The sequence below is a fragment of the Scleropages formosus genome, chromosome 1 (genome assembly GCF_900964775.1).
Source record: "Scleropages formosus chromosome 1, fSclFor1.1, whole genome shotgun sequence".
Lineage (NCBI taxonomy): Eukaryota > Metazoa > Chordata > Actinopteri > Osteoglossiformes > Osteoglossidae > Scleropages > Scleropages formosus.
In genome coordinates, this window is record NC_041806.1 from 18983547 (window position 1) to 19264387 (window position 280841).

Here is a 280841-nt window from a genome sequence, read left to right on the forward strand (position 1 = left end):
TGCCTCCTAAGCCACAACCACTGGCTAGGTCTTTCTGCTGCCCCAGACAAGTCGGCCTCTTCCTTGTACTAACTGACCGCTGTAAACAAGAGTGTCTCCAGAAAGCACGCCGACTGAACCCACGCCAGGCCCAAAGGGCCTTGTTCTTCACCAAATTTCATTTCACTGTATCGTATTGGTCAGGCTCTAAGAACACGAAGGCTGACGTCCTGTCATGGCTGTATGCCAGTGACACTCTGACCGAAAGCCCCAAGCCAATCATACCAGAAAACTGTGTTGTAGCCCCGGTACACTGCCACTTATTCCAGGAGTTCCAGGACTCACAGGCAGCTGAGTCCAATCCACCCGAGGCACCAGAAGGTAAGTACTATATGCCCTTGAAAATGTGACCAGCAAACCTGCAGTGGGCCCATGACTCTCCCCTACAGCCGGCCACCCCCGCATGCTCCGAATAATGTCTCTTCTACAAGGAAGGCTCTGATGGCCCTCCATGCAGGAGGATGTCCAGGAGCATGTGGAGGCCTGCACAATCTGTTCCCAGGCCAGAACCCCGACACAGAGGCCTCCAGGCTTGCTGGAACCGCTGCCAGCACCCTCACAGCCTTAGTCTCACGTAGCAGTGGACTTCCTGGTGGACCTCCCCCCTTCGGATGGTAAGACTATGATACTAACCTTGATTGACCGATTGACCACTGGCTTCAATGCCTGATCCCCCGCCACGGTTGCCCACAGCCCTGGAGACGGCAGAGGCACTCTTCCAACAGGTCTTCCACTTATACGTCCTACCCGAGGACATTATGTCAGACCGTGGACCCCAATTCACCTCACAAATGTGAAAGGCATTCCGAACTAAGCTGGGGGTCTCGGGAAGCCTCACCTCTGGCTACCACACCCAGTCCAACGGGTAGGTGGAGCGGCTACAGGAGGATATCAGTCACTTCCTTCGCAGCTACTGCACCCATTGACAGCAGCAGTGGGCACAGTACGCCCACAATGCCTTTACCCACTCCACAGGTATGTCACTGTTCCAATGTGTCTTAGGGTACCAGCCTGCTCTGTTTCTTTGGTGCCCTGGCCTGAGCAATGGACCCGGAGTCAACGCTTGGCACCAGGCCAGCAGGGAGACATAGCATGTTGTTAAGGCTCATCTCTAGCGTAGCATCACCATTACAAACAGCAGGTGGACCGCCACCGGTACACCCTCATCTTCCAGCCAGGACAGAGAGTGTGGCTGTCCACACGGGACCTGAGATTAAGCCTCCCGTCTAGAAGGCTCAGCCCTCGCTTCATCGGCCCCTTTGAGGTCCTTCACCAGGTCACATCCGTCTCCTACAGGCTCCAGCTGCCCTTGCAGGTCCACCCCACCTTCCACATTTCCTTGCTCAAATCCTGCAGGACCTCTGCTCTCCGGGCCCCAGGAGATGTCGTGCCATACCCGCTGGCTGAACCAACTGCGGTGGATGTGGACCTGGTCTATGCCATTTGGGTGTTCCTGGACTCCTGTAGGTGGTGGCCTGCAGTACCGGGTGGACTAGGAGGGTTATGGCCCGGAGGAACAGTGTTAGGTGCCCACGCGCGATGTTCTGGACCCTGTTTTTATTGCTGGTTTCCACAGGACTCATCCAGGCTGGCCCACGCCCCATCCTAGGAGCTGTCCTTCCTCGTCTTGTAGGTTGGCAAGCACCACGCCTAGGGAGGGGGGGTACTGTCACTGGCGTTCCTGGTGTCCCTCAGATGACAGCTGCCTGTCAGATGATCACCAAAATCCTCCTAGTGACAGCCCCGGAGATGCAGTATAAAAGTATCTACTCCAAGGGACCTGGCCTCGGAACCTCCAACTGAGAGATGTTCTCCTCACCTATTTTCCAAGGCTCTCTGCTCTGCTCTGTTGTGTGGGTGCAACCTTCATGCAAAATAAAGCAACTTAAGCATCAACTTTTGAGTATGCTCTCCTGGTCTCCTACACTCAACATGACACCTTGAGGATCTACAATGATGATCGCTTCCTGCTTGAACATAATGTTCTTCAGTAACGCAGGTCATTACAACATGAAACCATATTTTTTTTCTCATTTTCTTCAGATATTTTATATATATTTCATGCATGTTCTGACACATCATTGCCTTTGGAATGGACAAACTAGTAATTTTTTTTTTAAATTTTTGAAAGGATTTATTTCTTATAGGTAGTGACATTTGTATTCCTTTTATTAAAGGCATCACATTAGCATGTAAACTTCTATCGTTGTAACTGTTTGCAGAGCTAGAAGAAGATAATATGTCACTATGTACATCTAGAATCACTTTCAAAAGAGCAAGCTTTTTCCCCCAGTGGAAAAACTACAGAGTAGACCATCTGGTGTGAGAGAAACTTTAGTGCTGAAAGAAAGTTCAAATAAAGAAAGACACACATGAACCAGGTTTTCAAGGTCCACATGTTGTATGGGTTTTCATTTCAGCAAAGCTCTTTATCAACATTATTATTTGCATAGTGAGTCACTTCAGCTTGTGATTCTAGTCTCAGACACTGACTGAAATGTAAAAACGTCATCCTAAAATGTGTTCCAGTCATGAAGCATAAGAGTTTACACACTTCATCTGTCAAAAGTGACGTGGTGTTTGTTTGTTTATTTGTTTATTTTATTTCATTAGAACTGTATAGTTGATGGGGGGTGCAGTGGCGCAGTGGGTTGGACTGGGTCCTGCTCTCTAGTGGGTCTGGGGTTTGAATCCCGCGGGGGTGCCTTGCGACGGACTGGCGTCCCATCCTGGGTGTGTCCCCTCCCTCTCCAGCCTTACGCCCTGAGTTGCCGGGTTAGGCTCCGGTTCCCCGTGACCCTGTATGGGACAAGCGGTTCAGAAAATGTGTGTGTGTGTGTGTGTGTGTGTGTGTGTGTGTGTGTGTGTGCGTGCGTAGTTGATACATGTAGTGTCAGGGGAAGGTGTTGTATTGCCATTTATAATGCAGAACACCATTATTAACTTTGGCTTTCACCTTTAAAAATTTATGTAATGAAGCCCTATTTGATATCTGTTGCTTGCACTTGAAAAAAATTGTGCTTCCTTGAGATATGTACCAGGTAGTTTTGCTCTGAGATATAATACTTTCATAGTACCTCAGTTCTCTGCATTCTTTCCTCAAAGTTGTCATGCTGATCCTTTATTTTGTTTGAGAATGACTGATTACAACAATCTCTTCTTATAGGGCCACATTATGCTATGAGAGTCAGAGTACAGTTAGAAATACCTCTTAACACAAAGTAAGAACTCTTCCCAGCCTTGACTTTTGATTTAAACATCAGAATTCAAATTCAATTCACAGTGATTACAACTGGCTTTGAGACTGATTTGTTTTATACCATTTTTAGTGGCAAATACTTTACAGTAGTTCAGGTACATTTTTCAATGACAGCAGACTGCTGGAGTCTGCAACATAAAGGTTACAAATCTGTACAGCTCGCAGTACAATCCTATCAGGTCAATGGATTAATCAATTAGACATATTTGTGGATGTACTAGATTCTCAATTACAATGTCAGGCAGTTCATATGTGTAAGCAGCTAAAATCCATAGACACAAATATCATTCTGATCTCTACTCTGTATCCTGTGTCTCTGCCAAAGAATATGTCTGAAGATGTCAGATATCACTTTACTTCAGTAAGAGACCAAAGTTTTTTGGAAATAGATAATGATATAGTAAAGGAAATCTTATGAGTAAAGGAATTTTGCCATGAGACAAGAGGTCATCAGTCATAAAGTTAGAATATATACAGCATTACTTCCTTGAATTGTACATTATGAATCTAATTATTTTGAGTGTGTGTTTTTCGTTGTACTGAAGAGCACATAATTATAGTGTTCAAGAGAGGCATGTTGGGGTAACTGTTCAATGTGCACAAATGATCTTGCATCAAAATGACTGCAAATAAAATTTTGGTACTGGAAATATTCACTTAGGAGTCATTTAAAAATGTAAAATTCTTTTTTTTTTTTTTGTTTTTAAGGTTGGAACTATACTGTAGTAACAGTGACAATTTACAACCTTGGTACTACTTTGCATCATTGGACGCTGTTGCTCAGCAGGATTTCAACATTCTGATTATATCATTAAAATCAGCTTCTTTCTCCTTAGATCCCCATACCAATGAAACTCTTCAAATTTTCAATTTCCTCTACCATCAAACCTACAATTAGAATTATGAATCCCTCTCAGTCACCTGATGTGTTTCTGGTTTGAATTGAATTTAAGGCTTTATTGTCATTGTACTGCTGTGCAATACTGTCACACAGAGTAGACTGGAGACCCAGGTGCAGACCCAATTACAGGATTGTTTATTATAAAGATACTTGGGGCTAGGCAATACTTTGAGTCGGGGGGCAAACATGGTCTGAGAGGAGAATCCAAAAACGTGGTCGAGGATGTGAAGTGAGGTTCAATATTGTGAAAGACCGGAACAAGGATGAGAAGACGGGCAAGGGAACAGAAAGGAGCAGGGAGTGAGAAACTTGGAGGAGGACGGGTAAGGCGCTGAGGAGAAGTCTTGGACGGGAGAGAGCCAATTATCTTCTGAGAGATTTCACAACAGAGATGGAGCTGGGAATGGTTCTTATAGATGAATGGTCTGACTGTTGACAGGTGTTTAATCGGAGGCAGGTTCTGCTGGTTGTGGAGCGTGCGTGGTCGTGATAAATATGACATCATTATAATAGTGTTATTCCCTGACAACATTAGAAACACAAACACTTAGGTATAAAAACAGAAAATTAAACAATTTAAACAAAATAATACAGTAGACAAGTAAGGCAATAAAAGACTTACAAATAAATAAAAGACAGACAATAAATTACATGTGTAGTTGTGTCACATGGAACTGAGGACACGGGAACGGTTGGGCCCAAGTGCAGGATCATTTGTCAGAAACCGAGGGGTCAGGCGAGTTCTTGTTGTCAGGGACGGGCGAAAAGTCGGTCGATCAGCGGTCAGAGTGGGAGTGAAGATCCACGGACGTAGTCAGGAGATGAAGCAAATGGTCAGAAGCTGGGGAACAAAGAATGGGAACTGGAAACGAAGGAGATCGGGACATGAACGCTAAGGATGACGGTTGTCTCACTGAGTTTCCGCAAGTGCCAAGGAGGGTCTTTTAAAGCAAAGTGTTCTAATTGTCATCAGGCATTTGATCATCTTCAGGTGCTGCTTACTGCAGTGCGGGTGTGGACGTGACAGTAACCCCCTCCCTACGGGCGGTTCCAGCCATCCTGTAATGCCTGGAAGGAGGGCGGCCTCTGGGACGGGGCGCCAGCCTATCCGGGTGGTCTCAATGGAAGTCGGCGATGAAGGACGGATCAAGGCTGTCACGGGTTGGCACCTAACTGCACTCTTCTGGGCCGTTCCCCTCCAAATCCACAAGGTAGTACAGAACCCCATGCCGGCACTTCGAGTCCTGGTCAGCCTGTTAGTATCGGTACACTTCGGTGAAGATGTTCCCACACTGCCCGCCAAGCTGCCTTGCTGTTCTGGAACCAGGAGTCCACTGCAGGGACCTTGGAGGAACAGGGGTGCCAAGGGAAAAGGGGAGGTTGGTACCCGAGGATGCACTGAAAAGGGGAGAGGCCGGTGGAGGAATGGGACAGGGAGTTATGAGTGTATTCGGCCCAGGGCAGGAAACGGGTCCACTGGTCTTAGTTTTGTCCGCAGTGGCTTCTGAGGAACTTTGTTTAGTCGCTCCACTTGTCCGTTAGCCTGGGGGTGGTAACCCAAGGTAAGGCTAGCACAAACTCCAAGTCTCTGCCAGAACGTTTTCCATACCCTGGACATGAACTGAGGGCCTCTGTTGGACACAATAACCTCCAGTAACCCGAAGATCCGGAAGACATTCTGGAAGAGGATCTCAGTCATGGCCAGGGCGGTAGGGAGTTGGGGCAAAGGGAGCAGACGACAAGACTTGAAAAACGGGTTCAACAGCACCACGATTACTGTGTTACCATCGGAGGGAGGTGAGTCTGTCAGGAAGTCCACTGATACATGGGACCAAGGCCAGGAAGGAACCAGAAGGGGCTCCAAGAGCCCTGCAGGTTTCTGGTTCAGGGTCCTAGCCTGAGCACAAACCTCGCATGCCTCCACAAACTGCTGCATGTCCTCCCTAAGGGAGGGCCACTAGTATTTCTTCTCAAGCAGTCTGTCAACACCCTGGACGACCAGCCGCTGGGGCATCACATACTCAGTGGAGTAGCCGGGGGCGCATCCTGGCAGGGTCTTATTCCTTGCCTTCGGGGGCATCATCTGGACTGGGTTCCTCTGTTTGGGCCCTCTGGAGGTCCTGCATGAACTGCCAATGCATGGGAGCCACGAAGCAGGTGCTGGGCAGGATGGGCTCGGTGAGTCTGGGGTCGAGTACCTCCCTCCCATAACAGAACAATGGGAAAGGTGAACTGTGGGGCTGGAGGGAGAGGTTCACTCACCCAATGGCGGGTACAGAGGGCTCCGATGGAGGGGCGCTACAAACAGGTCGCTAGAAAATGGCCAGAACCACCGCAATAGAGGCAAAGACCCTTTTGGAGACATTGCTGTCTTTCGGTTGGGGTCAGGTGTCCTCAACCGATCCACAAGGGCATTGGGGATTTCCCTCGTGGCTGACTGGGGGTATTGCAGATGCTCACAGACCAGGTTGTCAAGGGTGATAGCCTGCTGTATGAAGTAGTCCAGAATCCAGTCTTTCCCTCGGGAGGCAAGCTGAGGATTTGTTGGTGGAGCAAGGGCGACCTCTGGTGGCAAGCCAAGGTCTGGCAGTGAAGCTCACGTCGTCTCAGCTTTTGGATCTGTTTCCAGATGCAACAAACGGAGTTTCTGCAGAGCACTTTTTAGGCGTTTGATAACTGCTGGGTCCATGTTTAAGGTGGAATCTTCTGTCACGAGGAACCGAGGACATGAGAACAGCTGGACCCAAGTGCAGGATCATTTATCAGAAACCTAGTGGTCAGGAGAGTTCTTGTTGTCGGGGAAAGGCGAAGAGTCGGTCGATCGGCGGTCAGAGTGGGAGCGAAGATCCATGGACGTAGTCAAGAGATGAGGCGAATGGTCAGAAACTGGGGAACAAAGGAGACTGGGCCATGAACACTAAGGAGGATAGTTGTCTCATTGAGATTCCGCAAGTGTGAAGTCTCTGAGGAGGGTCTTTTAAAGCTGAGTGTTCTAATTGTCATCAGGCGCTTGACTGTCTTCAGGAGCTGTTGATTGCGGTGCAGGCGTGGATGTGACAAGTTGAATGTATTATGTGTGTATTTGGGAGTAAAAATCAGGCAGTGTTCAGCTGTTTCCCAGCTCTGGGGAAGAATCTCCTTTTCATCCTTGTGGTGTGTGTGAATTGTCCTGTATCGTCTGCCAGAGGGGAGCAGTTTAAAGAGGTGTAGGGTGAGTCAAGTCCCTAATGATTGTGGAGGCTCTGTTCTGACATCTAGACAGATAAATGTCTGATAAATGTCTTCTCTATTTTAAAGACCTGGCTGACCCACTAAAGACCTAGCATGATGCATCTAGACAGATGCATCTAGACAGATAAATGTCTTTGACTGCTGGTAGCTGTGTCAATGATGTTTTGAGCCATCCTGATGACCCGTTGAAGAGCCTTCTGGTCTTCTCTTGTGCAGCTGGCATACCATGCTGTAATGCAGTATGTCAGTACACTCTCCACTGTACATCAATAGAAATTCACAAGAAGGTCCTGGGGCAGTCTCGCTCTCCTTAGTCTTCTCAAGAAATAGAGGCATTGTTGTGCCTTTCCAATGACAGTAGAGGTGTGTGTGGCCCGAGAGAAGTCTTCTGTAATGTTGACCCCCAACAATTTGAAACTGGGGACTCTCTCCACAGCCTCACCATTTATAAGCACAGGACTAGGATCAGTTCTATTTTTCTTTCTGTTTTTTTTCCTTCAAGTCCACCACAATCTCCTTTGTCTTCCTGGTGTTAAAAATGAGATTGTTGGCGGAGCACCAGGCTGTCAGATTTTGTACCTCATCCCTGTATGCAGTCTCATCATTGTTTGTAATCAAACTAATGACTGTCGTATCATCTGCAAACTTGATGGTGTTTGTTGTGTGGGCAGGTAGACAGTCATGGGTGAAGAGTGCATACAGCAGAGGATTGATTTCAAATTCGAATATTGAAACCCTCCCTCTTGAAACCAACCTTGAATCCTTCCATTTTCAGGAACTTAAGGTAAATTTTTGATCTGCCTTTTATTTCTAGAATCATAGAAAATGTTGTCACTGTCTCATATCTATCAAAAAGGGTTTGTTTGAAGAATTTCAATCTGGTGTTCACCCACATCACTGTACTAAAACTACCCTGGTACCAAGAACATCCTCTTGTCAGCTGATACAGGCCTTCCAGCAGCACGTAGCCTTTTGGATCTCACTGTAAGCTTCAATACTATCGACTATTGCATCCTGCTGCACAGGCTAAGATGTGCCTAGGCCTATCCATAATTTTGCTCAAGCAGTTTATCTATTATATTATGAATAGACTTTAAGCCCTGGATGGGCAAGAATTACCTTGCCCTGAACCCAGATAAAAGAGATATCTAGCTTCTGAGACTGAAAATTCCCAGCAGTAAACTCTCTCAGCTGAACATAAAGGATTTAAATTACAGTTACAAAGACCTGCCTCCTACAGGCAAGGAATATCTGAAAATTAAAGAATTATAGATTAGACAGCGAGAAGCTACTTCATGCCTTCATTTCCAGCAGGTTTCACTACAGCAGTTCCTTGCTATCTGACTGCTCTGCTTACATGATTGCACCTCTTCAACTTCGCAAAATTCCAAATCCGGTTGCTGTTTCTCCTGATTTCCAAGTCCACCAATAGCTGTTTCCCCAAGTCCCAGGGTTTCCTTTGTTATGTAGTCTTCACATAAACACAGCAAAAGAAATGTATTAACCACCATTTGCACTTTGCACTTGTAAATAGTATTTGTCAATGAACTTGGGACTTGAATCCACCATTATTCACCTCTCAATTGAATTGTGACAGTAGGTTAACACCATAAGTCCATTTGGAGAAAAGCATCAGCTAAATGAATTAATAATAACAGTAATGAGTCTGCTGTTCCAGATGAGATATTAAATTGACTGAACTTTTCCTGCATTGTTAACTGTGTTATCATTTTAAGTAAAGCTACTGACAGAACTTTTTTCTATATTCAGTTTGCCCGGTTATAATGTTGCTATGGACACAGAACCATGTACAGAGAGTGCCACTGTTACACTCAGCAAACCAAGGTCTGCCCAGATTATTCTATTTTAAAGACCTGGCTGACCCACTAAAGACCTAGCATGATGCAGAGACAAGTCCTTTTTTTAATGTATCTGCTTATCTCTACAGTTTTTTGGATTTCTGGCAGAACATTTACATTTATTCATTTATCAGACGCTTTTCTCCAAAGCGACACACATCTCATAGAAAATACAATGTCTGCATTACATTAGCAGAAAGAGAGACTTAGATGCAGACGTGTGATTCTTAATTACAGCTAGTTCATTCCTTTCCACCGTATGAATCAATGTACATCACTCGAGTAGCCGTATAAAACTTTATTCGAATATCGACGATTCCTTCCTAGCAATTGTGTGTGTGTGTGTGTGTGTGTGTGTGTGTGTGTGTGTGTGTGTGTGTGTGTGTGTGTATACATAAACATTTACATTACATTACAGGATTAGTTGCGTGAAAGTTTGTCCAGTATTTCAGTATCCACTTGCACACGTACCTAAAAACTAGTAAATTTGCAAAACCAGGCTGACACCACTGACTGATAAAAACTCTATGGATATGAGACACAGTATGCATTCCTGCCACAAAATGTCTGGAGCAAGGAGTGATTCCATTGTACAAAATATTCAGAACAGAAGTAAAATAACCACAAATGAAAAATGCTGCTCTCCTGAAAGTCAATAGCCTATACAATGAAAAAGGATATATATTTTGACAAGCAATTGTAGTGATTTTTTTGTGTATGTGACCCTCTTATATAAGGGAGAAAAGTAATAAAATAAACTAATAACAAAAACCGTGTCACTGTTTTTAAGACACTATCATGTGCCTGTGATGATTTCAGTCCTGCAGAACAAAATAAAAAAGACAATGTATTAAATTTTCAATAAATATTCAAGGTCATTCCTTTTTGCAAAGTTTGTACCTATTTGACTGCGTGATTATCTTATTTTTAAATTATTCTTTATCCAGAAAAAAGAAAAAACAGATTTAGGTGGCGTTCATTCATTCGTATAAACTACATTTCACATTTCCAGTACCACTGCTGCTTAAAAGTACAAGTGCTTTATGTGACCATGCTGTTAAAACCAGGTTTTAAAATAATTTTGCTCAAATAATATAAATAATGTATTCTGCAATGGTGACATTTGAAATTGTGAATTCTGCATTTCCCCAAAATACTCCAACCAGATCTAGAAAGGTCAGTCATCACTGACCCACCCCAAGAGGAGGTGAAAGGTTTTACCCCCCCAGCACAGGAACAGAATAAATGCTATGATCGTGATGTGATTAATTCTCAGTATCATGTCAGTATCTTGTAATGAATCCCACTTTGCCAGTTTGTCCAACATGGACTACCACGTAATGCATAAGGTGTCGTTATGTTTCATCCTGATTATGTTCAGAAGAATAAAAAGTTAAGGCTGTTCCTGGAACTTTGATACAATTATTCTGAAAATGTGATAGGATAGAAGCATGCTGAAATAGGGTTTACTGAACTATTCAAAACATCTTTAACAGAAAGTTTGATTTGTCCCTCTATATTTTCTCATTAAACCACAGTTGACACTTTTCGCCAAAGCAACTTACAATATTAGTCTACCTACAATTATTTACCGATTTATAGATCTGGGTAATGTTATTGGAGCAATTTTTCAGGGTAAGTACCTTGTTCAAGAATAATATAGCCAGAGGTGGGGCTCACACCTGCAACATTTTGGGTCTAAAGGCAACAGCTCTAACCACTATACTAACAGCTGTTCCTCCTAAATGAGCAATTCATTTCTTTTATTAATGTTGCTACTATATTATGACTGTTTATGTTAACTGTTGAATTAAAATTGTTGAAGATACAATTCCCAATTTACTTTTAGTTGCATTTCCTTTACAGCTCAATACAGTAACTGTGACTTGTATTTACAATGCCGGGGAGGACCAGCACCTCTCTTGTGCTGTTTACAGCTTGTGTCTGGTGTTTATGACTAATGTTGAATAATGACAGGATGAGCGATATTGCATATATTTTTAAAACATTTTTAAATATATTTTGAGTGATTTTACATTAGTTTTTAATTATAAAATTAAAGTTAATTAAATTAATTTAATAAATATTAAAAAAAGTATTGGCATAGTGATAGTGCAGGGGTATCACTAAAAAGTGAACACAAATGTAGTTTCAATCCCAGTTAAGTCTGTATGTGCTTTCCATTTTCTCCACAGGGTTACTACGACAGTTCAAAGACAAGTTTCATCTGAACTGGCAATTACCAGATCTAAATTGCAGAGAGAAAGTGTGAGTGAGTGAGTGTCTATCTGTCTGTCCTATCCAGGCTGAGACTCCAAATCACAGGAAACTAAGCACTGGGCAAGTCATGTTGATGAATGAATGAATGAATGAATGAATGAATGAATGAATGAAGTCTGTATTAATCTGTGACTTAGTGGGTAAAGTAATTTTGCATAAGAAGTTGATTTACAAATAACATTTTGATCCCAATGATAAGCAGTGGAGTCAGGATATTATGTAGATCATTGTAAATGTCAAAATTTATTGGAGCATTCACTCCTAGCTCTTAAAAGTTGATTTTTACGCAAAATTTTTTCTCTCAATTTGAGCAACGTTTGTAATGTTGATTGGATTCTGGAAATTTACAATTGAAACTGCCATTGGATGTAGAAGAACAACAAATTAACTGATAAATTTTATCCATCTATCCAATTTACCTATCCAATTTCAACAGCAGGGTTCCGATGAACTGGAGCCTATCCCAGAAGCACTGGGTACAAGGCTGAGGGGGATACACCCTAGATGGTACACCAGTTCATCGCACGGTATCCACACATACAGGCAGTCCCCGGACAACAATCGAGTTTTATTCCTCAGTCTGCATTTAAGTCGGATTTTGACGTAGGTCGGAACAGTTAGGTATGGTGGGTATCTAACGTCAGTTTGTCAAATCTTTGTCTTAGTATATGGTATATCGTGTACCTTTCTATGCATAAAAAAAATTTAAATAAGCACTTTTGAATACACTAAAACATCTTTAATATAACAATATCGTAATAATAAAATAATATGTTGTAATGATGTAATAACAATAATAAGAAATGTACAGTATTTATAATAAAGAGACGTAGAAAGAGATAATAATAAATGTTACTACTGTCATGATGAACAGAGGACATGGAGGAGGCTGAACCCAAGTGCAGGATCGTTTATTCCGAATCAAAGGATTAGACATGTTCTCGTAGTTCAGGATGGACGAATGGTTGATCAATTGGCAAACTGAACAGAGGCAAATCGTGATCGAGGGACAAGGCTGGTGGTTGTTATCAAAGAGACGTGGAACAGGACTGGGGAACGATGAGGGACAGGACTTAGCAGAGCAAAGTGAGGTAGGTTTGAAAACGCAGAGAGGACGATTGTGTTGAGTGAGATTCCGCCGCTGGAAAGAGGTTGAGAAGTGTCTTTTATAGCTGAGTGCTCTCTCAGAGAGAAACAGAGAGAGAGTGCGTGTGTGCGCGCGTGTAAAGAAACTTTAATGTTCACTTTTCCAATGTCCGTTGGATTTTCACCTTCTGCTTTATTATTTCCACTTTAGTTTCAGTCGTGATCATTTTCCTTTTCTTTGATGCATCACCATCATTGCATCATAGTTACATTTTGGTGCCATGGTTACGAGGGTAAAAGCAAAAAAAATTAAAGCCAAACACAGTAACACACGAGACACTGTTAACAGCAACATGATCTGACTGAAAAGAAGGAAGTCTTTGTCCTACCTCTGGCTCACGCAACCCACCTACAAGCCAACAAACTGTTGTAGATGCACAATGTTTTGTTGCGTATTGCAAAGTAGTGCCCGTTTGGCATTACGAACCATTGTATGTACAGAAACTTGAATTTTTAACATAATAAGCTTAATTGTTAAGTTTTTATTTTATTGTTACTTAAGGGTGACAAAAAATTAACTTCCGGTCAGTATGGGGGTGGTTCACAAATACAGGTTGTATGTAAGTCAGACGTTCATAACCCAGGGACTGCCTGTACGTACATACACATTCATTCACCCATTTACACACATCATCTGAAACCGCTTGTCCCCTACAGGGTCGAGGGGAACCAGAGCCTAACCTGGCAACACAGGGCATAAGGCTGGAGGAGGAGGGGACACACCCAGGACGAGATGCCAGTCCATCACAAGGCACCCCAAGCGTGACTCGAACCCCAGACCCACCGGAGAGCAGGACCCGGTCCAACCCTCCGCACCACCGCGCCCCTGCACCCCCCACCCACTTACATGCTAAGGCTAATTAGAACCACACTTCATCTGAACTGCATGCCTTAGGATTATGGGAGGAAACCTACACAGACAAAGAGAGAACATGCAGACTACACATAGAGCAAATCCACATTGTTGCACCACCCCAGCACTGTGAAATGGCAGCAGCACCATGCTGCCCTTGACATATATTACCAGATAAATATTTAGATTGATCTGTTCCTTAATGTAAGCTCCCTGTAAAATAATTTTGTAGTTTACTTTGTTTGAAAAGTGAACAAGAAATATGTGCAAGGGTCACTGGCCATCAGAAAAGCAGCAGTCTGCTGTCATTTCAGAACCATCCTGACAATGATTACAATGGTTTCAGCACCATGGAAAGCAATTATTCTCTTTCTCTCTCTCTCACACACACACATACACACAGAAACACAGCCACCGATGGAGGAAAAGACATTACTGCTAATCATCAACTAAAGGGCTTAAAAAGGAAGGTGGGGAAAGCTGACATAGAGCTGTGTTTCACAGTTCAATTGCTGAAAGGCTTAATTTTAAATGGTATTCATTTATTCATAAATGTATTCTTTCAAGCTTACTTTTACAGATGATTTTGTAAACAGCGTAAGAGTCTGCCTTCACAGAGTTAATTATATTTATTTGTTTTTAAAGCACCCCCAAAACTCTAACCCTTCAAAATAAAAACCTACAGACATGTTCCTTTGGAGAAAACATCAGCTAGTTAATGTAAATGCCATCTAAAGTGCATATTCCATGAAAATGAGAGAAACTGCTTAATGGTCTTTATTCCCTTAAACAACAGTTGTGTACCATTTCAGTCCTTCTTGTTCTCTTTGATACAATATTTATGTTCAAACTGCCACTGACATGTGTTTAGTTATTTTGTTCAGATAAAACCTGACAAAAGTGAAGACGTTAAATAAATGCTTTCCACTTGAGAAATAATAGAGGAATATTTCTTCCAGCTGCTGCAATACAACCACAGCAGCCTGGAAGTAAATTTTAAATACTATTACTTTTTTTTGGAAAACTGAATTCTGTTCAACAGCAGAAAGTGAGCTGCAACTTCTCGTTTCATTATTTTCTTTTGGAGTCTAACAGTTTTAGTTTGGGGAGAGTATGATTGGTTTCCACTTGAGAAGATTACTATTATCATCCTTCTTTTGTCCAATGTGACTTAAAATGTTATACAAGGACCTTTACAGTGATTCACCGGCTTATACAGCTAGGTATTTTCACTAGAGTTATCCAGTGTAAGTACCTTGACCAGTAGGAGAAGGATTCGAAGGCTGCACCTTCAGAAGGCGAACACCGCAAACCAAGGATAAGAGATTTTTCCACTTGGTCTCTGAAAGCATATTAATCACTGTTATATGTGGCAGAACATTTGCAAAGGATTAACCTGAACTGTAGTTATGGAAATGATCCTGTTGAGGAAATCGACATGGTTCCGCTAACTCAAAATACACCCAGGAACGAAGGAGAATCTTTTCCAGACGGATGCTCAGCGCTTCTGACAGCGTCTGAACGAGGCTCGCAGGTTCAGCCGCAGGTCCTCTCCAAGCCACAATGAATCCTTCTTTCCTTTTTTATTATTACATAGCAAGTTTTCCTAGTACTGCATCACTGCTTTTAAAATGCAGTGATATGCTATTAATACAGAGCACGATTCCACACAGAGTTGTGGTTCTTTAACAAGTAAATGCGTTCTGCTCGTGTGGGTAAATCGACGACAGCATGTTTAATTTTGCTCACCGGAGTGAAGTGTACAATCAAGTTTCAATTGACCTGTGTGGCTAAATGAGTACTTTGGGGTAACAATTCTCTGAAATAATATCACAGCTCAGACCGCCTAACTGGATTACATAATATGCATGATCGCTGCGGACGATACAGGACTGATTTGACAGCGAACCAAAGTCATTGTGTTTTATCAGTCGTTCTGTCTTTGCGGAACCTCATTTTTTCACATATTGGATCTCGAGCGGAGGAAGGGACGGACACATCTGTTGTCGAAAGACTTCGCCCAGTCAATGTTTGATCTAATGATCTCACTCCCACTGAATCACCCAGGGCAGAGATGATGATGAGATCGGCTCTCTCCGTTCCAGCTGTGACACAATAATAATGGCTTGTCGCGGCTGCTGCTGCTGCGGCTTCGGGCTACTGAACGAGGACAACGCGAGGTTCCTAATGCTGGCGCTGCTTATCATTCTTTACCTGCTATGTGGAGCCGCCGTCTTCTCCGCTCTCGAGCAGCCCAAAGAGAAGCAAGCGAAGGAGAGGTGGATGCACAGGTTCGAACACTTCAGCCAGAAACACAACCTCAGCAGGAAGGAGCTGGAGAATTTCCTCAGATTCTACGAGGAAGCGAACGTTGCGGGGATTCGCGTGGACGCCACCAGACCGCGGTGGGACTTCACGGGCGCCCTCTACTTCGTGGCGACCGTGGTTTCGACCATAGGTACGATCGCGTCTCTGAAAAGTGCATCTGCTTTCTGCCTTTTGCAATCACAGCTACGATCGGCTGTTGTCATAGTTACGCATTTATTGTCACAGGAGACTTGAAAGAAGAAATACAGCAGAAATCAACTCATGATCTTAAGTTAACAGCAGCAAATCGCTAATGTAGTGTTATAATACGGTACTATCTGTATACTCGCACTTCACGTTTCAGTTTAGATTTTAAAAAAGTTTTCACAGTCTTAAATTTCCGTAGAAGAGGTATTGTAAAGAATAATAAAAAAGAACACAAAATTAAATGCGTGTGCGATTTGAACCAGTCCGCTTCTGAAGAGTACTTCACCGTACAGATTCATATATGCCAGTATTATGAAGTTTCTTGTCTAGAACCGTAAGTCTCCCATGACTTAAATTATTATTATTATTATTATTATTATTATTATTATTATTATTATTATTATATGCGAATAATATGTATACTATAATACATCTGACAACAATAATACATTTTGATCGTAAGGTTACACAACTGTTCAAATTATGATTCATGAGCAGAAATATATATTTAGAATTGACCATTGGAAATTATTGGCAAATTCTTGGTAAAATAGACTTAGTGCGAGCTAGCAGGTGTGACATTTTTCTAATTCAGTGCAAAGAGTCTTGACCTAACTGACGATTAACATGAAGACCTGAAAATGGGGGAAACTGAATTTTGTAATAAATAAATAAAAATTAAAAAATAAAATAAAAACCAAAAATAAAATTAAAAAAAAATAAGAATTCTAAAAATGTATATGTTTTGGGATATTTGCGACTGTAAAATTGTGTATTTAAATATATGATTTATTATTTGAGGTGTCACTTACCCAGCTGATCAATATAAAATGTAGTTCTTTAATAAATTATTTAATTATATTTACAGTCAGTACACTGTGCATAAAAAGTGGTGTGATGCAGAGTTCAGGTACATACAAACATACATACATACTGTACATATATAAAGAACATTTCTAGTTGCACCCATGTTTTTTTGCACAAGTAGCTACCTTTCTCCATCATCCTTAACCTCCAGTGCCCTGTCCTTTCAACTTTGTCCTTCAGGATATGCAGCATCACACTGAGTTGCTGTCTGCTTCAAAAATTGAACTTGAGAAATGACTAAAATATAAACTTAAGGCATTAAAGGTCTGCAACAGCCACTCTGAGTCTCGCTGCTGGTTTATGTCATATCAGTTTACATTTATTCATTCAGCTGACACTTTTCACCAGAGCAACTTAAAATTTTAAGTTACATACAATTACTTACCCATTTACACAGCTGGGCAATTTTACTGGAGCAACTAAGGGCAAGTACCTTGCTGAAAGGTACTACAGCTGGAGGCATCTACAACATTTGTGTCTAAAGGCAGCATCACTAACTGCTATGCTAGTTCATGGCAACAATAACATACTTGATACCTTGCTGCTTTTAGCTATTATAAAAACAGCCAGCTTCCATTTACAGTAATGTATGTCTCATTTATAAGTAACAGAAAACTACCTGATGGATATGTCCAAGATTGGCAGTGTTTTCTGATCTGGCATTAATTATGAAATTGTGGGAAATCCCCTGTGGTCTATCCTGATTTTGATGGTCTGTTGTGAACTGTAGATTTAAAAATACTTGCTTGAAAGCAATACAGTCATGGGTCAATATTGGACATAACAAATGTTCACTCAGTCCAAACTGCCTGTATTATCATGTATGTATTTTACTACTCTGTGACAGGTCATTTCCCTGTGATATTTGTAAAATTATGATTTGCAGTTGGTTTACATTAATCAATGTAGGATTTTTTTATTGCTTTTAAGACCCAGTCCATTATCGTCTCTGTAACCCAGCATGCTGGAACCAGTATTTAATGTTTATTCCCTTTAAAAAACTAACTGCTAGTTCCAAATAAAACCTGCCATCATGCCTAAAGTCCAACACCCCACAAATCTTTTCAAACTGTTCTTAAATCTTAAAATTCAGAAAGCTATAATTTTCTAGGCATATATTTTTAGATGCTACAGTGTAGAGTCCAAAGAAAATCAATTGCCATTGAAGGCTATCCTGTAAGTGTAGCAGGTGTTTAGCAGGAGTTTTATGCACCCTTTGGGTAAGCCATCCTTTTCAGCCAAGGGATGCATAGAAGCTTGACAACTTCACATTTTTTATCAAGTCACTTGAGTATAAGAGAAAACTAAATGACTGTTCAGAAAAAGGAATCAGTAGGTATTATTGATACACATGCCTTATCACTTGAATACACGTACCATGCTAAAATGGACAGTTTGGTTTTTCCAATGTTCCATTTAGGCTTCTAATTCTCAGCTGTTTGAAAGCTGAGAATGCAGCTATAGGAAAAATGGATCCTTTGAGTCTTTGCTTATTTCAGAGCAAGAGAGAAGGTATGCAAAAACAAGAATTTTGCTCACCATCACCAGTAACAACATACTGTACAATATGTGCTTTTTCTGAGCTTGAGGGCTATTCTGAAATAGTGAAGAGAGCAAGGCTTGTTTGCAAAGATCAGTGTAACTGTTAAAATTATTTCTCAGATTTTAATTAGTTGTCAGCCCTCTCGATTCAACAGAATGAACCCCATCAGGTTCTCTCACTTGCTCACCAGTCTCTGCACCCTCTTAATGAGCCTCACCTTGTCTTTCCCAATACCTCCCTCCCTCTCTTTTTCCGTGTCACTTCTAGTCCATTCAGTTAAAACATGCTGCCTACTTGCGTGTCTGCTGCTCATACTGGCAACACACATACAACAGCACAATTTTTTTAGTCTAATACAATAATGAAGTGAAGGAGGTTGCCATTTTTCAAGATATGCTGCTGACCTGCTACTTGAGAAGCACAATGAAAAAACATGGGATCCAGAGCACAGTTTATTCCAAGTTTTTTTAAGCATGACATCAGCTTAGCATGTTTTTACTTTGTTTTACACCAGAAAATTATGTGTAAGACTTGCCCAGTACCTTGACTTCTCTTTCTTGTTGCCCAGGATTTGGAATGACCACCCCGACAACTATGGGTGGCAAGATCTTCCTGATTTTTTATGGACTTATTGGCTGTGCAGCCACCATACTTTTTTTTAATCTCTTCCTGGAGCGGCTCATAACCTTGTTGGCCGTTGTGCTCAAGTCATGCTATGAACATCAGCGGCGGCGCAAGGCAATACTCCCCCATGGAGGCCAGCATAGCCATGGTGCTACTAGTGGTCCTGAGGCCCAGGGTGATAGCCTGGCTGGATGGAAACCCTCAGTCTACTATGTGATGCTCATTCTTTGTCTGGCAGCTGTACTGGTGTCGTGCTGTGCCTCAGCCATGTACTCAGCTGTGGAGGACTGGAGCTACTTCGACTCTCTGTACTTCTGCTTTGTGGCCTTCAGTACTATTGGCTTTGGGGACATGGTAAGCGGCCAGCGGCAGGTATATGAATACCAGGCCGCTTACTGCTTAGGCAACTTCCTGTTCATCCTTGCGGGTGTTTGCTGCATCTATTCACTCTTTAATGTCATCTCCATCGTCATTAAACAGGTTCTCAATTGGATCTTGAGATGGCTAGTACCTCCTCGCTGTGGCCACACCTGCCACCCAGGGGTTGGGCTGGGACCACGACGCAATGCTGTGGGTCCACATCGTACCTACCCCCGCCACAACATCTCTATTGAGACTGATGCTGTTAATGACAGTGAAGAGATGGATGGGCGCCGCATGTCTGGAGAAATGATCTCCATGCGGGACTTCTTGGCAGCCAACAAAGTCAACTTAGCTATTATGCAGAAGCAGCTCTCTGAGACAGCCAATGGCCACCCCCGCCAGTCAGGCTCCTGTTCTCGGCACAATGGCTTCTCAGAAGGTGTTGGTGCTTTGGCCATCATGAATAACAGACTCGCGGAGACAAGTGTAGACAGGTGACTCAAGGATCTATGGCAAACTGGAAGATGTGTCATCAAAATAAGTGAAAGCAAAGGTCTTTTGGGTCACTATATTTTTGCCCTGAACCAAAGCTTCAGTAATGCAGTTATTTGCCTTTCATTACTACATGAACAGCTTCAGATTCAATGGGACAGTACTCTTTGAGATTTGGGGTTTTTCTCAAAGTCTGTTAAAACTGTTTTCTTCTAAATTTGAATTCCCTATACTCTATGAACATCTTGTTTATTTAAGCACACACTAGATCTCTTTGCTATATTTGTAGCATAAAAAAATTCTATGCAGTTTAGTTAATCAGATTTGATGTCTTCATAAATTTAAATGATAAGTGACATCAGTGCTTTCTTTAAAAGGGAGCTGTATTGCAACACTGGGACTGCAAATACGTTTTGCTCACAAACTTGGAACTTCAGCATACAATTATATAGATATTTGTTCTGTACAGTTTCTCAGATAGCTGTTGAACAGCTGGAGAACAGAAGAGGATATATTTGCAGCAGCATCTGGCTAACACATCCTCAAGGGTAATTTGTACATGCAAATATTAAAACATGATTCCTGTTCTGCAAGATGGTTTTCAGAGTTCATGCCAGAGGATTAATTGACTGTTCAGTTGATCAGTGTTTTATGGATCAGTTTGCTTGATGCTCCAAAATCACCACTGGCACATATTTCTTGAAGTTCCAATTAATTACCCCCTCTGCACACTGAAGATGTGGTTTGCTTTTTTTGCCTTTCATGTTAAGGAGGAGATGATAAAGGGGATTCATACACAAATGGTTGAAGAGGTGGACAAACAGACCTCGAAATTGCATATGCCGAATAATACATTGCACTGAAGACGAAAGGCACCTGTATCAGCACTTTGAAGAGACAAAAATAAATGCATCTGTTGTATGGCAAGCGTTCGAGAAGGGTGCCGGTGACATAACAAAAAGCTTTGCAAGTGGATATACAAGGAGGCAAATGATCAGATGGGCCTGCCTAATTTCCACCCAACCTTCCACATCCTCAATCAGGAGATACAAGATTAGGATTTTGCAAAAAGAATGCAGTGAGATATCTCAGAGTTTTTCTGTATGGATGTTAGTTTCTGTATTTGTGTGTGTGTGTGCACGCACACACATCTACACTAAATTTAAAATATTCTTCAATATTTTCATACATGATGGTCGAAGATACAAGGTATATTACCTAGACACTCCAGCTATATATTTGAACAACAGAATGATTCTTCTACCTTTCATATTTAATCTTTTCCAAAAATGACGAAGCACTGTTTGCTGCATAGATGCAGTGTTTACAAAAAGACTATACTGTTGCTGTTGTCAAGACTGTACCCTTCATAAAATATACAGAATAGCTAACTGGTCTGCCTATGAAGTATGAGAGCTGAAAACTCCATTTCTCCTTAACCACATTAAAGCTTAAGCAGTGCTTGAAGTTTCATATTAATTTTCCCCATATTATAAATAAACCAAAACTGTCTTTTACAGTGGTTCTGAATGGAACAGTGGTACAAAGTCTACATTGTACTGTGCACACCACTGCCTGTTTGTATCAGCTTTCTTCTGTGTGTCTTTTATTGTTTGTAATTTCTCTCTTCACTTTAAGAAGTGCCTTTATTATTTTTAGTTAATGACAAAAATATGTTGTGTAATATGTGAATAAGATGTGTAATACCTTTTTCACGGGACATTACAGAAACTATAGCAACGCCATACCCTTACATTACATTACATTTACATTTATTTATTTAGCAGATACGGGGGGTGTGGTGGCACGGTGGGTTTGACTGGGTCCTGCTCTCTGGTGGGTCTGGGATTCCAGTGCCGCTTGGGGTGCCTTGTGATGAACTGGTGTCCTGTCCTGGGTGTGTCCTCTCCCCCTCCAGCCTTGCGCCCTGTGTTGCCGGGTTAGGCTCTGGTTCGCCGCGACCCCTGCTTGTGACAAGCGGTTTCAGACAATGTGTGTGTATTTAGCAGATGCTTTTCTCCAAAGCGAATTCCAATGAACTCTATGTAGTGTTATCAGCAAACACACCTTATTCATCAAGGTGACTTACACTGCTAGATACACTACTTACAATGGGTCACTCATCCATACATCAGTGGAACACACTCTCTCTGTCACTCACACACTACCATTACCAATACCACAACTGCCACTGTGGAAGAAGCATGGCTAAAGCTGGCTCAGGGAAACTATTTGTGATAAAGAAAACGGTTTTCCGCCAGTATCATTTCATAGTGGACAGTCAGTGAGCAAAGTCTGGATTTTCTTTCCGAAGATGATTTACCAGTGTACCTATGGTAGTGTCATGGAAGATGAGGCATTTCTTTACAATCCCCACGCAGATGAATTTCTCTTGAAGTTTTCCATGTCAATGAAAACTGCGCAATTATAGATAGTGATTGCAGTCTTTACAGAACAGTTGAGGACAATAGTAGCTCATATACAAAGAATACTTTCAGAAGTCTGTAAAGGGAATGAATTTTCGAAAGGCCTGTAATGTTTCAGTCTTGAAATGCAGTGTTAAATTTGTTAATTTCAGTCATTTTTTTCTGCTTTTTGGCAAATTGAAGCCTCTGTATTCAGTTGGATATTTGACCATCCTTCTGGGATTTTAGAAGCTGCATCTCACTGGTTCCAAGACTAGTTTCTTAGCCACTACCCAAACATTTAAAGTGCAGGCAAATGATGGAAGAGGCAGGAAAAGCCATGTTTTTTACTGTAAGTAGTTCCCTGCAGGAATGTGAAAAATGTTCCTGTTTAGCTTCATATCTCTGTGTCTTTCATTTACGAAAGTGATGGATGGGGTACTAAAAGTGAAGATAGCAGTGAGTGAACAAAGCACTTTGTACCAATACATACAAAATCCTCTGTGAGGTAAGGTCTTTTATAACCCAGGAGGCTTGTTGGAGTCACTGCTATTATTAATTAGTACTATACATTTATATAAGCCAGATACATCCAGTTGACTGTGATCAATCTAGTGGATCACAGTACCATTTCATCCAACACCACTTCCAGCACCATGCAGTACCTACAATATTTCTTGTAAGAATATTTATGATATGCCAATAAATTCATAATAGAATAAAGTTCCAATTTATTAATTATCCCAAACTTTGTAAACAAGTATTCACCCTAATTATAGGATTAAGTTGTTGTGCAATACATAGATGCCAACCCAATTACAAGCAACAATAAAAGAAAATACCAGAACTGTCTTTATAGTCAGAGTGATTTATATATAAAAAGATTAAGCTGTTGTTCTTATTCTTACCCTATGGAAGTCTTTTAGCATGCACTTTCCAAACACACAGCATAGTAGAACATTACACAAAACACAGAGAAGCACAGATGCACAACACAAAACACAAAAACAATCTGGCTCTCCTACGCCGGAGTTTTCACCAGTGGACTTCGACTTGCCCCAGCTGAGGGTTCAACCATAACCACAGTGGTGGGACTCTAACCCCAACTTCACCCCCACGGGCTTTACAGAAACGACTCTGCACTCGGAACCCTCCACCTCAGTAGAACTTTGGATTTATCCAAGCTACTACAGGTTTATCGCGAGGTCTTATCGCTTACCAGCTTACAATGCGCTCAAGATAATACAATGCACAACCCCACCCATCGCTAGGGCTTGTCTTTTCCTCCATGCAGGCATCTTGTTGCAAGACAACAAGACAACCCAGCAGCGTGACTCTCACTCTGTCCTGGGTTACCAATGTCAATTTATTTTCCTGTTAGAGTCTTAAGAAAAATCAGCAATTTCACTTGTTTTTATTTTTGCAAATACAATATTAACAAAACTACACAGGTGCCTAATATTTCATACAAATCTGTCACGTTCAGTCCCAAATCATTCCATGTAGCTCACAACTCTAATCGGCAAATATAATACACAAACACATGACTCTGACTGGCTTAACACGCAAAATACAATACACAAACATATGCGTCAAAACCTTTGTACAAAACAAAAATTTTGTCCTGTTGGCTGACTCTGTTCTTTTGATGGTGTACTCTGTCCACATGACCCACACGCCGTGGAACAAGCCATCCTTAACTTTGACCCAGGTTCGGTCTCTTTGGTTCCCCTAGGACACTAGCTCCTCTTTGGAATTCCTTCAGCGGCAGGTCACCGACAGCAGAGATTAACCATTCCAGAAGAGGCCCCAAAGTTGGGGAAGAAATTTTCTTTCTCCCCTAGAATCAATAAGCAGCAGGAGATCCATACAGAACACTTAGATACCTAGAAACTTTTCACAACAACATCAGATGATGGGAGAGCTCTGGACAGCTGGAGGTCTCCCCGATCGGTTTGCATTCCATCCATCCATCCATCCATCCATCCATCCATCCATCCATCCATCCATTTTCTTGACCGCTTGTCCTTCTAGGGCAATAGGGAGAGCAGAAAAGCACAGATGTCCTTGTCATGCTAATACTAAAATCAACAATAAAACAAATAAAATCAATAAAACCAACTCATATAAATACTGTATGATGGGATCAATAAGATTCTGAAGAACATACCAAGGCTAAAACCATGAATAATTAAAGGAAATGTACCCGGATACTCCACTGCACAAGAGGGGCGGTCTCCTGGCCTGTTCCCTAGGTGTTGCCATACACCTTACCTACTGTTCTTGGGTGTTCTCCTTTTCACAACGTGTCTCTCCATCAACATTTTAGAAAAACAGGTGACTGATACAAATACATTTTACCAAAAAAACGAACACAATTAAGAAAACTAATAAACACCCTCACACAATAAACTAATCTACACTACATTAAACTAAACTATAAAATAAAGTAAATAAACAACAATTACAATAAATAAGTAAATTAATACAAACACGCTACACAAGTAGTCATTCAAGTGACTAATTAAAAGAGGAATAAGTGCTATAAATTATTAAAGTGTGCATTTAAGCAAAGTGTGTTAAAAGAAATATGAAAACCCTACATCTAACATAAAACACAGAACATAACAGAAAACACAACACTGACATTCACAAAAAAAAAAAGGTTGCAGTGTCTTATAAGCATCAAAGGACATGTGTTACTTACCCAAGGATGGAGAATCTGCAACAAACCAATGGGGTTACAGAGAAAAAAGGCATTTCCACCTCTGTTCAGCTTCTAAGTAACCCCATTGCAAGACATAATTCTCCATCATAAACATTAGGTCGGCCTGGATTTTATGATACACACCCTGGACGCACAAGTCTACCCCTGTCTGGACTAGCTGGGTTATTGCGTTCCAAAGCATTTGCCTGGCAACATTGATTATCAGCCACGTCCGGGTGGCTGCTGCCTGCTGAGTTCTAGGGTTCCATCCCCATAAGATTTTGTCATATGTCACAATGATCTGCAGTTTGATCTTCTTGCACAGGTGAGTCATAAAACGCTAGGCTGCTCAGTCTGTGCCTGTACAGGACCACTTTGGCGAGCAACTTACTTTACAAATAATGTCATTTCAAGTTTTTCAGATGGTGGACTAGCCCCTTTGGCTAAATCCTGGCCCACATACCTTCCTCAAGACCTAAGACAACTCAAGTCCTCTCCTCTCGACCAGGGCCTTAAACAAGACCCTGTGTTGCCTCTGCTTCGACCCCAGCCACCGTGGTCTTGCTCCACTTTACAGCGTTACTGGAATGAGCAGGCAGTGTCTCGGCATTCAGCCCAGTGTTGGACCAGGACTTCACCAGCAGGCGCATCAGAAGGGCCAACCAAAGACTCATAAAGTACAGGTGGGGATGCTCAGTTGGAGCTGCCAGTTAGTTACATAACTGGGAAAGGAAAAGATAGTCCAGTTTAAGAGGAATGTTTGGCACATTTCTCCTTCTCTCCTCCTTTGGGAGGTACATGGCCTCCTTCCTCATGTATTCATACCTGCCCCTCCAGATGAGATCAAAAAAATCTTTTGTAAGGCCTCTCCATATCATGCGGGGCAAGGGGTACACCTGCACAAGGACCTGGTTTTCCACAAACCCATTTCCGTCTGGCTTTGGTCAAAGCGTACTTCCCAACTGACCCTGGCGGCACCTTCCAAATGAAAGTTAGAAAGATAAAGATAAAGAAACATAGTCCTTGAGAGGACCATCACATCGGGAAAAACAACCGATGTAGTTATCTCTGTTTTTCCAGCAACCAGTCCAAGCACAGGAACAACATAGTGCTGTCCACATACTGGGCCATTTTCATCACTTCATCGCTACTCCCCAGCACGAGCAGGCCATAAATCCCCAGGTGGACGCAACAGTGGCCACCAGCATCTCAATGTAAAGAGCAAAAAGGAGCGGGGATAGCGGACAGCACTGCCTCACTCTGCTGAGCTGTGGCACTCCCCAAAGGGAACCATTGATGGTAAATTGGCTACCTACCTCGGTATAAAACACACGCACTCACCTCAGGAAGTTGGGGCCAAGACCCAATCTGCTCAAGGTGTTATACAGGAGTGGTGATCCACTCAGTCAAATGCCTTCCCCTGGTCCAAACTGATCAGCACGAGGGGGACCTTTCGGTCCTCCTTCCAGGCGATTGCGTCCTGGACCAGGTGCAAATTCCAGAGCACAGAACACTTGGGTACTCCACATGTCTGGTCACGATGGACCAGATTGGCCATTACCTTCTTCAGGTGCTCGGTCAGGACCTTCTCAATAATCGTTGCGTCCATGCAAAGCATCGTGAGGGGTCTCCATTTGGCAAGATCGGCTTTATCGCCTTTCTTCTACAAGAAGGAGAGCTACCCTTTCCTCATAGTTTTCATAAGCACACCTCTGCCTAGCACCTCCTCAGCAACGTGCAAAAACATCGGCACCATTATGTCCCAAAACGTGGAATAAATTTCCACCAGTAAACCATTAAGGCCAGGAACCTTGCGCCGATTCATCTTACCAAGCACCTCCAACAGCTCAAACAAAGCAATGGGGCTCTTTAATCCGCCAAGGGCATCCTCAGGAACCTGCAACATCAAATTCTCTAAAAAGCTCCTTTCTGTGACCAGGTCCGTTTCTCAGTCTTTAAAAAGATTTCTATAAAAACAAGATACAACCTCCAATATCTGTGTAGTGTCAGTGAGGGACTCCCCCTGCTGGTTCCGCAGAGAGGTAAAACCTCTGTTGCATTTCATGTCCTTCACCTTGTTAAAAAGTAGGAGGTACACTTCTTATTCTCCTCTACCTCCTTGGCTTTGGCGCCCAACAGAAAGGCCCCGGCCTTCCGCTCATGCAGCTGCCTCAAAATATCCTTTATCTCCACCGCCCTCTCATAATCTGAGGTCCCTCTGTTATTGTGGCAAGAATAAATCCTCTGCAGCACCTCTTTAAGTGTGCTGATATCCTGACATCGCAAAGCAGCATGTTGGATACAATACTTAATGGCATCAGCCACCAAGGGATAAAAATCTCTGGAATCCTGCCACAATGAAAAATTCTCATAAAAAAGGTCTGTATACTTCTTTTCTTGGAGAACTTCAATATTCATCTTCCAGTTTCCTCAGCCATGGGTCAGGGCCATGATGGAAATTGTGGCCTCGACCACCATATGGTCCGCGGGCCACTGAGCAGTCAAGAGAACCTACTTAAAAATAACTGAGGGTGATGATGCTAAAATGTAATTTAAAAAACTACAGGCACCGTGTCTGTTGTGCCAGGTAATGCCCAGATCAGTGGGGTTGCATTTTCTAAAACCATCCCTAAGGCTAAAACCGCTAATAAAACTTTTGAAATGTTTAATACTACCGTGGTCCTTGCCCTCAAGAAAAATGTAAAAGTTTCTTCCTATTATTAGATGTCTATCGCTCACGCAAAAAGGGACCAGTTCATCTAATAGAGCAATGCTGGACTTGACCTCCACCGGAACATAAGACGCACAGAACGCGCATGTGTTGACTTGTTCACATGATGTCCACACCCAAAACCCAGTCAGAATGAACGGCAAAAGGCCTTACCTTCTCAAAGACGCGATCCCCAGAAAGCATCCTCATGCCCGTAGAGTGGAACCCACCTATGTTAAGAGAAGAGAATCACATCCCGCTGGTCCCAGAGGTGGAAAACCTGGAAAAAACACAGGTTGAAGGCATACGATTCAAACTGATGAAACAAAGCAATTCTTCTTACTTTATTTTTAAGCGCCTTGACATTAAGGGTTAAAATTTAAAAATCAGCCATTGGGAAACATTATCTGTCATGGCCGGTTCCGGAAGGAAGACCCAAGTGTGGAGCGGAATAGGGGCTTTATTCAGGGAAATCCGAGAAATTAGGTCAAAGGTCACGCAAGAGGTCTCCAAGGTGCAAACACCATTCAAGGGATAATCCAAAAGACAAGGTCAATTTTCAGGCAAAAGGTCGATAACCATAAGGAGCTACTGAGACTAAGGAGGAGGGAGACGGGAGTAGGAAGGGATGGCAGGATCGGGAAGGAGTGAAGGCAATACTGGTAGGTCGCAGGTCACAAGGCTGAACAAGGTTCCGCATCAGCTCCTGGTCTGATGCTGCCTTAAATGCGATGGTCTCTGTCGCACCCCGGGTGCTCTGTGTTGGCTTGATGGCATGGGCGTGGCATTATTAAAAAAGTAAAACCACACACACACACACTTTCAGAACCGCTTGTCCCAGATGGGGTCGCCGGGGACCGGAGCCTACCCGGCAACACAGGGCGTAAGGCCGGAGGGGGATACCCAGGACAGGACGCCAGTCCGTCACAAGGCACCCCAAGCGGGACTCAAACCCCAGACCCACCGGAGAGCAGGACCCAGTCCAACCCACTGTGCCACCGCACCCCCGAAGTAAAACCAATAAAACAATAAAATAAGAATGAAACCAAGCATTTTTTTTGTTTATTTATTAATTTATTATTTATTATTAACATTCCACACAGTCTGCATGTTCTGAGGTGGATTCAAACCTTTTTCCAAACAGTCCAGACGCTACCTCCTGCCATACATAACTGGCAGAGGGTTATCTACAGTTCATTCACCTTCTTTTTGTTTCTGTCACACCTTCTCCATTCTTTTGGAGAAATTAAGGCAGCACTTACACATTCGTTGTGTGTAAGTACATCAAATGATGCCTTGGTATACAGTTTTTCTTTTAAGAGCTACTCTGACAGGAAATTCACCGGAAATTGCTTTTCATTTTTAAAACAGAAAGGCATGCTTTACAATTAAAATACTGAAAGAAAAAATCCTTAAATTTAATCCGTATTTTATCCTTCATTGTTTGTTTTGCAGTGGGATGAATTTTCTTTCATCTCACGGAGGGGTAATTCAGTTTTTCTTTTGATGCAAACATTGCAGAATATGCACCTCTAATTGCGTATAATTAAAATTTAAAAAGAAGGCAAAGTCTTGATTACATTTCTGCCAAGACTTCAGGTAATGCTGTAAATTGCTTTCAAATGTTGCTGTACTTTGAGTCATACAGTATTTCTACATAATGTTACAGCTAATGCCCTAACACCCACTCAAAGATAATTGTATATTGCCCTTGCCAATGCTACAAATTGAAGGAGAGGGAACAAGCAGTTTCTGTACTTTCTTATTATCTTCATGTTTTTCAACCCATTTACAGATAAGTTATGTAAAAACATTTACTATGTAACAGTAAAAAAGAAGAGAAAATAAAGTGATTACATTTGTAGCACATTCTTTTCAGGAAAGTGATGTGGAGGTGTCATTGTAGCAAGACTTATTTTTACATGATTTTCCAAAGGAAAACAGCAATATTATTTTGAACTGCAACTATGATTTTACTACCAACTGGCTCACAGACACTGTCTCTCACACAAACGCACAATTAAATTAATTTTACTGCTTAATGGAGAAGCACTTTAAAATATGAAGTGACTTGCTCAAAGAGCTCTTCCAGAAGGTGTGTGGCATGGAGTCCTAAAAGGAAATTAAATTAAAGTCCACACAACCCATATCAGTTGCCCTGCATGAAATGAGGTTCTGCCAAATACACCAGAGGTATTTATCTCCTTATTTTCTGTCATTTTCAGAAAGAAAAACACACTTCACAGCAGTCTCGTTGGTCTGTACCCATGCTGTTTATGACTTTTTGTACATATACATTTTGTTCTTTTCATGAGGTATCTTGAGAGAATTCAGTTAAACACACACACACACTTTCTGAAACCGCTTGGCCCATGCGGGGTCGCAGGGAGCCGGAGCCTAACCTGGTAACACAGGGTGTAAGGCTGGAGATGGAGGGGACTCACCCAGGAGAGGATACCAGTCCATCACTAGGCACCCTAAGCGGGACTTGAGCCCCAGACCCACAGGAGAGCAGGACCCAATCAAACCCACTGCACCACTGTGCCACCCCGCCCCCCACACTTCAGTTACTATATTTCTTTATGAGAGGTTATTGCAGCAAGGTTCCTAGAAGGACTTGAACTTTCAGCTTTCGGGTATTCAGTGGTTTTCTTATGTAATTGGCCACTTGGTCGGTGTTTTTGTTTGCGCGTCTAAAGATGATCACGCGTGTTGAACCACTCTCGTGAATTTTTGTTGTGAAATGTGTCAGCAGATAATGTAAAAAACTGAACTGATGGGAAATAATGAAAAGCAATATGTAATATACACTGAAATAGCTTGTTTCAACAGTGCTACAGGAAGCTTTTTTTAATGCAAAAACATTTCACTCAAATGGTTGGATCTGACTGATTCAGAGGACACAGAAGTACAGATAGTAAAAAAGGAAAATGTTCCTGGTTGTAGATGGCTAAGCTTCTTTATAAATTAAGCCTGCGTACATTTAGAGCACAGGGAGCCTGAGTCTGCAATTAGACGTGTATTTCCTTTTGAGCCTAACAGAGCAGATTATTCTAATGGATGGCTACAAGAAACCTATGCAGCCAGATGTCATTTAGATTTTTCCATTTATCTGATGCTTTTATCTAAAGCAACTTATTCTCATAAGCTACTTAGAGTACAGCTACAGCCGGGTAACTTAAACCCCAAAAATTCAAGGGTAAATACTGTGTTCAGGGGTGCAAAAGCAAAAGGTGGAATTTGGGACCCAGGCCATCCAAGAAGAAGATAGCATTAAAACCACAGTGACACCTGCTGGTCAATATAAAAAGTGATAAAGACAAACAAAGACAGATGAAAAGGATGGACCATACTTTTCAATCTGTCTATTAAAGAATTATGCCAGTATTATTACAGCTATATTTTAATTTGAAAATAATTAAGTAAAAAAAGACAATTGTGTAGCACTCAGCCAAATTATGAAATGTTATTTCAGAATATTGCATTTATATAATATTGAGCTGACACATTTCTCCACACACACTGTTTGAACTGCTTATCCTATACAGGGTCACAGAGCCTAACCCGGCAACACAGGGCATAAGGAGGGGACACTAGTCCATCACAAGGACTAGTGGGACTAGTTCAAGCAGGACTCGAACCCCGGACCCACCGGAGAGGAGGATCCGGTCCAACCCACTGCACCACTGCACCCTTCTCCTATTTTACCATCATGTATTAATTTACTTTAGTCTTGAATGTGTATGTCAATCTGCTTGCTTTGATAGTTTTTATTCTATTTCTGTTTTATGTTACCAAAATTCGCAAGAAACTTGTTTGTATGATATTTCTTACTTGATGAGTTAACATGCAGCTAATGCCACTTGATGAAAAACTCGGGCAAAACTTCCAAATATCAATGAGAATAAACAATACAAGAAACATAGAACATTGCGGGTAAATTGAACCACCATCGATTGTACAGATATGAATAGTTATGTATTGCTAGCTATTGTTTATGATGCAAATTAACTTTAAAATAAAACTTACTAGCATTACATAATGTGACTGATTTTACGGATTTCAACTCTCGCCCTGTAAGCACAAATCGCTGAATTTAAGGTTTGTTTGACATGAACAGGTTACTCATAATCTCTAATAAGAGAATTATAAAAGATGGGTATTTAAATAAAAGGGTTGCTTTATAGAAAAATACACACACATATTTTCTGAACCGCTTGTCCCATACGGGGTCGCGGGGAACCGGAGCCTAACCCGGCAACTCAGGGAGTAAGGCTGGAGGGGGAGGGGACACACCCAGGACGGGACGCCAGTCCGTCACAAGGCAACCCAAGTGGGACTCAAACCCCAGACCCACCAGAGAGCAGGACGCAGTCCAACCCACTGCACCACCGCACCCCCCTATAGAAAAATAAATTCACAGTTTTTGTGACTGATGCTACATGTGTGCTAGAACTATCTTTGGCAGTATATGCGGAGAAAAAGTAGTACAGACTGTTTCTTCTTTCTTTCTTTCTTTCTTTCTTTCTTTTTCTTTCTAAGTTGAACATTTTGCTAATTACTACATTATCTGTAATCCTATCTAAAAATATCATGCAAAAGGCCAATCTGTGCGTTGCCAAGCAGCTTTCAAATAAGGAAAATTTCACCATTTGTGGTGAGTTAACTTGGGTGAATCTGACAGCATCACCAAAAACATTTGGGAGGTGACAGACATCAAAATCTATCATTTACATTTACTTCTCAGGTCTTACCTTCTTAAAACACACACACACACACACACACTGAAACCACTTGTCCCAAGCAGGGTCATGGCCAGCCAGAGCCTAACCAGGCATACAGCTGGGGGGGAGGAATGCACCCAGGGAGGGACATCAGTCCATCACAAGGCACCCCAAGAGGGACGCGAACCCCAGACCCACCAGAGAGCAGGACCTGGTCAAACCTTCTGCGCCACCACACCCCCTTACTTTCTTAAAACACCAGTTAATTAATTTCTAAAGATTTTAATTTTTTGGTCAATGTCCACCTATTCATGGATCTGTAAAAAATGCTTTAACTATCTTTTGTTGCAACTCTAGATGACATCTTTACTGTCGATTCTTCGTGCATTATACAGTATGTTGCTAGGTTAATTGACACAATATTAGATATCTGTGGCTTTTGCTTCAGCTTCATGAAATATTCCAGTGTAAGTTTGCTTTCGATCATTATTTTTAACTGTAACGCTCTGCTGCTGACATGCAAAGGAACTAGCAATTTATCTGTCACCTGAATTCCTCGATCTTGACTGTCCTCGCCATGTACTACTCCCACAAATATTTCTCCAGTATTTTCTCCTGCACTGTGTGCATACATTCTCTTAAGCTTCCATCTTTGAAAAACGCACTCTCGCAAATTGATTTTTCCTTTTACATTTTGGACATTTTCCCATGAGCAGGAAATTGCTAAACTGGGTGTTTCTTTCAACAAGAGCTTGTCCACTTTTTTTTAGAATCCTTTACTTTAGAAACATGTCCTACCAACACTTTAGCAGGCCATGGCTCAGCTTCAAGCAAACCTTCCTCAGATGGTTGGTATGCTTTCTTGATCTGCTTGCTAGCTTTACTAATCTGTATTACAACATCTGGATCTACTGCTATCAGCATCTTTCATGTAGCTTTTTAATTATACACAGTGAACACTATCTGGTCTTAGAAGCCTGCATATCTCCACAATTACATGACTGCAGTTTTAATCTTATGTCCATTTCATATGAATGTAAGGAAAACCTTTTGCACAGCCAGTTTGAAGCTCTGACTGCTTTCAGGTAAAAGGAAAATTCTCCACTTGCTATCCACATTCTGTTTGAATCTGATGAATTCTAAGGGCATCATTTCTGTGATGGCACTGCCGACTTTCCTGTTCTGCTGCCTCACATCCTTGTTAATCTAATACTTCTGATACCACATTACACTATGTTGTGGCTATTAATTATGATTGCAGATGGAAGTTGTAAGACCCTCCTTAAATGTAAAGGTTCTGAGTGAGAGGGGAGGTCATTCCACCACATTAGAGCCAAAACCGAAAACCTTTGTGCTTCTGATTTTGGACCTTTTGTGCATATGACCACCAAGCAGGCAACCTCTATTTTTAGTGAATGTAAGTGCTGTGTTTTGTGATGTGTTCTGTGTTTTATGTTAGGTGTAGGGTTTTCATATTTCTTTATTTAATTGCACACTTTTATCATTTCTAGCACTCATTGCACTTCTAAGTAGTTACTTGAATGACTGCTTGTGTTGAATGCTTGTATTAATTTACTTATTGTCATTGTTGTTTATTTTATAGATTAGTGTAGTGTAGATTAGTTTATTGTGCGAGGGTGTTTATTAATTTTCTTAATTGTGTTCCTATGTTTGGTGAAATGTATTTCTATCAGTCACCTGTTTTGCTAAAATATTGATAGGGTAGACGTGTTGTGAAAAGGAAAATACCCAAGAACAGTAAATAAGGTGTATGGTAACACCAAGGCCAAGGGACCGCCCCTCTTGGTGGATTTGCCGGGTAAGTTCTTATTAATTATTTATGGTTATTAGCCTTGGGGTATGTCTTTTACTGTCTTAAAGGTCCTTATTAGTTGGTTTTACTGCTTGTTTTGTTTTATTTTTTGATTTCATTATGGGCATGACAGTTTCTTAGGAATTATTTATTGAATAAAGATTTTAATCATCGGAAATGATGAATGGAGACATTTTTGCCTGTCGAGTCGTTACAGCCCACCAGGCTCACGAGGGACGGTGCACGCCACTGCCAAGTGCAATGCTGAAAAGGACTCCCTCTCTAAAGGACCCATTACTTCCCCTCTTTTTCCTAGGGCTGCCCGCTGTTTCAGTGTTGCTTGAAATTCATGCTTTGCCGGGCTTTGCTGTTACTGTTGTGGTTCTTTTATTTGCAACTGTTGACTTGTATATTTGCAAAGTGTTTCTCTTCCTTAATTGGAGTTAAAGGACAGTTTTGTTTGGAAAAGCTCTTGCATTCTCAACACGCAATAGTTTTTCACATGTAGTGACGTTTTCTAATATGTATTTGTGGTGTTGTACGAATGTGTTGTTTAAGTGTCATTTATTAATCATGACAGAGTAACATTGCAGCATGGAATGAAATTCAACATAAGGCTTTGGGTGTTCGGGGGTTGTCTTTCATTCTGTTTTTCTTTTAAGCACTTGACTTGTAAAGTTTTCTCGTTTTAACGTCCCGACTCGGTCTGTGTACGTTGCGTTCACTCGTTTTATATGATTCGAAATTGAAAAACAAAACGTGAATTACGACACTTTCATTCGGTTTCTGTTTTAAAAATGAAACACAAATTATGAATTAACTAGGCTTTAAACCCATTTTTGCTCAAAATGTAAGATGTTTAAAATATGCCTCATTTATAGTTTCTTGCTGTCATATTTTCTGACTTTGAGTTATTTCGTTTTGTGGTATTCTTGAATACCCCTCTTTATACACACACACACACACACACACACACATTTTCAGAACCGCTTGTCCCATACGGTGTTGCGGGGAACCGGAGCCTACCCGGTAACACAGGGCGTAAGGCCGGAGGGGGAGGGGACACACCCAGGACGGGACGCCAGTCCGTCGCAAGGCACCCCAAGCGGGACTTGAACCCCAGACCCACCGGAGAGCAGGACTGTGGTTCAACCCACTGCACCACCGCACCCCCCTGTACCCCTCTTTATATTAAATAGAAAAAGAAAAAACGGTGCCGGCACAATGTCTGTGTGAGGAGTCTTGAGTACCGTAAGAACCCTATAATCCTGTTGCTGGCAGCCACACACATACACTGTCTACAACCGCTTGTCCCAAGCACGGTCATACGAGCCGGAGCCTAGCCCGGCAACAGCAGGCGCAGGGCCGACGGGGGAGAGGACACAGCCCGGACGGGACGCCATTCCGCCGGAAGGCACCTTAAGCAGGCCTCGAACCCAAGACCCACCACAGATTAGGCCCCGGCCAAACCCGCTGCGTCACCGCGCCCCCCGAAGGCAGCTACCGGAACACTAAATAAATCATTATATTCTACACAATTCTGGTTTTCCTTATTTTAGAATGGGTGTGGGATATTTTATCTGCTGTTTTTGAAGTGTTTCAAAGTCAGAAAGACACTCAAAAAGCTGTGTGAGATTTTTTTCCAGGCAATTCTACGAGATAATTTTACTGCGCTTTGTTTCTGCTTATTACGGCCAGACGGTGTCTATGGGGTGCGGGGAGCTATGTGGGAGGGGTTTAGGGGCTCAGTGTTCTCCGGCTTCACACTTCAGGCGAGGGGTGTTTCTCGTACAGACTGCGTAAGTCTCAAAGGTATGGCAAAGCTATTTCATTTAAAGCACAGCATAAGAAATGAGCACTCACTCTCACATCCTTATTGTGTATTTACATTTAGCTAGTGAGCTCATTCGCTTTCAACAAAGTTTTGAACTAGGATAGGATGTGATCTGAATTGCAAGAAGATGCGGGGACGTTTGGTATTAATAAATTGTTATTCAGTTGCTCGCAGTGAGCTGATCATACACTGTTCACATAGTTATGTTTAATTATCTGGTGATATGATAAATGTTTGCGATGTAACTGTGTTTTTTGCCATCCGGCGTCTGTAGCACGACTTGAATGAAAACTAATTATTAATATGCAGACTGTGAACGCGCCCTTCGCATGTCGTGGATGTAGGTATACATTTTAATTTTATTACTTACTGCGTCTACATTTTTATTTTTCACATGCAACTGGTGGCATAAGACTGACAGCAGTGACTGTATGCCTTTAATTCTGTCCCGGATTAGCTGCGACTGCAGATTATGTCGCGCGACCTACGCGCGATGTCATTTCGGAGACTGCGGTGAGCCCGCGGATGCGGCGCGCGCGCTCGCGTCCTCCAGACTCGCGGCGCTCAGACGAACTGAATATTGCTCAGGTTGGGGTGCATAATCAAATGTCCGAGAAACTGTACAGATTTATTTATTTCTTGAAAAGATTTTGTTGGTTTGTGAACAGAGAACCATTACATGATGATAAATGAAATGAACCAGTTACCGTTGCACAAATCATCATGTGATATATATCCGATGATAAAATGAAACATCTGGATGGAACGAACGGGGTTGAACCAGATAAATGAGAAACGTTAACAATAAGTGAGTGGTGAACGAAATAAGTGAAAATCAGTGCGCTGGAAACTCCGTGCCGTGTGTACGGAGCCGTGTATCAGGAACCTGCTGCAATGCGCACTCATCCCCCAGCCCCCGCCTCCCTTAAAACGTGCTCCTCTTCCCCGGCTCCATAGCTGGTGGGAGCCACACCGCGAACACGCGCTCCCAGCCGCGCGCTCTTGCTGTTCGTGAATGCGCGGGCACGCGGTGATAGATTGGTGCCTTGATGGGCACAGCTCGCGGAGCAAAGCTTTTCGGTGGGGTTGACGGGGGTTCACCTCTGGCTACAACGAATGTGTACGCGACCCAGCAGCCGCCACCCTTGTCGTTATAGCGCCCGTGCCATTCTGTTTTCATTGTGCACCAACGCGGCTTTGTTCCCCCAACATACGAACAGATTAAATAAATCCAAGCAAGACATCCTTTTTCGCATCGATTCATCATGTCATTCCCTCTGAGACTCATATTGCTACTAAAAATGTGAGATACAAGATGTTTGTAAATAGCCCTCTAATTAGAATTAAATTATTAATATATTAATACATGATTAGTATAATATGTAAGGGAGGTGGTACCAGGGGACGGTTGGTAGTGTAGTGGTTACAGCTTCTGCACCTAAACCTCACAGGTTTGAGTCCCACCTCCAGCTGTACTTCTCTTCAAGGTACTTTCCTTAAATTGCTCCAGTAAAATTACACAGAATTATTTTACCCATTTACATAACTAAGCGCCTCATCATTAAAAGTCACTTTGGAGAAAAGTGTCAGCTGAATGTAAAGCTGCGCTTTTATTGTACATTAAAGTGCCACATTTTGCAGTGCTGCTGCCTCACAACACTGACGCTGCTCAAGCACGGGTTCAGATTCAGCTCATTCTGTATAATGTTTAACCTGTATTGTCTGCAGTCCAAAAGATGTGTTTCAGTTGGTTTGGAGACCGAATTTATCATCTGGGAGAGGCTCTGAACCTCAGTGGCCTTGACTGTATCAACAGATGGGGCTTTCAGATCCTTTGTAGCAATATGAGTGCCGTGCTGCACCTGCTTTGCCTGAACTTCCATAAGTCTGAAAATTGCTTTAAAACATGGAGTGTTGCAGCTCTGTATTAGAATATTAAGGGTCATTTTGTTGGGTGCAGAAGAGATCTGTTTTCCCCTTGTAAAGATGTCACTGGCTGAAAGAAACGCTTTGATGAATCAGTGAGATAACTGCAGGAAATCACTTGAAGGAGAATTCCTTCAGACCCCATTCAGATGTTCGGATCCCTCCCCCATAGGACCCTTGACCGCTTCCGGTTATCTCGGGGTAATGAGCCAAAAATCAGACCTAACGGAGTACTGTTCTAAATAGGTATTTTCATAGGAATCACCAGATGCCGCTCTTAAAAACATCTTTTTTTCTTTAAAGGATTACTTCAAGTTCTGCCGATGGATTATAAAATGTTTAAAAAAAATACGTGCAAGATACTCTGAAGGAAAGGCAGAAAAGCAAGAAAGAGATTCTTAAGGATATTTCTTGATAGCAAGATGCTATTATTTAAACTTGTAATATTACCCCTGCATTTTACGTTTGTTCAAGGTTAAAATTTTACCAAGGTTCAATGTTGACAATTTTCACTCAATAAAATAAGACTATTAAATTAACAGGTCCCTTGATTTAAGTGCATAGTTTTTAATAGAGTTTCTTTAAGTGAACAGTCTGAGGTCTTTATTCCATTTCTGAAGCTTTTTGTCTTAATTCCCCAAAGATGTGTTCTGTCCCTGGAAAAAAAAAAAAAAAAAAAAAACTTTTGTTGGTGGAAAATTAGCTAAATATTTATATCCATCCAAAGTTCTTTGGAGCATAGATGAAAGACATGGGTGTGACTATATGACACAGACCATCAAATTACAGGTTTTAAACTCATTTGTACCAGTAAAGGACCCGTGATTACGGGACTGTGGGCCCGGACCAAACGAGTTTTGACAAAGTACATTAGGGAAGCTGGAAGTCTGTGTGGACTTTTCCAGACCCTCATGAGAGGAAGGCGATTACATCGCTGTCAGTTGAAGCTGCTATAATCATAAGGATAGTAATTGTTGGTGACCTTAATCACAACATTGAAGGCAAGGCTTTGCAAATCTGCACTGCGACCGCTGTTTCGATTTAGGTGGAGAAAATCCTCTTTTGGAACGACTTGTTCGGTGTCGGCCGTATTTTCTGGCTTATCAAAAATTGTTTATCGGGCCGGTGTCCCTAAAACAAGCCCGGACAACTTTTTTTTGTGTCTTTTAATAAGGTTGTGAATCTGATGAAAGTGTGATGGTACTTGTGGAAAAGTCACTGTGATGAAGCATCTTTCTCTAGCTACAGCAAGGTATGCCAATTCCCATTATCTGGCCCTAATTTGTTCTGATTATTGAAAAACCTGGATAATGAAATTATTACATTATTTCTTATTCGGAAAAGTTTTGGTTTGTTCCAAACTCATTTCAAGTTTGCCCCAATTTAATATTTTAATGCAGCTGTAGTTTTTTGTAGCTTGTTCCCAGACAGTAATTAATTTTTTTCTTTGACAAAGCCATACTCTAAATAAATAACAGTTAAGTATAAAATTGTACATGTTAAGGTATGTCAAGTATGGTGACAGGAACAAAGTTGCAACGGTAGCTGTAATGTGCCATGTGAAGCACTGTGGAACACACACACATACACACACACACACACACACACACTGTCTGAACCGCTTGTCCCATACAGGGTCACAGGGAGCCGGAGCCCAACCCGGCAACAGAGGGCACAAGGCTGGAGGGGGAGGGGATACACCCAGGACAGGACACCAGTCTGTCACAACACACCCCAAGCAGGACTCGAACCCCAGACCAACCAGAGAGCAGGATCCAGTCCAACCCACTGCACCACTGTGCCCCCCATGGAACCAGCTTGTCTGCTAATGACATCAGAGTCCGAGGGCTCACTGTAGTCATTGATAAGCTATGCCCGTGATTCCCTCCGTTGCATTTCTCTTTCAGATTTTGATCGTCGGTTTAAATTACGTCTACTACACGCAGGCCTTTCTTAAACAGCTGACAAACTGTTAAAAATTAGTTGCCAAGAAACTTGCCCTCCGCAGACCAGCAAGAAAACTTGTAGCGCACCCACTTCAGCAGTAGCACCTCCTAGTGTGACAAGGAGAATGTTTTCCTAGAAAATACCCCAGAACGTTTTTGATGGTTTCTGTACGTTTCGGTCCATTTTTGAATGAACTTGCTGGTCTGGGAATGCATTATAATTTTTCTGATGAGAAGCAACAGGAATATCTTCTTAAGGCATTCTTCTTCTGGACATTTGTCCCAACAGATGGATTTCCAATAGAAACTGGTTTGCGATATCAGGGTGCAGTTTGTCGGTATTTAGGTATGAGATGTGTCTGTATTTCCAGGTATATGCATTATTATGAAAGCCTTTCTGTGATAAGTGATATTTATAGTAGATGTACCTTCTTACGTTTACACATGCTTTCTAAATAATGTAACGTGCTGGAGACTGTAAATATCAGCACTGAAGCTCTCATCGGCATAAAATGTTATCTTCGTATTAGTTCTACGAAGGGAGGGGCACGTAGGGTTGCGTTTTTGCTACTGCCTTGTACTTACGCCGAGTTCAAATCCCGCATCATGTTATGCTCTCCTTGAGCAAGGTTCTTACCCAAAATTACTTCAGTGAAAATTTTCCCTTTTGTATAAATAGGTAAATAAGTGTGAATAGCTTAACATTCTAAGTTGCTTCGGATGAATGTATCAGCTAAATAAATGAATGTCAGGAAAAAATAGATGTAATGTGTTGGCTTTATGTACTGTATGACTCAAAGGAAGTTGATGACGGGGCAAGTTTGTTTGAAGCATACTAGGTTATGATAAATGCGATATGTTTGTAGCAGCAGAAGAATGGATGTGTAAGAGGTTTACATATTTGTTGTTTTGACAGTGGAAGTGGTAAAACTAGCTGTGTAACTCTGAAAGTGAATTCAGCGGCAGCTTCCCTCGGTCCACACAGTTATGCAAATTTCTAGCACCGGGCAGTGTAGTGGGTGGATAGGACAATGATTTGGTGAGAAGAGGGACCACATTCACCATCTGCATCTGACAAGCTGCTCCTGCTTTCCGTGGTACACAGTCACCTCCCGTTGCAGGGTCCTATATGATTAACATATACAATATGTTACACAAGTAAAGCTGTTACAACAGATTATATGTATGTATATATAACTGTATATATGTGTGTGTATATGCGTGCATAATTAGCTACTTTTTAAACAAAAAGCAATTATTGGCATTTATGTTATGCGGACATTTTACGTCCACCGTGGAAAATGTCATTCTGTACGGTGGCATCACCGCTTGTATCAAACGTTTCGAAACTCTTGGTGCTGTCGATCTTGATTTTTATCTCCCGTTTACTAATGCGATCACACTTCGTACGTAACGGGATCAGCTGCGCCCACTCCTCACTTAACGGGGTTAATTTGTTACGTGAAATTGCCCTCCTATGATAATAATACTGGTATACTAGTACCACCTGGAGTATCAGACATTTCCGTGCGCATTGCTGCCTGTTTGTTGCATGGATGTCTGATCATCACTTATAACTCAGCCTCTCCAAAACAGAGATCCTTTACCTCCAAGCTGGCCTGTTTTCCTGTCACAATCTCTCAATCAGACTGGACAACTCACTCATTTTGCCTACCACCTCGGGTAAGAGTCTGGGAGTGATGATTGACTCAAGTCCATCTTTCTCTCAGCACATCGAAGCCACAACCTGGACCTGTAGATACATCCTGCATAACATCCACTGGATCCGTCCCTTACCTCACAACCGACTCAGCTCAACTACTTGTCCAGGCTATGGTGACATCCTGTCTGTCCTTCCTGCTACTGCCATAAGACCTGTACAGCTGATACAGAACGCTGCCATTCCCCGAGTAGTGTTTAACTTGCCGAAGCGTTCCCATGTATCTCCCCTATTCATTTCTCTGCACTGGCTTCCCATAGCTGCTTGGATCAAATTCAAGACCCTGGTTATGGCCTACAAATGCATCAACAGAACTACTCCCAGCTATTTACAAGACTTGGTCATTCGCTACACCCCAACCAGACTGCTACGCTCTTCCACATATACCCGCTTGGTGGTCCCACTCATGAAAGGTAAAGCGCGGAGGTTCTCAGTTCTGGCTCCATTGTAGTGGAATGACCCCCCCAACTTAGAACTGCTGAATCTTTGTCCACGTTTAAAAAGGGTCTGAAAACTCATCTCTAACGGACTCACTTTGCCCATGATCTCTTAAGTTCGTGTAAGGTATAAATGTTTATGCCTGTATGGTATAAATGTTCATGATCATGCTTGGATCAGTCCTTTACAGAGCCACTCCTGCAATGTAACATAAATGTATCTCAAAACAAAAAACCTACTAGGAAGGTGATTGGGAATCGTCGATATTCTGGTAAAGTTTTACGCAGCTACTTGTGTGATGAACATCGGTGCATATGGTGAAGGAAACTAATTGTGCTTAATCACACATCTGCAGGTATGTCTCTTTCTGCTAAGGTAATGCACATGTTGTATTTTCCGAGATGTACGTTGCTTTGGAGAAAAACGTCTGCTAAATGAAAAAATTTAAATGTAAACTACTGGTATGCATGAAGTACAACACAGTGTTGTTTATCAGTACTGCATAATATAGGCATCATCCCTGTGTTGCCACATACATGGTTAATGGATTCTTCTACAGTAGGCTTAACCATCTTTCTCAGCCCTGTGCAACATGTGTTTTTTCTTAATGAGGTGGGAATCTCATTAACCTCATGCATCTTTTCATTTACGTCACTACGTATTCCTGTTAATTGTCTGTTCGTTCTTGAACCGCAAAAAAACTTTACCTACGTAACTGCTTGTTTATTGTAGGATATATTGCATTGTGTGGAATAATGCACAAGCTGAAAAGTTCTGAGGGTTACATACAGAAATTCCACTTTCTTCCTTAGGGTCTCTGTGCCTCCATGGCAGAGCATTGGGACCGTGGATTGGTGGGGGAAGGGTTTGGGTTAACCATTACAGTCAGGACCTTATATGTGTCAGGGATATGAGAGTAATATGATTTCATGTGTATGGAGTCCTCAAGTATGAACTAAAGTGAAGTCTGCAAAATGAACATTTTAGGATATAGTAAAGTGATTTTTTTTTTGATGTAGGCCAGCAGGTAGCAGATCCACCGCCTTGTGCTTGTTTTTTTAACTAGTATCCAACTGATGCCTTTGTCCAGTGCTAGATACGCTGCAATAAAATCCCTAAAACCAACCAGAGCTTCCTAGTGTGTCACTCTGCCACCCACTTAGTGACAGCTAAATTAATAAATAATTATTTATAATAATATATAAAACGCTGCTTTACCCCTCTTAAGTAGATGATGCTGCCATGGGTGTTTGAGTTAATAAACGTGTTGGTCAGGAAATAAAAAAGTTGGCAGCTCTTGGAAATTAGAAGCTGGTAATGAAATGATAGCATTGCCATTTTTGTGTACAGTATGCTCTGATGAGGTGATGCATTGACAGCATTCGGTATTTCTTAAATTTTCATTTGGAGAGAGAAGATAATGTAGTTTTATACTATTTTTTTTGTCTTTTTTTACATTTACATTTATTCATTTAGCAGACGCTTCTCTCGAAAGCGACGTACATCTCAGAGAAATACAATTTGTGCGTTACATTAGGACATTTTTGTATTATTTTTAATTCATTTTTCAATTCTGGATTAATTTTTCAATTTTCAATTAATAATTCAATATTTCTAATTAATATACTTACATTATTTTTCTCAGTTACTCATTTCAAAAGATCAACCATAGCTATCCAACCCCCCTGTGAATCTGCCTGATTGAATGACAAAGTGGTGTCTGGAATATGATAACAGTATTATCAGTGTTGAGGATCCTTGTTACGTCGCTGACTCCCTCTCATCTAATCAATTCTGTCTCCAAACCTTCATCCAGAGGTTGGTGACAGCACCAGCACCTGCATCTCAGCACTGCTGTTGATCCTGTAGACTCCTCTGATGCCATCAGTATGTGCTTCCTTCCTGCATCATCCCTGACCCAACTTTGATCTTAACACTGCTGACTCAGGTGGACTTAGAAAATAACCCCACCCTCCCGCTGTTCTTCCCACACCTGCAGTTACACAACGTTGTTTTGTTCCTTCAGCGATTACGTAATGGACCTGTTGTTGTAAAACAAGTAAACAAACAGAGAAACGGCTGCAGATTCATGCCTTGCAACAGCTAATTTCTAGGAAGAACAGCTGAAGCTAGCCTGGGCAATGTTCCTGAGGATTTTTATGATGCATTGTTAATGCAGTAAAATACCAGTGGAATTCATTATGTGTTCAGCCCTAGTCATGTAATTTGAATTCAAAACAAAAATTTGTTAGATTTCAAGGCATCTTCACTTAGGGATGTTGATTCCTGACCTCAGCTTCTTTAAGTCAGGCCCTGTTAAAGCAGTTTTGAAGATTCGGTGCCCAGCCGCTTGAGCTCTTCAACACAGGTAAACTGATGTTGTTTACCTTTACTGTACCTTATCCAAATTTGTTTATAAGAACCAGTGTCTTCAAATACATAAACGTTGTTCACGGTCATTACATGGCATTGCTCTTGTAATGTTAGAAGAGCAATGCCATTGTCACTGACATTGCAAATCCCACTCATTCACTGGGTTTTTTAATTGCCTGTTTGCATCTGTTTGCAGTTGCCATGTTTATTCAGCTCACGTGTATGCTTGCTACCAGCTGCTTCCAGCTGCTCGACCGTCTTCCTCATCAAACACCAGGAAACCATACCTGTGGCATGGCTGCATACTCTGGCCTGCAAGAAGGAGTAAAGCCTCCTACAGTAAATATTACCCATCTTGAAATTATAGGCCACGTTCCATGTTTGCGGAGAGCATCGTGACAAGCTGTTCAAGGCGTTGTGCATGATGGTTCTTTAGAGATTCATTGCGGTGAACGTAGGATGCATTCAGCAGCAAATGAAATATACCTAGTCCCTTGAGCAGCAGCTGTGTTACACAGAGTCAGTGACCATTTATTTTTCACTTACGTTAAAACTATACAATGGATTTCTGCAGACATCTGTTCAGTAGCAGTGGTAGTAATACTAGTGGTTGTCATAAATATCTAATGTCCTAAGACACTGATGTTGTATTCTTTTAATGTAGCTACGAACCGGAAACTTCCCACGTGTGTACTTTATGATAAAAAATAGAAAACAAAGCACAAGAGCACAATACAAAACAAGTAAACACTACAAACGAGTAATTGTATCATGTGTTGTTATCCATCAGATGATTATGCCTTTACTTAAGCCATTAATACTCTGTATGCCACCTGGTTTTTTGTTTTTGCGTTAGCTGTCATCTTTCCCAGTGCAGCGTGTTGCCGTAGGTAGAATTTGAAAGCTAAACCAAATGAGAGAGAATGCAGTGGCACTCTAGAGGATAATCAATACTGTGATCCATCTTGTATGCATACAGCTTACACTTTGACCACTGCGAGCCAAGCCATCCATCAGCTTTCTTTCAGTGCTTTCTAGCCAGGGTGACATCACTTAAGATGACACAGTGTACTGTATGCTTTGCGTGAAGAATGTTTGTGGTACATTGCTGACGCTCTGAAGGGTCCCTGCATATCAGCAGCTGTAGTTGCAATAAGATGAAACAAAAAAGTTAACTCCATACACCACTACAAATCACATTGGCACTTGAACCCCCGGAGGTCTTTTTTCTCCTTCGACTTTCATTTGGGACTTTTTTGTGCTTTTCCTCAGTGACCAGTGGGCATGCTTATAGCTTTATAAAAGGAGTGCTAATGTATTACGCTAGTCTGTAGTCAACTGTCTTCTTTGTTTCCTTGCCTGATGTATTTGTTTCTTCACCCTATGCCTGTTTTCAAGCACTCTGTGTCATTGAGTGAGAAGAGCGCTTTATAAAAATAAATTGGATTGAATTTAGCAGTCTCTTTTCTCAAAATTATCCTTTTGGTGTATGTATTAATGGCATACAAGAACAATGAATACATAAGATAAAACATAGGTTATCAACATAGAGTTAGAACATATAGTAAATTAAGTGCAGCCTTGCTTCTTGTGGGGTTCCTAGGATACACTGGAAATAGATGAGTAAAAAACGCCTATGATTGTTTAGCCGCCATCTGTGCCTTGTAAATTCTTGAGAAGTCTCAAGGGCTGATTGTTTATGCTGCGCTGGCTCTTACATTTAATTTGAGTATAACATTTGCATTCACATTTATTAATTTAGCAGACAATTTTCTATAAAGCCATAGAAAGCTCAGAGAAAACAAAAGTGCATTTCAATGACAGAAGGAGAGATGCAGATCAGATAGGTAATTCTCCAAGTATAGCCAGTTAGTGTAATCCTGCCACATAACCAGCACACATTACATGGTTTAATGATAGATTGTTGGCATGGAGTATTTTTTTTTAAAAGTTAGATAAGAGAAAATAATATTGATTATAATATTATCTTAATCTTAGTAAGATGTATTCAAAATAAAATTGCCATATTATAAATTATATAATAAATTCATAGATACACAAGCTAATGTTAAGAAAATAGCTAATATGGATGGATCGATTGGTCGATGGATATACAGTGTTATGTATGCAGCATACAAAATCTGCTCCTGTTGCTAGCTGGGGAAATAGCTATAGACAGTCAGTCAGTTTTTACGAGAATTAAACATTTCCAGCTTGTTTGTCTCATGGCTGCATACGTGTAAATACATATATGCCCCTGGAAATTCTAGTAGGTCCTTGTTTTGCCTTCAGCCATTGATTCTGGCAAAACAAAAAAGCATAAAATGCAACCCAGGAGACTGTTGTGGATACACATAGAGCAGTTTTTATTTTCATTTTGTTTCTGTCTGTTCAGGGCCTCTGTGTTCCAGTTTGAGAAGCATGTGGTTGGTAACCATGGAGACTGACTCACTCCATGTGGCCATGGAAACAAAGCTTTTGTAGCCCCTTGGTGCACTACCCACCCCTCTCCATGACTGCCCAGTCTCCATGCATTAAGAGACAGCAAGCCATTCTGTACGAACTGAAAAATGAACTAGATATAAACACTGATGTATACATACACACACATTTTCTGAACCGCTTGTCCCATTCGGTGTCGCAGGGAGCCAGAGCCTAACCTGGCAACACAGGGCGTATGGCTGAAGGGGGAGGGGACACACCCAGGACAGGGCGCCAGTCTGTCGCAAGGCACCCCAAGCAGGACTCGAACCCCAGACTCACCAGAGAGCAGGACCCAGTCCAATCCACTGCGCCACCGCGCCCCCCATGTATATACACACACACACACATTTTCAGAACCGCGTGTCCCATATGGGGTCGCGGGGAACCGGAGCCTACCCGGCAGCACAGGGCGTAAGGCCGGAGGGGGAGGGGACACACCCAGGACGGGACACCAGTCCGTCGCAAGGCACCCCAAGCAAGACTCGAACCCCAGACCCACCGGAGAGCAGGACTGTGGTCCAACCCACTGCGCCACCGCACCCCCCCCCATGTATATATTTTAAGGTAAATATTTATCTTAAAGTTATGGTTTTTACAGAGAATTCCACAGACCTTTCGGAATTGCATACATACTTCTAAACATTCCTGGATGTAAATATTGAGAAAGAAAAGGTATAGTCATTACAAGATCATGGGATCACCAAATAAATTAGACAGCAATAAAGTTTGTGTAGTGGGGGTGCAGTGACGCAGCGGGCTTGGCCGGGTCCTGCTCTCTGGCGGGTCTGAGGTTTGAGTCCCGCTTGGGGTGCCTTGTGACGAACTGGCGTCCCGTCCTGGGTGTGTCCCCTCCCCTTCCAGGCTAGCGACGTGACCCTGTTTGGTATGAGCGGTTTCAGCCAATGTGCGTGTAAAGTTTGTGTATGATTTCTTAAAAATTATGAATAACTCCAGTTCTGTTAAGTACAACAGTGATATAACTTTGCCTTTTGGGAAAAAGCTGGTAATATACTCTGTCCTGGTTGTGAGAGTTTTGCATGTATTTATTTTGCTGATGTTTCTCCAAAGCAGCTTGCAATGTTAAGCTATTTATGACTGTTGACCCATTTATTCAGCAGGGTAACCTTTACTGGAGCAATTCCGGGAAGAACCTTGCTCAAGTATATGACAGCTGTAGGTGAGATTCAGCCCAGCAACATTTGGATCAGAAGACAGTAGCTCTGTCCTCTATACTATCAGCTGTCCCATTTTTCCTGCTTTTTGGTGTAACATGCGGTGTATTTTGCTTTTAGATAACCTGTGAATGGACCTTAACTGAGCTAAGTAGATGTAAAATCATGTTACTTTCAGGAGAGGAGTTTTGAGATGGGAGTTGTCTGTAATATTTATCACCAGTTATACACAGTCCATTGCTGAGAAAACTGTTGGTTATTCACACACACACACACACACACACACACACACACACACACACACACACACGTCTTAAGCGAGGTTGCGGCAAACTGGAGCCTAACCCAGCAACACAGGGTGCAAGGCTGAAGAGGGAGGACACACCCCGGATGGGACGCCAGCCCACCGCAAGGCACTCCAAGCAGGACTTGAACCCCAGACCCACCACAAAGCAGGCCCTGGCCAAACCCACTGCATCACCACACTCCCCGGTTGGTTATTTAATGTTCAAAAAAATCAAAAACCTTACAGTTTTACCATTTACACAGGACACACACACATTATCTGAACCACTTGTCCCATATGGGGTCGCGGGGAGCTGGAGCCTAACCCGGCAACACAGGGTGTAAGGGACACACCCAGGACGGGTCGCCAGTCAGCCACAAGGCGCCCCAAGTGGGCCTTGAACCCCAGACCAACAGGAGAGCAGGACCCAGTCCAACCCACTGCACCACCGCACCCCCCAACACAGGTCACATTGGAATGGATTTACGTGCTTATATATAAATATGCGTGTGTTCTACAATGTATCGTCACATCAGTTGTTCAGTTTGAAGAGAAAAATGGTTTTGTTCCCACAGTCCAAAGACATGCCGTAAAGCATTTTTTGTCTACGTTTTACAGTGGAGCTGTGATTGGACATGGGGCTGCCAGCATGTGTGTTTCTGGTGCTGTATATGCTGCTTCATTTTTAAAAAGCTGCCATGACCTTGTCAAGACCTCATCGCTGTCATCAAACACTTCACCAGGCAACACTGGGTAGCACTGTGGTTCTAGTTCGACAGCCCTTTACGCTGATGCTGCTGTAGTGTGACAACGTGAAGAGAATTCAGCACAGACTCCCTGTCAGCGTGTTCTGGGTCGGCGGAATCGGGGAACCGCTGATGCTGCTATAAAGCTAGGAACACACCATCTGCGTTTGAAGCGGAGCCGTTGAAAGAAAACTCCTAACTTGGCAGACATTTCCATGACCACCGACACGACACCTTTTGAAAGGAAACAATAAGAGGTGCTCAGATATGTGTTTTCTTGCTTGTATTAACTGATGTCTTTGCTGAAGACAATTAACAGAGTGAAAGTGGCAATGTTTCATAAAGCAACAGAGAAAAAGTATGCAGTCTTACCCTTTGCTGGGGGTGCAGTGGCATAGCAGGTTTGGCCTGTGCCTGCTTTCTGGTGGGTCTGGGGTTTGAGTCCCACTTGGGGTGCCTTGCGACGGACCGGCACTCCATCCTGGGTATGTCTCCTCCCCCATCAGCTCTACGCCCTGCATTCCCAGGTTAGGCTCCGGTTCGCTGCAACCCCGCTTGGGACAAGCAGTTTCGGTCAATGATCAATGTGTGTGTGTGTGTGTCTTAGTCTTACTCTTTATCAAGAACATAATGGAAGTGTGATCTTTGAGTAAGTGGGTGTTTTCTGTGGAATCAGTCATGTATGTTTTTGTGTCTGAGCCCATTATTTAGTTAGGTGGTCATGTGAAGAGAACTTTTGTGTATACAAATTTGAATAATCACATAGTTAAGGGATACGTATATTTTCTGCCGGGTTGGACCACAGTCCTGCTTTCCGGTGGGTCTGGGGTTCGAGTCCCGCTTGGGGTGCCTTGCGATGGACTGGCATCCCGTCCTGGGTGTGTCCCCTCCCCCTCCGGCCTTACGCCCTGTGTTGCCGGGTAGGCTCCGGTTCCCCGCGACCCCGTATGGGACAAGCGGTTCAGACAATGTGTGCGTGTGTGTATATTTTCTGCCTTTTTATCAACAGAAAACACACGTTTTATATCAACAGATAAATATATCGATAGATAATAGAGAATAGATCAAATGGAATAGTAAGGCAGCAAATGTACCAAGAGAGACAATTTAATATGTTTGGAAGACAGACAAACAGAGAAGGGACAACTTTTTCTGTCATAACAGCAGCAAATTCTTTCCTACAGATTGCATTCTATTGGCATGGACAGCTGCCTCTTGACATAATAAAGTTACTGTCATTTTAGAGCTGTTGTGGCTCTTACTTGGCGTTGTTTATCGGTGAGATATTCACTGAACTATTGACCAAAACAGTGAAATTGTAAGGTATGCACTTTGCTTTGGATGCAAGACTCTTCTTTTGAACTTCTTTCTGCATTAGACTAATGACCCAGGGTGTGCTTGTGACACGAAATCAACTGTAAACGTGCTGCATAGAAAGTCTGCCCAATCTAACACATTTGGACTGTCATCAGCCCTTAGAGGTCAGTTCCATTAAATAAACACAGCATAACTGAGGTGTCAGTATTTAAAATGTCACATTGCTCTGACCATGTGGAAAATCCAGAGATATTAAAAAAGTCAGTGGAGGGCCTACTGTTGTGTAGTTTATCCTTGGAAAAAGCTTTATTCTTTTTTTTTTTTTTCTTTTCACTGAATTCTGTAATTATAATGCTGTCTTCTTTATGTTCATAAAAGGCTTGAAAGCCATGGTTAAGAAAAGTATTATGCATTAACTAGAGAACAGGGTTTCAGATGCTTTTCTTCCTCTAAGCATTCAAAATCAGAGATTCTTAAAAAAAGTTTGAGTGACTAGAGAACTGGAAAATACTGAGCAAAATGTTTTAATTTTTTTTTTTTTGCCACGATGAAAGGCAGAGGTCTTGGGCAAGCTGTGTGTTTGTGCTCTTATATTGACAAAGTAATTGAAGTATAGCACAGTCATTGCCCACTTAACATCATATTTGTTCAGCAGCAGGGGACTTTTACAGCTGTGCCATTTCAGAACCATGTTCACCAATGGTCACCTGAGGGACCACGCTCACAAGTACGTTTTCATTAACGCTCAAGTCTGTGACAGAACTTAAAAAACTAACCAAAATTTTTGATTTCTTTACGGGCAATGTAGCTTGTGCAGGTGCATTGCTGGTGGGCGTATCATGAATAAATAGCACTTTTTGTTATTTCGCAAATAATGACTTCAAACATGCATGATAATGAATGGCCATCTTTAAATCACATACACACACACACACACACACACACACACACACACATTTGCTGAAGCTGCTTGTCCCAAGCGGGGTCACGGCAAGCCAGAGCCTAACCTGGCAACACAGGGCGCAAGGCTGAAGGGGGAGGGGACACACCCAGGACGGGATGCCAGTCTGCCACAGACCACCCCAAGCAGGACTCGAACCCCAGGCCTACCAGTGTGCCACCACGCCCCCCTCCATCTTTAAATAAAGAAGATAAGGCTTTCCAGTTTTTCTGTATTTTCAGTTGGAGGTTCTCAGAATATACTGAAATTAATTGTGAAGTAAAGATATACAGATATCTATCATTTAATTTTACATTGTATTATTATAATTCAGGCTAACATGCATTGTGTACGTCCTGCAACATGGGCAACAGCGAGTAGTGTTGCTGTCTCACAGTACCTGGGTGGTACGAAAGAACATGGGTTTGATCCCCGCTCAGTCTGTGTGGAGTTGACATGTTTTCCCTGTTTCTGCATGGGTTTCCTGCTGTTCAGGTTCACCCGTAGTGTGTGAGTGACAGAGAGAGTGTGTTCTGCTGATGTATGGATGAGTGACCCATTGTAAGTAGTATGTCTAGCAGCGTAAACTGGATAGTGACCAGATGGGAGGTGATGCAGGGTGTTTAGTTAAAAACATCAAAAAGGACAAATGAAAGAAAGACACAAAACAGGTACTTTCAGCAGCAACTGCATCAACAGCAGTCCAAGCTTTGTAGCATAACAACTCCTGTCTTTTGTCGGTTCATCAATCCATTAAATACTACGAGTGCTACTACTTACCTTCAGTACTGCCCTTTTTTCTTTAGTCCTGTGTATTTATTGTCCTGTACTCCTGTTCTGTGTTGCACCATGGTCTCCATAGAAACAACATTTCATTCCACTGTATACAAGCTATATAGAGGAATGACAATAAAAACAAGTTGAACTTGAACTTGAGTGCACCTGTCCCTTTTAATTGGAGTGGTCGATAATATATATATTATATATATCAATTCATTTTGCGACTCTGGTGCCATGTTCAATGTGCAATGTGTAATTTATCCTCATGGCTGGTCCCGGAAGGAAGTGGCGGACCCAGGTGCGGAGCGGAATAAGTGCTTTATTCAGGAAAATCCGCGAGGCTTCGTCGCAGGACAGGCAAAAGGTCTCCGAGGCGCAAACGTCGTTGAAGGGGTAATCCAAAAGACAAGGTCGGTGCACAAGCAAGAGGTCGAAGATCATAAGGAGGTAGGAGGACTAGGGATTAGGAGTAAGGGACTGGGAAAGGACTCAGGGATCAGGAAGGAGATGAGCAACAGCAAGGAGGTCAAGAGTAGCAAGGCTAAACAAGGTTCTGCGTCAGTCCCTGCTCTGACGCTGCCTTATATGCATCAGTCTGTGCCGCACCCCAGGTGTTCCGCGTTGGCTCGGTGGCATGGGCGTGGCAAAAATGACTGTATATTGCAGATTTCCAGCCCGTTGCAATGTTCTGGTCCCTAACCATGAAATTTACTAGGCAAGGACTGTATAAAGGGAAATTCTTGCTTCTCTTTCCCCTTCGGCATGATCGATGCATTGACAGATCAACACTAGAAAAGTAATACTGTATCAGTTTCAGTTCATATTAGTTCACTTAGTTAATATCAGTTTAGTTATAATATCCAAGTACTGAAGACACTTTGCTTCCAGAGTTGCTTTTTAATGTTAGGCAGCACAAGCAATATTAAAAACTTGAATACACAGTTTTAATTCATGAAAAAATCTACATGTCCTTTCAATAAAAGTCGGTACTGTCAAGTAGACTAATCAAATAAATACAAAGAAAGTAAGCCACAGGCTGCTGGGTATTATTATTTTCCTTCCTTTTTCCAAGGCGGTTTACAATGTCTAGTTCGTATAATTAGCTACATGCAATGATTAATTACTCACAGTGTTCTACGAGTGGCTTCGCCAAACTCATGAAAGAAGACAAATGTGTTATTAGTCTAAGAAAACTTGACAATGCACAATTTTGCTTCAAGAAACTGAAAATACAGTAATCTATATTCTTTAGAACTGTGCACTTGTTTCAACAAAATGATTACTGAGTTACTATGTTATTCAGAAAACACACACAGAAGAGGCAAATCTCTTTGGGGAACACTTTGCGTAGAGAAAACATCTTCCACGGTTCAAAGCTTTTCTATGCCTTTTTGAGAATGCAAAGCTGAAAAATTCCAGAGGAGAAAGACTTCAGTACTTTTTAAAATTTTATCAGCTGCCAGTCAACAGAAGAATGTTAGCAGTTATGACACCCCTGCTGACCATAATCATCTGTCCTGCCACACCATCCGTTTCCACTGTTCACCTGCTCCATCAAGATGGATGTCACTAAAACATGGTCATAGACCTCCAGGCCTTTAGTTGGGAATATTAAAAAAAATCCATGGAACTGAATTGAATGCTACAATATTAACCATAATCTTTGTTTTAGTAGTCTTATAGTGGTGAGAAGTCCAGGTTCTTTAAAGTAGATGCTGACTCGAGACTTAAGTGCAGAGATAAGGAAGCACTTTTGACTTGACCGTGCTGCTGCCTGCCAGACATACTAATTAAGAGCCGAGCACTGCAATTATTCAGCACGAGGCGGCCGTCACATCCCCTCTTTAAGCACGAACTGAACAGATTTCACCCCCGCAGGTGCCCCATACTGTAGCAGCATTGCCTCAGTGCCTGTGAGCTGATGTATTTCCGAGGCTTTGTAGAAAATTGGGACTTAAGCATTTATTACACGCTCCTTTGTTCATGGTTGCTTCGCACACTGTGAAAATCATTGGACTTATGTAGAGGTCATCTGTGCGGTGCATTATGGGTAAGAAAACAGTATGGAATTGAACCACTTAGCGCTGAGCTGAAGCACCCAGTCAGTGGAAGACTCTACTGCAGAGTTTTGTTGGTTCAGCGACTTGCACACACATGGGCAGCAGTGTTCACATACAGTTTCTTCCACTATAACACGATGTTGGTGTTACTGTGAAACATCGCATGATGCCAATAAAAATAAGAGTTTCAAGGGAAAAAAACGGTGTTAAGAGCACGGGAACAGTAAATTCATGAACTGCTGAAAACTCATAACATGACCAAAACTAAATGAAAGCACAGGGCAAAACTAATCAAAAACGCATTTTACTGCAGTGTTTTAGTATTATTTATGGTCTTCACACTAACACCCAAATGCCTTCCCCCCCCACTGTTATCACTTTAGCTGACCGTGGTCAAAGAAAAGGTTTGACGTTTCAGTCTTTGGAACGCAATCCATTATTCCCAGATGACAAAAGTTGGTGTTATATAAATTGTCCCTGGTTAATCATGTTATATCCAAATTGCATAATTGAAACAATACATTATAGCAAAATTGAGTGGGGTGTTTTTTTTTTTTTTTTGTCCTGCTGGTGAAAGCAAGTAACCATTGTGTTCAATGGGAAGGGTCTTCAGGGGTGTTAATGTGCAGTTCTCCAGGGTATGTTAAAGCAGTAACCTTGGGTTGCTGACTGCTAAAAGAGTGCATGTGAAGTCAATTAGTTTCATGGCATTGAAAGATTTGTCTTTATTATTATTATTATTCTAACATCTTGACTGCAGCCAGGACTTCTAGAAATTTCCCAGACCTGGTGCCACAGGGCTCTTCCCTCCTCCGTCACGCTACCCATGTGTCCTTTCCTTGAAAGCATTCCAAAAGAGAATGACCTCGTTTGCTTTGCTCACTTTTGTTTACCGGCCCCTGTAATCCCCCCAAAGACAGGCACACACAGACACACAGACGCGCACACACGCACACGCACACACACACACACACACACACACACACACACACGCACACACCCCGTGCAGCCCTCCCTTTCGTTCTCGCTAGACGCAAGCTGCCGGGTAGCTGGCAGAGAGCTCGGGTCTGGGAGCGTCCTGCTGTCTGCTACGAAAGCGTCGCGCCGGCTCCGGTCACCCAGGGAAAGGACAGAGTGCCGCTGGCGGGAACATGTGTGTTCCCTCTCAAGAAGAGCTCTGAAGAAGGCCATCCTCTCAACCTGTCCGTCTCTTCTTACTCGTTTAGGTTTTTTGAGTGTACACCTTCCTTACTGAAGCACCTCCCTCGAAGATCAACACCACTCTGTTCCCTTAACCGCCAGGTAGGCTGCCGTCGGTCCCCTGCATGCGCGCTACCGCAGCCCCAGTCTCATTAGTATGCGAGCTGGCACTTGCTTCATTGTTGGTAGATCCCACTTGCTGCAGACCTAGCCGGCGGCTCATTACCGTGCTGTCACTATGCCTCTTGTTCTCTGTCCCCGTCTGTCCCCTTTGCTGTAGCCGTAGCCACAGCTGAGTAGGTAAATACAGAGTGCTGGCTCACAAACACTGCTCTCGGTATTTTCTGCCCACGGTATGTGCATGTGTGTGTACATGTTTGTTTGTTTATGAAACTGAAGTCCACGTAAGGCAGTTCTTAGTAATAACAAATGAATGCATGTGTTTTTTTTTTTTTTAGCTAATTGCATTTTGTACCAGTAAGAACTGCTTGAGGATAAGCACTCTTTTTATTATGGTAAATGGGGTCTCTCCTGTGTACTGGTGTGCTGAGTCGGGTCAAGGTGGTGCTGGAGGAGCATTTAGATGTTATTTGTGTTGGACGAGTAAGGATGGCACACTGACGCACACAGCTGCCCAGCTCCCCGATCACTGTGTGTGTGCGTGTGGAAGGGGGTGTTTTTGTTTGGGTGTGTGTGGAGAAATGTGTACTGTTGGAATGGAATATCTTTTTCAGATAATCTTTCGCTCTTTGGAGATGCAGTGATAAGGTACAATCAAGCTTAAAATTTTACTTATTGTTTCAGTCCAGAATTTATGTGGGTAACCATGAAAGAGCTGCACACAAAACACTTTGGGTGTACATGACTGTGCATCTCTGTCCTGCTATTTCGACATACCTTTAAAGTTACTTCTTACCAACGTGTTCCCATGAAAAAAAAAATCACGCAAGGTCTTCATAGCGTCGTACCGCTGCTTGTGGACCAGTTACGGGGTGACATTTCTAGAACCTTCTACTATGTGCAGTGTATTAATTTGCGCAGGCAAACAAGAGAAATACAAATGCATAAATGTGTATAATGAGATGAAAAATGAAAGGTGCACAACTTTGAATATGATGAAATAATGGCAATGCCATAAAGAATAATAAAAAAGTGAATACAGTCCATTGGTACAAATGATCAGTGGATGGTGAAGCCGTCTCGGTGCTGAGGTTGTGATTCCAGCCCTTCATTCCGATCCACCCCCACCCGCATGGTGACTCAGACAGACCAGCTTTTAGTCCTTTGTACCCAAGTAAATGATCTTAATGACTAGGTAGTGGTGGGGGGGGGGGGGCTGGTTTGTTGACTCTAAGCTCAAGAGTGCACCAGCAGCCTTTGTTCATTACAGCTGGGTGCTTTGTTTTGCACACGCTTTACTTGTATTTTACTTCATACGTGAGGTCTACGAAGCTCATGTCAAAGCCCTGTTCTGCAGTGAAAGTGGCTGAAAACACTGCAAGATGCATCAGTGTCTGATTTCCCAGCAGACCCCCAGACAGCTGCTGTCCCCTTCTAGGCCCCTCTCTCTCTTTATTGCAATTACACAAAATTACCTGACTGCATCAAGGAAGAAAGGGCGTGCCAAAATGCTTGTCTGGCTCGTCATTGTTGCGCCTGCCTTTGGGGATGTGACATTTCTGCATAGTAATGAGGCCCTGTGCAGCCAGCTGTGTGGGTGGGCCACTGATGTATCTTAGGCTACAGCGTGTTTTGCTCGCTGGGATGCGGCTCGAGGTTGTGGTGCCTGTTGTGCTCATCGTCATAGTAGATGTTTCCTTCTCCCAGCAAGTAATTCCATTAATAAGGCATTTTGGACTATCGAGGCTTTGTGGGATGGGGTGATCAGACGAGCTTCCTTTTTTGTCCTTTGTCCCTGAGCTCAAGGAGTTCGAACAAGACACTTGCAAAATAAGTGAACCTTTGGCTCGATTTATTTCTAAGTTAAGTCACTTTAGTGGAAGTGTGCCTGCAAGTGATGGCAAAAAGGCAGAATCTTAATTTGGTGCCAGGAACGTTGAAAATGACTCCACATTAACCGAGTCACAACGCAAGTTATCTTTGGTGACTACATTACATTTAGTGATTACATAATTACATGCATATATATATATATTATATATAAAATCTATGACATAAATTGTTGCAAATGTGCTACTCTTAAAGGGGTAGCTGGTAGTGTTGTGGCTAGAGCTGCTCCCTTTGGACCCAAAGGTCATGGGTTTGAGCTTCACCTCTAGCTGTAGTACCCTTGAGCAAAGTAGGTGTTCCAGTACTACTTACCCAGCTGTAAAAATGGATAAATAATTACAAGTACTTTAACATTGCAAGTAACTTTTCTTCAAAGTGTCAACTAAATCAGTAAATCATTTTTACTAAGTAAAGTGGTTCACAACTTCAGGTAATTATATCTGACCGCTTGGTTGACTTTACCATGTATTAATGAGTTTCCTGGTGCAGGAATTTTCAACTGACCCTCTCCTCCTTATTTGAAAATGACTTAATCTTCAGCCTCCTTACTCTGCTGACCACATTAAACCTAGCTTGATGGGGAAGCTGACATAGATTTGCTCAAGGCTTGTCTAGAAAGAGGGGCCTGGAGGCAGCTTTGTCCCTGAATCTTCTTTTAAAAAGATCTGGATGCCTCTTGAAGGCTCGTGGTGTGGGAGGATTACTGTGGGAGGACAGCCAGATCATTAAGGTGTTCAGCTAAGCCGGGTAGGGTGAGGGGTGTTTGCTTTTGTTGGGAAAGAAGAAAGTGGCTGACACAGACAGAATGATTGTAATACTTGCAAGTGACATACTGCAATCCTGCAAGACTGATGTTACAAAATGAATAAATGCAGCACAGAGTGGTACAGAGAATTATCACAGTGGCTAAATATTATATAAAATTTAAGGGAGAAGCAAGAAAACAAATACATTGGGTCCGTGGCTCATTAACTAAAATTGACATCAGAAATCTGTTTGTAACTCAGTGTGTTTGTGTATTTAGTCACTTTTAGCACCATAGGGTACTGTTTATGCAATGTACTGTATACACTGTGGAGATTTGCATTGCGAATTATAGTCTTTATGGACTGTAGCATAATACTGATTGAGGTATTGCTATTTTTCATATGAGCCATATCCACACAGGTCCTTTGACTCCACAGTAGAATGGCCAGGAGTTGAGGGTAGGCACTGATACTTAGTTTTGATTGGCAACAGTGGAGAGGAGAACAGAAGACTCCCAGTTGGCTTATGCTGTTATTTATTTTTATGTGTTATAACTAACCTTGTTTAGCATTCTAACCATGTTCAACACTCTGTGTCCCTGTGAGGAGAAGAGCACACTGTAAAAATAAATTGATTTATCTGATGCTTCTTTCCAAAGCAACTTAGTGTTAAGCTACTTACAAGTATTTACCCATCTGTACAACTGATAATTTTACTGGAGCAATTTAGGGTATGCATCTTGCTCAAGGATATTACAGCAGTAGGTGAGATTTAAATCGGCCTCCTTTGGATTCAATGGCAGCAGCTTTAACCGCTAAACATCAGCTGTCCAACTGCTGACTTGAATTATGTCATATTCAGTAAAAGCTATATAATACAGACACCCTAAATGAATTAATAGGTTGGCTTATGTTTTTTTTTTTTTTAAGTTAAATCTGTAATTGATTAAAAATTCTCCGTAACATTATTTAACTTTCATGAACCGCTCGTCCACTGCAGGGCTGTGGTGGTCCAGAGCCTATCCCAGAAACCTCGTGAGCAAAGAAGGGTACAGCCTGGATGGTTCTTTTTTATTGTTTTTTTTTTTAATTATCTTGAAGTTAAAATTACTACTACTTTAAAATTAATAAAAGTTGTCACCTACTCCAATTAAATGTCATCTTTAGACTGATTTGTTCTATATAGCTGTAATAAATACACTGTAAGACATTGAACATTAACTTTTTGCTACATTTAAATTAACATTAAAGAGGAGTAATTTTTTTTTTTTTTAATAAACTCCTATTCAGTGTTGGTTGTGGACTATTTTATCCTTTAAACATAGTTTGTCCATGCTGGTAATGTTCATCTTGTTATTCATTACCAACACTCAGGAACACCAGACACAAGCTGTTAACTCTTTGTAATAGAGTTGAATTATAATCCCATTCTTTTTGTGTGCGTTTTACTGCCAAATTACATCTGAGTGTGAAAACAAGTTTAATTTGTGCTGCAATAAACAGAAATGTTAACATATTTCAACATTCATAGCTGAAATGTTAACATGAGGACCCAGAGTAGTTACTACTCCTTTCCCTCAGGGTACTTCGACACTTTTTCCACTCACTCTGTTGTACAGCAAAAACCTAAATGGGAAAAAGAAATAAATATCCGTGATGCTGCATGGCAGCTATGATCAATCACCCTTTGTTCCCTACCACGGTTGGCTGTCCTCCACCCCAATGGCACGCTAAACAAACAAAACCCCTCACCATGAAAACCAAAAGGGGAGTTAAAAAAAAAACCAAGGACCAAGACTGCATAGTCATGGCAGTGATAAACGAAGATGCCTTGTGCCTCCTAGTGTTCTTCCAGGTCCCTCCAGGGCAAGCAACATTTTCTTCTTCTCAACAAGTCTGGTGTTTTCCGTTGTCCAAAGACGATGTTCAATTCAATAAGCGGGCAATATATTCCCCACTGACCAGACAGGATGCAGTCCCTACTTTTACATTCTCATTTTATAACGGGAAACAAGTGGAACTGTGCTTGTTTTGAAGTTCACCAGGGTAAGCAGCATTTTTCAGAGATACATATTTAAATATAGCTGTCGAAATGTGTGCAGTTTCAAAGGTAAAACAGTTACTGTGAACAAAACCACATGGCTCTAACAAGGGAGCAACTGGCAGTACACCTTTGCCACATCACATGGTTGCCTTCTGTCTCCCTCTCTTCCCCATCACTCTCCATTCACCCTCATCCTCTATCCACCCCTACGCACACCCAGCTGGAGCACAGACAGTGGTGCCTGCAGCAGCCATTTATTTCCATGTTGCTCCAGCTGAACAGAAACCTTATAAAGCTCATTTTGTTACCTTAAGCAATTCCTGAGTGTTCCCAGTGAATCATATTCCACAAATAGGGCCTTAAGAAACACATCTGAGTGGTACATCATCCGTCTAACATTTATTATCTTTCCAACTCAAATCCCACACTGCACATCTAGGGACGTGGCAGTGGTTGTAGCACTGTAATGTTACGCACTCTGAGAATACTACTACTTGTACTATTTCTGCACCTCATTTCAAAAATATAGCAGAGTTTGCAGTGGTCATGGGGGATATCAGAAGCACTAAAAAGCAGGTGTTTACTGTGAAAAATATATGTCAGCAGACATGTCCGTGAGTGACACCGTCTGACATATGTGAGGTGAAAGGAGTTGGTCCCTCGCCAAAAGCCTTGGGGTGAGCATCCAGACAGCTATTTGTTAAGCTTTGGGCTCAGGTGCTGGGAAATCTTTGTTTTTACTCTTCCCATCCCAAACTGGGTAGTATGTTATAATTCATGAAACCGTTATAAAAAACAAAACAAATCACCTACCAATTTAAGTTCTGAGAAACTTTACCTCATTTAACTGATGCTCTTCTCTAAACTGGCTTACAATGTTAAGCAAGTTAATGATTTTCCCATTCGTACGACCGGGTCATTTTACTGTGTGAGTTTTGTGAAGAAAGAGTTTCATTGTTTTCATGGTGCAATTCTAAAGCAAGGATGCACCTATTTAGTTTTTTTCATAGTGAAGCACATTAAGCTGCATGAACTCAACTTGTCCGTGAGTATGATGCAAAGCTGTTTCTTATGCCTGACATAACGTACACTCTCTTCTTGTTGTCATACATTTGTGATCTCCGTATTTGAATGTAATGCTCATTGGGGTATCTGTCAAGATTTAAACATGTCAAGGTAAATAATGTAAAAAACATTTGGACAGCAGATTTTCGTGTCCTTAACACAATTGTTCAGGACTATTTAAGTCTGGGGGGGTGAGGTGGCATAGTAGGCTTGGCTGGGTCCTGCTTTCTGGTGGGTCTGGGGTTCGAGTCATGCTTGGGGTGCCTTGCAACAGACTGGCATCCCCCTCCAGCCATGCACCCTGGGTTGCTGGGTTAGGCTCCAGTTTGCTGCAATCCCACTTGGGACAAGGGGTTTCAGACAGTGTGTGTACTTAAGTGTGATGTGTTAGTTCCCTTCATTTTATGAATAAACTGTAGATTAAAATTTAAAATAATTTAAAGGGCTCCACTAGCCAGCGTATCTTTGCATGGGTATTTCAGTGCAAAGACTAAGAAAAGCAGGTCAGCTTAATCATGCGAGTGCCAAGATATCTATATATTGCTGTAATGAGTTGTGCTTCAGCAGAATTAATCGTCACTATGCCGTTGTATAACTCTGAAGTTGAGCTCCTGTAGCTTGGTGGCAATCCTGTGTGATGTGGTGAGTTGTGACAGTATGACATTGTCACTTTGTTGTTGGCAGCCAGTTCTCTTTCCAAGGCTGACATGCTGTGCTAGCAGTGTGCAACTATTTTGTTCTTTGCTGCAGGTGTATATGTGTGTGAGAGACGGTCTGGAATATTCCAGTTTTCCTCAGGTGTCCCAGAATGAGCTATCCATATCCCACATATTGGCCGACTTCCACTTCATATAAATTTAACGAAAACATAACCGTCCTCCTGTAGGAGGAGTGAAGTCACTTGAAACTTAAAGTCTTTCTGCTTCTGTAGTCTTAAGAGTCCCTACACTCCATACTATGTACAAGTCATGTTTGTGAAAGACTAAGTTTTCTATGTTTTAACTGGAAAAGGGGAAAAAGCAGAAAGAATGCACCTACGTGTCAAGAGAAATACTTTCATTATCATGTAATTTTTGAACTACCTATTTACAAAGACAACTACAGGCTCTAATTTCAAAGTGATCAAAGTTGTCTTCATGCTGATTTTTATTCAGGTTGGGGTGTATGCTGACGGTTTTGGGGTGTATGCTGACGGTTTGCCTAGTGGCTAGCAGCAGGTGTAGTGGTGCTAGCTGCTGCCTTGCATTCAAATGACTCAGGTTTGAATCCCACCTCCTGCAGTAATACCCTTGCTTAAGATCTTTATCCTGAATTGGTCCAGTGAAAATCTCCCTGCTTGGGAAGATTTAAAATTGTTATGGAGAAATGCAAACTAATTTAATTAGTAAATGTTAGGACAGTTTGTGCAGGTTGTGTCTCTTGGAATGTGAACCTGAATGAGCTTGTCTTAATATTTTGCCAGTGAGATTTGGAGCAAGTAACAAACGAGTACAGTAATAGTAGCCCCGTCAGGTGATGCTGCCAAAATGGCTGTAGTTAAAATATACCCTAGCTATTAAAAAAGTACATGTGCATATATGACCAAATTTAAGACATAACAGGTACTGGTAAATCATGTACTTTTACAAGATAATGGGTTGAGGATGTGTTGGTTGCACAGGCACTAGCAGGCTGCACTTGGAAACTTGTCAGACCTTGTAGTGCTAGAGCTAAAGGCTAAAATTCTTACCTGCAACCAGAGAGAGAAATAAAAGATAGAAAAATTGTCATGCAAAATCTGTCATGTGGCAGCAGGTCCTTCATGCCACCAGACTCTTTCAGACCAAAGTATGGTCTATCTTACACTACATTTCCCATTGAATCTATGTTTTCCCTTCTGGCTGGCCCCAGGAAGCTGCAATGAGAATATCAGCACCTCAAGGTTGAATCGTCAATGGGATGAGCTTGTTCATTTCTGCCTAAAACTTGTGGCTTTTGTCAAATTAAATAAAGTTATGCATCTTTTGTTAGGCTTCTTGAAGAATCATAAATGTTCATTATCCTTTCATGACCAAACAAGCCTATTACATTACATATGCAGCATCCCACGGTAATAGGGAGCAGTAATGTTAACTGAAGCCTCCAAAATATCAGCAAACCTAGATCTCTATACACTGATCAGCCAAAACATTAAAACCACTGACAGGTGAAGTGAACAACATTGATTATCTTGTTACAATGGCACCTGGCAAGGGGTGGGATATATTAGGCAGCAAGTGAAGTCAGTCCTTGAATTCCATGTGTTGGAACCAGGAGAAATTAGCAAGCGTTAGGATCTGAGTGACTTTGACAAGGGCCAAATTGTGATGGTTGGATGGCTGGATCAGAGGATGTCCACAGCGGCAGATCATGTGGGGTGTTCCCAGTATGCAGTGGTTAGTACCTACCAAAGGAAAGACAACTGGTGAACCGGTGACAGAGTCATGGGCACCCAGGGATTGATTCACGTGGGAAGCGAAGACTAGCCCCTCTGGTCTGATCCCACAGAAGAGCTACTGTAGCAGAAATTGCTGAGAACCTAAATTCTGGCCATGATAGGCAGGTGTCAGAACACACAGTGCATCACAGCTTGCTGCGTAGGGGGCTGCGTAGCCGCATACCAGTCAGAATGTCCATGCTGACCCCAGTCCACTGCCAAAAGCGCCTACAATGGGCACGTGAGCACCAGAACTGGACCATGGAGCAATGGAGGAAAGTGGCCTGCTCTGATGAATCACGTTTTCTTTTAGATCATGTGGACGACCGGGTATGTGTAAGTAGTTTACTTGGGGGAGAGATGGCAGCAGGATGCACTGTGGGAAGAAGGCAAGCTAGCGGAGGCAATGTGATTCTCTGGCCAGTGTTCTGCTGGGAAACCTTGGGTCCTGGCATTCATGTGGATGTTACTTTGACACGTACCATCTACCTAGAGATTGTTGTAGACCACATTCACCCCTTCATGGTAACAGTATTCCCCGATGATAGTGGCCCTGCCACACTGCAAAAATTGTTCAGGAATGATTTGGGGAACCTGACAGAGTTCAAGGTGTTGACTTAGCCTGCAAATTCCCCAGATCTCAATCCGATCAAGCAGTACATACAACTTTCTTGAGTAGTAACTTTCAAGAATCTCTAAACACACTTAGTAAATATAACTAAATACAAGTGTATGAAGCAGCATAAAATGTGGACCTGACTAATTCACATTATACTCCATGTCTACATTCATGAAGTTCCAAGTCTTCACAAAGCCACACTGAAATAAGCACAAAAACTACAGCCAAGTTGTGTTTTATATTTTGTGCTCTCATTCAAACTAAGTTAAACTACAAAAGGCTACTTTTGAATTTGTTTCTGCTGCTGTCTACAGTATATCTGTTGAAGGAAAATACCTGAAATGACTGGTGGCCCAGCTTCTAGCCTGTGGATTCAGACATTGGGCTCAGTCTATGCAGAGTTTTCTACTGTGTTTGCAAGGTTTCATCCATTTGCTCTGTAGAAACACATCCTCCCACAGCCCAAAGACACATGTCAGATGGAATAAGTAAATTACCCTTAGTATGTCAATTAATTCTTCTAGTCTGTAAACAAGTTAATGACTACAGGCAGTCCCCGAATTACAAACAAGTTCCGTGTCCTCAGTTTGTCTAAGTCAGATTTTGACTTAAGTCGGAACAGTTAAGTGTTGTGGGTATCTAACATCAGTTTGTAAATTGTTTGTCTTAGTATACCCTATATCTTTCTATGCAGAAAAAAGATTAAACACTTCAGATACACTAAAACATCTTTAATGTAACAATACAATAATACACTGCAATAATAATGCACACAACTCCCGTATTTATAATAGAGAGACAGAAAGATGTCTTTGTATGATGCGGGGTGGGAGAATGAGATTCTGCAACTGGGAAGAAATGTCTTTTGTAGCTGAGTGCTCTCTCAGTGAGAGAGTGTCCGTGCAAAACATTAAAGAAAGTAATGTTCGCTTTTCTATTGTTGGTGTTTTACCTTTCTCTTTATTATTTGCATTTATTCATTTAGCAGACTCTTTTCTCCAAAGCAATGTACATCTCAGAGAATACAATTTGTGCATTACATTAGCAGAAAGAGACATAGTTGCAGACATGTGATTCTTAAGAAAAGCTAGTTTCTTTCCATTATATGCACCAGTGTTCATACGAGTAGCTGCATAAAACTCAGAATAGATAAATCCTGATCACCTTCCGACAATGTTTTTTTAAGATACACAAACATTTACGTACAATACAGGAGTAGCACCTGGGTAAAGGCTTGTCTGAATATGATTATAAAGTTATGGTGCATGAACATTTATACCTTCCATGAGCAAAGTGAGTCTGGAAGAAGTGAGTTTTCAGACCCTTTTTAAATGTGGATAGAGTTCCAGCAGTTCTGAGTGAAAGGGGGTGGTCATTCCACCACACCGGCACCAGAACTGAGAACCTCCGTGCTTTTGATCTGGGCAGCTATAGGAAGCCAGTGCAGAGAAACAAGTACATTTGCATTTATTCATTTAGCAGATGCTTTTCTCCAAAGAGCCGTACATCTCAGTGAAAATAGAATTTGTGCATTACATTAGGAGAAAGACAGACATAGCTGCAGACGTGATTCTTAAGTAAACCTAGTTTGTTACTTTCCACTCGATGCATCGATGTTCATCTCTCGAGTAGGTGCATAAAACAGAATAGATGAATCCTGATAACCTTCCTACAATTTTTTTCTTGGATGCATCACATTTACGCTTTGGTGCCATGGTTAGGAGAAAAAAAGTATTAAAGCCAAATACAGTAACACAAGACAATTAATGGGAAAAGGAGGAAGTCTGTCTTAGCTCAGACTTATGCTCCCCGTCCATGAGCCAACAAAGTGCTGTAGACACGCAGTGTTTTGCTGCATGTTGCAAAGTAGCACCCCTTTGTTATTAAGAACCATTGTATACAGTAACTTGAATTTTTAATATAATAGGCTTAATTATGAAGTTCATTTGATTGTTACTTAGGGGTGACAAAAAAACCCAACTTCCAGTCAGTAAGGGGTTGATTCCTAAATACGAGTTGTACATAAGTCGGACATTCGTAACTCGGGGACTGCCTGGATACTTTTACTATAGTGTATCCAGCATTTGACAAAGGCATAGCTAAACCTTAAATGTGCACTGACAAAATGTCTAATTTGTATATTTCAATGATGTTTGTAGTTCTGCAAGTTAAGGACATTTTGAAAATCCACATAAGCAAATTACTTCTGAAATGACCTTTGACATTGTTAACTTGGATAAAGTATTCGACTTGTATACTTTGATATATCCATCAATATTTATGCTTTATTTCTATGATACTGTAAAGGGAGGTAGCGTGGTCTGCAAACTGGTGCATTTTCTCTACTGTGGTGATTGTACTCACCGGTTTGGTCAAGGTAATGCACCCTCACATCCAGACAAGATACAGAAGTAATGATGGGATACATAAAGGATGCTGTATATACTTGGCATAGGCTGTATAATAAACCCATTTATAGTTGACCAATTCAGCTGACCAAAGGTGACTTACAATGTTAAGACCATAAGACCTACCAATTCAGGGTACAATTCTCAAAGGTACTACAGCAGGAGGTAGGATCTGAACTGGGGTCAAGATGGTACCTCTAACCACTATGCCACCTGCTGCCCCTTAAGTCTTAAACAGACTTCATAAGTGTTATATGAGAACATCTCAATCAAATCCTTTATGACAAACATAACCAAAGGCATAAAATGGTCTGTCCCTAGTAACTGTCACAAGTTGATAACATGCAAACTGCACCCAGCTTGAAATGGCAGACTGCAGCATAAATATGGGACAAATGAAAATGTGCTATATAGTGCTGTAGTTCCCTGCTCTGCCTCTCCCTCCCACACTGTCATCTTCATGACTCACACCTCTACTGCTGCATTGCAGGGCTTTTCAACAGCAGCTATGGTACTCCAAGGCAGTCACTTCTTACCCTGTTAAGAACATGAGGACATAGGTAAACAGCACCATCTACATTAGAGTGATGCGTTTCCCCTATCGAGAACACAGGGCACATACATTGAAAGCAGAATCAGAGTGACTTGTTTCCCTCGTTTAGAACCTGGGGACACGTACATGTCACAGTCAGTGTTTCCCATACTGTGACCACAGGGGCATATACAGTACATGGACCGCATTATCTCATTCAGAGTGGCTGCTTCTCCAATTGAGAAGATGAGACATGTACATGGACATCACTATCTTACTCAGACTTATTTATTTTATGTGGAACATGGGGACACATGTACGGACAGAATTATCTGACCCAGAGCGACTGTTTTCCCAACATTGGGACACATACTGTACATGGAAGCACCATCTCAATGTGAATCACTTTTTCCTATTAATATGGAGACACCTATATGGGCATTCCTGTCTTAATTGGATAGGCTTTACCATATTGAGAAAATGGAGACAAACATCTTACTCGGTAATTGTTTCTCATATTGAGAACATGAGGACATATGCATGGACAGCACTCTGAATCAGAGATGCCATTTCTGCTACTGAGAACATGGGGAGAGGTATATGGAGAGCAATTTCTCAGAGTGTTTTAAATGGGAAAAAACGGGTACACATTTATAGCACTTTCTTACTCAGAGTTGCTTTTCCCAGTATTGAGAATACAAGGAAACATACATGGACAGCACTGTATCACTGAGAGTAACTGCTTCTTTCATTGAGAACAGATACACGGACAGCTCTCTCACGCAGTGAGCATATTTCCTCCATTGAAACCATGGCAAACACACATAGACAACACTATCTCAGAGAATTTCTGCCATTCAGAACATAGGACACATACACTGACAGCACTATCTTACTGAGAGTGACTTTCCACTATTGAGAATATGGGACCTGCTGCACATGTCCATCACTATTTCAGTCAGAGACCTTTTCTCTGATTCAAAATGCTGGACAAGTACATGGACAGCACTCTAAGAGAGAGTATTTCTCTTATTGGGGAAAAGGGGACACATACATGGACAGCACTATCGCAAAGGAAATTAGACTGTCAAGGCAAACAAAGGACACAGGAGGCTGGACCCAAGTGCAGGATCCTTTTTTTCAAAGCCAAAGGACTAGGCTGGTTATCGTGGTTGGGGACAGGCAAATGTTCAGTTGATTGGCAGGCAGGGCTGGAGTGAGGATCCGAGGTCGGGGTCAAGGGGCGCAGCAAGCAGTCATGACCAGGGAGACATGAAACTGGGCTAGGGAGTGAGGACAAGCTGGACAAGGGAGCCAAAGCAGGTTTAAGAACACAAAGGTTGTCTCAAGTGAGATTCCAAAAGTAGGTGGTGGTAGAGGAGTGGTGCTCTTTATAGCCAGTTGCTCTAATTAGAGGCAGGTGCTTCTGGTTGCGGTGGCGCAGTGGGTTGGACCGTAGTCCTGCTGTCCGGTGGGTCTGGGGTTCGAGTCCCGCTTGGGGTGCCTTGCGACGGACTGGCGTCCCGTCCTGGGTGTGTCCCCTCCCCCTCCGGCCTTACGCCCTGTGTTGCCGGGTAGGCTCCGGTTCCCCGTGACCCCGTAAGGGACAAGCGGTTCTGAAAGTGTGTGTGTGTGTGTGCTTCTGGTTGAGGTGCAGGTGTGGTCGTAACAAAGACGGTCTTTTGTATATTGTCAGGTGTTTTTCAAATAGTGTTTTTTTTTCCAGATGGTACTAAAATCTGCAGATTATATGTGAGGAGTGAAAACACAGTTATTTAGTACAAAAAAATGATTAATTCCTGACTGTGTGGGGTTATGTAATGCGAATAATTTTCCATTTTAAAGTCTAACGTGTCCTGCTTGTCCCTTTACAGCTGTTCTGCTGCTGTTTTTTATGTTCAGAAAACCTGCCTTCTTGCACATATCTGAGCCCTTGGGGCCATAAACATCTTTTTATGTCATTCCTGTCAGCTAACAGTTATGGAGGTCCCACTGGATATAAAAGCTTCAGATGATTCTCACCCAAATGGTTTTAATATATAAGCCATTTTTCAGATCAATCAGAAACCAACCAACCAATTTCAACAACCACTTGTACCGAGCAGGGTCGCAGCAAGCTGGAGCCTATCGGGCACAAAGCTGAAGGAGTGGGGCACACCCTGGACGAGACACCAGTCCATCACAGTGCCACAACTAGGTGGTACCCAGGCACACATCCAGGCAAAGGTATTGGAGCAATTGCAGGGCAAGCACTTTGCTCAAGGGCACTACAGCTGGAGGCAGGGATCAAATCGGTAACCTCCAAAGCCAAATTCAGCTACTCCAACCACAACACCGCCAGCCACCCATCAGTCAGAAACCACTTGTGATAATTTATTTTATTGTTGGGGGGGATTCATTAGAGCAGTATTCTTTCATGGGCCCTTGCATTTAGCAAACGATCAGATTGTGCAGGTATCAGGGAGCAGATCCATTGATCATCGTATACATGTTCAAACCAATTTTCTAATAATCAACAATAACCATAGAAACCCCTAATTATCCCCAGATTACCACTTTTAGCATAAAAATTGTCTGCCGCTTTGCTGATTTTCATCAAAAACATATTTTCCACTATAGCTTAATGCATGCTTGTGGGCAGTGTACCCCTTTACCCCAGGCTTCCTGCATCTATGGCTTCCCAAACCTTCCAGCTACCTGTTGTCTCAATTTTTGCTTGTTTTTGCAAGGCATGTACACAACATATTGAGTAGGACTCCCTGCAGGCAGAAAGGGAACAAGTCAACACTTAGGAGCGCTGCATCGCTGTTGTATAACTGAGGCTGATACATATGCAGTGCCACAGAGCTTCACATCCACCTTGCTGCAGTTAAGCACATACAGTGCAGGTTGTTTTTACCCACATTACAATATTATGCATGCAAATTAACCACATGAGTACCTCTATTTTAAATAAATATATTAGCCCAAGGTAAATGTTAACATGTTAGCATGTATTCATTTTGATGCTTGATGCTGGACCGATCCACTTTCAGCCTCATCCACACAAGCTGCTGATCCCTTGTATTTGGTACTGGCAAGGGGCTCTGTGCCTTCCATTCCAAGGGATGTGTATTTTTTTCCCTTCTGAACCACTGTGGTTTACACATCACCCCAAACCAGCCAGGCAAAGGCAAAACTGGTTTTGAGCCAGTTCAGATGTTCTGCGACATGTGGAGACTTTCACATCCATTATCATCTGTTGATTTATCCCCACACCATCAGTTGTGTGTGTGTGTCTAAATGTATTTGCTTGCACACATTTTTGGTGTCCAGTTTTGAATGGAAACACATTTCACATCATCGAAAACCATTGTGGTACTACTTACATACTGCTGTTTTGTTTCAGCTGCTAAGCCTTTTCCGCCTACGCTGTTTGCCCGCTTCCAGCTGTCTGATGGACACATGAGAAGTATAACATTGCCCTCACTCCTCCTCCACCACCCCCACCACTAGGCCTGTACTAGTGTCCGATGAAGCGGTTATGCAGGCCCACACAATCACTCCCACATAAGAAGAAAAACTGCAACAAGGAATATCATTGGTCTCAAATAAAAAATTATTCAGATCTTTGAACAAATGCTCACATCAATGATGGCTGTGTGTACTGCAGTGATATTTTCTGAGCTCACTCTTATTCACTGTTGGATATGTACATAAGTTCTGATTCATTTATATGTACCTCAGTTACTTTCCCTTGCTTTGCTTTGCGTTGTATTGTAGTGTATGGTGTTGTGTTGTCGGTGTGTCAGTCTTACTTATTATGCTTTCTGGCTGAGGGACCGGGGAGTGCAACCCAGAGCAGGACACAAAGGTTTGTGAATTTTGTGTGGAACCTTGTGACTTCATGTAAGATGCTTGCAGAGTGGAAGTCATCATGGTGAAGATTGGGTTGCCTTGAGAAAATGGATTTTCAGCCTACACAAAGCATTAACACCTGAGGACTTTGTCCTTGACTGACTTTTTGGTTCTGCGGCTCTGTCTTGTACTTTAAAATTTTGTATTTGTATTTTTTGCTCCATGCTGTAATTTGAGTACCCTGTCTTCCACAAGCATGCCTCTGATATTCTGGATACCCAGTGCTTGTGGAAGGATGAAAATCAACCAATTTCGGTAGCAAGGAAGGGGGTAGCAAGGAAGGAGGATGAGCAGAGGTTCAGTTGACCCATGTTGAATATATAAATCACATGGCTGTTATGATGCTGCCTGTAATACCCCTGCATATTGTTTCCCATATTCTCTGCCTAGTAATTTCTCTGGATTAGGGGTAGAACACTGACCAAGATGCTTTCTGATGTTGGTTCATACTAGGTTGAACCCACACTTTCCACTACAATGAATGCAAGACATAGGTACACAACCACCTCAGACAATTCACTGCTTTGAATGATAGTTTAATTCTGATCTCTTATTGGTACAGAAAATTTCCAGGACTTGGTCCGGCAGTTCAGTTTGTGTGGGGGTATATTGTTCCAAAGAAACACCATTTTTACGGTAACGTTACTGAGATTTTGGTAGTTTCTGGGCACTTACTTGGTAAAGAAAACCATGCTGCAGAATATTCTTCTTATGACCTATGGTTTATTTTTGTTTGTTATTCTCTGAAAGCTAGAGGGGAATGAAAGTTGCATGTTTCATTACTCTGCTTTATTTTGTTATCTCAGGAAATATCAGTTCAGAAAAATGTCTCCCTTTTCTAAGGAGTCTTTAGTAATTCTCTTTTTTCTCCACCATTGCTGCACTTCTGTTTTGCAAAGTGCTTCTCAATCCTGGTCGTGCTTGTGGTATTTGCTGTTTATGCTGCTATTTTCCCTACGGAGCTATTACATTTATGAATTCTGCTATGGTAATCATTGAGTGTATTGCAATTCAAACCGTATGAAAAAGAAAATGTTATTAGAGCATTAACTGAAAAGTTTTTAGTCATCCTGAAAGGAGTTGGTGTCGAGGAATGCTTTATATTTGTTAGTAAAACAGAAACCATCCATGTATGTTGCATTTGTGTTGGTGCGAAATGCTCCCTAAAACCTGATAACTTGTGAAATTCAAAACAGAATTAATTAGTACTGAACCTTAATAACGGACTGGTACACTGAAGTTATATAATTTAGCCAAGCTTAAGAAGAACAGCAACGTATAGCGTATTTAGTGAATGGCAGGCTTGGAATTCTCTTTGCAGTTGTTTCACCACCAATTGACATGACATCATCAGCACATTTGGAGTTTGCGTGTTCTCCCCGTATCTGTGTGGGTTTCCTCCCACAGTCCAAAGGCATGCTGTTCAGGTTCACCCGTAGTGTGTGAGTGACAGAGTGTGTTCCACTGATGTATGGATGAGTGACCCATTGTAAGTAGTGTATCTAGCAGTGTGAGTCACTCCGGTGAATAAGGTGTGTGGGCTGATAACACTACATAGAGTTCATTCGAAGTCGCTTTGGACAAAAGTGTCTGCTAAATACGTAAATGTAATTTAAACAATGGTGGCTTCTAGTGTAGATAGTGTGTTCATATATGCTATCATTCGACCCTGATAGGTAGATGATCATTAATAGGTGATTAGTTTTGCTATTGACTTTAAAATTTTGCTGTTAATTTTTTTCCATTCCTAGAAAGACTGGTGTCTACTGTATAATGCAGGATACATATTCCTCTTGAAGTAAGTAGTTCAACTAGCAGCTTGAAGATGGATGAGAGTTATCTACATGAAGGGGACCAGCATGGGAAAATAAGTGAGAAATACATACTTAAACCTCCTAGTGAGGAAAAGCAGCTCATATATTGGATAGATGGACACACATTTGTAGTAGTGGAAATCCGGAATGCTTAGCAACTGAGCAGAAATTTGAAAGGTCTTCTACCTAGGAAAAGAGCCACTTAGATGCCTTGGTGTCTTTTAAGATAGGGACTGCACAGAAGTGTGCCGTACAGAACTTGATGCAAGGCGAAGGCAAACTGCCTAAACCCATGTTCTCTTTTGTAAATGCCAGTACTTAATTTTTAGCCATTGAGATTTCGTCTTATATCCCATCATATTAGATCTTTTGTGGCAATCAGTTTAGGTAAATTACCAACTCATAATCCTGACGATAACGAGGCCTTGAGTTTTGGAAGTTCAAGTCATGTGAACACACATCACAGCAGAAGTTCTTTGCTTCATATTGCAGATTGGTTCAGTGCACATTTTGTGGCTGTATGGAAGTGGGATGGGACTTAAAAATACATTTTTCATTTAGACTAAAATATATTAGGATCAAATAAAGGATCTTCAGCGGGTTTTTAAGGATTTTTTTTTTTTATTGGACACCGTTTACATGGAATAATTTTTAACACTTCATGAATTACAATAGCAAGCCATTTTACTGAAATACTGAAAGTTAACTTACTGAATTGCACAATTGTTTAACTTTCTCTAGAGACCTGTAACCTTCTCATAAGGCCTGTTTCCTAACATCTTTGCTCCCAACTTCCTTGCAGCCTTTGTGGCTCTATTAATAATGCTGCAAAGTATTTCTGTGGTACAAGCCTTTTAAAGAGAGGGTTCATTTTTTTTGTAGAATGTTAGAAAAACAGGAACTCGAATGAGTCATATGAAAGGCTCCCTGCTGCGAGGCCTTGTGTACTATCCGCAGACAGACGTTTTTCATGTTGTGTATTGAGTCACTGGCATACTATTACTATACAAGCACACTGTTAAATGAAGGTGGCAGCTCAGTTGCAAATGGTGTTTGGAAACACTGGTTTTATAGTATAGATGCTTACAATAATAAAAATGGAGGGGTTATGATTAACAGTTTGGAAAAAAGCGTCTTCTAAATGAATAAATGTAAATTTAAATCGTGATTATAAAGTCTCCACAATATCCATTTTTCTTTGTTTTGTTGCCATTGAAGCTTAGCGTTCAGTAATATCAGAGTCTGATATTACTGATATTAAAACCCTCACAGAACGATTGGATCTCCCAGGCCTGTCCAGTTGGCACCCTCTGCATTAAATCCAACTCATCTAACCAAGTTTTGATCAGCTGACAGCTGTACTCGTCTTTTCATCCAAGTGTCGAGAACATTCAGCCACAAAGTGTATCAAGGATTTTTGGCCTAAAGTACTCTGGTACCAAATACACTGTGAGCCTCCTTGTGTTCAGATATGGTGTTCTTTATGGACAGTGCATGGCTGGTATACGTTACTCCCAGTAATGCCCTCAAGACATGCAGATGACACATGTTATACTTATACTAGTAGAATACTGCTCATTATACTAGTAGAACCTTTTGCAGTCAGAACACGGGAGCCAATTTTCAATTGCGTTATATCTCAATTCGCAAAGATAATTGCAGGGTGCATTATCACAGTGTTTCACCGTACTTCAAAAGAGAATTCAGAATCCAGAACTGAATTACTTTAATTAAAGCGACCTGCTAGGAAATTGAACCAGAATGCAGTGGCACAAGTTGTGTTTGATTTGCCGAACCTTTCCCACTCTTATGAAATATATCTCTGTTTACTCTGAAGTGTGTCACTTTGGAGAAAAACGTCTGCCAAATGAATAAATATAAATCATCCTATACGTATGTAGTATAAGTATGTAAAAGTGCAAGCCACTTTGGATACAAAATTAAATTCCTTCAGCTGAAATAATGGTAATTAATATCAGCGTTCAAGCCAATACAGAATTCACCCTGATACGCGGCAAATAATCACCTCTACAGATGTGCAATCAAGTACTAGGAGGATTACTTCTGTTGCATTATTTAACTTGAAATACTTTGGAAAAATACAACTTATTAAATGCATGCATTTTTACTCTTCTGTAACCAAACTGTAACACTCCTCACTAAGTAATCGGTTAAAACAGATTTTACATGGTGGTTGCAGGTCAGTAGTTATGTGTTTGGCATACATAATGTGGAGCCTATGTGGAGCCTGTGTCTCTTGGTCTTTTAGGTGTCAACCTAGAGCACATCTTATAGAGCAGGTGCAGGACTATATACCAGGGGCTCTGAATACAGCTCACCAGCTGGTGAGCATACATGAGGGGTCTAGTGAGTATGTGACCCTTGTAATGAGCCCTGAGTATGGTCTGATTCACCTTCTTGGATGGTTTCCAGCTTTAGATGTTGTAAAGTCTTGAGGGCTTGGCTCCGAGTTAGAGCAGAAGATCATGTCAAGGTAAAATAAGCTTACGGTACATTCGTTCGTTGCATTTGTTGTGATGCCACTTGAGCAGTAAATGTGATTATCAGTGTTCAATAACCACTTAGCCTACTATGATTGCAGTGACCCAGAAACAATTCTAGGAGGCATAGAACATAAAGCAATCAATTTTCAGAGTAAATCATCAATCTGCCACAGAGCACCTGCACCTAAATCTAAGTGAAATTTATGAGCTATTGTAATGGCCTCTGCTTGCCCAGTAGTGTTCTAACTCTGGTTGCCCTTCCCCCAACAGAGACACACCACCAGTTGTGATGGCAGACCGTCAGCAGCCTGAGGACAGTTCCTTGCAGTGGGGCTCAGCCACAGCGCGGGACCCTGCGGCTCAGGCTGAAGAGAACGGCTATTCAACATACAGGACCTGCCAGCCAGACGGGGGGCACGGCGCCACTGCCCCCTACTCCGCCACCGCCACCAGCACGACCACGGAAAATGGCTTCAATGGGGACCTATCTGGAAGGCCCATAGTTCCATCTGGTAGGTAGGATTGGATATTGCTCAAGAAAGGACTGAGGACCCTTCATATTTGCATTCATGAAGAGATGAACATGTTTATGGTATCCGACACAAGTTTATCAACCAGTTCACTGCAGCAGAAACCTAGAGCAAGTGCAATAGATATTACATTAGTGAACTTTTGGCAAATGTTTGCTGTTCCCAGAAGTTACTGTGCTGTTGAGAAAGGTACATTCTCTAATTGGCTTTTGTAACATGTATTACTCTATAATTCAGTTTTAATACTGCAAATCATGTAAACTGTTTCAATAAAAAAATTTGAATTGAGTACACACACACACACACATTGTCAGAACCGCTTGTCCCTTACGGGGTCACGGGGAACCAGAGCCTAACCTGGCAACACAGGGCGTAGGGCCGGAGGGGGAAGGGGACACACCTAGGACGGGACGCCAGTCCGTCACAAGGCACCCCAAGCGGGACTCGAACCCCAGACCCACCGGAGAGCAGGACTGCGGTCCAACCCACTGCGCCACCGCACCCCCTTGAATTGAGTAGGTAAGGTTAAATAAGATTTACATTTACATTTACATTTATTCATTTAGCAGACGCTTTTGTCCGAAGCGACGTACATCTCAGCAAAAAATACAATTTGTGCATTGTACATTAAGAGAAAGAGACATGGCTGCGGACATGTGACTCTTAAGTAAACCTAGTTTGTTACCTTCCACTTGATGCACCGGATGTTCATTGCCCAAGTAGGTGCATAAAACACAGGATAGATGAATCCTGATAACCTCCTACCATTTTTTTTTTTTTTTATATAATATAAGATACACAAACAATTACAAACAATGGCGGAGTAGTGTCTGTATAAAGGCTAATCTGAAGATACTCATGAAGTTACAATGCATGAACATTTACACCATACATGAGCTGGACAGATCTTGGGCGAAATGGGTCCAGAAAAGGTGAGTTTTCAGACCCTTCTTGAATTTAGACAAGAGTTTCTGCAGTTCTGAGTGGGAGGGGAAGGTCATTCCACCACAATGGAGCCAGAACCGAGAACCTCCATGCTTTACCTTTTGTGCACAGCACCACGCAGCGAGCACAAGTGGACGAGTTAAGGGGTCTGGCTGGGGTGCAGTGGTTGCTCAAGTCTTGTAAATAGCTAGGAGCAGTTCTATTGATGCATTTGTAGGCAGTAACCAGGGTCTTGAATTTGATTGGGGCAGCTATAGGAAGCCAGTGCAGAGAAATGAGTAGAGGAGATACGTGGGAACGCTTTGGCAAATCAAAGCAGCAGCATTCTGTAACAGCTGTAGAGGTTTGATGGCAGTAGCAGGAAGGCCACACAGGAGAGAGTTTCAGTAGTCCAGACGGGATGTCACCGTGACCTGGACAAGTAGTTGGGCAGAGTCAGTTGTGAGGTAGGGACGGATCCTATAAATATTATGCAGGATGTATCTGCAAGACTGGGTTGTGGCTTCGATGTGCTGAGAGAAAGACAGACTCATGTCAATCGTTACTCCTAGACTTTTAGCCAAGGAGGTGGGCGAAATGAATGAGTTGTCCAGTTTCATCGATAGCTTGTGACAGTTGATGTCTGTATCAGAAGCTTTTGGTATAACTTTTGTTGTCATTCTCCCCCACTCTTCAGATGCCTCTTTATGACTCCTCTTACTTTTACAAGCTCACTATATTATTACTCATGAACCCTCAGCTAAGAATCTTTTTACCTTGCTGGAGCTTTCACATAAGTCTACTGAGATATGTAATAACTTTATGCCACGTAACTCATAATTCTTGTAGTTCTTCAATATTGTTGTGCTATGTGGGTGTTACAACTCCTGGGCTCCAATGGCCTTCCAAAAGTGAACATGTGGTATATAGTGCAAGTGGCCTGGAGATACTTTCAGTGAGACTGTGTGGGAGACAATCAGGGTTTCTCAAAAGCTCTGAGTATTATCTCTTGGGGCAATTGGTAAAAGTTCTTCATTTGCCCCTAGTAATAAACACAAAGCAACAGCATCTTTGCGCGATGTTGCCATGGTTGCTGCAATTCGACGGTCTTCTTATGTTGTTGCCTTTTGATTGTCCTCGCAGTCGTTACCACTTGCTGTTACTCGTCACACAGTATGTAAATATCTACAGCTTTCATATGACCTTGTTTCACAATTAAAATATTCGAGAAGATTCCACTTACCTCCCAGTGGTTGGCTAGGTGATGTAGACAGGAAACAAGGCAGTGTTCTTCAAGTTGCACGACTTTTGTCATGATTGAAAATAAATGTTGAAAACCCTGCATGTATTGAGTATTGAAGTTTAAAAGAAAGTAGCAATACTTTGTGAAATACCCACAGATCACCATCAATTTGTTCATTTACTTTAATATTTAGTATGATTCTATGTTAGTACACGTAATTCCTTTCTTCAGCTTTAGTGGCAAGGTGGCTTTTCCACGTTGTTTGCATGTAGTTCCATCTTATCAGACTCGACGTTAGAAGTATATAGATATCTTCTATATGCTTTTACTGTAGTGTGTTGCTTACATTGTCTATACTTACTATCAAATTGTAGATTCTGGGCAGATGTGTGAAATAGACAAGTTCATGGCTACCAGGCTGATGAAATGATCTGAAAATTATACTTCATCAACAACAACCATGCTGAAACTTAGAAATTGTTCTGCCACCAAAATTTACCAAATACTGCTACTCACACCAGAATAAATAGTTTCATAAAATGGTTTAGTTGACTGTGCAACAGTCTAAATAATAGTAATAAAGCAATAATAAACTGGTTTGTAACATTTAATAAACAAATTTTGAACCTGTAACATAACTGACAACAGTGTTAATAGATTTGCCATCATCATTATGACAAATAAATGCAAAACTGATAATTATGCAAACATATTTTACCACTGCCATCAACTCAGATAGTTTAAGGACATAATATACACACATTTACGTAAATGATTATTATGGTAACTTTATGGGCTCCCTGGCTTGGTGGGAACGTGTTGCACTGTGAGGATGATTTGGTGTGAAATTTACCTTTGCAAATCTTAATCATGTGCTTTTGTTCCAAACTTTATCACGTCACCTTTGAACATCACATAATTATAATATTTCAGAAACTAATCAATTAATTTCATGAATTAATCAAACAAATACAAATAATAAAGTTCATTCATCCAATTTCAAGAACCGTTCGTCCTGAGCAGGGTCGCAGTGATCCAGAGCCTATTCTGGAAGCGTTGTGTGCAAGGCAGAGGGAGGAACACCCTTAACGGGACACTAGTCCATCACAGGGTAACCATACGCACACACACACACACACACACACACACACACACCAGTCACTCACCCATTCCCACACTACAGGCAATTTAGCATCGCTAATTCACTTAAACAGCATGTCTTTAGACTGTGGGAGGGAACCGGAGCACCCAAGGAAACACAAGGAGAACATGCAAACTCAACACATCCACGTTCTCTTGCACTACCCAGGTGCTGTGAGGTGGCAGAGCTACTTACTGTACCAGCATGCTGCCCCAAATTGTGAAATATTAAAGTAAATAATATAACAAGTTAAGAGTAAAAAAAAAGGTGATTATGGAGTCATTTGTGATACAATGGTGTTAGAGAAGGGGACTTGTTTTCTATTCCCTCATCTAACAAATGTTATTGTTACTAGCTAAAGACAGCACCAGGTTTGTAAGGATTGGTAACATTTTAATAAGTGGAAATGAATGATATACTTACGTATGAAACTGAAGCACCTAAATAGAAACTTTAAGAATACTCAGATATTTGACCTTAGGCAGTAAAATGACATATTCTGATGCAAAGGAAGAGTATGATGAATAAAAATATCAAGAAATGAGTGGCTGAAATGATAAAAAATGTTGATTTAAATTCCTGGCTCTTTATGTTTTTGAAATGTTATTTCTGTAGTTTCGTCAGTGCTTAGCTATTGCTAGTATGTAATTAAAGATAATATATATTTTTTTTTAATTGAGCAACAGGCTAGCTTCACTAACATAATATCTAAATCTAGTAGATAATCTAACCATAGGGTGGCACAGCAAGTAGTGCTGCTGTCTTACAGTACCTGGGTGGTGCAAGAGAATGTGAGTTTGATCCCTGCTCAATGTGGGTGGAGTTTGCATGTTCTCTGCATGGGTTTCCTCTGGATGCTCTGGTTTTCTCCCACACTCCAAAGACAGGCTGTTCAGGTTCACCCATAGTGTGAGTGACAGAGTGTGTTCCACTGATATGTGGATGAGTGACCCATTGTAAGTAGGGTATCTAGCAGTGTAAGTCACCTTGGTGAATAAGGTGTGTGGGTTTATAACACTACAGGGAGTTCATTGGAGGTTGCTTCTGAGAAAAGTGTCTGCTAAATAAATAAATGTAAATGTGATGTAATCTAAGGGGGTGCGGTGGTGCAGTGGCGCAGTGGGTTGAACCACAGTCCTGCTCTCCAGTGGATCTGGGGTTCGAGTCCCGCTTGGGGTGCCTTGCGACGGACTGGCGTCCCGTCCTGGGTGTGTCCCCTCCCCCTCCGGCCTTACGCCCTGTGTTACCGGGTAGGCTCCGGTTCCCCGTGACCCCGTATGGGACAAGCGGTTCTGAAAGTGTGTGTGTGTGTGATGTAATCTAAATTGTTCCAAACATCCTCCAAAGGAACCCGGATAAGAAAACAAGACTAAGATGATTTTATCAGAAGTGAATATTTCTAACAGGAGTCATGCTCAGCGAAACAGTGTTCCAAACTTCAAGTTGGAGACATAAATAATTTATGAGCCCAAATTTTTTGTCTTCTTTGTACCAGAAAACCTACAGGAGAGCAAACCATAGGGGAGCAACTTCTATTATTCCCTTGAGCAAGACAATTAACATGAACTGCTTCAGTAATTGTGTAGGTGTACAAATACATGAGAAATGGAAAAGAGGATTTGATGTTAGAATGGGTTTTCCTCACCTTTGATTGTTAACATTATAAATGCCATGAGAGGGGTCAGCATTATAGCACAGCATTGTTGTGCACTATCAGCACAAACATTGATACAGAAATACAACTCAGACACTCACTTCTCTACATGCAGCAAGCACATACAGCTGGTTCGATCTGGTGAGCTTAGTAAGTTATGGGGCCCATATACCATAATGTCTCCTGGCAAGAACATCCTATCTTTCTGAAATTACTTCTAAAAGAAGCACAGAGAGAGTTGTGGTGCACATTATGTACATCCTGAAAGATCTTCCAGCACACCAAAGCAGGGCATTCTGATTTATTTCAGATACAGAAGGTGTCCTTACTTACTCTCTATGTAAAAGTCCTTTATATTAAAATGTGTTGCTTATCAGCCAAAGTCTTCACTCTGCTTTCAGTTTCCATAGTCTGGTTCATTCTTTTATATTAACAGTTTTCATAGCTCTTCAAAACTGCAGACATTTTTGTGTACAGGCTTGGGTTCATGGAATTATGACTGGTTTGACATGATCCCATAACTATTTATCACCCAGTTATTGAAAGAAAGACAAGTATGGAAATGTGGATGTCTTGCTTTTAACTTAATTACTTCTGTGCCTCTCTTCTGATTTCTCTGTTTTTCTTTTTCATTAATACAACGTGTTTCAGTTGAAGACTCAGCCAATCTGCCTCCTTCCCCTCCACCTTCGCCATCTGCTGAGCAATTTGGACCATTGGAGCAAGGTACGGATGGGGCTGGGGGGATTTAGTTTCTTTGAGAGAGAGAGAGAGAGAGAGAGAGAGAGAGAAAGAAAGAAAGAGAGAGAGAGAGGGAGAAAGAGAAAATCACCATGTGTCAGAGGGCTCCCTGTTCAAAAAGCTATGGTCAGCAGGGGCCAAACTGGACAGAGGTGTGCTAAAATCCTGCTCGTGTATGGCTTTCCTGGGAATCTGGGTTCACTGGGTTTTGGGGTCAAAAAACACAAGAGGTGTCTGTATTCTGCTTGTGGCAGAACAGGAGTGATCGCTCCCCTCTTCTTCACATTCTCCTCTTTCTAGTATCAATGGCACACCTATTTTAAATGACATGTACCATCTCCTTGCCCTTCACGCTCCCAAAACCATCCACCAACTCAGCACTTCTTCCACCTCCTTTGGCCCCCAACTCACAGATCATGGAATGCCAGTTGTACCATGCTGATGGACATTGACTCTTGTTACTTCCTTTTAACCTGTTTTTTCTTTATATACCTTGCCTTGGTGTTGGGTTTTGTCATGCCATACTGATTTTGCATGTATCAGTGCCATGTTGTTTTACTTGTTGTGGCCTTGTGTTTAGAGTCATGTTTTTTGGCATCAGGTTCTTTAGTTGATTTGATCCATGTCTGCGTCGGTTTGTCAGAAGGCCTGGAGAACAAGTCGGTTTCCTGAACCAGCCATGCTTTGTTCAGTGTCTCTCCTGGTATTTGGTACTTTCTCTTATCACTAGCAAAACAAAAGTATACTCTTAGTTTTACTGGTTTGTGAGTTTCTGTGTTGAATCAAATACGGTATGAGTAGTTCTGCAGGCCTGAGCATGGCTAGATCAGTCACTCTTGACCCATGTGTCTAGCTGGTAAACGTGTGTCTCTGTCTTAGTGTTTGTGCCTCCAGCCATCTTGTCATCCGGTTGTGCTTGTTTGGTCGCCTGTCTTTCCTGTCTCTCTATCTGCCAGGTTTCCCCCTGCAGATCTCTTCCCTTGTGTTTGTTTGTAGATGTAGGGGATGAGGAGAAGGCAGTCCCTCTCCAACGCTTCCAAAATTCTCGGGAGCGGTGCAAGTTCCTCGCCCCCTCCATCTCGGTGTCTGTGCCTGACGATGACCCCTACCACTCTGATGAGGAGTACTATGAGCACCCTTTGTTCAGCCCCGAATGGACGCACTATGGCTGTCGCCCCTCAGGGCAAGCCGCCGCGGCCGCATTTAGGCAGATTGAAGGTGAACCACGCATGGTTCCTCAAACCCGTTCTTCCCGCTCTGCCCTCGCCCCGTCTCTCTTCTGTAATCTGCCCTTATGTTGTCCTCACCTTCCTCTCCTCTTTCATCATCAGTTTTGCATGGTTCAGTTGGACTTTTTCTACATTATGAATTTGTTTATTTATATATTTGTTTTATATATTTTTGTTTTTTTTTCAGTTTCTATAAATTCATGTGTTTTTTTATACTGTGTACTTAATAGGGTTTGTTGTTCTATGAAAATCGACTTTTATTATTAAACATTCATCACCCAATCATGTGTTACACATGTTACTATAATTTCTGCTGTTTGCCTCTCATTACAGACATTATTGTTAACATTGTCTGGCTTATGCACACCCTCTGTTCCTTATCATCAGAGGACCACTGCACAAGACAGTGAATTGTGGCTCCCATTTATGCATATACTTGCAGACTTGTGCCAATATATATAGGATATTGCATGCATAAATGGTCCTGTGAATTATTTGCATGTATGTTCACGTATCCAGTAGATTTATGCAAGCATATACACTTCTGTATCTTTTATAAGTAAATGTGACATGCAGGTACATGTCCATGAACAGTGTAAGGAGTGTGCCCTTCAAATGACTGGACGGTCAGGACAAACCATACATGACCACCGAGTACCACGAACTCTGTACTCAGCCATGCTTGGTCCTCCCATTTGCCCCACCTTTCAAATCCATGTCCAGCCCTAACACCTAGCCACACCACCTGTCTATGTACACCAGATGTAGATCAAAAAATACCTCTCAGTTGTATTTATGTCCTGCTTGCCAGCAGCAAGGCGCACATCACACACATCTTGGACAGGCAAACTTGTGGCCTTCACCTGTGACTTTGACATGCAATGTTGTCTTCTCTTCAGTGAGCTGATATATATCTTCTGCATAGAGGCTAAGGAGGCACAACCTGAAACACAGACTGAATCTTTAATGACTCCAACTGTTGTGCTGACCATTGATGAAGCAAAGATGGAGTCTGAAAAAAATTCAGAACTAACAGTAGAAGCTCAAATAGTTACATATGAGAGACAAATTCATAAGCTAGAAACAGAAAACATCTACTGTGCATTTCATGTTGAGGATTAGCTTCAGCATGGAAGGTCCTCATGGGGGCTTTGAAAAGATAATCCTGGTCCCATTGAAAACAAATCCCATGTGCTGTGCTCATATACATTTGGGCTAATTCAGCTGTTGCAGTGCTGTTGGGCTCCATGGTACCATTCACAGCAAGCTTTTTGTCGATGTGTTTCGAATTCTGACAGCTAAGGGACCCTAGTGTGGCTTCATGGATAAAGCTGTCTAATTAAGAGGCTTGCCAGTGTTGTTCTAAAGTTAATGCTGTAGTATCATTAATGCCACCGGACTGCAATTTCAAGCTTGTAGCCACCAGGCTGCAAATTGAAAATGACAAAATTTTAGAAAAAAAGTATTATGCTAGCTCTGAAACTATTCAACATGTAAATGTCGATATTTAGGTATTCCTCAACAACCACATTGCTGCTGAAACATAGTGCAGAGATGATGGCAAGTTCTTAATTAATGCATTTGGTCCAGTGTGTTTTGAGGTGTGCAAACATAGTATGTATGGAAGGAGAATGTTGTTAAATTCTGGCTTGGTTTTTTTAATATATTGGAAACTCAGACATGCCGATGTGTACAAAAGTCTGCTGTCTCACATGTATTACTTTAAGGATGATATTGCTTTTATTTTCTGTTGATGACAGTAAATACAGAGTTATTGGAAGGACAAATGCAGAGATGTGACATGTTACAGAATAAAATTGTAAGATCTGGCTTCCCAGATGCTGGTCCTGGGGAATATCTACTGACAGTGTCTTTTAGTTCAGGAATGTGGATTTAATATGTCTTTAGGTACACATATCAAATGTGTCAGCTCAACTTTATTTTACATAAAAACGTGCAAAGTAGGAGTTCCCAAAATTAGGCATACAAATTTAGATGTTGTCAACACTACAATATACTTGAATAAATGTAAAAAGTATTTTTTGTAAATACTTTTCGTGTAAAATTATTGATATTTGGTGGTAGCATTTACCAGCAAGTGCATCACTAACATTGTCCTTTACAAGTCCAGTCTGAATAGGGTTCGACACTACTCCATCTGATGTATCTTTTACTGATGAAACTCTTATGAACCGAGGAATGCCTGTAACTGAGTGTCACTCAGTTAAATTCCCACAAAAAAATTCTTTGTTCAAGCTTTTACCCGTTGTTCAGTGGACCACAATACATTACATTTACATTTATTTACTTCGCAGATACTTTTCTCCAAAGTGACTTCCAATGGATACCATGTAGTGTTAACAATAGTCCATGCTAATGGTAAAAATTATGCTAAACTATTAATGAAATCTAAAGGCTCTACTATGCAACAGTGCCTCCTTGACTGTAGGACTGCAGAAAGTTGCAAAGCTTTTTAGTTCAGTTCACTTGGAATTAATTTCTTCATATAGCACTCGTCCAGATCAGTTTCTAGGTGTCCTTCATGCTATCTGTATATGCTATGATGTTAGATATTTCTCCCTCTACCACTAGTACTAGGAAGTCATTCCAAGTTTTGATGCAGAAAAATCCAGATGAGAGTGAATGTAGTGGTTCTTCATTTCTGTGTAAAACCTGAAGTCCTTGACAGTTGCACTATTTATGATAAATGTGTAAAGTTTTGAATAGATTATAAAGGTTTCTTTTTAAGGGGGGTGCAATAGCACAGTGGGTTTGACTGGGTCCTGCTCTCTGGTGGGTCTGGGGTTCAAGTCCTGCTTGGGGTGCTTTGTGACGGACTGGCGTCCCCTCCTGGGTGTGTCCCCTCCCCCTCCAGCCTTATGCCCTGTGTTGCCAGGTTAGGCTCCGGCTCCCCGCGACTCTGCATGGGACAAGCAGTTTCAGACTGTGTGTGTGTGGCTTTCTCTTTAAACTAACAGATCATCTTCAGGAAGGTAGTGATTCAGCTGAATCCTGTTGTTTAGTCCAAAGAAATACCAAGCAAATGGAACAGAAACAAGGTAGATGAAGAAATCACAATTACTGAGATTAACTGTAAGAATAATTTACTGAAAAGTGCACTGTGGTGGTTTTAAGGCATACAACATTAACTTGCAACATTTGTTTAGGAGATTAAACCAAACTATTTTGTCCATCCTACCCTTCATCTGTATCGCTGCTTGAGCTGCTGTTTTTCTCCTCTCTGTGACTTCACCCTACATTCTGTGAAATTCGTCTGTCATGTTTTTTCCTTCAAATGAAAATTTTAGCTGTACATGTTTACTGTGTACTCACTCCTATTCTGATTTGTCTTTGCTCAAAAGTCACAAAGGCACAAGACATCTGCCTGTTCCTTCAGAAGCTAAGTTAAGTGAAAGCAGGCAGGCATTGCTCACAGTGGATGAATGGATTTCCATGGGTTCAGAATGAAGGGGTTGTTTCCATGACATCTGTACATGAAAACCACATTCACATAAGTACTTCCTGCAATCCTTAAAGCATATTTGACAAAGAAGTATACAAATCAGAAACGTTTAAATATATTAGCAAGCTGTGAAAGATGAAGGAATGGTCAGATATCCACAAAAGTCAGTAATCTAGAATATTACAGGTATTCATACAAGAGAGATAACTGTCTATGAACAGAGCTGAAAGTATATCTTAAATCTGTTCTCCCCATTTAACCCAAGTTTGTGTTTTCCGTACTCTTGATGTTTTCCCTTTTCCCCCTATTAAAGAAGAGGATACCTTTGAGGTTCTTACTGCAGTCCATGAGGAAGAGGACATAGAAGCAGCCGCTCATAAGGAGCAAGAGCAGCAAACAAGTGGGAAGGAACCTGAGCTGGGACCCACAGCAAAGCTCTTAGAGCAGACAGAGGATTTATGGAAGACCCATGCTCAGCCCTGTCTGCAGGTCAAAGCAGCTAGTGTATCTACTGGGGTCGCCAACATGAAAGCTCTTGATTCAGGGTTGGAACACTGCCCTCAGGAAGGTGTGTCCCCCCTCCTAGCGTGCATGTGTGCTTCTTGCTTTTCCAGTGCTTTTCTTACCCATGTGTGAGATAAAGGAGTATAGCACGAAGCCTAGTACTTTGAGGCAAAAACTGCTAGTCATCGCAAGCTTCAGGGTACCTTGCTTGGCAAATCAAGACTGTCACTTTTCTTTGCTGCTTTTTTGGTACACTTCTGTTTTTGTGTTTGGTGATACAACCCTGCTGCTGATTCAGCCAGATCTTGAGTTGGTATTTTCAGTCGAAATCATATACAGATTCCAACTCTGAACCAACATTTCCCATTCATTTTAAAATGCCAACTTCATGTTTTTGCTGGCTGCATTGCAGAGAAAATCTTCTATTTTTTCAGCATTTTAAATAATCATTTTTCTGTGTAGTGGACTGAGTCCATATCGCTGGATTGCATTAAATGTTGGTTCAAATTTGTTTCATTTAATTTTGCACTGCTGTCATTTTACCATTTCACATTTCATGATGGCGATATTGTTTTTTGGAGCTGTAATTGTATATTTCCTTAGTCCCAATAAAGATACTGAAGCATAGTTCTAAGTGCTATTCTTTGTTTACATTCCATTTTCATGTCTCTAGGGCTAAGGATTTCCATACTTCATTCCCTAAAGAAATACTGAGGAAATTCAGCATGGTGATAACATTTAAATGTGCCATGTAAATTCCATGCTCCTACAGAATATTCTAAAAATACCATTTCCATCAAAAGAAGTCATTGCAATAACCACTGAAACTGCCACTATTCCTGTGGCCTACAGTCGTAACCTAGCCAAAATTAAGCAAAAAGAACATTGTTTTTTTCAGACAGATTTTTATATCAATTTCAAATGTCATGGATGATCATTCCATCTCATCACTTTGTTTTCATCTGTACCATTTTTGGCTCTGCATGATGAACTTAATTCGCAACATCCCAGTCATCACAAACAATTTGCCACTTATGCTCTCCTGTTTCATCACTGTGACACCAAACATTTCTGCTTCATAAATGGAGAGCTTTGGCTGTCATTTTGTGCTGGCTCATAAGAACTGTAAACCAGACAGACTTAATTTAAGGCAGAGCATACAGACTACTTGAGATCTGCTTGCAGCCCTGAAGATGGACACAGAGAACCCCACTTGGAGGGGGCAGACCAGTCCTGCAGACACAGACTTCCCCAAGGTGGGGGGATACCCAGAGGAGCTGACCACCCAGCTGAAGTCAATACTGGTCCCTGCTGATGCAAAGAAATTTGCTTCTTCTGACAACCATAGTACTGAACAAGTCCTAAAAGAGGAATATTCATCAAATGGACTGCACCAGTCTAAAGAAACCACTGAGCCCACCTCTAAGAAACATGAAGAGTCAACTGGTCCAAGAGAGAGAGATCACAAAATGGACAGCCCCAAAGAAACTGCAGAAATGGATGATAAAATTATCACTGGGACCACTTCTGAGGCACAGCCACTAGCTGAAGTGGTTGAATCTAGCAGTGTTGTGGCTAAGTCTGTTGAACCTCTGAGTCATGAAACAAGTGCGGCATTAGAGGAGATCAAGTCAGACACATCGGTTGACCCGGAGAGGATCTGTAAGAAAGGAATGACTGAATCTGATGAGAAAGAAAAGGATATTGCTTTAGATGCTGAACAATTGGATTTTCATGAAGAACCCACTCACTCCAAACCTTGCATGGTTCTTGGGCAAGGCAGTGTTGAGGAGCATGATGTTCCCTGTGTCAAAGACAGGGACAAAGCCTTTCCTCAAGAAAAGTCCACCACTGAAAAAGAAGACTCAAGGCTGCACCCTGACATTGTTGATCCCTCCAGTACCTTGGATATGTATTTAGAGAGCAGTGAAAGTGACAAATCTGGAATGTCATCTTACTTTGAGACCTCTGCTGTAAAGGAAGATTATTCTGGTGGACAAAATGAAGGCTATTATGAGCTCACAGATATCACAGAGAAGAAAGCAGAGACACAACCTTCAGAAGACAGGAAGAGCCCTGTAGGGGAACTTAAAACCCATCCTTCCACTGAAAGAAGGGATGAATGCAGGCTGTCACCAAGTAAGTTATCAATGGATCAGAGAAGCTACTCTCTGAACATCCCATTTGCATCGATGGAACAAGGTGGGGGTCAAGGGCAGTTAAGAAACTTTTCCCCATTAGCAACAGATATCTTGTCTTATACTAGTGGAAGTTTAGATGAGTCTGCTGACTATCTTCCAGTTACAACTCCATCAGCTGAGAAGCCCCCAGCTTTTCCTCCTTTTATTCTGGGGTCATTCACCTCTGTAACAGCTCCTCCATGTGAAGCAACAGCTGACACAAAGGCTAGCCCACAGGCAGAGTCTCCAGAATCACCCCTCCCCATGAAGTACAACAATAAAAATACCACCATAATGGCCCCTGATTTGCCTGAAATGCTAGATCTAGCCGGCACAAGATCAAGAATCACTTCAGAGGGCACTGACCATGAAATTACAAGGAGAAAGTCTGTACCTGCTGATGTCTCAGCTTACATTGGCCACTCACTGGCCCATTTGGGTTTCATGGACCAAAGTCAGAAGGCAACAGGAAATGAAAGTCAAATAGATGATCTTGGGTATTGTGTTTTCAATGAGTACTCAGGCCCCATGCCTTCTCCTGCTGATGTTCACAGTCCTATGGACCCACTCCCTCCCCAGATCTTCACCACCATGCCTTCAGAAGATGAAAAGGATGTGGGCCTGATAACAGCTGATGAAGAGAGAGACCAAAATGAGCAAGAACAAAAAGTTAAAGTAAAAGATGAAACCAAGGACAATGAGGAAGCAGCTGAAGTATCCAGTGCCTCAAAGGATGTTAAAATACAGGAATCAGTCAAAGAGCTGGGAGAGGATAGCCTAATAGCTGATGCAAGAATAGCTGCAGGAGAAATTAAGACTGCAGCAAACATACCTACATCACTGTATGAACATGAGCCAAACAAAGTCAGCATAAAGACAGAGCTGGCAAGTGACATTAAAGATCAAATAATTCCTGAAGTGGAAGAGCAGGACCTCTCAAGAGAGGTATCTCCAATCCCACCAGAAAAGTTTGGCATCGAGGCTAAGGAGGCACAGCCTGAAATACAGACTGAATCTTTAATGACTCCAACTGTTGTGCTGACCACTGATGAAGCAAAGATGGAGTCTGAAGAAAATTCAAAACTAACAGTAGAAGATCAAATAGCTACATATGAGAGACAAATTCATAAGCTAGAAACAGAGAATAGACCTCTAAGTGTGGAGGAAGAGCGGGAGTTACAAGAGCTAAGAGAGAAAGTAAAGGACAAGCCAGATTTAGTGCATCAAGAAGCCTACGAAGAGGTTGATGCAGAAGATGTATATCAGCTCACTAGTATTGGGAAGGATAGAATCACAAGACCAGTAGAACCTTCACCAACTTCATCCATGGAAAGCACTGCAGAAGAGGAGGTACAGCAGGATTTAAAAAATGAGGAGGTTGCAAGCCTGAAAGCAAAAATTTCAGGAGAAGCACTAAAGAGCAATACAGAGGGAAATCTCTGTGTTTCTGGACCACTGTTGGTGAAGAAGTTTGAGGAAGCACCAGAAGCAGAGGATGTGAAAGATTTGGAAGCAGTTTCAGAGGGCAGTACTACAGAGAAGAAACCAGATACCGTTGAAGTAGACATGTCAAAGCAGAAGGAGGAAGAAGTTGCTCCTATGATAGAAGATGGGTTTTCTCCAGAAACAGAGCCCTTAGTACCAATGGAGACGACAACAGAGGAACATCTAGATGTTTGTGAACCAGACAACTCTCAGCTGAATAGTGTAGAAGTTTTTCCTAATCAAATGAAGATAGTTTCGCCTAAGAAAGAGCCCATAAGCCCTTCAGCAACACCATCAGTGAGTAGCTCCACTGAAGAGAAAGTGGATGTCAATATTCTTGAGAAACCCAAGGTACGAGAAGAACCTTCTGAAACAGATTTCATGAAACCATCAGAGGTGAACACTGAAGAAGTGAAGGTATTAGACATTAATGCACCAAGGAAGCTGGAGCAGCCGGAGGACACAGGTCATTCCAAAGTACAGCTTACCCAATCAGAGAGCCTAGAGGCTTTAGCCCCAGAAGTTTCTACAAAGCCAGATGTGCCTTTTTGTACACAGCCATGGGAGTCTGTTTCAGTCACCAGTACTGAAGAAAAATATAAAGTCAAAGAAGATGACGCAGAGTTGACTGAAGACCATGAAAGCTTGCATGAGCTGGAAGCCCCTGCTGCTCTTGAGAAAGATGAGAGTCAAGAGAAGTCCAGCAATAAGACAAAGGGAGATAAAGAGCAGTCTGAAGGTAGAGAGTTAGTGGAGACAACAGAGGCTACAGGTAGAGAGCTTGTGGAGCCCCATGCTATTATCAAATCCATAGTCACTGTTGAGGAAGACTTCATCACAGTAGTGCAAACCATTGATGAGGGGGTAGAGCCTGGTCACAGTGTCCACTTCTCCACACATCTGGAGGAGTGTCAACAGCCTAATGCAAAAGAGGAAGAGCAGGATGAGAAAGACGATACAGCCGAATTGTCTCGAGAAATTGAGGTGGAGGCTGCCAGTGTGGAGGAGGTTTCTGATATCCCTGAATCTCAAGATATTCAAGATTCTCCTTTGAAGGAAGTAGTTCCAGAGAGTGAATGCCAGACAGAGCCTTATGATGACTACAAGGATGAGACAACCATTGATGACTCCATCTTAGATACAGACAGTGCCTGGGTTGACACTCAAGGTGCAGTTCTTTTCTTTAATTGATAAAACAAACTGACCAAAATTTAAAATAACAGCTATGTTAAAAATGAAACCACCATCACTAATTGCATAGATATATTTTATATTGACAGATATTATACTTAATATAATCACATGGTTCTTTTTGTTGTATATATGTTTCTTTGCTTTATTCCACTGGTTTATTGTATTAGACTGGTGAAATCTATGTACAAATACAAAAGGAAAAGTTTGTTAGCATCCAGTATTCTGGAAAATACAGAGGTGAGTAGCCCTGTCTGCCTTATTTTGCCACCTCTGAACTGCAGATGAAGACAGGAGTATGGCCACGGAGCCCATTGAGCCCCTCCCCAAAATACAGAGTCCTGTCAAGAAGCCAGTGGTGAAAAAGCAGCCGAAGGAGAAGCCTACAGGGAGACTCAAGGGGCGTGTCTCCAGCTTGGATCGTAAACCAACCCAAAGAGAGTTCAATGTTGTCTTAAGGGAGGAAGCCAAAAATAAAAAAGGTTTCTTCACCAGGATGTTATTACCAATAGTGTTAATATTTTCTTTTCTGTTTTCTTAATTTTTAAAATAATTTCTAGAACATAAACCTTTCTTTGGAATAGACATGTTATTTAATTTTACATATAAGAAGCTTATGTGTAATCTAGGCCCTGAACTATGTAATCTAATCATTTCTGTAATGTATTAATATAATACTGTGTTTATGATGCTGGATGAGTGGTACCCCAAAGTTATCAATTAGAAGTTGTAACCATTTTGGAAAATTGTCTGTCATGCCACAGAGTGCCCTCTGTCTGCATTTCTAATTTTCTTGCTTTCCTTGATTTTGTCTCTCCCTCTTGTAGCAATCATTAAGAAGGCAGACCTTACTAAAAAATTTGACACACAGACCCGCTCTCCATCCCGGAAGAGTGTATTAAAACCTGCGGTCAGACAGCCTAGGCCCATCCAGCCGCACGCCTGTGCTAAAAGGAAACCCACAGGTGACAAAACCACACCAAGTGGTCTGCAGTGTGGCTGGTCAAACCCATTACTACAGTGTATTACAGTGTATTCCTCTTATCTTTATATAATTTTGATTTGTAAGTGTTGTTTTTAATGTGTGTTTTCTCAAGATTCCTAAGTATTTTTTGTTTTTTTTTTGTCCTTTTTGTACAACTCTTGCTGTTTCCTGCACAATGTTTCCTGAATAATTTCTGCTCTTTGTTTTTCATGTCTTGGAATCACATTATATTGTCAGCATATTCATCCTTATTTTTGTATTATAGTTTTGGTTTGGTTATGAGGAAACTAGTGTGCTTTAAAAATGTTCCCATATTGGCTTGATATTGGTCTGGACTGGAGCTCCCATCTCACTCTCTCTTTCTCTTGTCCTCTCTCTTGTGTTGGATGGTTAAGATTTTGTTCACAGTCTATGAAAGAAATGCAGATGAGTGTGTATGCTGTAGATAAATTTTGCATCCTTTCTGGCACTGAGAAATGCAGGTTCAGGTATTACTCACTCCTTGTTGATTGTATGAGACATTCTAGTCTTGCCCCCTTGTTTGCCTTGTGCAGAGTTACACCAGTTAGACATATGGCTCAGTTTTGTATGAAACTTGCATAAAGCTGGAGAAATTTTACTGTGCTACCCTACAAGGTTAGAGGTAGGCTCTGCAATTGCCAATATATGTTTCCCATGTACATTTTAAATGTGAACCCAACTTTTATTTAAATGCTTCTTATATACCATTGATTGCTATGCTGTAATGGAGAGTGGATGATGCTATAAAATTAAGACAATTTGGATTAGAGTACATGAGTTGAGTGATTCCCTTTAGGCCCAGTTATGGCCAAAGTGGTGCATGTGTAGATGGTTCAAACCAATGTCTGCTGTCCACTTATCACTGTGCTCACCATCTCTTTGCGTGTCAAGCTCTGTATGATATACCTTTCCAACAGTGCAAGTGTTTCTTCTGTTTTTCCTTCTCCCTCTTTCTAGGTTTAGGATCACTGGAGGATAGACAGCCAATCAATTTGGCTCGCCGCTCCCTGGAGAGGACCTCAGTGAGTAACAAAGATGTTTCTGCTACCCAACAAACACCCTTTTCACCATACCATATTTTACCATTACCCATAATTTACGGTAAGTGAAATCAACTTTTTGCTGCTATTGAGATTCAAGTGGAAATGGAAACCCTATACATACACCTATTGGAGATTACAATATGCTGTTGGCAGTTGTCTTTATAATATTTAAATATCAGATATTCATTTAGTTGGTGCTTTTCTCCAAAGCAACTGATAATGTTAAGGTTACAATTATTTGCCCATTTATACAGCTGGGTAATTTTACTGGAGCAATTTCAGGCCTGGTACTACAGCCAGAGGGGGGGATCAAACCTGCAATCTTTAGATCCCAAGGCAGTAGTACTAACTACTATGCTACACAGATTCTACAAAAGCAAATTCTTGTCTCAGTGGAGAGTGATGAATAAGGGTTTGGAAACATTTGGTATTTTCATGCCTTTGAGAGTTCATCAAGTCTGCTGGATACTGGACTCAGATTACAGAAGAAATGTATTTATCTGTTGCTTGCTGTAATGTTTACCTCCATCCTAGTAAGGTTACAGACTAATAACAAGAGACGTATCTGTCTACAGTGTGATGTTCCAAGTTTCGCTGTAATGAAAGGAACTGCCTTTATGGGGCGGTTTGCAACTTGAAAGTTAATGAAAATGTAAATGTTGTAGATCCAACCTTATATCAAACAAGTCAAGTAGAATATCTTCTCCTACACTATTTGAAAACACTGAGATTCCACAGGTTTGAGTTTGTGGATGATGGTGAGCAGATAGATACTTCTAAACTTCTTTCCTTCTTGAGTACACAGCAGGGACTGAGTTGGTGTAGCAAAGGATAGTGCAAGGCCACTTTTTGTTCAAGGTATTTGAAATATTTGGAAATGCATAGAAAATATTCTCTAATTTCATTGCAGATTTTGCACTAAGATATTTCAACAACCTGCAGCTTTACATTCCATTCCATTAATTAGCCTCATCTGATTTATTTCTTGAATGAATATCCATCCACTGTTGTATATATAGCTGGTTTTTCAGTAGAATAAAGTGTGAGGCAGGATACACTTCAGCTGAGATACCAGTCCATTGCAGGTCAATCATAAGTTCATTCACTTACACAGGACATTTTACCAGTTAACCTGAAATGCATCTCTTTGGACTGTGGGAGGAAGCCAGAGCACCCAAAAGGAAACATATAAGCTCCTACAGACTAAACAGAGATTACACCTATGTTCAGTTGCACAGCCCAGGAGCTGTGAGGGACCTGGTCTACCTATTGTGCCACTCCACCTGTATGGAACACTGTGTAGCATATTTGACACAAAAACCTGGCAGATGCCATAAATGTGTGTTTTAATAATTTTCTTTATATTCAGTCAGCTTTGTGAGGTGGCACAGAATAACATTTGTTCAGAATGTCCCAGTTTAGTGACAAAAATAAATACTGTTAATGATGTGTGGAAGTTATGGCCAAATTCTATATGACATATAATTATCTTAAATCCTCTGCTTCTTTAATGTGGTATGTATTTAAATTCTTAGACCGCCAATGTATTTTTATCCCCAAAAACTGGCATGGATATTCTTCTTCAGTTGCCCATTGGACACGTAATATTTTCAATATATTTTTTTTCACAAATGTTCAGTTATAACCTTCAGTTTGTATTCATTCCAAGAAACAGAGCAATTAATTTTGTTTTCTTAACTCTTCTTTTCATTCTCGTTGATTTACTTTTTTTTTTTTAAATTTATCAGACACTTTTCTCCAAAGCAACTTCTAATGAACTCTATGTAGTGTTATCATCCCACATACCTTATTCACCAAGGTGACTTACACTGCTAGATACACTACTTACAATGGGTCACTCATCCATACATCACTGGAACACACTCTCTCTGTGTCACTCACACACTATGTGTGAACCTGAACAGCATGTCTTCGGACTGTGGTAGGAAACCCACGAAGACACAGTGAGAACATGCAAACTCCACACCGACTAAGCAGGGATCAAACCCATATTCTCCCACACCACCCAGGGGTTGTAAGACAGCAGCGCTACTTGCTGTGCCACTGTGATTTATTTTTCAGTACATGGGTTTTTTATGTATGTGGTCTTTTTTCCTTTTTGCAATGTGTCCTACCCATTTGCCACATACCTTCCACATTAATGAAGAGTCCCAACTCAGTCACCCTTCTCTTGAAATGACCCATGTCTGCTAGCTGTTTGTAAAAAGACTCTTCCTGATGAGATGGAGTTTCTGGGGTCTCTCCCCTCCTCTGCTGTTCCCAAGATTCTCATATATTGAAGATATTAGTAGGCAGGGGAAGGCAGGACTCCAGATTACGCACAGCAGCACAAGACAGAGATAGTTTTGCATTGTGTCCAATTATAAATGAGGGTTATATATGTCATCCATCAACAAAATCACAGATCCATCCATCCGTGTTGTTAAAGGTTGCAGCAAAAGCATAGATGTGTGTACATGTTTCCACTGTAAGAAATTTTCAGGGGCTGGTTTATTAAAATAGTGTGGTTATGTTTCCTTATAATAGGACCGCAGTTCGCGGAGTCCAGAGAAGAGATCATCACTTCCCAGACCCACCGCCATGCTCAGCCACCGTGCTCCTGCTGGCAGCCAGGATGAGAGCTCCACCTCCATTACCTGTTCTAGTTATACTGCACCCCGTCGCCCCACCTGTAAGCCCCTCCCACCACACAACACTCTAACATGCACTCTGTCCAGTACCGGCCACATATTCTCAAGACTGATGCTGAAGTTTTTTTTTTTTTTTACTACATTCTATACCTTTCTGTTTTGCTCATTAATCTTTAGCAACTCGTTGGGGAAGGGCACTGTACGAAATACACTGATGTGATTTAAAAACAGTACTGTATGTATGGTACTACACACAAGCAGTCCTTTTCCTAAACCCAAAAAACTACACACACACACACACACACACACACACACAAAGCAATAGTAACCATTTGTTACAAACACCAGGTGTAGATAACTCTTCTATAACTGAAAAATTGTAATACTATTTGCTGATTTGCACACTATTTGCATATACACTGCTGATAAGCCTAGGAGGAGGTGGGGAGATGGAAAAGTAGTTGTTAGTAGTAGAAAATATAGTTGATCTCACTCGGCGGTGAGTTGGATTCAATGTATGGGGCACCACCTGAACAGACCTAGGCGATCCAAATGTTTTGTGACAGTTTTCCGGGACAGTATTTAGATGAGACTGTTAAGATGTAGAACACAAAAACCTCAAGTCCTCATCCACCACAACTCTCTCCGCAGGTTTGTAGATAATCAGATTTGCTGCAACATTGCTACTGAAAAACATCCACTTCATTAATAATTTCCCTTGTTTCTCTCTTCTCCTCCCTCTACCGCTCCCTCTCACCTCTCCCGCCTTCTGGCCATATTCCTGTTCCCTTGCAGCCTTCCCTAGTGATGGCAGAGCAGAGCGCAGGTCCAAACGGGCTCCCAGTATGACAGGTAGCTGAATCCATTGAATCTTACAAGCTCACTTGGCAGCAGCTGACAGTTTTCATCATGAACGTGAAAAGTTCTGACATGTCTCCTGTCCATTCACCATTATATTCCTCATTATCAGTGCTTGCGTTAAAAGTACAGCATTTTCATGCATTGATGGATTTTTTTTGCATGTTGCCACAAAGAGTGTAATGGTCAGTTTTCTTTCATGATGTTTATATTCCAACAGACGGAATCATGCTGTAACTGTCACTAAGGCCCAACAATAAAGATGGAATAATTGGTCATTAAGATGATTTTCGCTTCACTTTAATATTTGTTTTTATACACACTGAGATATTATTAAGCAATTATTTTTCCACGTGCTATGTAAACAAACTTTAATAATTACTCCAAAACCAAAGGAGACAGAGCTGCAGTTTAAATGGTACAAACTGAAGCACAAATGAATGAGCCCGAATTTGAATGTCTACAGTGCTGTAGTGGGGCTGAGTGATGTCACAGCCTGGAAGAAATAGTTGCTAATATCTCAAAAACAACTAAGGCAGAAATTGTAATTTTCTTGGCACAAAATGACACAAACACTAATGTATCGTGTTTTTTTTTTTTTTCCCCCATTTGTGCTGTTTGTAAGGGGGTCAGCTTCACAGAGCTGTATTTTGCAAATTACTTTCATTCCTAAGGTAGCTTATGTCCTGCAAGAACTAAAATCATTGATTGTTTCATGGTCAGGAAGCGCTTGAATAGGAAATCTTTAAGGTGGAAAACCAATCTCCAGAGAAAAAGTTGTTGTAGGATCACAAGGAAAGTGACAAATGATTTGTCATCATATTGCCTTCTCTTTGAGCCCTTTATGACCTATGGTTGACTTCTGTAACTCCTGAAGGCATGGACTCGACCCGCTCCCGGTCAGCCCGAAGCGGCTCGTCCACACCCCACACCCCCGGCTCGACCTCCGTCACACCCAGCACCCCTCCCAGCTACTCTTGCCGCACCCCTGGCACCCCTGGCACACCAAGCTACCCTCGCACACCAGGCACACCCAAGTCCTTGAGCCTGTCCCAGGAAAGGAAGGTGGCCATCATCCGCACCCCCCCCAAGTCACCTGCAACCACACCCAAGCAGCTGCGTGTCATCCACCAGCCATTGCCTGACCTCAAAAATGTCAAATCCAAGATTGGCTCCACAGAAAACATTAAGTACCAGCCTAAGGCAGGCCAGGTAAGAGTTACAACGTTTCCCAAGTTTGTAAATCCTCTGAATTAACCTGCCTCATTTATTCTTGCCTCTGTGCTAATCAGATCTCTTCTTCATTCATCTTATACTGCTGGTTCTTCATTTGCTGTGACTCCCATAATGACATGTAGAGTCAAGTCTGTTGTATTTTGCATGCTTTATTCTCCTTTTAATTCCCTTTTTTTCCTTCCTCTTTTCTCCATTCTTGCTCTGATTGCTCGTTGTTCATCTTATTTCACATCAGTTTGGGTTTTTGCACACTGCGATGGTCTATAAATATATATACTTATGAGTTTAGGTTGTGATGTCATGTAACCAGAATCATTTGTCTCTGGAAAGTCATTAAGTCTGCTGGTCATCCAGTGGCATGAATTTATTTAGTGAGTTACATTATTTCATTTTTTTTATTTTAAAAGTATCATTTTATTCATATTTAGTATTCTTAAATTATTTCATATTTTGCCACACATCTGTTATTGCATGAGAAATGGATTCAGTATCTATAACTGATGCAGAAAATTACAGGTTCAGCCAAATCTTTGGTGTTACTGAAAATGAATTTTACAAATTAAGTGAGGTATTTTAAACATAATACTCTGGTTATATTAAAACATAGCATTTATGGTGTCAGCACTGCATCAGCAGATAGTGATGAAATTAAGAACACTATTAATGGTGAGTTTCTTCTAATTTGTCCTTAATTACCCTCTCAGTGACCTGACTGGCACTGGGAGTGTGTCTCAGTGTGTCAGCCCACACTGAGGCCTGTCGTTCAGTGTGATGAAATGCCTTCGTTCTCTAACTGCAACACCAACCTGGGATTCTTAATGACCCTGTCAGTGATGTCATTACCGTTGGAAGCCTGACCCAGCGTTTTACTCTACATTGATGCTGTTGCTAAGTCCTGATGAAATCCTCTCCTGTGGCCTTGCAAACTCCCACCTGGGTCCCAGTTTTATAATGAATTTTTCCTGTGGAATTACAAGAATTGACTACTCACTAATTATCCATTGAGACACTCTTTGGGACATGTGTCTCCTCACATATCGGCAGAGACAGTTGACTTAATTAACTGTTGAGTTTTAATCAAGATGGCTTTGTGGGTTTTCTCAAATTTTGTAAACTGGAGCTAATCTCTGTCATCTATTCCAAAAATCTGAGACATTAGTTCTTTGACTTTCTTGTACTGCCATTCTAGTTAGCAGCACTTTGTGTCAGAATTTAAAGACTATTGAAACCATAAATTAAATATATTGTAAGTATACGTTTTGCATTGAAAAGCTATTACAGATGAGTATGTCTTGTTAGTGTAGCAAGGTTTCCTATACTATGATGTCAATATGATGTGGTGGACCTTCTGAAGTACATGAGTACATGCTAAACTTAATAAGCTTCAAAGCATTTGGACTACTTTGAACTACATTTACACCTATTCATTTAGCAGATGCTTTTCTCCCAAGTACATGTGAAAGAAAGATACAATGAGTGCATTACACCAACAACTTGAAAAGTAGACTACTGAAATAAATAGCTAATCTCTCTTTAAAAATTCTTAAACTCTGATGTTTTAGAAAAAGGCTAAGAATGCATTTATAAATGTTGCAAGTGTCTGGTTTGTTGCCCTGGAAGCAAAGCAACCTTTGGTGGCATAGATTTAATCTCCAGTAAACCTCCACAACTAAATAGATAATTATATAATTTACAAAACACTAATCTTTTTCCTGTAGGCATCTCGTTCAGCCTTAGACTCAGCAGACTTAGCAGAACTTGCTCAAGCACCTTAGGAGTCTGTGAGAGACTTAAGCTGTCAGTGGTTACCATCCTTCATCACAAGTTTACAGATGCCTGGCTGTGCCATTGTAGTAACGTTTCGGTCACAATGACGTAGGTTGAGATGCTGTCCTACTCATTTCCTTCACATTACAGCTTGAGCAATTAAACGAATGGTCCAGCTCAGTGTCTGCTTCTTCTTATACTCCAGCAGAAGCTCTCATCGATAATATCAAACTGTCATCTGCTTTTTCATGTCTTTTTTGTAAAGCAGTGTGTCTGGAGAGAGCAGAAAAACGGTCAGGGTTCAGAAAGGAATACAGAATATTTTGGTTTATAGCTGCCAGTAGACAAAATCATCACCCAGTCGCTGCTAGAGACTTAGAAGCTCAGAGATTTTAAAAGACTGTAATAACTGTGCTGAAATTACTGAGTTTTTATATCTTCATATATATATATATATATATATGAAACACACTGCAATAGGCAGCTGCTTTCAAATATTACTTGCACTGTTAGTGTCAGGATGCTCAGAGGTTTGTGTTCAAAGCCACTATGTCTTAGATTTAGTAAATCAAACATAAAAAGGGAAAAGGAGCTTAGCGTTAATGCTTTATAGCTCTGTCCACAGAGCCAAACTTGCAAACTGTGGAATGGCTGAAGCAGCTTCCTAACATCTGTCAAGGACTCACCCTCTCCAGTGTGCTATCCCTTCCTCGTTCTCAAGCTTAAAATCCTGACCAATGTCTGTCTGAATTCCTGCTCAGCTTCTTACAGTCCCCAGTAGTCCTATTCTCTTTGCTTGACCTATCTCAAAAATAACAGCACATATTATAATTTTCACAGCACAAAAAGGCACAAACGTGGGACTAAACAGTGGCTGTGGACTCATCAAACTACAGTTTGCTTGTAAGAGAGCCATCATTGGCCTTAGCAACTATGTACAATATGGCAAAGTTCTCCGGGCTTGTCAGATACATGACACAAAAAAAGCCAAGTACTATCGTCAAAAAGAAGCCGCTAATGGTGGGAGGCACTCAAGAAAAACATCACTACTTTTCATTAGTCCACACAGACTCCACACATATACAACAAGATGAAGATGCTGCCAGGCCAACCAGCAGCAAGTGATGTTCAGCATATCATACGAATGGGAAAGCACACATATCCTGCGCAAAATGTTTGGAGGAATTTCTTTAATCTCTTGACTGAGAGGAAGGATGAAACATGACAACAACAATAATGACCTCAAATCTAAACCTTGCCTTGTATTCTAAGGGTATGGACTGTACTTTCATAATAAATAAAGAAAAAAAAAAAAAGCTAAAATTGATTCCAAACTGACCTTCTGAATTAATGAGTTTCAGGACAACATGCACCAGTTGAAAGAACTTCTATACTGGCCCACGGGTTTTATACAGACACTGGTCACTTGATATTGGATACAGAGAATTTGTGTTGGAGCAGCTGACAGCATAGAGTTTTGCAGGGTTGAGTGATGTGAAACCCCTAAAACATCTAAGCAGTGTCTCCTCCATGGGCTGATGAAAGCACCCGTTGTAGTGGAGCTGGAGTCTAATGATCTTATATTTTTTATAGGTCTACATTCAGAACAAGAAGATCGACGTGAGTCATGTGACCTCTAAGTGTGGATCTCTGAGCAATATTCACCACAGACCAGGTTTTGTACTAGCTCTTCTGTTCCATCATTGGAGAGACCCTTCCAGATCGCCCACTGCTTAGCTGCAACACAGACATGTAGTCATAAACAGAGGTTGTCAACTCCCGTCAGATTTAAGTCCCACAGTTTTCAGACTTGAGACTCGCTTGACTGTACATAAAAAATGACTTGACTTACACTTGATCCATCACTTGGATCAAATGACTTGTGAAGACCTGATATTCTATCAATCCCATCATTCTTATTGTATTCTACTTCCATAGCAGACTGTGATATTAATAATAGCTATCAATCAGGATTAAGCATGCTGACAACAGGAAAACTGTCTGTGTAGACCAAAAAGTAACTATGGCTGAGGGATTGACTCCAAGAATGATTAGTTTTGGATGTTCATAGTTTATAGTCGATGCCACAAACAAGAAAGAAACAGCCTTTTGCAAAACCCATGGGTCAAGAATGCATGACACAATGACCACGACATCAAATTTCATTTGTCATTTTAAGACCCGCAAAGATAGGCATGCCAACTATAAATTACTATGTTGTTCGGCCACCATTTGTTGTCCGTTGTACTGCAACTTGTGCAAACAGAGACTAATTCTACATATCAAAAATCTGTTTATTAAAACAGTATTAATGTTGTTTCTCAATTTTGACCACACTATTTTGTCATTCCATTATGTGCTGAATGGCATCTATGTGAAATGTTTAACCTGGATGTTTGACAAATTTTTATAAACTTTTATGAAGCTGAAGTGTTTTTTTAGCAATATTTCAGATAACTCGGGTTTGCATTCTCCTAGTTTTCCCACTATCCACACAGACACAGGAAGTTTTTTCAATTTGCAAAATGCTAATATTTGTACTCCTTTTTTCAGGTTTGAATAAAATTGTCCCTGACCCCAGAATAAGAGCATTTATTAATAGTCTTAAAAAAAAATCACAAAATTCATTTTTACAATGGAGTAACTGGAATGTAAGATATTTTCACACTTTAGCTTTAGACAGAACTGAAAATTTGTTCATTTTTAAATCAAACTATGTTATATTTAAATCTTGCATATAGAAAACCTATTTACCATTATTTTAAATGGGAAAAATATTAATTTGTTCCCATCCCATCCAAAACCCCCAATGCAATTGGCCCACAAATCACTAGAACACTGTAAAGCACCAACTTATGTTACTTCATTTAGCAGATGCTTTTCTCCAAAGTGACTTCTAATGAATTCTGTGTACTGTTAACAGCCCACACACCTTCTCCACCCAGGTGACTTACACTGTGTCACTCATCCACACATCAGTGAAACACACTCTATCACTCCCCCACTATGAGTGACTTTGAGTCGCCAGTCCACCTGAACGACATGTCTGTGGACTGTGGGAGGAAACCAGAGCACCCAGAAGACACCCACACAGACTTGGGGAGAACATGTAAACTCCATGCAGACTGAGTGGGGATCAAACCCATGTCCTCTTGCACCACCAAGGCTCCGCAAGACAGTAGTGCTACTTGCTGTGCCACCATGCTGCCTATACATAACTATCAACACATGATTTATTCACAATATAAAACACTATTTACATTTGTTTACTAAGCAGACACATTTCTCCAAAGCAGTGTACATCTCAGAAAAAAATACAGCAGTGCATTACACCTATTACTTTTGCTGTCTTGCTTCTAGACTGTGCTTGGAAAAACCCAGGGCAGTTTTCTGGGCTTACACCAGAGCAATTCCCACTTTTCTTTTATTTGATCAGGTCTCTGCAAGATAAGAAATAAGCCAAGGAAGAACCCACTGAGCATGTTGCATTTATTGTGAAAGACTTTCTAATAGTGTGCACTGCTGTTAAGATGTGCATACAGTCCTGAAATAATCTAAACTTTGCCTGCTAATCATTCTTCTGTGTCTGCAATCATTCAGTTAAAATGTGATAAAGTCCTGTGGAAGTGCCCCACTCTTAAAGCAACACTCTCATGTTCCTCACTTGACTTTCTTCTAAGTCAGGACTCAAGACTTGCTTATGACATCTGACTTACACCCACATCTGGACTCATAAACACTTTTTTTCATAAGGTACCAGTTATCTTTGGTCACAAAAGGCATCCGGAGTGTTGCAAGGAGCTTTTAGCATTTTACACATTCTAAAGAAAGCACCTTACTTAAAAAGGCTGGATCCCAGGTTGTATGAGCCAGATCTATGAGCTTCACTCCATGATTCTGCTGGTTAATACTAGCACTAACTTAATTCTGAAAATAAAACAAATTTTACCAACTTACTTCTGAGTTGTATGTACATTCAGTCTTGGTTCCTGTATATTTAAAATTATATATGCAGTTAATTATGCCATTGTTGTTTCTGTTCTTTTTAAGTAATACCAAATCTTGGTTATTATGGTTATTATTATTATACAGTAAATGGGAGTAAATACATGAACACTGTTTTTAAATATCTGGTTGCTTAGTCATTGCCTTTATTCAAAGTAATTTAGTTTTACCTGCCAATTCAGCAAAAATGTCAGAATTTTTTCTTCAGAACATGACAGTAGGGCTTAAAGAAAGCAACCTGCAGGTTGTAAGAGATGTCGCAACCACAATGCTGTTCTCTGCCCTGTTGAAACTGGTCTCACCTGCGTTTCTGTGCCTCTAAGGTGGCGGTAATGTTCGAATTGAGAGTGTGAAGCTGGACTTCAAAGAAAAGGCCCAGGCCAAGGTGGGATCACTAGACAATGCCCATCACATACCAGGAGGAGGTCACATTCATGTGAGTTCACATTTTAGTTGGTAGCTCAATCATCTACCTATTTGGAATTCTTTGGTTGTTCCTACAATTTTTAATTATGTCTAATTGCTACATCTTTGTTTATTGATGTGTATTTTCCATATCCTTTCCTAACTCATACAATGGAATCTCAACCAGGAACATAATGAGATGAAATAGATGAAAACATTGCTAGTATGAATGACAACATTTCAGTTACTTGCCAAATCCTTGAAGTACCATTTCTAACCATGCAAATCATCTCACAGCCAGTTTGTCACGAGCAGCTGAAATCACTGGCCACTTAAACATTCCTTTGACTTGTGCTGCACAGCTAATGCCATATATTCTTGGGCCAATCAGGAATAAAAGCAACAAATACATGGCCAGCGAGAGGAATAAAGCTGTTTAACCAGAGATGAGATTCAGATAGTGATCACAGCGCCAGATGCTCTCTAGAGCAACAGTGCTTCAGGATGTGAAGCAAACAGTTTATGGCTCTTGTGTCAGTTCAGAAAACTGTCAGATTTTACAATCATCTTAGCCCATGCAAGAGGTTATCTGCACTGTGTACCATAATGCTTAGTGCCACCTTCTTTTCCTACCTCCCTCCAGATTGAGAGTCACAAGCTGACTTTTCGGGAATCAGCAAAGGCACGCGTAGACCATGGGGCAGAGATTGTGACTCAGTCACCGGTCCTGTCAGGCACTGCCTCACCACACCGCCTCAGCAACATCTCATCCACTGGCAGCATCAACCTACTAGAGTCTCCACAGCTGGCCACGTTGGCTGAGGATGTCACTGCTGCACTGGCCAAGCAGGGCTTGTGAGCACCTAGCCCTGGCTCTGCTGTGCTCTGTCCACAACCACCTCATCACACCTCCTCACCACAACATTCATTTCTTGCCAACCTTGTAAGAGAGAAGACTAGTGAACCAGAATGTCCTTGGATTGCAGTTACTATGGTGATGTAGTTTGTCGAGGTTTTTTTAAGCACCATGTCCACCAGAAGGAGGTGCATTGTCTGCTTTTTCTACTTTTCTATGGTGGTAGTAAGTTATAATTGATGACTAAAAGTGACTGGATTAAGACAAGACATTTGGTGGATGGAATGTTCTCCATTATGGCTTGGGTGTTTTATCTAGCCTGATGTTTTTCTGTGGTCGTTAGAAAATAATAGTCCCAGAGAGCATGGATGGCAGAAGTAAGTCAATCTGTTGCTTAGCTGCCCGGCCTTTTCACCACCCTCCCTCCCATGAAGTGCAGCTAATCCAGCATCCAGTATGGTCAATGTTTTTTGTATGTGCGTAAACAGTAGACCATCTGTCAGTGACAACTCTGCAATTGATATCAAATACCAAACACCACCTACAGTAACCAGCACCTATACATTTAGCTTACGATGTGATGATGAGCATGAACCAATAATAGTAAATAGGGTTATTTTCTATTTAAAAAAAAAAAAAAAAAAGTATTTCCACAATCATTTCAAATAAATACACTTTGCAGATATGAATTCTAGATTTACAGTGAGGGCCACTTATCATTGCCTGTTGATCCATCTATAAAGTGTGCCTCAAGAGGGGCGCTGGAAAGCTTTATTTCCAATTTCGTCCTTTCCTCATCAAATGCTCTGGGTTGTGCTGCAGTCAGCAGCATGATGTTCCACAACTGCATTAACTTCTGCAAGTGAGCATGCAGTTGAGCATTTTCCCCACTGATTTTCAGGCAGAGTCCACAGCTTGCATGAGGAGATGACTACAGTGGCAAATGTAACGTCATCTCTTAACATTAAAGTTAAAATCTGAAAGGCTACAGCCTATGTCCAATGTTAACTTTATAAAGCAGACTAAAAGGAACTTTTGACATCTGATAGCATGCATATACCTAAAACTATGTAGGTAGAGTTAAAACAACATTTTAAGAGTTTTTAAAGATAGATAGCAGCTGTTTCAGCCGCTGAAATAGCTTTCCATATGTGTCAGAGTAGGATGTTTAGTTAGTCTTATGCATAGATTAAAACAAAACTAAAAGTAAACACCAAGAAAAATAAGAAAAGGAAAATCAGTTACCCTGCATCTGTATGACAGTGTTACAGTATATTTTTTTCTTTCATTGTTTGTGATATCCTTTCTAGGTACTCTTATTTTGCTGCTGTGTTTTCCTGATGTTTTGTCACCCCCTGCCCCCAATCCATAAACCTAACAATGTATACATTTTAAAAAGATTTTGTGAACATGTGCAGGTTCCCTACCACTGAACCAGTACTAATAAACTACACTCCTAATGAATTATGACAATTACAAACAATATGTTTAGCATGAAGTGCTTTCCGGAGCAGCTTTAAGCAGCAACCCTTGCTTTCTGTTGGTGGCAGATGTCTGTACTAAAACCTAGCTTTACAAACAGTTTGTGGATGAAAGACCTGGAGTAGCATTATGTGTGTGTGTGTGTCTTTATGTGAGTGTGTGTTAACACCTGAAGGGGTCATACACAGAAGGGGCATCCCAAGGGCAGAGTAGAAGAGCAGTTTTGGGCTATGGCACTGCTGAGGTTCAGCTTGCAGTCTAGGAGTACCACTTGTTTCACTTTAAAAACCATCCTTAATATGCTAGTCATTTTGAAACCCAAGTACAGTACTGCAACACAACTGTGTTTCTGTATATAAGTAATTATAAGTGAATATTTAGAGAAAAATTCTGAAAATTGCAGGAATATCAAATAAAAAAAGCAGTGGAATTTCAAGTGTTCCAATCTCAAGGGCTGCTACCCCTCAAATCCACTGAGGAATGGTGCTTGTGTGGTCTATCAATATTACCTATCTGGCACCTCATAGTGCAAAGTAGCACAGGGTCCTATAACATCCTCAAAATTTCTATTGACTTTAAAAAGATCACCCAGCTGGCTTGCATAGTTCTCTCTATCTTAATTGTGTGTAATTTACCATGCTTTATGAAATTAGGTCCACTTTAGGTTTGAGACCTTTTTTCCTGCAGTTAAGGAACTTTTAGAGTGCGGAAATAAAGAAAAAATGTATTTCAGCAGGCAAAAAAAGCCCATCCTATCAATCATGATGAGGTAAATTATTTAGTTTATTAAAGTACGTTACTTAATGTGAAGGTTTGAGTTCAGGAAACAGATAATGGCAAATCTGGAGTCTGACAGTCCTGGATGTCAGACTGACTGAAGTGTTATTAAGGCCCTTGTCCAATGCCCCCTTCTGCTGGACCCCGCTCTCTGAGCTGTGAGCCCATTGACCACCCAACCCTGTGACCTGCACCACCCTATTCCAAGCCTCCTGCTGCTGTTTTACAGATCTCATCTCCTATTTCTGCTGAGGTGTTCCACCTTTCTGAACCTCTGATGGGAAGGTAGCATGCTTCTTTCTTCAGTCCAGCTTGCAGATGTGTCTCTTGCTGTATTGTGGTTAATGGCTTTTAATCAATAAAGATGCTTCTCATGACCTCTTTCTACTTCTGTTTCATCCGGAAAGACCAAGTAGGACCTTTCCATTTTTTTTCTCTTTTTCTTGTTTTGGGCCCCAACGAGGAGAGCATTACAATTTGCACACAAAGTTTTACTGTGCAGTTGCAGCTTATTATTTATATATACAGTCTATATGTCACAACACTATCAGATTACTGAAGAGACTAGCAAAGTAATGCCGGAATCAGATGTTGTTATGCAAGTTACAGTACAGCCTGAACAGGAGCCCAATCCATCACAGCATAGCCACAAACTCACACAGTACAGGCAACTCAGTAACCTGTCCACCTGAAACACATGTATTTTAACTATGGGTGGAAACCTATGCAAACACTGGGAAACGATGCACACGCCACTCAGATAGAGCTGTATTTGAACCTACAACTTAACATCCCTGGTGCTTTGAAACAGTAGCACTACCAACTCTGCCACTATACAACCTCCATTTGGTGTAACTGTATTAAATATTAACTTAAAAATTGTCCATTTTTGCTAGTGTAGTCTGTTTAGGAGAAAAGCAAACCAGTGATGGTTAATTGTTCAATAAACCAATTGTTTTTTTAAATGCAGGTTTCACTGTTAAATTCCTATGAAACATTACTATAATACCTTAACATACTTCATGAATCCATACATTTCATCCATCGTTCAGTGTCTTTGGCACAATCCCAGTTTGCATTCCCAACACATTCCACGAGGGGGCTGCCAATCCACCGTGTTCAGGCGCTCACCTGCAGCTGGGAAAGTCATTGGGGGGTTATTTTGCCGGATTTCCTAGACACAAGCCTTGCAGAATCTTCAATGGCTATCAGCTTCACTGTCCTTCAGCTCCTGTTGCGCTGTACTTTGGGTTCTGTCTCCCTTTTCTTTCACTATTAAACAGGTATGAGAAACTGAATAGTGCTGACTGATGCTTAGGGAGGTTTTTACATGCTGTTCTTGCTGCTGTTCCAGTAGTTATTTACTCATTTAAACAGCAGGGTACTTTTCACTCTATTAATTCAGGTTAAGTACCTTAGTCAAGGGCAGTACAGCAGGAGGTGGGACACATAAAAGAAATTATAAACATGTAAATCTTAACTCAGTTACAAATAAATGTGTTTTTTAAATAAAATCTATAAAAATATAATGTAATTTATATTAACAAGGCATAATGGTCAGTGGTGAGAGAGGAGAGAGGAGGGCACAGTAAGTATGAGATGGTGCAGAAGAGTCTTTGAGGATTCTTAACTGTAGACTGTAGTTTGTTGTTGAAAAGGTGGTTTTCGCTAAGCAAACAGCACAGTGGAAGGTTGCTAGGGGTTCCTAGTTGATTTCTGCAACCATCATTCTGCAGCCCAGAGTTTGGTTCTGTTGGCCTATAGTGCATCTGATAGCCATGGTGTGGAACTGAGATGCTGCTCTGGATGTCAGAGGAGAGGTGGATAGAGCTGAGAGGAAGACATTGGTGGCATTGACTATGTTCAACTCTGAAAACTATGCAGGAAAAGGGAGAGAGGTTAATGCAGCACAGGAAAGGGAGGAAGATGAGAGAGATTTTAGGTTGTGACAGAAAGTGTAGAAGCAGAAGAGTGGTTAATATCAGTGATGCAGGTGTGGAAGGAAATGAAGAAATGATCAGACACATGCAGCGGAGAAACAGAGGATGGGACTGCCACGGTTTCAAGAGGTGATTACCAGCCTTGTAAGTAGCAGAGGAGTGGGCTATAGAGCAATCAAAGGACTACAGGACTGGCAGAAGGCTGCTTGCATGAATGTCCCCAACATGCAGGTTGAAGTCACCCAGGAGAATCAATGGAGTATTATCACCTAGGAGAGAGCTCAACAAGATGTCAATGTTAAGGTCATCCAAGAGGAAGCAAATAAATAGAGACAGCATGGAATTCAAAGGAGGACAGGTCATTCCGAAAGAGAGAGAGAACAGAATATTCCCACTGGGGGAGATGAGCAGGCCTTTGTTTCCACCTCTGCCAGTGGGACAAGGGATGTGGGACAAAGAGACACACTGACATTGCAGGTATGACTATTTCCTCAGCAGATCCAAGATTCTGGTGGGAGGCGTAGGCTGGGATGAAGTCAGCCTCCCTCACAGCAGACCGGTAGCTCCACAGTCCAATGGAGAGGTTGAAACACAATGGAGGGCTTGACAGAGGACACACCAGCTTGTTGCAGCATCAAGAGTGTCAAGGTCTTTGATGAGGGCGATAGTGCCTTGTTCGATTACTGCAAACAACTTTAATGTCAAACATTTTTGGCACGTAATGCTATGCAGAACATGATGTGGATGGCAGAACTCGCATAGCAGCAGTGGCCTACCTTGGTGGACTCCTGCAGGTAGACTCCCTTGTTGTTGCACCCCGAGTCTTCACATCACAAAGATGCTGCTACACATCACCTACTATAATATGAAGCTGACTAATTTCCATGAGCTCAGAGCCAAAACCCAAAATACTCTGTGGTTATGACAAAAACAAAGGGACAGTATGATTATTTTAAACTCCTGACTGAAGTGCAGTCTATAGTATTCGACAAAACTGAAAAATGAATACATAAATAGACCAACGACTGCACAACAAATTATGTAGATCTATATTCAGAACTACAGAAGGGAAATGTCTGCCAGCATATAGTGGTAGCAAGCAAACCTATACACTTACACAAGCAAACTTACATGAACACAAAAAATTGCAAGTGATCCTCTAATGCAAATATAATGCACACACCACCAGGCAGAGAGATCTTGATGCACGTCATTATATTACTGTACTTCTGCTTCACTCATGTGGCATTTGAACTTGAAATTTTTTTCTAAAATTCAAAATTAAGATGTAAAAGCCAACAGCTATTACCAAAACTTTAATTAAACAAACTTCATAAATTGAGGGATATCTGTGTATACAATATAATGAAATATTCTGGTGTTGCCGTTTATAAAATCTCTTTTTACATTGTTTTAATTCACATGGCTCATTTTGCCAGGGAACCTTTTTAGTCATAAGAAATAATATAAACTTTATGCCCACACAATGGAAATTACCAGTGCCCTACAATGTTAAGCTACTTACAATTATTTACCCATTTATGCAACTGGGTAGTTTTGTGCTGGAGCAGTTTAGGGTAAGTACCTTGCTCAAGGCTACTACAGCAAGAGATGGGATTCAAAACTGCAACCTTAGAGTCTGAAAGCAGCAACTCTAACCACTGCGCTACCAACACCACTGCCCTTCCTCCTGCCATCTGGGAAAAGGTACCGAAGCATTCAGGCCTCACAGCCAGACCGTGTAACGGTTTCTTCCCCGAAGCCATCAGACTCCTCAATACCCAGGGACTGGACCAAAACCAACCCACACACACCCGTACTCAACCGAACACCATTCCACCCCCTTGGCAATTTTTTTGCTATTATGTTTAAATTTTTACAGTATTTATTAAATCGTAATATACTGTTTTTATTGTATATATTATAATATATTGTAATATATCACTGTAATATATTGTTGTTTATGTAGCACCATGGTTTTCAAGAAACATTGTTTCGTTTCACTGTATACCGTACCAGCTGTATATGGTGGAAATGACAATAAAGCCACCCTGCTTTTCGGACTTACAATGTTAATGGAACAAGTTAACTTTTAAATGTGGGATGGATGTATACAGTTTTGGGCTTGCCAAAATTGCCTGACAGCCAAAGTATTAAATTCCAAAGACAGACTTAAGTAACTATATCATACTGGGGCATGCAGCACCATGGGTTAGGATGGGGTGAAAAAGGACGCAGAAGCAGCGTTCATAACAAACAATTTATTCAGACACCAGCACAAGGGAAGTAATGCTCTGGGTCCAAGGACCCTTTTTCTTCCAGGACCTGTGCTTACAACTAGCCTTCCTAACCTGCCTTAGCACCTCTAGGCTTTCCCCAACATACTGGGAGACACGGTCACCCTACCATTTTCCCCTTAAGTGCCCCCAGTGGTTACACACACATTTAACATTATTTCCCATAATGCAACTATTTACATTAAATCAGTAACGCGGGTCATTACAATACTGTTATCTACTGTTTAGCATGTGTGTAAATGTTATACTAACTGCAACACAGAGAAGTACACTGGTTGACACCAATTACAAGTACAGCTCAACAACGATTTTTATTGTAAACATTTTTATTAACGAGGTTATGATGTGTGCATATGACACCATGAAATATATGTAAGAATGTACTAAAAAATCCGGAACAAAATCTCATTTAAGTAGTAAAGGAATCAGTTTAATAAGAAAAATACAAATAACAATCTTTGGTAACTAATGTGACATAAAACATGTTTGATATTCCAAATCTGATGTGCTGGGGCAACAATAAAGTACCACCTTCTTGTGGAAGATCATTCATATGTGAAGTCTGTCTTGACCAAAGCCTTGAGGGTGCTCAGCGCTGCCTGCACACTGGTCCCCAGTTTTGAAGCCTGACACTGTCGGTCCACGTAGTAAGGCCTCAGTTCCCTGGACAAGAGTAAAACAGGTAGGAAGAGTGGGTACGAAAGGTGAAAACTGTCAAACAAAATCACCATGAATCAGGCACTCGATACGAATAAAAGGTTTTATATAAATATAAGCTGTTTTGAGGAACTCTGAGCAGTTGGAAAAAAGTGAGATTCTAACATTTTTTTTTTGAATATTAGGTGTCCTTTATTAACAAGTTGGAAAGGCAACACTTTCATGTGAAGTAACATAATATGCTGTATATTAAAGTGCACCATAAGTATTCGGTTAAGCACCATGCAGAAGCAGGTCCCATGTGGGACTGTATAAAATATGCTCAGTAATAAAGACAAGATGTATGGGGAAAAAACTCCTCACTTCCAGTCAACAACATGAATCTTTTCAGCATCATTTGTACTTGAGTATACTCTTATAGTTTCTACTTGACTTGTCATTATTGGGAAAAAATTACAAAAAGGTCAAGTCAATGGATGGTGCTGCAAGCTTTGTTGGTTTTATCCACTTCTGGTGAATGTGTAAATATGTTATAAATACACACACACATTTCCAGAACCGCTTGTCCCATACGGGGTCACGGGGAACCAGAGCCTACCCGGCAACACAGGGCGTAAGGCCGGAGGGGGAGGGGACACACCCAGGACGGGACGCCAGTCCGTCACAAGGCACCCCAAGCGGGACTCGAACCCCAGACCCACCGGAGAGGAGGACTGTGGTCCAACCCACTGCGCCACCGCACCTCCTCATGTTATAAATAATAAATGTCATTTTTAATATATGATATGTTTAATGTTATTGTTTAATATACCCTTCCTGGATCGGGGCCTTGGTGTTGCGGAAAGGCTTGCGTGATCTAGGGATCTCCAGAGCTATGTTGTCGGGAGCAGTATGCTCCTGGCAGGGTTTCCCAAGGCGAACAGGTCTGGAGTGAAGTTCCAGACTAACACGATCCGAAAAAACCCGTATGACAATTGGGAACAAAAGAATATTTACCCTGCCCAGAACAGCGTCACCGGGACCTACCCCTGGAGTCAGGCCTGAGGGTAGTGTTCCTAGGCAACAGCCTGGTGGCCGGGCAGCCCACGTAACCCGGCCGGGCTCAGCCCGGAAAGGCATCATGGGGGCGCCATGTGGGCCCATGACCCGCAAGGTCCAGCATGGGGGTTGGGTGCAATATGTACTAGGCGGGAGGGGGTGGGGTGGCGCATGGCGTCACGGCCCTTCGAGACAGAATCTGGCTCCTGGCACGTGGAATGTAACCTCACTGGGGGAAGGAGCCGGAACTGGTGCGGGAGGTTGAGAAGTACCAACTAGATATAGTTGGGCTCACCTCCACTCACAGTGCTGGCTCTGGAATGAAACTCCTCGATAGGGGTTGGTCCCTCTCCTACTCAGGAGTTGCACGGGGTAAGAGGTACCGGGTGGGTGTGGGGATACTCACAACCCCCCGGATGGCTGTCATACAGTTGGAGTTTATCAGTTGGATGAGAGGGTCGCCTCAATGTGACTTAGGGTCACAGAAAGGAAAACTTTGACTGTTGTGTGTGCTTATGCACCAAACAGCAGTTCAGAGTATTCGAACTTCTTGGAGAGGGTGGGTGGAGTTCTGGACAGGGCCCCATCTACAGGCTCCATAGTCCTGCTGGGGGACTTCAATGCTCATGTTGGCAATGACTGGGAAATCTTGCTGGGGGTGATTGGGAAGAATGGCTTGCCCGATCTGAACTTGAATGGTGAAATGTTATTGGACTTCTGTGCTAGTCATGGTTTGTCCATAACAAACACCATGTTCGAACACAAGAATGCTCATAAGTGTACTTGGTACCAGAGCTCCTTGGGCTAAAGGTCGATGATCGACTTTGTAGTTGTTTCATCTGACTTGACGCAACATGTTCTGGACACTCAGGTGAAGAGAGGTGCTGAGCTGTCAACCAATCACCATCTGATGGTGAGTTGGATCAGATGATGGGGAAAACCGATGGACAGACCCGGTAGGCCCAGACGTTTAATGACGGAATGATTCTAGCTCGCACTTCCGGGAGAGCTTCTCCCATGTCCTGGAGGAGGTAGAGGACATGGAGTCAGAATGGACCCTGTTCAAAACCTCCACTGTGGAAGCAGCCAAGCACAGCTGTGGTGAAAAGCTTGTTGGTGCCAGCCAGGGCGGTAACCCAAGAATCCACTGGTGGACACCGGTGGTGAGGGAAGCTGTCAAGCTGAAGGAGATGGCCTTTAGGGCCTGGTTGGCTCTGGGGACTCCTGATTCAGCAGATAGGTACTGGCAGGCAAAAAGGCAGCAGCGGCTGCGGTTGCAGAAGCAAAATCCGGAGCACGGAAGGAGTTTGGAGAGGCAATGGGAAACGACTATCGGTTGGCTTCAAAGAGGTTCTGGAGAACATCCAGCAGATCAGAAGGGGTCAGAGGAGCTTTACTCAGGCTGTGCTCAGCAGGAGTGGAGAAACTCTGACCTCTGATGAGAACACTGTTGGGAGGTGGAAGGAGCACTTTGAGGAACTCTTAAACCCGAGTGATATGTCTCCCTTACAGGAGTCAGGGCCAGAGGGTTCCAGGCTGTCAGAGCCCTGGTGGAAGTCACTGAGGTACTTGGTAAGCTCCACGGTGGCAAAGCACCAGGGATGGATGAGATCCGCTCGGAACTGCTTAAGGCCCTAGACGGCTTACATGCCTCTGCATTGTTACATGGACTTCGGGGACAGTGCTTTTGGATTGCAAACAGGGGTGGTGGTCCCTATCTTTAAGAAAGGGGACCGGAGAGTGTGTGCCAACTAACGGGGTATCACACTTCTCAGCCTCCCTGGGAAAGTCTATGCCGGGGTGCTAGAAAGGAGGCTCCAGCCGATAGTTGAATCTCGGATTGAAGAGGAACAATGTGGATTCTGCCCTGGCCGTGGAACAGTGGACCACCTTTTTACACTCTCAGATAACTGAAGGGGCATCGGAGTTCGCTAATCCAGTCTACATGTTTTGTGGACTTGGAGAAGGCCTATGACCGTGTTCCCTGGGAAATTCTGTGGGATGTGCTTAGGGAGTATGGGGTACCGGGGCCACTACTGCGGGCCATTCGGTCTCTGTACATACGGAGCGAAAGCTGTGTCCACATACTTGGCATTAAGTCAAGCCTGTTCATTGTGGGTGTTGGACTCTGCCAAGGTTGTGCCTTGTCTTCACTCCTATTTGTGGTGTTCATGGACAGGATATCAAGATGCAGTCGAGGCCAGGAGGGCATTCTGTGTGGGAGTCGAAAGGTGACATCTCTGCTTTTGTGGATGATGTTGTACTTTTGGCACCGTCACATGGTTGCCTCCAACACACACTGGAACGGTTTTCAGCCGAGTGTGAAGCGGTTGGGATGAGAATCGGCACCTCAAAGTCTGAGTCCATGGTTCTCTCACAGAAAAGGATGGCATGCTCCCTCCAGGTAAGGAGAAAGAATTTGCGACAGGTGGAGGAGTTTAAGTATCTTGGGGTCTTGTTTACGAGTGAGAGGAGAAGGGAGAGTGAGGTCGGCCGCAGACTGGAAGCAGCGGCAGCAGTAATGCGGTCGCTGTAACAGACTGTAGTGGTGAAGGGGGAGCTGAGCCATAAGGCGAAGCTCTCCATTTACTGGTCGATCTATGTCCCTACCCTCACCTATGGTCATGAACTTTGGGTAATGACCGAAAGAATAAGATCGCGGATACAAGTGGCTGAAATGAGTTTTCTCTGCAGGGTGTTGGGATGCACTCTCCGTGATAGAGCGAGGAGTTCGGACATCTGGGAGGAACTCAGAGTAGAGCCGCTACTCGTCCAAATTTAGAGGAGCCAGTTGAGGTGGTTTGGGCATTTGATAAGGATGCCCCCTGGGCGCCTCCCTCTGGAGGTATACCAGGCAAGGCCAACTGGAACGAGGCCCCAAGGTCGGCCCAGGACCTGCTGGAGGAATTTATCTCACAGTTGACCTGGGAATGGCTGGGGTTCCCCCAGGCTGAGCTGGAGGAAGTTGCAGGGGACAGGGGTGGCTGGGCCTCTCTGCTCTCCCTACTGCCACCGCGACTCTACTAGGACAAGCGGGATAGAAAATGGATGGATGGATGGATGGATGGATGAATTTTTAATAGAAAATCTATAAAAATATAATGTAATTTATATTAAACTTTCTGTGTCACCCCCCTGGGTAGTTCCCTTTCTGCAATCCACATCCGTTCCAGTCCCTCGCCCCTGGTACTTCTCTAGCTTCTCATACTCTTTCTTCGTCATGTTGCTGTCATTTGGTACATCTATCACCACTGCCATCTTCTGTTCTTTATCCACCACCTCGATGTTCAGTTGGAACACTGGTACTTGCTTGTCGGTCCTGATCTGGAAATCCCACAGGGTCTTAGCCTGTCATTCTCAACCACCAGTGATTTCTCCATTTGGACCTCAGAAGATCCAACCCATACTTGGTGCAAATGTTCCTGTACACTGTTCCAGCCACTTGGCTGTGCTGTTCAGTGTATTCTGTTGTTGCCTACATCTTGCATCCTGCCACTAGGTATCGGATTGTCTCTGGGGCCTCTTTGCAGAGTCTGCACCTTGGGTCCTGTCTGGTATGGTAGACACCTGACTCTGATGTATTTCTGGATGCTCTGTGTTTCATCCCAGAAAGGGGCTTTGACACCCACTCAGTATATATACTGTATATAATTATTATTATTATTATAATAATATACTGTATATAGTAGTGGTTACTGCATAATGGTTAGCACTGCTGCCTTTGGACCTAAAGGTTGCACGTTTGAATCCCACCTCCAGCCCTTGTAGGTACCCTAAAACTACTCTAGTAAAAAATTACCATGCTGTATAAATGGGTAAAAAATTGTAAGTAGATTCATATCTGAGGTGTATGTTGCTTTTGAGAAAAGTGTCTGATGTAAAACTTACTATAATAAATATAGTGTATACATTTTTGGCTTTTACCACTCGCTTTTCCACTGAATTCTCTAGTGCAAAATATATTTACAGAGAAAATTCCAAGTAACTGGCCTGATGAGCGTTTCTATACCTTAAATTATCTATACATTTTTTGAGCTGCTGTGTCTGCTATTACCTTTCACTCGGCAGGGATATTTCTATCTGGGGAAACTCAGCCTTTATCATTTCCAGCGTAAGAGCCATGGTGCAGTTCTCAGACCTGTAAGCACAAAGTCTTGTGTATTTAAATCTAACACAAAAGCCAACCCTGAACCAAATCTTCAAGTTACAGTACATTCATCAAGTTGAATAAATGGTGGAAAGTTTTTCCAGTGATGTCACTCCCCAGTGCATTACATTACACGCACAGAATTACCATACTAAGAATTGACATACTACTATATGTATGGTATGTACACAGTACCATTACACTTATTTTATTTTCCTATTCAGGTCTTAAAAGAACTCCTGCGATAGCAGCCAGGATTTCGCCTCAGCCTACCCCATAGCACAGCACCACGTATATAGCAATAATAATAATAATAATAATAATAATAATCATCATCATCATAATATTAAAAACCTTTCAGACACTGTGATCCTTTTGTCATATAACTCTTTTCCTTCTTTCTTCCTTTTGGCTTCTGATGTCCAGTGAGAATTTATTCAAAGAACTAAAGTCTCAATACTGCCAAAAGATCACTTTAAACTTGGTGCTAGCAGTGCCTTTTCAGCACATCTTAATATTAACTCGAAAAATGTTTTTAAAGCATATTTTTATTACAGCAATATCCTGGACTTTTACAGAACCCACCCTAGCGAATAAATCAATGTGTCAATTATCATGCCTTTTTTACAATTTAATTTTTGTGTTGATCAGAGTGCAGAAAAACCTATGAATTAGAAAACCTAATGCGTGAATAAATCAAAGGACATTGTGTTAAGGTTTGATTGTGAGAGTGGTTACAAGCAGTTCAAGTTGAGATTAAACTATCATTTTCTTCTACATTCAGTGATTAATTACAAGTCTTTGCTTTGATGGAAAAATAATATCTTTTGAAGCAAAAGTGGCTGTTAGGTGGGAATTATAAATACCTGGAAAAGCCAAGGAACTTTTTATTGATGTTAATTGCACGGGTGGTGCCACATTACAGGGCAGTGTGGCCACTTTAAAACCTCTCGGTTTCCGGCTTCCACGGGACTAGGACTGCTCACAGTACACAGGAGGTATCTGGGTTTGGTGTAGGCAGGCAGTGCAGCTGTGCTGTGTACTTACGGCCCATCAAGCAGATCTTCCTTAAGCTCCACGGGGAGGCAGTTGAGAGCAGGAGGCGCTGAAGCCGGAAGCAGATCATCATTAAAGGGGTCAGACCTGGTGGAACGCAATGAGCTTAGTCAGAATCATTGGCAGAATCCATCTAGGATGGATGAGGAAAAATACTTTTATTAAAAATGCTAATGAAACACCATCTTTGAAACAGTTAACAATTCAAGTACATAGGATTCTTAAGCGCTATATATGTGCTGTATGTGTGTATACTGTGTATATACTGAATGTATACTGTGTGTATGTGTGTATATATATATACACACACACACACACACACACACACACACAAAAATACTTAACTCTCCATCATAGATCATAAAGTTTGAAACTGGTACTGCCTTCCTCAAGGTTTCTGACAGAAAACTCTGTTGGGATGTCTAACTGATGACCTCCATCACTGTGTGTCACATGGACACTATAAGCTTATAACAGTCTGCATTACAAAATGTGTAAACCAAACCCATACTGTATGTACACAAAGGAAAACTGAGGCCTAGAACTCACCCATTATTTGGGTTGCAAATGTTATTTAAAAATGTACCTCTATGACCATAGAAACATCTCTGAACAGTACTGTATTTATTGTTTTACCATGGAGGTTTTCAGTGATATACTGTTATTTTATTGTAATCGTACCCATGTCATATTATCATAGAGATTAACACAATATTTAAGTGATCCAGTTACAATAATTAGAAGACAACAAATGACAAGTGGTGCAGATCCAAATCTAAATGTCACTTTTAATTCAATAATAATAATAATAATAATAATAATAATAACAACAACAGCAGCAACAATACCTGATATGCTTTGCACCTTTTACCACATTCTACCAGGGAAAAGTTATTTCTGGATCCAAAAGCCATTACTGTGTGACCTAATACATTTCCCTTTGTTTGGACACATACTTTAACATAACAAAGATATAAAGCCAGTCCTTGGTAACCTTGGACCTGAGCACATTCCTCGGCATTTTTCATTCTGGCTACAGTAGATCTTTGTCAAGGTTGGGGAGGGAAGAGCAGAGCCAATGTTTTCTTTAGCCCTTTAAATAGCTTTTAAATCATTGTATTTCCACATAGCCCATTGGGACGCTGGTGCTGCTGTGCAGGGTTCTCACAAAGCAAGTCATAGGGAGATTTTCAAGACTGAAGCAACAATGTGTTTTAACACGTCAATATTTATAATGCTACAGTCAAGTCTCATGTGAAGTAATTATCAAAGGGGATAATGAACATTATGAGAACTGTCACGTGTATGACTACACAACTGTTTCGAAAAGCAGTCACATTAGGCAAAATACATAGGGTACATTAGAACATGGTGAGACAGTGGGTAAAGCTGGTGCCTCTGAACTGTTCCATGGCATGAGGCTGTGGCCAGTTCAGGGTATGCAAAACTTGTATATCTTTCCCCATGTCTGCAACCCCCCCCAGTCTCCCAAAATGAAAGGAAGCTGCTGGCCAAGGAGTCATCAGGAGATGGGTTTCACTGGCTGGCACTTTGAGATACACATTAGATCACAATCTACCTTTTATTCCTATATCTTTTGATTCATTAAAATAAATATTATTAATTATTTAATAAACACTAATTAATTAACTATGTGAGTCTTTCTTCTTAAGCAAGCAATACAGGTTTTAATGTCCCTGAGTAAGGAAATTACATTTGGAGACATGGTTTGTCTGAGGACAGGGTAAGTGACAAGACTGACTCCAAGAAAGCAGCTCTATGATGAAAGGATCTCTTCTATATTTTTCAAACACACTAAGAGTCAGATATGATTTTACACTAAACCAACCAGAATTTGGTAACATTGTAATAATTCACTCCAATTTGCATAATTCATGCAAAGTGATTAATTAGTGCACTTTCTATTTATTTGGGGGAGGGTGTTGATCTCTGTCTTACATGCGTGGGACGAGGAGCTTGGTCAAAGTTGAGGTGGTGGACAAAGTAGACAAAACTGGTGACTGGAACTTCTTCCAGGTCATTAAACACCGGATCACCTCCTGTAGCCGATGAAGAAACGCATGATTTATGCAGCGACACTGGCCAAGAGGGGTACATTAAATCAGTGGCCAAGGAACCAAACTCTGTTAATATGGAGACTGAGATTGATTTGATAAGGCATATGTGCTTTGATGACACTCAGTTAATAAAAGGTTCCAAGTTCCAAAATTATCGCTGTGTATGAAAAGATAAATACACAATATACTCTTTGCTAATGTTTATCACCGTACAGAAAAACAAGGTAAAAAACGGATCATAGAAAATTTGCTAGCACCAGGTCACAGGCCTTCCTGCATTAGCTTTGGCTAAAAACCCAACACTTATTTAGCAAAAACGTTTCCATCAAATATTTTCCAAAGTGCTTTTGTTTCTGTCCTTTTTCAAACGAAGACAGTACACAGAACCTTTAACATCCGTCTCCTGGCAGAACTATGATCAGATTTATAGCACTTCTCCAATGCATTCACCTTACGGTCCAAGAATTTCTTCTGCGTGTCAGATGTATGCACCCAAGCAGCTTTTCCCTTGGCAGCAGCATACTTCGGAAGCGGGCAAAGGTGGAAATCCAGGTCACACTCTAGGTAGGGAAGTGGCGACTTGTAGGAAAGCAGACCAGGAGCAGGGTTCTACAGCATAAAATGAAAGCGACATGAAACTAAGTAACACTAAGTAACAAAAACAACTGTAGCTTAAGTGTATAATAATTAATAAATTGTAATAGATTACAGTTCATGTAGAATGTGGTGTTGGTGCTTTACAGCTCCTGGGCCGGGGGTCCAGACAGTGTTTATTGCTGAAGATACAACATCATCCTCATCGTAACAAAGAAATGCAGCTGACATGCAAAGAAAAATCTGATTATACCTCTTCAGTTACAGCATTGACTCTTCTAGGTAGTCATTTAAGTGCTCAACATTTACATAAATGATAAGGACTGTAAGCTAGCTGGCTTGGTGACTTTCTGGCTGTCTGGTGTGGCCCTTACCATGGTTATCTAATGCAGTGTAAAGCATGTCCTTTGACACCAAACGTGTCTACCTTCCTCATGGTACCCAGTGCTTTGTACTGTACCCCTGCATTCCAAAACCAGCCAGATATTCCTGGAATATACTCAAGAATTCACGAATGTTACTGTGTAAAAGGTGCTGTTTTACATTTTCAATAATTTCACACATTGTTCACATTAAAATGATGCTACAACAGAATAATAATTTAAATACAGCAAAGTATTAAAATTATTTTCATTCTGTAATGTAATTTTCACTATGAATTTTCAATCTGTTTTCTTTCGCTTTTCTCTTTCTTCACCGCCAGAATGCTCACATTTTCACTTGCTAGTCATTGTTGTAAGTCCATACTGGCCTAAATCGCATACCAAGGACTAACCGTATATGGTTCAGACTGACATAATGGAAACTGGATTTGGACAACAAGCTGTGACAATGATTCAACTGAACGTTAACTGTAACAATGTATTCTAATCCAAAGTTGCAGTGCTCCAGATTTCATCCCAGAACTGTATTGCACAAGGAAGGGTACACCCTAGATGGGGTGCCAGCCCATCATAGAGCCAAACACACATTCAATCATATATTCACAGGAAACAGCCTATTCACAAAGGCCATTTCACCTGAAACCCATGTCTTTGGACTGGGGGAGGAAACTGGAGAACTAAAAACCCACACAAACACAGACAGAACATGCAAATTCCACACAGGCTGAGTGGGATTTGAACACATGTCCAAATACACAATTTGGGGGGCTCTGAGACACCACTGTTACCAAATGCACCGCCGTCCTACTTCATCAATAACAACAAACAACAAAGGAAAATATGACATATGGAATAAAAAGGCCAACACTAAAATAGCCCCTTGCTCTTTGGAAAAGAAGGATAGGAAAAAGGAGGCGATGAGGGCAAAGAAAATATGCTGTGAAGGAGAACCCACTCTTAACCATAACAATTGTAGACTACTTTGTCCTCTGTGACAGGTTTGGCTTTGCCAAGTGCAGCTCTACATTTGCACAGTGACAGTGTGCTGCAAAAAATTATTGCAAAATACATTTGTGTGTGTGTGTAAACTGAACTTACAAAAATCCTGAGAGGGTGTGTATTTGGAGCTCTGAACAGGCCAGGGGGTGCCTTGAACGTCAGACCAAGTAACTCCTCCCATGGAGACTCTTGTTTCTCTTGTTCTGCTGGGTCACACTCAGATGATGGCCTGATCATCATAGCCAAAATCTCATCCTGCAATGTTTAAAACTCATTTAGGCCTTAGTCATCAGGGCAAAAGCTCTACAAATATCAACAAATTAAATCAGAATCTATATTTGTCTCTGGAAAGGAGCACGGACCAACAATGTCAGCTTGAAAGAGGCTTCGTTGTTGCTGAGAACTCTCATGGCTTTATAGGCCGCTTAAGTTTAATGTATGACTGATGCAAGAATGTGCAGTTCTGCTGTTTATTGCGAATCTAAGAGTCTCTGACATCTTACTAGGGGAACTAGTAAGATTTAATACTATCAGGAATTATTACAATTTCATTGCACTAAAAGGTACCAAATATTATAGTAATATGTATGTTGCCACTGTTTATTGTCTTTCAGCGAGCTACACATCCTTGACTTTGGACTGACCCTTTTAAAATGCCAAGACTTTAGCAAACATCCACAGCATCGTTTTACTTGATAACACTGCATTCTTTTTGCACAGAATTGAAAGACTGCCACTCTGATCTGTCAAAGAGCAAAAGCGACACGATTCTAACAAAAGGAAAATGGACAATCATTATGAAAGGGCACTGTGCAATGCATACCTGGGCTCCATTTCTAAGTGGTCTGGCCAGAGCATGGTGGATATAGCTTGTTGAAGCCTCAAAGGCAGAGACAGGTTTATAGCCCTTGAGCTTGTATTGTTGGGGTACCTTCAAAAATAATAATGCATGAGAATACAAAACAAATAAAGAACAGCATGATACATCTATTTGTTATTTTCTTTACTTTAATGGCCTAGTTCATGCACTTTGAAGTCTATTGCAAGGAGAATTTCTAAAACAAATATACACAGTAAGTGTTCTTATTTCCTCAACTTGCTCCCAATTCAGCTATTTAAAAAGCAGTTTACAAAAATAAACCAGGAATTGTTCGTAATGCACAACAACAATAATAATGTAATAAAGCAATAGCAAAGGGTTCTGTAAACAAAACAATATATTGGCTGAAGCCACAATGTCTGTTCAAGGTAAAGTGAAAGTTAGATTCTACCAGAAGAACTACAGCTGGTGTGTAGTATCTGCATACCTTCAGTTTGAAGAAAGGAATATTGGGCTTGATCTGCACTTCAGTGGGCTTCACAAGAACTGGACCGAAAGCAGCAGGGTTCTGGAACGACATGGCGAAACATCAGACAATATACAGCGCGACTTACATGCATCTAATCGCATGTCAAATTTCCCTGTACTTGAGGATGTATGACAGTCACTTCCTTCTCATGAGGGCTTGAAGGAGGCCATTGAAAATAAAAATTCAGTCATTAATTACAAGCAAACGTGTTCATTTAGCTGACGCTTTCCAACGCAACTTAAAATATGAAACTGCCTTTTACCATTAACCCATTTATACAGCTGGGGACTTTTACTGAAGGAATTAAGAGCAAGTACCTTGGTCAAGAGTACTATAGTGTTAGGTGAGATTCAAACCAGCAACCTTCACATCCAGAGGCAGAAGCTCTAACCACTGTACTATCAGCTACCCTATAGTGCTAACCTTCAACTCTAAAAAAAAAAATCTATAGAAACAATTACTATCACATACAGCAACAATCAATCAATCAATATCCCACACAGGAACATCTATTTGCAACTTAAAGATCATAGTTTGCTACTGTAAAGCAATGCCTGTAATATCAGTGCACATGTACAAGTATTTTAAGAGGGAGTCGTAACTTACAAATTCATCTTCCTGACTGCTGGAAGTAAAAATGGGGTAAGTGAAGGGCAGAACATCATCTCGAGACAGTTTCAGAAGAGCCGATATATCCTGAGGAGCATCCGAGTCTTTGGTCCTAGAGACACACGCAGGTCCCTCTGCCCCAGACACAGGGAAACACAGAAGGAATGGCACCATGAGTCAGTGATCTGCAGGACTGAGGGTGAGGGTTACGGTTAGGGGGTTACGGGACTGGGGACACTCAGATATCCTCTTCATATCACTCTCCTCATACATTGTGAGGTTATTCACTCATGTGAAGGCAGAATGAACAAAAGAAAGATAAGATGATCTGAAAACGTCGGAAGTGTTATTACATTGTCAGGACACAGTATGTATAACAGGAACTAATAACCAAAGTAACTAATAAGTGGCTGATATACATAAATAGATTAATTATGTGGTAGCATATTTGCTTTTCCATACTGCGTTGCTCACTGTCTCACACTCACTCCCCATAACCAAAGGTTAATGAACCGTTAGGCTTGATATTTCAGAACACGCACTTCCCCTGAGACAACCATCATTTGTCCCTGAAGATCTGCCAGTACGGCGAATTCTCATACAATGAAAACTTAATTGCTATTAATGTGAGTGAGAAAAATAACGTGTTCCAGAGGCACAGAAGGTCCACCCATCTTCACCAAACGTGCAAAATTCCTGCCTTATCTTTAAACACAGAGAAAACGTCATTCAAAGCCAAGTCTAGAATACAGTACCAGAACTGCTCTGAAATAAATGCTACAATTTACTTATTAATAAGGCATTCCATTATTGGCAGCAAGAGGGCTCGACTGAAGGCCTATTGTAAGTGCATTATATTCTGAGAATGAACCTCATAAAATATGGTTTATACCAAATATGTTTTTGGTCCATAATAAAATTAATGAGACACTTTAAAATTATTTATAAATATTATCCTTCTAATAAGTACTTAAATTGGCTTCAGAAGCATTTCAGGTGAGTTTCCTGTAGTGTGTGTGAAAGCGTGACTGAAGGAATGTGTGTGTCATTGCCCTGTAACGCATCAACTGACATGAAAGACTTAAGACAAATTGTACTCGCAACGGCTGTCCCATCAGCCGTATTATTAAGTGCCAACATTTGGTCATAACAGCTTACAATGAGCATCTCATCTGCTGTACAATAATACTGGAAAATGTTCCTCACTGACTCTGTCAGTGTGTCTAACAGCGACTGCATTATATTAACAAAAATGTTGCTTTATTTACAGTTTAGTCTGTGATTCTGTTCACGTTACTTTAAAGGGCTAAAAGTGAAACAGTGTTCCGGTGGTGCGGAAAAGATTTATAAATGAAAGCGAAAATAATAATGTAGTATGATAAGAGAATTATAATACTGTACTGAGTATTATTGTATTATTAGTATTAGTTTAACAGCAATGTGTGAAATCAGTGGAAAAAAAAAACACAACAAAGAACTATTATAAAAAGTAGAATTTGTACATGTTACATGTTCATATATTCTTATGGTTTGTATAATAAGTTAGGAAATCGGTGACTCACAACTTGATCAGTGGAACAGAAGCCCATTGCAAGTTGAGGACTACATGTACCAGATGTGTACCCTTTTTTATGCCCCAAGCTTCTGGGATCAGTGTTGGATAATTAGTTATAAATAGTGGATGGATTCAGTTTTTCTTTCCTTGGTGTCATTTTTAAAATGCTGATATTTCTTACATTTCTTTGCTTTAGAGTCCTAGTATATTTATATTTGTTAAATGTGTGTGTGTGTGTGTGTTTATTGTAAAGGGCTTTGAGAAGCTGCTTTAAAGTATGATATTAAATAAAGGTTATTATTACTATTATTATTATTATTAGGGTATACCCCTGGATGGGACACCAGTCCATCAAATGGTTGCCAGTCACACACAGCCAATTACAGACTACAAGCAACAGTCACCAAACTGCCTGAAGCATACTGTATATCTGACTTGCGGAAAGAAAGGGGAGCACCTGAAGGAAAACCAAAAAAAAGCAGACAGAATAAACAGAATTAAATGGTAAAATATAAGATAAATAAGGTATTATTAAAAAATCCATTTACTCTTTGGAAAAGAAGGAACAGAAAAAGTGATTAACGGAATGCTCAGGCACTGCCACCCCCATTCTTCTTCTTATTATTATTGCTATTGTTGCTTTGTTTTTACATAACTCTACCTAATAAGGCAATTCTTGCAATGCAGTTATGGTAATTACTTGTAATGCCTGTAACTGCTGTCTCCTACAGTATAAATGGCCTTAAATGAATATTAAATCAAATCACAGTCAATCTTTACATAATTACGTTTCAAAAGAAGTGTGTGTTTTATGCTATTCAGGGGTACTCTCAGGGCATACTCTTCCAACCCTGGTACCCAGTGATTCTGGGATAGGCTCTAGAACACTTAATCCCTGACATTTACAAGTGGTTAATAAGAGTGAGTGAGTAAGTGAGAGTACTTTCATTTGTCTTTTGAACTTGTAGACTGTTTTGCCCAGAAGTTCTATTATTTCCAGGGCTGCTTTGCTATAAGCCTCCTTATTATATGATGATGGGGAGGAGGAGTCCAGAGATTTTATAGTAGACCTACTAGACAGCTGAGACATACAGAAGAGACCATGGTTTGTGTGGAATGGTTGGGCTGGACACCCTCTGTGGTGTTTTGACGTCACTAAGGATTGTATCTTCATTTGAGATTTATCTTCTCTTAAGGTGCTTCTTGCTAACAGAAACAGTCACCTGCAGAGCCCTTCAGTCTGGACAACTTCTTCATATTCTGGATCAATGGTCTCAAAGTCATAAGCCTGTGGTTCATTCGGCAGCGGATTAGAACCTGAAACACCAGGAACAGAACTTAGACTAACAAGCCCAGTGTATATACAGTATGACAAGTAAAATGGGAAACTATTTCTTTTACTATGTCTTTATTCACTCCCATTAAAGCATCTACTTCTGCTGATGATCTAGAAACAAGACTTAGTTTAACCATGCATAATTTTATTACGCTCCTTTTTGGTTTTATCACTGAATGTGTTTTACTGACAAATGCAAATGCTGCATAAAAGACCTTTAAAAACCTTGTATCTGATGTACCTTGCGTGCTGACTGCTGGAAGAGGAGAAACACCCTGCGCCCAATTTCCAAGGAGTGGTTGTAGTACATGTGGAACTGTGGGACACAACTGGGCAGCTGGAGGGAAGAAAAGTATCAGTTTATCTGTGGAATAAAGCCTTGGGTATCAGACCTTTCATCAAAAGGTGAGTTCCAAGTTGCGTTTTAAAAATATACTTTACCATTATAGTCGTATACATGGTACAGTCAGTAGGGTCTCAGACTGGCTGCCATGTGATGCTACTGTGGTTACAATAGAGCTGCTCTGAGAGTAAATGTACCGCACATGCGGCTTGAAAGCGCAGTGGCATTATGCAGTGGCCAGTCTTAGAGCTTGCGGACTGTGTCACATAAGTGGATGATTTGATCACTTTGAAAAATGTAAATATCGGCCTTATACAATTCTAAATTCTGCTTATGTTATGTGTGTAATGACCTTGTTATTTACAAAATGAACAGCACAGCTAAAACAAACATAAAAATACATAAAGTATCAAATATTGATAGTTTACGATATTGACACAAGTATCAATAAAGTACCACTATTTCTTCAATACAAGAAATTAGTGAGTAAACAACATTACAAATAGATAATGAACGACACTTCGTAATAACAGGAACATTTGAACTTTTGAACACAAGTTCAGCTCTTCAAAAAGAATGTCACTTTGGATTTATGGTCGCTTTGAGTGTTGTGTCAGCCCCACATTTCCCTGTTCCATTCCTGCTTCTTCCTGGTATCTACACACGTAAGCAAGTCTGTGAAACTCATAACAATGTGTCCCAGGTAGACATGTACCTGGTTTATACTGCGCAGAACACGTCCCGTAGACATCCTGGGCTCAGTCCTACTTAAGTCTTCATCTTGATCATTTCCTTTTTTAATCTAGAGACAAAACAAAATATGTTAGCCTCCTTTTTTTCCTCCCAGTGTCACATTGAGGAGCGATGCATGCAGGAGAAAAACATGTTATTCTGGCAATTACCCACGATTCTGTGGGGGAGACAAATGGGTGCACTTTATTATCCAAGTGGCTTTTCTCTTCATGAAAACAAATGTCTCACATAAAATACTGTGTGTAAACTAGTGGTTGGAAGTAAGGTGGGAGAAGAAAGTAGAGGAAGTTCTGGAACATGTTTGCAGAGGCTCCTGCCATCCATTTCTTTGCATCAGAGAAGAGACTAAATGCAAAATAAAGGGACATATGCAAATATAATATTCAAGTATCTTGCTCTGTTACAGATGAACAAGAAAAGATTTATGAACACTAAAAGTTTCCATAAACGACTGTTGCATTAGTTATGAAAGACCAGTATATTTTTACTGGTTATCCATCTGTGCACGTGATTTTTAGTCTTTTAATAAGTCACAAATAATGAACACAGCTGATCATAAATCAAGGTGAAATCTCTGAATTTCTGTGAGCAGAAATTACTCATTATGGAAAGAGTACAGACTCTACAATTACTATTTAGGAGTCAAAGCATTCAATAGCTTAAATAATTATAAAAGAAGAATAATTTTACTTGAAGACCACAAAGTTTAACAAAAAAGGTAATGTAAGGGCTTCAGATTTTGGCTTCATTTTTCTTCCAAAATTGCAAAACCAGTCCAAAGTTTTAGTTCAGCCTGGCAACAAATTTATGGAATGAGCTGGACAGAAGAGCGAAAGGAAAGCAACTCACAAATGCTGTCCATCTCTGCATTTGTTCAAATTATTAAATGCTACCTATTGATCTAGAGCCTTAAATAACTATCTGTGCAGGCTGAACAAATATTACTGAACTGTATTCTAATAAAGAGAGATATAATCTTGATATTATAAAATATCAAATATTAAGATCTTTAAATAGCTGTGAAATTTATATTAGAAATAATTGTGTTGAATATGTACTGTACATATGTTCTTCAAGCCTGATTTCTGTTGCAACAGAGTGTTTAATAATTACTCTTGTAAATCTATTTATAATGCTAATACCAGATGTTAACCGCAAGGCTCCGTATTGCTTCCTTTTGTGTTATACACAATGTGTGCTATTCAAATAAGACCTGTAACAGTAAAAAGATGTGTCTGGAACAGGAGTGGTCTCACACACACACACACACACACACACAGTCCACAACCGTTTGTCCCGAGCAGGGTCACGGCAAACCAAAGCCTAACCCAGCAACACAGGGCGCAAGGCTGGAGGGGGAGAGGACGCACCTCGGATGGGATGCCAGTCTGCCACAAGGCATCCCAAGCAGGACTTGAACCCCAGACACACCACAGAACAGGCCCCGGCCAAACCAACTGCGTCCGCGCCCCCCACCGTGGTCATTACCTTATTTAAAAATTCAATTCATCTTTGAGAAATAAGTTATTCAAAAGCAGGATACAAATTTAATTGCTTTGCTAAACGTGTCAAAACCAAGGAAATACTGGTTTGGTGCATTCAAAAATACTGGTTTGGTGCATTCAAAAATATATTTTCATGTAACTGTATTACTTGTTCATTCAAACTCAGTTTGACAGCAAAAAGCAGCATACAGCACCAGGATCCAGTGCATCTACTTACAAAGTGTTCTGTACAAATGGTACAAATGCCATTCTTGCCTTATATTCATGATTCGCCTTCTCTCTTTCCTCCAAAATGTTCTTCCTGGTCTGTGCAGAGACAGGGTCCTTCCCAAGGCGAACTTGCCTGGAAGAAAACAAGTTTTGAGGAGCATTACCACACAACCACATTTTTATGGTTCCAAGAAATGCTTTTCTTACTTTACATGGCATTCCATGGTATCCTTTTTGAATAGAAAAACTTGGATAAGCAAGACAATCCATGTTCATGTATAACATCCAGCCAGCAGTGATGAGACTGGGATTGTTATTTGGACATGTCATGTGAAGATTCTCTTCAGAAGACAGTGATGCTTACGAAAGGTGGTAGAAAAAGAAGTGGAAGATCACGAACCATATGGATGGTCTCAGTTACACCAATAGTCTGTAATGATCAACACACCATCTTAGATGATTTGATCTCTCCTCCTGGACATCTTGAGACACCCTGCTTTCAAATAAAGCTTCTTTTGCCTGCCTGGTCTGGAACTCCATTTCGGTTTGTGGCATGACTTGAAGACAAAAAATAGCGATATTTATTTGTCAAAACATAACACACGAAGAGGTGATAATAATGACTGCTGGCATTAAGCGCAGTGAAGTTTTCTAGCATCAAACAATGACAAACGGTCCACCTGGAAAATAAACAGCGGTGGTCCTTCACCCAAATAATTTTTGGAGTTCAACATATTTAATGTGAAAATTAATCTATACCACTATTCTGTGTGATACTGACACACTCTTTCTCAAAAACATTATAAACTTTGGAATACTGAAAATGAAAGCAAGTTTATACTTGAGTATAACTTCCTTCAACAGGTTAGTTATTTATTCGGTAACTGGATACTGTTTAATATTCATTTGTGCCTATCAATTGCATATGATATCTGAATACAGATGAGACTTGTTACAAACCACCTGGTACTGGAAATCCTGGACTTTGCAGGTTCCATAAGTTGCCAGATAGAGGTTCATGTGACATGGTAGGAGGAGCAATGATGTCACCAACCCAAAAGTTCTTTGGCCACCATGTTGTTGCTGTTGCCATGGAGTCTGAAAGTTCTTTGACCTCCAGGTTACTGTCATGGGTGGCACTAGAAACTTCTTTGACTACCATGTTGTTGTTCTCTCATGACCACTACAAAATTCTTTGCTTGCCATGTTCTAATGAGGCTCACCACCTAGTAATTCCCTGAGAGGCAGGATGCAAGGCAATGTCATTGCCTGAACCATCTGAGGCCTAAACCAGTGCTTACCAATGTGATATACTGTATGTCAAGGCAGAATTTTATTGTTTGAAATAACTGGATATTCTTGAGTGCACATTGTTTGTTTTAGACATGTGACTAACGGCTGAAAACGTATCATGAGTTTAATATGCCTGTGCATGTTTTAATCCTGGAGGTGTTAACCCTAGCCGTTAAAAAATTGTTTAAAAACAAAATGTTGCAAATGTATAACATTTAGAAATTTATAAAAACCTTTAAAGCTTTTTTCTAAGGGCTATTTGATGACAAAGTTTCGGCTGCTGGGGGGGCATGGTGGTGCAGTGGCACAGTGGGTTGGACCGGATCTAGTGGGTCTGGGGTTTGAGTCTCACTTGGAGTGCCTTGCGATGGCCTGGCACCCCATCCTGGGTGTGTCCCCTCCCCCTCCAGCCCTTTGCCCTGTGTTGCTGGGTTAGGCTCCAGCTCCCCGTGACCCAGTATGGGAGAAGTGGTTTCAGATGATTTATGTTTCTGCTCCCACACACGTCCTGAGCACCAACAGTGAGGGAATGAGATAGGAGAAGACACCCAGATAAGAGGTGCCTTCCCATTTGTGGCTAAGACACCCCCTGTTGAGGGGAAGCACTGGCCAATTCTTGAAAAACACTGACAGAAATGTATGCAACTCTAAAGGCAAGAAGTTAATTTTACTCTCTTTAAAACTCATCACCTACAGGTGGCACAGTGAGTAGCGCTGCTATCTCACAGCATCTGGGTGGTGAGAGAGGACGTGGGTTTGATCTCTGCTCAGTCTGTGTGGAGTTTGCATGTTCTCCCCATGTCCGTGTGGGTTTCTTTTGGGTGCTCTGGTTTCCTCCCACAGTCCAAAGACATGCTGTTCAGGTTCACCCATAGCGTGTGAGTGACAGAGTGTGTTCCACTGATGCATGGATGAGTGACCCATTGTAAGTAGTATATCTAGCAGTGTAAGTTACCTTGGTGAATAAGGTTTGGACTGATAACACTACACAGTATCCACTGGAAGTTGCTTTGGAGAAAAGTGTCTGCTAAATGTCATCTTCACTTTTTCAGCAAGCTAGAAGAATGACACAAATTTTGAAATACTCTGTCTATATTCATTTTTTCCACTCATTAATACTTGGGGATTTGTCACTGAGTTATATCTTTCTTTACAGCATCTGCCACTTTGTCAGGAGAATTGTGCTCTAAAGCTTTGATTTGAGTAATCAAATTTCAGCTATGACTTGGCATGGCAATGGACAGATATAATGGACAGAAATAATATACAGCTCAGCAGATATCAAAAATCCAAGACATTAGAAGATATTTCTTTATGAGCGAGAACCCTCCACAACACAGAATTAAATAAGATCTGCATGAAAGCAATTTTCAAGAAGAAAGGCCAGTGGAACAGCTGGGGGTGCTGCAGAAGTTTTGTTAGCAATAGAAGAATCAGTCAAAATGCTTAGCAATCCATATCACATCAAAAATGGAAAACTACACATTGGCCAACAGACTGAAAAAGATCAGTTTATATACCAATTCCAAAGAAAGGAGATTTTCAGTAGGGGGTTTTCAGTCTACGCATAATTTTCCTGATTTTGCATTGCAGTAAAGTCATGCTCATGGTCTTTCAACATAGACTGCATCCATATATTGAAAGAAAATGGGCTGATGTACAAGCTGCATTCGGATAAGGATGAGAAACAAGCACTGATGTTACAAGATGGATAACTAAAAAAGTTGTAAAATATCAGAGAGCTGTATCTGAAAATGATGGGGGTGCGGTGGCGCAGTGGGTTGGACCGCAGTCCTGCTCTCCGGTGGGTCTGGGGTTCAAGTCCCGCTTGGGGTGCCTTGCGGCGGACTGGCGTCCCGTCCTGGGTGTGTTCCTTACTCCCTGTGTTGCCGGGTAGGCTCTGGTTCCCCGTGACCCCGTAAGGGACAGGCGGTTCTGAAAATGTGTGTGTGTGTATCTGAAAATGACCATGACTCGTGTTCTCTGTCTTTACTTTAGCTTTATTTAATAGTTATGTTCCGCCATTGTGGTCTATATCTGAATGTACTCTAAAACAATGTATGTACGACCCAAGGAATGAATTTTTCGTAGGATAATAAATAATGAATCTGCATTATGGACTTGTGCTTTACATGTGTATGCACCCATAACATGTAACAGCATTTTTACGTTACTGTGACACAATGTTTGTTATTTAATAAAGGACGAGGAAGCGCAGGAGTGGTGGGATTTTTAGTGGAAATAATACTGATGGCTCCATATCATCCAGCAAAACAGGCAATTAAAGTAGTTTATGATCAGAGTAAATTTAATGCTGGCTAATTTGTAATCAGTTTAGGAAGGTCATTCACCTCACTTGAAAGATACGATTAACATCACAAACTTTGCCAGAGCGTATGTAAACAAAGGCTGATCGGTTGACTTAACAAAGATTTATGAGGATGTATGATAGAGCTCAAGATAAACTACCAGTAATTCTCAAGGACAGTGAGTTACCTCAGTTCACCTCTATGCCATACAGGCTGTTGGACCTTTCAGTCCATAAGCACCACGTATCACCGAGCTGTCTGTACTGAAATTGGAATATCGAAAATGTCAATGGGTGCTGAAATGGATATGCTAACAGATGCTGAAATATGAAATAAATCAATAAATAAGGTGCATAACATCCATTTACTTGTGGCCTTCATTTTGATTTCTTTACATGGACTCCATATCAGGAAATTAATGCTTTATAGGGCTTTTCTGTACATCACTGCCTGTCAGACATCGTACAGATAGTTTATAAAACCAGCATATAACCAATTTGGTTTCCAATGCAAATAAACTACAGGTAACATAGTATTGCTGTCAAACTCTCTCTGTTACGGTATATAAACTTTGTAGAAATGGTTTGTACTACATGCAGTGGGAGTCTATGCGCTGTATGTATCTCTGCAGTGGCCCTGAAAACAGCAAAAATGACTTGTACACACATCATACCCAGCATTCATTTACCTTCACCAGTGGGTTTGTAGCTCATCTTGTCTGTGTTCCGCATGAGCACCTTGGCAAGGGCAGCAGGGGTGGACACATCCACGACAGCCTTTCTGCTCCACACCCTTGATTCCTGCATCATATTGGGGAAGTGCGAGGAAAACACCAGCTCAATGTGGAACCAATGGAAGAAAAGAGCTAATAGAGAAGTGCACCATTTTTTGTTGATTTAGCTGGTAATGTGGAAGAAAACCCCACAATGTTTTTTTTCTCATGACACAAAATCGATTATCTTCTCCAGCATCAGGCTCTTTCAGTTCTTTCAAATATCGAGTGAACATCTGAAGAAAATTGTCAGCAAAATGAACAAATGTAATAATTATGTACCATAATCTAAACAATGCATTATCAGTCAAACACCCACTAGCCTAAGGCAGGATGCACATACTTAGACACAATATTTTTTATCTGATGTTGTTATTGACAACAATGCCTAGTAGGTTATGAACATTTCAAATGATCTTATCACATCAAACAACAGGAATCTACTGTATGAGATCAGATACTGGAATAAACTGTTAAAGTAAGATAAGTAAGATAACCAAAACAGATAAAGTAACTTGAAATCATGTTAAGTATAACTCCTTGTAAACATAATTACATGTCATGTGTAAACAGAGACCCTTATTTGACTGACACCAAATATTTCATGCTCTAACATTTAATCCATTTCACCTTTATTGATTAAACAGATCAAACAGAACTACAATTGGTTGTAGGGGAGACAGGAGCACAGTGCAAGGATCTAGGCACTGTGTACAACAGGTTAGAGAGCAAGAAACAAGCTTTATTATAGAAAATAACTGGGGACATGGCCCTTCAGGGCAGTGGAACACAATCACCACAAAGCAACTGCAATACTGTAACCCTCACCACCAGAAGACCCATCCAAGTGATCCTTCCCTTGAGTAATCTGACTAATAGAAGGAGACTCCTGATCATTTCTCATTGATTTGGACACTACAACAAATTAATTTTGATTTCATCATTGAAATGCTCATGAAGCTGGACCTGCACTTTGTTTTTACTATGTTCCTTGAGCCAGTTTGCTTTTTAACCAACAACTTGAAAAACTGACCAACCACCTAGTTGGTAAGCTCAGTTTTACTGTGATTCTCACCTCTGACCTGTCAAGAGTTGTTTTCAGCCTTAGTTTTTTCCTGATCCTACAGAGATGCACCATAGAAAGAGACTGGGGGTCCAAGATCTCCTTTTGCAGTAGCAATCCTTCCTCTGCTTCTTTTCCTTGCTGCCTGAAATATCCACAAAACAACAGAGGTCATATCAACTCTCAAATTCTGTCATCGCTTTTAAATACAAAAAAGTTCAGAATTGTCAAAGCCTCAAAATGCTGAAAAATATGAATTTGCATTCATTCTTCGAAAAAAAATGTGAAGGACAGATGAAAATGGGGCGGCACGGTGGCACAGCGAGTAGTGCTGCTGTCTCACAGCGCCTGGGTGGTGCGACAGGATGTGGATTCGATCCCCCTCAGTCTTTGTGGAGATTGCATGTTCTCCCCGTGTCTGCGTGGGTTTCCTCCCACAGTCCAAAAACATGCTGTTCAGGTTCCCCCAGAGTGTGTGAGCGACGCAGAGAGAGTGTGTTCCACTGATGTATGGATGAGTGACCCATTGTAAATACTGTATCTAGCAGTGTAAGTCATCTTGGTGAATAAGGTTTGTGGGCTGATAACACTATATAGAGTTCATTGGAAGTCACTTTGGAGAAAAGCATCTGCTTAATAAGTAAATGTAAAATTTTCTTAAGATTTCCATGTGTGAGGATATTATCATGTGTTCTTTTAATCAGCTTTGCTAAATGCCTTACTAGGCATTTTTGATTGATAGAACAAATACACAGATGTGTTTTACATGCTGAATAATTCAACATTAATGCAGGCATTTTTCATCAGAACCGACTGATGAAATACTAATATGCTAAAATATTATTTTAATGAATTGTGTCTTTAGAGTTACAAAGTTCCAGTATTGACAGGTCTAGCAAAAGAAAACCTGTAGGTGTTTATTTCAGAAGACAATATCAGCAGAACTTAATATAACTAAAAAAATATTTCCTTAGTTATTAACAACCAATATATGTAATGGAGCTGAAACACGGGCTTCATGTGACTGGAATGCCTGTAGGCTACTACTGGAATTGGTTTATTTTAGATGAACCTTAAGGGATGCTAAGAACGTTACTGCGCATTTCCTTAGAGAATCATTAACTGCACAATAAAGCTGCTCACATTGACAGATTACAGTCAGTTTCTCATGGGAACAGAGTACAAAGGCTAATCTGCAGAATGACATCAGGGCTATCGTGTGCAATGTAATCCATCCTGTTATGCACAGAAAAAGGAACACACAAATTCTTGTTCCTGTGCTTGACAAAAATAAAACAAGTGTAACTGATTTATTTTTCAATAAATTGTAATAAATAAGACATAACCTCACCTCAGTTTGCAAAACCATTGTTTGATTTTATAACTAAGTAATATTTGAATAAGAAATATTCAGCAGCCTATTATACATTTATGGTTTTTGCTGATATCCAGTGTTGGTATAACACAGTAAAACATACTTAAACTGCTTTGTTAAATGTGTGTTACGATAACGCAGTGGGTTGGACCGGGTCCTGCTCTCCGGTGGGTCTGGGGTTCGAGTCCCGCTGGGGGTGCCTTGCGGCGGACTGGCGTCCCGTCCTGGGTGTGTCCCCTCCCCCTCCGGCCTTACGCCCTGTGTTGCCGGGTAGGCTCCGGTTCCCCGCAACCCCATATGGGACAAGCGGTTCAGAAAATGTGTGTGTGTGTGTGTGTTACGATAACTAGCATCGAGTATTGAAGTTTGTTCATATTAATATAATGACTTGATAATTAAGCATATTTAATGAAAAATTGTCATTTTTTTGGACTCTGATCTATTTTAATGTTCTCTACTAGCTTTTTCCAAATCTCTCATGGAAACAGACATTACCTTCCACCCAAACAACTAATCTTACATAACCATAAGATTATAAAAACATGATTATAAATGTATGTTGTCAATAAAAACTCTATATATCCTTTCCAAAAGTGATACTTTTTTGCCTAACACCCAGAATTCAAGATGTTTAAAGAAATTTATTTTACCTTTATGTATATAATGCAAGGTACTTGTGAGTGCAAAGAGAAATTCCAACACATTCAAAAAAACAAAAAAAATATACTATACACACATTACATAATAAAAAATAATTTAAAAACCATTCTTTTAAATTGATTTTTACTCTGATTGAAAAAAGCATGTAGTTAATTTCAATAAAGGGAAAAAATGAAATTATGAACCTTTGTTATTCATATTATACAAAATCTGCCACCATGTGAGAATCTGGCAACTCCAGTCTGTTTTGGGCCTGAGTGTGTAATGTAATCCAGGCTGACTGCCTGGAAACAGACTGAACTTTCCATTTGACGTAAATCATAATGGCATTCTTTCTTATCTAGGACTAACACAAGCTTCATTATGAAAACCCTATTCAAGAGAAGAATTCATCATCACAGTAATAATGGTGCTGTAACAGTTATCAGAACCATAGAACATTTACAGTATGCAATGCAGCCAGCTCAAGAATCAAAGTTAATTTACAAGGTATCATGTCACTTTAAACAAACTCTTTGTGGTTGTAATTATTTTACAGATCTCATAGACAGGTCCATCTTCAATATAATTTATGATGCTGGCTAAAAAAAAAACATTACTTTTGATATGTAAGATGAACCATTTGATGAACTGAATTACATCTGCGTATCCGCATGACAATTTATAGATCCCTAATCACAATCTGAAATCCTTACATCTGTCACAGCTGAGCTACCATTAGTTATGGTCGCAATCTTTATTAAATAAAGGGTCCTGAAACAGAATGCATCAGGGGTGTGATGCAATATCACAACCTCGGAACAGCACACTTTAAACGTTGTTGTTTCATATCATCTGCGCCTACATGTGTTGATGTGTGTTAAATATTACAGCTACCCTAAGCGAGTAAAACTGTTATGTATTTCAAGATAGTAAATGGCAGATTTTTTTAACCACTGTAAACAACATCAGCAGCATTGCACCATTACATTTCAACAGACATTATTAATTTTCCCGGATCTCATTTTAACCAAACACTCGCCACCAAGAAGACTGCAATATATTTACATATCAACACTGAGAATGATTTGTGAGATGACTTCTCCACGGATCATAGGACTGTCAGAACTAGGCTTAATGTTGCTCGACATTGTCATGACCCCTCCAGCAGACTGCAACACCAACCCCCAGAGAGCGGTGACGTCCAGGGTCTGTTCGTGTCTTGATGCCGCCGCCCATTCACGAGTTCCGTTGTGTGAAGTCACTCTTGGAATATGTTTTTGGACATTCTATGCAGTGTGCACAGTTTCAGCATGTGCTATTAAACAACACACATCAGTCTACTAATGCTTCAGTTCCTGTGTCGCTGCTGTACATGACACATACGGGTGGCTACATGCAGTACATGTAGTTATATTATTTAGCTTGCCGTGTAATTATTTTTAGTGTGTTATTCATGATTGTCAGAAATAATGATTTGTACACACTAAGGTAACATAAGACTTGTGTGCAAAAGAAAAGTGTAATATTTAAGGCCACTGCACACAAACACATTTTGAGCTTTGGCCTTTATCAGAATGTAAGGCAACTCCAGCAACATGAATATTATACTGTACTTTATGTGTCACAATTAATTACTGAGTATATAGACAATTTTTCCTCTTCTGTGTGATGGAAGAGAAATCCGTAAGAAGAAAACTTCAACCTATTTGAGCATACCTGATGACCTGGTGAGGAGAGCAGCTCCCAGTGATGGTGCACATGTAGGGTTTAGAGTTGAACTGGGAGATGATCACCTGCAGGGTGGTCTGCATAGTTCCATACTCAAGTGGAGTAAATGTGACAAGAACCTCCACTCTTCCATTGGCTGGAATGACTCCTAAGGGGAGAAATAGGCAAGTACAGTCACCTCCTCAATATTGCCTGCATCATTACAGACCAGAGAAGACAGTGAATCTTCTAGCAAAGCACAAGTGGTGCAGTAAATACCAACAGTTAAAACTGAGATTGTGTCTTAGTATATGGAACTACAGCAACAGTGAAACAAGTGGAATTGCTCAATGAATTCAAGAACTCCAAGAAAGAAATTTTGAAAATTCTTGAATTTAAGTGGCATGATAATACATCTTATAAATATAAACAAGAACTTGTCAGCTGAACTGTAGAATTAAAATCAATCCAAAGAAGGAAAATAGATTCATTTAACAAGGGATAGCTGGCACTTTGATTACTGTAGGATATGAGAAATGGAGAAGGTACCTGAGAGGGGCTGGACAGAGAAGGCTCTGTGTGGCTGGACGAAGTGCACCTGGAACTCAAAGTCAACGGAGCAACTGCACTTTAAGGTGATTGACCGGCTAACACTGCAGGAGCACAGAAGTAAGACAAACAGTTAGATGCAGACTCTAGTGGATGTGCTGAATTTAATGATCTGAGGTACGTGCACTAATAAGACTGGACACAGATGACAATCATTGTAGGAGTCAGAAGTAAAACAGTAGCAAAATTTACATAATTGAAACCTATTACCTATATAATTTTTTTTAATTCACATGCATATTAAAACACTTTTGGAATGTTCAGATCAAACCTTTGCTTCAGCGTACCTTTCTAAAAATATGACGAGCACACTCATGTTTAGCTTTAATTGATTTGTATTATGAAAACAATTTCCTCTCAGGCATCAGAGTGATTTGCTGACCACAGGACGGAAATTGACTTTCTAAATATAGCAAGACAAACTGATTTACAATTACTACTACTGTGCTTGTGCCTCTGTGGATCTCAGTCCACGATTCATTTAGCTCATCCAGCTCTCTTATAATCACTTTTGCAGTATTACAGATACAAATTTCCCAATAAAACAGACACTTGGGAAAAGGAGGTTAAAGCATCATGTAGATACAACTGGAGACTAAAAACTAAATTGTACAAACCAGCTAAAGCTATTGAGAGTAGAGAGGGTTTATCCAGTTCTGAATTAAAATATTCAAACCATACAGCATATCCCCGCTTAAGAAATTATATGCCCTAAATGAGAAAGTGCAAATGCAAAGATAAGACAGACTATATGATGCAAAATTATAGAGCTGTTAGGAGATCAGGTGAGATGTAGATTTTCAATGTTTTGAGAACCGTCTTGAATCCTGAAAAAGATTCAGTAGTTTTAAATTAGTTCTTACATTTAATAAAGAAAGAATTGTTTCGGCTTGTTTTTTTCCTATATTAAAAGTTCATTATTTTTACATTGTGTCATTTGGTGAATTGCTCTTATTTTCGTAACATATCTCCAACCATCTCTTTCAGACTCACTTGTCTCACGATCTCCTATGACCTTGATAAATGTGCACTATTCTATCTGTTAAAAAAAATAAAATAATTATTTAAAAAACTACATGCAGTCATTTGTGTAATGTATCCTGGTTTATACAGTGGTATGTGACAAATTCTATTCAAGAATCATGTGTATGCATCCAAATCTCTCCTTCGGTTGATGTAATGCACTTTTGTATTGTTTTCTGAGAGATAAAACACTTTGGAGAAAAGCATCTGAATAAATGTATTTGTAAATGTTATTGTTTATCTTTTTTTGTATTTATTTAAATAGCCTAATTGATAATATCTAATTTCACTGGTAGAACAAATTTATTGAAGATACACAGATATAGTTTTTCATTAATTAAAACTATGTATTTAAGCTGCTAATATGTTAGTGGTTTAGAATATTAAAAAGCAGAATTTGAATCAAAGTAACTTCAGTATTTGAGTAGTTTTCTGGCCTAATATTTTTCCCTCAAATAAAATGTACTACTTTTGCTGCAATAAACTCTTGAAGAAGCACTTCTACTACTCAGTAACTTTTCTGAGAGCAGCTGCTTTAACTGGGGTAATGTCTTGACAACTCTTCTCAAATCTGTAACGGCTGAACCCAAGTGCAGCGTTGTTCATCTGAAGTTGAGGGAAGAGGCAAGTTCTCAAAACCAGGGACAGGCGAAGGGTCGGTCGATCGGCGAACAGGACAGGAACGAGGATCCATGGATGTGGTCAGAAAACGAAGCAAGGAGTCAAAAACTGGAGATTGTGAACAGAGAATAGAGTAAGTGTGGGCGCGAAGTAACGCGAGGAAGGGCGGTTGTCCCAAACGAGATTCCGCAACGGTACGGGAGCTTAAGTGGGTCTTTATAGGGTGAGCGATTACTCAGGAGCTACTGCAGAGTCAGGTGTTGTTGCTTGTGCTGTGGGCGTGGACGTGACACATGCTGTCAGGAAGATTTATATAGCACATATTAATAGATACCAAACTGGACACGTTTGTCCCTTGGTTTAACTTAATTTGAGCAAAAACTGGTCACACTTAAACTAGTCTACACTGTAATACTCCAAGGAGCTCCAATGAAATACTGCTGAGGACACATTGTGCCCATTGTGTGAGCCACAGGGTATCTGTTTTCATGTACCACTATACTGTACTGAATTTGGTAATGTGGGAACACATTGTGGGCAGGATAATTGTCACTGATTCCTTCTCAGAACCCAGGGATGGGCTTAAACCAGTGCAACCCTGATAAGGATAAACCGTTAACAAAACTCTGTGTGTGTGTGTATGTGTGTATTTCCAAGAGCTCAACATGGCTCGTTCGCTGTCACTTGCTTCTAGATACCCTTACTCATTTCCTCACCTCTGGCCCAGTGCACTGGGGGACAGGCTGATGTGTGCTGGGATATGCAGGTCAGTGATAACAGGGTAAGCGTGGACAGGGACGAACAGGTTCTCATCATCCTGGGCAACAGAAGCATATCCAGAATGTACAGTCCACAAGCCTAGCATAGCATAGAGCTACAAAGCTTTTCACAAGTGCAGTTAAGTACCGGTTTATTGGGACCCATCATGAAAATGAGCTAAAGTTAACTTATAAAATGAATAACACATGCAATGGGTGATAATTTGGGCTTAAAAATATGGGAAGTTATTTAAAGGGTTTTCTTGAGAAGTGTCTTTAGCATTTTTTCTGCAAAACATAGGTTTCAAAATTATTGGCACCCCTGCAGAATATTTATTAACCCCTACAGAATTTTATTTATCATTTATTTAATAGTTACCCAGCAAGTTAGCAATTTAACAAAAGATAAATTTTATTTATGGTTGTTTACAAACAGAACCAGAATAGTAAGAAGGATTCTGTACTCTAACCTGGCAGTGGACCCAAATGCAGTCATAAAAGTATCGCCATTCATCAGGGTAGAAGAGCACCGTTACTGTATAACAGAGTCCTGGAACCAGACGAAACTACAAAAAAAAAAAAGGTCCCTTTACACCTCAAGAGAAAATGAATTGATCAGCTCAACACTAACATCAACATCAGCACTTCACATTACTAAAAAAACATTAACAATTAATGTCAAATTAATGACAATGTTTTGCATTTATTCATATATCTGATGCTTTTCTCCAAAGCTATTTGGAATGTTAAGGTACCTACAGTTATCTACCCATTTATACAACTAGGTAGTTTAACTGGAGGAATATAGGGTAAATCCCCTGCGTAAAGGTAATACGGCAAACTTTGGATCCAAAGACAGCAGCTCTCTAACCACTACACAGTCAGCTGGTTTAAGAGGCTGGAGATAGTACTATGACATTAATAGAGTCAAAGGACAATTTACCTTTTTTGTGTATTTGGTTTTGAAATACTTGGTTTGTGTGGGAAGAATATGGATGTTTATGACCTCAGAAGAAATGTTGATGAGTTTCTGGATAGGGAAGAAAAATTTCATTTAATTTCCTTCATAAATAGAAACTATTTCCTAAAGATTAAAACTCCTATAGATTTTAATTGGTGTTAAATACATTTTTGAAGCTACAAATCATTAAATTGTCAATATACTGTATTTGTAACTGATGGAATTAACCTAACACTTACCAGAACTTGCTGGTACACTTTCCCCAGCTGAAAGCCACTGAAATGCACCACTGAAGGATGCACCTGGATAATGCTGTTGCTCTGAAGTTTGGTATAAATCTCTAAAATATGAATGCAGATGTTGCACATGAGAAGAACACCAACCGTCTTTTGGTCAGATGAAGAGATTGTGAAGACAAGAATTTATGGACTATAAAATACTTCAAGTGCTCCAAGCCATAAAAAAAATCTGCAGGTACATTGGCAGAATTAACAGATGTAACACATAAAAACAGATGCCATGTCCTGGGATAGATGCTCAAATGTTATACATAAATGTCAATGAAAAAGTCAAGCTTGTCTAATGGCAAATGTTGGGAGACACTTCCTAAGGCTGGAGCCTCCCCATTCAAGACAAATGGAGTTCCTACTGCTTTCAAGAAGGTGGTGTGGCACACTGGTCCCTCTCCTGGTTTCCTCCACTAGTTGGCCCAGAGGGAGAGGAATCTTCTTCCTGAAATTGCTAGTGAAAGACTCGGGAGTCGAAGGAGCCAGTTCCATCGTAATCACACTGACCCAGTGCCTACATTCTCGAAAATCATTGGGCCTAGAATTCAGATAAATAACACAAATGAGTCAAATGTTACTAAGCTGACAGACATATAGCTATAATGTGTACCTTTTGTCATTTTATTATTACTATTATTATTATTTCATTTGCAGGGTCATACCAAGAAATTCTGGGCCCCCTGGAAGAATATAAACTCCCCCCCTCCCCTTTCTTCAATCATCCAAATTTGTTCAAAACACTTCGGGGGAGGGGGTGGGACAGCAACAAAAGTCACAGAAATGGATAAAATTCATTTTGCGGACAACAGGACTGTCACTCCAAAATTAAATCAGAGATATATAATTAAATAGTTTGCTTGTGGGTTTGGCCTGTGCCTGCTCTTGGGTGGGTCTGGGGTTTGAGTCCCACTTGGAGTGCCTTGCGATGGACTGGCGTCCCATCCTGGGTGTGTCCCCTCCCCCTCCAGCTTTACACCCTGTGTTGCCAGGTTAGGCTCCGGTGTGCCGTGACCCCGCACGGGACAAGAGATTTCAGTGTGTGTGTGTGTGTGTGTGTGTGTGTGTGTGTGAGTGGTTTGCTTGTAGGCCTTCTCCACAATTACAAGGCTTAGGTTTTGTTACCTGGTGTATCACACTTCGCAAAAGCATGCAAAATATAGTATGTCATACAGGAATGTAGTCAAAAACTCAGTTATGACTACACAGTAGTCTACACACACACATTGTCTGAAACCGCTTGTCCCATGTAGGGTCGCGGGGAGTCGGAGCCTCACCCGGCAACACAGGACATAAGGCTGCAGGGGAGGGGACACACCCAGGCGAGACGCCAGTCAGTCACAAGGCACCCCAAGCGGGACTCAAACCCCAGACCCACCGGAGAGCACCACCACACCCCCCACTACACAGTAGTCTATATACATATATAAACTTTTTGACTTAACCCTTGCATGTGTAATATTAATACGCTCATAAACCGTGGGGTTAGAAGAAGGCGCTGCTGTTGCACAACAGCAGAATATTTAACATCCACAGATACATTTATACTTATTCATTTAGCTGATGCTTTTCTCCAAAGTGACTTACAATTATTTACCCATTCATAGACCTGAGTAATTTTTACTCAAGAAATTCAAGGTAAATACCTTGCTCAACGGTACAACAGCTGGAGGTGGGAATTGAACGTATGACCTGTGGGTCCAAAGGCAGCAGCTCTAACTACTACAGTAGCAGCCATCCCTGTGCAGAAAACAGTGGGGATGTTCTCTGCTTTTCCTCATATTCACTTTTAGATAGGAAATTGGCAATTTCTGTGCATATAATCTCGTTTGAACACTTATTCAATACTTTTGGCAGCACTTATCCTACAAAGAAATTCCCACTATCTAACATTAAGACGGAAGGCGGGAAGGTGCCTGCGATATGGCAGGTCTGGGGTTCGAGCTCTGCTTGGGGTGCCTTGCGGTGGACTGACGTCCCGTCCAGGGTGTGCCCCCCCCCAGATCGACCTTGCGCCCTCTCTTGCCGGGCAGGGCTCCGGCGGCTCGCCGCGAGTCGCAATACCGCTCGGAACAAACGGTTAGTGATGGATGGGAAAAGAAAAAACACATACAGCGAGTTTAACACAAATACAAGCCGGTAGCGACGATCTTCAGCTTCTCTGTACATGAAAGCATTTTTACACCGCAGAGAGAAAACTGAAACTCAGATGTATCGAGCCCACCATCATCCATCGGTCGACCCTCGGCACTGCGGCAATATAACACGCCCTCGCGACACAACAGTTCGCTGCTTTACGACACGCAAAGCGAACGGTGAGGGAAAGAAACACATTAAATACGTGAATAACGTGCAAGACGAGGACAAACTTGTTACTGTATTTTCGTGATTCCGAAAAGGCGCAGTTAGTTACCACGGAAAGAAGCGCTGAAGCCATAGCTGGTAGCTGCTGCTCCGAAGTCAGTGTCCACACAACAAAATGCGTTGCCATGGTGACAATCCATCGTTTACAGCGCGGGTACATTCGCGCAGTGTCGCCGAGCGCTGTTTGGAACAGTCAGTGTTTCCCACCTGCGACACACATCGTAAGGTGTTCAGTGGTTTTATTGGCGATACTGACATATTGAGCAAGATGAACACAACCAAGGGACATGATATGTGTCCCCGGCAGTTTTGTGCAAAACATAATTAACATTCTTGAGCATCATCATGTTCCACTCGTGTACAAGAGACTTAACGTCACGACACGCATGTGAAGTACAGTAAAACCTCAGCAGCAGAGTTAGAGTTAACTTTCATGTGTCCGGTGCGAATTAAGAAATGAAGTGATAAACACAATAGAACGGGACACACATACATAGTGTCCTCACAGCAGTAAGCGACACGGGTTCAGGTGCACGAGACTAACGAACCGACACGAGACGTGGACAGGACACACTGGAACAGAGCTGACGGGGCAGCTCCGTAACCACGTGTCGAGCCAGAGCTAGAAGAGCTAGAGCAGCCACAAGAGCGCACTGAAGAGCAGCTTAAGAACCCCAAACCATCTACGTGACCTCGGCCGTTTTATAGCACTGAGAGCAGGTGTGCTCTTGTCTCAGGTGGACATCGGGACTTTGCCCCTGGCCTTGTGACAGAGTCCAATGTTTGTATCCTTATACTGTCAGCGCGAAAAGTACCCTCCATACTGCATAGCCACTGTCTGCTACATTCAGAATAGTAACACTAACTTTACTGTTAGTACAGTAAATTGTACAGCACATATTTTCACCCTTTTATTAATACCACCGTTTGTTTCCCCCGTAACTTCATTGAATGATGTTAATACATTCCTCATTAGAAGCGCTAGAAAGACCGAGTTCTGTCCTTCCATGGAACACGAGAAGGACACAGGACACGAGCTGGAAGTGACTGAACCGATGATATAAACTTATGATTTGCTGGAGACATCATTAGTCTAGTGCTGAGGACCTCTAGAGAGACTTGTTGAGATGTGTTGAAGATGAAACGGACACTAGCAGAGAAGTACACGTGGTCCCCGATTCACGATGGTTCGACTTTCGATTTTTTTTTTTTACTTTACGATAGTAGAAACCATACATAAATTTTTAATTTTTCCCGGGTAAGCGATGTGCAGTGCGATGCTCTCTTGCGATGCTGCGGGCATCTCCCAGTCTGTCATTTAGAGGTGTGTATTTAGGGTTGCCAACCGTCCCGTATAATACGGAATATAGGCAGTTGCGTTCCGTATTAAAACTATACGGAACGCGGTTTGTCCCGTATTTTAACCTTTCACATCCAGAGACACTGAAAAGTATTTATTACATATATTTATTGCATACATAAACTTCGCAGTTCGCATGAAAGTGTTAAAAGATTAGGAAAACAAATCGCAAATGGATGTGAAACAGAGCCGTGTTGCGTGTGTGAGTCCGACTGTTATTAGCCGTTGCTACGTTACCTGGATGCTGCATTTGACGGGGGGGTCTAGGGGACCCCCCGCGAGAGGGTCAAGGCAGGTAGCTGCTAACTAGATGACTGCATGACTAGATGTCATCATGGCTACTAATAGGCTACGTGGAGAGGATATTCTCCATAATGAAAAACAAGTGAAGTGACTCTAGGGACAGATGCTCTTTTGAACTCATGAAAAGTGAGCTGCTTGTGACCATGAACTTTAATAAACCATGCAGTGAATTTTACAAAACTGTACTTCAGGACAAAGAAATTGTTGCTGCTGCGAGAAGTGAGAAGAAGTACTCCTGGCAAAAATGAGGAGGATCTACGAAGAAGGAAAAGAGAAGGGAGTTTTTTTGTTTGCACTTTAACTGGTTGGAATATTGCACTCTCGTTTATAAAAATGTGTGAAATGCAGTCTACTTTCAATCAGTTGCTGTGCTTAAAAATAAGTAAAGCTCATCGAAGCATGTGCTTTTCACTGATGCAAATTACAACTGACATGTATCAGTGAGCTAAAAGCAAATGAACTGTGTCTCAGATTCATTTTAGCATTTAATTCAGTCAAGCTACTTCTTTTTTACACATATACATCAGCTACAAAGAAATTCCGAGTGTCCCTTATTTTCCTATAATAAAGAACCCAAAAGTGTCCCTTATTTTATTCTGCAGGGGCAATCCTATGTGTATTAAATGCATGTTCGACTTACGATACTTTCGATTTCCGACGAGTTTTGCGGAACGTAACCCCATCGTAAATGGGGGACCACCTGTATAGAATTTGGGGAAAAAAGCCCTTTGTAGATAGCAGAGCGCTTGACGTGTGGCAAACACAGTAGCTGGGCTGTTTGGAAAGAAGTAACTTATCCCTTTGAAATGGGGTTTTCAGAGTAACAACTGAGGTGAATGAAACATGTTTGACAAAGTAGTTCCTTCCCTTTTTTAAGACATAGGTGATTATTATGAACACTTAATGAAACAGGGGAGCTGGGAAATTTTTTTGACTGCTGCGCTACGTTGCAATATCTTCAAATTCATCTCATAAAATTTAAATCGTCTAAGTGACCTACATCACTCACTGAGCCACAACCAGAATTATAATATCATATGGCGACACTGATTTATGGGGAGGCTGCAGAATAAGGACATGTACGCTGCAAAGTAAAGGAAAGTAAAAGGTATCCGACGTATAAGTGTGTATAAGAGAGAGCTCAAGTCGTCCTAACCCTCCCGTGGGGCGTTCTTCGCTCGTGCAACGGGTCCGAGTGAGTGGAAGGACACCGCGGAAGGACACTGGAAGAGAGAAGGACACTGCGGAAGGACACTAAAGGAGAAAGAGCCCTCAGGCTCGAGCTCATAGCACTTGTTGCTCGTTTGTAACAAGTTTCCAGAAGAGTCCTGAGAGCCTTTTAAAACCACAACGTTTTTTTCTTCTCTTGAGGGCAAAAGAACAAGATCAACACTAGTCGTTGGCATCATGCGGAAACTCGCTTTTCTCGCCATTTTACTTGAGGTTTATGCGAAGGTGAGTGAATTTTAATTATTCAGCTGGCCGTTTTTGGCACAGAATTTTCATTTTTAATTTAAAAAAGAACTTGCTCTGCGTCTGTATAAATTGAACTCAGTGTTTTCATAATTACTTGCGTCCATTCGAAATGATACGGTTTTTGCAGCTTGTTCTTGTATATTTGTGCAAACTCACTTGTACGAACGGAAGAAAAACTTGAGTTGAGGCAAAAAGAAACGATGAAAAAATACAGAAGAAGCCGAAGGAAGATACAAGTGAAGAAACAAGTCGACGATTTACGACGCTTGAAGCGTTTTGCGCGATTTTAGGGCAGTTGATAGAAATTGTTGTTTTGTACCCTCCTGAAATTGGTTGAAACGATTTCGCGTTAGAATACATTAGTGAAGATCCTGGTTAAGTGTGAATATTTTTGTCAGGTGAGAACAATCCCCCCAGAATGTGACCCTCATCAGATTCTCTTGGACGAACAGCAACGTTGTCGTGAAGAACTGGAGAAACACAACGCGACGGGTTCTGTGGATTCCGGACCAGGTGTGTGTGTGTGTATATATATATAGTCCACAATGTATTTTTATACACACACACACACAGTTGTGGGAGTGTGCGTATTCTACATTGTGGACAGTAATTACAAGAACCTTGGAGTTTTGCATCACTTCTAATGTTGCAATATTATATTTATGGACATGCATCTACACTCCTGTCCTAAATACTCATTTTACAGATACAATATGACTACAGTCTGTTTCATACACTCTGTGTTACACCTTACCTTATCAATAGTGCCTCTAGAGTGCAAACATGCTGACAAAAGCCATAGAGTAAGTGCAGCTGAGCCAAATTCCGATCAGTCGCATGGTTTTCATGGTAAAGGAAGGTATGGAAGAGGTTTAGTATCACTTTTTTTTCTGCACATCTTTGAATTGTGGTGGAGAAACCCAGAAGAACACATGGACAACATGCAAACTGCACAAGTCTGAGCTGGATTCAAACCTACGTCCAAATGCTTTGTCAAGGTTCAGTGTTACCCCCTACGCTACCACGCCCCTTACAGATAGTACAGGGTAGAAATCATATGGTGACATTTTAGCATATAGTAATATTGTTCTACAGCCAACGGACGCGGTCAGTGTAGAACAAGACACACTGTCCGGGATGAAGCAAAATCAAGGCAAAATATATTACTGAGGCTGAAACCAACAGCGTGTTTTATTTTTTAAATGCCACGCAAAAGTAAATCAGGTCAATCTTACAGTACAGTAACTGCCCATTTCAAGACTGAAATTTTAATGCTGTACATTGATGAGTCTGGCCAGTGAAGAAACAGTTACAGTTTAGAGATTCATCCAATATCAGGCAAAGACTTCCCAGCAGCTGAGGGTGAGAAGCGTTATTTTAATGAAAGACCTAGAATATAGAGAAAGAGTAGAAGAAGGTATATGGAACACATTTGGTAGAGTAAAACTGCGTTCTGAAAGATATTCCAAACATTTGCTGAAAAATGCCCAAATTAAAAGTATAATTGTTTCCTTTGTCTTTGAGAATATTGACTTGTCGTCATCTTTCTGATCTTAAATTCAAGGTTCATGGACAAATAAACACTATAGCAGAGTTTAGAGAAGGCAGTTCTTTTGAAATTGACAGTTACACAGCCTTTGCCCTCCTGTGAGGGGTTTGAGATGTTTCCTCAGATTTTAAAATTTTCTTATTGCATAATTTTTCATGTCATGTAGTGCTAAACTTATTAAATGATGCCCCAAATTTGAACTTTCTAGATGCCTATGAGCTACATTCTGACAACTTTCAGCATCACAACTCCAAAAAACATACAAACTTCTAAATTACAAAGAATTCATTATTTCCTTCTTATAGTCATAAAACATGCCAATTTGCTCTTACTGCTTTTATGTCTTGTAGAATTAAAACACAACGAGACATTTTTGAGAGTGTCTAAGGTTGTTGAAATTCATTTTGAAAATACAAATATTTTACAATGTACGTATGAAGTAGTTCCCGTATTTCAAGTTATGGCATCATTCGTATTACTTTGAACTAATAATAAACATTGAAAACATAACTTTTTGTCATGCACTCAGAAAATTCTATGCATCAATGAGTAATTTTAATGTAAATACAAGTATACCTCTGTATACAGACTCCCGATTTACAGGTTTTTGGTATGAAGGTCCTAGAGAAGCTGTACCCTCATTCAGTATATGGACCAACTGCTCCTGATATTTCGTACTTTTTCCCGATGACCTCGACTCGTGAGCAAATGAGGCACAGACTTTTCAACAAGTTTCAAGTTTTATTTGTCACATACACAACGATACGTAGCATGACGTGCAGTGAAATGCTTTTCCAACTGTCCGTAATACAGACTGATAGAAGAGATAATATGAAGAAGGCAATACAAATAAAGTAGAAGTTAGAAACATACTGCAGAAGTATGACAAATATGTAATGATGAAAATAGGATAGAATAAATAATAAAATAAAGTAAGAAAAAAAGTGGTAAAAACTGAAAAAAGTGTAGTGGTGTTAAAATGTGGAATAACAGAAATATAATAAAAATGTATTAGAGATATACAGCGAAATACAGATGTGGAGTCCAATATTAAAGGTTAAATAAAAAAGTGTAATGTGTAAAATGTAGTGCGGAAAAAAATAGTGTAATATTCAACTCGGTGTATGATATCCTCTTAATTTTGCATTGTTTTTCAACTTTTTATTTGTTTTTTTTTTTTTGAGAAATGTTCTCTTTTTTTTGCTTCACATCTCTCTACATTCAAGATGGGTCTCAAAACTAACCTCTGTCCTGATATTGTGCTTGATAGATATGTTACTGTACATCATTTGTAACGACAATGTTCAATAATTGAAAAGCCTATATGCAGCTACTCATGTAATTTATATTGGTGCACTATACTCAAACGACATCTGCATCGAAATGTCTTCTGTTGATATAATGCACGTTTATTGTTCTCGAAGATGTGCGTTGCTTTGGAGCAAAATGCCTGCTAAATGAGTCGCAGTTGGTAGCGCAGCAGTTAGAGCTACAGCTGCCTTTGGCTCCGAAGATGACAGGTTTGAATTGCACATCCAGCTGTTGAACTGTTGAGCAAGGTACTTAAGCTAAATTGCTCTAGTAAAACTACCCAGCTGTATGAATGGGTAAACAACAAGTAGCTTAACACTGTAAGTCAGTTTGGAGAAAAGCATCAGCTACTCTTACCACGCTGGCAGCTGTTCTAATTTAGTTGTTAATTTCCTTCCTGATTATGTTTAACTTATCCTACTTTATTATTTCTTGAGACTGTTAAGTCTGGTATTTGTGTTTAAAATTTGTCATGTCACAATTTGTCAAACTCATTTGTAAAGTCCAAGAATGCATCATCACCCCCCCCTTGAAATAATTGGAAAGGACTGCCCGGATTACAGACTCTTGGTGTACGGACTGTTTTCAGGAACAAGTTAGGTCCGTATAACAGTTGATAGTTGTATTTGTAAATCTAGGCTGGAGACCACAGCCTTTGTGTATGCTTCTTATGACCCCAAGATGTCTAGGGGTAAAGGTGTGCAATTTTAAATTGCCCGAAGGCCAGTGGTTTAGACAGGGACTAAAAGAAATGGGCAAACATGGAGGATTTTTGGTGCAGCATTGATTGACTGTATACACAAGTGAAATGTGTGATATTGGGGGGGGGAAGGAATATTACAAATACCAAGACGCATACTGAAAGAAACAGGAATGGTGCCAAAGGAAAATACAAATCAAAACCAAACAAATCTAAGTTAGAGCACACTGTTCTAACTAAAGCGAACAAACAAAAGCTTCTTCAGCACCAGATGACACACTAACTACCCAAACCAAACAAGAATACACAGTTGACATTCACCCCTTGTCTACTGTTGTTTAGACACTCCAAATAAACCAAGTGTACATCATGTGGCGCTCTTACCTGTCCACTTTCACCCAGGTCCATTCAGATGACACAGATAAGAGATACCAGACTGGAACAGGAAAAACCATGAACATACAAGAAAATGCAAAACAAGTATAAACAATCAGGCAACCCAAACACAAAAACTAGAGCACCTGGCAAAACCAAAGCATCCAGCAAAAAGCGCAAGATGTCAACACTAACTGCTTTGACTTCTTGTTCCACCTTGATTTTCACTGGCTGACAGGATTGTGGTAGTGTCATCGATAATGATGAGTGGCAGGATGAGGGACCAATAGCATTAGACACCTGTAAACAAATGATCTATCAAGAAACAACAGGAAGACACTCGGATGTAACGGTGCCGGTGTTCTGAAGCATTAGAGCTGTTCTCCAAGATTCATTTAGTTTTCCCATTTTGCCCTTCTGACTCCGCAAATGTTTTTGTTTGTTGTGCGAGCAGGATGTCCAGGCATGTGGGACATGCTAAACTGCTGGCCACATGCACAGCTGGGGGAGACTGTGTCACAGCCCTGTCCCACATTCCTTCATACAAAGGGTAAGAATGATTGCACTCTTACATTGTGGGAGAAAACAATCACCCTGTTTAGCTTTGATTTTATGAGGATCTTTCATTACGGTTAGGGTTAGGATATTTGACTTTTCATTATTTATTTAGGTGTAAAAAAAAAAAAAAATTAATTTAGCAATGAAAACATCATTGTCTCATCAGTATTGAAGCATTCACTGCTCTGGGTTCAGATGGGGCAAAGAAGGAAGCATAGACATCGTTAAAATGTTTATCGGAACATCAGCATACAGAACAGCGAGAGCTATTCATGAGAACTAAAGGAAATAATGCTCTTAGTTCAAGAACCCCTTTTTCCTGAAGGACCAGCACCTTAAGCCAGCCTTACACACTCCCCAACAGGCACTCACCCCCCTTATAATCCTTTACAGCCCCAACAGTGGTCAGACAACTTTTTAATATTTCCCACAACTTCTGTTATTCACAGCTATTTATAATAAACTTCTGTGCTCCCTTGAATGGGATGCTCTTTAGTAACACAGGTCCTTACGGTATACTGTATTTCCTGTAACAAGAAGTCAGAGAAGAAAATTCATGTCAAACTGCATGAGCTAGACAAAAGTCAGCAGAGTTCTATGTTCACATTGTAACAACTTGACAATATGAAAACAATACTGTAACAACCTGTCTGGACCATGCTTTCGGTGGGGTTATGGAAAAAGCAGCTTGAGAAACAGATGTATGACAACATGAGCTTTATTACGGCTCAGCATGGTAGTATGGTAGCACACACAGGGCACACACATGCCCACTCCAAACTCCCTGGCACCAGAAAAACAAGGGTTGGTGACCCCCCCATAATTCCCCCCAACAGTTACCCATGAATTATTTACATACAGTACACTGCAGTAGTGCTGCATTATGGGAGAGTTATAGCTCCCCCTGCTGCCGCTACAATATAAAACAATTAATCTCCTGAAGCATTGTGTCATGAAGGAAGGTTTTTGGCACAGAGAAGGCAATTGTCCTTGTACATCAAAGACAAGACAACCTAACACAATGGACCCAGGGTATAAGAACTGCATGCCTTACAAAGGCAGTTTAGAAAAGCAGCCAAGAACAAAAGAATAACACTGATGGAGTGAAGATATATCCTTAAGAACTAAGATGTTCATGTCTCTGCAGAGAGCAGAGTAGTTCTGGAGAAAAAGGCCAGAAAGCATTTATAGTGAATCCCTTTGGGTTCACTTTATAACTTCAATAGGGCAAAAACACATTGGGTAGGTGACAGCTACCTCCAAAGTGCATACAGGAGCTGATGCAATGCAGGGCTTTAATAGAACTGCAAAGTTCACTAACCTCCTTGGAATAGATTGAAACTACTTGAAAAGATGTGCAAGAGGCGGTAAGGAAGGCAAGTGCAAGCAGAGACCTGAGCCAAAAGTGACGCATCATACAAGATCTACAAGACTTGGTAGTGCCGTGGTTAGATCTCACAAATGCCTGTGGCTCAATACCACACAGGCTGGTGGAGGCAACATTAGTGCAATACCATATCCCAAGCAATGAGTAGTTTCATTGTGGATTACTCCAGCTTTTTCAGTATGAGGGTCATGATGAGAAGAGTACCAGAGTGGCATAGGCTGGGGAAGGTGATACTTATAAGCTGTACTTTCTTAGTGATCCTGTTTGCTGTGGTCATGAATACACTTGTGAAGTCAGCAGAGGACTGAGGTCAACACACCTAGTCAGATGTCTGGCAACTACATCAATTATTTGTAGAATAAATGTGCAAACTCAACTCAACAACTATGTGTAACTTTTCTCCTTGGAATCCTGGTGATAGATCCATCTCTTTCAGATCCTCCTTCTTGCTGTATTCTTTCTGTGGGCCTCTGGAACAGCTTGTCCATTATAAAGATGCCTGACTTCATCTCACCTTAAGACTTTCACTTCTTATTCAAACCTTGTAGCCCACCTCTGAACAGCGATATCCATCAACTATTCCTTCTCCCAAACCCCATCTTAGGGATGAATTCACAGTCCTGCTTATCTCTTCTCAGTGTGGGAGGTATTTGGTTCAAAAATATTTGCATCTGGTTCTCCTTTTCCACTATCCTTGTGAGTGCCCATTTGAATTCCACCTTGTCGCTGTTCCTGCCTCAGCTGCACTCTTAGTGGTTGTCCTCTGCTGCTCTCCTGGTACCTCTGGTTGCTTCTTGTGTGACTACGTCTCCCACTCATCAGCCAGCAATTATCTCAACTTTGTCTCTTACAGGAATGTATGCTTTCCAGTGCAGTCTAATACTCTAAATCATGTTGCTGATAATTTGATTGAGATCAGCACCTCCAAAATCTAGCTCATGATTACCAGATAGCATCCACGATAACTCAAATAGTAAGAAGCTAGAAGTGTTACAGATCTAGCAGTTTATAAGGAGTTCCTTGCATCTTTGCATTCTTGTTTTCTCAGGAAAAACTAGTCTGCAGTCAGTAATCCCAGCAAACATTTCACTACTTTTTCTTCCCTCCCATTCTTCGTCGACCTTCACTGCTGAATCATTCTGCTTCGACAAAATAGTTTCAATCATCAACAGGTTCGCAGCATCTGCTTACCCCTCCAACCCATACCAGGACTCCCTGTAAAACCTCATTCTCTGCATTTCATCCCCTCTGGGAAATGAAATCTCTGACCTTTTATCTCACACGAAACCACCACCACATGATGCCCTCATACAATCTTTTCTCCTCTGTTACGGTCAATTTCCAATAATAACAATACTATAGTAATACTGGAGAGGAAATTCACTGTGGTTGCTGTGGCACCAAACGCATGTCTTTGGACTGTGAGAGGAAACCCACACAAATGTGGGGAAAACATCCAAACTCCACACAGACTGAACGACGATCAGATTCGTGCAGGGGCTCTACAGCTGTCTCACTCTCGCACCGTGAGACAGCAGGACCGTCTCATACAGTACAAGCTTTATTTCACTTGACTTGTGTGAATATTTCTCTCCATTGGTTACCTGCGGCTGGCCCTACCATGTTCAAAATTCTGCTTATGGCCTTTAAGATGGTCAAAGGGTCTGCATCCTGATATTCACACGGCCTGATCACTTCTTGCAGCTCGGAAAGATCGCTATGCTCTTCCAGCTCTGGGTCCTTGGTGGGCCCAGTGTCAAACTCACATCTATAGGCAGCTACTGTACTGCAGTGGTTATAGCTACTGCCTTTGTACACAGGGGTTACAGGTTCAAATAGAAAAAATGCGAGAAAAAGTAAGGGCATTACTATTACATATGGAACTCAATAGGATATACTGTATATTTCTCAAGCATGTATATTTGTTTCATGCACTGTTATTCTTTCATGTTAGCACAATTATGTGGTGGTATTACATTTATGTGTTCTCTTTGTCACCCTCCAATACCTCTACCTTTCAGGGGAACCAGGTGAAATCTACAGGAACTGCACTTCCCACGGCTGGACTGACTCTTTCCCACCGCATGACATTGCGTGCGAGAATGCTTTTGACACATTCAGCTTTCCTGGGGAGGTAGGTGGCATTGTGTTAAAACTCATTAACACTTCAGTCATCCTGGTTGGTTATAAAGCAACAAAAACTGGGAGTACTGTATTACATCACTTATCTTTGATTTTAAAGTGTAATATTTAAAGTACCATACAGTTATGTGTGAAAGTTTGGCCACCTTTGGGCAAATTAAATGTTGTTTACTTCTTGTTACTTAATATTTTTTTTAAAAAAAAAACATCTGCTGGCAACAAACTTAAACATGACATCCATCCATTTTCATTAACTGCTTGTCCTGATCAGGACCATGATGGTCTTCTAGCCTATCCTGGAATCACTGGGTGCAAAGTTTGGGGGGGTGGGGTACACCCTGGACAGAATACCAGTCCATTGCAGTATATAGTACATATTTCTGCAAATTTTTTGCAGACTAAATCCAAACTTTTACATTTACTCATTTAGCTGATGCTTTTCTTCAAAGCAATTTACAATGTTAATCTGGCTACAATTATTTACCCATTTATACAGCTGGGTAATGTTACTTGAACAATTTTAGGGTAAGTACCTTGCTCAGGGGTACTTCAGCCAGAGGTAGGGATCAAACCTGTGACATTTGGGTCCAAAGGCAACAGCTTGAACCACTACACTACCAGCTGTCCCCAACTTTTGCATTACTGGACAAAATTTAATAGGAAAATGTAAGTACAAATGTAACAAAAAATGTACAATAATTGTTGTTAATTATAACTTGTTAAATGCAATTCCTAAGCCAACAGAATAAAATAAATGAAAAATATGTCTCTAGGACAGAACATACTTTTACGAACATGAGGTGATGGGGTAATGATGAGTTCCAGAACAGCATCAGCGTATAGTGTTAATAGCCCTTTTCACTCTTTTCTTTCTTGTTTTCATTTCAGACCGCCGAAACCCACCTGTACTTCCTCTATGTGAAAACAATGTATACAGTGGGCTATGCCATTTCTTTAATCTCCCTGTCCATCGCTATATCAATACTTTGTTTCTTCAGGTGAGACCTGTTGTTTTTATTCGTTTACTGCTGGATATTTGCATTCGTTCATTTAGCGGATGCAGTTCTCTGAAACAACTTGATATAATTTAATTCATGCAGCTGGGTAATTTTTATTGGTGCATTTCAGGGTAAGTACCTTGATCAAGGGTACTGCAGCAACAGGAGCTCAGTTTTGAATCTGTGTCCTCCGAGTCCAAAGGCAGCAGCAGTACCCAGCTTCCTGTGCTGTGCATTCAAATGTGAGTTTGAATCTAGCTGTGCCTGTGTCATGTTTTCTGGGATTCTTCTAGAGTTCTGCTTTCTGCCCACAGTCCAAAAACATGTTTTAGGTGAAGTTTTAACTCGCACTTGGCCTTAGTGAATAAGTGTGTGTGATAGATTGGTGTCCAATCCAGGGTCCACTGTGGCTCAAGCTTTATACTTCCACCACTGCAAGAAGGAAGCCGAACATGCAAATTTGTTTATACGGTCACGCCCCATGATACGCCCTTTCGAAATACGGGAACTCGACTTTACGAGAAGTTTTGTCCGATACCCTTACATTGCCTAGCAAGGCATTTCTTTGTATTTATTGGATTCCAGTTGAACAGTACTGCAGATAGTTTGCCTTGTGTTGCATTAAGTTCTTCACCTTCATTACCCCTTGTTTGCTAAATTTACTTGTTCATATTCTCAGTAGTTATGGCCTTTGTTTGAAAGATCCAAATAATGTCAGCTTGTTTGATCAGTGTGAATTGATTTGTACTGTTTTCATAGATTTTGTTTGTCTTTCTTGTTTCTTTGCATTGAAGGCTGAGTTAAGATACATATTGAGGACCATTTTCTAGTTCCTGCTGTGGTGGTAGCGTACATGGGGTCTCAAGACATGGACTTCAGAAACGCTTTAACACTGTTAAACTGCACATGTCTGAAATGCAGTCTTTAAAATGAGGCAATAAAAGGCTTTTGTATTGTCTAATGCCAAACATGACTGAACCCATAAATATCTCTCTCAACCATACAGCTCCAGCTACCTTGCCCAAAAAGACATCGCACAATGCACAGCAACTAAACTTTGGAATAAACACTAGGAAGAGCTTTTCAGAACACAAGAGTTAGTAAACTTACTCAGCTATGTACAAAAACACAGTATTACTGCAAGGTACCACAAGAGAAGTAATTCTGATTTCCCCCTCAGCACCATCATGATTTATATGTATGGTTTGTTTGTGATGTTGAAGTGAAGGTGCTGAAGGAGTGCAGGTACACAGGTATTTCAGAGTAATTAATGAGTGAAACTGCCTTATTATATTGTGTTTTGCTAACTGTTGAAGTATGTAATGTTAAATTGGGCAGTTATAGTGGTTAGAGCTGCTCTTTTATACTCAAAGGCCACAAGTTTGAATCCCATCTCCAGCTGTAATACCCTTGAGCAAAGTACTTACCCTACATTCCTCCAGTAAAAATTAAATTGTAAATTATTCTAAGTCGCTGTGGAGAAAAGCATTAACTAAATGAATACATTAAACTGCTGAAGTAAAATTATGTACATTTTACAGGGGCTAGTGATATTTTAGCTTAAATGGGTGGCAATTCTGGGGTTCAGAAAAAGTTCTTACTGTTGTAATTACCATTAGTTTCAATTATAACAAATGTAAAAAGTCAAGTAAGTTGTTTCCTGCATGGTTCGTTCATAAATGTTTCAACATCAGGCAAGATACCATCTTTAGGACAGTGAAAATGAGAAAGGGGGAGTGTTTAATATTAAAAAAAAAAGAAAGGTTCAGTTGTGAATGGCAGGTCGGTTTACCTCTGAACTTGATCATCTCATGGGGTTTCACCTGCAGCATTCTGCCAGCTCCAATGGGGACCTTGCTGCATCCGCCCCTTACTTCTGAGCGATTTGTTTACTACCCTTTTACAAAACAAACTGGTCACCCCTATGTGCACATAATAATCAGTCCTACCTTGCAGGTCTGCCTGTCTTCTTTCTTATTTCTAGCAATCTTAGCTGTATGTTATTTACCTCAAAGCCCACACAATAACTGTGCATTAGTGTGGAGCCACAGCCACTTCACTGACTATTCAAAACTCATAGATGTGGAAGGTATGGGATCATCTACAGCTTCTTCTCCTGCTCCTTACTTCTTGTATACTTTCTCAACTCTTTAAAAACTTAAGGAAAGGCTGACTACTCATGACTGCTATCTCTCTGCACATTGGGCAATGCGGGCACTTTGGATCAGTATGCCGCCCTAAAATGTTCTCAGAAAAGTTGATACTGGCAAATTTTGGAAGCTGGTGATCAACTATATTCAAAGGAAAGGGTACTTATATATGATCTCTACAGACACCCAAGACCATGGTGGATAGAACAGTAATGTGACACTGACGTTCAGTTTTCATCCCAACACAGTAAACTGAAAGATTTAAAAAGTACTGATGCCAGCAATCATAACTGAGAGCACTTCCAGATGGAACAGGCTAGTAGAAGTAGCTACGCAGGTTGTGAACCAGCAAAGCTCCAGTTACAAACCTTGGTGTGTTACAGCTATTCTTCGTGATGCCCGCATTAGTTCATTTTGAATGGCCCAGCCTGAAGACTCATATTCGTGACCATGTGTTCCTCACCAGTGACAGAGAAGTCCAAGCACTCCTACAGATACCTTTTCTCTCTTTTTTTTTCAGGAAGCTGCACTGTACACGCAACTACATCCACATCCAGCTCTTCCTGTCCTTCATTCTGCGTGCAGCCTTCATTTTCATCAAGGACTCTGTCCTCTTTTCCACAGAGGACTTCTACCACTGCAACTCTTATCCGGTGCCCAGAATCAAGCCACCATCCACTGATCCAAGCAATAAATTCATATCAGTTCATACCAATCAATATTCTCAATTAAGATTTGATTAAATTACATTTTGCTCAATAGTACTATATTTTTGCTTGTAAAATTTCTGCATTGCCCATTATTCTGTTTGCTTATACTAAGTGTTTTGCAGAAAATATCAAAACCTCTTACTTTTATGGAAGTGCAAAGAATTGACAAGAAGTAGACCATATATTACACTGAGTTAAAAGATTGAATAACTGTTCATGTGTGGAAAATGTCTGAATGGGGTTCATAAATTTGTTCTATATTTAAAGCTGTAATATTTGTAATGTCTAGATCTGTTTAATCTGAGATTAGGGAAGTGAAAATTTAAATCCAACTTGGAGTCCGAAAACTGTTTTAGTGATCATTTTGAAAAATTAGACAAATAATGTTGTGGTCTCAATAATGGTTGTGATAATGATTGACCCTTTTAGTGCATTTGGACAGAAAAGATATGGAAAGTAGTGAGCTGAAGGCACAATGTAGGTTTTGCAGTACAAGGCAGGGGAGACGAGACTGGCAGTAATAAACACAAAATAGCCATGTAGGGAGCTGTGCATCAGGACGAAAGTCTTGAACTGGATCCTAGCTGCAATAGGCAGGCAGAGAAAATTAAGAAGATACAGTATGATTCAACTTACAGAATACACCTAATATGAAGTATCATCGAGGACAGATAGCAGGTTGCAGTACTGTAAATTAGAAAAAACAAGAAGTTGAATAGCACTATATATAACAGTATGTACAACAGATGTTTCACTTTTGCACATTATTCATATTTTTGTTCAGTCTTAAGTAACTTCCTATTGTGATTAAAACACATCTGAGCTCATTATATTCATGACACAACCCTGTTTATTAGTTTTGCTTTGAAAATATTTCTTGGATCCATCCAGTAAAATTAGACCATATTTCTTTGATAAACTCCTTTAAAGAATGGAACTGTACTGCATGTGTGCTTCATTCACCCCAATCCCTTTCCCCACAGGTGAGCTGTAAACTTGTGCTGCTCTTCTCCCATTACTGTATCATGGCCAACTACAGCTGGCTGCTGGTGGAGGGTCATTACCTTCATGCACTCATCCGTGTCTCCTTCTCCAAGAGACTCTATTTCTGGTGTTATATGCTCTTGGGCTGGGGTAGGTTTGTCTACTTTTTATAATCTTGTAATCTCTTGGACTTTTGACTGGATGGTCATCTGTTTTTTGTAGAACAACTAGTCTTGCAGTTCCTTCTAGCAGACTTTAAAAACCTATTACCATTTGCACTTTTCCTATCGCTGATCTTTTTTGGCATAACGTGACCTATAGCAAATAGCTTAAGACCTTTCATCTTCATCCAATTAGATGATCAGCATTTATCAACTAAAGAAGTGCTTCACTTCCAGGGGCACCCTCAGTGGTTATAGTAGCCTGGGGCTTGGCAAAATACCTCCACGAAGATGAAGGGTAGGACTTTGACAATCACATATTCATGTTACTTTTAGCACTCTGTGCTCAACATTGGGTAAATCTTTCTTTTTTTGTATGTCAAAGATGTTGGGAAACCAGGAAATATGACTGGATCTGGTGGATCCTCAGACTCCCCGTCCTCCTGTTCATCACTGTAAGTGTCAAACAGCCTCTCCCAGTGCAGCCTGCAAATTAGGCAAAGCAGAAATGCTACAAGAGTGATCTTCAACCATTCATAGTGCTCAGTTTGACTGTGTATAGTAACTACCAATTCAATCAGTATATGTAGAAGCTTTAGAACAGCAGCTTTAAAATGATTCCATACACATGAAACAAAATTATTCTGAAGAGTGTGCATTTTGTTTTGTGTTACAGATTAATTTGTTATTTTTTCTGAGTATAATAAAAATACTGGTGGGGAAGCTAAGGAAGCCGGATGTGCATGGTAATGCTTTCAGTCAGTACAAGTAAGTTTCTTTGAGTTTAAATTTTATTTCAAGTCAGAGTGAACTTTGTCATTCCGCCTATAGGCGAGTGACATATACTGGGGAACAAAATTTTGTTTCTCTTTGGACCTCCATGCCTCATTGGACATATAGTGTGAGACAAGTGCTAATACAGAACAGTGCAGTACACAGGCCAGAGTGTGGTAACAATATACATAATATAATAATACACAATATAAATAACACAAAAAATGTACATATGATATACAGTACAAAGCCATACAGTGAGGTCCTTAACAATGTGCACTCCCAGGTACTTTGAGCTGCTCACTTTCTCCACAGTGGTGTCACTGATGGTGAATGGGGGGGAGCAGCATGAGCCTTTCTAAAATCAACAATGATCTCCTTTGTTTTTCCAGTGTTGGGAAAGGTTATTGATTTTTGCATCAAGTAGCCAGTTGATTCACTTCCTCTCTGTGTGTTGTTTCATCCTTCTTGCTGATGAGACCCACCACTGTTGTCTCATTAGCAAACTTTATGATGTGGTTCGAGACGTGTGTTGCAGTGCAGTCATAAGTCAGAAGTATGAACAGGAGTGAGCTGAGCACACAGCCCTGTGGGGTACCTGTGTTCAGTAGTATGGTGGTCCCGTAGAGCTGTGGTAAAGTAGCTTAAATTAAGCAACTATATTTCTGCCAGGCGCCGTCACAACCATGAAGAATTGTTTTTACGGGAATTCTTATTACGAGCGGCTCTTCTGAAACAAATTACAGTCATTGCATAAGGAAAGCCTGCATTTGTATTTATTTACATATTTTTAGTCATAACCCCTGACCTAATATGGGCTGCATTTGCTCTTTGTTTTGCAGGAAGCTGGTCAAATCCACTTTCCTCTTAGTGTCTCTCTTTGGCCTGCATTATATACTCTTTGCCTTCTTGCCTGACAAAGTAAATGATTTAACATATAAAATTTGGAATTTTGTTGAACTTGCCCTATCATCCACCCAGGTACTAAGTTTTCTTATCTTTTATAATCAAGTGCTCTTTCAAAATTGTTGTATTATATATCAACTTAATTCTGCTTTGCAGGGTTTTGTGGTTGCAGTTCTATACTGTTTCCTAAATGGGGAGGTAAGTTATTTACTTCATTTTTCCAGTACCAGTTAACAGAAATAAGTTAATAGAAACTGAGATGTAAAATTGTTGCTAAACTAAAGGATTATTACTTTAAGATTCATTAAAGTAGCTGGTTTATGCTTTCTAACAATAGAAGTGATAATCAGTGACAAGTTTCATAGGACAAATCATGCTTTCCTAAAAGTGTTGTCTGTCACAGCATGTTTCTGGTTTACACCCATGCTGAAATGATGACATAAATGCTACATTTACAGTGTTACAGACAAACTAGCAACTGCGGAGCAAAATGTAAACAATCACTGTACATTTTATAACCATGTCACTGGAAAACTTTAGAAAATGGAAGACAGCATTAAGATGTGCAACATAAGACAAATTTATATGAATTACAAAACTCAGCTAGGGGCAGCTGGGAGCATAGCAGTCTGAATCTCACCACCAGCTATATTACCCTTGAGAAGGGTACTTGCTTTAAATTGCTCCAGTAAAATTACCCGGTTGTATAAAGAGGTAAATAATTTCTTACACAATTTTCTATGAGATGTATGTCACTTTGGAGAAAAAGCGTCTTCTAAATGAGTAAATGTAATATAAATGTAAATAATTGTACTAAATAAAAAATAACACTGCAAATTAGTTTGGAGAAAAGTATCAGCTAAATGAATAAAGGTAGATGGATTATGAAACACCATTCAGTTTGTTTTTAGAGCAGTGTTGAAAAAAAGATCACAGGCATTAGCATTATACAAATAGGTTGGCTATACATTAAATTACTAAAAACCGTCATTATTAAAACGCTTAGTAAGCCAACTGGTCACAGATGAAGGGAACAAAAAAAATAAATAAAAACTGGGGTCCAAGCACTAGTGGCTGCACACCCCTTCTGGGCATTCTAGATTGAAAGACATAAGTCAGTTTACGGCTATTAATAATATTGCTGCTATTGCTATATAAATTGATATCCCTTTTTGCATAGACACATTGCCTCCACCATGACATGCAGTTGTCAGCTTCCATCAACATGGAAGTGCTGGTATCACAGCCAGCCTCCTCAGGCCTCATTACGGGGTAACAGTGCTCAGCAAGAAAGAAACGGAAGTGAAAAGAAAGGGAAAGTAACTGACACAGTAAATATGAATTACATCAGTTATGGATATGGGAACAGGTGATAGCGCAGTTGTTAGAGCTACTGCTTTTGGACCCAAGGTCACAAGTTCTTACTTCAGGATGTACCCTTGAGCAAGGTACTTACCCTAAATTGCTCCAATAAAATTACCCAGCTGTAGAAATGGATAAGCAGTTGTAGGTAGATTGATTGCTTAATTAGATTATAGATTAAGTTGCTTTGGCAAAAAGTGTCAGCTAAGCGAATAAGTGTAAATTTAACATATAAGTGTTAAGCCTGGCTTTAAAAGCTGAGACAGACTGGGCACTGCTGACAATAACTGGCAGACTATTCCAAAATTTAGGTGCTCTATAGCTAAAGGCATGCCCTCCTCCTGAGATGTTATTGACTGGAGATACTTTAAGATAACCCGCATGTAAAGAACGAAAACGACATTCTGGAGCATATGAATCAATAATTTCACTAAGGTCAGCAGAGTTGCCATTTACTGATTCATAGGTTGAGTAAGATTTTGTAATCTATTTTAAACTTAACTGGAAGTCAGTGTAGTAATTTAAGTACCAATGTTATATGGTCATCCTTCCTAGTTCTTGTAACAGCTCTGGCAGGAGGGTTATGTATGAACTGTAACCTGGATACAGTCTAGTTCACACAGCCCAATAACAGTATTAAAGTAGTCCAACTTTCTCAAAACAAAAGCAGGAACCAGTTTCTCTGAATCCTGCCCACATGTGACAGAAATAATAGGTTTCCATCCAACAAAGTACTTAAGTCCAACATATTCAATACGCTAGAAAGTCAGTCTGCAAGTAGTACAGACGGACGTAACTGTTTCAAGGCTGTCAGCACCAACACAAGTACCTCTGTTTTAATGCCACTGATGGCTCATCGGAAATGTATAACTGAGCACCATCAACATATGAGTGAAAACTTACATTATGCTTACGAATATCACCCACTGGTAAATATAGAGTGAGAATAATAATGGACCCAACATAGAGCCCTGAGGGACATTATACTGAATCTTAGACAAGAAGGAAGGGAACAGTCATCAGGTTTTACTTTGCAGTATGATAAATATGGAAACACTTCAGAACAATCACAATGTCCCAGTTAGTCCTACCAGGGATTCAAGTGAACTGAGTAAAATACTGACAAAGAGTATGAAACAAAGCACTCAGGTGCAGTAACACTGTACAATGATTGAGGGTTTAGCCACATCACCAGAGCAGAGAGATCAGTGCTGTCACCAGGGCAAACCAGACTGAAATTTTTCAAATATATCTTGACTTGAGTCAAGTATTTATGGGAAACGACAATCTTTTCTTAAATTTTGGATAAAAACTGCACATTTTCACACACAAAACCAGTCGTATTATTTATACGTATTAATTAAGAAGAGGTAACGAACGCGTTTTGGCCGCTCAACATTGAAGCTCTTGATTATGGCACCAAACTCACCTGCCTCCTGACAAAATGTACCTCAGTATGATGGATGGATGGATGGATGGATGGATGGATGGATGGATGGATGGCCACCTACGCACTGCCTCACATTCTGCGGCGGCAACACGTCATACACAACACGTTTTACGCAGGGGCGTGTCTGAAGGATGGCACCGCCCCCAACACCATTGGACTAGAGTACTGTCAATCTGACAATGCTCAACGCCATTGGATCAGAGCACCGTCAATTGGTGCCTGATTTGAATCAGAATCAGGTTTAATTTGCCATATCTGCTAACACGCAAGGAATGTGGTGCTTGATGCTTTCAATATTACAGACACTAGATAAAACAGAGAGCTGACACAGACACTAAATGAATAAATAGCATGTTTTACAGAGTAAAACGAGTAAATACAGAAAAAAGTAAATTACAATAAATTACAGTACAAAACAAAAGTGATGGGGAATATTGTAGTACTTAAGTGCTCTGTCGAATATTTAGCAGTTCGTTCTTACTAAGAACCTACTACTATACTATACTAAGAATCTTAGTATAACTGGTCGGAGAAGAGTAACTAAAAAAGAGTAACTAAAAAACACGACAAACAAGCAAAAACAACAAAAGTGCTGGAGAGCATCACACCGAAAGGAGAAGAGACATGAGCCGACTACAGACCACGCTCTGATCATGGTATTAACACATTCAAGTACACATTTCGAAACATGTGGACTGGGCTGTTGTTCTCTGCAGCAATGAATACGTGAACTCTAGATAATGGCAACAGTACCGGAGCTCGATCGCCCTAGTAAAGAGTAGGGCATAACGGCTTCAAAACCTCCCAAGAGTCCCCCATGGCATTATATTACGCAGGTAGCTTAGCTAACGTCATCCTCTTTGCCACCTCCTTTAAAAAAAATCCTGGAATCGCCCCTGAGACTCGTACGTCGCTCAGTCCAGTCACGGATTTGATGCGACTCGTCTGCACAGCGCACGCGCCCTCCCGCTTCTCTCAATTCAGCCAGTTCTCATACCGATTCCCGCTTCACCTGCGCGACAGCCTTTGTGCGCCTCGCCAACTTTTTTTTAAGTCAAACTTTATTGACAAAAAGCAGCAATCACATAAGTTAGGGCCACAAGGAAAACACGTAAGCACATCGAAATTACAAAGAAATAGAAAGTTGTCTGTGTTCGACACCACGCGGAGATAATCATTCGAAGCTACACCGAATCCGACCGGTTCTGTCTTTCTACTACAAATACAGTATCATAATACAAATATCATTGTTGACATGCCTTCTAAATCGCGGACTTTCCACACCAAGTCAATATTTTGTAGTGCATTTATAACGTGAAAAGACACAAAACACACAAGTGCGGTACTGTTCTTAGGGCGGGGCTAACAGGATGCTTGTGACGTAAGAAGTGTGCGAGTGCGCATGAACAGACTGTGGGAGGAGCTGTGTGGTCTGGTAGCAACCCGTCTTATTGATTAGCACGTTAATAAACCCCAGACCACTGGAAATTATCCGTACTGTGGTTCTGTGTTCGTCTGGGTCATGATGATTGTTGGGGATGGAAGTGCATGAAAATCAGGGATCAGAGCGACCAGACTGCTTGGCAGAACACATGAATTTATGGTCCCTTAGTGTAATGGTAACAGGTTCTTCAGATTGCTTGCTGTGAAATAAAGTCCTGCCCGATCTTCGGGCTCTGCGCAAAAAGAGTTGTCTTGATGAGGTCAAGTGTGGCGAAGCCTTACAGGGTTGCTGTAACTGGAAAAGGTGGTAGACTTTAGTCCTCACCAGTAATAAAGCAGCTGTAACGGATATACAGTGATGGCACAGTACGAACTCCTCCTGTCACTTCTTTACAAAGGTGCAGCACGAGTTCCGGAGGAAGTGGAGGAGGTGGAAGCTCCGAGAGCTGCATAGAGGCGCCAGGCAACACCATGGCTCCATGAGCCAGAGCGGCGCACCGCTCACCCAGGTCTCCCTGTTCCCTCGAGGCCCCACAGCATGTTCGTCCAGCTCGGTGTGAACCTTCACGCCGGCCCCAGGAGCGTCCGTTTGGGCTCATAGCCCTAAATTCCATGCAGCTCTTCCTCTTGCTTTTCCACCGCTCTTGCTCTTTTATATTTCCATTGTGCAGTGCTACCATTTTGGAATTCACCATTTGAGTTGCACAGCAACATGGGGCCTAAGTTTTCTTATTTAGAGCACTGGTTACTGTGATGATACAGTACATCTCAAATGTTTCAATACATTTCATTCATTCGTTCTCAGCAACCACATATCCCATGTAGGGCTCCAGCGCCCCACATTCTGAGAAGCACAGAATAGTTTTCATAGGATGCCAGTTCATCACACTATAGGAAATTCAGCTGACACACATTGATACTGTGTAGAAACCAGAGCACCACCAGGAAACTTCTGTGCACATAGACAGAACATGCAAACTCCACACCGACTGAGCTAGATTCCAGTCCATGTCTCAACCCATCACCTGAGCACTGTGATACATAAGATGTGCCTGCTCTTACTTTTTTCCCCTCTTATTTTGTGAACCAAAACAATGCATGCTATGTCAGCCATTTTTCCCTGGGCATTCCACATTTGATATCTGCATTAGTAGAATGTGCTCCTGAAAGTATAATATTTATCATGTACAAATAAATAGTACATGTTATGAAATAAAAGTAGAAAGTACTACAGCAGGGTACAATAGTAAATGTCTGATCATGCAGTTGCAGTGTACTTGTAAAATAATCAGGCAAGCATAACTACACAAGGAATGACTGAAACAACCATGCTGTGTCTTCTTGTGCAAGTCCAGATGATGGAAATTTGTGAAATTACTTTTGTAGGCATAATAAAATGAACATATATGACAAAACGATATGAGAAAACTGCAGGTCCAAGTAGTCAGCTCAACTATAAAACATTTTCATTACACTTTGCTAGGTAAAAAGATCAGTGTTAAAAAAAAAGTGAACCATGAAAGAAATCTGTTTCATCATACTTTGTGACAAAATCCCCATTTTTTTTTCCATGATTAGTTTCTCCTACACCATAACTATTTTAACAGTAATCCTGCTGTAACTCATGTTAAGAGGTATGTGACCTTTCAGAGGAACACAACTATCACATCATACTAGAGCTGACTATCATTGGATGTTTACACATTGCAGCTGTCCAATGTCAGTCAGTGCTTGTCCTGAGGAAGGTCACACTAAACTGAAACAACCTAGAAGCAGGAGGCACAAGGCTGAGGGAAAGAACACCTTGGATGCCAGGTCATTGGAATGAAGCCCCACCCACACTTGTTCAGTACAGCTCATTTAGAGTGACCAATATTGCCCCTGTGGACTATGCGAAGAAACTGGAGCATCCAGATTCAGGGAGTACATGTGAACTCTGGAGGGAGCAGGGATCAAACCCCTGTCCTCCCACACCACCCCAAGGCTGTGAGGCACTAGTGCTAATTGCTATGCAACTGCACCACCCTGCATCGCATCAGATACATGACACTTGATAAAATAGTATAATACAGAAACCATGCCCTTACAGATGTCTGGTGTAATAAGCCATTTCTCAGCTTATGGCAATGCTGAGCATCATCTTCTTCAGGGCAGTAATAGAATAATTTGTAGACATGCATAGAAGCCTACTCTACCTCCCAGGAAGCTTTTCAAAAAACCACACCCCATTCTGTAAATGTAAATAGCTCCTAGAACTGCTGCAGAAGTTCTGCAACATTGCCTGTATTGGCTAAGTTGCTCATGTTTCAAAAGGGGAAAACCTCCATACACAAGTGTTAAAAGTAATTTAATTGGACATATTTTACAGTCACTATGAAATCTCCTTATGAAAATGCTCATCATGATGTTCAGATGAAATACTGACACTGACACCACAGCAGCTGAGCATTCATGCATTTAAGGCACCTTGGCATGCAAAGTTAACCATTACTGCTGCGGTATGCGCTGCCCATTGAAACACTGCCATTTCTTTCCATTTGGAAGCTGGACTTCAAATTCCATACTTTTCTTTCAGTTCTTCCACTTTGGCAATGTAAGCCTTCATCGCATCCTCTTTGCTCATGCCTGAAGACAGGGGAAAAAGACATATGGAGTACAGTTACTAAAAAAGCCATTTCAGGTTACAGGACAATAAAGGCCTTTTCCTTTACCACAGTGCTACCTATTTCCTTAGCAGCACACAACCCACAGCAGTGAAGGCCTTGCTCTGACCTTTCTTTTTCTCCCAGGCGTCCCATTTCGCCTTGCCGGCAAAGTCCAGCATGCCAGGACGAGCTATAGAAACCAAATCAGATGTTACAATTAAGCACATTGCTTTCCCCATTCACAAAATGAGCCTGTATGGTCAAGACATTCAGCATGTGTAGAACATATGGCACACACCTAGAGAAAACTGCCAAATTTTACAGTTCATGGCTCTTCCTCAAATGCAGCAGTAGTTTCCTTAGACTGCTTACTCATTTGAGGGGCTCAGACCAGTTCACCACACTATAGCTGTTACAGCTGTTGAACCTGTGACCTTTGAAACCCCAGGTTCCAGTCCCACCTCCAGCTATAGTCAGCTGGAGCATGGTACTTGTCAATACTACAGTAAAGTTAACCAGTTGTATAAATAGGTAAATAACCAAGCTACTTTGGAGAAAAGCATCAGCTAAATCAAATGTTGGAAAGCCTTCTTTAAACATGTATGCAAATACACTGCACTCTTCTGCTACCTGAAGCAAACATACTAAGGGATGAGCTATAAAGAATGCCAAGTGGTGGCTAAGGCCCTGTGGAGTGCTCAAGCGTATTGCAAGGTGCCAATGGCATTTTGGTGGCATGTGCCCACACTGTCAAATGACACCTTCATGCCATTAGTCACCATATCATGCATTTTTACTGCAAACTGTGTGCAATCATGCACTAGGCTAAGAGGTTCCTGATAAAGATGCCAAATAGCACATTACTCATGGAAGTAAAAGATACAAACTCAAGTTCTGAAACAGTGACTCCAATATAAAACTCCAAAAAGATTTGAGGAAATTAGTAGTGCATTGAGGAATAGGAGCTGAATTGTCTTATGGACAGTAACTCCTCACACTTAACAGTCCACAAGGATGACCATTGTACTGCTTACTGCACTGCCTGCCACTTCTCACCACCACTTGTCAGCACACATTACAAGGATAGCAGTATACAGAATTAGGATAATTAACCTATAACATTTATGACAAGCCCCTTGCTGCTTCATGTCTCATTTGACAAACCGTGTTCTCATTTAAGTCGGGGATACATGGCATTGCTCGGCCACAAGAAAATTGTGGTAGACATGCCATGTGTTCAGAAGAGGTACACCCCAGCACAAATCCATTTATACACATTTCTGATAAACTATACCTTAAAATCAGGGCAGATGCTGGTGAGCAGGCATGAATACCATTGACCTCAATCACATACCTGTGTTAACATCACCCACTGTGGTCTGCTTGTACAAACTGTAGATCTCCAGCATCTCTGCATCTGTAGGCTTCACCTTCAGGTGCTTCACCTCTTCGGCAGCTTTGTCAAACTCAGCCTACGGAACAAGATTTGGGGGGGGTGCTCTTACTATACTGTGATAGCTGAACAAGGTAATTTATGAACACATGACTAATTGAGTAACTCAGCAGGCAACAGTTCAGAGGAAAAAATTACAACTCAAAGGACAAAAAAGTTAGTCTCTTGCAGGTTCAAGTCCTTCACCACACACAGATTTGTGGAAAAAAAAAAAAAAAAAAAAAAAAAAAAAAACAGCTGCAATGAGCACACCAAGAAGGAAGAAAGAAGTTACCTTTTGTGGCAGGGGAAAACAATTTAAAAAAACCACCTTAATGGTAGCTTACAGCTCACTTAAGCACATTCAGACTTTTGATCAAGAAGCAGCCAAACAGAATCTAGATACAATGAAGAAAGAATGAAAACTAAGGCCTAGTCTCCATGCACAAATCAGGCATCCCTGCAAAAAATCTCAGTCCTGCAGTGGCACCACTGATACATCCCTGTCCCAAAACACCTGATACAAGTGGTTGTAATTGCATGTCTCATGGAAGAATGAGAACTAACAGGCAAAAACACCATTGCACTGAATAAGTGCAAGACTCCATTGTGAGAGCTGGGGGTACAACAGCAAACATATCCCTCAGTATAAGACACCAGGAACTTACTGTGGTATAGATTGTGTGTGGAAGATTTTTTTTTTTTTTTTTTTTTTAAAAAGCAGAAGTCACTCTCTGCTTATATGACTCCAGACCATCTAGACCTTCAACACAGAGTTGAGTAATGCACAGAATATTGCAATAGTCAGCTGCAATAAGAATTTTACACACCAACTGAGGGCCTAGTAAGTCATTTTCTGCATTGTCCCCCATTGATTCATCATGATTGAATCACATGACAACATGTGTAGCAGGAGTGATTCCTGTAGCTGGGGACGTACAGACAGGCGTTTCCTCTGGAACCCCAACGAAATAATCGTATAATTTTTCGAGCACTTCAGGCTTAGAGCAACCTATCCATCCATCATCCATGAGTGGGTCCTTCGACAGTAAGAGCCTTCGCCTCCAGCAACCCAGCGCCGCTCGAAACATGTGGATGTGCCACGATCACTGAAACACACAACGGAAGCCAGGGCACGAGACGAGGGACGATAGACGGACGGGCACGCGGACGTGCTGCGCTCCCTCGTCCATCACCACATTTAAAGGCGACTCGAAGACGTTCATGACACATGTCCCTGTCCGGTTGACGTTTTCATTCACTCGGATGCACGTATATCGCTCAAACAGACTCCGCGAACACATTTTGATTTTCTTATTTCTTCGGGCTGTTCGAGCCGCGTTAGCTGCTATCGTGTGACGAGAGCAAGTCTGAAGACATCGTCGTTCCAGCGATACAGCCAGTACACGGCGCCCACGACAAGCACTCACGAGCTACGGAAAAACGCAGCACTATCAACGCGCACATGCGAAATTTTAAGGGGGGGGAGAGAGAGTACCTGCGACATGATGTTCCAGTGAGTTTCTTCAGTCTTAATGGCCACGCGGTACCCAAGGGTTCTTCGCCGCAGTGTTCACAGGGCTAAGGCACACCGCCAACGCCTTGCTTATACTATTGGCTGCGATTCCCGCTCTCCTGGGCCAATAGGAACTGTTGTATGTTCGACTCGACAGATATCTCCAACGAGTTCATTGGCTGGCCAAAGCTCTTCCGTTGTCTCGAGAGGTCCGACTGAGGCCCAGGGCGAGCACGCGGAAGAGTGAATTGGGTCACGGGGTCAAGGTGCGCGTGCCTCTATTGCGGCTACGTTACCGCTGTAATGGGAGCAGCTCGCAGAGTTCAAAGTACACCTTGCAAGTACAGAACTTATCAGTTTTACGGGACTGTGAGAAATAAACCAAAATTCCTGAGCAATGTGGTTTAGGTGTGTTAGCATTAATTAATTAACCTATCTCATCCCAAACGTTATAAACACGGTATTTTCACTGCAATGATAATATTATATACAATCTTATAATTCTGCGAAGAACCAAACATAATTATTTAAATCAGCCTCTGAGCTTAGATCACAGGTTCGAATCCCACCTCCTTCTGCAGTGTCGGGGTACTTGCCCTGAAGCGACACAGTGAAAATTACTCAGCCGTATAAAGGGGTAAATCAGTGTAAGCAGCACAGCATTGTTAGTGGCTTTGGAAAAGAGAGTGAGAATAATAAAAGGAACAAGCGAATGTTCACTGGGCAGCTGCAGCGTCCACAGCTAAGACTGGAGAAAAGAGGCAACCCCCGGAAGACATGTCGGATCACACTCTGAATGACACGCTACTAAGCATCTTATACAGTTTCTACTGCGTTCATGGGTGTGTGGAGCTGAGTGTTAACATAGACCCATTGTGTTCTTACTGCTCTTTCACACGGCGGCCAGGTGATGATCATCGCAGCTCCTGTCGGATCATAACAAATACATTTCATAGACGCTCAAAAGATGAGTTATGCTGTGGATAGTGTCATACTGTATTGTAGTGTCGTGGATCCAGTCCTACATTTACATTTATTCATTCAGCAGACACTTTTCTCCAAAGCGACGTACATCTCATAGAAAATACAATTTGTGTATTACCTTAGGAGAAAGAGACAAAGCTGCAGATGTGAGAGACTTAAGTACAGTTAGTTTCCTTCACCATATGCATCGACGTTCATCACACAAGCAGCTGCATAAAACTTTACCAGAATATCACCAATTCCTAATCACCTTCCTAGTAGTTTTTTTTCGACATACATATAAAGATTTACATTACATTGCAGGAGTGGCTATGTAAAGGATTGATCCGAGCAAGATCATGAACATTTATACCTTATATAAACTTAAGAGATCATGAGTGAAGTGAGTCCAACTTAGAGATGAGTTTTATGACCCCTTTTAAATGTGGACAATGATCCAGCAATTCTGAGTGAGAGGGGGAGGTTGTTCCACCACAATGGAGCCAAAAACCTCTGTGGTTTACCTTCCGTGCGTGGGGCCGCCAAACGGGCAGATGTGGAAGAGCCAACCAACCAGTCTGGTTGGTGTGTAGCGGCTGATCAAGTCTTGTAAATAGCTGGGAGCAGTTCTACTGATGCATTTGTAGGCCATAACCAGGGTCTTAAATTTGATCCGGGCAGCTACGGGAAGCCAGTGCAAAGAAACGAGTAGGGGATGGGAACGCTTCAGCAAGTTAAACACTACTCGGGGAACGGCAGCGTTCTGTATCAACTGCAGAGGTTTGATGGCAATAGAGGGAAGGCCAGACAGGAGAGAGCTGCAGTAGTCCAGGGGGGATGTCACCATGGCTTGGACAAGTAGTTGGGCAGAGTCAGTTGTGAGGTAAGGACAGATCCTGCGGATGTTATACAGCAGTTACGAACCGGACCGCACAGCAGGAGGTGAGCGGCGGGAGAGCAAGCAAAGCTTCATCTGTATTTACAGCCGCTCCCCATCGCTCACATTACCGCCTGAGCTCCGCCTCCTGTCAGATCAGCGGCGGCATTAGACTCTCATAGGAGCAAACCCTGCTGTGAACTGCGCATGCGAGGGATCTAGGTTGCGCGCTCCTTATGAGAGTCTAATGCCTGATAATCTGAGGTGGAGCTAAGGCGGTGATGCTAGGGCTGGGGAGCGGCTGCAAGTACAGAGTAACATTAGCAGAGAGGTTTGACTGCACAGAGACCATAATAAATCAATTGCTTGCAGACTCATATCAAAACCAATCAGTGAGTGGCAAGTGACAATTAAGCTGCATATGGTGGCAGGCTTTATAGTGGCAAGTGAGTTGATGTATTTGTACAGCTGCATCTGGTGGCAGGTTTTAAGTCAGAATCCGACACTTATTTTAGTCCGCACGTGGCCCGCCAATTATTTTATTTACCATTTCTGTCCGCGCCTCTTTCCCCAGATGGGACTGTCTAGTTGCAGGAAAACAAGCTCAGGGCTCCCACTGATTCTGCATTATGGTGAGTTGTATAATTATTTCATTATATATTACAATGTAATAATAATAGAAATAAAGTGCACAATAAATGTAATGCGCTTCAATCATCCCGAAACCATCCCTCCCGGTCTGTGGAAAAATTATCTTCCACGAAACCGGTCCCTGGTGCCAAAAAGGTTGGGGACCACTGTAATACAGGTTGTATCTGTAGGTCCGGGTTGTGGTAGTCCTGTAAGTTACTCTGAGCAAACGGGTGTCACTAAATGCTACACCTTAAGTCAGTTCAGAGAGAAGTTTCTACGAAACGAATAAATGTTACGAGGGGGTGCGGTGGCGCAGTGGGTTGGACCGCAGTCCTGCTGTCCAGTGGGTCTGGGGTTCAAGTCCCGCTTGGGGTACCTTGCGACGGACTGGCGTCCCGTCCTGGGTGTGTCCCCTCCCCCCTCCGGCCTTACGCCCTGTGTTGCCGGGTAGGCTCCGGTTCCCCGTGACCCTGTAAGGGACAAGCGGTTCTGAAGGGGGGTGCGGTGGCGCAGTGGGTTGGGCCGCAGTCCTGCTGTCCGGTGGGTCTGGGGTTCGAGTCCCGCTTGGGGTACCTTGCGACGGACTGGCGTCCCGTCCTGGGTGTGTCCCCTCCCCCTCCGGCCTTACGCCCTGTGTTGCCGGGTAGGCTCCGGTTCCCCGTGACCCCGTATGGGACGAGCGGTTCTGAAAATGTGTGTGTGTGTGTGTGTGAATAAATGTTACTGCGAGCATTACACAACGCATTTGATGGCTGCGTTCTCAGTTCTCCGGGCTCTTATGATCCTGATTCTGTTCCTGCAGTACATGGCATGCGGTCTACCAGGGGGCCCACCACGATCGGAACGCCGGTCCAACTCCGCGACTCAAGAAACTATTTTGACCTTTTCGCTTTTCGGAAAAAAACGCACAAGGACAAAGTGCAGTACGGAAGAACAGGAATCTTGTACAAGCATTAGGGTGAAGCAGGCCTCCCTCTGAAGCGTATGATACTATTATTGTAACCTTTGACCTGCCTGAATAGCCACTATGGACAATATGTCGAACTCCAGCAAACACTATTCGATATAAGGTCTGAAACACCTACAGATGGCCCCATATAGAGGTGACACAAGGACAGCTCTCACTCAGACTTTAGAGTTATTTCAGATAATGCTTAGCTTCTCAGTTTTGTTTCTATCTTCTCTATTTGCACAGAGAAATACCTCTTTTAATTATAAAAATGAAAAGCAGTGCAACTATTTATGAATACTGCATTCAATACTGTACAGTATTCATTGATGTATAATGAACACTCACTTTTCCATGTGCTAGCCATTTTAAATAAAAAGTAACTTGAAGGGAATCACAAACAAAAAGTTTTGTGAACAAAACTTAGTCGCTGCTAGACACTCGACCATTGGCTGAGACCCAAACACTAACAAAGATGGCGCCAGCTGATGTTATCATACAGCAGATGGGGAGACCTCATTAGAATTTACAAGCAAATGTTGGGACTCGAAAACAATATAATAAAGTTGATATGTTTTCATTTGACAACCACTCGTATACCTGCTTGTGTCCTTGAAAGTCACGGTTCACTAGAGCCCCACAGGTCTACAAAGGTTGACACCCTAATGACGGCCAACTGTGGAGTTCTTTCTCCTTCTCGTCTGGGTCAACTGAGAGCCTTGTGTTTTTCGCCAAGCGCATCAGGTTTGTGTTTCCTCAACAACATATCTAAACCTGCACACACACTCATTGTATACAATGTCCATCTTTCTTCTGAAGATTCTGTAACATCAACCTCACTAGTAGTTATGATACTATTAACGGGGTAGTTAGAAGTTGTAATTACAGTTATAACTGGCTAGGAATTAAGTAAAATAGAATCAGAATAACATAATGAATTAAATGAATACACTTTAGCGCCTGATAAAAATCTATAGTAAAACAACTACTAGTCAGCACTGCAAACCCAAGCTAACTTTGTTCACCGAGTACAACTACAGACCACATAAACCAGGTGCACATTATTTTAACTGCAGGCTGTGAAGCTTGTTTTCTATGTTGAAGGATTATGTCCAGTATATTTTTTTATGTTGCACCTTTATAATTTCATTTCTCCATTGGCTTCCTGCAACTGCCTGGATCTAATTCGAGACTCTGATTATGTCCTACAAAACCATCAAGGCATATCTAGAAGACCTGATCATTCACTACACTCCTTCCAGACTGCTACGCTACTCCACCTCTGCCTGGTCGGTGGTCCCACGCAAAAGAAGTCCAAAATCAAAAGGATAAAGGTTTTCGGTTCTGACTCCGATGTACTGGAATGATCTCCCTCTCTCACTCAGAACTGCTGAATCTCTCTTTAAATTTAAGACAGGGTCTCAAAACACCTCTTTTGGACTCACTTCTCCCATGATCTCCTAAGTACTAGGGTGAGTACATGTATGTTATCTATTTATAATAATAAAAAAGAGCCACTAAATAGCTAGTCGTGTGATGTATGCTGGTTTATATGGTGGTAAGTGACAAATTGATTGTACTCAAGAATCACATGTCTGCCTCCAGATCTCTCTTTCTGTTGGTGTAATGCACTTTTGTATTGAGTAAATAACTGTAAGTACGTAGTTAACACCGTACATCACCAGAGAAAAGTGTCTGCTAAATGTAAATATAACTTCTATTTGGAGTAAAGTACAGTTTGTAGAAATGGCCATTAGCGTCACAAGAAATTAATTGGAATATAACTCGAAAGTCACAGTTTAAAAACCTGTACTATCTTTAAAGGACTCTGAAATCTAACATGAAGGTTGGCCTGAGACACCAAGCGCACAGCAGCTCAGTGGGTTTCTTTACCTTACTGTAGTGCTTCAAGTGTCCCACGAGGAGGCGCTCATCAGACATCTTTCACTTGTGAGCAGCAGGAGTCCTTCCTTCCTTCCTTCCTTCTTTCCACCTTTCAGCTGCACAAATGGAGGAAAGCTTCTCTTGTCTCTTAGCTCTGTGTTTGTTTGCAGCAGAACCTGTGATCCAATGCATGTAAACACACACACACACACCCACTGAAACCGCTTGTCCCAAGTGGGGTAGCAGTGAGCTGGAGCCAAACCCGGCAACAGAGGGCGTAAGGCTGGAGGGGGGAGGAGACATGCCCAGGATGGGACCCCAAGTGGGACTCGAACCCCAGACCCACCAGAGAGCCGGCACAGGCCAAACCAACTGTGCCACCACACCCCCCCACGTAAGCAGTTTAATTATATATAATAATATGATAATTACAATGATTACAAGTGATTTGCTACCTGTTCTGTCGTCTTAAACACACTCATGGAATAACTTGCCATGCCTTTGACATAGAAATAATAAAGAGTTGTACAGAACACAATAATGAACAGTTGGATCCGAGTTCTGAGTCACTTAATCAGAACTTCACAGACTCTCGATGGAGTTCGATCACAAGACCCAAGACACATTGGCCAACATGTGGGTCTGCGAGACCCCAACAATTCCACGTAACCATTCACAGCACATGAAGCAACCTTGCATTACATGAGACCCCCGGCTCCCCTCGCTGCCACCACTACTACTGGCTCAAGATAAGAGCTGCTGTGTGGCGGTTGTCCGGAGGGGGGTCTGGGCAACCTGGAGTGTGGATACTGCGGAGGCCGGCAGGAGGCGGTCAGTGAGGCGTTAGCCAAGTCAAAGAATTACTATGGAGGGCAGGATGTCATCCAGGGTGGCGGTAAGCTGGGGGTCCACAGTGTCTAATTAAGGCCTGTATCTGTTCATGTGCCATAACATACAGTACATGGGCTTTTAACTGAGCGAAAGTGATTTGAACTTTTTATATAAAGTTTTGGTAATAGTTTAGAGAAGGAAATACAAATCTTTGCAAGTGTATTGGTGCTGTTGTTAAAAAGGTAATATAAATAACTTTATACACTATGTATGCATCTCATCTTATTTTGTCTTTGATGACTGAACAAAAAATCATGAAGATTGTAGCCAGCATTTAACATATTATTATACGATTGTGTTATTTTTGACTGGAACTGGAAAGCTGGCTATTTATTTTTATTTTGTATTTTCAGTTGCCAACATTCATGATGGAGCAGATGGAAGTCCTTTGAAGCAATGCATGTAATGCACAAATGTAATGTAATTAATATAATGCACAAATTGTTTTTTTGCTGAAATGTACGTTGCTTTGGAAAAAAGCGTCTACTAAGTGAATAAATGTAAATGTAAGCAGTGTGTGTGTATCTTATGCCAAAAGGTAATGATTGTTGACACTTTAATATTTATACAGCAATGCAGTGTCTGGCAAAGGTGGCAGAGCAACACAGCAAGTAGCGCTGTTGTCTAATAGTATCAGCACACTAAGAAGTACAGCGGTTCGATCCCCGCTCAGTCTTCGTAGTTTGCCTGTTTTGCACATGGGTTTCCTCCAACTGCTCTGGTTTCCTCCCGCAATTCAAAGACATGCACTTAATTACCCTTGGTATGTGAGGGTGTGTTGCTCTCGTGTAGGCGAGTGACTGACTAAAGTAGCAGTGTCAGGCACTTTGGACGGAAAGATGTCACACATTATTCGCGCCAAGTCTCTTTGGAAAAAAGTGTCTACCAAACGCATAAAGTTTTTTTCATTATCACAGTGCGTATAAAAGACGGCAGCAAGGAGAACAGTACAAAGATATTTTAAAAAGGGAGCCAGCGGAATACAAATAGAGATTGCAGCTTTGATGAAAATGTGGAACGATTTAGTGTAATAGTTGTAATTGCTCTTTTATAAACAGCCTTGGATAGCAGTCATGTACTGTTTGATTTTATTCAAGAGTGCAATAGGCATGTTTCTTACTAGAGAATTGGCATCTGTGGATATGAAACACACTGGCAAAGGAGATCAGAGTGGCTAAGAGAAACTACTCTGAAAAGCTGAAGAAACAGTTTTCAGCCAACGATCCTGCGTCGGTGTGGAAAGGCATGAAAGACATCACAAATTACAAGACACCACCCCCCGGCACCGTGTCAACTCAACAACTAGCCGACGATTTGAATGAGTTTTATTGCAGGTTTGATAAACCCTGTCTCACACCCTACACCCATTCAGACCCTCTCTCCACCAATCACTTAACAACTCAAGTAACCCCCACCTCCCCCCCTCCTGTACCTTTGATCTGCGAAGAGGAGGTGCGTCGGGTCTTCATCAAACAGAAGACAAGGAAAGCACCAGGCCCAGACGGTGTCTCACCGGCCTGCCTAAAAACCTGTGCTGACCAGCTGGCCCCTATCTTCACAAAGATCTTCAACAGATCACTGGAGATGTGCGAAGTTCCTTCCTGCTTCAAACGCTCCACCATCATCCCCATCCCAAAGAAACCCAAAATCACAGGACTTAATGACTACAGACCTGTCGCCTTAACGTCTGTGGTCATGAAGTCACTTGAAAAACTGGTGTTGGACTACCTGAAAGACATCACTGGACCCTTGCTGGACCCCCTACAGTTTGCTTACCGAGCAAACAGGTCTGTGGATGATGCAGTCAACATGGGACTGCACTACATTCTGCAACATCTGGACAAACCAGGGACTTATGCGAGAATCCTGTTCGTGGACTTCAGCTCAGCCTTCAACACCATCATCCCACACCTCCTCCTGTCCAAATTAACCCAACTCTCCGTGCCCACCTCCATCTGTCAGTGGATCACCAACTTTCTGACAGACAGGCAGCAGATAGTGAGGCTGGAAAAATTCTCATCCGAAACTCGCACAATCAGTACTGGAGCCCCCCAGGGATGTGTGCTCTCCCCACTGCTCTTCTCCCTGTACACCAACGACTGCACCGCGAAGGACCCCTCTGTCAAACTCCTGAAGTTTGCAGACGACACCACACTCATCGGCCTCATCCGGAATGGCGACGAGTCTGCCTATAGACAGGAGGTCCAAGAGCTGGCTGTCTGGTGCAGTCATAACAACCTGGAGCTGAACACGCTCAAAACGGTGGAGATGATCGTAGACTTCAGGAGAAACACCTCAGCATTATCCCCACTCACCATCATGAACAGCACTGTGGCAACAGTGGAGTCATTCAGGTTCCTGGGCACCACCATCTCACAGGACCTGAAGTGGGAGCCCCACATAGACTCCATTGTGAAGAAGGCCCAGCAGAGGTTGTACTTCCTTCGTCAGCTGAGGAAGTTCAACCTGCCACAGGAGCTACTGCTGCAATTCTACTCTGCAGTCATTGAGTCCGTCCTCTGCACCTCTATAACTGTCTGGTTCGGCTCAGCTACGAAGTCAGACATCAGAAGACTGCAGCGGATAGTTCGGACTGCCGGAAGAATCATCGGCACATCCCCCCCAGCTCTCCAAGAACTGCACTCGTCCAGAGTCAGTAAAAGGGCGAGCAAAATCATTCTAGACCCCTCACATCCAGGCCACTTCCTCTTCGAACCCTTGCCATCTGGCCGGCGCTACAGAGCACTGTGCACCAGGACAGCCAGGCATAAGAAAAGTTTCTTTCCTCAGGCCATCTACCTCATGAACACCTAAATCTCTCCCCTAGAGAGTAAACCGTGCAATACATAATGCTATTTATATTTATAACTATTTATCACATTTCTCTTACACTCCCTTGCATTTGTATCTAGCGACTATTTTTGTACTATTTTTGTATATTGGGTACTTTATATTTTTTAAATATTTTTTATCCCTTGCTCACATACTCTATCTTCTCATCTGTGTCTTGTCACTGTCATTCTGTCTGTGCTGTGGTAGTTCCTGTCACCAAGACAAATTCCTTGTATGTGCGAACATACTTGGCAATAAAGCTCGTTCTGATTCTGATTCTGATTCTGATTCTGAAACTTGGTCAACACTAAATAAATGTCAACACCAGACGAAGCCCTGCCACGTGTTTTGTCTGAAGTCGCTGAATTGTAGTGCAACGACCCAGCGTTACTGTTTTAGGAGGGAAACTCCTAAATGTAAACAGTTGCATTATGGGGAATAATGTGAAATGTGGTGTGCAACCACTGGGGCCACTTCTGGGGAAAATGATGCGGTGACTGTGTCCACGATTTGTAAAAAAAAAAAAAACTATGCCGGGAAGGCTGGACACAGATTCTGGAGAAAACAAGATGCTCCGACCGAGCTAAGAGTATTGTTTCCGTAGTGTCGATATAAAATAAAATTAAAAAAAAAAAATCCTTCGTGATAAACGCCGCTTCTGCGTTTTTTTCGCCCCGTCCAAACTCACGACGTGGCGCACCACAGTATTGTTTACTGCCTCTACAAATGATATTGAAATAATTCACCTCTATGACCAGTAATATTTAAAATATATTTCCAAAATGTGTTTTTACCAGCTCCACGTGCTCGCTAAATAATTTGTCTACACATGACACGCTCCGCCGCCGTCAGCCGGCTGAGGCAGTCACGTGCGCACCGTGCGCGGCAGAACTCGCACTTGATTGGCTGCTGCGTAGTTTGCGGTCTTTCACTTCCGGGTGCAGTCCCCTCCTGGCGCGGTTTGAAAACACGGAGCGGAGGGCTGCTGAGGAGTGACGTCACAGAAGCTCCTTGCAGCGCAGTAATGTTGTACGTTCTGGACTCATTTTAGCTAGAGCTTCGAAGAGCTGCGCTTCCCGCTTGTACAGGTATAAGACGTGGCCCCAGCTGTGGTCCGGTTTGATATAAACACGCGCGGAAAGATTTGTACGTGAGACGGGAGGTCGCGTCATCATGGCGGGAGAAGGAGCTGTGCTGACCGTGCGCCTTGTTCGGTCCTTCGAGCACCGCAACTTCAGACCGCTGGTTTTCCGAGGCGTGGACCTCAACCAGACCGCGGAGCAGTTCGCCGCACACGTTAGGAGCAGTGAGTATTGGTGGTGGCTCCTCGTCGGACAGTACTGCGTCTGAGTACGGCGAGGTGAACGTGCTGAACGTGTCCGCGCTGTGTCCGCAGTGCTGCCCGCCAAACGGGAGCTTCCGCCACCATTCAGGAGCTTCGCGTACGGTGAGAGCCGCTCTTCTCAGTCTCACAATTTTATTCTCGCTCATCATTGTGGTTGTGACGCGAGTGGAGCCCGAGCTGACACGATGCCATATCATATGTCCACCTTGTAGATACGATGAAGATAATCCACCAGGCACATGGTGCCAAGGTAGGACTGCATGACCCCGCCGTGACACTTGACTTGTCAGGGTTCGAACTCGGCCTTGTTTCTTTCCCGTGACGAAGGAGCCATTTCTCTCCCCCCTGTCTGTCTCCCTCCTTCAGACCAATGAATTAGTGATGAGTCTGGAAGATGATGACAGGCTGATTCTGAAGGAAGGTGTGAGCCTGAAGGCAGCGGGAGTTGGTGGGTTCACACACACTGTTCCTTTGTGCCACCTACACACACACACACACATACGGCATGTGAACTCTTCCTTCCACACACACCATCCATGTCAGCTGTCTCGCACCTCCTTGTAGCTCTTCTTCACACAATTGCATTGGTGTTGAGTCAAGCCTCAAGTTACACATTCGTGATAAATGTTTTAAACCTTTGCTCTGACAAAGTTCTGGTTTAGCATGACTTTTTTTTTTTTTTTTTTTTTTTTTTTTTTTTTTTTAAATCTGCAGCAAATGAAACGGAGCTGGCATTCTTCCGCAAAGAGGATTATGAAGCCTTTAAAGCAAACCCTAAAACAGTGTGGTGAGAGCTAGACTTGGACCTGCAACCTTCAAAGTTCAGCCAGAGAGAAATTCTCAGCCCAAGTTCGAGGTCACAAATGGCCTTGACTCTTTTGAGGTGGACTCGGGTATCTAGTCAGGGGATTGCTGCTTGTGGTGATTCTTGTTTCATACCAAACATGAGTGAGAACCATGTTCAATCATTTGAATATTTATTAAAATTCTCTGACCCTGAAAACTTTGTAGAAAGAACCCAAGGTGAGTGTGGATAATGACACTTCAGCACAAGCACTGAGACAAATGTTGAAGCATCTACCTGAAAAGTACATGAAATAAGGTGATATTTCCACCAGTCTTTTTCTATGCACTGAACTTATAAGATGTCTTTGGCTTATAGTAGCAAATGGGATTATTTCACATCTACCTGTACCTTCAGAGTGCCATGTACAGAATGTCATCTTTATGGTTTAATAAAATTTTCACATGTATCCATTTAGCAGATGCTTTTCTCAGAAGTGACATGACATATGTCTCAGAACAATACAAAAAATGCATAACATCAACAGCAGGAGGCATTTAAATGCCGCAATGTGATAATACATCACGCACCACCATATGAACTAGTAGCTGCATATAGGCTTTACATTACTAAACAACTTATTAAAAATGACACGCACACATTTATTGAGCACATATGAAATCAGAGCAGAAGTGAGTCTGAAAGAGGTGAGTTTTGAGACCCTTCTTAAATGTAGAGAGATTCACCGGTGCTGAGCGAGCAGGGGAGGTCATTCCACCACATCAGGGCCAGAACCATAAACCTTCATGCCTTTGATTCTGGCTCTTGTGTGTGGGCCTACCCAGCAGGCAGAAGTGGAGGAGCATAGCAGTCTTGTTAGGGTCTAGAGAATGATAAGGCAACTATACAAAGTGAAGGTAGAGAAACAAGGTTGGGATGCATGGCAGTACTTTTGATAGGTTAAATGCAAGTTGTACCATGGTACTGCACATCAGTTGGAGAGGTCTGATGGCAGATGGAAGGCCAGGCAGGAAAAGGTTGTAGTCCAGGCAGGATATCACCATGTCTTGCACCAGGAATTGCATAGAGTTTGTTGTGAGGCAAGGGTGGATCCTGCGGATGTTATGCAGGATGTATCTGCTGGGTCTGGTTGTGGCTTCAGAGTGTTGATAGAAGGACAGACTTGAGTCAGTCATCACTCTCGGGCTCTTAGCTAATGAGGTAGGAAAATGAGCAAGTTGTCCAGCTTGACAGCTCACAACAGGAGGACAGACCAGCTGGGAGGTGAAAGATCCATTTCATAGAAGAAAAAAACTTCTGTGCATCCATGACTAAGTCACATAATTAAAGCTTTTTCAGTCCCAGCAGTGGCACTGCAAACAATCAAGTGCTTCTTTACAGATCTGTGCAGTAACCCTACCCTGTAGCAAATACTGCAAAGGAAGCACCACTGAGCTGAGAGCGAGAGGGTTTCTTTCAGGAACATCTGACAGCTAACAAAGCACACAGCAGAAAGCCTCCCATCGCCCACCTGGAGTCTGTGAGGCCCATGTGGGTAATGCACTGCTTCTCCACTCTAGTTTTGCAGATCCCATCTCACCATTTTTTTCCTGGCTGAGGGCTTCAGTTATACCCGAGTGGTTGACAAATGCACCACACAGTCCAGATAATGTGTGCTTCAGTATCTTTTTAAAATTATACTTAAAGGTGAACCCCAAAGGTGGCAGGTTTGAATTGCACCTCTAGTACCCTCAAACGAGGTACTTACCCTAAATTGCTCCAGTAAAAATAACCCAGCTGTATAAATGGGTAAATAATTGTAGGTGAATTAACACTGTAAGTTGTTTTAGTAAAAAGATGCAGCTGAATGAATACATGTAAAAAAAATCAGAGGTTAGGAAAATATTTGAATGTATTATGGTGAGACTATTGCAAAACCAAAACTGTGGGGGAAAAAAATCATTATTAAGCTTTGTGTAAAAGGGGGGCGTGGTGGCGCAGTGGGTTTGACCAGGTCCTGCTCTCCGGGTGTCTTGTGTCCCCTCCCCCCTCCAGCCTTGCTCCGGCTCCCTGTGACCCCCCCATGGGACAAGCAGTTTCAGACAATGTGGGTGTGAGTGTATAAAAAAAAAGCTGAAAGTGGGCAGAAGCTGGAAAACATTGCACAAATGACTTTCAAGGACTGAGTAGAGGTTATGGGAAATTTTTCAGGAATGTTAAAAATAAAGTATATATAGTATAGCTTAATCTGATATATTTAGAAAAAGTAACAAGCAAACAAATCAAGATTTTATTTGTTGTGACTTGGTGTGTAAAAAAGACTGGATTAAAGAACATCTAGTTACAGACTTTCAGTTCCAACTGTAAGTTGAGGAGCTAGTGTATCTAACATCAAAAAGATTGGCAGTTTCTGAAAAAAGATCACTTTCAACAGGCATTAAAAAAATTAAGTGCATAATTTTTACCTAGTAAGTGATTAATAAAAGTTTAGTATTAACATTTTATTCTGCTGCAGGACAAACACTACTGGTGCACCAACAGTTTATATAAATAAAGACAAGACCAATTCAGTTGTGCCACTTCTTCACTCAAGTTAACAGCAAATTAAACACCGAGATGTAAGTGAGCATAGCATACAGAGAGGGCTCTCAGGAGCAGGGTTAAAAAGCCCTGGGTTCTAGTGTAGAGCAAGTGTGAACACACCTGGGAAGAGAAGCGCATCCTGTAGTGGCTAGACTCACAAGAAGAAAAGGAGTACTCTTTTGAACTGAAACACAGAAGACTGCCTGGAACTTGCTGCAAAAGCTTTCCAAGGTGCTCATCCCTACAGATGTAGAGTCAAAAACTGATGTGTGCACTGGTTCCACTTGTTTTTGTTTTTCATACTGTGCTCATGTCCTCATCGGGTAAGCGGAAGTGGACCTGGTGGAGCCGCGTCTCCCAGCCCCTTCGAATCCTGGCCAGCCGAAGCGATAGGCAGGGCAGCGCCAGGGCGAGGCGACCCAGCAGCACAATGCAGGGCAAAAGCACAGCCAGTACAAAAGTTGGTGGGAGGTAAAACTCATACTGGCCGGGGTCGAAGGCTCGGTTCCAGCCGAACGTCAACGTGTGCAGAGTGCTGATGGAAAGGGCAGCATATCCCAGTCCGGACTACAGAAACAGAAACCAAAAGAAGCAAAACCATCTGTACATATCTGTACAAAATGGTATCCATATTGTTGCTGTCATTTGTAGTGCATATGTACAATTACCACCAAGATTCAAATAAATCCACATAAACACAAATGAACAACAGCAACGTGAAAAATGAGTTCTATAATGTAGCTGTAACTGCATTTTTACCTAATAATTACAGCTCGCTAGGGTTTGTGACAGATGCCTACTTGAAATATATTTGTAGAAGTCAAGAGTTGCCACAACATTCCATAGTTCGACAAACTGTACAGTGAGCCCACAAACATTCACTTGTGGCGTGAAGTGGGTACATTGCTGTATAAGATAAGTGGAGGCTGCCCAGTGGGGGAGTATCGGCAAAGAGCTCCAAACTCGTGGCTTCTGCTCCTGTTAGGTCAAGCTAAAGAGTGAAGTTGCAAACCGATCGAAATGACGACCTAACACAGCAGCCTGTCCCCTAGCGCATTAGTTAACTCAAGTGGGACCTATGATGCAGACACCCTGCGGTGGGCTTTGACCTACAAGCCAGCTTGTGCGTAACAAAATCCCATTGTTGGCGTTTGTGAGGGGAGACACGGAGCTCATTTAGAAGGCAAACACTTCTAATTATTCCTACAGCTCTGGGCTAGTGTGAAATAATCAAACAAATCGTACACAGCAGAATTAACATTTAGGAGACATACCAGACCTTTTCTTGGTAGCACAGCCTGCAGTAGTCAAACAAGAATCTCTTCAACAAAGATGTTCCAGGCTGTTACTTGGTATAATTCTTTTCAATATTACAGGTCTGTTGGGCTAAACTCCATTTGTGCAGCATAACGCTTCAGGGGTTCTGTCTCAAGGTTGTGCGGTGCTTTAACATCCCCTGCAGCAAATGGCCTTGGCAGTCTACCCCCCCCCCCCAGCACCCTTACATCAGGAGACGCAGCAGAATGTGACTAATCTTACGGCAACTGGATCAGCTTAACATAAATATGAAGGGAAAGTTCAAAAGCTGCACAGAGCACCTAATCCCTGGTAAATGATTCTATTAGGGTGCCTGCAATGGACGAGAAAACCCATTACCCAAAAAAAAAGGCAGACAAGCGTAACATGATCGACATGCTGTCTGTATGAAGATTTGCAACCCTAAATTTATACTTTTATTTGATCTACATGGCCAGTTTTATTTTGAAATACTAACACAAATTTATTTGGTTGATTGCTGAAATAAAGTCTTCGGACCCTTCTTGAATGCTGGGAGGAAGTCTGCAGTTCTGAAGGACAGAGGGAGATCAGTCCTCCAGAATAGAGACTGAACCGAGAATCTTACGTTATTGTAAAATGTGCTTCATGCCTTTAACAAAAAAATGTACCTATCACACTAATACATTAAAAACCCAGGGTTATGGGCTGTTGCACTTAGAAACATTTATTGCTACAGTAGTTTGTGTGTTAGATCATAGTTATCACAATTTTGTTACTCAAAATGCTTCAGCACTGAAATAAAGATATGCACAGAGAACACAACGCAGCATTTCCCGTAAAACACACCTTAAATTGGCTGTGGGCAAAGGCTCGATTGGCCAGCTATTGCAATGTGGTTATGGTGCACTTACGAGCACAAGGGGAAAAGGAACTGACAACACAGTCCTCATACCTGGGTGGGGCGGTACATGTTCTTTTGAGTCTGGATAAATAAACATCTGTGTAACCAGCATCCATGTAATGAGATAGGTTTACTGTTTTACATTACAGTAAAAGTTCCTCAGTACCTTTATAACCAGTGATTACATGGTAAAGGCACAATCGCATAGAAAGGTGGGTTAAGCGCGGAATAATTAAAAAGTACCATATACAAGTGATCTCGACTTATGGCTGGATGCTGTTTCAGTGACCTTGTCGTAAGGCCAAAACCATCTTTGTAAGTCGCAAATGCCCTTAAACTGTCTTATTTAAGCCATAAAGATACTGTATATACACAATTAACATGCGTGAATTCTGCATTATATAATAGGTCTTTCCTAAATTTCTCACAATTTTCAAACATTGTTAATGTGAAAATAATGTTACTAGGATACAGTACAGTATTATATTTCATGGTGCACTATTTCACTTTCATTTCTAAATCAGTTCTCTTTTGCTTTCACTTTTCTGTACAGAATACTCACATTTTCACTTGTTAGCCACTGTTAAAATAACATTAAAAAAAAAAAAACAGTACACAAAAGTTCAGTAAATGGTATGTTCTATAAATAAAAAGCTGAAAGACACACTGACTACGTCACTGTACAACAGATGTAGCACTCATAATAGACTTTATGACCAAACATTAGAACTTGAAAATATAATATGGTTGATGGGGTGGCCATCATAAGTGTGGGTCATCGTAAGTCATGGACTCCTTCTATATTTTATTGCCAACAAAAGTGATTAGACAACACCCAAGTAAAAGCTAAAATGTACTCTCGGGCCTAGAAGAACTTACGAGGCATGGCGGCAGGAATTATTTATAAGCTGTTATTAGGACCAAGTTCAAATTTGCAACAGGTTAAATAAAATATTGTGGTCTGCAAAACCTGCATAAATCAAGTTAATAATATTACATTTCACACTGACAGTATCTCCCACCTATTCAGTGCAATAGCACATACAACCAAATATTCTGAGACTGGTTAACTATCCCCTGGTGTATTTGTTTGGAATTGAAGAGTTCTTCTTTGATAGCACCTGCATCAGCAGGTAATGTAGTTGTTGAAGACATGGGATGTAACATGTTGCTGGGCTGGTTCAACTCCTAGGAGAACATCTACTATTGCAGGCCTTGAATAAGGAACTTAACCTTGATGTAGAGATATCCTTTTGTGAAAACTGGTGGAACTATGATGTGCTTGGATTGAAGAGAGAGGCAGCAAGTTTTCGGTCAGACACCTACCTGTACAAAACTGAATTCCCTCCCAGTTGAGAGAGTTTCCCACAGAAGGCAGGGAAGAGTGACAGCGAGGCAAAAGAAAGCACCCCCAGAGCCACAATGCCAAAGGACAGGTACAGCTCCATCCTCCACACATCCTGCTCCATCCATGAGCTCTCCTGCCCCAGCTTCACCTGGTAACAAAAGGTGGAACACAGATGTGTAGCAGCAGGCTTGTGGCTACAGATTCTGCTTTGTCACGGAGAACACCCACCAAGTTTATATGCTCTCCCCAACTATGTGCCTCTCTAAAAGAACAGCTGCTATCAGAGAAGATTTCTCAAATGTTATTTGGATGCTATAATAAACATGTCAAAGAAAATCCAGAGTTCTTCCCCAAAAACTAACATTAATCCCCTTGGATTCAATTCCTCTTATGTCTGCAAACAAGAAACAGGTTTCTCTCTCCAAAATGTCCACAAGAGAATGATTTGTGAAGACATTTAAAACCAAGAGCACATTCCAGGACTAGAACTGATGACAGTTGCACTACACACACACACACACGAACGTTACTGTTAATAATTTGTTAAAAATTATACTCCCTACCAATTCTATACGCAGCTACCAATGTATTGTCTGCTGGTTAAACAGTGACATCAGACAAAAATGTTGGCGAAATACACTTTGTTTGAGTTGTACATTGCTTTGGATAAGTGTCTGCTAAATGAAAAAATGTAAGTGTATATACTTTTTGCAGACATATTACCCTCCTGAAAAAGACTCAAGTAGACAATCAAGCACATGTCTTCTTAAAGGAGGGTAAATCAGAAAGGAACAGATATAGACATGAAAGAGGGGAGGAGGGGAAAGCATCCTGCTATATGTGATCTCAACCTCACACACACACACACACACACACACACACACACACACACACACACACACACACACACACACAAACGCACTAGCCGCCATGGTGTCTGACAGCCGTATGGGGGAGCAGCAACTCACACAGGAAGCATGCTGAGACTGCAGCAATCACTTGCTTCTGAGTGTGAGTGAGAAGAAGCGCAAATGTGCAGTCATGCACAGAGCGGTAAGAGAATGTCAATCTAGACACTGCAGAGAAGGTCTGATATAAACTTCAGCTCTTAAATCTCAACAAGAGCTGAATTATTCATAAAATGCATAACGAACATTCTGAATTTTGCTTCAAGTCTTATTTAAATTAGTGCTATGCACTTGTTAAACAAGGCTATTATTTTAATTTATTGTATTACTCTCTGCATCAGAAATCAGACCAGCAGGTTCACACTTCCTAGAAAAAAGCTAAGAGGTATCAAGCAACTGCTGGTTGATTTGACCCCCCAAAAACAGTTTACTGAGACCCTTTCCTCTCAAGGATTTACGAACGCAAACAAATCACGATACACATTCATACCCTGAAATGTCTCAATAGACTTCACACTTGTTTATTTATCACTTTGCCTTTTTGAAATGTCACCAAGAGAGATCTGAGAAATAAAAGGAATTGTTTCAAGATGACCCCAGAACAGGAAGAAAGCAACCCCCGAGGCTGTCTTTGCCATACTCCTTGACATTCCGAGAGAGGGGAAAAAGATAAACAGGATACAAATGCCATAAGAGTAGCCTTGGAGTGTGCATTATTCCACTGTCTTCCACACTGAAACTGGGACAAGGCTGCAGATGGACCGCATTCGTCCACATCCCTACGGAACAAGGACCTCTCATTTGATTTCTTGATGGCTCTGGAGTGTAAGGCACTGCAATCATCGCCATAGTTCACATTCATAGAGTGAAAAACTAGCAGCAAGAATGGCTCAGGGACACATAATCTTGTCCAGCCAATTCACAAGCTGTCCAACATGTTTGCTTTCACTTTTTACATGTCCACCCGTAAATGAAGATCCAAAGCTGTCTTCTTCTCAAACTGATTTAGTAATAACTCAGGGGGTGCCTTCCTTCCACAGGCCCATGACACAAAGTTAAAAAATGCACATTTTAATCAAGGAGTCAAATGTAATGAAGTTCAGACTAGTTGCATTTGACAAAACTACTGTTACATTAATAAAAAGATGATATATGCTCTGGCATAATCCTTCCCAAGCAGAGGTCACACAGCAAATATTGTCATAATAATTAAGTGAAGCTGTATGAAACTTCAGCTGCTAGTCCATATATTTTGTGTGTGTGTAATATAATACCACTTTATGAAAATTATTTTTCACCAGTTAAACTTTTTAAATCTCAACCCAAAATTGACCCTTTAAATGGTTTCTTCTATAATATATCTGTCAGAGATTAACATGAAAGTCCTAAAGTTCTGTTTTGCAAACTACGCTGTCAAAACTTATCGAAATTACCTCGTTCCCCAAAAAAACTATATATACACACCTTTGCAAAATGTGGTTCACCAGGGTCAGCAACCTAACTGTCTGCAGAGCAAAATGGATGTAGCAATTTAACAGAATATTTTGAATAATACACAATGTATTATTCTGCAACGCAAGTCCAATCAGTACTTGATGCAAATTGATTTCTTAAAGTAAATGACACTTATTTGATGTGCGCGGGTTAGACTCATGGGAAAGGTGTTAATTAAAGTCTCACATAGCCCAAAGCTCAAACTGGAGTACCGCAGAGTATGGCAGGGGATCAGTCTTGGCCCAGCAGGCCTCTTCTATGTGATGTACTGGAAACGTGGGACAGCCGCCGCTTGGCTGGGGGTCTGCTGTAACAAGAGCCTAACATACGCTAAAGCAGCATGAGGACGAGAAGCCATAGGTGGAACGGAAAAGGAAAACAGCCAAAACACTCCTAATCAGCCACCCTCCCTGTAGAACTATCCCCTGTGGCCCTTCAAAACCAGCAAAACAGGTGTCCTATAACCTTGTCATATACTGCAGTCAATCAATCTGACACATTTCTACCACTTATAAGTTAAATTGAAGTGAATTGCCCTTAACTGAAAAGGTTAATCCTATGCTTTTAATTGCTGGTATTTGGACTATGAAAGCAAAAGGTGTTCTAATACTCTGAAATCTTTTTTGAGGCTGTCTTTCATCACAGATGTGGGCTTTAGCATGTTGATCATTATGTGTACAACTGCTCAAAAGACCCCCCCCCCCCCCCTTTTTTTTTTTTTTCCCCCCCTTCTCCTTTCTTTACCTCTAGTCTTGTGACCAAAAAAAATAAATTCTTTCTGTTGGAACAGTCACAACAGTGTTGTCCACAGTGCTCCATTTCCATAGTCTACAGGCTACGAAAGAAAGACATACAGTGCAAGATACCCTTAAAATCATTCACATAGTGTCCTGTGGGGAGGAATACTTTTTCTGTTTTGAATTAAATAGTTTTACATTTATTCACTTGTCAGGACACTCTTCTCCAAGCAACATACATCTCAAAGAAAATACAATGTGTGCATTTATATTAGCAGACGAGTGTTGTACTTAAAGATTTGGAATGGCCTTGGCAATGTGCGCATCGCAATCTCACAGATTCACTGGCCTGAAGAAATAAAAAGAAACTGCTCAATGTTGCTGAGCTAAAGTAGATTTGCAATGGGGGAGACTCGGATCAAAAGCTACAGAAAGCAGTTAATCGTAGTTGTTGCAGTAAAACATGATGCCAATTAGTGAGTGTATAGATGCCTTTACATTTTCATGCTATGACTGCACCTAATGCACATGCCTGTAGCACCACAGCTGACAAAAAGATCGGAGCACATTTTAAGTACTAAAAAAAAAAATAAAAAAAATAAAAAAAACCCTCAAAGAAACGTTAAGGGAAGGACCAACAGATGCACATACCTGATCAGAGAAATGCAGCACAGTTACACAGTGAATATCCAGTTCTATAGGTGTGTGATAATGTATTCTACATCTTTTCAATAGAAACCTGCTGAGCAACTGAATGACAAAACACTAATGACAGTAAGTTCATGCTTAAGACTGTTACACTTATTTCAGCCCACAAAGAAAGGCATTGTTCATTGCTCCTGTTCACACTCTGATCTCTTACAAGCCATGTGGGCAAAGCGCACGGCATCAGACGGACTCTTACCTGTTTGAAGGCAGCGTTGAGCAGCTTGTAGCGTGCAGAGCTTGCGCATAGCAAACACAGGCTGTACAAGGCATGCATGCTGCACAGAAGAAGCTGAGGAGGCCAGCTGCTTGCGCATACATAGCCAACGGTCGAGCCACATGGGAAATGTTGGTACTTTGTGCCCCGAAGCAGCTGCAGACCAGCGGCCAGGAGGCCAGGCAAGTAGACTAGCGCCAGCATCACCAGGGAGACCAAAGGCAGAGTCTCGTTCACCATCTCCCTGGCAGCTTGTAGAAGACATTGTGGCCCTTGATGACATAGGGCAGCAGAACACCCCGGAAGAAGTTGTAGATGTAAAAGGAAAAGAAGAGGCAGACGGCACAGAGGAAGGGGCTGCCCCATGAAGGGAAGAGGTACAGCGGGGCGTTCTCAATATCGCGAGCAGAGGACAAACAACCCATGTCCACAGGCACAAAACCCATGCTCCGGGCCAGGAGCGCCACTCTGTTCTTGGCCTGGAAGTCATCACTGCAGATCAAGACCTGGGGTGGGGGGGGGTGAAGCACGAGTCAGCCCAAAGAAAAGGAACAAAAACAGTAGTCATGCATACAACACTGGCCAGTGCACTTCTGTTCTGCAATTAGGATTTATAGTTTTTTTTTACTCAATAGGCACATCAGAAATCACTCATCCCTTTAGAGGGCGGAAAAGTACTTAAGAAAAGCCTGTCACGTTATTGTTCAGTAAAAGGGTACAAGATGATTCAGTGACTTTACCAGGACAATGTAGAGGACAACACACACGTGAGTACAAGTGCCCAAGCGCAGTGGGGCCCACCTGTCTGCTCCCATCGCGTGGCCCGTTGAGCAGAGCCCAGGCAGACAGCACGTTGAAACCTTTCACTACGGAGCTCTCCGGGAAGAGCGCAGCCAGCTCCTCCGCGTTGGAAGGCCGGCTACGGTTCAGCGTCGTGCCATTGCTCACATCCACGAGCACCTTGCCCGCGAGCTCTCCCTTCAGGGCCGCCAGGCTCGAGTAGTGGTCCGGGAATAGTGCCACGAAGAGCACATGGGCCTGAGCGGCGGCGTCACGCTGCGTGCTCACCTCCACCCCGGCAGGGAAGCGGTCGGCGTTGCGATCCGGGCTGCGGCTGCCCACGATCACACGGAGGCCGCAGGCCAGCAGGCGGTGCGCCAGCGACCGCGAGAAGTCCCCCGTGCCCAGAATGCCCACGGCGGGGCTCTTAAGGTCACACGCGGGAACATCGGGCTCAGCGGCACCCCAAGCAGGGGTTTCCTCATCTCACCCTGGGGCATCCTTGCCTGGGAAGAAAACGTGACGTTTACATGCACTTGGCCCTGCCACACACTACCTCCCGTCAGAGTGACGTCACTTCTGGACCTACAGCCATGCAGTCATTTACGCGGCAGAGCGACACAAAACACACGCTGAGAGCAACTCAACCGCAACTCTTCGGACCGAGGGAGGAAACGCACACGAGGGACAGAACAAGTACACAGAAAACCTGACACATACACAGCGGGATTCGAACCCACGTCCAATCACACAACTCAAGTGTTGAGAGGCCACTCTAATTAACCGCACCTGTGAACAGTACTCTTCGAGATCATAAGCTGCTGTTCAGAAATGACAAGTGCCAACTTTATTCATGTGCCAAGATGACTGCTGCCACAGACTGTAACAGTTCCCGCCGTTTTTTGCTCGTCAGCACAACTGAATTCATTCACCTTGAGTTCAACTTTCCCAACTGTGTGAACGCCGTTTACATTCTATTAATCGTTGTTTTTTTTTTTTTTTTTTTTTCTTTTTTCGTGTACAGCAGCAGACGAGCACCAGGTGGAGTAAGAAGAGCCCAGAAACAAGGTATTTTCCACAAGCGCACGTACGGTAACACCACGGAACGAGTCAAGTCGCACATTTGGGACGATGGCCGCTGTCGCGACGAGCCTATGCGCGCGGCCACACCTCCTCTTACTTACTTTCCTTACAGAAACGTCAAAATAAAAGCCTCGCCTGCACCAAAAAATTTCGCTTGCTGGCTGGCTCAGTGACTGTGTCACGTGAACAAACAAGCATTAATTTATACGTACACGTCCACCTAGGCAAAGCAACAACAATCTGGATACAAGATTTTAACTTTTGCAGTTGTGAATTCCTCGTGAAATCATTATAGACCTCGGGCTTGTGCTTTTAACAAATGCAGAACAATGTGTGTGTGTGTGTGTGTCTCGTATATACTAAATCGGTAAATATTTTTTCAGCGTTATTCATAGTACATCACAGTATCGGTTAACTAAATTTGTTTAAAAAAAAAAAAAAAAAAAATCACCTCTCGTTGAGTAAACGAAGCGTGTGCCAGTCCTCCCAGTTGTTGAGTTGAGTCGAATGGACTTTCTTTTGAAACTCCGACTCTCCTGCAATTTACAGGAAGTTCAACCTTCGGTCCTGTGATGTAGCTAACGGCTACCTTTGAGTCTGGTGGCGCGTTTTAAAATCACCGGTTTACTTTATGACTTAGATAAGATGAATTACACTTACATGTATGCTGCAGTAAAACAGCATGAGGCACAGAATCTTACTGAAACTATGTCAGTAACATAACTCACGGCGCTAGCTCGTCCACGCCTTTCATCTTGATGCCTCTCCCCGCGTGCGCGCTGCAGATAAAGAGCGCGCGGGAAACTCACTGTCAGATCGTTCTGACGCAGGAGGCGATTTCTGGTTCGGTGCGAAGATCGGAGTCCGTTTTTCGTGACGCCTGGGATGGACTGACAAGCACACACTGTTTGCACCCTTTTATTAGCAGGAGAACTGACTGACTGACAACAGTATAGACAATATTATGTATTAAGAAGGTATCTGCTGCCTTTTCACTAAAACAGGAATTTATTAATAAATGTAAGCAGCCAATGTTCGCAGTGGTGGGTGTTTAAGTTCCAAATTCCCCTAAAACATATTTCTGGAATGGAAAGAAACCTCGGGGGCGGGGGGTGATATGCCAACCCCACACAGACTGAGCAGAATTCGAACCTACACCAAACTGGCCAGCAGCTGTGAAAATTAAAAGTGACACAGATTGGACAGCAAGCTGCTGTTGCGCTTCCTCTCTTTTTTCCACACTCAGAATTTAAAGAATTTTACTTCAATATTCACATCCACTATTACAATCCATTAATGGCATTTTGATGCATACTCATACTGCACTCGTATAGTAGTAGCATTTCAAATGGCGCTTCAATGTATGACAGTGTTTGCACTATGACTCACTGTATTCCACACTCCAACTGGAAGAAAGTCAAACACAATGAATAAAATATAACAATATCGATGTTACCATGCCATAAACAACAGGGAAACTATAACATTCATACTGGACCCATTTCCACATCCGCTCTGCAGGAGGGAGAGTAAGTGAGGAGGATGGACCTACACACACCTTTGTCTCATAACTCTCACACACACACACACACACACACACACACACTTTCTGAACCGCTTGTCCCATACAGGGTCGCGGGGAACCGGAGCCTACCTGGCAACACAGGACGTAGGGCCGGAGGGGGAGGGGACACACCCAGGACGGGATGCCAGTCCGCCGCAAGGCACCCCAAGCGGGACTCAAACTCCAGACCCACTAGAGAGCAGGACCCGGTCCAACCCACTGCGCCACCGCGCCCCTCTGTCTCATAACTCACCCTATTTAACTGATCTACCTGAGAGAGAGAGAAAGAAAGAAAACGAAAGAGAGAAAGTGACACTTGCGCATGAACAGCATCAGCACACAAGAGCGGGCCCTTCGGCTCACGCTGTTGCTCACAGGGGAGGCCCTGATGGTGGCGCCCCAGAGCCCTGCTGTGCCCGCAGCAGATTACGGAGCCCTCTGTAAGGCCAGGATGGAACCGGTCGGGCTCATTCTAGAAAACCACCGAAACAGGCTGCGCAGCCCTTCCTGTTTGCACATCACGTCTTCGACTCTACACTGTGGCGGTTACAGCTACATGGGCAGGACCCTGAGAAGATCGTGCAAGTGGTGGCGTTGGAGCAGTTCGTGTCGGTGATGCCACCCACCACTGCCAGCTAGCTGCAGTGCCAATGAATGTCCAAAACGAAGTGCAATATATCCTGGACTTGCGAGCAAGTTTGCACATGTTAGTGCAACTGTTCAGGAGCACTTGCTACAGGTCCAAGAGAGACAGGCCTGCTCTTATGACAAAGGTGCCGACTGAGACACTTCACGCCTGGGGAGAAGGTTCTCGTGCTGCTCCAGACTTCGTCGTCCAAATTGTTCGCTAAGTGGCAAGGGTCATTTGGGGTCACGTGGCAGGCAGGGATGTTGATTATGAGGTAATTTGATCCAAAAGGGGTGACACCCACAAATTTACCCCTTGAACCTCCTTAAATGGTTGCAAGAGGTGGCGAATGCCTCACTTCCTACTCAGGGCCCTGTGCGGGATGAGTTGGGGCCAGGGGTTTCTGGGCCCCTTTCTCTCAGAAGAGAAGCAAAGGGATGTGTGCCATTTTCAGGAGGACTTTACTGATGTGTTTTCTGTTATCCTGGGCCAAATGCATTTCATACAACATTGCATATGAGCAGTACAAGACAGTATCGTCTTCCACTTCAGAAGCGCAATGTGATTTGGGAAGAGATTGACTAAATGCCGCTAACTGAGATTATCAAGGAATTCCATAGTGTCTAGAGTAGCCCGATGGTGTTGCTCTCTCCCTTTTCTCCACCAGATGGATGTGTCCAACCGCAGTCTTGGTGCGGTCCTCTCCGAGGAGGTGGTGAGGGCGTACAGACCCATTTCTACAGGAAATTGGCTCCCCAGGAGCAAAAGTACAGTACCGTCAAAAAGGATGCCTTGCTGTTAAATAGGCGCTCTTATCCTTCCACTACTACCTCCTGGACTGGGAATTCTGACCATGTCCCTCTCCACTGCATACACTGAATGAAGGGCATGAATCCCACATAACCCGGTGGTACCCGATGCCACAGCCCTTCAATTTTAAGTTTGCCCACCGACTGGGGACTGACATGATGGTGCTGGATTCTCTCTCTCATTGGGGGGGGGTGAGTCCCAGCCAGCGGTGGACTTGTTGCCATCGGTGACACATCTCCCTGACAGTGAGACGGACAAACAACAGCAGACCGAAGGCACGGAGAAAGAGAGACACTCCCCACCAAGAACTCCTTTTCCTGAAGCATCCAGCACTGCGGAAATAAACAGCTATTGCACCTGCTGGACGTTGCATGTGTGTTCGTGCCACGCCGTTATATCTGCGTAACTGTCAATCAGCTCTGTCCAGTTGCAGTGCTACAGATCAAAGGTATTGTTAAAATATTCCTGTTCATATGTCGCCCATATTTTTCCCTGTCTGTGGTCACAGCTGTCACTCGGGACTCAGGCTGCCTCATCGATGGGTTTTCACACTTCTTTATTAACAGACTGATCTGATCAATTGGAAAATAATACAAAGAATAATATTTGGTTAGTCTTTGGTTATTAAGTTACAAGCACCTGTGTGCTGTGAGAATCCACATTTTCACATTTAACTGTCTGAGTCTGTGGTGGTGAAAATATTAATTTGGTGGCTATTCGACAAATCCTTATTTCCGTTCATAGTTCACGTGACACAATGGTTTGAAAACAGTACACAGGTAAATCACCTGGCAACCGAAGAGGTGAAAACAAAATCATTGAACTACAGCAACATTAATCCTGGTTAATTTAATACCTTTCAGATGGCTGTATATTTCTTTGCAATATCATTTTTTGTCTTGAACAAATTATCAGTAAATTTCAGGGCAAGGGTGCAGTTTAGTCAAATCCCAGCTTTACAGAGGTAACCTGCTCCAGAAATTAGTGTTCTATGGACCCAAAGGGATGCGACATGTGCCCTATTGCACCTGCATCCTTCATCTTCACATATTGTCATTAATCTGTTACGTGAAGAATACTGTACACCTATACATATGTTTGCTATCAAAGTTTGTAATTTTTGGCACAGTGCTGATTCCATGAAAAATCTGTTGCAAAGTGACAAATAACATGCTAAGACATGCAACAGTTTATTAATGGTGTGAGAAAGTAGTAGCATTTTGGACTCATGCGTATGGAAGAAATTACTGTACAGTGCACATCTGTACATACAGTTGTCCAAGTGCACAGGTAGCAGTGTGTCCTCCAGCCGTTGTTCCAGTGAATTTGGCAGAAATGGAAAGCGCACCTGGCACTTGGCTGCGTGGAGGTCTGTAGCCCTGGAGCTCTTTCCCCTCTGCACTCATGAGCCAAATGAATTGGCCATTACGGTAGTGGTCACCGTACTTACCAGCAAAGTGCATGCTGTTTTAATAGAGCGCACTTTCCCTTTTTACCAATTTTTTATGAAGTGTAAACAGTTTCCAGATAAAGTACAGTCATCTCCTGCTGCTAATGATTTCACGACTTGTAAAATTTACACCGGTCTGGAATGCGGCGCTGGGGAACCCCTGTGCTATATTTTCCAGGGGCTAATTAAAGGTAAACATTCACTACTGGATTTTAGCACTGATGCATCCACTTTATTGACTTAAAAAAAATCTTTGAATGTTGAAAATGCGTAAAATAAAGCAAGCTTTCGTCTCAGCAGATGCTCTCTTTTTTTTTGCTTTCGCCAGATGCGATTGTCTATATTGGAATGCGCTGTCACTTTGCGGTTAGGAGACACTTAATATTCCGGCCTTGGAGTGTAAATGAAAAACAAACCAGAGTAAAGAGGGAGGTTTGACTGGAGGTCAGGGGCTGTCAGCGCCACTTCGTCAGTCTGCCTTTGCAGCTTGCGGAAGGTTAAATCCTCCAGGCAAGCAGCTGCATCCCCACTGCTCTCTGTTCTCATGCTTGCTTTGTATCATTGATAGCTATTTTGGACAGCCAGCACTGGGAGAAAAGGCAATTTCTCTCTACTTATGTTGGAACTCAAGGGCTCACAGCCCAGCCCACCATGTGCTTTAGGAGGGGCTTGTTTTAGAGTCCTCTGTGCGGTAGGATATGTGGTCAGAGCCCCATGCCAATTGACTTGTGCGTCTAATTTGAAGTGAATTACATTAACCACCCTGTTCTCTTTGGGTTGATGAATGTGTCAATGCAGATGTGTTTAAGACACCCAGCACTTTTGTCCTGGTTTGTGCTTTAAAGCTCTGAATGAGGGAAAAGGGTGTTGCCATGGATACAGCTTCTTTAACAGTATGGATGAAAAATAGTGAGAAGGCTAGTGAGGTCTAAAATGATCATCCTTCCTTGGGTTAAGGTGTCCACTTAAATAATGAAATTTGAGCTTGAGGCGTTGGTGGGACATTTCTATGGTGACAAGATCATTTCCCTGACATTATACGTTGGGCATTATAGAATTGCTTAGCAGATTCATGTATTCAAAGGCATTTGCACATCTTTCCAGTTTGCATTTATACACTTAAATGCTGTCCTGAAGCAGTTCTGGTTTCATAACTTATTCAGTGGTACAAAAATTATGTCCCTGAGCTTTTTGACCACCTCTGCAGATGGTGACTGATCTGTGCTGTCTTATCAAAAGCAAAGGCTCATTCACAGATTCACTCTGTCGGCACAACGGTGGTGCTCTTTCCACGAAGATGCTTCTCTGTTTCCGTCAGTGATCTTGAACATTATTCTATGAGACACAGAAAGATGGGCAGCTTCTTCCAGCCTTTGAATTGTCTGCAGTTAACATCCCCACAGTGTGCTTGGCTCCTGACTGTCTTAACTGGACAGCGTCACCACAACAGTTGATAGAAAATATTAACTAAACTGATGCATTTTGTCCTCTTTGTCAATGAGAGGCAGGATATGCACAGTAGGATCATGCAGCCCAGAGGCCTTTGAATGCTATGAAGCACATTATGTCTACTTATGTCTTGCTATTGTAAAGCCATTGATCCATCAGACATGGTTTTATTCATTCTTGAAACACACATAGTGACCCCTCTTTGTGTCAGACAGCAGGGTGCATTGGCTTTAATTCTGCAGGGTGAGCTACTTTTGGTTTTATTATTATTTCTTTAGCTGTGTCCAAGGCAGCTTACAGAGTTATGTCTCCAAACAGGGCTGTGTACATTATTGGCCCATTTCCACAGCTGAGACATGGTTACTGAAGCATTTAGGGTAGGTACCTTGATAAAGGAATGGTACTATAGCAGGATCGTGGATCCGGACCCTACATGTCACTGCGAGGAAGCGGCTCCAAACACTACGTCATTCCCCACTGTCCCCTCAAGATTTAGCAGCTGCAGTAAGAAAGGTCAGTTATGGCACCATAACTGTAAATGCAGTATATGGAAAACAGTCAGATAAGAAAAGAGAAAAAAAAAAAAAAATCACACTGCCGCACACTTGCTCAGGAGAAATGTTTTGATAAGCTCATTCTTTAAAAGATGAGTCCACAGTTCTCTCCCCCTGCAGGCAAGGAGCTGCTGCAACAGGTGTCAGAGACACTTGTCCAGAGACACCATGTCAACATCGTACCCTAATGGGAGATCAGCGGTTTAACAGCCACCGAGGACATTGCTGTGATGCTAATTAAAAGAGGGAGTGGTGCTTGTAAGCAGGTTGTGGCCACTGCACATGTTATATGTGAAGTTCCATTCTTCACCTATAGCTGTTTTACATGAAACACGGTGAGGAACCTTTTAAGAGGCCCAGAAGAATACTAAGAGAAGACACTTTGAATTACATTTCACACACACATACATTTTCTGAACCGCTTATCCCATACGGGGTCGCGGGGAACCAGAGCCTACCCGGCAACGCAGGGCGTAGGGCCGGAGGAGGAGGGGACACACCCAGGACGGGATGCCAGTCCGCCGCAAGACACCCCAAGCGGGACTCCAACCCCAGACCCACCAGAGAGCAGGACCCGGTCCAACCCACTGCCCCCCCCCCCACTTTGAATTATTTAAAAAAAAAAAAAAACACACACACACACACACACACACACACACACACACACACACACACACACACACACACACACACACACACACACACACACAGAAACAGATTGCTGTAAGTGATTCAGCAAGGTTTCAACTGAGGACATACTGGGAATAAAGCTATTGAGAGCATCACTGAAACCACGATACGTCACCTCATTGCTTTTCCACAGGAGAAGCTAAAGAGGTGTTCGATAGAAAGGTGCAGTGTTTTTGAAAAGAATCTGCATTTGATTAATTCATAGAATAAAGCACTCCTTGCTGCGTTTTTTTAAATACACCCTGCACGGTTAAATGCTCCATGAGCTCTGTGTGTGCCTTGCAGTTGAATGTGTGGGCCGTAATATTCATGCACATGTAATGATATGTCACTGCTGAAGGGAATAGTATACAGACTTCTGTCTGAATATGCATAAAGTGTGTTTACACACGTAATGAATCGTTTGCATGCACATCACTGTGATTGGGTTAGTCGGCCTGCGTTCCAGCTAAAAGCAGCCTGTAGTGGATCTTGGTGACACTGAATATGTCAGGTGGGTGATGTGAGGTAGAGTAGGAGCTTTACTGCTTCTTATACTTGTCTCATCCTGCTGCTCTTTTCAGCACAGGTCTTTGGACCGTTGTATCCTGCTGCCTTCCGGATTAAATCAACGCTTTTCGTCCCAAGTGTGACTTTTTTCAACGTAAAGTCGATATTTTTTTACACTAATTACGTTCAATAATGGAGTATTACTTCCTGGAGATGTAATCCGTATCTGAACTCTTGTTCCCTTCACCACTCTGCTGAAGGTAGAACCCAAAACCGTTGAGAATTTGTGGTATCAACCGCCTTCAATTAACACCGTCACAGCTGCCAGATCCATGTTGCGCACAAATCAGATGTGTTGCACTGCACTCTATGGCCCGGTCTTTTCAACTCAAGGCCCTGCTACGATGACTTTAGTGGCCACGAGTGGACTCTCTGGAGGGGGTGTCAGTCACTGTTAGCCTCTGGCCACCATTAACTGTGTTACTTGAGCAGAGGGCATTTCGAACCACGTCGACCTGCCAGCTTCCATCTCTGAGCTCCAGCAGTGCTTCTCACTGAAAAGCCTCTCTCCGAAATATCCCTCAGAGAAACACTTGATGAGAATTAGAATAGCAGTGCTTTCGATGCCCAGGCCAGTCAAATGTGGGCACCGCAATTAAACAGGACTTTGTGGAAAATCTCTTTTAGACGCATACCAGTTTGGAAAGCTGTGTCAAGCAATGTGCAGTGATACATCCTAAACAACTGTTTCCTCTAGCTTCAGGCTGATATCTCTCCATGTTTTCACCACTGACACTAATTGGCTTTAAGTAAAGTCAAAAGCTGTGCTCCTCCAACCCAGCAGAATCTGTGGGACCTTGATTCCAGTTAAATGAGGACCCTTAATGCTGGAGCCCCCCAAACATAAGACCGGTGAGCCAATGCTTAATGTGTATGCTCAGTGAAAAGGGACTGTGACCCTGAGGAACACCTCTGAGGAAGCCTTTTGCCTATTTTGACAAGCCATGTAGAATATTGACAACCCAACTCCACTGGAGAAAAGACTGCTCTCTAGTGCACCCCTTTCTCACTCTGCAGCGGTGCTCTTCTAGTCCAAATGTCATCACTGGCCTTTTCTTTGCAATCCAGTGTTGGTACAACAGCAGGCGTGACCCTCCACTTTGTCCCTAATACCAGGTTGGGTTGTGAAAGAAGCTATGGACCACGAGTCGGACAAAGAGGATTTGGTTACAGATAGACAGCCTTCCACAATAGATTAGACCAAGCTAGGACTAGGCTGCTTCTGGATATATGGCTGATTTTTTTAAATGTATTTTTTGTGGGGGTTGCGCAAGAAACACATTTATGTCTGACAGCAGCTCCTCAGGCATTCAAACAGAAAAGGAAACAGCCCTCTTGTTACATGAACACTGAACATTTTCCTGTGGAATAGTGCTTAGAGCAAACATTTAGACAGCTGAATATTATGTTCTTTTCAATCGACCTTCCTTGGAGTGATTTACAATGTTGGGGGGAAAAAACAATGGTAAAAGAGGACTGCTTGGAAGTGTAAACAGAAAGTGAATGTGCCCTTAACCCTGGAGAGATAATCTACAAAAAGAGGCACAAACTTTAGATGATGTACTGTAGGCTGTAAAGACAGAGAAAATTGGGTAAGATGACTTGAGAGCTCACATCACATCCATGGGGGTCATGAGTGGGACAGCTACTGCTTGCCAGTGTTGTGAAGAACCAATAATTACAAATGTATTTTTTTTTTACGTAAACAATAGGGTTAAGTACTAAGGACATCAGGAGACAACCGGAGCTTCACTAATGTGCTGACTTCTCCTCCACATATATTATTTCGTCAAATAACAATAATAATATGCACAATTTGGAAAGCACCGTGCACAATTTATCTGTTTATTCATGTGTATATTCTTTTGTCTGTTTCTCTTGCATCCCTGTGTGTTTGCTCCTGATGTGTAGTATATCATTGCCTTGAAGGACAGAACTTCTATGAAGGAAAACAAGTTTGAGAAATCATCAGAACAACAACAGCTCTGTAAAAACCCTGCATTTTCAAGTCTTTTGTAATGAAGTATTGCATATCCCCCAAGACATCAGTGCATCCTAAAGCACATTTCTGTGAACTCTTCAAGGGGAATTGCATCAGCAGTTACGTCACTGGTAGAGCTGCCCTGAACATTTAGATGGCCTGTTCCAGGGCACGTTTGCCCACCCGCAGGGATCGCCTACATGAAGACACAGACTAGTGGACAACAGCATTCACTAATCCAGATGTTTGTCTGACAAATGCAACACTTATCTGAAGAAAAGATTTTCCGCTAAATCATAAAATACATATTTAACTTAATTGCCTATGGCCTTAATAGGAGGAGTTGTGCTATTTCCTAGAATGAATGGTACTTTATGTCTCAGTCCTTTTTATTTGACCTTTTGTGCCTGACAGACCTTATGCTTCACTCTGCTTCTTTTTCCCCATATACAGTATGCATGTGCTTCTACCCAAACCCCATCTGTAAACCTTTCTAATCCACATTTTAAAACCCTTCTAACTCCAGTCCACAATACCTTCCTGTTTGTGTGTAAATAGGGGGGAAATTCTCAGTGTCATCACAGAGATGAGAAATAAAAGGCTATTCACGGGGTCAAAGGATTATTTTGCAAATGTTGATGAACGTGCACGGCAAACGGGACACTTTCTAAGCAGCTGAAGCATGATGATTGTACCCATGCTTGGGAGATCGGTCTCTGGGACCAGCCTGTTACATAACCTTTATTTAACGCAGCATTCTCTGTCCCAAACCTGCCTGCCAGTGACTTTTGGGTCAGTTTCACCCTGCATGCCTGAAACACTGCCTACCAATGAAGCTGCAATAGACCCTCCTGACCGACAACTTGGAATTCTGTTAACAAGCACTGGGAAAGCACTTAGCGTAAAAGAATGCACTATAGTATAAAATCCTTGTTGAAGTTTTACCTCTAAATGACCATGGTTATTTTAAACAGCAGGAAAAGGTTTATGGTTTATCCATTCACTTTTTCTCAACCGCTTGTCAATATCTGGTCTCTGCACTCCGGAGCCTATCCCTGAAGCATGAAACCACAAGAGCAGTAGGACTTGGAAGAAGATTCATCTTCCAACAGCACAATGAGCCAAAATATGCATCAAGAGCCACGCTGGAGTGGCTTCAAGCCACAAAGGTTTTAATGGTCATTAAAGTAAATGTGCTAGAGTGGCCCATCCACAGCCCAGACCCAGGTCCAAGTGAGCATCAGTCAAATTATTTATGTTTTGCTGTTCACAGACAGTCCAAATCCAGGTTTATGGAGCTTGAACAATTTTGCCAAGAAGAATGGGCAAAAATTCCAGTGTCAGGATGTACAATACTGAAGGAGACTGGCAGCTCTAATTGCTGCCAAATGTAGTGTTACTAAGTATTAACTCTGCTAGGAGAGTTAGGGTTACTTACACACACACACATTTTCAGAACCGCTTGTCCCATACGGGGTCACGGAGCCTACCCAGGAACACAGTGGCGTAAGGCCGGAGGGGGAGGGGACACACCCAGGACGGGACGCCAGTCCGTCGCAAGGCACCCCAAGCGGGACTTGAACCCCAGACTCACCTGACAGCAGGACTGTGGTCCAACCCACTGCGCCACCCCCCCTAGGGTTACTTACGTATTTGATTATTTTCTCTTTACTGTTTTTAATTAGTGAAATGTCTGGATTTCTTCATTTTACCCTTATAGAGTACCTTGTTTTGACGATTCGCAAAAATGTTATTAAAATCATGTTATAAAAATTTAAATACATTGTGGTTCCATACTGTAACACAATAAATTGTGAAAAAGTCCAAGGTGTGTGAATGTTTATTATAGGAACTGTAAATTCACAAAAATCTTTCTGGAACATGTACCTATTAGAAATCTGTGTTCTGTGTCCTTAATCATTATCTTTTTCTCCGTGATAAATGCACAAATTGAAAAAAGTATCAAATTCCAAACCAGCATGAAAAAGTTCAGAATAAAAAAGTACATTTCACACACGTGATTCTCAGAGCAGTCAGTTTATTCATTGCCACTGCTTTTTTCCCTGACGCAGATTACTGTAAAATTTAAAGTAGTGGGTCTGAAAGAGATATCTTCTGACACCCTTCTTGAGAGTGTAGCACTCTTTCTGTGCTGTAGGAGGGATCAGGTCCTCTACGTATCTGACTGAAGAGCCTTTGATTGTTTTGTAGGCCATTTGAACCTGGGACCTTCAAATCCAAAGACAACTACCTACCCACCTACTTAGACTCAGAAATTTTACATGATTTCAAATGCAATGTTCATCTCAGAAGCAAGATGATAATTAACAAAATGTCAGACCTTTCAAGCATATCGTACTAATGTATATAATGTTAAATATGATCAACAGCTGTGATATTTTAAAATCAAATCTTACTTAAGTCTGATAAGAGTAGCCTTACAAGATAAGTATCCATGCATTGATTAATCTAACTCATCACCATTATGTTACTTATTCATTGTGCCTTTTTCTAAGGCAGAAGGGCCCACAAGCACAATACTTAAGTGCATCTGTCTGTTTCACATGAAAAATAATTTTAGCTATAAGAGCAAGACAACCTTCCCCAATATGAATATCCTACAACCTCTGTGTGCAGATTTATACTCACATAAATCTGTCAGAGCTTCCAGTTTCTCTCATACAGCCTCAGTTTCTCTTCTATGATTTTTCGCTTCAGATTCATTGTTGAAAAGTGATTCAAGATTCAAGATTTTATTTGTCACATACACAGATATACACACATACAACCTGTAGTGAAATGTTGATCTAGTCAACTCTGTAGACTGTGCAAACAAGACAATATATTTAAAAGAGAAATATATTTTAAGAAAAGACAAGAGAATATAATTAAAAAAAGTACAGGGTACTGAATTAAATCTAAAATGCAAAAAACTAAAATTAAGATTTAGAGAACAAAAATGTGCAAGGTATTGAATGTGCATTAATAAAGTGCAACGTGCAGCGCTGATGAATAACACTATACCACCAGGGTCCTTAAAGTATGGGATGTGTCCATGTTGAGGAGTCTGATGGCGTAAGAGAAGAAGCTCCTCTTGAGCCGGACTACAGAAGTGTCTGCCAGATTATAGCAGGCAGAAAAGTGAATTAGCAGGATGGGTGGGGTCTTTAAGAATCTTATCAGCCTTTGCTCTGCATCGCCTGGTGTAGATGTCATGCAGCGGGGGGAGAGCAGTCCCGGAGATGCGCTCAGATAAGCGCACCACTCTCTGCAGGGCTTTGCGGTCTTGGGCTGAACAGTTCCCGTACCACACTGTGATGCACTGAGTCAGTATACTCTCTATAGCCCCAATATAGAAAGCTTTCAGGATCGCTGGGGAGGTCCTGAATTTCCTCAGCTGTCTCAGGTGGTACAACCATTGCCTGTAAGATACTGGATTCACCCCTCCTCCTAATATTAAACTAAGACATGCATGTTTCCTTCAAAGGAAATATTTAATAGTGTCATGACCAGTGGTAATGCAGACCTGGACATGTGTTACTGTCCATCCAGGAGCTGATCAAGAATCTGCAACTAGATATTCATCCTTCACTCCTTGTATAGTGCTGTGATCCTGGTGTTCATTGAGTTCATGTGTTATGATAAAGGTTGAGTAGATCTGGGGTGGTGTCACCTGTGTTCCTCCTGAGTATTGTCCGCTGGGCTACTGACAAAAAGCTGGAGTTAACATGCCTCCTATTTCTTCCCGAAAAACTTTGTTGTGGTGGGGTTCTCTATTTAATTTAATTTAATTTATACTGTGAACCAGCTATGTTTACATTTACATTGATTCAATTAGCAGACACTTTTCTCCAAATTCACCTCAAGGTTGGATCATATAATACTGAAAGAAATTACAAAGAGCCCAATAGCTACGTCAAGGAGTCCACAGGCCTCAGTAAAAATGTTAAAGTTCATGACAGAACAATCAGGAAAAGACTGAACAAATACAGCTTTCCTAGAAGAGTAGCCAGGAGAAAATACCTTCTCTCTTAAAAGAATATGTTAGCGCAGCTTGTGTTTACAAAATTGCATCTGAGCAAAACACAGGATTTCTATTCTTTGGTCAGATGAGACAAAAAGTACAGCTGTTTGGTCATTATGCACATCAGGATGTTTGCGTCACACACTGATGATGCTGATAACGTCCTCCACTGTTGGAGCAAAGAGGAGCATCCTTAATGCATTTGGGTTCCTGGTTCTATTGTTTTATTCTCATCAAATTTTTCAAGTACCATCCGATCACTAGGGTTAGGGTTAACTAGAGTTATGCTCACATCATGCCATTGCTGTAGATTAACTGGTTGCACATTAATGCTGCAAGTCTCTCGTTCTACCACATCCCAGTGGTACTTTTTTGGATTCAGATCTGGTGACTGGGGAGGCCACTGAAGTACCATGAACTCATTGTCATGTTCATGGAACCAGTTTGAGATGACTTGTGCTTTGTGATGAGGCATTATCCAGCCGGAAATAGCCATTATAAGAAAGGTAAATTGTGGCCAAAGTGGACGCGGATAGGTTGTGCTATTCTAACGATGCTTGATTGGTATTAGGGAGCCCACTAAGGCAAGTCTCAGTTATCATTGGTAACTGAAAACTGAAAAGTTACCTCAAATGTATTCGGATGTGCCAGGTGGGTCAAAGATAACCCAAGGTCAGTACTCTGTGCCATGACAGAGATGAGCAAAAATGTGGTTTGTACTATAAGCAGAATTACCATTAATTTTAATTGCCAAGAAAACACCCCACAAGCCTGAACTGTTAACTCATGACAGGTTGGCTCCATAGCTTCACGCTGTTAATGCCAAATGTGCATGTCATAGCAGAAATCGAGATTCATCAAACCAAGCAACATTTCTCCAGTCTTCAGCTGTGCAGTCTATGCCCACTGTAGCCTCAAAATCCTGTTCTTACCTGACAGCAGTGTAACGAGATGTGGTCTTCTGCTGTTGTCGCCTAGCCACCTTAAGGTTCTACATGTCATGTGTTTAGAAATGGTTTTTTGCTCACCACTGTCCTAAAGAGTGGTTATTTGAGTTACTGTAGCCTACTTGGTTGGGGCGCAGTGGGTTTGGCTAGGGCCTGCTCTCTGGTGGGTCTGGGGTTCGAGCCCTGCTTGGATTGCCTTGCGACGGACTGGCGTCCTGTCCTGGGTGTGTCCCCTCCCCCTCCAGCCTCACGCCCTGTGTTACTGGGTTAGGCTCTGGCTCACCGCAACCCTGCTCAGGACAAGCAGTTTCAAACAATTTGTGTGCAAATTCTAGAGAATATTGTGCATGAAAATCCCAGGAAATCAGCAGTTTATAAAATACTCAAATCGCCACTTACGGCACCAAGAACTGTCAAAGTCACTTCCACAAAGTCAATCTCACAATTCTTCCCAGTTCTGATGCTTGACCTGAAAATTAACTGAAACTCATGGCCTCTGTCTGCATGATTTTATGCAATGAGCTGTTGCCAGAAGAACAGATGATTGGATAATTGCAGGAAGGAACAGGTATACATGTGTTCCTAATAAAGTGGCCAATGAGTGTATATGTGTGTGTATAAACAAAGAGGACACAGGTTTGTGTGTGTGTTTGTGTCTACATGGCCTAAGATGAACAGCCGTTCTCTTGAGAATGCTGACTATCTTACATCCGATAATTCCTGGGATAGGCTTTAGAACACTGATAGGATAAGTGGTTACTGAAAATAGATGAACAATAGACGCTTAGATTTTGGTGTTAGTAGGTCAATGCTACAAGGTAGACGAGAATATTGCACATTCATTTTTACATAACAAAAGGCTTTGAATAACTCAGAGTAATTAGATGCTTAAAACCAGAGATATGTGTTTGCATTTTTATTAACTACATGGCCAAATGTAAAAATGTTATGCATCTATCAAGACAGGAAAAAAACACACATTTTCTCTACAAGTTAGCTGTTGTAAAACACAATTGGTAACAGGATATTTTATGCCACAATTCAATATTTTATTATCAGTATCCCCCACCCCCTAAGTCTGAGTTATCATTGAAACCTGAAAGCAACAGTTACCTCAAATGCATTCAGATGTGCTAGTTGGGTCAAAGATAACCCAAGATCAGTACTCAGTGCCACAACACACACACACACACATTTTCGGAACCGCTCGTCCCATACGGGGTCGCGGGGAACCGGAGCCTACCCGGCAACACAGGGCGTAAGGCCAGAGGGGGAGGGGACACACCCAGGACGGGACGCCAGTCCGTCACAAGGCACCCCAAGCGGGACTCGAACCCCAGATCCACTGAAGAGCAGGACCCGGCCCAGCCCAACCCACCGCGCCCCCCCAGTGCCACAACAGAAGTGAGCAAAAATGTGGTTTCTAGTATAGGCAGAATTACCATTAATTTAATTGCAAAAATAAAGTTTTCATGACTCACAAAAGGCTGACCCACGCATTCACTAATGCACAGGCACGCCTCTCGTATAATCTGCATACTCCGCATTGCCCACTATGAAAGTGCCCTTTGGCCCAGTTCCACCGTAGCCCTGTAGCTTCTAGGCTGTCCATATTGCTCTGAAACACGAGCTGGAGAGGAACCCATCCATCTGATCCACCCAAATGAAGAGAGGATTTTTTCCCGCCGGGGTCACCTTACCATAGATGGCTAGTGTGGTGTGGTGGCCCATCATTGGGATACTTTTGACATCTGGACATCGTGTTCAAAATCAGTTTTGCTTGCCCTGTTTACTACTATTTATGTATAAAATGCCACAGTGAGTATTACAAGAATATATTTAATTAAATCACTGGTGAGTTACTGTAGGCTCTGTGATCACCAAAAGCAGTACCCAAAAATAAAAATGTATGTGCATTTAAATATCAGTCAAATTTTTAGCATGTACTGTCATCTTAGCAAAGTAACAATTTATCATGCAGTATACAACTGCATATTTTGTATTCTGTTCATGTTCGGTTGATTACAAGGCAGGTAAAATCAAAATGAACGTCTCCACAAGTGAATACTACTGACACCTCTCTGCATGGCTGAGAGCGTTACCTAATAAATTAAGTAAAAGTTTAACTGATATGCTTACTGGGTGGCACAGTGAGGTGGTGCAAGAGGACGTGGGTTTGATCCCTGCTCAGTTTGTGTGAAGTCTGCATGTTCTCCCTGTATTTGAGTGCTCTGGTTTCCACCAGGTGTGCCAGTTTCCTCCTGCAGTTCAGGGGCATTGGCGACTAAAATCCTCCATAGTGCTACTGACAGAGAGAAATGGATAACTGACTCAATGTAAATTGCTTTGGAAAAAGGGGTCTGCTAAATGAATTGGAATATTTTGCTTTTTTTTTTTTTTTTTAAATTTGAGCCTTATCTAACAATATTCAAAAATTAAACAGTAAGGATCAACATTAAAACTTTCAGATACACTGGGTGTTTGTGTAAATACTCGTTATGTATTCTACAATCACTACTAAATCAGATTAATGCCGTATTTGACGGTTTCTGATAATAATAATATAATAATAATAATAATAATAATAATAAATGTGCAGGAAATAAATGCACTTCTGTGAGCCCTTAGTTTAACTGCAGACACAGGGCGTGAAAAATTAAATCCCAGCTCGAGAAGATAAGGATTAACAGATTTGTCACAGACGTGGAACCGTCACTTTGGCAGAGATTAGAAGCGAAATAAGAAAAGTTGGTTTGGCTTTGTAACTAACCCCACTCGGGCATAAATTAGAGGTCCGATGTGCGTCCTGTGCACAACAATCGCGTATCCGGTGTGTTTCTGCTTTCACAGTATAAGTTCATGCAGGGTTCGTGGTGGAAATGCTGAAATGAAATGTACCATCAATAGGGTCACTGCTCCGCAAGGCGGGAACAGGACAATGAGCACTTTGCTCGCGTTAAACGCGTGCGCGTCAATGAGCAGCAATAGCCTGTATTTGAAGAAAAAGGGTGAAGAGAAGAAGAAGAGAAGAAGAAGGTGGCGCACACACTGACTGAATCAGAGCAGGACTGAGAAGTGAAAAAGGGGATTTGAGTTTGTATTTGTAATGCTTCGCGATTCGATATTCTCCTCGGCGTGATGTGCGAGGATTTGTAATTCATACATAAAGATGGCATTATTACTGCAGCAAACTTAATCCAAATTACAGCAGGCTTTCCTCGGAGCTCGTTACGTCAGAGCGCGTTTTGCCCCTCCGGCGATGTGCAGCGGCTGAGAGCGCGCGGCGCAGAGCGCGCGGCGCACAACGCAGCCAACGGAAACGGGAACACGTGAACGTTGCAAGTCGCTCTCCCGCGCGAAGCGCGCCGACCTCTCGCTGAAAACATCTTCTCATACAGAGACACACGTCGGAGGCACCCGGTGCGCTTCCTCTCCTTCTGCCGGGACAGCCGAACGCGCGGAAGCCCCAACCATTACCTCCCAGAGCAAAGCGCACCTAGTGGCGCTCTCCTCCCGCGTCGCCCAGAGGAAGCGGCTCGTCGCCCTCGCGCTCGGCGTCGTCATGGTGCTCGCCGTCATCATCGCCATCCCGCTGCTGGTCCAGACTTCCACGAGCGCGGCTCATTACGAAATGATGGGCACCTGTCGCATGATATGCGACCCCTACAGCCCCAAGCCGAGCGCCACCGCCATGGAGGTCATGCAGGACCTCAGCGCCATCCCGCCGCCTCCCTTCCTTCAAGGCAGCCGCGGAGAGCCCGGGCGGCCGGGCAAACCGGGACCGCGAGGTCCACCGGGGGAGCCGGGTCCCCCCGGTCCAAAAGGGCCGCCGGGGGACTCGGGGAAGCCCGGCTTCACTGGCCTGACGCCGGGCACAGCCAGGACCGAGACGGGGGACGGGGCTGCGACAGCGGGCGCCACGAAGATCGCGTTCTACGTGGGTCTCAAGAACCCCCACGAAGGGTACGAAGTTCTCAAATTTGACGACGTGGTCACGAACCTGGGGAACCATTACGACGCGTCCACCGGCAAGTTCACCTGTCAGGTGCCTGGGATCTATTTCTTCACGTACCATGTGCTGATGAGAGGCGGCGACGGGACGAGCATGTGGGCCGACCTGTGCAAGAACGGACAGGTAACCGCGCGCGCACCGACACCGCGTTCGAGCTGTACTGCGGCGGCCGCGCGTGGACCAAACGTCAAAAGTGCTGTTGCACCTTTTAACTTAATGCAAAAGTGGAGCAAAGAACTCATGTAAAACCAGTGAGCTCCTGGTCTCGAGGCTATTTACATTTTGGCATTTAACTTTTCCTCAGAAAGGCTCACACTGCAGAGCTAGCAGTGACTGTGAAACCAGTCGTTTGTACGGCGGGCACAGTGAGTAAATCAGCGTAAGTTAGTGCCTTGTTCACGAGTACTGTACTGCGGCACAAGAAGTGCAACCTCCGAGTTCGAAGGCAGTGCCTCTGAGCGATACGCCACCTGCAGCTCAGAGCGCCTCTTCCCGCGCGGTTTTCACAGTCCCGCACGCGCTGGCCCTAGGCTAAGAAGCTCGAAGCCCTTAAGCGCATTTCCCACAGCGGAGGCCGCGCACCAATGCGATTAAGGCACTGGCGGCACCGAAACATCCACGGTCATCCAGGCTCATTCCCGCCTGATCCGATCCCCCGCCCCCGCGTTGTTTTAATGCGCCTCGAAGCGCCCAGCAGCGCCAGACGCGCACACCTGAAAGCGTTAACAAGTGACATGCGTCCCGCGCGCGCTTGTCCAGTATGTTCTTAGTTCACAGCCCTTGGTGACGAGGTGCGTGTGCGTCGCCGCAGGTCCGAGCGAGCGCCATCGCCCAGGACGCCGACCAGAACTACGACTACGCGAGCAACAGCGTGGTGCTGCACCTGGACTCCGGGGACGAGATCTACGTGAAGCTGGACGGCGGAAAAGCGCACGGCGGCAACAACAACAAGTACAGCACCTTCTCCGGCTTCATTCTCTACCCTGACTGAGAGGGAGCGGGAGTGTGTGCGCGAGCGCACGCACGACGGACTCGGCTGAGTGCGAGCTGAGCGCGGGCTGAGCGCGCGGCCACGGGGAAAACCCGTGTAACACGCTCTCCGTCCCTACACGTGTTCTTCCGCGGACATGAAGGGACGTGGCACGTGACGTTTGTTTTTGTCCACTCATAACTGGTACCGCTGAGATGTCATAGCTTTTTCTAATTACTATTCCTTGGCTGTGGCTTTTTCCCCCGGGATGCCGTGGTGTTTTAAGAAAAATGTCTGAGGAGGTGTGTATAGGAGCAAAATATCACGCAAGATTGAGAGTGAGAAAAGTAATGTGTTATAATCTGTTACAGGAGGTAAATGTTGCGTGCCCTTGTCACATCATGTCTAGTTTCTTAGCTAACATGTGTTGTTGTCAAGTATTTCAATAAAACCTACGTTTTTTAAGGAAGTTGCTCTGAGCCACTCAGCTGTACTGTGCAGGTCATAAGTGCATATTTACATATCTGTTGGAACCTTTTTTTTTTTTTTTTTTTTAAGATATTCGTGTGACTCCAGCAGCGCAGTTTCATGCAAACGAACTGGACATCGTTGAACTGTTCATGTGTTAAAGTGAGTTTATGAGGTTTGACAGAAAGAGCTGCGGCAAAAAGAGCGTGATGCCACAAACAGAGGGCCGCAGTCTCATCTGAGGCACGAGAGCAAACAGCAACTTACACATATACTTTCAATATTTACAAACACTTATAAAAGGGCAATAAAATGGCCTATATTGTAAATGATTTGACGCAACAATCCATTATGCAGTTCTGAGACATTTCCTCTTTAAAATGCGCAAAAACGCAAGATCCTCCTTACTGGCGGAGGAGGGAAGGGTCTGCAGGATGCATTCTTATTGTTTTTGTCGTCGTCGTTGTTGTTTTGCATACGGAGGTTTAATCATGTCCATGCGCATTTTAGTTACATGCTATAATATGAAGGATCACTCCTTCATTTACTACAGTGACAAGAAACAGTGAAGGAGAAATTCGATATACAGTATTAGATGAGATATGTTGCCTTTAGTAACTGGGGTTTAACAGTGATTATAAAGGAAAGAGAAAGGGTCCAAAACCAAAAGATCTAAATTTCAAACACATCCAAATCCCACTCATTAAAACATACAACATAACATTCACTCAAAAAACCTAAGATTTTGCTTCTCAGAGCTCAAACTTTGCTTGCAATGTCAGTCTCAGAATGACCCATTTTGACCTATAAAATGACTGATATCGCACCAAAATGATTCACCTACACAGACTGAAACTGATTGTCCTGAGCGGGGTTGCAGCGAGCCGGAGCCCAACCCAGTAAGACAGGGTGCAAGGCTGGAGGGGGAGGGGACACCCAGGATGGGTTTCCAGTCTGCCGCAAGGCACCCCAAGCACGACTCGAACCCAAGACCCACCAGAGAGCAGGCATATGCCAAACCCACTGTACCCCCTCAAAACTATTAAGATTAAACATATAACACAACTGTTATGGGAACTGAACCAGCCACCTGGAAACACTTGTTTTAGTTCCATCAGACCAAGAGCAGCATTATTTAATCATAACATAATTATAACAACTTCACCAAAGAGTGAGTGCGAGCCCAGCACTTGACTATAAGCAAGCAAGGAAAGTACACTGAGCATTCACCCAAACACACAATCACAATCTACAACTACTAAAATAACCTCTTTAAATAATTTAATTAAAAAAATGGTTATGTTTACACAAACACCAAGTGTATGTGTGTGCAAGTGTGCCTGAGTGAGTGCAAGTTAAGAAATTTCTTTTCATGCAGTATGGTATGGTATTACGAGGCCAAAGGACTTTTCTAGTGCCTGGGATATTGGGTCACAGCCAGGTATGTGTGAGCACACAAATATGCAGCTCACAAAATTGGGAGAAACAGAGAGTTTCAACATTGCCAGTACAGATCTAATTTCAAAATGCAAGATACACTGGCTCACTGAGTTATGAAAATTTGAGTTACAAGTATCTGAGATTAGAACAATTTTCCATACATCCATCCACCATCCATACATCCAGTTTCAATAACTACTTCTCCTGAGTAGGGTTGCAATGGTGTTAAGCCTATCCTGGAAGCATTAAGCACAAGGCTGAGGGGGCTACACCCTGGACACCAGTCCATTTCAGGGTATCAACACCCACAGTCACTCACCCATTCATACACTGCAGTCACCAGTTCACCTGAACTCCATGTCTTTGGACTTTTGGGGGGGGGCAGGGCACCTGAAGGAAACAAATGCAGGAAGAACATGCCAACTACACACAGATTGAGTGGGGATCAAATCCACATTCTCACACACCACCCACTTGCTGTAAGGCAACAGCACTACTTACGACACTGTACCAACCTAGCCTTTGACCACTTTTTTAAAAATCTATTTTAAATTGCATTTATCCATTGTTTAGTTTTCTGGTACTTCTGTCTGTTGTGGAGCAAAATCCATCTGTATTTCCATATCCAGCTATTAGTTGGCTGAAATGGTCAAACAATATAGACAGAAAAGAAATTTAGGACAGCCTTCATTCCACTCACTTCTGCAGTGTTTACAGCCCATGCCTGGTGTTCCTGGGTGTTGGTGATCAATATCAAGATGAGGAATGTTGCACATTTTTATGGGCTGAACCAGTCAACAATCTGCATTGAATAGGGGATTGTGGAGAAAACCTTTTTTTCTTTTCAATCATAGTAAATAAAAAAAATCCATCAACTGCACCAAAGCCATGGAGTGAAAATTTTGTTAAGATATTATTCAGATGATGAAGGATGCTTGGGATATGCTTTTAGATGGCAAATACCAAATTCTACATGTAATGCCCAAGTATTTTCAACAGGGACTTATAAAATACACACACACACACATTTTCAGAACCGCTTGTCCCATACGGGGTCACGGGGAACCGGAGCCTACCCGGCAACACAGGGCGTAAGGCCAGAGGGGGAGGGGACACACCCAGGACGGGACACCAGTCCGTCGCAAGGCACCCCAGGCGGGACTCGAATCCCAGACCCACTGGAGAGCAGGACCCGGTCCAACCCACTGCGCCACCGCGCCCCCTCTACTTATAAAATAATAATGCATTATAATATTGTTGTTTTTAACATACACAGTTTAAATCAACAGTGTTAAAGTTTGAAATCTAAACATGACTCTCCCACATTTGATTGTGAACTTACTAGTTTATATGGCTTTGCACATATGATTCTTTGAGATCATCATGCTGCTTTAAAAAAATAAGAAAAAGGAAAAGTTTTTAAAACTCTGCCATGGCTTCTGTCGGTCAAGGGTTGACCATGAATGATGCACCTTATTAGTCACTTGCGTTGCATTGTGTGGACCCAAAATATGTGAACTCACGGACCACTTCTAGCTCATAGATGTTGGTGATGATGACTGGTGGCGCTTCCACATCCTGGCCCAAGACAATGCTTTTCCTCAGGCTGATGGTTAGTCCAAAGTCTTTGTGTGCTTGGGAGGAATGAGATGCTGTAGTTGTTGCTCTGAGTGCATAGTCACTGCAGCATCATTGGCAAAAAACATGTCAGGTATCAGAACTTTGCACACCTTGGTGTTTGCTTTCAGTCGCATGAGCTGAATAGCCGTCTTTCAGACCTGGTGTGCAAGTAGATACTTTCCGGTAATGACCCTAATGCTTCAGAAGCAGGGAGAAGATCAGAGTTGAGGCTAGGACACAACCTTGTTTAACACTACTGCAGATGTCAAAAGGGGTCTGATGGGCTGGAGTCGAACTGGACTGTTGCCTTCATGTCTGCATGGAAAGACTTGATGATGCTGTGTAGTCTGAGGGGAACGAATCTTCAAGAGAATTTCAAAAAGGCCATCCTTGCTGACCCAATCAAACACCTTGGTCAGATTGATAATAGTGATGAAAGGGGTTGTTTTGTTGATGAACTTCTGGAGTTGGTGGAGGGAGAAGATCATATCCATTGTGAATCGATCTGCACAAAAGCATACTGGGACTCAGGGTACACCATTCTGCAAGCTTTTGAAGTTGTCCCAGTGCAACATGCGCAAAGAATTTGCTGACCATACTGAGGAGGGAGATGCCCTTATAATTATTACAATCAATCCTGTTTGCCTTTGTTTTTGCATAGGGTGGCTATCTTGGAGTCACATGTCTTGAGGTATGGCACCTTCCTTGCAGCACAAATAAAGGACCTCGTGTAATGGTTGAAGCAGTGAACTCTTGTGAGTTTAGAGGATCCCGTCATTGCCGGGCTTTGCCAGAAAAGGGACTGTCGATGTCCTTACTCAGTTTAGTCACAGTGGATACTGTGTCCAGCTCATCCATGGTGCATAGGCACTCAATAGCATCTAGAGCTGAGTTGACAACAGTGTTTTCCCTTTGGGTAGGCTGGGCTCGCTATCCTTGGTTGACAGCCAGAGTAGGAGAGGAACAACTCTGATTGCAAACATGGGCAGGGCGTGCTTGTTAGCTTTGGAAGGCAGTTCACTTAGGAGTCAGGGTCCCTATGGTGGTCCGATGTAGCTTGAAGTTTTGTTCCGGCAACTCCTGCGGTGCTGCTGGTGCGAAACTATATCGACTTTAGTCGCTCCTTTGGATCCATCATCAGTGTAGAGTGAGAGGTTCTGCTACATGGGCAATAGGTGGTCCTCCATACCAACCCTGCCCTGGTGTACACTCTGGAGAGGTCAATCCAGCCTCCTTTCACAGCACTGAACCAACAGCCACTGGTTCTAAGCCACACTGCTCAGTTGGCGTAGAGCACCGAGCCAGGGTTACTTCCAATGGTGGAAGAGACTTATCTCTTTGGACATCTATCGCTTGCCTCACACTGGCCAGCCCCCAGGCAATAAAGTATTGTCCCGCCATAGTCAACTTTCCTCAATGGGTGCATGGAGATAATGGATCATTCCATGAAGAGCAGCTTGCAAACACTAAACCAGGCAAGGAAGTACAGAAAACCAGTAAGAAACCAGCTCTCAAGATGGAGTGCGGGAATGGCTGAACAATGACGACTGGACTCGAAAAAAAGCATAAGACAAGACATAGTATACCAAAACTAAAAATATGAATTTACAGTACTGATACCACTTTAATTCTCCTTTAGTAATATCTTCATAAGTTTTATTGTGCTGCATTTTATTAAGACTTTGCAAGCCCAGAAGAGTTCAAGAGTTGCACTGTTCCAGAATAAAATCTGTGACCTTAATGCTCAGGCTGCATCTTACATTTACTTAATTCATTTAAATCTTAACCCAAGTATCTCATTTTTTTTGTCAGCACCTTAGCAGACTGAAAGTGTGCTCTTTACCCTTTTCACTGTTATGGACGCCCCTTTCCCAGAGCACCTGCTGGGCAGATACGTGAGTTTTCATTGTATTTTTACAAACAGTGGTCAACAATGAGGGCACTGACATGAAACCTTGCAAAACTGTTATTCCACCATCAATTCCCCACAGTAGAAGTGCAGAACTCATTTCTTTTTGCTTATATATTTAACTTTCTAAGGTGTCACTGGAAAGTATCCCAGAATCAAATGTAAAATGGGCACCCCAAGATAGGTCCTGAACTGCGCTCATTATGCTTAGCCTCCTTCATTTCCTGATGGGATAGGTGTCACTTGCCCCTGCCCCAGGCCTCCAGGCCGCTGGCATGTGCCCACCCAGCGGTCACCAGTCCCCACGCGCCATCAGTTGTATGACAGGAGCAGTGAGGCAGCCGACCCACAGTGGTGGGTTGCAGGAATGCACCATCTGTCCCTCTGTTTCACCAGGACCCTGGCTAACCCAGAGCTGTCCAACTGTAAATCATCTTTGCAAGCAATTAAAAAGGTACACCCACTTAAACTGGGGTTGTGAATAGAGATTTTGGTAAATAAAGGCATAGGTATTGATTTATGTTCTTGCAAGCCGCAGTGTATGCATTGTGTTTTTTTACAGCCCCCAGCATGAATAAATTATTCCTTATAACACATGTAATTATTTTTCTATCAGTGTAAAAATTTAAAGTGATCATTTATTTATTAACACAACTCGGACCAGAATTTTGTTCATAACTGAATTTCTTCATACTCTGAAGTCATTTTAATCACAAAGTTTCAATGAAACAACGAATAAAAGCTGAATAATGCAGACCTGTCTCCACTTATTAATAGCGTAGGTTCTGTTTTAAAAAAACTCAAACAAAGCTATGATAAATAAAAATATCCTGTGACAGCAGGGGGCGTGGTGGTGCAGCGAGTTCGACCGGGCCTTGCTTATATGGTGGGTCTGGTATTCGAGTCCTGTTTGGGGTGCCTTGCGATGGACTGGCGTCCCATCTTGGGTGTGTCCCCTCCACCTCCAGCCTTGTGTCCTGTGTTGCCAGGTTAGGCCCCGGTTTGCTGCGACCCCACTTGGGACAAGCGGTTTCAGACAGTGTGTGTGTGTATTCTGTGATGCTACTCTCCATCCATTATCTGTTAAAACTTGTCCAGTGCAGGGTTGTGGGAAATGGTTATATCTTCAAAAATGTGTAACTCGAATGTATGTAACATGAGGAGTTATAATACAAACCTGTCATGCATTTCTGTCTACTAAGGTATGTATCCAGCTATTGAATTTAGCAATTAGCCCTCAAGCCTCACTGCCCTAGTGGGAATTCTATACCTGCTGCACATACTGAAAGTCCAGCAAGAATGATTCCTCAACAATGATGGCAATAAGGAATGAAGGAATGAAAGAATCAAAATGTTTAAAGATTACAGCACCTGTGTACACCCACCCTCAGCCTCTTATCTGAAGATACACAAAGGAGGGAAAAGGTGCCTGGATGTGGGAGGTCAGGGGTCCCTGCATTAATCACTACTTGTTAGTACCTCAGAGTTAATTGGCTGAAGTCCAGTGGGAGGATTCACACCAAAGTTTGCAGGATATCAATATCCTTGGCACTGAGGAGGCAAGACTGGGCACCAAATTGCAGGTTAGTGGAAGCCACCTAGTGAAGCTGTGCAGATGGAGGGTAGTAAATGGGAGAAGGAAAAGTCTTGTGGACAGCAGTAAAAAGTTAGGTGGCCAGGAGGTAGAGAACCTGGGGTGTGGGGTAGCGCAAATAATGATTTAACAGGCATTCTGAGCAAGATGAAGGGGACAGCAGAGAGTAAATTGAACAGGTTATGGGAGATTATTTATAGCTATGGAGCAGAAAAATTTGGAGTAATACAGGTGAGGAGTAAGGAGTAGCTAAGTGTATAAAAGTTAAGGCAGCAGGCAGAGACAAAGAGGCTTGTTGTAGAAAGAAAGAAACTTAGAAGGTGGTGGAAGGTGCAAGGTGAGGAGGGTGGAATAGGAGAGCATTAATGTATTACAGGCGGGTTTAAAAACTAGTCTGACTGTTTTAAGGAAGGTGGAGGCTCTTTGTGGGAAGAGAGGAAAAAGGAGTAGGCCAGAGTGATGAGATCCATTTAAATTTTTTGGTAAGGATAAATCTGGGCATTGAACATGGAGCTGCATGGTTATCTGCATATGATGTACTTGGGTGGAGCATGATAGCGAGCTTGAATTGCCCATAGATATCCTCACATTAGGGAGATAGAATGACAGATGGATGTGAGCCCACTGAGGTGGAGAGAGGTGCAGGATATTGTGTGGCGAGCAAAGACCCCTCAGCACCTGGCACAAACAGAGTTCCCACTGGATGTACAAAGGTGCACTGAATGTGCTGCAGTTTTTGTGGAGGTTGATGCTGTTGTGCGGAAGAAGGAGGTCATTCTGAATTCATGACAAAGAGCGGTAGCAGAAGGATGCTGTCGGGATAGACCAGCTTAGACCTATCCACCTTCTTAACGTCGAAGGGGAAATTTTATCTGGTGCTGTGGCAAGGAGGAAGTTTGGCATATCTGAAGGCGAATGGGTTGATTGATAAACTTGTGCAGAGGCATGGCTTCCGAGATACTCTGGGTGTTCGGAACACACTAGTATGATTTGGCATCAGATACAGACTGCCAAGAAGGAGAAAGATATCCGTGTGGTATTTTTGGACTTGGTAAATGCCTTTGGGTTAGTTCAGCAGTCTGCTATGGTAGGAATTCAGGTTTTTTAAGGTCCATGAGAACATTACGAGGCTGGTGAAAGTCTCCTTTGGGGATTTTCAGTTTTGTTTCAGTACAGAAAGCTATATGACTTATTGGCATTCGTTCCAAATTCAAATTGTTCCTGCACGTACAACTTCACCACTGGCATTCATGATGGCAATGGAAGTTATTATAAGGCTTCCAAATGGGTTGTTGGCGGCAAGGGGATGCGGGAGGGGACACATTCTTTCTCATTAGAGCATTTATGGGCGACATGACGACAGTTACGGCTGCAGCTCCTTGTCCTTGTTTTGTTGTTTACGTTGAATGATAATTTGAAATGGGCTTAGTTGACAATTAAACCAAGTAAGTCGAGCAGTCTGTCGATTATTGGTGGAAAGGTGGTAAAAAAGAGGTTTTGTATCAATGAGGCAGAAATTCCTTCTATGTGGGAAACCTGTTAAAAGCCTGGGTAGATGGTATTGTTCCATGTTAAGTGATAAGGAACAGTTCATGGCACTAAGAGAGGTGGTTGTGAAGGGTATTAAGAGTATCAATGCATCCTTCCTGGTTGAAGAATATAAGCGTGCGAAAGTGGGTTTGGAAATGACATCGGTGGAGTTGAAGGATGTGATGGCGAGAAAGTTTTGCCATCGGTAAACATGGGTAGGGGTGGAACCTTAGGGACGAAGTTCAAACACCTGTAAAGTAAATGTATTAAAAGCCTCCAACCAATGTTATGAGATTATGGAAAAAAAAACACCATTCATGAATGGGTAGTATATTTACATAAAAGTGACTACTATATAGGGGGTGCGGTGATGCAGTGGGTTGGACCACAGTCCTGCTCTCCGGTGGGTCTGGGTCGAGTCCCGCTTTTGGGTGCCTTGCGACGGACTGGCGTCCCGTCCTGGGTGTGTCCCCTCCCCCTCCGGCCTTACGCCCTGTGTTACCGGGTAGGCTCCGTGACCCCGTATGGGACAAGCGGTTCTGAAAATGTGGTGTGTGACTACTATGTATTTATATCTCTATTTGTCTGTCTGCCTGTCTGTTTATCTACCTAGATCGTTAAATTCAAGAGCAATTTGTACAGTTGATGCTGACCTGCTGAAACAATTTTTTTTCCAGTATTTTGTTTAAGAGATCCTTTCCCAGGATAATATAGAGATGAACTTATGTAATTTTTATGTTTTATGTAATAAGCCATCATATAATGTACTGTAAATCACCGAATTCTACTCTCCATTCTTAACCAGCTTGGGATCAAAGCTGCGGCACTCAGATGGTTTGAGTCCTACCTCTCTGACAGATCCTATCAAGTGGTCTGGCGGAGCTCTCGTTCTTCTCCTCTGCCTCTCTCAACCGGTGTTCCGCAGGGCTTGGTATTGGGTCCTCTTTTTTCTCCATCTACACCTCCTCTTCGGTCCGGTCATAGCCTCCCATGGATTCAAATACCACTGCTATGCTGATGATACCCAGCTTTTCCTCTCCTTTCCACCTGGTGCGTCAGACATCTCCGTACGCATTGCTGCCTGCCTGTAGGACATCTCTTCCTGGATGTATGATCTCCACCTCCAACTCAACCTCTCCAAAACAGAGATTCTTTACCTCCCAGCTGCCTGCCCTCCTGTCACGACCTCTTGATCAAACTGGACAATTCATTCATTTCGCCTAGCTCCTTTGCTAAGAGTCTGGGAGTTACAACTGATGCGAGTCTGTCATTCTCTCAACATATTGAAGCCACAACCTGGTCCTGCAGATACATCCTGCATAATATTCATAGGATCCGTCCCTACCTCACTACTGACTCCGCCCAACTACCTGTCCAGGTCATGGTGACGTCCCGTCTGGACTATTGCAACTCTCTTCTGTGTGGCCTTCCGGCTAATGCCATCAAACCTCTGCAGCTTCTATAGAATGCTGCTGCACGAGTTGTGTTTGATTTGCCAAGCGCTCCCATGTATCTCCTCAACTCATCTCTCTGCACTGGCTTCCTATAGCTGCCCGTATCAAATTCAAAACCCTGGTTACTGTGTACAAATGCATCAATAGAACTGCTCCTGGCTATTTACAGGACTTGATCAACCAGTACACCCCAGCCAGGCCCCTTTGCTCATCTACTTCTGCTCGCTTGGTGGTCCCGCGCACGAAAGGCAAAGCTTGGAGGTTCTCGGTTCTTGGTCCGTTGTGGTGGAATGACCTTTCCCTATCACTCAGAACTGTGGAAACTCTGTCTACATTCAAGAAGGGTCTGAAAACCCACCTCTTCCAGATCCACTTTGCCCAAGATCTCTTCAGATCATCTATGGCGTAACCATTCACGCATCCCCAGATACAACCTTTATTCAAACATTACTCTGGTATTGTACTGCTCATTTGTGTATATATAATTTAAAAAAAAAAAATATTAAACAAAAAATTGGTGTGGATATTGGATTTGTCTGTGTCTTATGCACCTACTTGAACGATGAACCTCGGTGTAGCAAGTGGTAAGGAACAAACTAGGTTTGCTTGAGACTTTCATGTCTGCAGCTATGTCTCCTTCTCTCAACGTAATGCATATATTCTACTTTTGCTGAGATGTACATCGCTTTGAACAAATGCATCTGCTAAATGAATACATGTAATTTAAATGTATATAGGTAATCACACATTAGAACTATTCTTTCCTTCACTAACCAGTACAGCACTGACCTTGACCTTTATTGAATTTCCTTGAAGCGCAACTACTTTTATTACAATATGTCCATGAAACTATTTTCATAAATATTCGGCATCTCATTTTGCCATTGGCTTTGTTCTCATGTAAGAGACCAGGCAGAGTTTTTTCTTTTTTTATGAGTTCTGCTGATTGCTGCTGCTTTTGACTGGTAGCTGCAGGATCAAAAAGCCTTGTTGTTTACAGCAGCAGCCTCTGGGCGCAGTCAAATTGTCCACTGCATTCACTAAATTAGGTGCCTCAGCTTTCACAGCAATAAGGTAAGAACATAATAAAAGTACAAGCTCACTTGACTTCCCCTGGGCTCAATTTCCCAGACTCCTGTCTGCGGAGATGGAGTTAGGTTTGTTTTATGCTGCTCGTTGACATCTCTCTGACGGTTTGACAGACACTAGATTCCCCTCACAGGCTGGACTAATAAAACAATAAGACGTGTGACACCAGAGATGTTCTCTCTTACCTGCCGAAGATGGATCGGAGAATGTAACTGTGCTCCAGCCAAATAGCTTTCTTATTTCACTTAGATGCTTCTTTTGATACGAGCCAAACAGGGCTTTGTGCCCAGCTGATGTCTTCTTTTCCTTGAACGTTTCGCTTAACAATGTTAATGAAAGGAGACTACGGCAGAGGGAAGGAGTTGGGCGAACAGCACGCTCCTTCAGCTGTGCTATGTTGTTCAAATTCAGCAACCCACAAACAGTTTTTTTCATTTATTAGTCCTCCTGTCGCTAGAGTTTCATGTCTCTTGTCTAGTCTGCTGTGTCTCATGTTTAATTGTTCTAGTTCACAGACTAAATTATATGTCCTGTGTAGCCTTTTTCCTATTTATATGTTGTATTATCTTTTTTTACAAAATTCACTGTATATTTAATGTTGCATGGAGGTCCAAAGAGAAACGCAATTTTTTTTCCCTAAAACTGGAAGGTAAATTTTATCCTTGACTATGGCATTCATTTCCTCCCTTATTTGAAGGTAACAAACAGATGAAAAATAGCTTCATTCCTTTAGTAAGGACTTTTGTTCAAAGCAAGGTAAATGTGCCAGTAAACATTTTACACCGAATGCTGCAGGACGTGACGCTGCTAGGATTATGATTACGTTTAGAATCAGAAACAGTTTTGGAGATAATTAATTCCAAAAACATCGTAAACTGGCTCTGTTGGCTCATGGAAAAGCTTAAAAATGGTAAAAAAATAAACTCCAAGTGACCTGGAAGGGGCCACAGATGCTTTATGATTTGGTCTGGCTTAGGTAAAAGGATAGGTTTGGCTCATCAGAGATGAATAAGGGGCAGGTTCATGCCTACCTCTCTCCTTGGCACACAAAGTATTAGCAACATCTCTAAACATCTCAGAAGAAAGTGGATACCTTAGAATATCCTTGGCAAATGAATCTCTCCGATTAGTCGCTTTTGTAACACAACTACCACCCACATCTTTCCCCTCCTGGTGTCGGAGGTGTATTGTGACTCTCTGCCCTACAGACTTGATAATTGCCCGGTTGCTGTGGGGGCGTGCTCTGGATCAAAATAAAAAGAAAGACACAAGGAGACACAAGCTTTCTCTGAGTGGCAGCTGTTAGCCTGTGGGTGTATAGTTATATGGAAAATGAACAGTAAGTGAGAGAAAAAGGAAAAGAAAACAAAGTCACAAAGTGGGTTTGGAATCAGTTTCAGTGTCACCTGCATCTTTTAGATTTTTTTAATAAAAGCAGAACTGAGTCACCACAACAAAGAGAGATAAAATGCATATAGAGAAAATCCAGACATATACAGTATATGGATATGTAATACAATGCAGTGGCAAAGGGTTACAGTGTTTAGGTGGATGATCAGAGCAGGTAACCCAAACTATTTTTTGGCTTTCCTAAAAAATTTCTCAACTGATCTGAATTGCGATGAAGGTGAAAGTTCTTAACTTTCTAAGTAATAGACAGCACACAATTCTTTCTTAGATGGCCAAAACTTACAAACAATTAATCTGCAACAAAATATGACATATCCACCACCCCTTATGACAGCCATTATCAAAATCTAACTTGTCTAAGTGTTAAGAAGAGATAGGTTCAGAGCAATAAGGGGGCATAATGACTATTCACTTAACTTTCCCAGATATCTGGGAAAACAGTAAAGTGTGCAGGAAATAATAAAGCATAGTCACGGGAAAAGTGAACCCTGCTCACCAGAAAACTAAAGGAAACATCCTTTGCTCTGTGTTATATACAGTATTCTGTACCTTATGGCAGGTGACTCCTGCTGCTTTGTTACAAGGGCAATTTTCATTCTCTGAACATTTGTACATGCTTTATCTTTCTTACATTTACATTTTTTAGCAGGTGCTTTTCTCCAAAGCAATTGCCAATGGATACTATGTAGTGTCATCAGCCCACACACCTTATTCATCAAGGTGACTTACACTGCTAGATACACTACCTACAATGTGTCACTCATCTACATCAGTGGAACACACTCTCTCTGTCACTCACACACTATGGGGGAACCTGACCAGCATGTCTTTGGACTGTGGGAGGAAACCGGAGCACCCAGAGGAAAGCCACACAGAAAGAACATGCAAACTCCCACATGCCTTCTCTCACCACCCAGGCACTGTGAGACAGCAGCACTACTTGCTGTGCGACCGTGCCACTGTCTCATGAGCATGATTTTGCTCGTGAAGAAAAGATTTTACTTTTGTCTTGTATCCATGTTTTAAAAAAATAAATTTTCTTATGGGATCGAATGGGCTAGTACCAAATATTGACAGATTCATTACATATATGTTTGTCACCATATATTGATAGTTGATTACAGTCTAAGAAGTCCAGTTTTACTTTCCTGTCCAGATGTTTCTGTGTAATTTCTAAGCTATTTATAACATCACTGTCCTGTGAACATGTACTTAAGGTCACAATTTGGCTGCATTGACTAAGGCTGTTTTCTATGGTAATCGCAAAGGTATTTATTGCACAATTTGTTTGCTTCTCTGGCTGAACAAATTTGCTAAACGAATAAATAATGAAGGCAGCATAAATAATATTTGCTAACCCATACATATTTGACCTCTGCAGAGCTGAGTTGCTGGGGGGGGGGGGGGTGGTTGGTGGTGGTGGGCAGCAGCTGATGCTGCTGGGACAGGAGGACAACCAGAGGGCTGTGTTATATTTAAACATAGTGTTTGAAACATGCACAGCAATGACACCCTTCATGTAGGCAGCCTAGTCCTCATACCCAGGAGGGCAAAAATGAGGGGAAAATGATAAATAGAGAAGTAGCATGGTGAAGACTTAGAGACGAGGGGCATCACTAACATGGGGATAGGCCCCAAACAGATCAGTTGAAAAGCTTTTTTCCAAGATGTACATTACAAGGTCTAAATCTACGGGTGAACAAGTAGATGATTTTTTTCCTTCTTGATAACTGCAATAAAACAAAAAAGTATATATTGGTGCAACTAATTTTTTTCTCATTCTTCCCCATTAGTCTTCTGTAGATGTAAAGATGTTGTAACAATAATCTTTTCTTCAGAGCTAGGGTAGTCTGCTTTCTCACTTTATATGGACAGTGGTGGCCACTTTACAGTCATCGCCCCTCTTAAAGAAGGCAAGAATCAGAATAGACAAGTTGTGCAAAGTAAACTGATAAATGATTGAAAGAGCAAAGTGGGCTCAAGCATCTATGGCTTTGGGGCAAAGCTGTAAAAACCCCGATGAATCCAGAAGCGTGAGGAGGCTTGAGGTCAGAATAAATGACCCATGAATTTTTGCATTAATTGATTTGTGTGTCACCTCATTCTAAGACAAGGCTATGTGGTTCATGAGGCCATCTGCACTAATTTACTGAAGGGCATAATTAATATTTTAATTACTCTGACTTTTCTGTTCTTTTCACCACACAGTCCATCTTCTGTCTGGTGCACCCTGACCTCCTCCTGGTTTAGACTGTCAACTTTTCAGATTCATTGGGCTTTCTAAGTGTCGTATTCACTTTGTTTTCATCTCTCTGCTTTTCCCCGACACACTTAACAGGCCAACACCTTGATTTCACTTTCATTCGACTATTCCTCGCCTCTTTATCCATCACTCTTCTATACATCTCACATTACCATTTCATCTTTTTTTTTTTTACAGTGCTCTTACTCTTCATCCTCAGCATGTCCGTTACCCCCTCGATGTTACATTTGCTCCCTTTACACCCCTTCATTTTCTGCTTCTGTTCTCACCACTTATTGTTTTATGTCTTGTTCCAAACTCTGCAGCAAGTGTATTTCCTTTTCCCCCTCCTCTTCTCCTCACTCCCGTTTTCCTCTAGTCTGTTTCCTAGCTCTTATCTCTTCTTAGCCTTGTGCAACCCCTGCTCTCTATTCTTTCATCAGAAAAGTGCCTGGTAAAAAAGGCCTCCCTCCTCAAAAAAGGTTTCTTTCTATTCATTTTCTCAGCTAGGAAACCTTTTTTAATTGTAATCACAAAGTCACCACAATCCAGTCCTCATAGTCTCTTCTCTACTTTTAGCTCCTCTGTATGCTTCTGCTTATGCCACCACATCATTCAGCTCCCCTAATGAATATACTTCCTTCCCCATTTAAAACATAGAAGCAATCCTGAATGCTCTCAGGTTTCCCCCTCCGCAATTGCACCATGCTCTCACCTCGTTCTATATAGTGTCTAAAATAACACAATAGCAAGGGTACCAACAAGAGTGTATGAAAGAACTGCTAAGACATGAACATCTACATGACGCTGCTGGTGCATGTGGGCCATCCTTGCTAGAGGCTCATCACTAGTTCTTAGTCAAATGATTCACTGAATGATTGATTGCCAACTCCCAGTCAAAGCAGGATTTTTAAAGAATTTACATGGATTTTCTTCATAAGTTTGAAAACCATCTTCGTAATAAAAGGTGTGTCTTGCTATACTAATGTAGTGAAAAATGAACAATAAGCCTGCCCTGCTCAGGCTCACTGAGCTGCAATAAAGTGTGAATGACACCACAAGGGTGATGGACTTGGATCCTGAGGGACAGGGGGCTTCGACCGTGATGCTTTCTGACAGTTCGTCATGGTCGTTACAGTGCTCACCCTCAAGCTGCTGCTTTTTTCCTCTTTTGGCAGACCTTTGCGTGTCGGCACATGTTTGTTACATTCTTAGAACAGGATGCCTATGCTGTTGCAGGAAAGGCATGTGCATCTCTTGTTGGTACCCTCTTGGGTGTGTTTGGTCCTTAGGGACACATCTGCAAACTGTACTGAGTAAAAACACTGAGTATTTGCTGGCAGTTTTCCAGGTTGCATGTGTCTCTAGAGCTACATGAATATTTGTGTAAAGTTGCTGGAGAAAATTCTATAAAGTCAGTTGCCAGTGTTATCAAGATTGTTGTTTTCAGAATTCAGATCATTTTCAAGGAAAATTACTGAGCTAAAAACTATAATCATATTACTCACTTGCTTAGACTTATAGATGGTGACTTTAAACTAATTTTCCAATGCAGATATTGACTTACAATTTAATTTTGCTTAATTTTACTCAAGGGGAAAATACCAACAAAAACATCTATCTACTAAGATTTAAAGAGAAGGTACAGTTTTAAAAGAATTTCACTTGACTATTTTCTTTGTGGAGGTCCACTTAGATAAACATGTGTTTAACATGTCAGCTCTCATGACCTCTGGGAAACAATCCTGCAGACAACCACAGGAGATGCCACACTAGTCAGGCTTAAAATACATTCCACACAGCTGTACCTCAATGGTTGTGGGATGTCATTGAAGTACACTGAGGTCTTACACAGAGCGTATGAGAATTAGCCTTCGTAACTGAAATGTTGTTCTCTCTATCCATCGAAACTTCCCTCCTTGCAGTATCAGATGCTCTCCAGTTGGATAGAGTGGCCTCCCTCCCTTCAGTCCTTGTCTTGTCCCAGTCCATGACTTAACTGGTCTACAGTGACCTGTCTGACACTTAACCTCCAGATTTTGTTTTCCTCTCTTCAACAGTTTGGTCTCAAAGGAATGGCATGGAAATGGATTGAGTTCTAACTACCGGGAAAATGTTTCCAGGTAATTTACCTGTCTATCAAACCGGACAACAAGCTCATTTCACCTTATTCATCAGCTAAGAGACTGGGAGTAATGATTGACTCCATTCTGTTGTTCTCTCAACATATCATAGCAGCAGCTCAGTCCTGCAGTTACATTCTGCATAACATCTGTAATTCCCCACAACAGACTCTATGCAACTATTTACTATTATTGTTATTTATTGTTTTTGTTACTGGCATTATTCATTGTTTTTGTGCAGTAATATTGTCTTTGTCCATAGTCTGCGGAGAAGCACTCAAACAAGAATTTCATAGTACTTTGTACTACTTGAGTGAACTTGAATTACTGAGAGGTGGTAGGAGAGGATGTAGGTTCAATCACCTCTCAGCCTGTGCAGAGTTTGCATGTTCTCCCCTGTCTGTGTAGCTTTGCTCTGGGTACTGATGCTGTGAGCATGTGTGGCTACACTGTGACGGACTGTCATAGCATCTACGGTGTACCCCCCCCCCCCCGAGCCTCGTACACATTATCATGGCATAGGCTCCAGTTCACCATGACCCTCCTCAGGACAAGCAGTTATTGAAATTGGATGTATGAATATTGGCAGGAGATATACACTTGAACTCATTTATGAACCAACCAGCAGGTTGGGAGACCTGTGGCATTAAAGAGGCAACAGCCATGCTAATGATGGCTCCAAGTAGCTCATTTTGGCTCCTAACATAAAAACCTTGTGCAGCATTTCACAACCAAAGACCTGCCTTTTCCATTCACTGCTCATTCATTCCTGACTGATTAAACCTCCACTCTGCTCATGTGATACATTTTAATAGGGCTAGAAGCCAAATAGATGCATAGTGACAGTTTTTCTTTTCTTCTGAGATGAGATACTGGCTTGCATTTTGAATGAAGTTGACCCACTGGGTGGTAATTAGTTGCAGAACGAATAATAATGTTCATGCGCTACCTCTTTATGTCTTGCATAGTTAAATATGCCTCAAGTACATTAAGGTGCACATTCACACATCTGTGCACATGCACACAGAGACCTGCACAGACACAGAAACACTCTATAAATAAAGATCTTATTGTACAAACACAGAAATATTCTGACTCTGTGGCTGAGAAAAGGTTCAACTTTTGGGTTATTTTTTCGCACTGTATAGTTAAAGGTACTCTTGAAACCTATTTAAACATACAACTCTACAATATGGCAAAAATCGGTACCATTACAGCAGTATTCCTAATATTGTACATTTTATTGTGGGTGTCGCTATGGAAGAAGGGAAAAAAAATTGTAACTCATGAAAACCTACATGAAAAAAATACAATGTAAAATGAACTAAGACAGACAGATTTTACTTAGTGTGCATATCTGTGACTACACTAAAATGTATTCTATTATATGTAATTATTAATACAAGTATTTAGTTCAAGAAAGCCAACAAGTATCCCAAAGTACAGTTAACACTCGATGCCCAACAATTTTTTCATTTACTTTTTTGTTTTGCTGATTCATAGTTTCGGGTAAATACTTTCCATAGAACTATTGCAATACTTTATACAGAAGTGGTGGGAGGAGAACTGAAACCAGCAACTGCCTGGTTGTAGGTTTATTTATCATCCACTCTGCTACCTGCTGTGATTCTTTTATTTTAGATTTCTAGAAAATTCTGAAGCACCAAGGAAAACTGCTGACATTTGCTTTAAGTTATCAATTGCCTTTACTCTGAATCAGTGTACACTTACTATTAACTAGTGTCAATGTTCAGCTGATGCCTTTTGCCAAGGCAACACAATCTTGGTCAGCTGGTTTACCAATGCAGAAGAGGAATGTAGTTTAGTAGTGTATTACAAAAATGACAGAATTTCATTATTCACCTGCTACTCAGCTTGTTCAGAATTCAAGTACATACAACTGTTGGTGGAATACACACACACACACACACACACACACATTTTCAGAACCGCTTGTCCCATACGGGGTCACAGGGAACTGGAGCCAACCCGGTAACACAGGGCGTAAGGCCGGAGGGGGAGGGGACACACCCAGGACGGGACGCCAGTCCATCGCAAGGCACCCCAGGCAGGACTCGAACCCCAGACCCACCGGAGAGCAGGACTGTGGTCCAACCCACTGTGCCACCGCACCCCCTCGTTGGTGGAATATTTGGGGCTTTTTTATGTTCACCCAATGAATAAAATGGACATTTACCATGACATTTATACATGAAATTGTTGAACTTGGTTGATGGCCTGCTTTCTATGTAAGAACACCGGAAAAACACTCAAACTCTAGAGAAAAAAAAAAAAAAAAAAACTTTACTTCTCTAAGATGGGTGGGATGAATCATGAGGAACTTGTTAGGTTGTTAGGTCCAAGGGCTTGATCAGCTAGATTAAATTCTCCTTTACAGATGTGGACTTTGACAGGTGTTCCAAGTTCATCTTACAGAATGCTTTTTTAAAAAACACAAACTTTTTAAATATTAATGAAAACAATCGAGATGCTGCAATCTTTGAGGCCCTCAGTTGAGCATGGCTTGGATTACAATCTATTATAAAGACACAAATGGCTTTTAGTGTCACGGAATTTCCCTGGGGCGGGAGCGTTGGACCCAAGTGCAGCACACAGGAAGGGCTTTCAGGGGGCCATCCAGGAAACATGGTCCAAAACAGGCAAAGGGTCACCGATGTGCGAACGAAGGTCAAAGGGAGAATCCAAGAGACGTAATCCGAAGACAGGCAAGCAGTTGTGGTGAACCAGCAAGTCATGGAGATACAGGAGAGGGGTCAGGGAAACGAGGATGAGGACATGGGCGAGGGCTCAAGGAAGTCAGGAAAGCAAAGGCAAGGTACACAGGTGAGTAACAACGCTGAACAAGGTTCCACATCTGTGTGTGCCCAGTGTTTCCTTTTTATTAGGGACGTGACATTTAGGGTATTATTTCTACTGCAGACAGTACATTCAAACCTTTTAACGAAGTTCATTGTTAAAACATTGTTAAAACTGTTTTTATGATATGGCAGACAGCATGGTGAAGTATCTGAACTTACAACCTGAAGATTGTCACTTTGAGTTCCAGGAGGAATCTAGCTGTTATACTTTCATCTTAATTGAACCTGAATTCACACATTATCTGAAACCGCTTGTCCCATACAGGATCACGGGGAGCCGGAGCCTAACCCGGCAACACAGGGCGAAAAGCAGGAGGGGGAGGGGACACACCCAGGAGGGGATGCTAGTCCATCGCAAGACACCCCAAGCAGGACGCAAACCCCAGACCCACCAGAGAGCAGGACACAGTCCACCCCACTGCAGAACTGTGCCACTGCACCAGCATGCCCTAAACCTGAATTCTTCAGGCAAATTATTCTACATTACAAAAGGGCAAAGCACTCAATCACTTTAACAAAATGATAATAAAAATGAAAATGAATGCATGAATATATATAATACAAGAGAATCCCTAAAAATGCTGTCTTTATTAGAGCTTGATTTTTTATCGAATTGTAATGATCCGTGTTACTGGAAAGCGTCACATTTGAGAGGGAAAATATGTTCATTGTAAAGAGTTGGGAGTAACGGCAATTGTGGGAAAAACTTTAAATAGTTGTTCAGCTGCTGTGGGGGCTCACGGAGATTATAATGGGGGAAGTGCCTGCTGGGCAGTGTGAGAAGGCTAAAGGGAGGCTGACTTCAGTTGAAGATCCTTGCACCAAGCATCATGTCCAGTATAGAGTGTGCTGCACTTCCAATAAATATTCATCACGAATGCTGTCCATACAACTTTTTTTGTCCCATCTGAGCCCAGAGCACTGTGCACGGTAATATTTCATCATTTCTGTGACATCATATGTTATAAGTATATTCGCTGCAACAATTTGTAAGTGAGACTTAAGATCAGGTGAAAGTGGTTTAATTTTCTTCTAATAAATCCTAATTTAGATGTTTTAAACAAACTGATATAAAATTCATTGTTGCGGGGAATTTTTACGATTGGGAAACTCTACCACCATATTTTTGCACACACTGCTAGGAAACAGTGACAGTGTTTGCTTTAAATGTTTCATGGAAATAATAGCGGAGGAGTTGAGGAAACCAGCTCAGCTAGACTTGCACTCTGTCATAAAGTGACTCGGTCCAACATCCTGTCATGGGGCTTTAGCTGCACTTTCAGTTACAGGGGTTCATGAACGAAATGAAAGTTTAGTGAACGTATGAAAGTTCATAACAATGAACATTCAGAGACAGGAAAAGGTGGTAAGAAAAAGTTAATGAACCCTTTGGAATTTCCTGGATTTCTGCATTAATTATTCATAGAATGTGGTCTGATGTTCAACTAGTGTGCAATAATAGACACACACAATGTGCTTAAACTAATAAAAAAAAACTGTACTTCATTTCAATACTAAATAGACAATTTAAACATTCACAGTCCATGCTGGAAAAAAGGATGTAAACCCTTGTGTTAAGTGACTGATTGATAGAACCCCCTTCAGCAGCAATAACCTCCAGCAAATTTCCTGTAGCTGCTGATCAATCTTTTGCAACAGGAGGAATTTAGACCATTCCACTTTGCCAACATGTTTCACTTCATTAAATTTCTCGGGTCCCTTGCATAAATAGCTGTCTTCAGGTCACTGCATGCCAAATAGACCACATTTTTAAAATTTCATTCAGAAGGGTTATGTTTAATTTACGTCATCAGGGAGGTATATTGGGGGTCCTAGCAAATGTTCAGTATCCAATGTGTCAATGCAATATTCTGAATAATTTTCATTATTGGAAACAGAATGTCATTATGTTATGGCCATGCTTCATTCTCTGAAATAAGAGCTAATCTGTTAATCATGAATTCAATTAATAAAATTCAATTAAAATTTTAATAAAATAATTAATAAAATACATATGCCTACTAAGAATTCTAATGCTTTTAGTACTCAGTTACAAGTATAGAACTGAGAATCTGTTTGTAATCTTTATATTTAAAGGTCTATTGATTTTTGTGTTGCTTACTAAATGTTTTTTCTCTTAGAAGAAATTCTGCAAAAAAGTTGTTTCACCAGTTCCATAAAATTAAATCTGAAATCTGAGTAAGTGTCATCTTGAAAGCTATATGTATTGGACATTTAAAATGCATCATTTTGGCTCATGTGCACGATATTGCATTAACTTTTCAATCAGTAAAAGCTCAGAGTCTGGATGCAATTCTTGAGAAGCCACACATTTGCTAATGAGCTCGGGGGTGGGGGGTATAAGGAGGACTGGCAACATTAGCATATGACTTTATGACAGCAGGTTAACTCTTTATCTGAGCTCTAATGACTGACAGCACTGATGGGTTTATGCTTCAGCACACAGTGAATATGATTAGACTCCCAGTTTGGAGGGGGTCCCTAGAGGGGCGACGTTGTAACTTGACATTTTCTCCTCCTCCTCCTACTCCTCTCCTTATACATTCCATGCATCGTGCAAGGTTCATGCCACTGGGTGAGTGATTTGCCGAGCAGGATGAGTTTTGAGTCTTGGCAGAGCCTTCGCAGCTGCCCTTCCAATCATCCAGTTGCCTTGATTTGAGCTCCACCCTGTCCTTTGCGTGACAGCAGTGGAAAACAAATTGTGCATCTCGGCCTCTTTGAACTGTTTTATATTCGAAAGAGAATTTCAGCACTACGTCTTTCCTACTCTTGAAGATTACAAAAAATTAAGAGTATTTGAGCACTTAACTGATTCTTTCGTCTACAACAATCATTTCGACATTGCAGAGACATCCCAGAGTTGCACAAGAATGTGTATTGTGTAGGGGTTTGATTTTAATGCCGAAAACATCTCACTATCATGTCACAGCTGCGCATATGCAATAGCACTAGTATATAGCAGGAACAAACAGAGGCTTATAGCTGTATATAAATACTGCATACAGAGGTTATACCCAAGAAAAACTGGAGCTACTTCATGGTAAAAGCTCTGCACTCTTTTCAGAAACCAATAACCATTTTTTTTCCCAAGCTTTTAGACAAAAAATATGCTGTTTAACAAATATTTCTTCCAAGCCATGGAAGCACATTTGGATAGTTTGTGTAATATGTGAGGAGGCACAATGAGGAAGGATAGGGCAGCGCACCCGAGAATTCGCCTGCGATCCCATCTTCCCGGCGAAAGCAGACTGAGGGCGAACAGCGCACCTCAAACACAATGTGCAGCAAAGCAGCACCGCACCCCTGTCACTGACATTTAATGCCTTTCAGCATCCCGCAGCTTTTACCATCTTTTGAGCCAGCAGCATCTAGGGTATTTGCTATCTATGTGAACCTCCAAATAGGCCATGGCATATGTCAAGGAAGGTGAAAGAGCAGAATTATCACCAAGCAAAACAACCAAATGCAGGACTGTTGGCCCTCCCGTCCCCCAGTGCTGCTGAGGCTGCTTTGCACTGCATAGTGATGCCCATCTTTTGCATCAGGGGAAAACATGTTGCCACATAAACTTCTTTCGGAGCCCTATTTAACTGATCAAAAGTCAAGAATGTTACATTTCACAATGCTGAGTCCTTCATTATTTAGATATAATTGTCAGTTTTAGGATTTTGCCAACTCTGAGAAGTTGAGGTTTTGTTATCTTGGAAAATAAACAATTGGTTCGACTTGTTCACACACACACACACACACACACACACACACACACTGTGTGAACCACTTGCCCCCTACAGGGTCGCGGGGAGCCGGAGCCTAACCCAGAAACACAGGACGTAAGGCTGGAGGAGGAGGGGACACACCCAGGACGGGATGCCAGTCCATCACAAGGCACCCCAAGCAGGACTCGAACCCCAGACCCACAGGAGAGCAGGACCTGGTCCAACCCACTGCACCACCACACCCTTAGACTTGTTCATGTTCCTAAAATACTGTCAGTTCTTCCATCTTTTCTTCATGACCTGAAATAAGTGATATGTAAAGAAATATGGGAACTGATTCCCACCTGAGTTCATTTATTTGAGGAAAAACAACTTTGATCGATGGGTAAATAAATTAGTTTATTTGGCATGTTGTGGCATGTCAAATAAAGAAATTACTGTAGGGCAAATGGTGGCTTTTTTCACATTTATTAATTGAGCAGACACTTTTTTCCAAAGTGACGCACATCTCAGAGAAAAATACAATGAGTGCATTACATCAACATCACCCCATGAAGACATGTCCATGTTAACTGGAATAAGTCATTTCAAATTTTAAATATTGCTTTCTTAAGTAATGGGGGTGTGGTGGCACAGCAGGCTTCGCCCAGTCCTGCTCTCTGGTGGGTCTGGGGTTTGACTCCTGCTTGGGGTGCCTTGCGGCAGACTGGCTCCCCATCTTCGGTGTGTCCCCTCTCCCTCCAGGCTTGTGCCCTGTGTTGCCGTGTTAGGCTCCGGTTTGCTGTGACCCCACTTGGGACAAGCGGTTTCGAACAGTATGTGTGCTTTCTTAAGGACATAAATAATTTACATAGATTTTTTTGTTGATTATTATTGAAATTTAAGATATACCACATCAGGATGTAACTCGGACCAGTAGATCCCAGTCAGTCTCATTAAACCTTTCCCATCATTACATTGGCATTGAACGGCCATTACAGTTCCGTGCTGCATTCATTAGATAGCATTTGTCAGAAGAGCACATTCCAACTCTTTGGTGACTCGGGAAATGATACCCTGGCTGTACCAGGTGCTGCTGTGCTGGTCCTCGGGCTGAGTTATGTCTTGGTTTCTCCTTTTTTACCAACTGATTTAAAATAATGATGTGATGATTCACGGGCCAGAATATGGCCAGATTACGCTGGCAAATGTCAGAAATATATTACTCCTCTGTTCTGCCACGTACATAATGAGCATTGCATAGGTGGTGGGGGGTGATAATATGTCTTAAAAGCCTTGCATTAATCCTACAAAGATTTTGACACCAACCTATTTTAAAGAACTCCCCATCATCCCCCTTCCCTACCCATGGCACACACCATACTGTGGTTTCTGTCTGAAACATTAATCATTAAGTTCCTGTTAAAAGTTTTTACTCTGCACTGATGCACGGAATATTAATAATTTCTCTGTCTTCATAGTTCATGGGCAAAAATATAACTATATCAGTACTGTTGTTTTATAAGAAACTTTACATTTTACAGTTTGACTGCAACCATACTGCTAAATACAATGACAGGGCTATTCCTGCAACTCTGTATCTAAACATCTTTGTTTACTCCAAGTTGTATGTCACTGTGAGACAGCTGGCCTGCGGGGCTGGGGAGGGGAAGAGAAGTACACACACACCCGCCCCTAACAACCCGTGGCCCTGGCAGTAAAAGAGTTTGAATGGACAGATAACAAAACACAGTTCTGGACAGGAAACTGAAGGAGAAAAGTGCTGCCAGCCATTCTTGAGCACAAGAACCCTTCTTTGGTGACACTCATCTAGCCTGACCCTTCTCCACTGTGTAAGCACACATTCACCTGTCTTGAACCCGAGTCCTCCTATCACAGTCACTTGTAAAAAGGGTACTTTTTAAACTTACTTGTGAGGGTATGGACGACGGATGGAGGCAGCAGTGGAGGATTGAAGTAGCTGGACAAAAAAAAGGTTTATTTTCCTTTACTAAAAGGTATTCTTCAAAACACATTAACTCCAGCCAAGTACAAAACAAACATTAAGTTACAAAGAACATGAGGCCTATGAGCCATGGGCTTAACCCCTTGTATCAACAGTAATGCATAGCTCTCCTGTTTACTACATGAGAGTCTGTCTGCATAAGTTTGCATCAATTGGCCACCTCTCCTAGTGACCTAATACAAACTTAAATAGCAGTAACTCCACCCTTCTGGTTACACCATAACAGTCTCAACTATCCCAAAATACATTTCCCCAAAAATTACATCCAACATAAATACTAAAACATACAAACAATACAAAACATTTTCTACTATAAATATCCCTACGTTACAACTTATAAAAACGTTTATCACATTACACAATAAAACACCCCTGTCTAGTTGGTTGTGCCCAAGGACTCCCACCTAGATATACCCCAAATGGTTCAATCCATCTGATTTACAGCACAAGGTACCAAACACCACAGAATGCCAAATAGCTGTATAGTAAGCAAAAAGTTTACAGAAATGATTTTGAAAAACAATAAATGCATTTACTTTTCACAACCAGTTACATGTACTTGTCATACTTTGATAAAAGAAATGTTATTAGTTAATAACAAACAGACAGATACCGGTAGGGCTTTCCCGGCACCCAATCTAGTTCAAACAGAAAGTGTTAAATGGAATACTAGACCAGAACAAGCAATATAACAATACAAGGTGAAATGCATGTGACAGGCAACAACAGCAACAAGGTTCGGCATTTCATTGATGGTACTTTGCCGGCATCTTACTGATTCCTTGCAACCAACTTGCCTGTCACAGCTCAGTCTGTGACATTACTAAACAGATTAATGTTAATGTAAAAGTAAGCTGAATTAAATAAATAAAGCATGATTACTGTCAGGGGGGCGCGGTAGCGCAGTGGGTTGGACCGGGTCCTGCTCTCTGGTGGGTCTGTGGTTCGAGTCCTGCTTGGGGTGCCTTGCGACGGCCTTGCAACGGACTGGCGTCCCGTCCTGGGTGTGTCCCCTCCCCCTCCAGCCTTATGCCCTGAGTTGCCGGGTTAGGCTCCGGTTCCCCGCAACCCTGTATTGGACAAGCGGTTCCGAAAATGTGTGTGTGTGTGCGATTACTGTCATCTTTTCGTTATGCAGAATGAAATACAAACGTTTCATTGGTAGGTTGTCAATCAGTATGCTTAATCAATTAGATTATTTAACTGGAAGGGAGGCTGTGGATGGATCTGAAATATTCTGGTTCTCTAATATTCTAGCTTCCACTATAAGGACCTTGGCATACTTGTATGTAATATAGTTATTTTCTCCTCATTTCCTCCAATGACCCACACTTGTCCTCGGATAAGAAACATATAACCTCTAAATTACAGATGGTGCTATGCAGAAAAATGTTCACAACAATAAAAATATATAAGAATATATTTCACACTTATACAGCATGTGAAATAAATTCTTATATATCTGTACAATATGCTGCGACACAATTTCCAAAATATGTTCTCATCTGTTGGAAAGACGCACTCTTGCTTTTAACCGAACCCAAACCCACAACCTAAATAGTAAATTATAACATTCTATGGTTTTAGAAACAAGTTATACACATGTTAATATACATTTGCTCAGATCAAAACTACTTTTAAAATGCTGTAACACTAAATAGAGTGAAACACATTTTCTGTGTTAATCACGCACGCAATGATTCATTTCAGAGCCACATGAACAGCATGTCTTTAGATTGTGAGAGCAAAGCAAGAGCATCCAGTGGAAACCCAAGAGAACATGGGGAGAACACCAAAATTCTACAGAGGCAGAAGAGGGATCGAACCCACATCCTCTCGCACACACAGGTGCTGTGAGACAGCAACGCTACTTGCCGAGGGACCACGCTGCACTAATATCATGGAAAACTACCATTTCAACTTAATATGTTACATGTACGTCACTGTGCATCATTTTATATTGTGTTATTATCTGTTCAGTGTACTGTTATGTGTCTGTTTGTTGTTTATAAACTGCTGATATACTGTATATCATTTCTGTAGTTACCTCCATGCAGTTACCTCCTCGATGCCTCGGAGAGGCCATGGCAGGACACTAATGGCAATTTCCATTCACGAGTTTACCTCAGCTGCTTGTCCTTGTAGTCTAGGAGGAAACCACATGAGGACATGTCCACCTAAACAGCAGAACGTTATCAAACCCGATGTTGTTTCCACCTCTGGAGCACATTGAGCAGATTGGTAGTTGTTGAGATCCTGTTTGGGACCAAGATACTGTTGTGGAACCCTTAACATTTAACACTACTCAGCAAATAAAATAAAGTAATTTATTTTAAGTAAGTTTAATTCAGCATTTGAACCTGTGCTGGGGAGATAGAATCTCCAACCAAAAAAACAAAACACTCCTTAGATACATTTGCAAAGGCTGTGAACTACCCCCCAGCATCTCATTGATAACATTCACCATACGTTTACGTGACATGCGTCTGTTAAATTACATTACATTACATTTATTTAGCAGATGCTTTTCTCCAAAGTGCCTTACAATAGATACTATGTAGTGTTACCAGCCCACACACCTTATTCACCAAGGTCACTGCTAGAATTAGTAAATACAGTATATTGCATAGTTACTGGATAGATTTCGCAGTTTGGAAGAATGTGTGTATGAGGACAGAAGAAAGACAAAACATGGGTTTACCATGAGAGTGAAGGACACAGGGTACACAAAATGAAGCAAGAGCGTCTTGTGGCTGGGGGCTCAAGGCAGCAACACATACGTGAGCTCAGCAGTCCACAGTCCACAGTCCGTTGTCAGCAGTCCAAGACAAAACAACAGGTCGCTCAAACACATTCAATCCTACAGCCTAGGACCTGTAAGGCACTGATGCTATGCACATTGTTGCTTGTAACATCAACCTGCAGACTTTCTGGAGATTTTGCTAGACTGCAAAAAATTGTAAGTGAATCAAAAACAGGAGCAAAGGTAAAGGATGCATTTTATTTTACTTGATATTCTGGATACGGTAAATAATATTTTGAGTAAAGAGAATGTTTTCTATAAATATCTTTTGGGAAAAAAAAAGATGCTTAAACGCTTTTTAGTTTTATCTGGACTTGGGAGGATTATTCAGTTCAGTTCAACTCAATTCACCTTTATTGTCATTACACAAGCGTAATGAAATTCAGTTTCTGTAACTCCTATGCTGTGATGCAACATACAAATGCTAAATACATAGTACTGCACACACACACATTTTCAGAACCGCTTGTCCCATACGGGGTCACGGGGAACCGGAGCCTACCCGGTAACACAGGGCGTAAGGCCAGAGGGGGAAGGGACACACCCAGGACGGGACGCCAGTCTGTCGCAAGGCACCCCAAGCGGGACTCGAACCCTAGACCCACTGAAGAGCAGGACCGGGTCCAACCCACTGGGCCACCGCGCCCCCCTCACATAGTACTGCAAAAATATGAAATAAGTAGTAACGAACATATAAACTGCAGCAAATGAGTGGAGGTCAACACCACCGCTTATATATATTACTGTAAAACTGTAGCCAAAAATGATATAATTCAGGTTTAGTAAGAAGAGCCCATTAACACAACAGGAAGTAATATAGAGGAGGACTTCTATCCACAATAGCACAATCACCCTCTGCACACCTTGGCTCGGTGTGCTGATTTTTAGACTTTGAGTTTACAATCTGAAAGTCTGAGAATGGTAGACTTTTGGGTTTGACTAGGTGATGAGCTATTGTATTCACATTGCTTTACTTTTTTAGATAGCTGGTTTCTGAGTTTCATAAGTACCAAATCAGTACCTGTCCATTCAGGAGTTTTTCAAATAAGGGCTTTTGTTTTGAATATTTTATTTCTAATTATGGACAAAATAAATAACTCCAAATTTACCTTCATTGCCAACCTGGTCACCTCCCCAGCACTCTCCTCACAATCCACATGGTGGTACCTACCTGTTAATTTCCAGTAAAATCTAGTATTGTGCTTTAATTGGGTAGAAAATGTATTTTTTTGTAAATGAAAGGAACTTAGTTAATCTAGATTACTAAAGATGCAGAGGCAAAAGCCAAGAGATGTTGTGGTCAGTTTTTTTCTGTATTTATTTATTTATTTGGCACAAGCAATGTCATCAATCAAACAATTATCACAGCTCCCTACAGTAGCCAACTGGCAATGATTGATGGCGGATAATCTAGATGGCATTAGATCCACACAGAGCAAAGAAAAATCATGTGCAGCTGGCCCTGTACCAAGTTGGCTGAGCTGCAGAAGATCCTGTGAGACTTGCTGTGGGTCATGGGGTAGCTGAGAAAAATTTAGACCGGGACTGTTCAGAGGAACAAGGTTGTAGGGTTAGCATATTAAGGTAAAAACCTGGCTTCAGAAAATCAACAAGATGGTGAATAACAGGTTACACTACCCTCCATTAGTATTGTAGATTCGTTCTTCATGAATGGGGACTAAGTGAAACAACACGATTAGAGGTCCTTAAAACAGTATATTTCTATTGCATAAATAAAAATGTGCGCAGTGCAAGTGGTTATTTTAATCTGAAATGTACATATGTGAATGTTGCGCAGAATCTGCCTGTTAGACAAGAGGAAGAACAAATGCTCAAAGTGGATGTGAAAAATATCTGTCCAGTTTGAACAACCGCCTCACATAAGCACAGACGTGATGATCCAGAGCCTATTCTTTCCCTGAGCTGAGTGGTCCAGAGCCTATTCCGGAAGCATTGGGTGCAAGGCTCGAAGGCTACACCCTGGACAGGATGACAGGTCATTGCATTGTAGTCAGTCACACACACACACACACACCATGAGGAATTTAGAACCACCAATCCCTGTAATGCATGCCTTGTGTGGGAGGAAACGCACAGAGAAATAAGGAAAACATGCAGACTCTACACTGACTGAGCGGGCATCAAACCCACGTTTTCTTGCACCACCAGGCACTGTGAGGCAGCAGCCCTAGTTGTACTATTTTATATGACAGTATGATTTTATTCCTCTTTATAAGGTTCTGCATGAGAAGGGGTGGTACAGTGGAGCAGCAGGTTACACTACTTGTTTCAGAGACTCTCCCATCAGTCATCCTCTTGCACATAGTGTCTATTCAGTGAGAAGGAGAAAAACACCTTAATCTCGCCCACAAATGAGCCAGTGCTGAACCACTTCACTTCCTCTGTTATACTTGTTACCTGAACGCAAAGGGACACATCTGCAGAACAGGCATTCTTGCTCAGCATTCATTGGGTTCTTGTTTATTAGACAGGGTGCCTTTAACCTAAGCAGTCCATTAAAACTAATTGGAGAAAAGTGACTAAAGTGATTTTTCTCTCACGTTTTGGGAAGTTGGTAGAATTGTGGCTTCAGCTGCTGTCTTTAGACCAAAAGGTTGCAGTTTTCAATTCCCCTTGGCTGTAGTACCCTTCAGAGAGGTACTTAGCCAAAAATTGCTCTAGTGAAACTACTCAGTTGTGCAAACGGGTAAATAATTACAGTTAGCATGACACTGTAATTTGCTTTGGAGGAGGGCACCAGCTAAATGAGAAAATGTAGTTTATAGCATCTAAAATACATCTCGCATTTTATAGCATCTAAAAAAACATCTTGCATTTGTTGACATTGTGCAGAAGCTGTAAACTCAAGAAAGTGAGGGCAAGATAATGAAATTAATGCATGCAGGGTGTTACCAGCATGACAGCGGTGTGTTTACATGCAGTTATTACTAATTGATCTTTTTTTTTTGCCTCCTCTTTGATGCATTTGCATTTTCCAATATGCCAGCAATCTAAGGGATTTTTATCCAAACTAATTAAATGTTTGAAAAGAACCAATGAAGGGTGCTTACAGATATGTGAATTTACAGTCCAAAACAGAATGCTATTTTATCACCCTCTGCACAAAATGATTTTGTGTTGGTTTTTGGAAAAATAGTGCTTACAACAAGCACTTAACACCAGTACTAATCTATCATTTAATTTAAGCAAAATATTGTTTACACTGCATATAATTCTCCTGATGCTCTGTCATAAAAATAAAAAAATGTGAATCTCACGAGTAGAAAAACAGATGCATATGAATGTAATTAAGCGTTTTTTAATCCTTAGTGCTGTAGTGCTGATGCCTCACAAGCTGTCATGTGCTCCCCTTGTTTGAGCCGTTCATTTCCAGATTACTCTCTATGCTACTTTTTCCCGCTGTCCAAAAGACACGTGGTTAAGGTGAATGTGTGACTGTTGCCCTTAGCATGAGACCCTGAACGTGACTGAGTGCGACTCTGGCCTTTGATGGACCAGTGCAGAGTGAACACAGCCTCAGACCCCATGCTTCTAGGATAGGCTCCAAACCCCTGTGAACACAAAAGCTTTTGCTGGCACATCGTGTAACACATTGTTGGCTATACTTTTCATGTTGAGGAGGGGGATTATTTACAGTATGTCACCACACATTATAGCAAAGTTACCAGGACAAGCAGTTATTGATAATTGCAGACGATTGGATTTTTACACTGAGATGGTGTCATGCGTCACTTAGTCTAATTTTCACAAAGCCATTCTGTTTCCTTTGGCTCAGAAACATCTGTTTCAAGTGTGGACCTTCCTGGAAAGTAAACCTGCAATAATCGGTTCACAGCTCCACGTCCGTTGCCATGAATCTCACATATACTCACAGGTGCCAGAAGCAGTCAGCAAAACAATAAGAGCCACACTTTTGCAAGAGGATAGGTGAAGGACATCGGTAACACGGCCAGGTGTGATGAACATGTTGTGTTCCTAAGGGCGGTGAGTTAGCCCCCTCGGGTCCCTCACTTTCACAGAACTCAGTGGAATATGTGACAAAGTGGAATTGCCACCGAGCTGAAAAGCCAGCCTGCGGTAAACAAGGTGTGCAGCTGCCATGATAGCTTATGCAAAGTCACAGCAAATGCAGGCCACACAATGGAGGTTAAGGGCAGTTCTTGTCAAGCTGAAACATTATAAAGCTCATTAATTGCTTTGCACACTCAAAGAGCTTCTGTTTTTTTCCCCCCATTTAGTATTTTCCCACCTTCGGAATTACTGAGGAAAGTGGGCTTGGGCAAACTTCTTAAAGAATGATTGCAGACTACCTGCTGAGATTTAAACTTGCTAAATTTTGATAGGATTCAAAGTCTGTTAAGGTCATTTAGCTGTGGAAATAATATAGAAAGCTGGTATGGAATCATATGCTCATTTGAATACGGGGAACATTTTTATAACTGACCGGAACAGGAAAATTATTCAGAAACTGTAAAACAATAGACAGTTTAGAAAAGAGGCACAAATACACTTTCTGTGCAACTACTTAACATTTAAGCATGAGTTAATGAAGGCACTCCTCATTCCCTTTTTGTCACAGAATCCCCCCACTTCTTCAATTATTTATTTACATTACTTTTCAATTATACATGGTGGGCCATGGGTCATCTGGGGCTGACCTTGGGTTCAACTGGCTAATAAAAGCAGAAGAGAGATCTTCATGTTTTATTTCCAGGCTGCACCAGGAGCCCAGGCTCTGGAGGGAGGGAGGAGGGAGCGAGCAGACAGCGGAATGACAATTGCCATTTTGTATTCAAATATCACCACAACTCCTTCTGCATAGTGATGTACGCCCTTGTGTCCGAAGAGCATTATTTTGGGAAAGATAAGGAATGACAGCAAAGATTTAAGTGTAATTCAGACTTTTCCTTTGACAGAAGCCGAGAGACAACTGGACGATAAATTTTCGCATGATCCCAGAAAGTTGTCAGCAGTCTGAATACATGATTCAGACTGATAAATTCATGTTATGTGACAATTAACTATGGAAGACATTCCAGATGACACTGATACATTATTAATCAAACTGGGCATATTATATTAAAATGATTTTAAAAAGACGATTTCCCTTGCGTAATGAAACTTGTTAAACTTAATTGTAAACTGATAAATGCAATTTTACCCATTTGTCTAATTTTCTGCTTTTGTAAAGATCTTAACTACAGCAATTAGGTTTATAAACTTATTAAAGTCTATGGTAGAAATGTAGGTGCAATAAAGAAAAAAAAAATGCAACAGTATTATTGAGACAAGAACCCCTTTTTGATAATTTGTCTGTTATGTCCTGTACGAGCTTTTCAGGTGTTTTGTTATTCCTTTGTGTTATTTTTTTTTTGGCTTCCTGTACGGATCCATTGTGTACTATTGGTTGTCATCTCTGTCCATCATCAGGCCTGGTGTCAGTTCCTCCATTTTGGACCAATCACCAGCAGGCTCCGCCCTATTAAAAACCCCACCATTTGCCACAAAACCCAGATTCTTGTCTCATGGTACTTATATTTGGATTATTGGCTTCATGTGTATGTTTAGTCATACTTTCTTTGGTTTATCATTATGACTAGTTTCTTATTGACTGTCTGTTGTCATCTTGGGGGGGGGGGGGGGTAATTTAACACGTAGGTTTCAGTAACCTATGTACAAACCTTAGGGAAGATGGGTGCCACCCCCTCTAGTTGGTTAGATAGGACATCCTCGCTGCTAAAGACCCTTTCTTGCCCACAGCTGGTGTAGTCTACCACCATGATACAGTTTAGTCTGATTTTCCTAGGTTCTTTGCTTCTGCACCAGCTGAGTTCCTTTTTCCCCTGAACAGGGTCTTTATATTCTGTAAATACTCACCCGAATATCTGCACCAATTAGTACAGTAAAAAGATCTTGCACTTCCTTGTTGTATGTGTGATATTGCTGGCCCTTTGTTACCACTAGTCACCGCTCACCTGATGTTACACTCTAGTCACTCCTAAATGCCCAGGGCCACAACACTCTGATACTTGGCCATAAACAGCTAATTGCCAATGAGATGTCTGATCAGTTAACAAATGACAGCTTGTCCAGTGCTGAGTTGAGGGGGGTCTGGAGCCGCTGCAGAAGCACAGAATATGATGGTATACCTTGGATTGGACACCAGTCCATTGCAGGGCAATTACATGCACTTATTCACTTACACATACACACCTTAAAGGAAACAGTCACAAATTCACCTGTAACATGTCCTTAGGGTGCATAAAGGAAGGGAACACCTCAGAAAAACCCACACAAAGAGGGAAAAACCATTCAAACTCTGTATAGACCTTGCTGAATTTCAAGCCACATCTAAATCCACAGCTCAGGAGCAATGAGGCACCCATGGTTTGGGTACTCAGAGACAAGGCAAAAAATGGGACCTGGACAGGGCACAAGAACTGGCTTTGGGCAGGATACATTTACATTTAAATATTTAGCAGAGACTTTTCATCAAAGCAACTTCCAATGAACTCTATGTAGTGTTACCAGCCCACACACCTTATTGACCAAGGTAACTTACACTGCTAGATACACTACTTACAATGGGTCACTCATCCATACATCAGTGGAACACACTCTGTCACTCACACACTATGGGTGAACCTGAACAGCATGTCATTGGATTGTGGGAGGAAACCCACAGACACAGGCAGAATATACAAACTCCACACAGACTAAGCAAGGATCAAACCCACATCCTCTCACACCACCCAGGTGCTGTGAGACCACAGCACTACTCGCTGTGCCACCATGCCACCCACAAGAATAGGAACACAAACTCACAGAGAATGAGACTTTGAGAAACAAGGTGCATAAACAAGGATCTTTTGCTGACTGCATGACCAATGATTAATAATCCACAACCTGATAGTACAACCTCACCCCTTTTACAAGGCTGGTCAGTAATTTGGATCAGGTGCACTGATGGGGTTGGATGGACGCTGGACAGGTGTACCTCTTAATCATTCAAATTGTTCTTCTGGGTCATGACACAGTGTAGTTTCATACTATCAATCCATAGCTATCTCAAGATTGATAATTCCCCCTATCCATAAGCTCTGGTGATGTTGCTCTTTCTCATTTCATGTTTCTTGAAATTTGTTAAGTTTTACTTTCATGAGCCATGGGGGCGCGGTGATGCAGTGGGTTGGACCGGGTCCTACTCTCCGGTGGGTCTGGGGTTCGAGTCCCACTTGGGGTGCCTTGCGGCGGACTGGAGTCCCGTCCTGGGTGTGTCCCCTCCCCCTCTGGCCCTACGCCCTGTGTTGCCGGGTAGGCTCCGGCTCCCCACGACCCCGTATGGGACAAGCGGTTCAGAAATGTGTGTGTGTGTGTGTGTGTGTGTGTGTGTGTGTGTGTGTGTGTACTTTCATGAGCCTTTAAGATTGCAATGTTTCGTAATAACATTGTGAGTTTCAGCATCTCAAACATATGGTTCTATGTAAGATAACTGTAAGGCCCTTTGAAATACTCAGTATTACAATTTAATAAAATTGTGCTTTGTGTGTAACATAGAATTGACTAATTTGGAAGCCTTCAGTGCAGAAGGTGGGAAAACTGACTGTATATAATGAAAAAGATAGGTAAATGGAAAAAAAATATTTAGGATTTTATATTATACAGTTTTATTGTCAAGGTGAAAGGTTAATATTACTTTTTTGACAGCTTTTATTTTGTACATACTGTAATATGATTGTTACATGTCTTAGATTGCATCACATGTTAAACATGAAACTATACTGTGATCTACATGGGATTTACATTTTAGCATATGTACAAAAGGTCATTACATACACATTGCAAGTTATCACATGCTTTTCATTTCAAATTACATCACAAGGTGTCTTCACAGGTCAGTTTTGTCTGATTTGTTTCTTTTGAGGTGTTTCTTAAATGCAGAGCAGAAGTAAGTGAGAAAAGTCAACCAACCAGAGAATCACTGCATTAAACAATGTCAGAGAAGTCAGATATGTTAAAAGATTTAAACACATTTCAGTGGTGTTTAGATAATGCAGTTAGAATGATACATCCTGTCCACTGTCTTTACCAAAAAATAGCACTGTTCATCACTTGTGTTGAAGAGAATCACTGCTGTTTATACTTTTATTAATCAGAATTTATATTTTTTAACAAACCTTCTCAGAAATAAAGTCCTACAGTAGAAATATTTCTTTAATCCCAGAAATTTCTTTATCCCGAATCCTGTTTCTTTAATTTTTATTCATATCTATCCCTATATGCTAAAACTTCTTCTTGAGAAGCTACACAGACTTAAAAATACAGTTTTAGTTTCAGAAATGTATGTGTTCAGGGCTGGCTAGTTTCATGGATTTGTTGGTTTCTTGCAAAATGCACATGGAGCACATGCTATTTATTACAACACATATTTGCTTAGTACACAAGTTCAGACATTTAAACTTCAGTTCCTGTTATAATGCTTCCTCAGATATAACTGCCATCCATTCTTACAATTTAAACTTGCAAAATATCAGCGAATGTTATATATTATTGTTTTGTTAACCTCTGCACCAGGCACAGGCTTTTTAATTTGCACATGTTGAAAAATATTCAGCAATGAAGGTTGCATGTTTATGAGAACCATTCTGAAGCTTCAGTAAGGGCTTTGCATCAGTATAAAAAAGCAGTGCTCATCCGAGAGCTCCAAAGACAGATTAGATACATGCCACACCAGCATCTTCACTGTGGGAGCAGTCTTGAACTCCCAGGCCTCTATGCGGGCACTCGAAGATATTGCGTTCTTGCCCAGTGCACTTTAAGTCATCCAGCCAGATTCTTCCAGTTCCTAAAACAGTCACACACATTTTACATTGCATTGCTTCTAATATCAAGTACCATTCTAACCCTGAACTTTGGTTTACACATACACACCCCCGGCAGGATGCCAGTCCCTCGCAAGGTACCCCAAACAGGACTCAAACCCCAGACCCACCAGAGAGCAGGCCCTGGCCAAACCCACTGTGCCACCACCGTCCCCCTCTCCTTGGTTTATAATTTAAGAAAATGAAACACATCAGTGGTTCACTGAACTTATGCATCATAAAAAGTTCTTATTGAGTAAATAGAATATTATTGTGAATAATATCTTTAAATTTGTGTGTTTAACATATACAGCTGTGAGAAAAGGCATTTGTTCATTAAAGATAAGGCAATGTAAAATGTGTGTTTTATTGAATAAGATATCTGGATGATTCCTAAGGGTTCACAGACTTTGTTAGTGTGAGCTGTATTACTCCTTACCGAAGGACTCCACAAAAGCAATAAACAGAACCTGCTGAGAAATCATGTTGACTCACCTGCAGTGGAAGTAAAGACTGAAGTAGCTCTTTGGAAGCCCAACATGCGGCAAATGACCCCTCCATCAGTAACGTCAAAGCTATCGTCGCATACAGTGCCCCATTCGCCCTGGTGAAACACTTCGACACGCCCTCGAGATCCTCCACCAGCAATCCTCACAAGACTTGCTGACATTGACAGAAAGAGATTTATCTCAAAAGCATGCATTGTTATTCATATGAATATACAAATGAGATTTCCTTATTTTTCTTTAGCAAAGACATAACATAAATTATGCCAGAAGGATGCTAAACTATCTAAAGATGACTCTGGTTATGCACAATATGTTTTCATTTCATTGTTCCATAGCACTTGTTTACTAGCCACTGTGCTGCTCAAATGTAAATAGCAAAAATCTTAGCTAGAAGGAAATGATTTCCAGCATAGATGGGACAAAAGCCCTGTTTGTTCCAGAAGCTCATTTGTTGGGTGGATTCTAAAAACATATATTTTTTATTTTTTTTTTCCTTATATTCTGGCACCATTTTTACAGTGTTGGACCTTACCAATTTTTTAACAAAAATAATACATCAAAGAGCTTATAAGTGTTTATTGTTTCTGACCGAAGTGCTTTGCAGCAAAGAATATCATTTTTGATTTTTATTAAACTTATTGCTGGGCTGCAAGACTCCAGTACGTTACTCGACTTGTTCCATACAGTATGTGAGTGGAGTTCAGGGATCACTGGGCATTGCCCCCGGCGGGTTACTCACTACTAATTCCACGCTCTCCTTTCTGCCCTTGCTCTCCTTTCTGCCCTTTAAACCCTCTCTCCCCTTGTGTGCCTTGGATGCCCCTGTTGCCTTGAGCACCCTGTTGCCCTTTGGCTCCTGGAATATAGTAAAACAAACACATAGAAATCAAGCCAAAAAATCAAGCCAAGTTACCCCATGGAACCCATCATAAAATCAGTAAAAAACTAATAATCAGTTAATCAATTTCTCTAGAAATTACTGTAATATGAAGTATATATATTTGTGACCAAAAAGCTATGGTATTTCTTTAGGTTAGGTTACATTAGGTGAAGTGCACCATCCATCCTCAGGAGTTTGGAGGACAGGGAAAGCTTCCAAAAGTTTGTTCAACCACAGCTTGTTCATATGAGAAATGGGGACTGTGGAAACGAGTTATAAGCATAAGATATAAATCAAAAGCTAACATGTACTTGGGTGCTGGGTGGACAGGAAGGAGTATGCGAAGCACTGATGGATTGCATAAAAGACTGATTCAGCAGTAGGAATGCAGGAATCAAAGTTTTTGCATATATTAATAATGAAGAGGCTCCATTTCTAATTTTTAAGTATATTTCACTATCCTTAAACCCATATCTGCCAGCTGCCTCACTATTTAAGAACAGATGGGTTAATCTGGAAAGTAAAATGGAAAAGTGACTGACTGTGGGCTCGTCTTGGGTTTGCACTAATACACAATATAAACTCTCCTTTTTACAAGGATTTGGCATATATAATTTCGTATTACTTAAATTAGCAAACCAGTTCTTTAGTGAAACTATTTTTTAATTATGGAATTAGCAAACTAATTACATTTTATCAATAATCTTAAAGCACTCACTGTGTTCTAATCTCAGCAAGGTTTAAAAATACAGCTGGAGCAAAAAATCCAGTGTAGGTTTGCGATGCTCCAGAGCTTATTTCTCTCTCTCTCTCTCTCTAAAGGAAATTTAGAGTCAATAGAAACATGTCAATGGAAAGAGCGACGAAAGCAAAGCATCCACAGGAAACCCAAGCAAATATGGGAAGAATATAGAGACTGTGTACAGAGTGAACTGAAAATGAACCCAGTATCCAAACTCAAAGTGTGTCCATACTTATGCGAACGCACGATATTTATATGTATATGGGAACAATAGTGTACATGTCACATGTACCAGTATGTGTATGCTGCTCCACTGTAATAGTTTGATGACATGTGTGCTTAAGGACATGATATCCTCTCTTCTGGGATGGCCATATGCTCACCCTGCTCTCCGCGTAGTCCTTGTTCACCTCGATCTCCTTTCATGCCTAATATCAGATGAAACAAGGTCCATATCAGTAAATTTTGTGTCAGTGCATTTTGTGTTCCATCTCCTCATATGGAATCTCTGCTGCCACAATCTCATTAAAGTGCAGTAATCCACCTCATTGTCAATGGAAATGAGGCTATGGCATTTTCCATGTGTTCCACAGGAAGAACCACTTTGCAAGGAAAACGTGGTGTTGCAAAATTATGATGTAAGCAACATAGATTTTTTCAGACTGCTCACCTGGACTTCCCTGCAGTCCTTTTTCTCCCTTCATGCCTGGAGCTCCTTGGAGTCCCTTACTCCCTTGGGCACCTTGATCTCCTTTTTGTCCTTGGGTACCTAAACCAACCACAGAATCTCAAACCACGTGTATGAAATACTTGCACACACATGAAACTCAGTCAGTAGTTTCCCCAGAGACACTCTTAGAGTCAGTGGTTGTGGAATTATGTCACTGAATGAAGCCTGCAAGCCGCATGGTGAAGACAAACAGGTAGCTCACAGCAGATCCATCAGAGGAGGTATGTGCCAAAACGTTGTCCTCCTGAATTTGTGTGCACTGTTGCTTCAACAGGTGATTAATTAAAATACATTTATTTATTTAGCAGATGCTTTTCTCCAAAACAACTTCCAATGAACTCTATGTAGTGTTATCAGCCCATACACCTTATTCACCAAGGTGACTTACACTGCTAGATACACTATTTACAATGGGTCACTCATCCATACATCAGTGGAACACACTCTCTCTGTCACTGATTCACTATGGGTGAACCGGAACAGCATGTCTTTGGACTGTGGGAGGAAACCAGAGCACCCAGAGGAAATCCACACAGACATGGAGAGAACATGCAAACTCCACACAGACTGAGTGGGGATCAAACCCACGTCCTTTCGCACCCCCCAGGGACTGTGAGACAGCAACACTACTTGCTGTGCCACCCACAAAAATACTTTTTATTAGGGCTTTATGTATTTATTAATATTAATCTGAATTTGTTGAGATTTGTTTAGAATTTGTTAAACGCAGCAAACTCAAACAATTAATTTTCCACTCATTCTCAAATATATCTTATTATTGCAAAAAAAGTAAAGGGATGTCTTTCCTGACAGTTTCAATATGTCAGTTTGTGAAGAGGTTTATTATTCAAATGGCAGACTCACCTGCAACTCCTGCATCTCCTTTAAGACCCATGGGTCCAGATGAACCTATAGTAAAAACAACGATGGTGACCACAATAATGGGTATTTTGATGTTGCAAAGTCACCTGCCTTAATCAGCATGTTCTTTATATCAGTGATTAATCCTACTTGAAACTGTTTTGTACTCAACATCTGTATTTTTTAGGCACTATAATGTGTGGTATTTGAAGACTTTTGCAACTTTTATTCTAAAGACTTTTATAAGACCTGATATGTCCAAAGATTCTGTCTGGGGAGCAGAGATGTTATAAAACAGAACAAATTATTATTTTTTTTTTTAAGTACTGTACTTTCAAAAGTCTTCACACCCAGGTTTAAGGCTTTTGCAGACTTGAGATAACTGGAAACTAATTTAACAAAGTGGTTCAGAGATGGATAAAATACATGACACTGGGCTGCAAACTAGAGAAGCTGGAAATGGTCTATTGGCTGACCAGGGTGATTTAACCCACCATTGTTCAGGAGGTACGTGCGACCCAAACCTGTTTCTGCCTTGATGGAACCACATTACATTAAGTACCCGACACAACATATATTCTTATGTTTTAATAGGCTTCATTTACCAGTTTTTGTTCTCGCATGTAAATCTTGGACAGGTAATGTCTCACCTGTGCTCCCCTGTTGTCCCTTATCTCCCTTCATGCCTGGAGCTCCCTGGAGCCCTTGATCCCCTTTGGTACCTTGGTTTCCCTTCTCACCTCGAGGACCTTGACCGGACAGACACAACTTGAAACACTTTTGGTAACACAGATGCTTTTATAACCCATGCTACTTGTGAACATTTGTTTTAGCTATTACTATTTACTGTATGTTGCAGGCCAGAGCATGGCCACAACCACACCTGGAAACTGTTTGTGAGGAAAAAACAAGTTCCAGATGCAGCTAAATTTTGCAGTTGAGACACTGTTTATTAAGTGGGGACTGAAAAGACGACAGAGGTCTCAAGGGTTTGGGGGAAGTATTATGGATCATGGACTGACTTTTGAGTTGTTGGAGAAGACTGTTAAGCTTTGGGTTTGATCAGAATGGTTAAAAGCAGCAGACTCCATTAAATGACCACCGATTCTCAAATATAATATATTATTACAGAACAAATAAATAAGCGGCTTAATTAACAGTATAGATATGACTTGCCTAACATTTTCCTTCTATTATGTGAAAAGAAAAGGTTAATCATTTAAATGGCACAGACTCACCTGCAACTCCTACATTTCCCTTAGGTCCCATGCTTCCAGGTGCGCCTATAGTGACGACAAAGATGACGACAACAATGATGGTTATCGTGATATTGAAAAATCAGATGACTTAATTGACAAAAATTAAAGTGAATTAAATTCACTTTTACTACCCTACACAACATATGTTCTCATGTCTTCATAGGCTTCATTTACCAGTTCTTATTCTTGTGTGTGTTTGCTTTGGACAGGTAATGTCTCACCTGTGATCCCCTGCTGTCCCTTGTCTCCCTTCATGCCCGTAGTTCCTGGACGCCCTTCATTCCCTTTAATGCCTTGATCACCCTTCTCACCTCGAGGACCTTGAGCAGACAGATGCAACTTCAAATACTTATTATAACACAGATGCTTTTCTAGTGAGTTATCTCTTAGCATCTATAAAAAAAACCTTTAGTATTTATGATATGATAGAATAACACTAGTACACACACACACACACACACACTTCCAGAACCGCATGTCCCATACAGGGTCATGGGGAGCCAGAGCCTAACCCAGCAACTCAGGGCATAGGGCTGGAGGGGGAGGGGACACACCCAGGACAGGACACCAGTCCATTGCAAGGCACCCCAAGCGGGACTTGAACCCCAGACCCACCGGAGAGCAGGACCCGGTCCAACCCACTGCACCACCGCACGCCCCCACACAGAAACACTTTTTGAGAAACAAACAAGCACCAGGTGCAGCCAACAAGCACACTCTCTATAAAGAGAGGTCTCATGAGAAGAGAGAGGTTTGGAGGCTTCTGTTTTGACATTGTGGGTTACGGGGAGCGTTTTTCAGTGATTGGAAAGAAGCTTAATATCCGAGTTTGTTTAGAACGGCTGAAAGCAGAAAACTCAACAGCTGTTTAATTGGCCAGTCATCATCATCATTTTTCAGAACCGCTTGTCCCCTACAGGGTCGCAGGGAACCAGAGCCTACCCAGTAACACAGGGCGTAAGGTCGGAGGGGGAGGGGACACACCCAGAACGGGACACCAGCCCATCACAAGGCACCCCAAGCGGGACTCGAACCCCAGACCCACCAGAAAGCAGGACCGTGGTCCAACCCACTGCGCCACCGCACCCCCCTCCTTGGCCAGTCATACTTCAATATATTTTATTATTGCGAGACAAACATTTACAGCAAAGGGATGTATTTACTCATAGTTTCCATATATCAGTTTATAAAGAGGTTCCTCATTTAAATGGCAGATACTCACCTACAGCTCCTGCATCTCCCTTGGGTCCAGGGACACCTACAGTGACCACAAACATGGTGACCACAATGATCGATATTGCGATGTTGTGAAGTCAAGTGACTTAATTGGCATGCTGTGCGCGTGAAACACAACCCCACTTTGCATATTCTTGTACTCTAGATTTTGGGGGACCTTTGGAGACCTGTGTTTGACATTGTAGGATGGATATAGTAGGAGCTTTAAGTGATTGGCAGGGAGTCTAAATGATGAGTTTGTTCAGAACAGTTAAAAGAAACATAATTTTGATTTTTTTTTTGGTTGATTGTGTTCTATGTTACTGTTTCTTTCTGTTCTGGGTTGTTTTGTTGTAGTTCGGAGCTGAAAAGCCACTTATGCTTCCATTTTATTAGGTTTTATATTTTTTAAATTGACAAATACTATTGAAGCCACATATAAATTACATCTCCCACATTCTCACAACAAAGAATGACAAAAAGCAGAAACTCACCTGCTATTCCAGGATCTCCTTTTGGTCCCTGTGGACCTGCAGTGACCACAGATATATGATTAAGATGAGATTTCAGATGCTGTTGTCTAAAGTGAAGTATTTAAACAGCAAAAGACCAGTAAATATGGAACTCCTTAAAACTAATAATAGAAAACTGAATACAATTATAGACAACAATGTAAATCACTGAGAACAGGCTAAGTATACATTAACATGTAGAACATACTATAAATTGACTTGCAGAAAAGTTGCAAGTTAGAATCTTATGGGACAAAAACCTGTTACAGTTCTGAAAATTTAAAGTAACGGAATTGGAAACCAATTAAATTTTGCCACACTTGTTTGTTCAGTCACTACTGAAAAGGTTCAGCCATTGCTGAAAAAAATGTATGAATGTTATAATTCAGCAGAGTTATGGCAATGTGGGTTCATGCAAATGTTTCATGGCTAGCGTTGATGCATGGGATGCAGGTCAAACATTTCTCACCTGGTGTGAGGCTCAGGTTGTCCAGACGGGTCTGCAGCAGGTGGCTGGTCATGTTCAACTCTTGTCTTAGCATGTTCAGACCTCCTGGCCCTTCACACACATCAGCAATGCGGACCTTCAACTTGCCCACATCCTCACGCAGAGTTGATGCCTCCAGACTGGTGTTCCTCACTAGGGTGAGGAGGTTCTGTTGATCCTCCTCAGGAGGAAGAATCTCATTGGGTGACGACTGCAGTGCATCAGCTGTGGCCTTGCTCAATTGACCTGCTTTGTCGTGGATTTTATCTTGCAAGTCAAAGACTGTGTGGACAGTTGGGAACATTTCTGAGTAACTGCAGCAAAATGTCAGAGAGAGTACCATTATTTTGCATCACTCTTTAAATATGAAGGTGACCTGAGAAGAAAGAACTTCACCTTTTTCACATATGAGTGTTTTATTGTATGTACCTAGGCATTTGCTAATAGCTGATTCAATCTTTTGTTCAAACACTTTTATTTTGAGCAACACTTTTTTCAAACACTTTTTTATTTTGAAAATTCTCATTAGTAAAATTATGTGAAATTTACTCAGTGACACATAATCGCCCTGCAGTTAAGTGTTTAACGTTTCCATTTTCATTTTCTCACAAAAATATTAAATATTTTAATATTTAACGATTTAAAGTATAATTTAAAAGAAAAGTTTTTTCAGATGCTTTGTATGATAACGGAAGTAACACATGTTCTACGTAGATTTGAAGTTTTCACTCGATGATGCTAGGACTCCATGATGATACTCTGTTTTTGGATATTATCATGTATTGATTTATGAGTTCCTAGATTTTAAACTGAAAATAATGAGAATATTATCAAATGTCCATTGCCATGGTAAGAAGCAGGTATTTTAGAGGTTTGTAAGATGGGTTTTACGTTTACATTTGCATTTACATTTATTCATTTAGCAGACGCTTTTGTCCAAAGCGACATACAGCTCAGCAAAAGTACAATTTATGCATTACACTAAGAGAACGAGACATAGCTGCAGACATGTGACTCAAGTAAACCTAGTTTGTTCCCTACCACTTGCTGCACCGAGGTTCATCGTTCAAGTACAATATGTTCAATATGTTTCTGTACAGAGAAGACGTATCTCTTTATTTGAGCCAAAGAGATCAAACCAATCTGAAGCATCAAAACACGCCTTGTATAAAACCTAGAAAAAGCGGAATTTGCCCATAAAGTAGTCAAGCAGCTTACAGTCAGATAGCAATCTGATTGGAGTACATAATGTGAAATATAAAAATATAATAGATACTTAGGAAATCAAATTAAAAGTAGCATGTTACCTTTGTAGCTTAGAAATGCAATGAATCCAGTCAGCAGAATGAGATACACAATTATCACATTCAGGCACTTGTGCCCATTCTTGGTCTTTTTCCTTGAAAAATCTAAAAAATACAAATGATTAATACCACACTTTAGACCTGAATTCTTGATCTAAAATATACATTTAGGTGAATACCAGCCAATTTTAATGACTTAGCCTCTCATAAAACTTGATTTCGCGTCAGATTTTAACCTTAATTTGGTTTCATCCCAACCTGTGCTTCCCACTTCTTGTTGGACCTTCTGGCCCAGACAGAAATTTGGATCACTCCAGATAATACAGGGTAAAATAACGAGTCATTCTGGAGATTTGGAAAACTCACTTATTTTGCCTATTTTGCTTAACAATGGAAAAGCCTTTATGCAGCTGCTCGTGTAAGTAATATCTATGCCAGTGTAGTTGCTGCCAATTTCATTATATTTTAGGACTAAAAAACAAATAATACACACACACACACATTTTCAGAACTGCTTGTCCCATACGGGGTCACGGGGAGCCGGAGCCTACCCGGCAACACAGGGCGTAAGGCCGGAGGGGGAAGGGGACACACCCAGGACGGGACGCCAGTCCGCCACAAGGCACCCCAAGCAGGACTCGAACCCCAGACCCACTGAAGAGCAGGACTGTGGTTCAACCCACTGCACCACCGCACCCCCAGAAAACAAATAATAAAATGCATCAATATCGCAAAACCCCACTGATGGAGAATGACAAAGATGCCGACAGGGGAACTAATTTATTTGTTCACTGAAAGTGAGGTAGCATAAATTTCTGTTGCATAAATGAGAATCACCCCCCCTTTACACTTTCATGCAAATTTAAGTCTGTCACATGGGAATTGGCCAGAATTTAAACATTTATGTAAAAACAGGTACAAAATCCACTTTGACTGTGCCTTAACCCTGTCAATTTCACAGTCAAGAAAGGCACATCGCCATCGCTGTTTAAAATTAAATTTTTAATTATGCATTTATCTTAATTTTAATTAAAATTAAACAGCAGAGTAAGAAAACAGTGTGCTTCCTCAGTTAATGATAATTGTAAAGAAAGCATTTCTAATACGTAACATATTTAATTCCACAAAAACACCCGAATGACAATAACACACTTCCTTCAAGACTAAAATGTGCTCCTTATTTTATTCATCTTACTCGAGTCTCCGAGATGCAGAAGAATATCCTTACCATTGTTCTCAATCTCGAAGTGGTCGGCCTTGTTCAGCTTCATGTCTAACTCATACAGTGGGTTGCTGTGGCTCAGCAAAACGGCCATCCCATGTGACCTCTCTGTAGCTTTTTATACGGGATGAAGAATATTTTTGACTCAATCCCTTCTTATATGAAACAGAAGTAAAATAAAACTCCACCTCTTAAAGAAACTGCTGACTCAGCCCAAAAATCCCTTAACCTACATATCAGAACTCTGTCCATTCACGCTTGTTTTACCGATGTGCATCACGTGCAGCAGCGCTGCAACCACTGATATTCCTGAAATGGAGAAGTGGTCTTTGCAGGACAGTTTCACTGTTGCTTTAACAGCAACACACAAAGACAAATGATGCACCGAACCATTCTTAACCTTTCAAAAAAACTGTTTGTACATGTTAATACGTGTCATTTCTGATTACGGAGGCATGCGAGAAGAGAACACAAGGGCAAGGCTGCTCCTGGAACTTGGACTAGTAGGCTATGTTTCCAGTGACATGTTCTCATGTTCAAGCACAAAATGAGAATATTCTAATTAAACACTTGTTATGGCAATCCTGGGATGAGTAGGCATGTTCAAAAGGTCTGTCTGAGTGAGAGGACAGATGTGTGGGCAGGGCAGACATTCAGTAGGCCGCTGCTCACAGTTGTTCTCTACTCGAGCTTTTATTGCGTCACTTATTAGTGCATAGAACCATTCAGCCCCAGTTGTGCCTTTATGTGCAGTACTTTGACTCAGTGGCTTAAGAACAAGCTGTTAGAAGGCAACTTCTCTGAGGGTCTTTTATCACGTTGCATAGTGGTTAGACTTGTCACCTTTGGCTCTGATGGGTGAAGGTTCAAATCCCACCAAGTGCTGTAGTGCCTTTAAACAAGATACTTTGTCTAAATGGCTCCAGTAAAAATGACCTACCTATAAATCAGTGTAAGCAGCTTAATGTCATAAATTGCTCTGGAGAAAAGCATCAGCCAAATGACTAAATGTAAGCAGAGGTGACAATTTATAAAGGTATCATTGGCTTTTAAGATGCACAGTGAACTGTACAACCCGCTTGTGTTATTTTCCTGTATAAACAAAGCCTTTTAAAAATGAATATCATACAATCAACTTGTGGTACATGATGTCTTGGGTTTCCCTTAAATGATGTATGGATGAACCCTAACCCTAACCCATTGTAAGTAGTGTATCCAGCAATGTAAGTCACCTTGGTGAATAAGGTGTGTGGGCTGATAACACTACATAGAGTTCATTGGAAGTCGCTTTGGAGAAAAGTATCTGATAAATAAATAAATGCAAATGTAAATATACATGTGTGGTTAGCAATTTGGTAATTAAGGAGGCAGCAGATTCATAGAGAACAAATGCATAATGATTTACACCAATTTACTATCACGATTCTGGCACCGTATTAAGATTTGCCTTGAGACAACAGTACTGTCCTACAATAAAAGCGAGGGAAGCGCTCAGCGGGCCGCTCTTTCTGTGCGAGCTCTGTGCTGCCACCTAGCGGCCACGGTGCGAAACGAGTAAACTGTCAAGTCCTCCGTGCGGTCGGGGACGGAGGGCTGTGACTGATAGTGGCTGATAGATTGTTCTCGTAGCTTTAACACAGGGAAGAGCCTCCGTCCCAGTTGAGCTCATGTGCAACATAAGTGAGATGAAATAAAGTCCAGGGCCACGGTGTTTGTGTAGTACTTTCATATTTGTCCATTTAGCATAACTCTAGTCTAGTCTAAGATCGCGAACTGAAAGCACAATGAATGAGTAAAGCAAAGGTCTACATTTGATACGATCTGTCAGAAAATAAGTTCCTTATGCGACGATTATGGTAATCACGGGTACTTTACCACACCATGCAAACACTCGTAATGTTTTTCATTGCAGTTTATTAAGGCGAATCCTGTATAACCCCAAGAAAGACAACGGAGAACAACAGTACTTTGCTTCTGTGTCTGTATATATGTATATGTACGTGTATATATGTATATATTACAATGCATTTATATTGTATTTATATATACAAAAAAGAAACTATATCGGATTAACATGGCAAATGGAGATTCTAAAAATTTAATTTTTAAAGACAGTTTGTTTCTTAACTCCTTAAATATGCAAATTTGATTGTTTGCTTTCCTGTTTACTTGATGTGACAGCTGTTCCATCATATTATATATGATGATACAATTGTATTGCATATTGGGTACTTTATATTTTTATATATTTTTTATCCCTCATTCACATACTCTATCTTCTCATCTGTCTTGTCACTGTCATTCTGTCTGTGCTGTGGAAGCTTCTATCACCAAGACAAATTCCTTGTATGTGTGAACATACCTGGCAATAAAGCTCGCTCTAATTCTAATTCTAATTCTAATTCATAACTGAAGTCAATTATAGGGCGCAGTAATTGCGGTTAAAGCAGAATGAAGTTGAATTCGATATCGGTGCTATAGTGTCCATGCAACACCAAATGCTCACGACAGCAAGTGTCTCATTATTTTCTAGTGGCTTAAAAACACGGTACATCGCGACTGACCAAAGTGGAACGTAACATAATGCTGGCGGGAAGTATTTCTGTTTCGCGCCTTCAATCGTCACAACAGAGCGCTGCATGTTGTACTCGCCTATCCCGCCATCTAGCGGCCGTCTGGTGTTAGCGCAACTACGCAACGATATTCCCACATCACGTGACATTTTTCATCAGCATGAGACACAGCGTGTCTTTCTTGAGCTCATCTTCCGTCATTAGCACCCGTTTCCGTGCTGAATGCCTTAGATGATGAGGTCTGCGTGCCCGCGCACCTTCTTACAGCCGCGTGTGCTCCACGTGGTGTCCTTCCACTGGTGGCCATGGTGCCGCCACTTCCCACAAGGGGTCTCCCGAGGCTCGCGGCTGCAGGAGGCCGGCAGTGAGCCGGCGGGGATACAAAGAGCGCTTTGGCGGACGGGGCCCGGGCCCGGACCCGGACCCGAACCCGCAATTTCTGTGGGATTCTGTTCTAACAAAGTAACAGAATTCCCGAGTGCAACACTATTTATTACTTCGTTATAATACAGTACTGAAACGTGCACATGCCGCACGCATGTCGTAATACAGTACTATGCTTACTATACAGAATAGTTAGGGCGTTAACTGCATACAACATACATACAGACATGTTCTAATCATTCGAGCAAAGTGGGAAAAAAGGCAAATTATACAATCTTCAATTAATACTGTCTTGAGCTTCCACAATTATTTTCGCGCTGTATAATTTAGATTATATAAAAAAAATTTAAATTATATATCAACGACCCTGACTTGGACAAGCGGTAAACAAGAGTGAGTGACTGATATATATGTATATATAAAATAAATAATGTATTATTTATATTATAAATAAATAAATTGCATACGTTGAATGAGCAAAAAGCATATTTTAAATAAATATATACATATCATATATAAATAAATATATATATATATAATAGAAAATTTATAAGAAAATTATATATATTATATAAATTTAGAATAATAATAAATTAGATACTGATTAAGTTAAAATTAAATCTTCTCTTAATGTAATGCATAAATTGTACTTTTGCTGAGATGTACGTCGCTTTGGACAAAAGCGTATGCTAAATGAATAAATGTAAATGTAAATACATATACATCTATCACTCACTAACTCACTAATTCTGTATATATATATATATATATATATATATGGATATATAATATATATATATATATATATGGAAAGAATTAGTGATAGATGCCCGTCCTGGGTGTGTCCCCTCCCCCTCCGGCCTTACGCCCTGTGTTACCGGGTAGGCTCCGGTTCCCCGCGACCCCGTATGGGACAAGCGGTTCTGAAAGTGTGTGTGTGTGTGTGTGTGTGTGTGTGTGTGTGTAGTGATAGATGTACATAAATTTACATATATACACGGGATATATACAGAAAAAATCAATCGTGTGTGTTTGTTATAAAGACTATTGTTATAGTACTAATAGAAGGTTCTCGTTTTATATTTATATTTCCTCTCCTTTGATTGCTGGCTGCTGTTAGTAATAATGGAGACGACAAGGCGCACTTCTGAACAATTACTGTCATACACGTGACACCGAGAGGGGGCGCTCCGCCGCGCTTTGGTCTGTCACGTGCCCGCTGCACCACTGGTGTAAAGTGTTAAAAAGAGTGTCGTAATGACCTGTGACATCACTAAACAACGATGAATGAACAGTCGCCGACGTCCATGGCAGCCGCAATTTATGGTGCGCAAAACAAAAACAACAAAGCTGTAGCGCGCGCGCGCGCGCGCCAGTGCCTTCCGACCAGAATATCGAATATATATCAAGTGCTTATTAACATTCGTTGATACGGAACACGGTAAAGTTTTTTGCAACTTCGGGTGGGTCGCTTAAATAGACAAAATAGAGAAGTGAAATGCAGGAGCCGTGCGATTCCTCGGCAGATTCATGTAACAAAACATTGTATTTTTGCAACTTAGTTTGTTAAACTTGCACTTACTAAGCGCGGAACCATCTGCACCAATTCTCGCTACACTTGAAACACAAAGTCTTACCGCACGTCCGTCCATCATAACGGACACTTTTTTTTTTTTTTTTTTTTTCGTGAGGCTGCGCGAGCCCCTTCTCGCGCACTTGCATAACAATTTCGGAGAGGAAACCCTTTTTCGGGGAGCGAGACGTGACTGGAATGTGGGCTCGTCCGAGCGTCCAGTTCCCGGAGCCGCCGCTGGGAAGCAGCAGCATCATTCTGGCTTCGGGGCCCAAAAGAGCCCCAAACGTTTCCATTTGTAAACAAAATGTCCTTCGGCGATTAACGAGATGCGCATCGCGCGCTAATAATGTCGCAATAACGGCGCGTTCGTGTCAGTGACGTAGGAAAAGGGAACGTGAATAAGCAACTAAACAAACAAATCTCGTGCGCACATTACATAATGTTTATCATTTAATGTCCTAATCACTTTAATATGTTATTGACAGAAGCGTTTTTTTAACTTAAAACACCAACACGATAGGACAAATTTTAATTTTCTGTTCATCTGGATCTCGGAAACATCGCATTGCTTCTGTTTCAGATATAATAAAATTGAAATAATAAAAACGCTTTCACCGAGAATTCTGCACCACACGCACACACACAAATAGATAGATAGATAGATAGATAGATAGATATGCCCACAATTTCTGCTAACCAAACAAAAAGCACGAAATTTCTTTCAGTATGACAATCTCTACATTATTCTAATTGTACGCAAAACAGAAAATGTGCAGAACTACAAAAGGTTCGTATATAAATAAAAACGCGCTTCATGTCGCATGCATTTCTGACGACGAATTTTTAAATGAACGTACATTATATATATTCTAGCATCCCTTGGCTCCTCCGCGGAGTTTCCTTCCATGTGTAAAGGTGTAATTTTTTTATAGCCTCGGATGAGACGTGGGAAAAGTGCGATCTCCTTCAAATGTGTCCTGAACAAGTCATCTACGTCCAAGAGCAGTGAGTCCAAATTCTGCACATTTCGGCAGTTTTGAAGAAACGCGGCAAATTTACATGGGCACGACCATGCTATAGGGTTTATTTCTATTGCGACACCCCGAAATGTAATTGAGTAAATCTTAAAGGCTTTAACCTAATGCAGATTTAAATACACAAGTGTCACGCACCCGAAAGAAGATGAAAACATGACATCTAAAAGGGAAATACTAAAGGAGCTTTAACTCCCTCCATATCAGATACATTATGATCCCATTACAGTCACCGACACGCGTCTGTTCTATTTGTACCCCCAGTACGGTATAATAAAGACACCGCTTGTCTTGCTTAATGTGACTACACAAGCACTTTGAAACATAAGAAAATAAGGGAATTCACAATAAAAATAAAGGCAGCGTTGCTCTCCTTTTTCAAGCTGCGAAGTACGTTTCACTGTTTCAGTGGTGAAAATTGGCACAAAAGGAGAAGAAAGCGTGCGGTACATCGTATGGACCCTATTACTGGGAGGGAGACAGGGAGGGAGGGAGGAAGGAATCTCTGAGGATCTCTGAGCAATGGCCGAAGTGAAGGAGGAAAGGACAGTCGTGTGCGGCTCCGTGTCCCCTGTGTCCCCCCGTGTCCCCCTGTGTCCCGCACTGGCTCCACGATGACCTCTCCGTTCCCACAACACGGCTCTGCTTGTAGCCGGAATCCATTCGCATTCATTGCAGACAAAACGTGTGGTGGCCCAGAAGAAAGACTCAAAGCCGTGTAGCAGAACAACTCATTCATGCCCTTCAGCAAGAACTTCGGTCCCATCTTTCGCCAATATTCACCCCGAGAGAAGGCGAAAAGGGATCATTTGTCCTTTATTCATGACGAGCAATTCAGCAGTTTGAGGCGCGCACCTCCACACACCGCACACAATAGCCGCGAGTGTAAACCGTACGTAGCAGTGTTTGCCACAATTTATTCCTGTGTCAACAGTGCTTGGAAATGACTTCGCAGCAGCAGCATCTATAGACACGCAAAGATGCGGCGCCGCACTGATTTGCTTTCCCAACGTCCACTCGACTCAATTTCGGGTGGCGCTCCGCCTCGTAGCCACAGTTTGCGTTCTCCTCTCAATTACTGGTGCTGCGAACGTGGATCGTACTCGAGTGGACTGAAAAACTGATCGTATTCGTTTGAGCCAGATAATGATGAAATTGGAGCACTTGGGTCCATTTTTAAATGATTTCCGGACATTTGCGGCGGCGGCGACGGCGGCGCGGCGGGGTGGGGAGAGGGGGGTGGGGGTGGGGTGGGGTGGGGGTGTATTATATTCAATAATAAAAGCTATAGGCCGCGGGTGCATTTATCATCCCATTACTGTAACAAATCCAGACTCCAATACATGAAAGGTAAAATGAATTACCAACGTTAAGCCGTCAATAAAGTCATTGCTGTAAATGGTGTCTCCGAAGAGTAGCGCATTATTCAAGGCGCTTTATCAGCAGCTTGGAAATTACGCGGCGCTTCTCGCAGCGTGTAATATGGCCCTGCTTACTTTGATTAAGCGTCTTGCCAGGGAATCGTGACAGAGCTTTTGACCAAGTTTTATTCACTCTGCTGTGATGAACGCCAAGCTGATCAGGCGGAATGAAGAGTAATTAAAACCTATAAATTATCTTTTGCAGCCCTTCTCAAGGCGTCTCTTGCAGGCAAGATAAGAGCAAAAGTCCCCATTTACCGCGTGAAAAGCATCGCGTCTCACAATGGCTATTTGGCTAAATAGGATATTGATAGTGTCCTAATTAGAATTTAATTAAGTATCCACACTGGCTTTTGGTATAAATATTTCAATTTTCCTGCTTTAAAAATAAACCGTGCTGGTGACTTATTTGGTTTCCATATTTTTCACTTTTCTTGCCAGTGTAATTGTTTTCATTCGGAGCATGATGTCCACTGTTACCTATGGTCCTCTTGTTGATAAATTTCATGGTCACTGCAAAAAAACATATATATATATATATGTATATATTTATTTATACACTGTGTGTGTGTATAATATATATATATATATATAGGTATTAGTTTCCTTTTTATCTTATGACAATTTCAATAAAAACACATTACAAAAAAAATTCCCCATACGACGCGGAAGGGTTACAGTTGTATAGAATAAGGTAATCATGATGTAAGGATAATTAAGCAGTTATATACAGCTACAGTAATATTCACTAGAATGTAATAATTTCAAAACAGCGCTTCAAATGTGACTAAGCCGTGGACGTGATTTTGGACGTTTTATGCAGTAACAGAAATGCGGAACACCTGCTGATGAATTATTTACACCTCACATTTATGTGCCCGTTGTCGCTGACATTTTAATCACATTTATTTCACGTTTAAGATTTTCGACACACTTTTCTGATAGGCCGTTCCGTTCATCGCATTACAGTGACTCTAGAAGAAACCGCTCAGACATATTTAGCGTTTGCAGTCTAAGACTTTATAAAATGACTTACAAAGTAATTTTATAAATTTGTCTATGACTTATTAACTATGATTTTATAACATTATAATCGAGCTAGAGACAGAAGAATCATTTCCAGGTGCAGCAGGCCTCTTATCCCGCGAGTTTCCACTGAGAACAAAGGAGTGTGTTTGCTGCAGATTTGGGGACGACTCGCGGTGCGAGTGTGTGTGTGTGTGTGTGTGTGTGTGTGTGTGTGTGTGTGATTCCACGGAACAAATTGGATCGGAATGTGAGGGCAGTTTCTTTGCGCAATGAGGATACTTACCTGAACGGGCATTTCATTCACATTGACTTAAACTCCAAGTGTCCACTCTTAAATTCTAAGTGGGACACGTGTATTTGTTTCGACTTGTGTTGTGCACAGGCTCGTGCAGAAGCCCTCCGAAAATGTCGTGTCCCGTGTCCGGTGTCCCGTGTCCCGCCTCCCTCGGCCGACAGCGACAGCGACAGCGAACGCGCAGCGCTTTTGTGCCGCCGGGGCGCCGTCGTCGCCCCTCTACAGCAGAGCTACTCTTCATTTACACCGAGTTGTAAAATGCGATTGGCTGCCGTCGCCCCTGTCAGAGCGCAGCCCCGCCGCTGACTGGCCCATTTCACGTGTGTGTAGTTTCACGTGCTTCCGGTCGTCGTAAAAAAAGTGTTTGGGAGGCACGGCGATTTTAGGAGAGTTTGCGAAGAGCGAACTGTCACAGACTGGAGACGGGCACGGGCACGGACTCGGACTCGGACTCCGGGGGAGCGCGCGCGCTGTGCTGCTTGCCGTCAGCCTCGTCGCGCGGCCACATTATGACACTTGGAAGCGCGCGACCGCAGGATGCCGCCCGTTTAGAAGAAGAGAGTGTTGCCTAAATTTACCGACTGGTCGTCTGCCTTATTATTTCCGCGGCGCTTCCACATCGCTACGCTTCCGCTGTAACTGGATACAAATATCCGCGCGCGCGCCTCGGCAGCCGTTCCAACTGGGTCCAGTTATGGAAGAGCAGAAGGATCAGAGCAGCCGAGAGTCGAGCGACGGGGAGAGCGTGTCTCTGTCCCCGAACCTGCCATCGCCGCCCATTCTGCCCCAGCAAGTGGGGCAGCAGGTCCACAGAACCACCAACTTCTTCATCGACAACATCCTGCGGCCGGACTTCGGCTGCAAGAAGGAGGCGGGCGGCCGCGAGCGCGCGCACACGTCGGGTAGGGAGAACGTGAACCCGCTGGTTGTAAGGCCGTCGCACCCGAGCACGCAGTGCCAGGACTCCAACTGCAGCAGTGACAGCACCTCGTCCTCGTCCTCCTCGTCCTCCTCGTCCTCGTCCTCCTCCTCGTTGCCCCCCGCAAAGCAGAATTCTGCGAAGCAGGGAGAAGGCAATGGATCTACTACGGCGGGAAAGTACGGCGAGAACGCCACGTCCATCATGGTCGTGAACGCGACTAACGGAGGATCTGCTGCCATGAAGGAGTCGCAGCCGCTGCTCTGGCCTGCCTGGGTTTACTGCACCAGGTACTCGGACAGACCGTCATCTGGTAAGGCACGAGGCTCCTGACGGCGACGGGCTCGCAGGTGCCGCTTCCTCCTCGACACGTGTCAGGAGAGGCTAATAAGCAGCGCGCGATCATACACTCGAGCGCGTACCTGGGACACCAGGCATCTCTTTCTCGCTGGCACACGCGCGCGCGCGCGCACACACACACACACACGAGACGAGTGTGTTTCTCTTCCCTCCGTGTGTGTGTGTGTGTGTGTGTGGAGAGAGGGAAAGACGGATGGAGAAGCCACAACATTCTCTCGCATCCCAGTGCCTTGTTACAGTAATATAAACGGATTATCTGCAGTTTTGCACGAATTATTGCTGAGTTTAATGCAAGCACGACGCTGTTTTCGAAGCTACAAGTAGGCCTTTAGGCCGCGCGCTCGAAACTCCCGTTTGCTTTCAAAAACTATTGATTCTTGTCAGCTGAGTTCCGAAAAGCCTGCAGTGACGTGTACCTGGACGGTACTTCCTTTTGGTAAAAAAGCCCCAGCAGCTGCTTTTACCTGAAAACTCTCCGACGATCAAGCAGAAAAACCCTCGCGATTTTCCTCTTTTAAGGCCCAGCTCGTTAGAGAGCGGCTATTTTTACATTTACATTTACATTTATTTATTTATCAGACGCTTTTCTCCAAAGCGACTTCCAGTGAACTCTATGTAGTGTTACCAGCCAACACACCTTATTCACCAAGGTGACTTACACTGCTAGATACACTACTTACAATGGGTTACTCATCCACACATCAGTGGAACACACTCTCTGTCACTCACACACTGTTTTTAATCCACATTGTGCACTTACTACAGTAAACTTGTTTTTACTAGGGAATTTATTGACGTTACCATTATGTAAGAAAACTATGAGAATTACTGTCTGAATTAAATAGCAAAATAATTTAAGAATAATTTACGAAAAATAAACATAAATAAATAAACAATCTATGACATTACAGCTGAAATAGTTGGGAGTGTTAGATATTGTATTTGCATAACAATACGTGTTGACATGACTTTTTAAATAACGTATAAACTAGAAAAATTACTACCCTTTTTTCAGTCAGTGTTTTTCTTTTTTTTACACTTTCTTTTGGAACAAAAAGAAATACTTGTGCATTTATTTTAAAAGATTTATTTCAGTTCAGTTCAAACTGCTACCACCCGCGAATGGCGACCTTTTTATAAAAATGGTACAAGGCATTTTTATTGATTTATTCTACGGCAATTGTAGGGTGTCACAAAGAAAGAAAGAGAGAAAAGAAATAAAAAAAAAAAGATGGAACGTGCGTGAATATGCAGATGGTCACGAGGGAGACTCCAATGTGCCCGCAGGTTCACTCACACTCGGCCTTGTATTTGGTGTGTGTTTGCTGCTCGGGTTGCTGTGTCTTCGGAATACTTAATACTTTTCTTTGAGCATAATTAATTTGCAGGTAGTTGTCCCGGACGTCAATAACCTGACAACAAGTGTTCTTGAAAAGGTGCAAAAAATGCACTGATTGATTAAATTGATTTACTGACTGATTGAGCTATCATTCCTCACACTTGACTACAGTATTAGGACGCTCGTTCGTTTCAGTCCTGTGTGCGTGTGTGTGTGTGGGGGAAAAAATGCTTAGCAAATACATGTGATATTATATTGATATTGACATTGACCGCTGATCATTTTGCAGTGCAAGAGTTATATTCTCTTTTTTTGTGGATCATCATGTCGGAAGTGTATGTGTTGTGTTTTTTTTCCCTATCACTGCTTTCATCTATTTCAGATATTAATGTGGATAGCTATGATACCTGTTACCGGTCTGTTTAAAGTTACGGACATGTTCGCGTATTTTAATATTGCAATTTATGAAACTGCTAACAAAGAAAATGTATTAGTACTTCAGTAGGCCCAACCATTTAAGAAGCACAGTTTAACGAAAAAAAAAAAAACGTTATTTGAACCTGTCAATTGTCTTTTTACTGAGCCGTGACTTTAAAATAGTCACTGTTTTACTTAAAATTTCAGGTTGTATTTTCAAGCCTTTTTTTTTTACTGACTTCATCTTGTAATGTTAATGGAGCTCGATCTTAACATATTACTTGTTATTTAGTGAGATACGTCCATTTCATTGAAATATTTGCGCGTATTGTTATTACCAAAGAAAGCCATTTTTATTTACCGTGAATGCGTTTTGCGTTCTGAACGTCTACGAATTATCTTACAAAATTTTAGTAAAATAGTAGTAAAATGCAAAAGTTTGCATTTTAAGAAGTAGCCTACGCTAAGAAAATAAAACACTGTGAAATGTAGCCTATGCTAATAACTACACAGGCTCCTCGTGGCGAAATCAAGGCAATATGTAATATGTGTAACATTAAAAAATACACGAATGAATTTATTATTATTATTATTATTATTATTAACAACAACACTACTACTACTACTACCACTAATACTACTACTACTACTACTACTAATAATAATAATAATAATAGTAATAAGAAGAAATGTTCACATATAACACGTACAAACTTTATTTACGTGTCATATTTCTGGTTTCGAAGGAGGGTGCACAGCATTTGAAACATCATATCCTGGCCTTAATGGGAAATGGCAAGAAAATTGCATACGCATTCAGTTGTTCTTTGTATATTTGGAATGTTTGGCGACTTTACTAAGGCGGGAAATAGAATTAATGACATTACTGAAGAAAATGCTCTGTTGGTGACACTACATGTGAAATGGAAGGAAATGAGACGCTTTCCCGCGTGTGTGTTCGGCCGTTCCGCCGTGGCGACGTTCTCTTTGGCCTTCACGTGCCATTTGCACGAGAACATTTCCGGGTAGCATGACGTTTCGTTCGCAACATGCGAGCACTGTCTGTCTGTGTGTGTGTGTGTGTAAAGGCATGGCTTCGTGCAAAGAAAGATGTTTGCGGGCCCGTGGAAGGCGCGCGCTGTCGCCTTTCTGCGCGCCATCCCGACGGGAAAGTGGGTGCGTCGGCGCGCGCGCGGGACGCACTTTTTTGGGTCACTCACTCATTCACTCGCTCATTCACTTATTCATTCATTTACTCGCTCACTCCTTGGGGAAGTGTCCGCCGCTCTCCTCCCGAGCAAATGACACGGAAGGAGGTTAGGCGGCGGGGTTGTTGGGGGGATGCTGGGGGTGGGGGGGGGGGGGGTGGCGGCTGCCCAGCTCCGCGAGCTGCGAGCGCTGTCTCTCGGCAGGGTCGCCCATGTTTACGTGCTCGTTTCACTGTTGTCTCCACACCAGGACCGAGGACTCGGAAACTGAAGAAGAAGAAGAACGACAAGGAGGACAAGCGGCCCCGCACCGCCTTCACGGCCGAGCAGCTGCAGAGACTGAAAGCGGAGTTCCAGGCGAACCGCTACATCACGGAGCAGCGGCGGCAGAGTCTCGCGCAGGAACTGAACCTGAACGAGTCGCAGATCAAAATCTGGTTCCAGAACAAGAGGGCGAAAATTAAAAAAGCGAGCGGCTACAAGAACGGCCTGGCGCTCCAGCTCATGGCACAAGGACTATACAACCATTCCACCACGACGATCCAAGAGGACAACGGGGAGAGTGAATGAAGGAATGAAGGGCCTCGCGGGCCCCGGCCTCGCGGGAGCGAGCGCTTCGCCTCGCTTTTTTTTTAAGAACACGCACGTGGAGCGGGACAGGTGCTATTTAAATCAAATCTCCGTCTATCGCATAGTATATAGGCATAAGTATATAAATAACGATCATTGATGACAAAAAAAGGAAAAGAAATCTATATATAGCCAAACAATATGACGTGTATATATTAATTTCAGGTAAGGGTATGTCTGTATTGATCCCTACTTGCTGGAGATTTTTTAAAATTATTTCTTCTTTATGATGTTGTTGCTCACTGTTTTAGAAAGTGTCTGACTCATTAGGATTTTTTCTATGTGATTTCTGTCTCTTTAACCCTCACTTAAATTCAGATTCAACAAAATGCGTTCCTGGACCGTCGCTTCAAGCCAAAGATTTTAATATGTTCAGAAAATATGTAGTCTGAAATAAAAGTGTTAAATGGCCTTTCGGTTCATTTCTTCCCTTGAGTTTAATGTTATTCGAGCCGCGCGACAGACCGCCACCTATGTAATGCAAATCTGAATGTTAAACTTTTCAACCTGCTTCACCTATGGAGTAATTTAACTTTGTACTGTAAGTGTAACATGAACACAAGAGGAGACGTGTTGCTCATAAATAAATAATTTTATGGCGGGAGCTGCAGATTGCTTTTAGTTATGCTTACGATTTCTTTCCAGCGCGTGGCACAACACTTTCTCCCACTCCTAACATGATGCGTGTGAACTGTGGACACGTCGTAAAGCGACTCTGGTGAAAATGGTGAAAAGCCCATGAAAAAGTGCATTGAGAGAAAAGCGAATCACGGGCCGACGTGGCCCTGTTCTCCAGCGCGCCGCATTACGGTGAGCGACTGCGAGAGGCGCTTTGCGCGCGTCCCGGGTCCCCTCCGCTCAGCGGCCCCCCTATATAGTCAGCGGGAGCCGAGCTGAACCGAGCCGAGCTGAGCTGAGCTGAGCTGAACCGAACCGAGCCGAGTCGAGCCAAGCTGAGCCGAGCCGAGGCGCGACCCCCAAGAGCGGATTCGCGGGGCCAGACGATGAGGTCACGCGCTCCCCTCAAGGTCATGCGGTAAGTCAGCGTGGGGTCCGGTGTGGAAGCGCATCAGTCTCTCACCTTCAATAGCACCGCTAACGCGGCTGCTGGTGCTCTTTGGACTTGTTTATCCATCATCATCATCATCATCATCATCATCATCATCATCATTATTACACCTTCTCGGGGAGACACTGACACAGCCGACGAATTTATCCAGTTATGTTTAATATTACATCCGGGTGCGTCAGAGTTACATCTTAAATCAATTTAATCATAATGGAACTTTTTTCAGCGGAACGATTTTGTATTGAGACGAAGAATCTAGACTTCATCTTAAAATTTGGAAATTAACAAATACAGAATAGTTTAAAAGGTACCAGAAAAAAAATGCTAAATATATACTATTTTTTAATTTTTTAAATTTTTAATCGTCAACTAAATTGACATGTTATATTTTGGATATGTCGACTTCAGTTTCAACTATTTGTTCAATGTTTCGGCGCAGTTGTTTCGTCCTCTATAAATGTATGTATTAAATTTTAACTAGAACTGTTTTTATAAAAGTTACGCGGATGACAGGACGAGGCATGATATTAAAGGATAGAAGAATACTTTATTAACCTTGCGGAAAAATGGAATGACGAAGAAACACTAGAAATATTTACGTATTGCATGTGAGGCTATCGAGCATGTTTTGCCGAGCCCATTTAAAAAATGCTTTATTTTGCAATATAAAGATGTATTATTAATTTTAGCAATTTAAAATAAATAGATTAAAATAAGTGCACCTTACACAAAGGATTTGAAGTTTAAGGTTTTTTTCCCCGTATTATCGGATTCGCGGTTTGTGGTTTAACTATGGCTGTAAAACTTACATTATCATTTACAGGCAAATATTTAATCGAGTATTTTATATTTAATGCAGAAGTCGATGATCCTCTGTTCTGTTCCTTGGGAAAATGTGAGAAAAGTGTGAGGAAATTAGGAGAAAAGCCGAAATGTAACCACGGCTAATTATTAAAGCTTAATGCGTAACAAGAGCGCAATATTTTGACAACTCGAGTGTGGAGGAGGAAGAAGAAGAAGAAGAATAAGAAGAAGAAGGAGAAAAAGATTTCCACGGGAGCTTTTGCGCCTTTTTTCATCATGGGCTTCTTCATATCCTTTGGAATAAGGTTTTGCACGCGTGAGAGGATATACTGTACCTTCATCCCCCTTTATTTCCCTTGTGTGTGACCCGCACTGATGTTTGTAACTGCGAGCTTCATTTGTGGGCATCGTGAGCGCCTTCTTAGTGCCCGCTAATTTATTCGCGTCTCCCGGCACCCCCCCCCCCCTCCCCGCCCAGTCTGATAACATGTTCCTTTCTATCAGTGTCCTTTAATCTAAGCGGACCTTAACGGGATCCACCCATTTGGGTTAAAGGTTATCTGGAGAAGTAAAAAAATAACGTATTCTGAAGTAATATTTCTATTTTTTTCTTTTGTTGCTTAACATTAACTTTAAAAATATAAAATGATTTATCTACCTTATATTTACAGACGACAACAACAAAATGTGTGATATTATTATTATTATTATTATTATTATTATTATTATTAAGTGTTTAAGCGTTATTAACTTTTATATGTTCCACATACAACATTTTTCCATTGCAAAGTCTCTGGCCAGTAATTTACCAAAGCTAACCTTTCTGAAATGATACCGATGAAATTTAAATTTAATTTAATTTTAGTTATTGATATATCGCGTCACGTTTGTATACATTTACTTCCTTGCTAGCAACAAAAAAACTAACGGGCGATATAACAGAGTACATTCTCGAATTTGATTATTCTTAAATATTTAATCCATTCCATTAAGAATTCTTTATAACACTGGATTTTACCATCAATAAATTGTCATTTCACTGAACCCAATTTACTGGAACATATATACAAAAGCTAAAACGCAGAAAAACTTCAGTATTTCAGCATATCCCTACAAAATACAAAAAATGTTTGATTGCTGGTGGTGAAATAATTTTATCTATTTATCTTTATCTCCATAATCATTTAAAATTTGGTTTTAATACAAATATGATTTTAAATGAACACCTGATTTGTATAAGGACGAATGCACTATTATTAAATTTAATATAGGTACATTTTAGCAAATTTCCCTTCCATTCATTTGTTGCGAATGTATTATTTTGTTTATTTATGGTACTGGACAAAGCAAATAAATGTAGAAACATATATATTCTTATGATAAAACTTCGAAAATACGACAATAAAAATACATTGAACTATTTATGAATAATTCTCTAAACAGAATGTGAGTCTCGGAAGGATAACAGTTAATTTTTACTAAAATCAGAATAATTTTGTAGGCTCTGTTTATATAGGCACATACAGTATATATACATATACACAAACACAGACATATATAAAAATATATATGGTATGTTATGAAATATGTTAGAACAGAACTGAATTGTGATACGCAGCGAGGATGCGAATTGTGCTGTTGATAAAAGAAAATAAGGAGTATAAATATCTATATGCTACATATATATGCTACACACATATAATTATATACATATA

The 280841-nt window shown here is 41.8% G+C and overlaps 9 protein-coding genes and 1 pseudogene across 17 annotated transcripts; 6 read left to right on the top strand and 4 right to left on the bottom strand.

The window, feature by feature from the left end:
- Window positions 1-15686: 15686 nt before the first annotated feature.
- LOC108922294 (potassium channel subfamily K member 13-like) lies at window positions 15687-19977 on the top strand. The gene is made up of 2 exons (XM_018732340.2): window positions 15687-16026; window positions 19061-19977. The coding sequence occupies exons 1-2, from the start codon at window positions 15690-15692 to the stop codon at window positions 19975-19977; spliced, it is 1254 nt and encodes a 417-aa protein (XP_018587856.1). The 5' UTR covers window positions 15687-15689.
- A 16103-nt stretch (window positions 19978-36080) lies between these two features.
- LOC108922326 (microtubule-associated protein 2-like) lies at window positions 36081-108392 on the top strand. Of its 4 annotated transcripts, XM_029255944.1 has the most exons (16): window positions 36081-36142; window positions 55579-55654; window positions 75917-76158; window positions 81790-81864; window positions 82876-83097; window positions 86885-87139; window positions 88261-91908; window positions 92216-92413; window positions 92759-92896; window positions 93895-93959; window positions 96528-96672; window positions 97427-97483; window positions 98367-98701; window positions 102086-102167; window positions 104821-104933; window positions 105546-108392. In XM_029255944.1, exons 3-16 carry the CDS (start codon window positions 75936-75938, stop codon window positions 105759-105761), a joined length of 5772 nt encoding a protein of 1923 aa, XP_029111777.1. In that variant the 5' UTR covers window positions 36081-36142; window positions 55579-55654; window positions 75917-75935; the 3' UTR covers window positions 105762-108392. The 4 variants fall into 4 exon arrangements, with proteins under 4 accessions (XP_029111777.1, XP_018587916.2, XP_029111778.1 ...); XM_018732400.2 differs by lacking the exon at window positions 82876-83097; XM_029255945.1 differs by lacking the exon at window positions 55579-55654 and having other exon boundaries at window positions 36099-36142.
- Window positions 108393-112731: 4339 nt separating this feature from the next.
- On the bottom strand, window positions 112732-146753 carry cfap221 (cilia and flagella associated protein 221). Of its 3 annotated transcripts, none has more exons than XM_018732329.2 (24): window positions 146697-146753; window positions 144649-144824; window positions 144239-144339; window positions 143982-144068; window positions 143509-143604; window positions 142997-143097; window positions 140577-140680; window positions 140037-140196; window positions 136316-136448; window positions 135157-135268; window positions 131315-131423; window positions 130912-130999; window positions 129114-129200; window positions 128297-128392; window positions 127943-128036; window positions 125162-125298; window positions 124514-124594; window positions 124030-124137; window positions 123306-123461; window positions 121681-121839; window positions 121112-121212; window positions 119144-119239; window positions 118004-118087; window positions 112732-112917 (listed from the first exon to the last, which is right to left on the bottom strand). In XM_018732329.2, the coding sequence occupies exons 2-24, from the start codon at window positions 144776-144778 to the stop codon at window positions 112800-112802; spliced, it is 2538 nt and encodes an 845-aa protein (XP_018587845.1). In that variant the 5' UTR covers window positions 144779-144824; window positions 146697-146753; the 3' UTR covers window positions 112732-112799. The 3 variants fall into 3 exon arrangements, with proteins under 3 accessions (XP_018587845.1, XP_018587846.1, XP_018587849.1); XM_018732330.2 differs by lacking the exon at window positions 146697-146753 and adding an exon at window positions 145930-145946; XM_018732333.2 differs by lacking the exon at window positions 118004-118087.
- Window positions 146754-149560: 2807 nt separating this feature from the next.
- LOC108922244 (secretin receptor-like) lies at window positions 149561-170216 on the top strand. Of its 3 annotated transcripts, XM_018732271.2 has the most exons (13): window positions 149561-149765; window positions 150185-150299; window positions 154176-154271; window positions 157688-157800; window positions 158697-158806; window positions 161477-161609; window positions 162650-162800; window positions 163049-163109; window positions 163197-163266; window positions 163488-163579; window positions 164428-164566; window positions 164648-164689; window positions 169145-170216. In XM_018732271.2, exons 1-13 carry the CDS (start codon window positions 149718-149720, stop codon window positions 169304-169306), a joined length of 1332 nt encoding a protein of 443 aa, XP_018587787.1. In that variant the 5' UTR covers window positions 149561-149717; the 3' UTR covers window positions 169307-170216. The 3 variants fall into 3 exon arrangements, with proteins under 3 accessions (XP_018587787.1, XP_018587785.1, XP_018587788.1); XM_018732269.2 differs by having other exon boundaries at window positions 164428-164689; XM_018732272.2 differs by lacking the exon at window positions 154176-154271 and having other exon boundaries at window positions 164428-164689.
- An 866-nt stretch (window positions 170217-171082) lies between these two features.
- dbi (diazepam binding inhibitor (GABA receptor modulator, acyl-CoA binding protein)) lies at window positions 171083-174538 on the bottom strand. The gene is made up of 4 exons (XM_018732325.2): window positions 174322-174538; window positions 172746-172863; window positions 171519-171581; window positions 171083-171371 (listed from the first exon to the last, which is right to left on the bottom strand). Exons 1-4 carry the CDS (start codon window positions 174328-174330, stop codon window positions 171298-171300), a joined length of 264 nt encoding a protein of 87 aa, XP_018587841.1. The 5' UTR covers window positions 174331-174538; the 3' UTR covers window positions 171083-171297.
- A 9779-nt stretch (window positions 174539-184317) lies between these two features.
- On the top strand, window positions 184318-186143 carry LOC114911887 (UPF0538 protein C2orf76 homolog). The gene is made up of 5 exons (XM_029256323.1): window positions 184318-184674; window positions 184765-184815; window positions 184926-184963; window positions 185080-185161; window positions 185428-186143. Exons 1-5 carry the CDS (start codon window positions 184542-184544, stop codon window positions 185502-185504), a joined length of 381 nt encoding a protein of 126 aa, XP_029112156.1. The 5' UTR covers window positions 184318-184541; the 3' UTR covers window positions 185505-186143.
- A 1621-nt stretch (window positions 186144-187764) lies between these two features.
- LOC108922266 (metalloreductase STEAP3-like) lies at window positions 187765-198302 on the bottom strand (annotated as a pseudogene).
- Window positions 198303-215452: 17150 nt separating this feature from the next.
- On the top strand, window positions 215453-217423 carry LOC114911318 (complement C1q-like protein 2). Its single transcript, XM_029255107.1, has 2 exons — window positions 215453-216312; window positions 217001-217423. Exons 1-2 carry the CDS (start codon window positions 215740-215742, stop codon window positions 217178-217180), a joined length of 753 nt encoding a protein of 250 aa, XP_029110940.1. The 5' UTR covers window positions 215453-215739; the 3' UTR covers window positions 217181-217423.
- A 35743-nt stretch (window positions 217424-253166) lies between these two features.
- Window positions 253167-264487, bottom strand: LOC108922245 (macrophage receptor MARCO-like). Its single transcript, XM_018732274.2, has 14 exons — window positions 264075-264487; window positions 262850-262951; window positions 261525-261824; window positions 261038-261073; window positions 260551-260586; window positions 259550-259648; window positions 259308-259352; window positions 258720-258818; window positions 258073-258117; window positions 257149-257247; window positions 256862-256906; window positions 255596-255712; window positions 254843-255010; window positions 253167-254331 (listed from the first exon to the last, which is right to left on the bottom strand). The coding sequence occupies exons 1-14, from the start codon at window positions 264160-264162 to the stop codon at window positions 254201-254203; spliced, it is 1410 nt and encodes a 469-aa protein (XP_018587790.2). The 5' UTR covers window positions 264163-264487; the 3' UTR covers window positions 253167-254200.
- Window positions 264488-272374: 7887 nt separating this feature from the next.
- Window positions 272375-277382, top strand: LOC114912032 (homeobox protein engrailed-1-B-like). Of its 2 annotated transcripts, none has more exons than XM_029256639.1 (2): window positions 272375-273612; window positions 276862-277382. In XM_029256639.1, exons 1-2 carry the CDS (start codon window positions 273075-273077, stop codon window positions 277191-277193), a joined length of 870 nt encoding a protein of 289 aa, XP_029112472.1. In that variant the 5' UTR covers window positions 272375-273074; the 3' UTR covers window positions 277194-277382. The 2 variants fall into 2 exon arrangements, with proteins under 2 accessions (XP_029112472.1, XP_029112474.1); XM_029256641.1 differs by having other exon boundaries at window positions 276874-277382.
- Window positions 277383-280841: the final 3459 nt, after the last annotated feature.

Excerpts from the sequence above, each read along its gene's own strand:
- LOC114911887 (XM_029256323.1), top strand. The coding sequence starts at position 184,542 with ATGGCGGGAGAAGGAGCTGTGCTGACCGTGCGCCTTGTTCGGTCCTTC. Across the intron at positions 184,816-184,925 it reads ATTCAGGAGCTTCGCGTACG|ATACGATGAAGATAATCCAC; the intron begins GTGAGAGCCGCT and ends TCCACCTTGTAG. Across the intron at positions 184,964-185,079 it reads ACCAGGCACATGGTGCCAAG|ACCAATGAATTAGTGATGAG; the intron begins GTAGGACTGCAT and ends TCCCTCCTTCAG.
- LOC108922245 (XM_018732274.2), bottom strand. The coding sequence starts at position 264,162 with ATGGCCGTTTTGCTGAGCCACAGCAACCCACTGTATGAGTTAGACATG. Across the intron at positions 261,074-261,524 it reads CAACCTGAGCCTCACACCAG|GTCCACAGGGACCAAAAGGA; the intron begins GTGAGAAATGTT and ends TGGTCACTGCAG. Across the intron at positions 260,587-261,037 it reads AGGAGATCCTGGAATAGCAG|GTGTCCCTGGACCCAAGGGA; the intron begins GTGAGTTTCTGC and ends TGGTCACTGTAG.
- dbi (XM_018732325.2), bottom strand. Across the intron at positions 171,582-172,745 it reads AGTGGGTGATGTTAACACAG|CTCGTCCTGGCATGCTGGAC; the intron begins GTATGTGATTGA and ends TGGTTTCTATAG. Across the intron at positions 171,372-171,518 it reads CGCCTGGGAGAAAAAGAAAG|GCATGAGCAAAGAGGATGCG; the intron begins GTCAGAGCAAGG and ends CCCTGTCTTCAG.
- LOC108922244 (XM_018732269.2), top strand. The coding sequence starts at position 149,718 with ATGCGGAAACTCGCTTTTCTCGCCATTTTACTTGAGGTTTATGCGAAG. Across the intron at positions 157,801-158,696 it reads CATTCAGCTTTCCTGGGGAG|ACCGCCGAAACCCACCTGTA; the intron begins GTAGGTGGCATT and ends TTTTCATTTCAG. Across the intron at positions 162,801-163,048 it reads TTATATGCTCTTGGGCTGGG|GGGCACCCTCAGTGGTTATA; the intron begins GTAGGTTTGTCT and ends CTTCACTTCCAG.
- LOC108922326 (XM_029255944.1), top strand. The coding sequence starts at position 75,936 with ATGGCAGACCGTCAGCAGCCTGAGGACAGTTCCTTGCAGTGGGGCTCA. Across the intron at positions 97,484-98,366 it reads ACGGGCTCCCAGTATGACAG|GCATGGACTCGACCCGCTCC; the intron begins GTAGCTGAATCC and ends TAACTCCTGAAG. Across the intron at positions 102,168-104,820 it reads CAATATTCACCACAGACCAG|GTGGCGGTAATGTTCGAATT; the intron begins GTTTTGTACTAG and ends TGTGCCTCTAAG.
- cfap221 (XM_018732329.2), bottom strand. The coding sequence starts at position 144,778 with ATGGAACTGGCTCCTTCGACTCCCGAGTCTTTCACTAGCAATTTCAGG. Across the intron at positions 128,393-129,113 it reads TTCTGCGCAGTATAAACCAG|CTGCCCAGTTGTGTCCCACA; the intron begins GTACATGTCTAC and ends TCTTCCCTCCAG. Across the intron at positions 123,462-124,029 it reads CACTTAGAAATGGAGCCCAG|GATGAGATTTTGGCTATGAT; the intron begins GTATGCATTGCA and ends TAAACATTGCAG.
- LOC108922294 (XM_018732340.2), top strand. The coding sequence starts at position 15,690 with ATGGCTTGTCGCGGCTGCTGCTGCTGCGGCTTCGGGCTACTGAACGAG. Across the intron at positions 16,027-19,060 it reads GACCGTGGTTTCGACCATAG|GATTTGGAATGACCACCCCG; the intron begins GTACGATCGCGT and ends CTTGTTGCCCAG.
- LOC114911318 (XM_029255107.1), top strand. The coding sequence starts at position 215,740 with ATGGTGCTCGCCGTCATCATCGCCATCCCGCTGCTGGTCCAGACTTCC. Across the intron at positions 216,313-217,000 it reads ACCTGTGCAAGAACGGACAG|GTCCGAGCGAGCGCCATCGC; the intron begins GTAACCGCGCGC and ends GCGTCGCCGCAG.
- LOC114912032 (XM_029256639.1), top strand. The coding sequence starts at position 273,075 with ATGGAAGAGCAGAAGGATCAGAGCAGCCGAGAGTCGAGCGACGGGGAG. Across the intron at positions 273,613-276,861 it reads CTCGGACAGACCGTCATCTG|TCTCCACACCAGGACCGAGG; the intron begins GTAAGGCACGAG and ends GTTTCACTGTTG.